We start from the raw sequence: 248,690 nt of genomic DNA on the forward strand, positions 1-248,690 counted from the left end.
TCATATGTTGTTCATGGGTCCTATTCAATCTTCGTTCATAGAGTGCTTGAGCTTGCCGAATACGCCTTCCAAAATTACTTGCCCCTCTGCGAATTCGTGGCATCGTGGCACGATAAAAGAAAATCCTAAATAATATAATCCCGCTGGATAATGTGAATCACTTAATCTCACTCTCAAATTGTACTAAAACTATAACTGAAGAATACTAATATCTTCTACTAATACTGTATTATAACTGATTCTTATTAAGCCGCTTTTTTAAACTATTATTCTCACATTACACATCAAAAACAAATTATATTTATCGCCAATTAATCAAGACAACATAGACTCTCCTGGACTCTACTTTCCCGTACATAGCCACATCCTATCAAGTTAACGGGGCTAAGACACTCTTAGCGGGCGCAGAGACATCTATCGAACTAACTCGCTTTGATAATTTTATAATATTTAGTTTTAAAAAATAGAAATATTAACAAAAAATTGAGCACAATATGGACATGATTTTTGACAAATAATGCTTAAGAGCGTTGACATTAACATTCATTATAATACATTTAATTCATTATATTTCATGTTCATTATATTTATCTCATTCTTTTCTTTCACTTCTATAGGTTATTGCTTGTATAAATATCGTGATATGTAAGTACTATCAACATTTAAATTCGAATTATAAGCAAATTGATATTTTTACAACTGTCATATCTCTAAATGAATATATCATAGGTTTCCTCTTAATTCTCAAACTGATTGTGATTTTTTTTACACACAATTAACAGAACAGCAACACTTAACAACAAACAGAATATAAAAGACAGAAAGGTAATAGAGACTAGATATTAAATAGATAAAAAAGAAAAAAGAAATTGGGGCGAAATAAAATAGCCTTCGCGGACCAAATTTGGCATCGGAGCTGAGGAGTAACAGCCACCGTCCGTGTATAGCGGAAAAAATCAAAAACTCCCTTTATAGATAGAAGAGTTGGTCACACCATCTAGGGTCACGTACGGAAGCGGATGAGGGGACACTGCTCGAAAGAGATGTGTGGATGATCCATATAGCGCACCGTGCGTGAAAACTCCCGGCATCAACGTGCGCACCCACGGGAGCAAGAGGATGCCAATGAGGATGGATGTTTTTTTCCCGCTCCAATGGTCACAAGCTCTTACAGTAATGGAGGTAACTGTTGGGGTGATCACCCCTCCACTTCCCAAGGCACCGCGTTCGGAGACGACCTTTTGCTCTGGAGGACTATTTAAATAGCATGGATAACTATGAAAACCCCAAAAAACAAGAGACAGGTGACGTAAAAAGGGACTTGGAATATGTTGGATCATTCCAATGATTTTACGTTTGATACATTTATAAATTCTTTTCTACATAATTTCAACACTGCTTTTCCTATATCAAAACATAAAATGAACATTAATAAAACTCAAACGTGGTACTCTCAAGGCCTATGTATTTCATATAATAAATTATTGCGTTTAGAAAGAGAATCCAAACATAATAGTAATTTTAGTTTTATGATTTATTTTTTGAAATATAGAGAAATTTTCAACGATTTATGTGAACTAGCAAAAATTAAGTACAATGATAATACTATTTTCACTTCCCATAATAAACAAAAAGCGATGTGGTCACTCATAAAATCGGAAGTTAACTTCAAAGCAAATTCTACCAATATTGAATGCCTTGATATTAATAATATAAAAATTTATGATCAGCTTTCAATTGCCAACGCATTTAATAATTCTTTCGTTAATGAAGCTTTTAATTTGACTTCAAATATAACTTTTGATCCGGTCATTTCAAATGCAGTCTTTTCTGAAATAAAAACTAATTCAAATTCCTTTTATCTATATCCTATATTCCCCGAGGAATTGTCGCATGCAATTTTTTCACTTAATAATTCTTATTCCTCAGGACCAGATGAAATTTCATCTGACATTTTAAAACAATTTTTTCCATTATTTATTGATAAACTTCTCATATGCTTTAATAACGCTATCGATACAGGCACCTATCCAAATCATCTTCAACATTCAAAAGTTAAGCCTCTTTATAAGAAAGGGGCCACTGTTTTAATTGATAATTACAGAACAATTTCATTATTAAATACTTTCGATAAAATTCTTGAAAAAAATTTACATAGTCGCCTTAATAATTTTTTAACAAAAAAAGGTATTCTATTTAAAAATCAGTTTCGATTTCGACAAAAATGTCCATTCTATAATACACTTTATTACATGATATTGTTCCATCTTTTGAAGATGGTAGTTTTTGCATTACAATTTTTTCTGACTTGTTCAAAGCCTTTGATAGTATATCCCATGATATCCTTTGTAATAAGTTTGAAAAATACGGTGTGCGTGGTTTAGCTCTTGACTTATTTTCATCTTATTTATCAAACAGGACTCAGTCTGTTTACTTGAGCGATGATGATGGTTCGGTAATAATATCAGACAAATTAAATATTAAACTCGGTGTCCCTCAAGGTTCAATACTTGGGTCTTTATTATTTCTTATATATATAAATGATCTACCAAATTGTTCAGATCTTTGTAAATTTATTCTTTTTGCTGATGACACTAGTATTATTGTTAAGAGAAATTCTTTGGAAGAAATAAGTAGCAAATTAAATTTAGTAATGGCTTCAATTTCCAATTGGTTTAAATCCAATAATCTTTTACTCAATAATGATAAAACCCAAATAATGTCATTTCGTACTGTTAATAAAATTAATAATGAGATAAACTCGCTGAACGTAAACCATATTCTTTTTAAATTTTCTTCTCTCTCGAAGTTTTTAGGCATACAATTGCATAAAAACTTAAATTGGGACTATCACATTGATTCTATACTAACACCTAATTTAACGAAAACGTGTTTTATGTTAAGAGTCGTTAAATCTAAGGTTAGTTTAAATTGTCTTCTGTCAATTTACTACTCCAATTTTTACTCGCACATTGCATATGGAATTCAGTTTTGGGGGTTCTCTCCATCTCTTAACCGCATTTTCAAACTTCAAAAAAGAGCTCTGAGAATAATTTTTTTCTATTAGTTCTTTATGTTCTTGTAAAAACATTATTTATATATATATATATACATTATTTTTTTGTTTTGTTTGTTCATATTTTAGCTTAATCACGCGTTACCCATGTTCAAAGTCACTCAGAAGTTGAGTGGTAATGTTCATGATTATGTAACGTACAATAAAGCGTTTAGAGGTGAAATTTCTTTCTGCTTGAGACTTTTCACCAAACTATAAACTATAAACTATAAACTAATTATGGACGTCGAGCACGATGCGGCGAAAGCCGCTATGGTAAAAGGAGGTAAGAAGGTTCCCGGTAACCTTCACCGAGACAGAGTAAACTCTGCATCATCGACTAGATGTCGTCAAACGCCGATGGAGAGTCTTGGCTCCAAAATTGACGAGCTAGCGGAGTATGTGAAAAATAGGAAAAATGTTCACAGCAGAATAAAGGAGCTAATCAGGTCGATTGATACAGCATTTAGCTTGGCATTGAAATAATATACGGCAACCCTAAAGCTGTCGCAATAACAGTGCAAACTACACAGACCTCTCCCGAGAAAACTATTCACCCGGGTGTAACTCAGACGCCAACCCCTAAGACCCAGGAGCAAAACACAAACAAAATGTTGCTATCTTCACTTAGCCCCACCTCTGACGCGGAAACACATCCGCCTAAAAAATCGGCTGTAGAAAATAACTGGACGAAGTGGCTCGACGAAGTTCTAAGAAGAAAGGAGCACGGGATCCGAAAGTAACCTTGGCGGAAACAGAGAAACCAGATACCGAAAAAATCGAAACAAATGATAGTGCTAAGCACAGAAACAACCATCATAGGACAACTCGGAGAAAACCTAGAACCAAGGCTGTTCTGGTTCAACCAGCTGAAGGACGTACGCTGACATCCTTAAGGAGATCAAGAAAAAAGTAAACCCGACAGAGACTAGCGTCGACATAAAGTCCATCAAACAGACAAGAAATGGAGGTGTATTACTGGAAATGAGTCCCAAGTCCGAAGATAGTGCAGCCTTTGCAGCCGCGATAAGGAAAGCAACTGAAAACATGGGAACAATGAAATCACTGACGCCGCTGACGACGATAGAGATTCTTGATCTTGATAGTGTCTCTACCGAAAACGACGTTCGCAAAGCACTCATTTGGGGCTTTACGACAAAACTGGAAATACGACGAATGAACTTGACCAAAGTCACATCAAGAGGACAACGAGCGGCGTTTTGTGAGATAGATGAGGCCAAAGTAATCAAAGCCCTAAATAGGGCCCGCACAAGAATTGGGTGAGTTAACTGTCGCATTCGCCCAGTTGTTTAAGTGGCCTGCTGCTTTAGATGCCCCGGCTTTGGACACCAAACGCATAAATGCGGAGGACCAGACAGAAGCAAGTGCTGCTACAAATGTGGCGGGGAAAATCACAAGTCTGTAGACTGCACGGAAAAGCCAAAATGCTTCCTATGTACAGTAGACAAAGAAGACCGGAACAGTAAGAGCCATGTCGCTGGATCCAGGACCTGTAAGGCATTCCGTGTGGCACTTGCCGAAGTCACGAAAGAGCAGAAATGACACAAAATTTGTTATATCTTTGAAAATAAAATCGATATCTGCCTCCTCTGTGAACAATATATGAATATTCAGGATAGATCATGGTTCGCCGATGAATCTGGCACGGCAGCAATATGGATCATAAACTCGAAGGAGATCACCGTCAATGACAACGGAAGCGGAGAGGGTTCCGTCTGGATCAAGACTCCCACGACCTACTGTGTGAGCGTTTACCTTTCACCAAATGAACGGATTAGCGTTCTTTGCCAGAAAATAGCAAGCATAGAAGACACTCTCGGCAAATTTGACGGAGAAGTCATTGTAGCTGGTGTCAACGCGACACTAGAGGAAATGACGTGGCAGACTTTGCTGCAAGATTGGACCTTACTGTGGTAAATACTGTAAGTATACAACTTTTAGAAGATCAGGATATCAGTAATCTATTCTCGACATTACGTTTGCTACCCCAAGGACAGCGAACATGATTGGAGACTGGACTGTATCTGAAGAGTATAATGGCAGTGATCATCAAGATGTGACATTTAGTATTGGATCCGGTCCGACTCGACCAAGCAACTTTTGCAAACGAAGGTGGAATACCAAGAAGATTGACCATGAAGAGTTGCGAGCAGCCCTCGAGCAAAACGCATCCACTCTCTAAGCTGATACAAAACTAAGTACCCGCAGAGAGACGGAAGAAACAGTTCTTAAAACCATGAACGCTATTGTCACCTCATGTAACGCCTCTATGCCACGACCAATAAATCAGGGTGTACACAGTCCAGCATATTGGTGGTCATCAGAGATAGTAGAACTACGGAAAAGATGCCACGCATTACGTCGTCGCGCCACAAGAGCTGCAAAACGTCCCCCCACCAAGATATGTATACAAATGAGTACAAACAGGCAAAAAAGACCCTGAATAAAGCCATAAAATCAGCTAAAGCCGGATTGTGGAAGGAGATTTGCAATGATCTTGACAAAGATCTCTGGGGCAAAGCCTACCAAATGGCTACAAAACGACTTGGTAGAGCTTTACCAGAAGCAGCGAAATCTCCTGCTATGATGAATTGCATCGTAGCGGAATTATTCTCTAAACACCCGCCACGGAAAGGAGACAATACGTAGAAAACAGTGAAACTACACCCTTCATTATCAAGGAACTACAACATGCGGCAAAAACCATAAAGACAGGAAAAGCACCAGGTCCTGATGGCATAGCAGCCTCAGTGATCAAGACTGTAGCCCTGGAATTTCCAGAGATTTTTCTGAACGCCTACAATGCCTGTCTGGCAACCGGCACCTTTCCTACTGTCTGGAAGCGGCAAAGATTGGTCCTAATAGACAAAAGTAAGGGAACCCCTGTAACACCATCGTCGTTTAGACCACTCCGCATGTTAGACATTGCCGGAAAACTGCCTGAGAAACTCATTCAATGCAGACTGCGAAACGATATTGAATGCGCCGAAGGAACAACCAACATGGATTTCAAAAAGGACTATCGACGATCGGCGCGATTCGGAAGTTAACGGAAACAGCAAGAGAAGCATGGCGTGGTAGCCTTAAAGCTCGTAAATTGTGTCTCCTCCTTACATTCGACGTTAAAAACGCCTTTAACAGTGCGAATTGGGAGGATATTTTAAACGCCCTAGAGCATAATTCTGGCGTGAAACCAGTAAATCTAGGACTAATAAACGACTACCTCGATGAGAGAAAGTTGATGGTGGAAACGACGGAAGGTCATCAAGAACACGAGGTCACAGCTGGTGTACCTCAAAGCTCAATCTTAGGAGCCGTTTGTGGAACACTGTCTACTACGAGCTCGTGGAGATTCCCTTGCCGAAGCAGGTGGAACTCACGGGCTTTGCGGACGACATCGCAGCTACAATCGTAGTGGACAGCACTGAGGAGGCTGAACTACTCGTTCGAGAGACCGTCGACCCTAAAACTCGCCAAACAGAAAACGGAGATGGTCGTCTTGACCCGACAAAAATGGTTTCCAAAACCATTCTCTGTAGACATAGGAGAGACAACTTTGACGTCGACAAGGGCCTTGCTCTACCTGGGAGTAATGATAGATGAGAAGTTATCCTTCCGTGAACATCTCGATAGTGCATGCATAAAAGCTAGCAAGACGGTATCCAAATTGTCAAGGATTATGGCTAACTGCATGGGAACACGAACCCAAAAACGGCGAGTCTTGCTTGAGGTAGTCCATTCTGTACTGCTATACATAGCAGAGATATGGGCGAATATCCTCAAGCAAAAAACATATCGGCGCAAAATAGCATCAGTGCAAAGACGAGGAGCTCTAAGAGTTACCTGTGCCTATCGCACTACACATTCCCATGAATACATACATATATATGTGCACAAAGGCAAATACCTATCCATATATGTACTCAACGTGCACGTGTACACATATACATACATATATATATATATATATATATATATATATATATATATATATGTATATATATGCAACATACATATATACACATATACATATAATCATATACATATACTTAGGTTTTAGTCGGTATTATACCAGAGCGGTACTGAGTCCGACATACCCAGACAAAAGACCAGTCTGGGATGCATAAAGGCATTTCCTTCGCTATACAAAAAAACATATTCATATACATAAGTAAAAACAAAATTTTCTCACGTCAGAAATTAGATATTTTGTCGTAAAAAAATTTAATAGTTCCATCAGTTTTAATAAGTTACTTATAAGTTAGTGAGCTGAGTGAACCTCGCCTCTGTGTGCAGGTGGAATTTTTGTTAAAATGTTCCCCATCAGAGGGAACATAGTGTCAAACAATGCTGGTGATACAATCAATGAATCAAATAATTTGAACACAGCGCTATGCCCCGCTGACCTGCTCATGCGACGGTATGACTAGTAAAGTAGAACCAATGGCTGAACTGTCACATAAATTTTCAGAAAACGTCATTTTACAACGGAATTAGTCATTGCAGAGCCTTGAGAATCTGATAAATGAACTGCACATGATTGTCAAATCAAAGTCAAACATACATAAAGAAGTGAAGATAAAAACAGGCAACATAGCGGCTGTAATTAAAAGGTGTATTGATTTAGACAACCAATTGATAGAGGAAAAAGGCCGAACCACGGAAGATACGCAAGTAATGATAAATGTAGTGCAGTGTTGTGAATCATCGCCTATAGAAGAAAGTGTACGGCAGGACACAAGCGAAGCCACAAGAAACCGAAACTCACAACATATAAGCAATAATCAGGTTAATGAGAAAAATGGTTTGCCAAGACGTCAGACGATCATAGAAATATGTAATGAAGAACAAATCGAGGTAAATGACTGGCATAAAGTTCAGCCGAGGAAACAGAAAAAAAGGAAGCAAGGGTACATCAGTCACAACATTACTCTAACCATAAAATGATAAAAATAGCATAGAATTTTGCCAAAACCAAATGCCTTATTGATCCGGCCTATCGAAAAAGTTAATTATTCCGAAATCTTACGTCGCATCAAACATGATGTCCCTGATCACCAGGTAAATATGACAGTAGACAAAATAAATAAAACCAGAAATGGAGACTTGATAACTGATAGATAACTATTTCTAAGAAAAGTGCGGACAAAGGCCAAGAATTACAACAGATTATTGCAGGTGTGTTAAAGGATGAGGCCGAAGTTATTTATAAGGGGCACGAAGAAACTATAGAAATCAGGGATATTGATGATAAAACCTCAAAAATTGATATCCAGATAGCACTACAAAAAGCAACCGGAGGAGCCTGCAACACACCAGCAGAAGCAATTAGGATTAGTAAGGCATATAGAGGTACTCAGATTGCTACTGTAGCTCTTCGAGCGGCAATTGTACACGATCTGCTCAAAGCAAGTAGCAAAATACGAATTGGATGCGTCAACTGTCGAATTAAAATCATCAAGAAACCAATTCGATGCTTTAAATGCTGGCTATTCGGACATTATGGATCACAGTGCAAGAGCGAAGTGAATTGGATCAATCTATGCATTAGATGTAGACAAGAAGGTTACAAAATAGCCAACTGTATAAATGCAGCAAAATGTGCAATAAGCGCTGAAGATGGAAACTCGGAAAATGTAGCACATCATGCCGGCACTCACAGATGTCCTGTATATAGGGAGGCAATGGAGAAAATAATGAACGCAAAAGCATCAAGATAATGCAGCTAAACATGAATCATTGTGAGGCTGCATACGACTTGCTTATGCAGACAATAAGAGATATGAAAATTGATGTTGCCCTCTTATCAGAACCTTACAAATAACTAACTGATTGGCCATGGGAAACGGACAGTACCACCAAAGCTGTTATTTGGTCCTGTGGCAAATTTTGTTTCCAAAATGTTGTTAACAATAGCAACGCTGGATTTGTCGCAGCATCATTAGATGACATACATTTATACAGCTGTTACGCTCCACCTAGTCTTTCTTTGCCAGATTTTAGGCCAGATTTTTCTTTTAGATCGTCTTGTGGAGGATGCAAAACTACACCACCACTAAAGTACTTTTAGAGGCCTTTAATGCACTTGACGTTGTTTTACTAAATATTGGTGATAAGCCAACCTTTGTCAAGGGCAGTGCAAGCTCAATAATAGACCTTACTTTTGTCAGCAATAGCCTCGTCAGGAAAATTGCAATTGGGAGGTATTAGATATCTATACTGCTAGTTGTTACCAAAAAGCAATCACCTGGGAAATATCAATGAATAGAAACATTAGAAGACATGTGAAAATATCTAAAGCCATTGGGTGGAAGATAAAATCTTTTGATCCATCATCCTACCGTACAATATGCATGCGGGTAAAATTTTTGAAAGAATAATTCACCACAAAATAGCTGCAGTAGTTGACCTAATCTTAGCAGAAAATCAGTATGGTTTTCGCAAAGGGCGATCAACTGTGGAAGCTATAAACTTGGTAGTTAATACCGCCAAGGAGGCAATTGCTGGAACCAGATGGAAGGGGGGGGGGGTGCAAAAATGTACTGGGATTGCATTATGAATGCACTCCGTGACAATAACATGCCAGCATACCTCTGCAATATAATCTAATGTATAATATAACAGGTTGTGTGCCTCAGGGCTCTGTTCTGTTCTAGGCCCTTTGCTGTGGAATATTATGTATGATGGGCTTTTGAGAATAGAGATTCCAGAATGTGTGAAACTAGTAGCATATGCAGACGATGTTGTCATAGTAGTTGTCTCCAAACAAATTGATGACATCGTAAGTCTATTCGATATAACATTTAGAAAAATTAATCGCTGGATGGGTACAATGAACCTCCAATTAGCACAACAAAAAAGTGAAGCTGTTCTTATCACTAGTAGAAAAACAATTGAGACCATCAAGCTAAAGATAGGAAATCTAGAACGTCAAAACCTCACATCTGTTACCTTGGCGTAATGCTTGATGCTCGTTTGAATTTCAATCAATAGGTCGAACACGTTAGTGCTAAGGCCTCAATAGTTAGGACGAAACTTGCTCGACTGATGCCTAATGCTGGAGGTCCTAAATAAACCAGAAGTATATTACTATCGTCAGTTGTTACTTTGGTGCTGACATATGGTATCTCCATATGGGCTGATGCTCTTAAATTTCAAAAATCGAGGAGAATGGCAGGGCCCATATATCGTCTGAGTGCTATAAGAATTGCTTGCGCATTTTGCACAATATCGGCGGAAGCAGTGTGCGTCATTTCAGGAACTGTGCCTCTCTTAGTCTTAGCAGAGGAAAGACGCTCAATTTATAATAGAAGACATCAACAACTGAGTCCTGAAATGTTGAGATTAGAAGAATGGCAGCAACTGTGGGATATCGCAGTGAAGGGCAGATGGACGCATCGTCTCATTCCAAACATCAAAATCTGGCTAAGTCGCAAGCATGGCGAAGTAAATTATTATACTACGCAAATGCTATCTGGGCTTTTATTTTCTTATATATATATATATATATATATATATATATATATAGAAAATAAAAAAGATAAAATGAAACTTACATTGAACATGGTATTTTATATCTAAAAATGTGTACACATCACAGAATTTTGCACTAATATTGATACAACTAACCAGTCGATAATCATGAATTTTTTAATAAGAAAAATAATGAGAGTTTTGTTTTGCAAAACTGAGGAAAAAATTTAAGTAATTTTGCACAGACCGGAGGCTATGTAATCGCTGCGAATCCCGAGACAAGAGTGAACACATGAGGGGTAAAATTTTGTTTTAAGGACACTAAAAGGTTTTTACAATCAACGTGGCAATGTGTGGCCGAGTAAGGCTAGGTTTTTATGTTCGGAATTGACTGTGTAAGATTAGGTAAGGTTTACATGAACGGATTTAGTTTTAAACAATTAATAAAAATAAAAAAAAACGAAAAAAATAATTCAGCGACAATATTACACGGGCTTAGTTTTACTAAATGGAAATAAATTTAGAAACGTTATTAGGTGTAACTTGGTAATTTTCGCAGAGTAAGGAGGTAACATTTCTTTTGTTTACACTATTTTTAATCAAGGTTATGTAACAAGATTCTGCAAAGCGTCTCTGAATTGTGTTTCGTTCGTGATAAAGAATACGGGCATTATAAAAGTTAAATGTGTGTTTAAAATTTTTGATGTGATCTGTAATCATGGTTTGGCTTTGGTTGGGGTTTTTAGAATTATTGTCATGTTGTTTAAGTCTTTTTATCAGATTTTGTCCAGTTTCACTCACATAAGTCGAAGGGCAATTATTGCAATTTATTTTGAAGACAATATTGGACGTCCGTTCTAAGCTAGTGAGCGATTTGAGATTTGAATAAAGGGAAATTAGGATTAAATCTATATTGCATGTTAACCTAATATCTACCTTAAGGAAAAGTTTTTTCCACACTGGGAAAAGTTCTTTTACATAAGGTAGACAAACGTTACCGATAAAATTGTCTTTAGAATTTTTTACTGGGGAAAAAGAAGAATTTTTACTGTTGAGAGTTTTGAGTCTATTGGTGGTGACGGAGTTAATGAGGTGCGGTGGATATGAGTTGTTGATTGAATTCGTGCGGATGAGAGATAAGTTAGAAGGCCAAAATTGTTTGTCTGAGAGTAGGATGGCATGGTCGACTAAATTAATAATAATATCTATCTTTATGATAGAGGGGTGGGGTGGTATGAATGGTAGTTTAAATACCTACCCGACCAGGTAGGTTTTTGTAACCAATTAGTGATAATTCGATTGTCTGTAGTTTTTATAATTTTTACTTATTGTGGTTTTAATAATTTTCATACTTATGTGGTTTTTATAATTTTCACTTACTTAATTTATTTCCATTGAGTAAAACTAAACCCGTGTAATATTGTCGCTAAATTTATTTTTTTGTTTTTTTTATTTTCATTAATTGTTTAAAACTAAATCCGTTCATGTAAACCTTGCCTAATCTTACATAGTCAATTCCGAACATAAAAACCTAGCCTTACTCAGCCACACATTGCCACGTTGATTGTAAAAACATGTTAGTGTCCTTAAAACAAAATTTGACCCCTCATGTGTTCACTCTTGCCTCGGGATTCGCAGCGATTACATAGCCTCCGGTCTGTGCAAAAATACTTAAATTTTTTCCTGAGTTTTGCAAAGCAAAACTCTCATTATTTTTCTTATTAAAAAATTCATGATTATCGCGACTAGTTAGTTGTATCAATGTTAGTGCAAAATTCTGTGATGCGTACACATTTTTAGATATAAGATAAGAAATTCGAAAATGACCATTTTAAGGACCACGCTAATATATATATATATATATATATATATATATATATATATATATGTATGTATGTATATATATATATATATATATATATATATATATATATGTATATAATATTTAAGTATATGTGTGCACGTGTACGTAGAGTACATATATGGATATGTATTTGCCTTTGTGCACATATACATGTATGTATACATGTATTCATGTAAATGTGTAGGCATATATGTGCATTTGTATATATGTATGTATGTATGTATATATGTATGTTTGTATGTATATATGTATATATGTACATGTGTATATATATATATATATATATATATATATATATATTCTTTATTATTTTTCTTTTTTCTTTCTTATCTATTTAAAATCTAGTCTCTATTACCTTTCTATCTTTTATATTCTGTTTGTTGTTAAGTGTTCTGTTAATTTTTCTCTTATATTTACAGTTTCTATATCAATCCACATATTTTATAATTACCTAGTTATATTAATTTTTTATATTGTTTTTAGATCCACTGATGATGACATTAAATTGAATGTCGAAACGTTTGGAATTATAGATTATTTTATAAATCTTTGCCTTTTCTTTGTTTGATGTATCGCCCTCAAGAACTCACTCATATATTTCAACATCAAAATTAACTACTAAATCATATATTATTGTCTATTCTCTATATATAATTAATTATTTGTCAGGAATCTATAAATTAAAATAACAACACGGTGCAGTAATCTTTAACTTTTATTCAATATCTCACCAGTTCGTCTCTACGCATTCACTCTATACAACTCTCTGTTTCCGACATCCTTCTTGCCTATATTCACACTGCTCGTACAGTCATTATAGCCAACTGCATACACAACTCAAGTCTTACCAACCAACCGCACGGACTGTCAGGATCCGCGCCATATTCAAACATATATTCAAACATTCACACAATATATTTCGCTAACAATATATATAGACTAGTATATATATATATATATATATATATATATATATATATATACTAGATGACCCGACAGACGTTTTTCTGTACCAACGTCTACAATTTTTCAATATTTTATACTAATATTTACTGCTTAGTTAAAAATAATAATTACTGTTTTTTAAATTACTATTTACACCAATATGTGAGTGATGTTGAATGTAGAACTGTTTCAAATAAGATGATTGTTCTCAATTCCCACAGTTAACACTTTAATTATTCATTTAACAAATATTAAAAAATGATCAATAAAATTGTATATTAAAAATTATACACTGCGATTTATAGAACAAATTTATTTCCAATAGCTCAATTTATTTTATGTCATTTAAGGGTTATATAGTATTTTTAGTCATACCTGTAGATGTGGATGTATAAATGAATAATTTTTTGTTTATTCACGACTAAAGCATTGATTTTCTAAATTTATCACACTAAAAATGATCGTCTGCCTTTGTGATTTATAGTCATAGCGTAAGATACACGTGCTGAAAATTGAATTCTTTTAAAAAGTACAACAAATTCAGGAAGAATTAATATATAGCATTCGCGGCAAAGGTGCAATATCACCTTTTATTTTTCTACCCAAAATAATTGCTTCAATAATGTTGCCTATAATTTCGAACCATATTTTAACTGGCTTTTAGTAATTTTAATATCTAAATTACATTTTTTTCTCCAATAAATCAATATACATTATTGCTTAAGTTTATATTTGAAGTGAATTAATTTGTCAAATCCTGTTCACATGTGCTCTATTCAACTTACGATCAACAAAATTATTGCTCTGTGAATTTTTTTACTGTGCTCCAATTTACTTAGAAGGCTAATCTTTATCTTAAGTTCAATGTTTTTAACAATTTGCACTCCGTCACGATCCACAGCATTAGTTGGATTATTACTCTTTTAATTCTGATTTTATCAGAACTTGTAATACACTATTTTAAAGGTGATTAAAAGAGCTACAACTTTCTCTATCATTAATTTTATCGTAACTTCTCTTATTGTGAAACGGCGAAGTGTTAAAGGGCTCGAAAGACCTCTGGTTGGACAGCCGCCCACTCCTTAATTAATCATATATCTATCAATATTTGTGTAACGGAAAAATATTAAACAACAATAATTAGTCAGAAAAATACCTCGAATTTTTATATATATATATATATACTTTTATACGTATTCTTATGGTATTATGATGAGAAATTGGTTGTTTTTTTTAAATGTTTTTTTTTTTCATGAAATCATGAGTTTTTTGAGAATCATTTGTACTAAAGTTGTGGTATTTTCTAGAATCCATCAAGATCTCTTAAACCAAATTAATTCTATATGGAATACGATTATTTTTAATTTTGTTGGGTATGGCACTCAAACTATTTGATTTAAATGAAAAAAAAAACATTGTATGCGTCCTTTATCTGCATGATGGCTCACTCATTTTACACGCAGAAGTACTCATTTTAAAGCTTATTTTGAGCACTATAAGAACCCATTTTCATATCTAGCTTAATAATGTTCCTAAAACACTATAAAATAGCGATTTATTAAGATTTTAATTGATATAATTATGTTCAATTCAATTCAATTCAATTCAATTCAAAGACTATATATTTCAATATATAAAAGTATGTACATTGCATATTATAACATGGGTTTATTACCCGTAGGTATTGTATCCTTCATTGGATTTTGTTTTGCAAACAATAATTAAAGTATATGTAAAACTTTTTGACAAATCGTGTGGCAAAAAAGGGGAAAGAAACTTTTTCTCCCAAAAAAAAACCACAAAGCAATATTTATAATAATAGTTAATTATACAAATAAAAAGAAAAACAAAAATAAAAGATTTATTCTCATCCAAGTATCAATTACCGCTATGGGTCGATCAGTATATATTTTGGCATGGCGTGATTGCCATACCAAATATCGTCTCTTGTGTATTGGCCGAGGCCCGCGATGTTAACATTAGGATGATCCCCACATTTTAGATAAAAATTCTCAGTGAGCTTTTTTATAAAGTCTAGTATAGTTGGTAAGTCAGTCTGTTTGTGTATGTATTTTGAAGAGTAGTAATGTCTATTCAGTGGGTCCCTTATTTTGTTGAGTACGAGTCGTAGTGTCTTATTTTGTAATGTCTGTAGTTTTCGTAAGTTAGTCTTAGTCGTCGCGTTCCATGCCGGAGCGGCGTATGTCAGTATCGGTCTTATTAGTGTCAAATAAAGTGTTCGCTTGTTCTTCACGCTTAGCGGGCTGTTCTGGTTCAAGAGAGGTCTCAGTAGATTCAACATCCCGTAAGCCTGTCCAATTTTTGTATTAATATGTTTTGTGAAGCTGAGTCTATGGTCCAGGGTCACACCAAGATATTTGACATCCTTCGACCACTCAACTTCACAGTCCAATACTTTAATTTTGTCCAAGTCAGTCAGTCTAGTCATGGCATTTCGGCTCTTTGTAAATAAAATTGCCTCCGTCTTTTGCGGATTGATTTTGATCTACCATTTGTCAGTATATTCGATCAGCTTGTCTATGTGTGTCTGTATCTTTGTAGTCAGTAGCGTCGGTGATCGTGATGATTTGTATATGGCAGTGTCGTCAGCAAACGTCAGTAACGTTGTGTCGGCGTCAGTGGGTATGTCGTGAATGTAGACGTTAAACAAGGACGGTCCCAGGATCGAGCCCTGCGGTACTCCCGCCGTCACTTGCTTAACCGTCGAAAGTCCGTTGTCTACTTGTACAGTGAAGTTACGGTCTGAGAGGTATGAGTGTAAAGTTCTCGTTATGTACGGTGGAAAGTTGAGTTGGATAAGTTTATGTACAAGTCCGTCCATCCAGATGGTGTCAAACGCCTTCTCAAAGTCGAGTAACACCAATCCGGTATGGTTTCGTCTGTTGAAGTTGAGTACTGTATTTTCTATGAGTTTTGTCAGTGGGTGTAGTGTAGAGTGTCGTTCTTTGAATCCGTATTGTGTGTCGGGTATAATTTTGTTGTGTCTTATGTGTTTGTTAAGTCTTTTGAGTAGTACCTTTTCGGCTACCTTACTCATTGTGTTGAGGAGGCTGATCGGTCTGTAGTTCTGTGGTATGTCTGGCTGTTTCCTTGGCTTCACTATTGGAAATATGATGGAGGTTTTCCAAGAAGCGGGAAAGCAGCCTTTTGTCATTAGTCTATTTATTATGCGCGTAAGTAAAATGTAGGCGTTCGTCGGCAGTTGTTTAAGTATTATGTTTTGTAGTCCGTCCGGTCCTGGTGCTTTCCTGTTCGGTAATTTTTTAACTATTGTCTTTATTTCGGAAACTGTGGCAGGGTCTATTCGTAAGTCTTTGTCCCTGTGGAGGTCAGTGAAGTTTTGAATTGTCTCGTGTACGTCTTGTTTCAGGTCTGCGTTTGACATATTGGCATTTTGTTTATGGATGTTCTCAAAATTTTTTGCCAATATTTCCGCCTTGTCTGCTGGTGTCGTTGCGTAATTGTTGTCTGTTAATTTGAGTGGAGGTATGGATGTTGGTTTCTGCGTCAGTCTTTTTGCTGTCTGCCAAATCTTGTGTGGGTCAGTATTTAAGTTCTCGAGTCTTTTGGTCCAAGTGTTGTTTCGGTGGTCACGTATATCATTGGAAATAATTTTGGTCAGCCTGTTCACATGTTCCTTGAGTAGTCTGTCACCGGTACGCTGCCACAGTTTCTTTGTGTGATTTTTAAGTTGTATTTTCAAAAAAATGTGTTCTGGCAAGTCGTTGTCTGGTGTTGTTCTTGAGTCTAGTGTCGGTATAGTCATGTAATTATGTTCATTACATGATTTTCGTTAAAATGTATATTTTTGAAGATATTAGCAAACTAGTTGGTTTGGTATTTAGCCTTGAGGCAAGTTACATGAACTTCCCGATATGTTTAAATAATCGACTTAATCAATAAAAAATAAATTAATTTATGAGTCATTAAAAGTATTCCGAGTGGATTTATTACACATAATTGAAACGAACGAACACTTTGACTTGAAGTATTTTCTAAAAGCAAATTTTATATAATTGAACCAGTTTTTAGGACTTTAATGGTTTATTATGTTCAAGAGCAAGTACTCTATCATTAAACCAAGTAAATAGTCTAATTTTAATTTTAACAAATCTCAAAAGAACTACTCATTTTCTCAAACTTTGATGAATTTTTAAAATCAAACTATTTGTAGTAAGGCCGTAATATTTCAGTAAGTTCTATAAGGCCATGGTATATATCACTAAAAAAAATTCATAAAAATCGGCTTAAATTTTTTTTTCAACAGTTAATTACAAGAAAACGGCTCGGTAGATTTTCACCTAAAACTAATCAGTATCATTTCCAACTAATATCTTTCGAACAGTTTTTGATTTTTTAAAATCGGTTCGGTAGGATAAGCTTAAATGTGGACGAAAAGTTTAACACTTTTTTTCAAATTATAAAGAAACGGCTTGGCAGATCGTCGCACAAAACTGACAAACGATAGTCCTCACCGAAATACATCAAATGGCTTTTAAATTTCTGAAATCGGTTAAGGCGTTTTTGGGAAAACGTCGATCACAGATTTCATTTTGACAAATGTCAATAAAACGGTACCAATTTTTGCAAACTTTGACGAATTTCTAAAGCTAAACGGGTTGTCGTAGAAATATTTTAGTATGACCTAGAAAACTATGGTATCTACCGTCAAAAAAAAATTCATAAAAATCGTCGAAATTTTTTTTTTAAAAACTTTATTACAAGAAAACTGCCCGGCCGATCTTTACCAAAAACTAATCAGCACGATTCCCAATCAATATCTTTCGAACGGTTTTTGAATTTTCAGAATCTATTCAGAATTGCGGGCTAACTCGTGGACAAAAAATTTTTCACTTTTCCGCAATTTACAAAGAAACGGCCCGGCAGATCGCCGCACAAAACTCAGAAACGATAGTCCTCATCGAGATACATCGAATGGCTTTTAAATTTTCGAAATCGGTTCAGCCGTTTTGGAGAAAACGTCTATTTACGGCAAAAAATCTGTTCACACACACACACACACATACACACACATACTTTTTCCAAATTTGGTCTCATTCGATTCAGAATGGCTTGAAACGTCGAGAAAACATAAAATTAGCGAATCGGATTTTTTGATGAAAACATAAACTTCTCCTTCGGGAAGTTAAAAATGATGAAAAACGCAAACTAGCTGTAAGTGGAATTCTGTCTTAAGGCAATTAAGGCATCGTGCCTTAAGGCAAATTGCTGGAACTTCCCGTGCCAAAAATTATTATTTTTTTAAAAACGATTAACATTTTTGAAAAAAATTTACTTCGAAAAAATAAGATTTTTTAGAAATTTTAAATTGGACAAAAAATTACTTTTTTTTGAAAAAAAAATTTTTTTTTAAATAAATTTTTAAACAATTTTTTTTATAAAATTTTTTTTTTGGAAAAAATGTTATCTTCATTTTGACATATTTTGGAAGATCTGAACTTTTTTTTCAAAGCAATCGTACTTCTTTAACTGCATAGAGACAAAATATAAAGCGCGTAAGCGCCGCGTCGCTGTCTAACGGAAAAACATTGGTACGGAACCCATAGGAATGTAAACAAAACTTATACTTATTGTTAAAATCTCAATAAAATATCTGATAATTTGATATGCATATGTCTAATGTCTAATGATTATTGTTGACCGCCAAATGTTATTTTTTTTTAGTTTTTTTTACTAGATCTCCGAAACCGCTAGACCTATCTTCATGAAAATTTGATCAAATCTTCATCTTGTTAATACAAGTAAAATGTTTTTTGAACTATACAAATCGGACGCTCCGTTCTCTTAAAAACTGAGTTACCGTTTTTGGCCGTTTTTGCCCCATATCTTCGGAACGGCTAGACCTGCCTTTGACAAAAACTAATCAGCACGTCTCCCTATCAATAGGAATCGAATGTTTTTTAAACCATTCAAATCGGTTGACCCGTGCGCCCGAAAACGTGGACGAAAAAACGCGGACATACAAAACACACACACACACATCCATTTTTTCTGAGGTATGCCAAAATGTTCAGAAACCTTCAAAACGTCGAGAAAAATTTTTGATTTCGATTTTTGGACGATTACTATAACTTACCCTACGGGAAGTTAAAAAGAAACAAATATTCAGTAGCCAGTAACTTAAAAAGTATTTGCTTTTTTGAAAAACATTATTAAACATTTTTCTCTTATAATTAGTTCTTTTATCGATAACTAACGTTATTTTGAAAAAAGTAAAATTACACCACTGAAAAAATGTCGTCCACCCGAGAAGTGGTGAAGGAGTCTAAATTGTTTTCACTTCTGAAGAGTAAGATGAACCTAGTTCCAAAATTCCAAACGAATTGGAAAACAGTAAAAAAAGTTCAGACCGAAAGCGCTCCATTAAATATTCCGTACCCAATGACAAACATATGAATTTTTGACACAATGAAACTTCTAAATAATTTTTTTTTTGTATTGTGACTTAGTATAGTAAGGCAAAACGACTGCAAATTGAATATTTTTGAGCGCAATCACTTATGGCTCGCTCCTTTGCACGAATTCGTACGGCGAATCTGTTCGCAAAGTGCGCAAACAAAATTATTGCAAGCAAAAGCAAACCACGCGCACGTTGAGAACACGATTCGCCGTGCGCGTCAGACGCATGCGCAGACTGCATCACTTGTCAGATGCATGTTATATTATTTGCATCTTATATTAATTTAATTTTTGGTACATCTCAGCTGCTTTTCGGCATTAATAAAGTAGACATTACATTTTCCTTATTCATAATCATGCATTTATTGTATTTTAATATTGCCTTAGCCTATAAGTGAATAGAAATGTTTAGCAAATGACAGTCTTCAATTGTTTTTAATGTCAAACTAAGCTTCAAATATTTTCAAGGGCAAACAATGATAAGCGGTTTTTTGTAATTTTTTTCATTTATTTCTACAATCTAACTATATTTCTATGAATCAAAACATTCTAGAAAATTTCCCGAACAAACTTCAGGAAGATTCATGAAAATCCGAATTATAGTTATTATTGTGTAACAGCGATCAATAATGTTGATTAACTTAAATTCAATATCGATTGCAGTAATTATAACCATCAGAAAATATTTTGAATACGCCATCGTAAGGTGTTTGTAGTCCCATTTTAGCAGTATATGAAGTACCGATATTAGTTGGTACATCAGTTGCTTTAATCACATCAGAGTTGTTTTAATCACATCGGAGTTGCTTTTATCAAAGCATGATTGCTGTAGGCCACAGCAGAGTTGCTGTTGGCCTCAGCAGAGACGCGGTGTTAGCCGTTACAATAATAACGGTTAATCCAGCGGTTTCCAACCTTTTTTGCATCGCGCCCCCCTGCAAATATAAAAAAAATTGCTGCGCCCCCCTTTATTTTTTTTAACCGTTTAATTTTATAAATACTCAACTGATCTTATCAGACTACAAATTAATATGCAATATTATGTAAAAATATTCATAAAAACTAAATATTTTTGGTTTATTTTTTAATAACGTTCCAAAAATGTTGGGTTATTTTCGATAATAGTATTCTGGAAACAGTTGTACGCGCCCCCCTTAGGACAGCCTGGCGCCCCACTGAGGGGGCGCGCCCCACAGGTTGGAAACCGCTGGGTTAATCGTTGTAAGTGGTTCTTTAATAAAGTATAGTTTAAAAATAGTCAAATCAGTGTTGTTTATTACAAGTGCAAAGACATTTCAACCAATAACTCTATTAAGAGCTCAAGGCATCCGAAGCCTATTTTCATTTATAATCACCGCTCGACAGGGCAGTGTTGACTAGGAGGTCAATACCAACCACGCTACCACCCAAAACATTACATGTCATTATATATATATATATATACATATATATATATATATATATATATATATATATATATATCTGTGTGTGTATGTAAGTATTTATAAACTATTATTCCACAGGTTGTTCCATGGCATACGCTTTAGAAGTTGCAAGTTTACATCCAGCAAAAGCAATTGGAATATCAAATGTGAAGGGATCTTTAGATTACGATCGTGATGCCGATTTAGTGTTTTTAGATAAAAATTTTAACGTATTATCTACGTGGATATCGGGTAAAATGGTTTATTCAGCAAATTAGCTGTAAATTTGCTGCTATAACTCCTACTAATTTTAATTGCATATGTCATAATAAAATTATTGTATTTTGCACAGTACTAGTTTCAGTTTGCAGATGAATAGAAAATAATTAGTATATATTATTTCTTATAATATTAAAGTAAATATTAATATATGAATGTATTTTTACCTTTAATCAACTTTGGTAGTTTCATCTAGACATTATCTATCAATTTTACGAATGAATACATTAATTAAATATTAATTAATTAATTAAATTAATAAGTTAAATTTAACGCAAAAGTTATTGTGAAGAAATGTAAGCTTTTATTTTAAAAGTATGTAAAAAAAGAAAACATTTATAATGCTATTAAACTATATTACTAGTTATAATTTATACTCATGCATTTCAAATCATAAATAAAATTACAAAATCATTAAATAAGTCATTGCTTATTAAATTCCCGAAAAAGATTGTTTTCATAAAAAAATCCGATTTGCTAATTTTATGGTTTTTCGACGTTTTAAGCCATTCTGAATTGAATGAGACTGAATTTGGAAAACGTATGTGTGTGTGCGTGTATGTGAACAGTTTTATTCTTGTAATTCGACGTTTTCTCAGAAACGACTGGGCCGATTTAAACAATTTAAAAGCCATTCGATGTATCTCGATGAGGACTAGCGTTTATCAACTTTGCGTGACGATCAGCCAAGCCGATTCTTTGTAAAGAGCAGAAAAGTGAAAAAATTTTCGTCCACGTTTTGACCCGCAATTCTGAATCGATTTTGAAAATTCAAAAACCGTTCGAATAATATTGGTTGGGAATCGTGCTGATTAGTTTTTGGTAAAGATCGGACGGGCCGTTTACTTGTAATAAAGTGTTTAAATAATTAACCGAATCGATTTTAAAAAATCAAAAACTGTTCAACAGATATTAGTTGGGAATGATAGTGATTAGTTTTAGGTGAAAATCTACCGAGTCGTCTTCTTGTAAATAACTGTTGAAAAAAAATAGGCAGATTTTTATGCAAGTTTTTTTGGCGATATTATAGAATTTGCTGAAATATTACGGTCTTACAAGTAGTTTGATTTTAAAAATTCATCAAAGTTTGATAAAATAAGTAGTTTTTTATAAGTAGGCGTTTATTACAATTAAAATTAGACGAATTACTTGATATAACGATAGAGTACTTGCTCTTAATGAACATACTAAACCATTCAAATCCTACGGAAACTAGTTCAATTATAAAAAAAATATTGATTTTTGAACATTTGTTTTTAGAAAATACTCCGAGTATTTCACTCGGATTACTTTTAATCACTTATAAATTAATTTATTTTTCATTGATAAGTCGATTATTACCACATATCGGGAAGTTTATGTAACATGCCTCAAGGCAACGTACCAATACCAACTAGTTATAATATTGTTGCAAAAACGTTATTAATTATCTTACCATTATATTATTCATTAAGAATTTCTTCCTATCTTTTAACACGAACTACTAAAAGTCTATTTATTATTAATTGTTAAATATTTTGGAATGAATAATTTTAGCGACCATGCAACTTTAAAAAGCCGTTATATATTTACACAAAAGAGCAATAGGAAGCCCTTTGGATAGCAATAAATATTCAGTTCAATGACGGTCCAGAACATATTTTAGAACCTAGGCAAGCATCCCTTCTGAGCGATGGGATTTAAAGTTTAAATGGGTCCGAGAAACTCAAACTCATACGTTTGCAAATTGATATTCAAAATTTTTTAATACATGAGTAATTTACATGAAATAAAATCGAAATATAATTATTTCAAATAATAATTCTTAACAATTTCAATACGTGAGTATTTTACGTAAAAAAGAAGAGAAAAATTATAATTTCGAATAATAATACTCAACGATTTCAATACATGAGTATTTAAATGAAAAAGAATCGAAATATAATTATTTCAAATAATAGTTTTTACGATTTCAATACATTAGTATTTTACGTGAAAAAGAATCGAAATATAATTATTTCAAATAATAATTGAGTTCCCGAAGGAGAAGTTTATGTTTTCATAAAAAAACAATTCGCTAATTTTATGTTTTTCGACATTTCGAGCCATCGAATGAGACCAAATTTGAACTTGTGGTATGTATGGCATCGTGCCTTAAGGCAAATTGTTGCAACTTCCCGTACCGTAACGAAATGTAAATAGCTTATTATAAATAAATACTGTAACATTGTCTAATATTTATAAGAATTATATAAACTGAATTGCCATGTTAAAATTATTTATTTAAAGTATTTAAGTGGGCTTTAGAGCTTTAGCAAGAATTAAAATTAAATATGAATTATTTTCGATATACAAAAAAAAAATGTTGAAAGAAAAAAATTTTTTTTTTCAAAGCAATTGTTTCTTCATTTTTTTGAATCATTCAAATCGGATGCTTAGTTCTCTCAAAAACTGTCATTTTTCATACATTTAGCTCGGTTTTTCCGAAACGTCTGGACCTGCCTTTGTCAAAAACTAATCACCACGTCTCCCCATCATTACGAATTGAATGTTTTTTGCATTATTCGGATACTCCGATCTCTCAAAAACTCGATTTCTAATTTCTGCACTCTTTGCTCCGTATCCGAAATGGCTGGACCTGCCTTTGCCATAAACTAATCAGCACATCTCCCTATCAATGGGAATCGAATGTTTTTGAACCATTCAAATCGGTTGATCCATGTGCCCGAAAACGTGGACGAAAGATTGTATCCATACATACATACACACACACAAACACACATCCTGCTGCTTGGAACGCCATAGACAGATTTGCGAGAGAGGTACTAATTGACTTGCGTTCTATAGAAAAAGCAAAGGACTTCGGCCATTTAAAAGATGAGTATAAGTTTAAGAATTATAACATTCATTATAACAAGTTAAGAATTTTAACATTTATAGATCCTCTCCTCACGAACGAATGCCTAACGGCAGTTTCCGTGGGGACCAGAAGCAAGGGCAAAGCGGAGGTTTTAGTCAGTATTATACCAGAGCGGTATTGAGTCCGACATACCCATACAGAACACCAGCCTGGGATGCATAAAGGCATTTCCTTCGCTATACAAAAAAAAATAAACATCAATTTTTTCTGAGGTATGCCAAAATGTTCAGAAACCTTCAAAAAGTGAAGAAATGTAAAAAAATTTAATTTAGATTTTAGGACGATTACAATAACTTACCCTACGGGAAATTAAAAAAGTATGTGTGTGAGTGTGTATGCGTGTGCGTGTGTGTGTATGTGAACAGATTTTTTGCCGTTTTCGTAAATCGACGTTTTCTCAAAAACGGCTTGGCCGATTTCAAAAATTTAAAAGCCATTCGATGTAACTCGATGAAGACTATGGTTTGTCAGTTTTGCGCTACGATCGGCCCAGCCGTTTCTTTGTAAATCGCAGAAAATTGAAGAAATTTTCGTCGACGTTTTATCCCGCAACTCTGAATCGATTTTGAAAATTTAAAAACTGTTCAAAAGATTTTGGTTGGGAATCGTGCTGATTAGTTGTTGGTAAAGATCGGCCAGGCCGTTTTCTCGTGAAAAAGTGTTAAATAAAAATTCAAAAACTGTTCGAAAGATATCAGTTGGAATGATACGGATTAGTTTTAGGTGAAAATCTACCGAGCCGTTTTCTTGTAGCTGTTGAAAAAAAATTAAGCTGATTTTCATGGAACTTTTTTGGCGATATAAATCATGGTCTTATAGAACTTACTGAAATCTTACGACTAGTAGTTTAATTTTAAAAATTCATTTGAGAAAATGAGTAGTTTGTAAAATTAATAACGTTTGTAAAATTAATATAAATTAATAAATTAGTGCAAAAAAGTGCTGTTTGTTCATATTTCTAATTTAATATATATATATATATATATATATATATATATATATATATACTAGCTGACCCGGCAATCGTTGTTTTGCTAAGTAAGGTATATTCTAATCAATTTCTAGAGAATCAAAAATATTAATACTTTAAGTGTATAAGGCTGCATTGTTTGAATGCTATATACAATGAGGTATTATCAAAACAATAAACCCCATTAGTTTGTCTATATTTTGTCAATACAATCAAACTGGAAGTTTTATATACTTTTTATAGAAATCATGGTATAATCCAATCCAAGTCTTTTTTTGGTATTTCGACTTATTGATTACGCTTTATGCATTTCAGATTCCTTTGGATTCTGGATTTTGAGTATAATTGTAAATAATACTACTGAGTAGAGCTGTCAAGAACCGTCATTTTCAAGAACCGGTTCCAAAGTCCAAAAAGGACTCGGTTCCGGAAGAACCGTGAACGGTTCCAACCCGGAAAAGTCCGGATCGATCCCGGAAAATTCCAGACCGCTCCGGAAAAAAGTCCGGCTACTTTTTTCTTATTAACTTCCCGTAGGGTAAGTTATTGTAATGGGCCGAAAATCGAAATTGAAATTTTTTTTATTTCTTGACGTTTTGAAGGTTTCTGAACATTTTGGCATACCTCAGAAAAAATAGACGTGTGTGTGTGTGTGTATCTATGTATGGATACAAATTTCCAGTCACGTTTTCGGGCGCACGGTCAACCGATTTGAATGGTTCAAAAAACATTCGATTCTTATTGATAGGGAAAAGAGCTGATTAGTTTTTGGCAAAGGCAGATCCAGCCGTTACGGAGATAGGGAGCAAAGAGTGCAGAAAATAGAAATCGAGTTTTTGAGAGAACGGAGTATCCGATTTGAATGATCTAAAAAACATTCATTTAGTAATGATTGGGAGAAGTGTTTATTAGTTTTTGGCGAAGGCAAGCCCAGCCATTTCAAAGATTCGGAGCTAAATGTGTAAAAAATGGCAGTTTTTGAGAGAACTAAGCGTCCGATTTAAATGATTCAAAAAACATTGTGCTTGTCTTAACAAAATAATTGATTTTGGAAAAAAAACATTTTGTTTCAATTTTTTTTTTTCAAAAAAAATTTTTTTTTGTATATCGAAAAAAATGCAGATTTTTCTTTTAATTCGGACTATAGTTCTAATATACTTTGAACAAATAATTTCAACTTTGCAATTCAGTTTATATAATTCTTATAAATATTAGAAAATGTTACAATATTATATATATATAGTAATAATCTATTTGAAAACATTCAGTATTCCTCGAACATTTCGTTACGGTACGGGAAGTACCAGCAATTTGCCTTAAGGCACGATGCCATACTAGTTTTTATATACTTGTTCTTGAAATTTTTTTTGTAACCCTTTGCATTTTTTAATATAATTATAATTAATACTTTTTTGTGCATTACTATTTAGTTATATATTTGTTTGCCATGAATGCAATTCTCAAATTGGAAATTGTACATTCGAATAATATTTAGTCTGCTTTCAGGTTATATGTAATTTTCATAAACTTTTAAATAAATAATTATAAACTTTTTCATAAACCAATAAATTTGAAGCGTATTTTTAGTTTCTTTAGTTTTTAGTTTCTCAATTAAAGTTTTCGATATCCATAGCAAGAGGCGGTTTCTTTTGATCAGGAGAATTTACAAAACTGGCTGCATATAGTATTAAAAAAATAACATATTATTAAAAGTATTACAACAAAACGCCTTAGTTTAATTGAAATAAATAGTTTACTTCATAAAAAGTAATTTAATTTCTAAATTGTTAACTTCATAAAAATATAAAAATTTCATACTTTGCTAACCTTAATTTTATACCTAAGCTCTTCCCATTATGTAATTCGACTCTTGCATTCAGAGAGCAAGTGGACCTTATGATCATAATATTAGTAAATGTACTAATACCTTATGATCATACCTTATGATCATAATATTAGTAAATGTACTAATACATATATATCTAAAGATTTCAAAGCAGAAGCGTACTTTTAGAGCCTGGCGATTGTACATCGACTCATAAATCGTAAAACAACAAATTTCAAAAATTCCTTCGAGTTTGCTAATTAATTTTGAAATATTGCATATTTTAAAATAGTGTTTCATAAATAAATAACAAATATATAAAATAATATTTATTAGAAACATAAACTAATATATGTTACATAAACTGATTTTTTTTAAGTGACAATTTTAAAAGTAGAAGTGTTTTTATTAACTTATATATCGTTTGAAATGTTGTTGAAATGGATAAATATTTAGTTTCAGAAATAATAATTTAGATGGATTAACGAAATGCGGCTCTTGTAATCGGGTGTAGTCTATTAAAAATAGTTGGAGGTCTTTCTGAAAACAAGTGTCAAGGTATGATTTGGAGAAGTCATTAAAATCAATATTAATGGGCTAAAGACTGATGGCTCGCAATGAAAAGATTCAGGCTAATACATATAACAATGTTTAATTTTTTATATTGTGTCTCCTTTCCCTATCTATAAACAAAAAAATTCTTCGCATGTGGTCTGTTTATCTGTGTTGCGAATGCTTTAAAGGGACAGAATAAGGCGATGAACAGCGGCAGTTCATCCCTTATTCTGTCCCTTTCAAGCATTCGCAAAAGTTCCGATCTCTCTTTCTGCCAAAATACAAACTGTAAAAAAAAATTAATAAATTTATAAATTCTTAATTTATAATTCATTATTATTATTGGTAAAAAATCGTTGTAGATTTAATTAAAATCGTAAATAAAAATATTTTAACGGTTGATTACGAAAAAAATACCCGTTCGATGTACTAATCAGTACATCCCCAAATTTTTCGAATAGTAATATTCAAAATTGATTAAAATTTTTTTAGGAAAAGGTTTTGAATGAATAACAGCTCAGTTTGTGAGAAAGTGAAAGGTAAACTAGTAGTGCTTGGAATCGTGCCTTGAAGCAAATTGCTGGAACTTCCTGTACCTAAATCATTTTTTTAAAAAAAGATTTTTTTTTAACTTTGAAAAACAGGCAAATGTGGTCTCTAACAATACAGAACGACTTATTAGCATAATATTATCCAGTCAGATTTTCTGGCTAAAACAAAGTACTCCTTTGCGAAAGTTATAATAGGTTTAACTTCTTAATTCGAATAAGTTAATCAATTTTGAATCGAAATTAGGCTTGTTGCCTAATGTTGAAAAAATAAATGTTGAAGCAAAAATTTTTTTTACAAAATTAATTATTTTGTTAGAACAAGCAGAAAGTTTTTGGAATCATTCAAATCGGACGCTTAGTTCTCTTAAAAACTGCCATTTTTTGCACATTTAGCTCTGTATTTCCGAAACCGCTGAACCTGCCTTTGCCAAAAACATACCACCCCTTCTCCCCGTCATTACGAATTGAATGCTTTTGGGATCATTCAAATCGGACGCTCCGATCTCTCAAAAACTCGATTTTTATTTTCTGCACTCTTTGCTCCGTATCTCCTAATCGGCTGGACCTGCCTTTGCCAAAAACTAATCAGCACATCTTCCTATCAATAGGAATCAAATGTTTTTTGAACCATTCAAATAGGTTGATCCGTGCGCTCGAAAACGTGGACGAAAAATTGTATCCATCCTTTTTTTCTGAGGTATGCCAAAATGTTCAGAAACCTTCAAAACATCGAGAAATGTAAAAATTTTTAATTTAGATTTTCGGCCCATTACAATAACTTACCTACGGGAAGTTAAAAAAAAAATGGAACCGTCGACGGTTCCCAAAATTTGAGAACCGGTTCCAGAACCGGTTCCGGAACCGCGCTGGACCCGGTTCCGGTTCATAGCTCTACTACTGAGCTTATACATTTTTTTCAAATTTTTGCGGGGAGAGATAGAAAATGAATTAGATATATCTTCTTTGATCTGTTTTTCGAAAAGTTTCAAGTAACATACCATGAATTAAAGTAAATTTAATTAAAAGTATATATGTAGAGCAGGGCAAAGTACAAAGGTCCAATTTGACTTTGAGCAAATATAAATTTTATCATGAAAATCAAACCAATTTTATAACAACAAATTACACATATCAAACGAACAATTATCTGACTACGTTCATTAAAACTACTAGCTACTTCATCATTGTAAAAATGTGCTTTTTTTGCTGTCTTTCAAAAATTTGTTATCTAGACCTTTATACCCTATAGGCGGGGTAACTCGGAATGGCTAGATGGCAAGCAGGTTTAATATTTTATTTAATTTTAAAGGTATTTTACAAAATAATTACATTTTTAACTAATGCTAAAAAGTACCAACAGAAGAAAATGGATTTTTAAAGATTACCATTTATCTCCCAATATCAAAGTCATAAGAATAAAGGTTAAGCTGGTTATACATCTTTTTCCCTTTACTTTCCAATAATGTTGTTGAACAATGCTTTAGTTTTACTGTTCATATATTACTATCTCTTTTTCGATAAATTCTGGGAAATTATAACTGGGAATAAGTTATTCGACAAAATGTACCTTTGATCGATTCCAAATTTAGGTTCTGATTTTAAATAACGTAAATCAAAAAAATATATATTCTAGAAAATGTTTTATAAATACCATTGAGTATGTAATTATACAAATGAGTTCTTTCAGAGCATCGTGTTTGAGAAAAATATGATTTGTCAGTCATACTGAGTTTTATAGTTCACTTCACTGTTTATACGAATGGGCAATGGCAATATCATAACATTATAATTGTTAATTATTTATTTAAAAGAAATAATTTTATTATTGATTTCCTACAAATTTCAAATTGTCATTTGCGCTTTGTTATTCTAAATCGAACGGGATAAGAAATATCCTATGGTAGCTCTAAACTACCAACTTTTACCAACTTTACCAGAGCCAATTTCCCGTTAAATCGGTCCAGCTTTCTTGAGTTATGAGTGGAGTAACTAATATTCTATCACTATATTTAACATAAGGTAGTCGAATAATTTCAATTAGGCCTTTTTATTGTCCGATCAAAGCACATTTGTGGATAATATATATGCCAATTAGTTGTAAATACCTGAAACATTTTATAAAATATGTATAAAGAAATGATAAATTAACAACAATTAATATATAACTATTTACATTTTTATTACAAATTTTGAGGTTATGTTAAGAAACTATATTTCAAAATTATTTTTTTTATTAATTTGTTGATGATTATACTTATTGCTGATACTTAGAATATAAAAACCTCAAATACTCTATTTAAATACGTATAAACAAATATACATAAATACCTAGGTATATAAATAATTACATTCCCATTGCCAAGAAATAAATTTCTCCATCGCCCATCTGGCATCGCTTGCTATTATTAAGAATTAATTTACTTCCCACTTCGTAATAATTTTCCGTGGTTATTAAACAATTTTTATTATTCACGTAATAATTTTCCAAAAGTGGTGATTGAAAAATGCATATTAATATGGGTGCATTCGACTTGGACGCTTACGCGCTGTGAGCGCTCACGCTTATAAGCACGAATTTTTAGCGTTCGACTTGGCCGATAAGCGCTCAGAATCGATAACTAAATTCCGTTCGTTTTGGATATTGTGAGCGTTAATAAGCATCAAAATGGCGGCAACTGGCGGTAACGGTAATTGTGTAAATTTTATTACTTTCTGGATCATTCAGCGGGATTATAAAGAATTTAACAATTAATGAATAAATGAAATTTGGTTAGCTTATGCTTAATTAATAGTAATATTAAAATTAAAATTTAAAATTATTTAAAATTAATTAAATTTAAAATTAATAAATATTAATATTAATATTAAAAAATAATTGTGATATACAACTTGGCATTTTTGCGGGATTATAAAGAATTTAACAATTAATAAATAAATGAAATTTGGTTTGCCTATGCTTAATTCATATTAACATTAAAATTAAAATTTAAAATTATTTAAAATTAATTAAATTTAAAATTAATTAATATTAATATTAATATTAAAAAATAATTGTGATATACAACTTGGCATTTTTGCGGAATTATAAAGAATTTAACAATTAATGAATAAATGAAATTTGGTTAGCTTATGCTTAATTAATAGTAATATTAAAATTAAAATTTAAAATTATTTAAAATTAATTAAATTTAAAATTAATAAATATTAATATTAATATTAAAAAATAATTGTGATATACAACTTGGCATTTTTGCGGGATTATAAAGAATTTAACAATTAATAAATAAATGAAATTTGGTTTGCCTATGCTTAATTCATATTAACATTAAAATTAAAATTTAAAATTATTTAAAATTAATTAAATTTAAAATTAATTAATATTAATATTAATATTAAAAAATAATTGTGATATACAACTTGGCATTTTTGCGGAATTATAAAGAATTTAACAATTAATGAATATATGAAATTTGGTTAGCTTATGCTTAATTAATAGTAATATTAAAATTAAAATTTAAAATTATTTAAAATTAATTGAATTTAAAATTAATTAATATTAATATTAATATTAAAAAATAATTGTGATATACAACTTGGCATTTTTGCGGGATTATAAAGAATTTAACAATTAATAAATAAATGAAATTTGGTTAGCTTATGCTTAATTAATAGTAATATTAAAATTGATTAATTAATAAAATTAATTTTATTTAATTAAAAATTTTATTTAAATTTAAAATTAATTAATATTAAAAAATAATTGTGACATACAGCTTGCCATTTTTGCGGAATTATTAAGAATTTGACAATTAATAAATAAATGAAATAACAGATAGTAAAAACAACTGACGCTCACGCTCACGCTGCCCTACCTCTGTGGCGTGAGCATATGTGAGCGCAAAATATGTGCTACGAGCATCCTACGATGATGCTACGAGCGTACTTATGCCACACTCACAGCGCCAAGTCGAACGATGAAAGCGCGCTCACGGCGCGCTCACAGCGCGTAAGCGTCCAAGTCGAACGCACCCTATATTTGTATCAAAACAGAAACACCGAATGACAGTTGACAATTTAAAGTAAATGTCATAAAATAAATGGATAGTTTATAATTAATTAATTCTGAATTAGAATGGAAAACGGGATAAAAAGTATTTCATATGTTTCTCCTGGCTCTAAACTACTTCCCTGCCAATTTTCATCTAAATCGATTAAGCCGTTCGTGAGTTATAAGTGCTCTAACTTAAGCGAACCTCTTTTGTATATATATGTATATTATGTATATATATATATATATATATATATATATATATATATATATATATATATATATATATATATATATATTCAATAGATAAGTCCTGGATTTTTTTCCCAATATATTGATTTTTTCTTTTCCGAACAGTAAATCCAATATATAATATAATTTATAATTTTTGGGACAGTATAAAGTCAATACAATCATTTCTTTGATAGACCACGCAGTCATGTTGTCTCACTCTTTCTTTCATACCCAAAACACAACATTAGTAACCAAAACTTTATTAGAAAACGGATATCCCCTCACCATCATCAATTCCATTACCAATAAAAGACTTTCCTACCATAAAAATAACAATTATCAATCCATCACCAAGTTATTCCAGGACAACAATATTAAACCTACTTTTCACAGCATGCCTTACATTGAAGGCTTATTTGATTATTTTGCCAAATTACTCAAAGAAGAAAATATTTTTATTTCAGGAACAGCTTTATATACTTTTAAAAAAATGTTTTCAAAAATTAAATCCACCACCCCTTATAAATATAATACTAACATAGTTTATTCAATCTCTTGCAAAAATTGTCAAAAACAATACATTGGCCAAACATCACAATATATTCATAAGATAATGAGACAATATGAATTAAGCGTCACTCATCATAAAAGCCGAAGTTTCCAAAGCACTCTTGTCCAACATTCCATTGAAAATTCACATATTTTTACCTTTGAACCCAATATTTTATATAGAGAGGAGAGGATTGTACTTTTAAAAGCCTTTTTTTTCTGAAAGCAGTTTAATCGTTTTGAATTCGTCAAATTGTGTTAATAAAAGATCAAATCATTATATCATTCATGATTCGTATCTAAATTTTTTAAACCTAATTAAAAACGATTAATCCATTAATAATTTTGTATGTATATATACATGTATATATGTAGTAATATATGCACATCCATATATGTACTTATAGTATGTTTTTGTATATACACTATATACATGTACTTGCGTATATGTTCGTGTATAAAATTGTATGTACATGAATATATGGATATATGCATATGTATTATATGTATGTGTATGTAGGTGTGCAAATGTTTGTGCATGTATATATATACATAATATTTCTCAACATTTGCTAAAGCAATACTTTTTTCGTAAATTACCAAACAAGAGCCATAAAAAATCATTTCTGCCTAAATTCCGTAAATGTTCCTTACATCTGGCCGACAGAACTCCATATCAGTGTGTTAAAGTCTTGTGTAGTCGCAACATTTACAAATATTCTCGTGAAAAAATCGAGTGTTTTTAACAAAAAATATTAGTGATATGGATATATAAATTATTACAAGTAAATAATTTTTGCTTCTCAATTTTATATAAAACCTTTTTTAGTTAATTTTTATTACTCTTTACACTGGTAATCCATTTCTTTATAATTTTTCTAAATAATCTGTAATGACCATCATTAATTAATGTTAATCAATAGTGTTAAAAAACATTGTCTTTGACAGAATAAACCTGATGATGGAACGTATCTAGTTCCGTTATTAAACGTCTTTGAAAAACAAATTGTTTTTTACTACTGGATTTACTGTTCGGAAAAGAAACAATCAATATATATATATATATATATATATATACATATATATATATATATATATATACTAGCTGACCCGACAGACGTTGTCCTGTACACATATGTCTATATTAAAAAAATATTTAACTTTATATTTATATTTATATTATATTTAATTATATTTATATTTATATTACGGACACAGGATTAAATTTAATAATTACAGAAAATAAATTATCTTAATTGAATTAATTACAGTAATATAAAACTATTAAACAACTAGATGACCCGACAGACGTTGTCCTGTATCCATGCCTACAATTTTTATTATATATTATACTAATATTTACCGTTTACCTAAAAATAATAATTATTGTTTTTTAAATTACTCTTTACGCCAAAATGCATATACATTTATAATATGAGCGATATTAAATGTAGAACTGCTTCAAATAAAATGATGAGTCTCAATTCTCACACAATATTGGAAATTGAAGTCTTTTAAACGGTATAACATAATCATAACCATAACATAAAACTGGTACTTCATGTTGGATTAAATTAATTTAATTTTTTATTATTTGAGAGATCCGAAATTGCATCTTAAACTTCTCCTAATCGATATCGTGAGGGCCGAATTGTATGTATTCATCTTTACTTTCCTATTTGTTGTTATAAAATATATTTTTTACGAATTTTAAAAATATTGTGGAAAGATTAATAAAAGATGCAAAGAAATTATATATTGAAAAAAAAACTATATTGAAAATTTAAGATCCGAATCTTATGTTGGCGCCCCCTAAGGCGTGCGCTCGTATTTTTCGCATGCATCGCATTAAAGGTAAGACGGGCCCTGATTAATACTTAATTTCATATTTCAAGTGAATTAATTTGTCACACCCTGTTCATATGTGTATCATTCAATCTGCCATACATATACTGTATATTGTATTATTTTAATTTCTGGCACATCTCAGCTGCTTTTTGGCAATAATAATGTAGACATTTCATTTTTCTTATTCATAATCATAAATTTATTATACATATACTAATATTGTCTAGGCTCATAAGTAAATTGAAATTTTTGGCAGATGATAGTTTTCATTTGTTTTCAATGCAAACAATGACATGTCGTTTTTTGCAATTTTTTCCATCAATTTGTACAATATTGCACATACATCCCAGTACTTTATAATCACATACATACTAAAACATTTCCTTAACAAACTTTAGAAAGATTTATCAAAATCCGAATAATCGTTTAGAAGGAGTATACAGCGCGTGCTTGTAATTTAATATAAACTTATATAATAGCAATAAAGCTCAAATTGATTCTACGTTTTAGTTAGAAAACATTTGTATGAGAAAAAAGGGCTGTTTTTAGGTTTGCCCGGCAATTATTCGATTTTTTTGCCGTAAGAACCATCTTTGGACTTCAACGAACATTTTAAAAAAAGAATTGGCCAAATTGGTCCAGGCGTTGTTGAGTTATGCGCTTACCAACAAATTTTGCGATCCATTTTTATATATAAGATATTAAGCTTAACATTAGTATTATCTAATACAATAACTTGAAAAAATCCTTTAAATATTCGTTATGCAATTTTTATTTGAGTCTCATATCTGGAAAATAATAATTAAGAGCAGTATCAAAAAAGAAGATATAATATCAAAATAATTGTAATGATAAAATACTTAAAGTAGAAAAACGTTACAATAATTTAGAATAAAAATTAGAAAAATTATGGAAAAAGGAAAAAAATAATTGTAACTGTTGGAAGAAGAAGTATCAATTATTATCAGTAGGCATTACAATGGTATTATGAAATTGACGATCATTCAATTTCCTAACATATAGTGGGAGTAGATTAAAAAGCTGTACTCCTCTTCCGTCTATGGTATTAAAAGATGTTTTAAGTTTAAAAGTTGGTCCTTATATAGTCAAATTTATTGTTTTATAATAGAAATTTAACATGGAGGATAAGTTGAAGCGTTCAGGATTATACTTTATGAATGATAACGCAATTAGCAAAAATATACAGGAAACAGTGAGAATGTTAAATTGTCGGAAAATATTTCTACATGAGGACAAGAAACTGAGAGAAGAAATTATTCTTAATGCTCTTTTCTCTATTTTGAATATATCCTTTAGCGAGATGCGAATAGAAATTAGAATAATAAATTGAAAGAAGGCAATTTAAACTATCTTTTGATTTTAGAATCCTCAACATGAAACAGGTTTTAGTTAACTTAGGTACAAGTATGGAATGAATATGATTGTCCCAGTTCAAGTTTTTTTTGTAATTGGATGCCTAGAAATTTTGAGACTGAGGAAAATTCAAACTGAATGCTATTGATAGTTAAAGAATTGATCTCATGACTTGTCCTATTTACTGTTCGAAAAGACATAATTTGGGTTTTGTCATTATTGAGCAAAAGATTATTAGAATTGAACCAATTCGAAATTGAATTCATAACTAGATTTAATTTATTATTCACTTCTTCTAAAGAATTGCTTTTTATAATCACACTGGTGTCGTCGGCAAAAAGAATAAATTTATAGAGATCTGTACAATTTGGCAGGTCGTTTATGTAGATGAGAAATAATAATGGTCCGAGAATTGAGTCCTGAGGGACACCGAGCTTAATATTTTGTTTTTCTGAGATAATTACTGAACCACGATCATTAAGATAAACAGATTGAGTCTTATTTGATAAGTAAGATGAAAATAATTCAAGAGATATACCACGTACACCGTATTTATCAAGCTTGTTTAAAAGAATTTCATAAGAGATACAATCAAAAGCTTTGGACAAGTCACAGAAAACTGCAACGCAGAAACTACCATCTTCGAAAGAGTGAAAAATGTCATGGACTAATGTGTAAATTGAGTGAGAGGTAGAGTGATTTAGACGAAATCCAAATTGATTTTCAAATAATATATTATTAACTGTTAAAAAACTGTTTAGTCGACTATGTAATACTTTTTCAAAAATTTTGTCAAAAGTGTTTCATAAAGAAATTGGCCTGTAATTATTGATAATGTCAGTGGGCCCTCTTTTATGAAGTGGCCTAATTGTTGAATGTTTTAAATTATTCGGATAGATACCGTTACTAATTGCGTTGTTTAAGCAAGCAAGCAGATCATCAATAAATAGTGGATAGAATTGTTTTAAAATATCAGACAAAATTTCATCAGAACCAGATGAGTATGAATTTTTAAGGGACAGAATTGTTTTTGACAGCTCCTCGGGAGTTATGGGAAATAGGTACAGTGAATTCTGATTTCTAATTTAGAAAAATGTGCTGCTGAAATATTTGGATCGATTATAATATTGGATGTTATATAAAAAGATTCATTAACAAAATAGTTATTAAAAACATTTGTTATAATTATTTTATCATTTACTTTTTCATTGTTAATATTGAGATATTCTATGTCAGAAGAGCTTGATTTATGATTAATTAACTTCCCGTAGGGTAAGTTATTATAATCGTCCAAAAATGGAAATTGAAAATTTTTACATTTCGCGACGTTTTGAAGGTTTCTGAACATTTTGGCATACCTCAGAAAAAATGGATGTGTATGTGTAAGTATGTATGGATACAAATTTCCAGTTACGTTTTCGGGCGCACGGATCAACCGATTTGAATGGTTCAAAAAACATTCGATTCCTATTGATAAGGAAATGAGCTGATTAGTTTTTAGCAAAGGTGGCCATTTCGAAGATACAGAGCTAAATATTAAAAAATAGCAGTTTTTGACAGAACTAAGCGTCCGATTTATATGATTCAAAAAACTTTCTGCTTGTTTTAACAAAATAATTGACTTTGTAAAAAAAATTTTTGTTTCAAAATAATTTTTTTATCAAACATTTTTTTTTTCAAAATATTTTTTTTTATATCAAAAATAAATCAGGTTTTATTTTTAATTCTGACTAAAGTTCTAATATACTTTAAACAAATAATTTCAACTTTGCAATTCAGTTTATATAATTCTTATAAATATTAGACAAAGTTACAACTTTTATAAAAATCTTTTTGAAAACATTCAGTATTCCTCAAACATTTCATACGGTACGAGAAGTTCCAGCAATTTGCCTTAAGGCTCGATGCCATACAACCCACTAGTTTCTGATTTAATTAGTGACCACATTGCCTTCTGCTTATTTTTCGAATTATAAATAACACTTTCATTAGACTTGATTTTTGCTAATTTGCAAATAAAAAAATAAAAATTTTTCTGTATTTTGGAAAATAAATCATGAAGTCGATATCGAAGTTGGTTTTAGACGGTCTTTCTAGACTTAGTAATTTATTGTACGAAATTCTCAAGCCATGAGTACACCATGCGTTAGATTTATGGAAATTATTAACTTGGATTTTATATCTCAATAGCGGAAAAGCAAGATTAAATTTCTGTAAAAAATAATTTATAAACGAGTCAAAAGTAATGTTTCCATAAGATTGGTTACACGTCTCATTTTCTAATAATTTTTTGAATAAAAGATTATTATTATTATTAAATAAAATTTTATATTGGTAATTAATAGATTGTGAAGTTGTGTTGTTTAATAAAGATAGAAAAATTTCGTAGTGATCAGAAAGACCCGTATTAATGACAAATGTTTTTATATCAGTTAAATTTGTAAAAAAATATCAATGCAAGAGGAAGACGAATTACTTATTCTCGTGGGATTTATGGTAGGAAATAAACCAAATGAATCCATACTAGAAAACTTTCGCTGATTTTAGAGCTTTTGTCCAGATGGATATTAAAATCACCGCAAACAATAATAGAGTTATATTTATGAAAAAGTTCTTTCATTAGAACATAAAGTAAATGTATGAATTTATTAGCATCTTGATCTGGAGCTCTATATACGCAAATAATACAATAAGTAGTATGAGAAAAACTGACTTCTACAGCGCAAAATTCAACCATTTTTTTAATAGGTGCAATATTTGTTATAATGTTATTACATTTAATTTTAATCGATGAAAAAATGCAAACGTCTCCATGCTTAGTGGAGCATAAATAGTAACCGTTTAATTTAATTAATTTTAGTTTAGTTTCGTTAAGCCAATGTTCCGAAAAGCATAAAAAATAAAGCTTATAGTCATTTAAAAGTAATTCAATTTTAAGTAATTTATTAGGTAAATTTTGAATATTTTGACACAATATAAAAGATGAAGCATCGTCAGAATCAAAAGCAAAAGGAGCAGGAGTTTTTGGAATTTGGCAGAGTCAGCGCTTCTCTAACGAGAAAACGACAGAGTTTCTGCTTTGCATTTGAAAGGAAATGGAGATCATGTCTGGTGTAGTCGTGTCTATCAACGTATCTATTGACATCAAAAACCTTAACACCCCTGAATTTACCATGACCAAAATCACGATAAATACAACGATTTAATTGGGAAATTCTAGAATTGCCATGATTGTCATATCGGAAGGGAATTGTAATAAAACAAAGGTTTGTTTTACTACAGGATCGACGAGCAAACTCTAGTGCATCACGAATAACATAATCAGAGTCAGCGTCGTTTGTCCCGGCCATAACAACAACATGATCACGAACACCAAAATCACCAACCAGATCCCCGATGCCAGCGACAACGCTAGAAAAACCCGCACCCGGCTTGACCATTTCGAATACACTAACTTTAGGACCTAACAAACCACTTAAGAACCTGGACCGGGATCTGCCGTGGCTGTCGGACAATATTAGTACTTTGGCCTTTGGTGGGGAAAAGAAAGAAGGAAGTGGAGTTGACGCTTTGATTTGTTCAACTTTACTTTTAACTTTTTTGGATGTTACATTCACTTCAGGTTGCACATTGGAAGAATTAGAACTAATGCTTTGCAACTTGGAATTGGCTATCGCCAGCTCTTTCGTGAGCTTTGCAATTAGTCTGTCCCTCTCATTGAGCAATACATTCTGTGAATTAATAACTTTCCGAAAAGAAATACAGGGTTCGCCATTTAGACCTGCGTTATTTCAAAGTTGAATAACTCTGTCGGTAATTATCAGATTTTGACAAATGAACAAGATTTATTTAGAATATTTCATGCCATTTATTTCAAACCAGGTTTAGAATACAACGTCGATTAAATGACCACCTTCATTTGATACACAAAAAGCAGCTCTTTTTCGCGCATTCCGCATTACATTGGCAAGCATTTCAGGCGTTATAGCAGCTATTTTGGCCTGTATGTTACCTTTTAATTCGTCGATTGTCTTCGGCTTGCTGGCATAAACTTTGCTTTTTAAATAGCCCCAAAGAAAAAAGTCAGGTACGGTTAAGTCTGGAGAACGAGGCGGCCACTCCAAATCACCATTTTTCGACACAACGTGTCCCGGGAACTTGCGCTGCAAAAACTGCATCGTAGCAACTGCGGTGTGGCAAGGCAAGAAATGCTGGCGCCGTCTTGTTGAAAATAAAAGTTAGTGAGGCTTTTTTCACGCATTTGCGGACACACAAAGTGCGCCGTCGATGGTTTCTCCACCTTGAAAAAAAAATGGTTCGATGATGGTTTCGGAGCACACTCCAGCCCAAACAGTAATTTTTTGATCGTGCAGTGGTGTTTCATGAATCACGTGTGGGTTTTCTGTTTCCCAAATCCGACAGTTTTGTTTATTGACTCCACCGGAGAGGGTGGAACGATTGTTTTCAATGTAAAGCGTTACGATTTCAGCGCGTTCTTTCGGTGTGTATTGACTCATGTCTAAAATGGCACTAAATGACGTTTCAGATGCTCATTTGTCAAAATCTAATAATTACGGACAGAGTTATTCAACTTTGAAATACCGCAGGTCTAAATGGCGCACCCTGTACATTCGGCACAAATAACAGTACAATCTAAATTAACAGACTCACCCACAACTGAATCATCAAAAGAGTTTTGACTCATCTGGCTTCTAGTGTTGATCATCTTGATTTTGAATTTGATCCTTGATATAGCACAGATAACAACTTGATGGCGGCAGGTATAAGAGTCTTCGGTAAAAATTTGATTGATTCACAACGATATTTAAAGAACGGCATATTACTCTTCTTTGTAGGTTTAAAGTTATTTATTTCGAGAATTCTAGGTATAAAATTATTCGATAAATTTAATTTAAATAATATATTATATATTTTTAAGACGTGTTTAGTCTACCACGGTCGGTTATGGAATGATAATATCATTCAACTTTTTTTTATAATTATCCATGAATAAATTTGATTAATACAACAGTTATATTTATTTTCAAATGAACAATTTAAGAATATTATAGTCAGGGACGCAATGCCAATAATTAATGTTATTATAATTAATATTTATTGTATAATTAATCCTAATTAATTAATATAGTATATAACTCTTTTTTTTATTTTAAACTTTTAATGTAGTAGAGTTTATTGTAATGCCAAGGGATATACAATATTTTTGGTGAGATTATTAAGTGTATAAATATATAAATTATTTGGGTTTCTGACTCTTGATCAAGCAACATATAGCTGTCCGCGATTAAAGCACGGATTTTCTAAATTTATACCGCAAAAGTTCATTGTCTGCCCTACGACATGTAGATGAACTTTAAAAATTCGTCAAAGTTTGAAAAAATTAATTGTTTATGGTCATAGCATATGCCAAACGTATAGGAAACTGCAGTCTTTTGACAGGTATTACTGATTCCGAAGGAATTAGTGGTATTCTAGGTACAAGAACAACATCACCTTTGAATTTTCCGTCCAGAATAATTGCCTCTATAATGTTTCCATTGCATAATCTTGGGGCATTTAAATTTCTTAGTAATATAATTGGAGAACCAACTTTCAATAGTAATTTGTGCGGCGGCATTCCTGGTAAATCAAGAGAATTTAAAAATTCGACTGGATAATTGACGATTTTATCAGGATCAATAACAGACCAACTGATTTAAATGTCAATTCATATCCGTAACTGTTGTATTTTTAAATTCATTCTACATCCAAATTTGTTGTTGCTAAAATTGCTCGTTCTTATAGCCACTCATGATCTTTATGATTATGCTTTAAATTTGGAAAAATTTTCTATTAGTTTTAGTCCAAGAGCCCGTGGGCGGATGACAGTATGTATTTTACGACGCCTGAGATTTTGTGCATCGATTCCTCTATACCTATCCTACATGAAATGGGGACTGACTAAGCCCAAAGTGGCGGACACAGCTACTGCGCAGCTGGTAAAGGTACCTTTTTTTCGCCCATATCCGAACCATTTTACGACGGTTGCCGTTTCGAAAATTTGAAAATATAATATTTTTACTATCGTAAAATACCAATGGCAGACGATTATCGCGCGGTTAACATGGTGGCAGACGGTTTTGAAAATACAGAAAAATTTTTTTTTTCGAATGTATTTTACGATGTCTGCCATTTACATATTTTATTCCTTATAGTATCAAAACTTTATATTTATCACGGCAGACGTGTACCTGGTGGACCAACATCAGCAGAGTTAAAAAACTCAGCTACCATTTGGCCTGATAGTATGCATAAATCTCCATGTTTTATACCGATATAAGCAATTCTTTCATAATGATAATAGAAATTAATATTTGTTAGTTTATATGTGACATTTAATAATGTTGATGAGCGGAAAAAAGATTATTTACGCCAAAATTCGTAAAGATTAAAGTATACAAACGATAACAACAATTATTTTAATATTTATTCTATTTTTTTAGTTATTTCAAAATATTGTATAAAAATAAAGTTATACAATATTATATATATATATATATATATATATATATATATATATATACTTTCTTTATTTATTATAATCTCGGAGCCATATCTCGCTTTTGATGATTCCTCATCATCCGCTGAATCAGATTCTATAAAATAATAAATCAGATGTAAAATAAAAATTATTTGAAAATCCAACTGAAGATGTTTGATAAGGACAAGATTCTCCGACCATACTTAAAAAATTAAGCTGAATAGTATTAAAAAGATATTGTATGTGGGTTCTTTGTTAAGTGTAGCAAACTATCAGAAGTCAAACATGAAATTTCAGTCTCAAGATCAGGTAAATCTCCTGGCCATGATCTTATATCAATCCAAATCCTGAAACCTTATCAGTTATTGTGAAAATTTTGACCCCAGCGCATCATTTAGACATTGAACACGAATGTTAACACTAAGATATAATTTCTTCACGTGGCGCCATAGAAAAGACTTTTTTAAGCAGGCATTTATTTCATCAGCACGCGTCGCTCGTGGAATAATGGGCAATGACTGTCTGAAAACGCCAGACAGTAGCAATAGGCAGCCACCAAAGAGACAATTATTATTTTTGATATCATTTAGCGACCTATCAAGAGCTTCAAGCGAATGCTTGTGCGCCATTGTACATTCATCCCAGATGATTATTTTACATTTTCGCAAAACTTTTGCCATTCCTGATTTCTTCTTTATGTTGCACATTGCTTCTGGGTTAACATGAACATTTAAAAGTAACTTAAATGCCGAATGCGCAGTTCGTCCTCCTTCAAGTAATGTCGCTGTAATTCCTGATGAAGCTATTGCCAACGCAATATTATTTTGCGACTGCACACGCGCAAGAATCAATGAAATAATAAATGTTTTGCCAGTGCCTCCGGGTGCGTCCAAAAAAAAGAATCCGCCCTGTTGTGCCTCAATTGACGTATTGATTTGATCATATACACTTTGTTGCTCGGCAGTAAGCAATATTTCATTATAAGCAACAAAAGTAGCTAAAGCAGTTTTATCAAACTGGTGTTCACGTTGAACATCGCTGTTCATGATATCTACTGCTGCTCTGCTCGGTGCTGACATGCCAAATTGAATTAGTGACATGTTCGAAATTTGGATACAAATATCTTCAACCATTATTAAGGCTTCGATATATATTTGTTCTGAAAATTCATGATTATTATCTTGATTATTAATTTTATACTGATGCAAAACATCCTCACTCATTGGGTCTTTATGTGTATTCCACAGTGCAGATGCATTTGATGGAAAACATGTTGTTAACATTATTGCAAATAATTGTCAAATTAGATGTGAAGATGAAAACAGTGCTGCATCTGCAAGAGTCATGTTCCATTGATTATCATTCTCCAATAAGTGCAACTCACGGCACGCATCGTAAAAATTCACGCATCATATAAAATTCCATTGACTGTCCTCAAATTTTGGAATGATCTTGGTCCTATAACATTAATCAACTACAAACGTAAATAAAAGCATTCTCGTTGATTAGAATGAACAGCATACAATATACCCAAATTGTTTGTCATATATATGCCTTCGAATTCTGAAACAGGAATAGCTCGTTTTCTAGATACCCAATCTTTTAAAGTCTTATCCTATGTAAAATATTCAGGCCATCCAAGCAGCTTTACTTGTCAGCATCACTTCAACAACATTACCTGAGGTAATGCTTCGTCTCAATGTCTCTTCCACATCGTCCCGTAGAGCACCAAATCGCGGGCATACGAAGAACACATGCTCAGCATCTTCGATTTCGCCCAAACAATATGGGCAATCCGGCGAGCTTGAATCGATGTAGGTAGGCTCGAAAACAGCCGTGCCCAGATAGCATTTGCGTAGTATAATAATTTACTTCTCCATGCTTGCGACTTAGCAAGACAGTTGCTGTCATGCATCAATGCTGTTCTGCCGTTCTTCTAATCTCAATTTTTCAGGACTCAGTTGTTGATGTCTTCTATGGTAAATTGTCCGTCTTTTCTCTGCTAAGACTAAGAGAAGCAGAATTCCTGAAATGACGCACACTGCTTCCTCCGATATTGTGCGAAATTCGCAAGCAATTCTTAAAGCACTCAGACAATGTAAGGTCCTGCCATTCTCATCTATTTTTGAGATTTGAGAGCATCAGCCCATATGGAGATACCATATTTCAGCACCGAAGTAACCACTGACGATAGTAATATCCTTCTGATTTGTGTAGGGCCTCCAACATTAGGCATCAGTCGAGCAAGTCTCGTCCTAACTATTGACGCCTTAGCACTAACGTGTTCCACCTGTTGATTGAAATTCAATCGAGCATCAAGCATTACGCCAAGGTAACAGATGTGAGATTTTGACGTGATCTCTAGATTTTCCATCTTCAGCTTGATAGTCTCTATTGTTTTTCTACTCGTGATAAGAACAGCTTCACATTTTTGTTGTGCTAATTGGAGGTTCATTGTTCCCATCCAGCGATTAATTTTTCTAAATGTTATATCAAATAGACTTACGATCTCATCAATTTGTTTGGAGACAACTACTATGGTGACATCGTATGCATATGCTACTAGTTTCACACATTCTGGAATCTCAAGACTCAAAAGGCCATCATACATAATATTTCACAGCAAAGGGCCTAGAACAGAGCCCTGCGACACACTTCCTGTTATATTATATTCTTCTGTACCATCGCGTGAATCGTACATTAGAATTCTGTCTGTAAAGTAGCTTGCGACTATATTGCAGAGGTATGCTGGCACGTTCTTGTCACAGAGTGCATTCATAATGCAATCCCAGTTTGCAGAATTGAAAGCATTTTTTATATCCAATGTAGCCACAAGACACTACTTCTTCGTACCCCCCTTCCATCCAGTTCCAGCAATTGCTTCCTTGGCGGTATTAACTACCAAGTTTATAGGATCGATAGTTGATTGCCCTTTACGAAAACCATACTGATTGTCTGCTAGGATTGGGTCAAGTACGGCATCTATTCTTTGGTGAATTATTCTTTCAAAAATTTTTCCCGCTGTATCCAGCATACATATCGGCCGGTACGATGATGGTTCATCTGGTAGTTTTTTTCCTTTGGGAAGAAGCACTAATCTTTGCTGTTTCCATTTTCGTGGAAAAATCCCTTTTTTCAGACATGTGTTATAGACATTAAGAAACATTGTCGATGATGTCATAATTGATGTTTTTAAGGAAATATTAGGAATTCCATATAATCCCGGTGCTTTACTATTTCCAACCCGATGACAAGCTTCCATCAGTTCTTGCAGTGTTATAGGTGGAATATTATTCAGTTCTACATGTGTTACCTAGTAATTTAAATTAGGTTGTCGTGGAAACAAAGTAGTTACTATTTTATTCAATAGTCGTGGGCAAGTTGGTGAAGGTATTGGCTGGCTTTTGAGGCAAGACATTACAATCTTATAAGGCCTTCCCCATGGATTTTCCTCGACTTCATCCGGGAGTTCTTTCCAGCACCTAACTTTACTTTCTTTGATAGCTTTATTTAGTTGCCGACGTGCCTGTTTGTGTTCTACTACCAGTTGTGCAGAATTTGTGAGACTATATCCTCGCTGAGAGATCCTTCTTTTCTTTTGGTACACTTTTCGAAGAAAACTGATTTCTTTTAGGTTTTATTTTTAATTCTGACTAAAATTCTAATATACTTTAAACAAATAACTTTAACTTTGCATTTCAGTTTATATAATTCTTATAAATATTAGACAATGTTACAATATTTATAAATTCGAAATTTATTGTGTTGATTGTTCGGAAAAGAAACATATATCAATTTATTGAAAAAATTCCAAGGCTTGTCTATTAAATATATATATATATATATATATATATATATATATATATATACTAGCTGACCCGGCAAACGTTGTTTTGCTAAATAAGGTATATTCTAAACCATTTCTAGAGAATCAAAAATATTAATACTTTAAGTGCATAAGGATGTGTTGTTTGAATGCTGTATACAATTAGGTATTATAAAAACAATAAACCCCATTAGTTTGGCTATATTTTGTCAATACAATCTAACTGCAAGTTTTATACACTTTCTATAGAAAACATCGTATAATCCAATCCGAGTCTTTTTTGGTCTTTCGGCTTATTAATTACGTTTCAAGTTTTTCAGATTCTTTTTGAATTCTAGATTTTGTGTATAATTGTAAATAATACTACTGAGCTTATACAAAATTTTCAAATTTTTGCGAGGAGAGATAATAAATGAATTAAGTATTTCTTCTTTGACCTGCTATTTGAAAAGTTTCAAGTTACATACGATGAATTAAAGTAAATTTAATAAAAAGTATATATGTAAGGCAGGGCGAGGCACAAAGGTCCAATTTGACTTTGAGCAAATATAAACTATATTGTGAAAACCATAACAATTATATCACAACAAATAAGACATATCAAACGAACAATTATCTGACTACGTTCAGTAAACTGACTTCTACTTCATCATTGTAGAAATGTGCTTTTATGATGTCTTCCAAAAATTTGTTATCTAGACCTTTTTATCCTATATGCGGGGTAACTTGTAACGGGCAGGTGGCAAAAGGTTTAAAGCCTTATTATAATTTTAAAGGTATTTTACAAAATAATTACATTTTTAACTAATGCTAAAACTACCAACGGAAGAAAATACTTTTATTATGGATTTTCAAAGATTACCGTTTATCTTCCCCATTTCAAAGATTATCGTTTTCAAATCAAGTTTGTAGCTGGCTATACATCTTTTTTCCTCTACTTTCAAATATTGTTGTTAAACAATGCTTAACTTTATTGATTTTTGGCACATCGGTGTGGACCTTTTTAATCCCGGAATTTCATATATTATTATCTATTCTGCGATAAAATCTGGGAAATTATAATTGGAAAAATGTTATTCGACAAAATGTCCATTTGATCGATACCAAATTTAGGTTCTGAATTTAAATAAGATGAATAAAAAATAATATAACCTAGAACATGTTTTATAAATACCAATGAGTATATAATTATACAAATGAGATCATTCAGAGCACCGGGTTTGAGAAAAATATGCCAAAAAGTGCAATTTCATATCAATATATCAAAAAAGTTTATATTTTGAGTCTCTAGTAACACTTGCTGCCCGTTTACTAACGTTTTTGTATATAAATAAAACTACAAACAAAACTACTTACTACAAATTTATCATAAATAAATAATATTCGCGTAGAACATCCAATTAAACGTAATTGAACATCATCTGTCAAAAGCGTTTGACATTTCACGAAATTGCCACCGTCCATTGTTTTATTTAAATTACGCTTCTACAAAAATTTTCAAATTAAAAATGTAAAGTTTCTATTCAGATTTGAAATAATTTCTCACCTTTTGGACTTTCTCTGGATTGGCACGAATTTTTTAAGACTAAGACTGGCGAAATCGATTCAGCCGTTTTCGAGTTTTATTCGGACATTTGAAAGAGAGCTCCATTTTTATATATAAGATATATATATATATATATATATATATATATATATAATATATATATATATATATATATATTAATGAAGATGACACAAAACTATGTGTCGAAACGTATGGAAAAAATAAAAATGTTTTAAAGTCATACAAATTTTTTAATTGATGTATTGCCCTGAAAACTGAATATCATATATATTAATATATATATATATATATATATATATATATATATATATATATATATATATATATATATATTAATTTGGAAATATGAACAAACAACACTCTTCTTGCACTAATTTATTAAATAATAATTTTCACAAACGTTTCGAGACTTACAAGTCGTTCACTACACTCTCTTGTAATGAAAAACACAAAATGCTAATTTAGATTTCCATATTTTAAATTTTAAATTATAACACACTGAGGATGAGACAAACCTAGTCTCGAAACGTTTGTGAAAATTATTATTTAATAAATTAGTGCAAGAAGAGTGTTGTTTGTTCATATTTTCAAATTAATATCTATTATCCACTCAGAATACATTTGTTATATATATATATATATATATATATATATATATATATATATATATATATATATATGATGAGTTATTTTAAATGAGTTCAAAATATATGATGTGTTTCAATATATATATATATATATATATATATATATATACTAGATGACCCGACAGACGTTGTCCTGTACCCACCTCTACGTTTTTTTAATATCCTATAATAATATTTATACCGTTCAGTTAAAAATAATCATTATTGTTTTTCGAGTTACTATTTACACCAATATATGAGTGATATTAAATGTAGTACTGTTTCAAATAAAATGATTATTCTCAATTCCCGCAGTTAACACTTTAATTATCCCTTTAACAAATATTAAAATATGTTCAATAAAATTATATATTAAAAATTATACACTGCGATTTATAGAACAAATTTATTTTATTAAATTTAAGGGTTATACAATATTTTTAGACATACCTGTAGATGTGGATGTTTAAATGAATCATTTTTTGTTTATTCACGGCTAAAACATTGATTTTCCAAATTTATCACCATGTATTTATTGTCATAGCATAGATACACGTGTTGAAAATTGAAATCTTTTAAAAAGTATAACAAATTCAGAAATAATTAATATATAGCATGCGGTCAAGGTACAATATCACCTTGGATTTTTGGGCCCAAAATAATTGCTTCAATAATGTTGCCTACAATTTTTATAATTTCGTACCATATTTTAACTGGCTTTAAGTATTTTAATATCTATATTGCATTTTTCACACTAATAATTCAATATACATTATTACTTAAGTTCATATTTGAAGTGAATTATTTTGTCAAATTTTGTTCACATGTGCTCTATTCAACCTACTATCAACAAAATTATTGCAGTAAATGGAGAGGAAAAAAGCGTGTGCCCAGCTAATCTTAATCTAAAGTTCAGAAGTGAAAACATTTTGCATTTCGTCATCACCTCCCGCATTAATTATTATAACTGTTTTAATTCTGATTTTATCATAACTTGTAATATACTATTTTAAAGGTGATTAAATGAGCTACAACTTTCTCTATCATAAATTTTACCGTAACTTCTCTTATTTTGAATCGGCGAAGGACATCCGCGCACTCTTTAAACAATTAGAACTCTATCAATATTTGTGTAACAAAAAAATAATAAAAAGCAATAATTAGTCTGAAAATACGTTGAATTTTCACATATATACTTTTATACGTGGTGTGGCCTTGGTTCGATCAGTAGACCACACGGATGGCTGGTATTCGTGGACTGTATATGGATACTAAAAACGTTCTTCTTCTATGATAATAACAAACTAAAAAATGACCTCACTTTGGTCAATAAAAGGAAACTCAACAAAACTTCTAAACTCGACTGACTCGGAAGGAAACTCGAAACTGAACCGAAGAAAGAAAGCCAGCTGTAAGCGTACTGATAACGCACTGGAATCGAATTGAATACGGAACTAGATAGAACCCGAACTGAAAAATGCACTGGAAGCGAAGTGAACTGGAAATCAACTCGAATAGGCTGAATAGACTGACCACATGTCGGAAGTCTAAGGTTTTGGAAGGAAAGAGACAGGTAGTCTGGATTAGAAAGAAATAAATCGGTTGACATATTGCAACCCCGAGATGGCGACTATAATATTATTATCGACGCATGTAATAGTCATGGTGGTGTCACCAATACGTATTCTTTCAGAGATATTATAATGAGAATTTTTTTTTTAAATGGATTTTTTTATGAAATCATGAGTTTTTTGAAAATCGTTTGTACTAATGTTATGGTATTTTCTAGAATCCATCAAGATCTTCTCAAACCAAGTTAATTCTGGATGGAAAACGATTATTTTTAATTTTGGTGGAAATGGCACTCAAACTATTTGATTTAAATGAAAAAAAAAACATTGTATGCGTCTTTTAATTGCATGATAGCTCACTCATTTTACACGCAGAAGTACTTCTTTTAAAGCTTATTTGGAGAACTATAAAAACCCATTTTCATAAATAACTTAATATTGTTCCTAGAACACTGTAAAATAGCGATTTATTAAGATTTTTATTGATATAATTTTGTTCATTACATAATTTTTGTTAAAATGTATATTTTTGAAGATATTAGCTAAAAACGATGAAAAACGCAAAAAATAAACAAATTTTCAGTAGCCAGTAACTTGAAAAGTATTTGCTTTTTTGAAAAACATTATTAAACATTTTTCTCTTATAATTAGTTCTTTTATCCATACCCAACGTTATTACACCACTGAAAAGAAATGGCATCCCCGCGGGTAGTACAAAGGAGTCTAAATTGTTTTCACTTTTGAACTTGAGAGTAAGATGAGCCTAATTCCAAAATTCCAAACGAATTGGAAAACAGTAAAAAAAAAGTTCAGACCCAAAGTGCTCCATTGAGTAAATATTCCGTACAAAATGCCAACCATGTAAATTTTTGACACAATGAAACTTCTAAAAAAATTTTTATAAGTAATTTTTTTTGTATTGTGACTTAGTTTAGTAAGGCAAAACGACCGCAAATTGAATATTTTTGAGCGCAATCACTTAAGACTCGTCTCCTTTGCACGAATCCGTACGGCGAATCTGTTCGCAAAGTGCGCAAACAAAATTATTGCAAGCAAAAGCAAACCACGCGTATGTTGAGAACACGATTCGCCGTGCGCGTCTGGCGCATGCGCAGACTGTCAGACGCATGTTATATTATTTGCATCTTATATTATTTTAATTATGGCACATCTCAGCTGCTTTTCGACAATAATAATGTAGACATTACATTTTCTTTATTTTTAATAATGAATTTATTATATTTTAATATTGCCTTAGTCTATAAGTGAATAGAAATGTTTGGCAAATGATAGTTGTCATTTGTTTTTAATGTCAAACCATGCCTTAAATATTTTAAAGGTCAAACAATGATAAGCGGTTTTTTGTAATTTTTTCCATTTATTTCTACAATCTAACTATATTTCTATGAATCAAAACATTCTAGAAAATTTCCCGAACAAACTTCAGGAAGATTCATGAAAATCCGAATTATTAGGAGGATTAATGAAACTTACATTGTTACAGAAGAATTTTATATATAAGATATATATATATATATATATATATATATATATATATATTCTTGGGCATCCATCCAATAATTAAAAAAGCAGTTGCAAAACTGCTTTATATATATATATATATATATATATATATATATATATATATATATATTTCAAAGTAACTAGCAGCCCATTCGTCGAAATAAAAAAGGTATAAAGTATAAAAACTTATTTATACGTTTCGACACAAGATGCGTGTCATCATTCAGCAACTACAACAATTTGAAAATTTTATTTACTAATATAACACCAATATAGATTAATTATAACATAGAGAAACATTATACACACCACAGGACAAAAACACTCAAAAAATTTATTTAAAAAAAAATTAAACTTGTAACATATTAGAAAAAAAACTTTTTTTTTTGGGAAAAAAATATGAATAACTAAAAGATTTGAAAACTAATTTGACTAAAAGGTTTGAAATGTAACATTATGACGCATGAAACACGCCCATACCGAGCAAAAGACTCGACTGTAATCTTTCACTAGGCGTGTTGATAGGAATAGAAGGGGAATGTGTCGATGGACAAATGCAACGGAGTGGTTGAAATGGATTTTTAATCAAAAGGAAAATGCGAAACATGTAAAATTTTGAACAAGAAAAAAACAAAATTGTAAAAAATAATATAAAGGAGATAGCAAATTCATTTTTTGTTTTTTTAATAAAATCAATAATTAGCTGGTAACTATCATGTAAAAGGTGGGATGAATTGCGTTTATTAACACAAGAGGAATTTAATGAAATAAAAAAGGATTCAGCAAATTTTCTAAGGTCACTATTTTTTTCGATATAAAGAATAACAGGATGTGAAGTGTTAAAAGTGTGATTGAGATTGAGCATATGATCTGAAATCATCGTTTTGAACTGGTTTGGATTTTTTGAATTATAAATATGTTGATTAACTCTCTTATAAATATACTGGGAACTTTCCCCAATATAACACATATTGCAATCATTGCAATCCAACCTGCAAACAGAATCGGTGACCCTATCAGACGGGGTTCCAGACTTAAGAACCGAAAAAAGGCAATTAAGTATTATCAAAACTAAAAACTAAACGGAATCCTTCTGAAGAAAATAACTTTTTTAGAAAATACGAAAAATTGCTTAAAAAAGGTAAACAAATAGTTCCTTTGTATTGAGAGGGAGAAGAAGCTATTGAATTTGAACAAGAAGGTGAAAATGAATTATTAAAATTAGTTTGTAAATAATTTAATCTGTTATTAATGATGTTGTTGATCAAGTGCGAAGGGTAACTATTATCTTTGAGAACAGAACGAATAAGGGTCAAATTTTTTTCCCAAAACATACTGTTACTCAGTAAAATAGCCCTGCCTATAAGAGAAATAATGACAGAAATTTTTATGGAACGCGAATGAAAAGACAAACTAGTGGGGCGCACGGCATCGTGCAAATTGCTGGTACTTTCCGTACCAAAAATTATTTTATTTTTAAAAAGATTAACATTTTTGAAAAAAATTTACTCTGAAAAAATAGATTTTTGAGAAACTATAAATTTTTGACAAAAACTTACTTTTTGTTGAAAAATTTATTTTTAAATAAGGTAAACGTACCATATTACGGGATGTTAAGAAACGTTTGACTTTAAAGACGAATTTTAGAGAAAATAGGCAAGTGGACGAACTAAATCTGTTATATTTTATTAATTAGACCTTTGAGATTATTATAAAACAAGATTTTTCGTCGTAGAACGTCATTTATAGAAATAATCGGCATTTTGGTGAACCACGCGTTTGTCTCTAATTCCGTGATAAAATTTGGTTCATGAACCTAATGCCGGGAGTCGTTGTACACTATTCCGTGATAGCGCTCGAAGCATACATTTTTGATCGTAATGCCTTGATAAATATATTTGTAGGTTATGAAAAGTACGGTTAATTGAAAAATAATATTTTGATATAATTTTAAACACATAATTATTATATTTTCATGGAAATTTGAACAGTATAAGTGATTATAAAACTTCCAAAAAAAAAATGAAATAAAAGCTGGTATCAAAATTACAGTAATTATTGTAACACTGGAAATGATATGAATAAATCAAACTGGAATGAAAAAATAAATCAAATAAAAAATATGAAACAAAGAGGATATAATTTATGTATTCAATTATCAATCCTAAATCTGCATAAATATATCTATTACTTAACATTCAAAATATATTTAAAGTATGAGATCATATAACAATTAGCTAGAGGGTTAATACATAATTTTCTTATTAAACTATATTTCTTATTTAATGAAAATATAAACTTTATCTAAATATATACTTCAAACTCTAAATAAAAAATTTAAACACCAAATAAAAATAACAATTTCATAAATAAATGTAAATAATTTAAAGTCCTTAAATTTACTAGATTAAATCAGGTACAGAAAATACACCTCTTTTATTTACTGGAATTGGTGGTTTTATTTTTTGCACTATATCTTTGGCATCATAATCTAACACATCGTCTTTATCAGGCCAACGCCAGTTAACTCTTCCATTTGCAAAACCGCTCATAGTCATAGTTTTGACTAGGTACTTTGGTTGATCAGTCTTATCATTAGAGGTACCGAGTATTATTAGTACGACATGCATTATTCTCTATTCGCCAAGAATATACATTTCTACTCCAGGCACTTTTTAAGCTGTGAAAAACCGCTACGTCCGTAGGCTGTAAAATATGAGTTGAATTGGGCAATAAGGCAACCAAAATAATGCCAATTTCTCTACATAATTTACACAGGTGATAGGACAAATGCGAAACATGACCATCCAAAAATAAAACAACTGGCTTTTCAATATTTTCGTTTATAAGGAAAGGATTGAAAACATTTCCAATATACTCAAAAAAGTTTTCGCTGGTCATCCACCCTTTATCACTTCTGCCTATGGACCAGGTTTTCGGGTATTTTGCTAATATGTTAGATGGTATCCTCTTATAAGGAAATAATGACAGAACTGGCATCAACTTCCCATCTGCAGAAGCGCCGATCAATACTGTAAGGCATTCCTTTTCATCATTTCCTGATCTGCAATGTACAGATTTGGAACCTGTTTTAGCTAAAACAGCTTGACCTTTTGGTCACAGAAAAAATGCAGATTCATCGCAATTAAAAATTCTAGATGGGTCTTGTAAAAGCTCACTAAAGTCATTTTCCTGAAAATATTTCTCAACTCGCTTGAACCATGCCCTAATTTTCACCTCATTCACACTGACATGAGCCGTAGTCAAGGGTTGACATATTCTTTTACTAATCAAAGGGTTTCTTCTAAGAAAACCCTCATACCAATGCCGACCTGGATATCCTTCCTTAAATTTGTTAGACCGACCGAGTTCAGCAACCAGTTTATGTATAGAATTTAATAAAATGTCTTTCGTTACAGGAAAACCCATTTGAGCCATCGTTATAACCCATTCAATATAAACAATAAGGTTTTCTTCTTCGGGGGTCAGCACTGCTGGAGCTCCTGCACGACCTTGCTTTTTGTATTTTCCGTGTAATTTATCATATAAGGTTTGATTGGGAACTTTATATGTTCTGGAAGCTTTGTAAACAGATAAAGTACCATCGCGAATTTATTTAAAGCCTTTTCTAGGGTTTCATGTGAATATTTATTTGAAGCCATCGGTACTTTGAAAAACTAAAAAAAATATTTAAAAGTTATATATTTATACATAAAATTTACATAAACTGTCAAGTACGTTGCAAAAATTAAGCAAATCAAGACTACCGTATTTACGAATATGTCCCTAATTCGCTGCATACATACACACATACCCGCACACTAGTGATTCGTGCTCTATAAATATCGTGCGTCATTGATAGAAAACAAGTGTATCTATAAGCTTTGACATTACAAAAATGATTTATCGTAGATGAAATAAAAGAAACATCTGATTCTCTCATTACTACCATATTTTATGGATATGGGAATAATGGAAATAAGTAAAAAAAATCATATATTTTCTTGCTAAAGAGTAGTCATTTCAAACTCAATTATTAGGGTTAAAAATTAAAAAGAACATATCCCGTAATTAGGTCACAATATTCTGTGGTCATCACCAAACTTAGTAACACCAAAAACACCACTAAATTTAAGCATAATTGAGAATAAAAGACTAAAATAATTCAGGTCTACTTTTCCTAATTGCGTGACACTCACGGAATAACGTTCAATGCCTCAATTGTGTGAACTTAATTACGGGAGTCACAAAATTGACACTTTCTTAAAACATATTTGCTCGATTTAACTATAAAACTTATCACTTATTATTTCTTAACAATAATATCACAAATTTATATTGAATAAGCTTACCAGTGTCACATAAAAATCTTAAGCAATGGTAGCGTCACATTAACCTAACTAACAACGGGACTGTACGTAATGGCGATCGGGTTATGACAGATGCGTTCAGAAGCTCTATATGGTTTTAAAAACTAATATTTAAAATGGAAAATCGTGCTCATTTGATGAGATTCGAATTATAGTTTATGTGGTATTGTTTAAAATTATTATTCACCGACTGTTTTCTTATTTTGCGATCAAAATGAAAAACTCCCGTAATAATGTACTATCCCGGAATAGTGTACGTTTATTTTATTTTGGAAATTCTGAACTTTTTTCAAAGCAATCGTACTGCTTTAAATGCATAGAGACTAATATATCGAAGGACGGATGAACAGAATTCTGTTCCACCTCACCTTTATTATAGATATGTTGATGACGTTCTGTTGTGCCTTGATGATTCTAACATTGTTGACAAATTAGACTCGTTTAATTCTTTTAATAAACATTTGCAGTTTACTTGTGAGATTGAGCCGGATGACTCTATTAGTTTTTTAGACCTAAGAATCACTAAAAATAAAGTAAACAATTCCGATCGGAATCTTTCGAAAGATTAGATAAAACAAAATTTTCTAAAATTTGTAGTGTTAAATCAGCCACAGGGGGGCTAATACTAGACCCCATGGGTAAACCAAAAATCTGCGAATAAAATTGATCATCAAAACAAAAGTAAGTGTTAACAAAAATGAAATTTAAAATCGTCTTATACCAAACCAAGTCAATCGAAGTGTGCGGTTGGATATCGTTCCAACGGACAGAAACAGCTTCTAAAGCCAAATCCCAAGGAATATTCGTGAAAAGGGAAATGACATCAAAACTAACAAAGGAAGAATTGGAAGGAATTGTAAAATTATTTAAATTTTTTACTAAATTAAAAGAATTGGAAACATTAAATTTTGATAAAACAGAAACCTTAGAGAGAATGGAGCTGATGTGTTTGGAGAGTTTACTTAAGAGAGAATTCAAGTCGGAAACTATAGGTCTGAGAGGTAAATTAGGTTTATGAACTTTAGGAAGACAGTACTACTTGGGAAAACTGGAATGAAAGACTTTTAAAGAAAAACCTAATGATTTGGAGATTTGTTTTTTTGTGATTAAATTGCCAATGAGTTTGTGCGTTTGTCTGTTTAAATGATCGGTGGGGTCGTTAGTTAAAAGTTTATAAAAAGTTCCGTTGTTTAATAGATAAATTGCTCAAAAACTATTCCAACACTCCTATCCCCCCTGTGGCTGATTTAACACTACAAATTTTAGAAAATTTTGTTTTATCTAATCTTTCTGTTCCACCTCACCTTTATTATAAATATGTTGATGACGTTCTGTTGTGCCTTGACGAATCTCACATTGTTGACACATTAGACTCGTTTAATTCTTTTAATAAACATTTGCAGGTTACTTGTGAGATTGAGTCGGACGACTCTATTAGTTTTTTAGACCTAAGAATCACTAAAAATAAAGTAAACAATTCGTCCTGATTGATTGGTATCAGAAACCAACGAGGTCAGGAAGATATTTAAATTATTAACTTCCCGTAGGGTAGTTATAGTAATGGGCCGAAAATCGAAAATGAAAATTTTTACATTTCTCGACGTTTTGAAGGTTTCTGAACATTTTGGCATACCTCATAAAAAATGGATATGGATGTATACGTGTGTGTGTGTGTGTTTTGTATGTCCGCTTTTTTTCGTCCACTTTTTCGGGCGCACGGATCAACTGATTTGAATGGTTTAAAAAACATTCGATTCCTATTGATAGGGAGATGTGCTGATTAGTTTTTGGCAAAGGCAGGTCCAGCCGTTACGGCGATATGGAGCAAAGAGTGCAGAAAATAGAAAGCAAGTTTTTGAGAGAACGGATCAACCGATTTGTATGGTTTAAAAAAATTCGATTCCTATATAGGGAGATGTGCTGATTAGTTTTTGGCAAAGGTAGGCCCCGCGGTTTCGGAGATACAGAGCTAAATGTTAAAAAAATGGCAGTTTTTGAGAGAACTAAGCGTCCGATTTAATTGTTTCAAAGAACTTTCTGCTTGTTTCAACAAAATAATTGATTTTGGAAAAAAAAATTTTGTTTCTAATTTTTTCTACACTTGTGCAATACATAAATAATATATATTTAATTAAATCCAATATCTTGTGTTTTATTAGAAATGTTTTAATTTATCACGATGCGCGGCGAGCAATGCTGTTGCTAGTCATTGCGAATGAGAGACGACTTACACGGGTTCTATATGAGCGCGAGCGTGTACTTGCTCAGGTTTTCTCTATTTTTGAATGTGTTCTACCACATGAAATGAAACAAAATTTTGCACACTAAAAGAAAATTCAATAGCCTTTCTAATGATGCTAATTAAAAATTAGTCCAAACAACCGCACTACCGAAAAATTCAAAACAAAAAATTATTCTCACTTTTTCATGCACTAAAAAATAATTATTAAACAATATTTGTTATCAATAATATAGTACACACCGATGTGAATAGAGTCCAGTTATTTGTTTGTCGATATCTCTCATAGTTGCGACAAAAAACGACTTTGAAAAAAGGGGCCACTTTCACACATTTTCAATGATATCTCGGCCAAATGATGAGCTACGGATTTGAAATTTGGTATATCGGATTTTCTCGAAAATACCTATAAAATTGCATCAAAATTATTTAAATACCAGGGTGGGGCCAATTCTGTATGGAAACACGCCCATACCCGTTATAGTTTCTCAAAAATCTATTTTTTCAGAGTAAATTTTTTTCAAAAATGTTAATCTTTTTTAAAAAAAATAATTTTTGGTACGGGAAGTTCCAGCAATTTGCCTTAAAGCACGATGCCATGCGCCCCACTAGTTTGTCTTTTCATTCGCATTCCATAGAAAATTCTGTCATTATCTCTCTTATAGACAGGGCTATTTTACTGAGTAACAACAGTATGTTTTGGGAAAAAAAATTGACCCTTATTCGTTCTGTTCTCAAAGATAATAGTTAGCCTTCGCACTTGATCAACAACATCATTAATAATAGATTAAATTATTTACAAACTAATTTTGATAATTCATTTTCACCTTCTTGTTCAAATTCAATAGCTTCTTCTCCCTCTCAATACAAAGGAACTATTTGTTTACCTTTTTTAAGCAATTTTTCGTATTTTCTAAAAAAGTACTTTTCTTCAGAAGGATTCCGTTTAGTTTTTAGTTTTGATAATACTTTTAATTGCCTTTTTTCGGTTCTTAAGTCTGGATAGGGTCACCGATTCCGTTTACAGGTTGGATTGCAATGATTGCAATATGTGTTATATTGGGGAAAGTTCCCAGAATATTTATAAGAGAGTTAATCAACATATTTATAATTGAAAAAATCCAAACCAGTTCAAAACGATGATTTCAGATCATATGCTCAATCTCAATCACACTTTTAACACTTCACATCCTGTTATTCTTTATATCGAAAAAAAAAATAGTGACCTTAGAAAATTTGCTAAATCCTTTTTTATTTCATTAAATTCCTCTTGTGTTAATAAACGCAATTTATCCCACCTTTTACATGATAATTACCAGCTAATTATTGATTTTATTAAAAAAAAAACAAAAAATTAATTTGCTATCTCCTTTATATTATTTTTACAATTTTGTTTTTTTCTTGTTCAAAATTTTACATGTTTCGCATTTTCCTTTAGATTAAAAATCCATTTCAACCACTCCGTTGAAATGGATTTTGTCCGTCCATTGTCCATCCATTTGTCCATCGACACATTCCCCTTCTATTCCTATCAACACGCCTAGTGAAAGATTACAGTCGAGTCTTTTGCTCGGTATGGGCGTGTTTCATGCGTCATAATGTTACATTTCAAAACTTTTAGTTATTCATAATTTTTTTTCCCAAAAAAAATTTTTTTTTCTAATATGTTACAAGTTTAATTTTTTTTTAAATAAATTTTTTGAGTGTTTTTGACCTGTGGTGTGCATAATGTTTCTCTATGTTATAATTAATCTATATTGGTGTTATATTAGTAAATAAAATTTTCAAATTGTTGTAGTTGCTAAATGATGACACGCATCTTGTGTCGAAACGTATAAATAAAAGTTTTTATACTTTATACCTTTTTCATTTCGACGAATGGTCTGCTAGTTACTTTGAAATATGTTTCAACGTCGAAAAAACTATCAAGATATATATATATATATATATATATATATATATATAATATATTATATATATATATATATATATATATATATATATATATATATATATATATATATATATATAATAAATGACAAATTTTACACATAAAAAATATATCATTTAAAAATCTATTTTACTTTATGATATAAGTAATATTATTTTGTCTGTTGTAACGTCTTTTCGTTGAAGTACTATTCTATATATAGTAGTTATTAAATCACTTATAGATAGTCATGATGAATCCTGTTTTGAAATAACATCGCGGCCTATTTATAAGGCGGCTTATCTCAAGTCGTGGAATGTGTTCCTGGACAGTTTTGGTGCATATAACTTAGCCCACACTTAAGAGTATTTAAATTAAAAGTATCGGATTGAAAGTGAAGGACAATTTAATGATTATCTACACATAAATGCAATAATTTTGTAATAACCTGCTTTCATAAATCGCAAATTTCTGAAAATCTATAATACATCCGTTTTTTATACATTTATTTACTTCTATAATATTCAAAGGTACTTTTTGACTGACAAATTCAAACATAAAAAGTTAAATAGGGCATATTGAAATAAAACACTTTGTTACACTTCAAAATTTAAATCATGTCATACTTTGTGAAAATTACTTCATTTACAATCCTTCTCATTGCTAGAATCTATAAGAAAACCTTGTTCCTTATTTTGACAAACTTTGGATGTTTCAGAAATTTCATTATATTTCTTCTTTGCCCCCACCATTAAATGGCTTAGATTTTTCACTAATTCACTAGAAGAGCTGAGAGAATCCTCCATATCAATCACATCATCATGTTCAAGTTCAGATTCTACTATTTTGTTGGACAAACTCCTCACAGTAATTTCTTCATCTAAAAAATATCAAATATCAGTGACCTAAATTGCAAATTTAACCAGAATCTTTCAGAATATACAAAATATAATATATACAATCCTCAAGATGTATATATGTATATATATATATATATATATATGTATATGTATATATATATATATATATATATATATATATATATACCGGTGTATAAATTTCAAACCGCCCGCCATTTACTGATAGCCATATTAATTCATATATAGATGGCTGTAGTAGTCTGCCAGTTTTTTCTTATTGTTTTGACATCTATCCATAAAAAAAAATACCCACTGTTTCAATATTTCAATATTCAATATTCGTACATAGCTTTTCATCATTTTGAAAATGTCGAATTCAGCGCCAGAAAATGTGGTTTTGCGGAAGAACCTTCTTTCATTTGAAAAAAAAGTGCTATATATATATAAATATATATATACAGTAAACCCTCGCTTTACGCGGCAAGTGCGTACCGTGCAGTATGGGAACCGTGCTATAAGAAACTCGTATTTAACATACAATTCAGGCTAATTCGTAGTGCGTTCTATGGAACCTTACATAGTGCAGTATGGGATCCGTGCTATGAGAGACTCACAGTTGGTACAAATCGCACCATTTTTATCGCGCTGTATGGAGACCAAGAAATACCACTTGAAGTAGGAGTAATACGGACGAAATGACATGTAGGGCATTGACACGATTGACACCTTATTCAAAAATTGGCGCGACGCAGTAGTCAGCTCAAACGTGTTCTTAGGCGGCTAATATATAAACAGGCATGTCTAAAAGATAAAAGTCAATAACAAAATTTACATCAATACCCTTTTGCACAACGAACTTATGGGCTGTTGACCAAATACCGTGTAATAAGAAGTCCGTGTAGTCGGAGGGATGTCGGATTTTTAGATTCGTGTAATATGGGAACCGTGTATCCAGAGTGCCGTGTAAAGCGAGGGCCTACTGTATATATATATATATATATATATATATATATATATATATATATACCAGGTGTATAAATATCAAACCGCCCTCTTTTAAGTTGAAAAAACACGTTTATTGTAAGAAAATGGTACAATTTATTTCATTCAAAGTATTTGCGACACATTTTTGCCATCTTTCCGCCAAATTGTGAATGCCTTGCCAGTAGAAACGTTTGTTTTTTGAATCAAACTATTCACCGAGCCATTTTTCCAATTCTTCGTAAGAACCGAAGTGCTGTTCAGCAAGCGCGTGTCCCATGGAAGAAAACAAGTGGAAGTCAGAAGGCGCCAAGTCTGGTGAGTAAACATTAAACGTAAGGAAATGCATGCTTGTGTCACATTTAATTGTTCTGCAAGTTGTTTTTGAGTTTGACTGTCATCGTCATCGAGCAATGATTGCAGTTCGGGTTCTTCAAACTTTTTTCGTGGTCTTCCACGTTCTTCGTTTTTCAAATCAAAATTACCACTTCTGAATCGTCAAAACCACTCCTTGCACTGTGTTTCGGACAGAGCATTGTCACCGTAAGCTTCCACCAACAAACGATGACTTTCAGCAGCACTTTATATACAGGGTGGCTGATATGTATTGCAACCAATTTCAGACCGCTATTATTTCTAAACCGCTCATCAGACAGATGACAGATTTATTCCAGTGATTGTTCATTTAATTGTTTACAAGCGTACAAAAGCATTTTGATCTATTGCATTCAGAAAAAAAATTATTCGTTATGGAAGTCAAGCGTGATAGTGCGATTGCTTCATACTTGGCTGGAAAACCTTAAGTGGCTATATTTAGAGCCCTCCAGTATTTAAATGCAAACAAATATTTTGTTTCTCGTACCATATCTCGTAACCGTGATACATTCAGTGTTGCACCTCATCCAAAAAGTGGACGAAAAAAAACACTAATCAATCGAAATTCGTGCAAAAACGGATGCAACACATATTGAAAAATGAGCTTGGACTAAGGCCATTGAAGTTCCAAAAAGTTCAAGAGCTCATCGATACACAAAAAAAAGTTAGACGGGAAAGAGCCAAGGGGTTGCTTCGCTTGCACGAAAGTGGCTAGTTACCGAATTTGGTTTTCTCATATGGAAAGTCCTTCCAAATCGAGCAGTTTGTGAACAAACAAAATAATAGGGTTTACTTGCCAAAAAGGTCAGCTAAAAATTTACACCTTCGATTGGTCCCCAGAACTCAAGCGCCGCCGACGGTAATGGTGTGAACCATCGTAACGGCCGATGGTAAAATTCCGCTCTTATTCATCATCCGTGGGATCAAAATAATTGCCGAAATTATCGGGAAAATGTCTTAAAGGCAGTATTGAAGTCCTGGGTAGACAAAAATTTTGATCGCAGACCATGGACATTCCAACAGGACTCAGCACCATCAAACTCAGCACGCGTCTACCAAAAATAGCTTATAAAAGAGGTTTTTTTCTTCATTTCCATCGCACAATAGCCACCAAAATCTCTGGATCTAAATTCGCTGGATTTTTGTGTCTTGGACATTTTGAAGAGTAAGGATCGCACTAAAAAATACCAAAGTGTCGATCATCCCAAGAAGGCGCTTCGCCGGGAATGGGCCAAAATACCCCTGAGCCACTTTCGTGCAGCGTGTTATGGTTTTTCTGCCGTCTGAAGCCCATAATTCGTGCCAAAGGTGGCCGAAGAACAAATATAAACTGATTCTAAAATTTGATGTTATTTCTGACATTTTTGCATTTAAACAATGAAATTTAAAATGAAAATGACAAAGTTATAGCGCTTTACTTTGTTGCAATACATATCAGCCACCCTGTATATATATATATATATATATATATATATATATATATATATATATATATATATATATATATTCAGTCTTCAGGGCAATACATCAATTAGATGTGTCTTCAGGGCAATACATCAATTAAAAAATTTGTATGTCTTTAAAACATTTTTATTTTTTCCATATGTTTCGACACATTGTTTTGTGTCATCTTCAGTGGACTCTAGTTTGAAGGAACAGAGAAATTATTAATTAAAACTAATATATAAGAAGTGATATGGTATGAACTTACATGTAATTGAATTAATCCTAATTATTTCATAATTATAAATGTTCACAATACACCAAAAAACCAATTCTTGTCAATTTAAATTGAACAATATATAAATTTTCGAGACATTGTTTAAAACTACTTGGTAATTCTCACAAGTGAGGAAGTATCCAATCTTTTGTTTAAGCTATTTTTATAAAGGTGCATTAAACATGATTCTGAAAAGCGTCTCTGCGATGTATTCGACTCCTGATATAAAATTGTGGCAACATCAAAATTGAAAATATGATTGAAACTTTGTATGTGGTCAGTTATCATTGTTTGATTTTGATTTTTAATTTTGGAGTTGTTATAGTGTTATCTAAGACGCTTTTTAGATGTTGTCCAGTTTCGCCAATATAAGTGGCCTCACAATTTGTACAGTCAATTTTATACACAATGTTAGAAATACGATCTAAACTTGTCGGTTATTTTAAATTCGAAAATAAAAAGTTAAGAGTCTGATCAATATTGCAAACTAAACGCAAATCCGCGAATTCAAATAGTTTTTTCCAAATAGGAAAGAGATTTTTAATGTAAGGGAGACAAATAGTGCCGATAAACTTATTTTCTTCTTTTTTCTGGGACTCGAGGGAAGGATGATTATGTTTTGTGTTAAGGACGGAAAGCCTGTTGTTGATTACTGATTTTATAAGATGTGGAGGATAGCAATTATTTAATAGGGTTCTATGGATTAGAGATAAGTTAAAAGGCCAAAATATTTTATCCTGCAAGAGAATAGCATGATCAACTAAATTGATAATAGTACCGATTTTCATGTTAGTGGGATGATAAGAATGGAAGTTGAGATATCTGCCAGACCACGTTGGTTTTTGGTACCAGTTAGTACTAATTTTATTTTTTTAGAGTTTTTATGATATTTACATCTAAAAAGCTAATTGACCTATTGTGTTCTTTTTCGAAGGTGAAGGTGAGGTGTTTATTAAAGGAGTTAAAATTTTTTAGTAAAGAATCAAAGTTATTTTTAGGAATGCAAGTAATTATATCATCAACATATCTGTAGTAAAGGAAAAATTTAACATTAGATAGTTTAAAGACGTTTTTTTCGAGGTGTTGTAAAGAGAGTTCAGCAAGAGCAGGTGAGATAGGCAATCCCATGGGTGTACCAAAAATTTGTGTATAAAAATGTGAATTGAATTCAAAATAAGTATTCGCGACTATGAATTTAATGGACAATTGAGAGAAAGGGTAGTGTGGCAAGAAATCTCATCCCATCTATCTGTGATTGACTCGATAATTAGTTCTAGTGGGACATTTGTGAAAAGAGAAACTACATCTAGGCTTATTAAGAGGGAGTTGTTAGGCAATTGTGTATTACGTATTTTGTTGGCAAATTCGAAGGAATTTTTAATAAAGAAAGGATAATTAACATCAACTATGGAAAGGGGTTTGCTCAGAAATTTGGAAAATTTATTTAGTGGAGAATTCAAATCTGCAACTATAGGTCTAAAAGGTACATTGGTTTTGTGGATTTTTGGAGGATCGCATAATTTTGGGTTGTTAGAATGTAGGTTTTTTAACGACAAGGACAAGTCTTGTGGAATTTGTTTAGTAGAAACTAAATTATTAATGAATTTGTGGAACGTGCGGTTGATTCGATCTGTAGGATCGCTATTGATAGGACTGTAAACGTTAGTGTCATTGACTAGACTAGTGATTTTTTCTAAATAGGTAGTTTTGTCTAGAATTACTGTGACATTTCCTTTATCTGCTCTGGTTACTAAAATATTCGGATTATCTTTGAGAAAGTGTTTACAAAGTTTTATGTCTCTGTCGGCACCCGTGCATCGGAACACAGAATAGCGGGATGTACTTTACAATTTCATAAAAAAACTCAATCGAAAATTTATATATTGTTCAATTTAAATTGACAAGAATTGGTTTTTTGGTGCATTGTGTTCATTTATAGTTATGAAATAATTAGGATTAATTCAATTACATGTAAGTTCATACCATATCACTTCTTATATATTAGTTTTAATTAATAATTTCTATCTGTTCCTTCAAACTAGAGTCCACTGAACATGACACAAAACAATGTGTCGAAACGTATGGAAAAAATAAAAATGTTTTAAAGTCATACTTTTTTTTTAATTGATGTATTGTCCTGAAGACTGAATCTCACATATTTCAACATCAAAATTATATATATATATATACTAGCTGACCCGGCAAACGTTGTTTTGCTAAGCAAGTTATTTTATAAACAATTTCTAGAGAATCAAAAATATTAATACTATAAGTGTATAAGGATGTGTTGTTTGAATGCTATATACAATGAGGTATTATAAAAACAATAAACCCCATTAGTTTGTCTATGTTTTGTCAATTCAATCAAACTGGAAGTTTTATACACTTTCTATAGAAATCATGGTATAATCCAATCCAAGTATTTTTTTGGTATTTCGACTTATTGATTACGTTTTAAGCTTTTCAGATTCTTTTGGATTCTGGTTTTTGTGTATAATTGTAAATACTACTACTGAGCTTATACAAATTTTTCAAAATTCTGCGAGGAGAGATAGAAAATAAATTAGATATATCTGCTTTGACCTGCTTTTTGAAAAGTTTCAAGTAACATACCTTGAATTAAATTAAATTTAATAAAAAGTATATACGTAGAGCAGGGCAAGGCTTAAAGGTCCAATTTGAGTTTGAGCAAATATAAATTTTATTATGAAAATGAAACCAACTTCATCACAACAAATGACACATTTCAAACGAACAATTAGCTGACTACGTTCAGTAAAACTACAGACTTCGTCATTTTAAAAATGTGCTTTTTTTGCTGTCTTTCAAAAATTTGTTATCTAGACCTTTTTACCCAATAGGCGGGGTAACTTGGAACGGCCAGATGGCAAACAGGTTTAATGTCTTATTTTAATTTTAAAGGTATTTTACAAAATAATTACATTTTTAACTAATGCTAAAAAGCTACCAACAGAAGAAAATACTTTTACTATGGATTTTCAAAGATGACCGTTTATCTCCCAATATCAAAGTCATAAGAATCAAGGTTATAGCTGGTTATACATCTTTCTCCCTTCACTTTCAAATAATGTTGTTAAACAATGCTTCAGCTTTACTGGATTTTGACACTTTGGTCGTGAAACTTTTAACCCCGTACCTTCATATATTACAAACCATTCTTTGATAAATTCTGGGAAATTATAACTGGGAATAAGTTATTCGACAAAATGTACATGTAAATGTAAGTAATGCTCTTTTTCAGTCTTGGTCGCGGCATTATTATTAAACTTCACTTTTCCTTATATATATATATATATATATATATATATATATATATAGTATCATAGATTGAATAAACTACATGGATAGTTTATAAATAATTAATTCTGAATTAGAATGAAAAACGGGTTCTAAACTACCTCTCTGCCACCAATTACTGAGTCACAGCAACGCGTGGCCGGGCTAGCTAGTATTTTTTTTATATATATAAATATACTATCAATTAAACTGAAAATCGGGATAAAAAGTATCCTAAGTCCTTCTCCTGGCTCTAAACTACCTCCCTGCCAATTTTCATCTAAATCGGTTCAGCCGTTCGTGAGTTATAAGTGTTAGCACATAAAGCGATCCTCTTTTATATATATATAGATATATATATATATATATATATATATATATATATCTTATATATAAAAATGAAGCTCTCTTTCAAATGTCCGAATAAAACTCGAAAACGGCTGAATCGATTTGGCCAGTCTTAGTCTTGAAAAATTCGTGCCAATCCAGAGAAAGTCCAAAAGGTGAGAAATTATTTCAAATCCGCGTAGAAACTTTACATTTTTAATTTGAAAATTTTTGTAGAAGCGTAATTTAAATAAAACAATGGACGGTGGCAATTTCGTGAAATGTCAAACGCTTTTGACAGATTATGTTCAATTACGTTTAATAGGATGTTTTACGCGAATATTATTTATTTATAATAAATTTGTAGTAAGTAGTTTTGTTTGTAGTTTTATTTATATACAAAAACGTTAGTAAACGGGCCGCAAGTGTTACTAGAGACTCAAAATATAAACTTTTTTGATATTTTAATATAAAAATGCACTTTTTGGCATATTTTTCTCAAACACGGTGCTCTGAAAGATCTCATTTGTATAATTACATACTCATTGGTATTTATAAAACATTTTCTAAGTTATATTATTTTTTATTTATCTTATTTAAATTCAGAACCTAAATTTGGTATCGATCAAATGGACATTTTGTCGAATAACATTATTCCAGTTATAATTTCCCAGAATTTATCGCAGAATAGATAAGTAATATATGAAGGTCCGGAATTAAAAAGGTCCACCACCGATGTGCCAAAAATCAGTAAAGTTAAGCATCGTTTAACAACAATATTTGAAAGTAGAGGAAAAAGATTTATAGCCAGCTACGAACTTGATTTGAAAACGATAATCTTTGAAATGGGGGAGATAAACGGTAATCTTTGAAAATCCATAATAAAAGTATTTTCTTCCGTTGGTAGTTTTAGCATTAAATAAAAATATAATTATTTTGTAAAACACCTTTAAAATTATAATAAGGCTTTAAACCTTTTGCCACCTGCCCGTTACAAGTTACCCCGCATATAGAATAAAAAGGTCTAGATAACAAATTTTTGGAAGACATCAAAAAAGCACATTTCTACAATGATGAAGTAGAAGTCAGTTTACTGAACGTAGTCAGATAATTGTTCGTTTGATATGTCTTATTTGTTGTGATATAATTGTTATGGTTTTCACAATGTAGTTTATATTTGCTCAAAGTCAAATTGGTATTGTGTATAGCCCTGCTCTACATATATACTTTTTATTAAATTTACTTTAATTCATCGAATGTAACTTGACACTTTTCAAAAAGCAGGTCAAAGAAGAAATACTTAATTCATTTTTTATCTCTCCTCGCAAAAATTTGAAAATTTTGTATAAGCTCAGTAGTATTATTTACAATTATACACAAACTCCAGAATCCAAAAAGAATCTGAAAAACTTGAAACGTAATTAATAAGCCGAAAGACCAAAAAAGACTCGGATTGGATTATACGATGTTTTCTATAGAAAGTGTATAAAACTTGCAGTTTGATTGTATGACAAAATATATGGGGTTTATTGTTTTTATAATACCTAATTGTATACAGCATTCAAACAACACATCCTTATGCACTTAAAGTATTAATATTTTTGATTCTCTAGAAATGGTTTAGAATATACCTTATTTAGCAAAACAACGTTTGCCGGGTCAGCTAGTATATATATATATATATATATATATATATATATAATGTATTTATGTGTAGTGATGTGCCAAGTCGAATCAATTGATTCGAATCATTCGAATCAAGCCTTTAACGACTTGATTCGAATCCACTCGTATCAGCCGCGAAATATTTACTGTGTTAAAATATGTATTAACACAGTAAGCATTTTTCATAATATAAATATTAAATATTTATAGATATAAATATAAAAAATGTTTTAATTTAATTCAATATTATAATAATATAAAAAATAAATATAATTATAAAAAATAAATAATGGATTAAATCATGCGAGCCACACGACTTTAATATGCCTAAATGTATCAACCGACTTCAATCGACTTTATATGACTTTAACCGCATTCATCGACTAACTATATCATCCGACTTCATATGTCTCAAACCAAATCATTCCGATTTCAAGCGGCGATATGAGTTCATCCGACTTCATATGACTCAAACCGAATCAAGCGGCGATATGAGTTAATCCGACTTCATATGACTCAAACCGAATCAAGCGGCGATATGAGTTAATCCGACTTCATATGACTCAAACCGAATCAAGCGGCGATATGAGTTCATCCGACTTCATATAACTCAAACCGAATCAAGCGGCGATATAAGTTCATCCGACTTCATATGACTCAAACCGAATCATTCCGACTTCAAGCGGTTCATGCGATATGAGTTAACCGTATGGGCGATATCAAGCAACTTCGAAACAGATACAATGCATCGTCGTTCTTGCGTGTTTATTTATTTTACGGAGCGCTAAGAGCGATTTTGTTCGTGAAGTATCAATGCCCCATTTTGATAATAATTAAGTGTTTTAGATTTTAAATGTTATCAGAATAAACCACTCAAAATTATGAAACGAATTTTGGGAATCTTTCAATATAATTCTTTTTTGAAACAATTACTAAACGCCAGAAAGTCAGTAAAAAATATGTTAACTTCTGATTATGTAAGTAATGGCAAATTCACATTAATGTAATTAACTTTCAGCTCTCAGTTTAGATGCGATCCTTTACTGATTACATAGTAAAATAAAATCGATCCATGATTCCAAATATTATTTTATATGCTTTAGTGATGCATAATTGTTTGGTTATCTATTATTGTAAATTAATTAGAAGATATGTCCGCCCTCAAAATTATATCATTTTTAATAATTTTCAGATTATAAATTTGGATCACTTTTACTAAATAAATACATCCATGATTTTTTTTGTCCATATATATATATATATATATATATATATATATATATATATATATATATATATATATAGGGTGGCTGATATGTAATGCAACAAAGTAAAGCGCTATAACTTTGTCATTTTCATTTTAAATTTCATTGTTCAAAAGCAAAAATGTCGGAAAAAACATTAAATTTTAGAATCAGTTTAGGTTTGTTTTAATTGGCCACCTTTGGCACGAATTATGGCCTTAACCATAACACGCTGCACGAAAGTGGCCCTGGGGTATTTTGGCCCATTCCCGGCGAGGCGGCTACTTGGGATGATCGACACTTTGGTATTATTTAGTGCGAACCTCACTCTTCAAAATGTCCAAGACACAAAAGTCCAGCAAATTTAGATCCAGAGATTTTGGTGGCTATTGTGCGATGGAAATGAAACGAAAAACCTCTTTTTTAAGCCATTTTTGGTTGACGCGTGCTGAGTTTGATGGTGCTGAGTCCTGTTGGAATGTCCATGGTCTGCGGGCGAAATTTTTGTCTACCCAGGATTTCAATACTGCCTTTAAGACATTTTCCCAATAATTTCGGCAATTAGTTTGATCCCACGGTCGATAAATAAGAGCGGAATGTCACCATCGGCCGTTACGGTGGTTCACACCATTACCGTCGGCGGCGCTTGAGTTCTGGTGGCCAATCGAAGATGTAAATTTTTAGCTGACCTTTTTGGCAAGTAAACCATATCATTTTGTTCATAAACTGCTCAATTTGAAATGACTTTCCATCTGAGAAAACTAAATTCGGTAACTAGCCACTTTCGTGCAAGCAAAGCAATCCCTTGGCTCCTTCCTGTCTAACTTTTTTTTGTGCATCGATGAGCTCTTGCACTTTTTGAAACTTCAATGGCTTTAGTCCAAGCTCATTTTTCAATATGTGTTGCATCCGTTTTTGCGATATGTTCAGCTCACGGGCCATGTTTTTACCAATGCGACACGAATTTCGATCGATTTTTGCCTATACTTTTTGGATCATTTCTGGGGTTGTTAGTGTTTTTTTTCGTCCACTTTTTGGATGCGGTGCAACACTGAGTGTATAACGGTTACGAGATATGGTACGAGAAACAAAATATTTGTTTGCATTTAAATGCTGGAGGGCTCTAAAGATAGCCACTTAAGGTTTTCCAGCCAAGTATGAAGCAATCGCACTTTTGTACGCTCGTGAACAATTAAATGAACAATCACTAGAATAAATCTGTCATCTGTCTGATGAGCGGTTTAGAAATGATAGCGGTCTGAAATTGGTTGCAATACATATCAGCCACCCTGTATATATATACTTGATTCGAGTTGATTCTATTCATGATTCGAATCAGGTTTTTTCGAGTATTTCTCGGAATTTTTCGAGTCGGCACATCACTAATATATATATATATATATATATATATATATATATATATATATATATATATATATATGTGTGTGGGGGGGGGGGGATATCAAGCAGGCTTTTTTTGATTTTGTAAAAAAACAATGGGACATGTCATGTATATTTTTGATATCGAAATATTTTTATAGTCAATAAATTTTATATATTTTTATATGTCGGGAGTTTATAATTTAATATATTGTCATAATCATTACTACTCCCACATTGGTGACTCACGACGATGGAGATGAAGATAAAGGAGTTTTATTTTTCGAGGATTTAAGAAAAATTGAATTTGACGCAGCACCATAGTCACTGGTCTTCAGAGACGACCTATAAGGTACTCGTATGTCCAGTCCAATCCATCATAGTTAACGCACTTACTATCTGGATCAGACTTCCGAGGTTACCCATTTGGTATACCCAGACCTCAGTGTCTATTGCTGACAGAAAAAATAATTTGGAGCCTGAACTTTTCATTGGAATGCAATTCAACCTCTCTTTCTCTGTTAAGTCAACAAATCGTCTTATAATGCTACCTCCCATTATCGGTGACAACGACGAGTCAAAACAAAATTTGACATAATTTATTGGATTCCACAATTCCGGACTCTTATGTCAAAGAAACCAATGATCCTGATTTGGATAAAGAGCCAACTTCTTTCTCTAATCGGAACTCACCAGATACGAATGCAACGCTTGCAGAAATGGAAACTGTACCCATAAATTATGCATTCTAAACATTAAGTAATTCTGTTATAACTAATACCAATTAGATCGAGGCTGAATCTTAGAAGTTCACCGACATCGAGGTACAGGAAATTTTCCACATGTTTTTTTTTAGTCAGAACCTTATGCAGAATATGGAGTTGATGGCAGGTCGAATCATCACATACGGTGGATCTGCTGACGAAATATGGAAATTTGTAATTGACCAGTATTACAACACTGGTCTGCTATAATCTGCTTTCCCACCACATTTTTATAACGTGTTTCCCTGTATTTTCTTTTTAGAGATCAACACTGGGCAGGGAGTGTGTGGGGATATCAAGCAGGCTTTTTTTGATTTTGTAAAAAAACAATGGGACATGTCATGTATATTTTTGATATCGAAATATTTTTATAGTCAATAAATTTTATATATTTTTATATGTCGGGAGTTTATAATTTAATATATTGTCATAATCATTACTACTCCCACATATATATATATATATATATATATATATATATATATTAGGGTGGTCCTTAAAATAGTCATTTTCGAATTTCCTTGCTCCCAGGGGCTCAACTGGTTCCAAATAGATAAATAACAATTCTCTGAAAGTTTTAGCTCTTAATATTAACGTTTAGATAGAGCGCAATTCAATCAAAGTTTGTATGGAAAGAGCATGGAAAACATTTTGAAAATTTAAAAAAAATGTTTTAGGTATAACATAGCGACAAATGAATGAGTTTTATTCATTCATTTGTTCACTAAATTACATCTAAAAAACATTTTTAAAATTTTTGAAAATTTTTGCATGCTATTTCCATACAAAACTTTGATTGAATTGCGCTCTATCTAAACGTTAATATTAAGAGCTAAAACTTTCAGAGAATTGTTTTTTATCTAATTGGAACCATTTGAGCCCCTGGGAGCAAGGAAATTCGAAAATGACCAGTTTAAGGACCACCCTAATATATATATATATATATATATATATATATATATATATATATATATTATGGCGCTAGTGGGCCATCTATTATTAATTAATTATATCTTGAAATGAAACCGCAATTAACTGATGTAGACTCGTTGATAATGTGAGTTTATTGATAACTCAATTCACAATGAAACTGATATTATATAAATTTAAATATCAATTTTTAGCCCGACAATTTATCGTTGATTCAAAACCGATACAATTTTTCGATCGTGTGAAAAAACAATAATCTAGCTACAGCTTGCTAGATGCGAGATTCGCATCAGCGTAGCCCAAAGTATGCTGTGTAGTTTAGTTATCACATTGGCGTCATTCAACTGACATCTGTCATGAAACATAATTCATTCCGCTATATCACTCCCCTTCCAAAGAAAATGAAGTATCCGTAATAAATAAATAAATTCATAATTTGAAAGAGACTTTTTTGGTTTTAATGTATCTTGGAGGATCCATCGTTGACTCCAAGTTATGTGGTTTAAATTCTTGTGATGTGCTTGGTTGACTTTCATGTATTATGTGAAAAGCAGTTCTGCGAATACTTTGCGGACGGTAGGGCTTCACAAAATTATCTTGAGTGTGGCAAAAAACTGGATGGCTGTCTAATGACAATTTATGTAGGATCAGAAAAGTATTGCCATTTAATAAAGTCTGTATTTCAACGTCCTTGCTCTGCTCTATCGAAATTTCCTCTGCAGTTAACTTTGAGGGAATTTGAATTGAATTAATTCTTGACAAGGAATCAGCAACCACGTTCTGTTCACCCTTCACATATATGATATCAGTGGAAAACTGTGAAATGTATTCAAGCTGCCGTAGCTGACGATCTGATGCTTTCTCCAATCTCTGTTGAAATGCATGTGTGATTGGCTTGTGGTCTGTCTTGATTACAAAGTGTCATCCTTCTAGCAGATATTCAAAATACTTTAAAGCCGCAAAGATGGCTAGTAGCTCGCGATCATAAGTTGAATATCGCTGTTTAGTTGATGTGAGCTTTCTGGAATAGAAACCTAGAGGGTGCGCGCTAGTGGGCCATTTATTATTAATTAATTATATCTTGAAATGAAACCGCAATTAACTGATGTAGACTCGTTGATAATGTGAGTTCATTGATAACTCAATTCACAACGAAACTGATATTATATAAATTTAAATATCAATTTTTAGCCCGACAATTTATCGTTGATTCAAAACCGATACAATTTTTCGATCGTGTGAAAAAACAATAATCTAGCTACAGCTTGCTAGATGCGAGATTCGCATCAGCGTAGCCCAAAGTATGCTGTGTAGTTTAGTCATCACATTGGCGTCATTCAACTGACATCTGTCGTGAAACATAATTCATTCCGCCATATATATATATATATATATATATATATATATATATATATATATATATATTTTATATAAAAATGGAGCTCTCTTTCAAATGTCCAAGTAAAACTCGAAACCAGCTAAATTATAATCTATACATCCGTGTTCAAAATTTTAATAAATCGGTAGCATATTAATTCTTCAGTTATTTTTATTAGCGAATATTTCAGAAATGTGTAAAACAAAAAAAATTAAGACACAACATGTAATATTATTTTTTAAGATCAAAGTAATAAAATTTAGTAAAATTTATTTAGAAAGGCTTAATAATAAAATTGAATTGGTAATTAATTCAATTTTATTATTAAGCCTTTCTTAAAAAATTTTCCATAACTTTCAAAAAATTTCTATCATTTTTAATATCCTGTTCTGATAATCCACTCATTTATTTTTATCATTTTCTTTTTGATCATATTATCATATTTCTGTACATTATTACTTGTTACAATTAATTTATTATTTAAGAAAAATCTATTTTCTATTTCTAAACATATTGTTTGCTTAAATCTCATCAAGATCATGTTTCTTGACAGATGTCCTGAAGATGGAACGTACCTAGTTCCGAAACGTTGACAATAAACAAATAATTAAATAAAGAAATTGTTTTTTTAAAAACTTTTCTTGTTTTTTATTTTGTATTATTTTTGGATTCTTGTTCGAAACTCTACAATATATATATATATATATATATATATATATATATATTTTGTATGATTCTGAATTTGATGTTGACATATGTATTAACAAAGTCTAATAATCGGGCATAACATCAATAAAAAACATGAATTTCTTTCAAAAATTTATTTTAAATCCATACGTTTCGGCTATAATCCTAGCCTTCATTCAGTGGAAACTAAAAATAAAATTAAAAACTAAAACAATTGAATTGGAGTGAAAAGAAAAAATAAAATAGTAATTAGTACTTACAATTAGTTGATCTTAGTGTTAATTTGGAAAACTACCATGGATTACTAAAGTTTTGGAAATCTGGAAAACTACCATTCTGGAAATCTGGAAAACTACCATGGATTACTAAAGTTTTCCAAATTAACACTAAGATCAACTAATTGTAAGTACTAATTACTATTTTATTTTTTCTTTTCACTCCAATTCAATTGTTTTAGTTTTTAATTTTATTTTTAGTTTCCACTGAATGAAGGCTAGGATTATAGCCGAAACGTATGGATTTAAAATAAATTTTTGAAAGAAATTCATGTTTTTTATTGATGTTATGCCCGATTATTAGACTTTGTTAATATATATATATATATATATATATATATATATATATATATATATATTGATGATTTTTTGTTCGACGTTGAAACATATTGAAATGAATAAAACAGCCAATGCGTCGAATGTAAACAATTTATTTTATTTTTTATACGTTTCGAGACTAGATGTGTCTTATCATTCAGCTAAAAAAATTTACAATATAAAGAAAAGGTTTTAAAAAAATGAATTTATACAATGGAAAAATTAATTGTTTACATTCGACGCATTGGCTGTTTTATTCATTTCAATATTATATATATATATATATATATATATATATATATATATATATATATATAAAGTGGTCCTTAAAATGGTCATTTTCGAATTTCCTTGCTCCCAGGGGTTCAAATGGTTCCAAATTGATAAAAAACAATTCTATGAAAGTTTTAGTTCTTAATATTAACGTTTAGATAGAGCGCAATTCAATCAAAGTTTGTATGGAAAGAGCATGGAAAATTTTTTGAAAATTTAAAAAAAAGTTTTAGGTATAACTTAGCGACAAATGAATGAGTTTTATCATTCATTTGTTCGCTAAATTACATCTAAAAAACATTTTTAAAATTTTTGAAAATTTTTCCATGCTATTTCCATACAAAACTTTGATTGAATTGCGCTCTATCTAAACGTTAATATTAAGAGCTAAAACTTTCATAGAATTGTTTTTTATCAATTTGGAACCATTTGAGCCCCTGGGAGCAAGGAAATTCGAAAATGACCGTTTTAAGGACCACCCTAATATATATATATATATATATATATATATATATATATATATATATACAAAGTCTAGTAATCGGGCATACCATCAATAAAAAATATTATTTTTTTCAAAAATTTATTTTAAATCCGTACATTTCGGCGATAATCCCAGCCCTCATACAGTGGAAAAATTGGTTAATCTTAGTGTTATATTGAAAGATTTCAATAATCCATGGTAACAAGATATGGTAATGCACTACGCTATGTAATATAAACATTGAACTTGTAATTAGACAATATTTCCACATAATACTAATTTTAAAAAAATCACAAATGGATAGTGTGTAATATATGTGTTTGTAGACTGGGTGAAGATATAATATTATATCTTCATTATAAACAATAAACTTGTAATTAGACAATATTTTCACGAAATACTACTTAAAATGTATTGTAGCTATGAGTAACACTAACTGCGTTGTTCGTATTCTGACCTTTATATAGTAATTTATAATATTATTTAAAATTATTACAAATGGGTGAACACCACCTTCCAAAAAAACGCGCGCCCTCGGCGTTTATAATTTGAGGTTGAATTGCATTCCAATGAAAAGTCTAGGCTCCAAAATATTTTTTGTGTCAGCAATAAACACTGAGGTCTGGGTATACCAAATGGGTAACCACAAAAGTCCGGTTCAGGTAGTAAGTGCGTTAACTACGGTGAACCGAGGACTGGACGTACCTTATAAGTAGTCACTGAAGACCAGTGATTATCGTGCTGCATCAAAATCTATATTTCTTAAATCCTCGAAAAATACTCCTACTTTGTCTTCATCTCAAGCGTCGTGGGTCACCAATGTGGAAGTAGTAATGTATATGATAGTATAAACGTCACTCGTACAAAAATATATAAAATTTATTGTCTATAAAATATTACGATATCAAAATGACAAGTCCCATTGTTTTTCTCTCTCATGACTAGCCTGCTTGATCCCCACATATTTATTAACTTCCCGAAGGAGAACTCATATTTATTCGTGATATTTGACAAAATATTTTTACAAATAGTTTGGCTATGGTTGACAGAAGACTTATTGGTCTATATGAATCTGGTAATTCTGGATTTTTGCCCGGTTTTATCATTAATGTAATTTCCGATTACTTGAGAAATGTAGGCCAATACTTCAGACTATAGATGGCGTTGATAATATATGCTAGTAATACGTGCCCTTTTTTGGCAACTCTTTCAGCATTTTAGGTGTTATTAGATCGATGCCAGGGGCTTTCCTATTTTGCAGCGTCCGGGTGTGAGAGAACAATTAAGATGGAATGAACTTGGAATACATATATCTGCGCTACAGCCTGTTAGAGTTCTGGTTAATTCAACGGTATAATTGTCCGTGGAAGGATTTGGCTGGAAAACTGACTCAAAGAGATCCGCAAAGCCCACCTCCTTCTCAAAATCGGTGCGTGCTTGAATGAGCTCATTGGGAGTATTGATATTTAGTGGGCTGTTAATTGAGTGCTGTTTGTTATTAATTTTCACGGCACGCCAGATAAATTGTCATTTCTACTGAGATTAGTAACGTATTGGTCAAAACACGAGTTATTGTGTTCAAGCAAATTTTTTCTCAACTTGTTATTCAGATTGTTAAAAAGAGGGTTGTACTTTGGATCGTGATATTTTTGTCAAAGACGTCGATCTTTCCGTTTTTCGGCAACTAATCTGTAATACACGTATTAGGTGATTTAAAGAATCACCAATGTAGTTCAGTGATTTCAAGCGAATTTTCAAATCCAATTCTTCGGAAATATTATTTCTGTAACGTTCTCAATTTGTCCTAGAATTGTGTAAAAAAGTCTCAGAAAAACTCACTGCGCAAGTGGAGCCCAGCGTTATTATCAAAGGTAAGTGATCAGAAGTCTTAGGTTGAAATTATCGATATGTTAGACAGAATTAAACCTTTTGTGATGGCAAAATCTAGCAGGTATGGATATTTGTAATGGTCACTAGATCAAGATGTGGGAGACTGACGGAAAACTTACCGAAAAACCGCCTGTCCCCTATGGTCGTTCACGAGTAGCGGGTGGACTGCCAACGTCTGATTATTTTAAGAGATCGTTGAACTAAAGGCTTCATAAAACTCAAAGCATTCATATCACCATTCATATATTTTAGTACGCGAGCTGTTCAGTTAAAAATTATATCAAATTTTATGTTAGAAATTTTTAACAATACTCAGATGTCTTATTATGCAATAGAAAAACCTACTAGCAATGATTTGGATAATGGCACAAATTTTGTTAAAGCTGTTCATTGGCAATTAAAGGACTATGCAATATTTTATGCAAAAATAACTTTAATAAATTTATAGAAATGTACGAAATTATTCATTACGGAATTAATTGACATCTCATTTTCGTGAAATCAACCTATTATGGTGGTATTTAGGAATCTGATATAATATGTATGCCGCAATTGAAGCATTCGATTTGAGAAAATACATTTTAAGAATTTGTTAGATATTTGTCACAAATTGAAATTATGATTGAAAATACAACACCCAATCTCGCCTAAGATTGCTCTCTCAGGCCGATTGTTTCCTCATTAGCTCTACTTTCTGTAACATATCGAAACTCACATCTGACGTCCTGCAAAATGTTACAATCAATTCTCCCTATTATGTCAAAAACTCTTACCAATTTGTGAATTTAATTGATAACCGCAACATCCCTTTACATGTATCGAACATGAATTAATTCTAAACTCAATTGATAAATGTTGGCCCACAATTTGTAACTTTACTGACTTTCCTAAAATAGTTTTCACTCACATTATCAACACCATTCTAAATTGCTCATATTTCCATTGCCAAGATTACATTTAAGCTCAAATTAAAGGCGCATCTATGGGATGTCCCTATCTCCCTGAATTATAGACTTAGTTTTACAGATCCTCGGAATTTGCGTTTTCTCAACCTTAAATTTTCAGATTAACTTTTATATTAGATATGCAGATGACACTTTCTTTATTATCAACAAAAGTCATATAAACACACTTGATCATTTCAACAACTTTAACAATAATATAACATTTACACATGAATTACAAAATAACAACATACTTAATTTCTTGGATGTATCCGTTTATAATTCCAACAACTTTATTGGAACAAAATGGTATGGAAAAACAACATGGTCGGGTAGATATCTACACTTTTCCTGGTACTATCCCAGAAACTATAAAATCAACACAATTATTTCCCTTATAACCCAGTTAAATTAAGTTTTCAGTTAGGAATAATTCGCATAGAGCTGAAATTTGGTACAGATGTTAAATAGGCCATTACAAATGAAATGCCAAAAGCCCCATCGGTCCGACCTCTGCGATTTTTTTTATTCAAGGTCAAAGGGGCAAAAATCTATGAAAAAAAATAATAATAACAATTTAATAGAGAATTATATAGTAAATAAACCTATATAACATAATTTTTTCAAATATCTTATGGTTTCGGTGGAAAATGCAGAAAACTAGATTTTTGCCCCTTTGACCTTGAATAAAAAAAATCGCAGATGTCGGATCGATGGGGACTTTTGACATTTCATTTATAATGGCCTATTTAACATCTGTACCAAATTTCAGCTCTATGCGAATTATTTCTACCTGACGGCTTTTTTAGCTTTAATTTGACTGGGTTATTACAGACCATGCTATTTTGTTGTCTTACCAAATCCATAAAATTTATCCCTGATAAGAAAAACTCTAATTGAAAATTGTTACCCAAAAAAGCTTATCCATTCGGTTATTCAAAAAAAGACGAACTTTTTTAGAAACACACCACCAGCGTCAAGGACACCAATTTTATCTACTTATACTCCAACAATTTTTTTTTGTGAATATTAAATCTCCTACTCCATTCAATTTCAATACTGACGTAGTATATTATGTTTTTTTCCAATACATTAAATAAACCTCACAAGATGTACACAAAAGAATGAGACAACATGAATTAAGTGTGGTTCAACATAAACAAAAAAAATTCAAAAGTACCCGGGGTACAACACTCTGTCGAAAATGTCCAATCGTATAATTTCACTTCCAAATTTTATGTCAAGAAAATTGTATATTTAAGAGGTTATTTGCGGAAAGTTGCCTTATACTTCGTTTCTAATAGTGCTAAGATTAGATTAGATCACAACTTGTAACATAATTCATATTTATTTTTTTTACACATTTTGTAAATAATTAAATCGACATCTATTTAAGATCAATAATTAACTTCCCGAAGGAGGTCGCGAATAAGGAGAAGTCTGTTTTCATAAAAAAAATCCGACGTTTCAAACCATTCTGAATCGAATGAGACCAAATTTGGAAAAAGTGTGTGTGTGTGTGTGTGTTTGTGTGAACAGATTTTTCGCCGTAAATTGACGTTTTCTAAAAACGGCTGGATCGATTTCAAAAATTTAAAGCCATTCGATGTATCTCGATGAGGACGACTAGCGTTTATCAATTTTGCGCGACTATCAGCCAAACCGTTTCTTTGTAAATAGCAGAAAAGTGAAAAAATTTTCGTCCGCGTTTTAGCCCGCAGGTCTGAATCGATTTTGAAAATTCAAAAACCGTTCGAAAGATATTGGTTGGGAATCGTGCTGATTAGTTTTTGGTAAAGATCTGCCAAGCCGTTTTCTTGTAATAAAGTGTTGAAAAAAAATTTTTTTGACGATTTTTATTATTATTTTTTTGACGGTAGATATCCTAGTCTTCTAGATCAGGCATCGGCAACCTACGGCACGCGTGCCAGACTTGGCACGCGATGGGGTTTGGAATGGCACTCTATAAATTAATGAGGAAAATCGGAAATATCGAGTGATTTTTAAATAAGAGAAAATGTTTAATTATAATTATTTTTCTAACGTAGCTCGCTAATGTAATTCAACCTACGTTGAAGTACTTAAAGATGAATTTTCCAGAAGATGCAAAGACTTTGAAGCTTAAGTGCCTATATTTTCCTTCCTCATAAAACCAGATTTAATAGATCCATCAATAATACCGTTTGATTTGTTGATTTTCGAATGGATTAATGTTGATAATTTTGAAATGGAAATTATCGAACTAATATCTTCAGAATTATGGAAAACAAAATTGAAGGAATTACAAAAAAATCTGAAAGATGACTCTATGGAAAAATCGACAGCCATATTAAATTGTTGAATGACATTGCCGGAAAAGATTTAATTGTTTAAAGAAAATTGTATGCGCTCTCCTTTCAGCTTTTGGTTCCACATATCTCTGTGAACAAATTTTTTCCACAAATTTCTGTGAACAAAAAGAGAAAAAATTCGTCAAAGTTTTAGCCCACAATTTTAAGTCGATTTTAAAAATTCAAAAACCATTCGAAAAATCTTGATTGGAAATCGTATTCATTAGTTTTTGGTAAAAACCTGCCGGACTGATTAGGTTTGCGGGACGATCGGCCGAGCCAGTTGTTTGAAATTAGCATAAAAAAGCAAAAATATTACGTTTTTGGAATAAAACCAGAAATCGATTTTTAAAATTGAAAAAAGATTTCTGAAAGATATCAATTAGGAGTCAAAATAATTGACATTTTTAAAAATTCATCAAAGTTTGATAAAACTTCATAGTCAAAATTTGTGTTAAAAGGCGCTTTTGTGATGTGATAAATCTAAACGCCTGAACTGATTTCACAAATTAAAAAGACATTGGACTAAACTCGATAAATAGAACAGAGATAATAAAAAATTTCGAGTTTTTTTTAAATTCTAAAGTAATTCGATTATTTGAAAATTTTAGACATTTTAATTTTCTCAAAATTTTGAAACCAGTGGACTTGCCTTTTCGGAAAACTAATCATTTCTTCATATCACTAAAATACCACGAACAAAATATTTTTTGAGTCATTCCAATCGGATGATCTGTACTCTCAAAACCTTCATGACCACTTTTGCACCTTCTGCGCGCTGTATCTCCAAAAATGCTATACCTGCCTTTGTCAAAGTACGCCTCTCAGTCAAAGCCAAGTGAATATTTTTTTAATCATTCATGGCGATTGATCCTTGCAAAGGACATATAAACTATCTAAGAAGTAAACTTTGAAAATTAAAAATCTTGGTACGGAATGATTCAAAATAATGAAGACAAAATTTGTAATAATTAATAATTTTTTTATAAAAAATTTATTAATTTGATGTCAATGATCATTTTTAATCACCAAATGACACCTTTTTGAATCACCAAAAACGCTGACCATGCTCTCGCAAAATTTTCGATAGTTCTTATTTCGTCATACAAGTAAAAAGTGTCTTGAATTGTTCAAATAGGACGCTGCGTTTTTGAAAAATTGAATTAGCATTTTTTTCACTCTTTGTTCCCTATTCCGAAATGGATGGAACTGTCTTTGCAAAAAACTAATCAGCACGTCTTCCCGAATGCCAATTGGCAAAAAATTGTAACCGCATAAACACATGCATACATCCATTTTTTCTAAGGCATGTCAAAATGTTCAGGAGAACTTGAAGCGTAGAGATATATAAACAATTTTATTTACGATTTTTTAGGATTATTATAACTTAGCCTTCCCGAAGTTGAAAAAAAGCCAATTGGAGGAAGCATACCAAATTGTCAGATATTTTAGTTTAAGATTTAATTTTATCCTACAGGCATATTTAAAAAAATATATTTTCACATACAAAAAAATGACATAAATTAATTAACAACAATGAATATATTATGTTAATTCGCCATTGTTTGATTTAATACCGAAAATAAAACTAGAAACAATCGAACAGAATTTAAAGCGTTTTAATTATAAGATTCACCTGAACAAAATTACAAAAAACGAACAGATTTTCAATATTTCTTCAAAAAATCTTATCAGTTTGATAATTATTATATTAAATATGATACATCAAGAAAATGTCAATGCGGCACCCACAAATAATAAATTTGATTAGAAAACGCATTACGTTCTATTTCATCGAAAATGATCTCTAAATTTACAAAAACTAGCTGTAAGTGGAATTCTGTCTTGAGGCAATTATGGCATCGTGCCTTAAGGCAAATTGCTGGAACTTCCCGTACCGTAACGAAATGTTCGAGGAATACTGAATGTTTTCAAATAGATTAAATATTGTAACATTGTCTAATATTTATAAGAATTATATAAACTGAATTGCAGAGTTAAAATTATTTGTAAAGCATATTAGAACTATAGCCAGAATTAAAAATAAAATCTGAAATATTTTCGATATACATAAAACTAAAAAAAACATTTTTTTTTTCCGAAATCAATTATTTTGTTAAGACGAGCAGAAAGTTTTTTGAATCATTTAAATCGGACGCTTAGTTCTCTCAAAAACAGCCATTTTTTACATATTTAGCTTCGTATCTTCGAAATGGCTGAACCTGCCTTTGCCAAAAACTAATAAACACTTCTCCCAATCATTATTAATTGAATGTTTTTTAGATCATTCAAATCGGATAATCCGTTCTCTCAAAAATTCGATTTTTATTTTCTGCACTCTTTGCTCCGTATCTCCGAAACGGCTGGACCTGCCTTTGCCAAAAACTAATCAGCTCTTTTTCCTATCAATAGGAATCGAATGTTTTTTGAACCATTCAAATCGGTTGATCCGTGCGCCCTAAAACGTGACTGGAAATTTGTATCCATACATACATACACACACTCACACACACACATCCATTTTTTCTGAGGTATGCCAAAACTTTTAGAAACCTTCAAAACGTCGAGAAATGTAAAAATTTTCAATTCCGATTTTCGGCCCATTACAATAACTTACCCTACGGGAAGTTAAAAAATTCAGGATCTATCCTTAAAATGAATTGTCGTGTCATTTCATCGAGTTTAAAATTTTTACATTTTGAAAAACTTGCCGTCCCCTAAATTATGCCGCCATAGGCCTGGGCCTAACGGGCCTATGGGGTAATCCAGCACTGTTTATATTAGAAATTTATGTTATTTGTTAATAAATATATTAATATTATTAGTATTAAATATATTAATATTAATAGATAAATTTGGTTATTATTCTTCCCCCCTAGAACCTAACTATATATTTCAAAATTAAGGTGGCACTCTAAATCATATTGGTAGAGTGGCTTGGCACACTACAGTTAAAAGCTTGCCGACCCCTGTTCTAGATCATACTAAAATAATACGGCCCTACGGCTTTCGTTTAAGCTTTAAAAATTCGTCAAAGTTTGCAAAAATTAGTATCGTTTTTTTTGGCATTTGTCAAAAGTAGACCTTTCATCGACGTTTGCTCAAAAACGCCTGAACCAATGTCAGAAATTTAAAAACCATTCGGTGAGGATTATCATTTTTCAGTTTTGTGAGACGATCGACGTTTCTTTATAATTTGTAAAAAAAATGTTTCTTTTCGTCCACATTTAAGCTCATACTACCGAATAGATTTTAAAAAATCAAAAACTGTTCGAAAGATATTAGTTGGGAATGATACTGATTCGTTTTAGGTGAAAATCTACCAAGCGTTTTCTTGTAATTAACTGTTGAAAAAAATCAAGATGATTTTTATGGAACTTTTTTGGCTATATATCATGGTCTTATGGAACTTATTGAAATATTACGGCCTTACAAGTAGTTTAATTAAACTACTTGTAAGGCCGTTTTTAAAATTTTAAAAATTCATCAAATTTTGAGAAAATGAGTAGTTTTTTTTTTGACATTTGTTAAAATTAAAATTAGACGATATACTTGGTATAACGATAAAGTACTTGGTCTTAATGAACATACTAAACCATTAAAGTCCTACGAAAACTACTTCAATTATAAAAATTATTGATTTTTGAAAATTTACTTTCAATGATGTGTAATAAATTCACTCGGTATACTTTCAATCACTCATAAATTAATTCATATTTTATTGATTAAGTCGATTATTTACACATATTGGGAACTTCATGTAACTTATCTCAACGCAAAATATCAATACCAACTAGTTTAAGTAATTACATAAAAACAAAACGCACACTTTCCTAAAAAAATCCATCGTTCAATAATCAGTTTGTTACCAATAGACATCTCATAACATCGAGAGAACAGTACTCCTTGTCTCACATAACAAACTCAAAAAGACATAATTCGAAGAAATTTTGGATTACAAAATTTGTTTCTTCTTCTGAAAAGAAATTTATAAAATCACTTTTTTTTTGATAAAGTATTTTTTAGTGAAAAAGTGTTAGTGTACACTCGATCATACAGGTAATTAATTCTATCTTTTTAGTAATTTCAGTTTTTTTAAGAAAAAAATGTCAAATTTGTTAACATTTTAAATATTTTGTTATATAATCCACTCATTTATTTTTATCATTCTCTTTTTGATTATATTGTCATATTTCTGTGCATTATTTTTTCACGATTTTATTCATCTTATATAAAATATCCACCAGCTTCGGCTTTTCTTAAAAATATTGTTAGCTTAAATCTTATCAAGATCATGTTTCTTGACATTTGTCCCGAAGATGGAACGTACCTAATTCCGAAACGTCGACAGTAAATAAAGAAATGGTTTTATAAAAAACTTTTGTTTTTTATTACTTTGTGGATTCTTTGGAACAATATATATACTTTTCACACAAACATATTTAAACATCATCGTCCAATTTATAAGCACTTTTATTTTGTCTATAAATTCGAATAATAAAAGTTACAGTATTTATAATAATATATTTGAAAGCATTTAACATTCTTTGAAAATTTCAATACAGTACGCGAAGTTGCAGCAATTTGCCGTAAGGCACGATTCACCACCAGTTTTAAGATTTAATTAATATAGTAAACTAGTAACGTCTAAAAATGTCAAACTCCGTATTTTTATATATTTTATATAAAATAAATATTTTCACATTCAGAAAATCTTAAGAATCGTTTCAGGCGCATCGCGCACTGCTTTGCGTCCGAACGAACTCTATGCAATTGCAGGGCACTGTTAGCATTACGCGCGGGTGTAATGGCTCCGTTTTTTTTCAATTTTCCAATATGTTCCACCAAATTGATTTGAACAATATTTGCAGTACTTGAAGAAGAAACATTGGGCTTTCGAATAACGCTAATTAGTGGTCCAACTCAACGCACTGCACGAAAACACCAATTGAAAAATTATTTTGTCTTTTTCAGCTAATAATAAACAATTTTTTGGCATCGACTATTCTACATATTGTGGTCTGAGTCAACGTGAGTAGAATCAGGTACAAAATTTTTTGATATCTTTTATGGTTACGCCTAGAAGTAAGTTTGAAAGAAGGGGCCACTTTGGCATATTTTCAATGATATCTCGGCCATAAGATGAGGTACAAAGTTGAAAATATCGGTTTTTATCATTTAGAGTTCAGACCTATCGGTAGGGCCGATTCTGTATGGCAATGCGCCTATACCCTTTAACTTTAACCATAAGCAAAATTTTGACAGGTCAAAAGAATTAATGTTTTTAACGAATTCAAATAGAAATAAATACAATACATAATAAAATTATGCTGTGCTAGCTGTAAGTGGAATTCTGTCTTATGGCAATTAAGGCATCGTGCCTTAAGGCAAATTGCTGGAACTTCCCGTGCCAAAAATTATTATTTTTTTAAAAACGATTAACATTTTTGAAAAAATTTTACTTCGAAAAAATAAGATTTTTTAGAAATTTTAAATTGGACAAAAAATTACTTTTTTTTTGAAAAAAAAATTTTTTTTTAAAAAAAATTTTTAAACAATTTTTTTTATAAAAATTTTTTTTTGGAAAAAATGTTATCTTTATTTTGATATATTTTGGAAGATCTGAACTTTTTTTCAAAGCAATCATACTGCTTTAACTGCATAGAGACAAAATATAAAGCGCGTAAGCGCCGCGTCGCTGTCTAACGGAAAAACAATGGTACGGAACCCATAGGAATGTAAACAAAACTTATACTCATTGTTAAAATCTCAATAAAATATCTGATAATTTGATATGCATATGTCTAATGTCTAATGATTATTGTTGACCGCCAAATGTTATTTTTTTTTAGTTTTTTTTACTAGATCTCCGAAACCGCTAGACCTATCTTCATGAAAATTTGATCAAATCTTCATCTTGTTAATACAAGTAAAATGTTTTTTGAACTATACAAATCGGACGCTCCGTTCTCTTAAAAACTGAGTTACCGTTTTTGGCCCTTTTTGCCCCATATCTTCGGAACGGCTAGAATGTTTTTTGAATTATTCAAATTGCTTCATCCGCGTTCCCGAAATCGTCGACGAAAATTTGTATCCGAACACACACACATGCACGCACACACACACACATACATCAATTTTCTCCAACCTCTGAAACGTGAAGATATATAAAAATTTTCATTTTCGATTTTTGTGCGATTACTATAACTTACCCTACGGAAAGTTAATTATAAATAAATCAATTTATCATCTCCAAATTTCCACAAAATTGAAAAAGTGCTCCCGCATAGTCACAGTCTAAACGCATTTGCAAATAATTCTGTGCGACATTTTCACTTATACTGTGCTCAGCTTGGCGGCATTTTCACATTTTTCAATAATTTTCACAAAATTGGAAAAGTGCTCCAGTACACAAACAGTCTAAACGCACTTGGGTAAACATTTGTACCAGAGTGGCGCTTAGACTGTGCTTAGCTTGGGTGATTTTTTGAATTTTTAATCCAAAATTACAAAAAAAAATTTTTGAAAAAAAATTAGAAACAAAAAATTTTTTTTTCCAAAATCAATTATTTTGTTGAAAAAAGCAGAAAGTTCTTTGAATCATTTAAATCGGACGCTTAGTTCTCTCAAAAACAGCCATTTATTTTAAATTTAGCTCTGTATCTCCGAAACCTATGGGCCTACCTTTGCCAAAAACTAATCAGCACATCTCCCTATCAATAGGAATCGAATGTTTTTCAAACCATTCAAATCGGTTGATCCGTTCTCTCAAAAACTCGCTTTCTATTTTTTGCACTCTTTGCTCCATATCTCCGTAACGGCTGGACCTGCCTTTGCCAAAAACTAATCAGCACATCTCCCTATCAATAGGAATCGAATGTTTTTTAAACCATTCAAATCGGTTGATCCGTGCGCCCGAAAACGTGGACGAAAAAAAGCGGACATACAAAACACACACACACACACACACACACACACACACACACATCCATTTTTTCTGAAGTATGCCAAAATGTTCAGAAACCTTCAAAACGTCGAGAAATGTAAAAATTTTTGATTTCGATTTTTGGACGATTACTATAACTTACCCTACGGGAAGTTAATTATGTACATTGGGCGGTTATGAATTTAAAACAAATGCCGAAAATGACGTTTGTTGATGTTCCGGGAAATTTATGAATAAATTTATTTATGAGTGGGATTTAATTTGCTTAAGATGTTCAGTCAGGTAATCACATCACAAAATTACTATAAATCATGATTGAAAACTAAATATTATATCATATATTAAATTTTGACCGAAAAGAAAATATTTTGACAGTTATAATAAATTTCAAATAAAATGCAAATGTCAAAAATGAGATCTTTATGTAAATAATAATTTATTCCCACAATATTCCTGTGTTGATTTAACCAAAAATATGAATTTAACAAATATATAATTTATTCATTGATGACTTAAAATGATTATTAATTTATTAAAAAATAAATAATATTTAGATATGAGCTCATTTAATTTTATTGAGATATTTGACTTGACAAAAACACTATGATGCGAGCGAATTCATTTTTGAAGTATGAAATGCCAATTTTGAAAATTATAAGTTTTTAACTATTTGTCAGAAAGAATATATTTTATTACAAATTCATAACCATATCAAGCGCCAAAGTAATAAATAATATTTATAAAATGACATATTTATAGGCATTATGATTTTAATGCATATTTAATTATATTTTTTGACATTTGCTAATTCAAAATAAATTAAAAAGAATTGAAAACAATGTCATAGATAGGATATTTATGGAAAAATATCAAATAAATATATTTATGTTTCGCTTGATTTCAAATAAAAAATATAAAAATATGAATTGCTATGCCAAAATAGATATTATACATCTAAAATAGAAGTATAAATTTTACAATTTTGATAAATAATAATAATCCATTATTTTACAGTACGAAAATTGATAAAAAAATAATAAAAGTGCCAAAAATCAAACATTTAATACATTCCTCAGAACTTTATACATGTTAGTTTCAGGGATAGTATGAATATCAATTCATAGTCAAAAATTTATATTATAAGTGATTCGTAAGTAATCACAAATTTAAAAAAATAAATGCTTTGAAATCGGTGAGTGTCTAATCATAAATTTATGGAAAATATTCAAAGAAAATATTAATTAAGGGCTTATAGCAAGTTCTCAATAGCATGTGACCAATAAAACCATTCCTAAATACAGCAGCTATAAAAGTCACTTGGTTATTCATTATAAATTTTGTAATGTACTCATTTATTTAAATATTTAATTATTTCATTTTACTTAGTATAAAAAAACACTTTAATCAATAGTATTGATTCTTCATACACAAACTTCAATCCGGATTTTATTTATTTTTGGATTCAAATAATTTTTTTATAACAAAAGTTTTGAAATGTTGGTTGTCAAACGGATTCAAATTTCAATCAGGTGGATACATAGACCTTATACAATTTCATGGACTGCTAGTCCCCATACATTTCTCAAGTAAAAAAGTGTCAAAAGATGTTCTATGGTATGAGGGCAAACGAGGGTAATTTTGCGGCCGAGATATGTCAAACTCAATCGCTTGAACGTAAAATGAAAGTCCGTGTGTTCGAAATTGTTGGGAAAATATTATATAATATACAATTTATGTTAAACTAATGAATGTAATGAACTATTTATATATTTATTTATTTATTTTAGTTATACAAAGTGTTTAAGGAAAATAAGAAAAAAAAATAAAAAAATATTTTACATATTATAAAATTCACTGAAAATAAGAACAGTTGGCTAGAGCTATTATGGGAAATTAGAAAGCAACAATGAAATATTTGTTTAAATGTAATATATTTATTATTGGTGTTTAAAAAGCACAATTTTTGTGTGAAAGTGGCGTGCATATTTATCAACTTTGCTTTTTTTATGTTCTTCATGGTGCATTCTAATTGTTAAATACATTTTTGCAACAAAGTTGATAAGGTCATGATAGTGCTGGACAAATTGCTGGAAATGGCTTGATCTAAAAAAATGTGCAAGTCCCAAGTCATTCAACTTTCGGAGAATCGTGCTTTCATATGAACTTTTGTACATTAAATTTAAAGAATTTCGAATTAGGGTTTCTATATATAAATATAATTTAAACATTTCATCGGAAGGATATGAAAGATATCCTCGATTTTTTATATCGATGAATGTCGAATTTCCCGGAATACTTGCGAGGCATTCAGAACAGGTTTTACTGCAATCAGGAACATCACCATAGACCAAACACATTTTAGAACACATTTTACTTTTAACAATTTTACAACAGGTATATTTTTATCCTCTTTTGAAACCCGAGCGATCAAACATCACGTGAACCCAAGTAACTGTAAAATTTAAGCGATCGAGTGCATTCGACTAATCTCGGTAAAGCTCGTGTTCGTATTTGACATATCTCGGCCGCAAAATTACCCTCGTATGCCCTCATACCATAGAACATCTTTTGACACTTTTTATGCGCTCAACTAGCAGTCCATGTATTGTATAAGGTCTATGGGTGGATATTAATAAGGGCTGTCGCAATGCGATGCTCGGTATGCTAGTATATATATATATATATATATATATATATATATATATATATATATTTGAATAGTCTTGAATTTGATGTTGATATATATGTTTAATTTGAGTTTAATAATCGGGCGTAACATCAATAAAAATAGTATGAGTTTTTTTTAAAATTTATTTATTTAAAATCCATACGTTTCGGCTAGCATCTTAGCCATCATTCAGTGGTAATCAAGTTAACTATAAAAATTGAAACTAAATAAATTATATGAAAGGAAATTTTGTGGAAAAACAATAATAATAATAATAGTAATAAAACACTTACAATTTTGTATCCTAATATAGCATATGAAACTATTATTAATCCATGGTATGAGTATGTGCACATTGATAAGATATATATTTTTTAACACAAACATCACAAATGGTAAAACACACTAATCAACTTGTTAAGTTATCATGATTATTAGTGTGTTTTACCATTTGTGATGTTTGTGTTAAAAAATATATATCTTATCAATGTGCACATACTCATACCATGGATTAATAATAGTTTCATATGCTATATTAGGATACAAAATTGTAAGTGTTTTATTACTATTATTATTATTATTGTTTTTCCACAAAATTTCCTTTCATATAATTTATTTAGTTTCAATTTTTATAGTTAACTTGATTACCACTGAATGATGGCTAAGATGCTAGCCGAAACGTATGGATTTTAAATAAATAAATTTTTAAAAAAAACTCATACTATTTTTATTGATGTTACGCCCGATTATTAAACTCAAATTAAACATATATATATATATATATATATATATATATATATATATATACTAGATGACCCGACAAACGTTGTCCTGTACCCACCTCTACGTTTTTTAATATCCTGTACTAATATTTATACCGTTCAGTTAAAAAAAATCATCATTGTTTTTCGAGTTACTATTTACAAGAAATATATGAGTGATGTTAAATGTAGTACTGTTTCAAATAAAATGATTATTCTGAATTCCCACAGTTAACACTTTAATTATCCCTTTAACAAATATTAAAATATGTTCAATAAAATTATATATTAAAAATTAAACACTGCGATTTATAGAACAAATTTATTTCCAATGGCTCAATTTATTTTATTGAATTTGAGGGTTATACAATATTTTAAGACATACCTGTAATGTGGATGTTGAAATGAATGATTTTTATTTATTCACGGCTAAAACATTGATTCCAAATTTATCACCATGTATTTATTGTCATACCATAGATACACGTGTTGAAAATTAAAATCTTTTAAAAAGTATAACAAATTCAGAAAGAATTAATATATAGCATGCGGTCAAGGTACAATATCACCTTGGATTTTTCTACCCAAAATAATTGCTTCAATAATGTTGCCTACAATTTTTAGAATTTCGTACCATATTTTAACTGGCTTTTAGTATTTTAATATCTAAATTGCATTTTTCACACTTACATTATTACTTAAGTTCATATTTGAAGTGAATACATTTGTCAAATTTTGTTCACGTGTGCTCTATTCAACCTACTATCAACAAAATTATTGTAGTAAATGGAGAGGAAAAAAGCGTATACCCAGCTAATCTTAATCTAAAATTCAGAAGTGAAAACAATTTGCATTTCGTCATCACCCCCCGCATTAATTGGATTATAACTCTTGCAATTCTGATTTTATCATAACTTGTAATATACTATTTTAAAGGCGATTAAATGAGCTACAACTTTCTCTCTCATAAATTTTACCGTAACTTCTCTTATTTTGAAACGGCTGAGGGTTAAAGGGCTAGAACGACACTCTGGTTGGACAGCCGCGCACTCTTTAAACAATTAGAACTCTATCAATATTTGTGTAACAAAAAATAATAAAAAGCAATAATTAGTCTGAAAAATACCTTGAATTTTCATATATATATATACTTTTATACGTATTCTTTCAGAGATATTATAATGAGAAATTGTTTTTTTTTTTAATGGATTTTTTTATGAAATCATGAGTTTTTTGAAAAGCGTTTGTACTAATGTTATGGTATTTTCTAGAATCCATCAAGATCTCTCAAACCAAGTTAATTCTAGATGGAAAACGATTAGTTTTAATTTTGGTGGAAATGGCACTCATAAACTATTTGATTTTGATGAAAAAAAAATATTGTATGCGTCTTTTAATTGCATGATCGCTCACTCATTTTACACGCAGAAGTACTCCTTTTAAAACTTATTTGGAGAACTATAAAAACCCATTTCCATAATTAACTTAATATTGTTCCTAGAACACTGTAAAATAGCGATTTATTAGGATTTTTATTGATATAATTTTGTTCATTACATAATTTTCGTTAAAATGTATATTTTTGAAGATATTATCAAAAAACGATGAAAAACGCAAACGAGAAACAAATTTTCAGTAGCCAGTAACTTGAAAAGTATTTGCTTTTTTGAAAAACATTATTAAACATTTTTCTCTTATAATTAGTTCTTTTATCCACACCCAACATTATCACACCACTGAAAAGAAATGGTATCCCCCCGGGTAGTGCAAAGGAGTCTAAATTGTTTTCACTTTCGAACTTGAGAGTAAGATGAGCCTAATTCCAAAATTCCAAACGAAATGGAAAACAGTAAAAAAAAGTTCAGACTCAAAGCGCTCCATTGAGTAAATATTCCGTACAAAATGCCAACCATATGAATTTTTGATACAATGAAACTTCTAAATAATTTTTTGAATAAGTAATTTTTTTTGTATTGTGACTTAGTATAGTAAGGCAAAACGACCGCAAATTTGAATATTTTTGAGCGCAGTCACTTATGGATCGTCTCCTTTGCACGAATTCGTACGGCGAATCCGTTCGCAAAGTGCGCAGTCAAAATTATTGCAAGCAAAAGCAAACCACGCGCACTACGCGCACGTTGAGAACACGATTCGCCGTGCGCGTCAGACGCATGCGCAGACCGTCAGACGCATGTTATATTATTTGCATCTTATATTATTTTAATTATGGCACATCTAAGCTGCTTTTCGACAATAATAATGTAGACATTACATTTTTTTATGTTTAATCATGAATTTATTATATTTTAATATTGCCTTAGCCTATAAGTGAATAGAAATGTTTGGCAAATGACAGTTGTCATTTGTTTTTAATGTCAAACCATGCCTTAAATATTTTAAAGGTCAAACAATGATAAGCGTTTTTTTGTAATTTTTTCCATTTATTTCTACAATCTAACTATATTTCTATGAATCAAAACATTCTAGAAAATTTCCCGAACAAACTTCAGGAAGATTCATGAAAATCCGAATTATAGTTTAGGAGGATTAATAAATAAATAAAAAAAATATGTTTCAACGTCGAAAAAACTATCAAGATATATATATATATATATATATATATACATATATATATATTATCTTCTATATATATAAAAATAAGTCGGGTTTTCCTTCCTGACGAAATAACTCCAGAACGCACGAACCGATTTCGACAATTTTGCATTCGTTGGAAAGGTTTCGAAATCCGCAAAGTTTATAGCTAAGAAAATTAGTTGTGCATGGCATCGTGCCCTAATGCAAATTGCTGGAACTTCACGCATCGTAATTAAATATTCGAGTAATGAAAATAATCAATAATTGTTTTAAATAATTTTAAATAGATTATCTTCTATATATATAAAAATAAGTCGGGTTTTCCTTCCTGACAAAATAATGCAAATTGCTGGAACTTCACGCACCGTCATTAAAAATTTGAGTAATGACATTAGTGAGAATTATCAGAATTATGCTTGGTTAAGTCAACGAGCAATTCTTGCCGCCAAGAAATATGATGTACACGCACTGAAATTCACCATTCAATCAAAAATTGCTGGCGATTTGGTGACATACCAATGATTCCGACTGGTCTTTCGTTTGACTTCAAACGATTGCAATTTCCAGTTCGCCTTGCGTTTGCAATAACAAGTCGCAAGGCCAATCGCTTAGTGTTTGCGGGATAAATTTCAAATAGATTATTTAGAAAATCATTCTTTCTCACATGGGCAGTTATACGTTGCCTGTTCACAAGTTGGGAAACCATCCGCTTTGTTTGTGTTAACGTCAGACCAAAAAACAAAAAATGCGGTTTACCAAAGAGCACTTCAATGAAACGGATAATTTGCGGATTCACTTTCATTTATTTAGAGAAGTTCAACTAAAAAACACTTCATTTTTGTAATCGAAATAAAATCATTACTGTTGTATAATAAAATCAAATTTTTCCTTTTCAAATATAAAACAAAAAATTTCTTTCATCTTCATCTTTCTCACGAAACCATCTGGTGGCGAAACGGAGTTCGTCGGGTTTGCTAGTATCTTATATATAAAAATGGAGCTCTCGATAAAATGATCCGCTAAAAATCGAAAACGGCTAAACCGATTTGGCCAGTCTTAGTCTTGGAAAATTCTTGCTAATCAGTAGGTTGTCGGAAAGGTGATATATTATTTCAAAATGACGTAGAAACTTAACATTTTTAATTTGAAAATTTTGATAGAAGCGTAATTTAAATAAAAGAATGGACGGTGGCTAATCCGTCAAATGCCAAAGGTTTTTGACAGATGATGTTGAATTACGATTTATAATATGTTTTACGCGAATATAATTCAATTACGATTAAATTGTAGTAAGTAGAGTTTTGTTCGTAGTTATATTTATATACAAAAACGTAAATGGATCGCAAGTGTTACTAGTCAAAATATCAACTTTTTTGAAATGTTAATATGAAAATGCACTTTTTGGCATATTTTTCTCAAACACGGTGCTCCGGAAGATCTCATTTGCATAATTATATACTCATTGGTATTTATAAAACATTTTCTAGGTTATATTATTTTTTATTTATGCTTGTTTCTTTTTGTTTTTGATTTAAAAACTCATGTCAAAAACCTTGCATGTTGCAGTATATGTAATATTGATGTTAATGAAAAAAACATTATTGGATGTGAAGAAGAATGTAATGGTTGGTTCCACAAAAAGTGTGCGAAAGTTACTAATGAACAATATAAAGTTATCAGCACAAGTAACAATATAAAATGGTTTTGTGACACATTCTCAAAAAAAATGAGGTAAGATATTCACATGAAAGTAATTTGAAAAAAATAATAAGTGAGCTTAAAACTCTAAAGAATGATATTAAAACAATTAAAGATGCAAAATCTAGTTATGCTACAATATGTAAAAATAATGCAATAGAAAATAATAATAATAAAAATTATAAAAATAAAGACTAAATAGATCCAAATATGTCGCCAATAATTGTAAAACCAAAGAATAAACAGAACAGCTATGAAACTAGAAATTATATTGAGAAAAACATAAAGCCAAAAAACGTAATAGCAGAAGTAAGATCAGTTAACAACATTAGTAGCGGAGGTTTAATAATTAAGGCCTCAACAATTGAAGAAACAAAAACATTAGCAGAACATATGATACAAAAAATTGGAAGCGAATACGAAATATATATCAAGAAACAAAAAAATCCGCGACTTATTATAACAAATGCTCCAAGGCAATATATGGACGGCACAGAAATAATAAATGTAAGGATATAATATAATTACTATATAAATAACACAGATCAATTTAAACTAATATACCAAAGGAAATCACAAAAAACAGAAAATTGGATTACATATATCGAAACATCGGGCAAAACATACAAAAAATTGTTAAAAAATAATGTGAATCTAGGATGGAGGACAACTCGTATTATAAAAGATTTAAACATAAAAAGATGTTATAACTGTGAGGCATATGGACACAGGGCAGCAGAATGCAAAAACAAGACGTACTGTGCAAACTGTGCGGATGAGCATAACACAAGAGATTGTAAGAGCAAATCTAAGAAATGCATAAACTGCACAGACACCAATGTAAAATACAAATCAAATTTTAATACGGTGTATAATTCTAATGAAACAGAATATTCGTGTTATCAACACAGGGCCAAAAGGGTAAGAATGTCGACGAATTATAATGAACAAAAAATTCAAGAAAATGAATAAACATAATAGCAATAACAAGAAAATAGAGATTAAATATTTCAATATAAGAAGCTTAAGGAATAAAATAGATGATTTAGAAATAATTATGAATAAAAATGAAAATTGCCAAATTTTAGTATTGACAGAAACTTGGATATACCAAGAAGAAGAAGAATACTTCAATTTAAAAAACTTTAGAGGTATTTACAACTGCAGAGAAAAGAAAAGAGGAGGAGGAATAGCGATATTTATAAGAAATGAACTAAACTGTACTGTCATAGAAAATAATAATAAAAATAACATAAATCTATTGGAAATAGAAGTAACAAATATGAAATTGTGCAAAAATAAAATAAGTTATTCTTTTCCGAATATCACGTGTTGCAAATTTTTGTCTTTAAGGCAGGCGTTTGTCTTTAAGGTGGTAAGTTAAACTGTGTAAATTATGTGGATAGTGCATTTGAGTTTAAATTCGCCACTCTGTCCATAGTCTAAAATGCCTATAGGACGACGTGCGAACATCGGTCGCCGCACAAGACATGCAAGCCAGCAGCAAGTGTATTTACTAAACTTAAGCGAAGGCAGACAAAATATAATAAGACAAAATGCCCGGAAGACAACGCATCAGTGCACGTAGATCGTTGGCATCATACAATCGCTTGGCATTCCAGTATGATCCCACTGCAAACTACAGTGATGATAAAAATTTTGATATTGGACCAATGACGACTATATGCCAATATTGCAATGCGTTAAAGTTCAAAAAAGAAACGGCTGGATTGTGCTGCGCAAGTGGAAAAGTAAAACTGGATCCATTACTTGCACCACCACCGCCACTGAAATCATTGTTTGATGGAAGTGACCCCGATTCGAGCCATTTTCTTCAACACATCCTTCAATACAATAACTGCTTTCGCATGACTTCCTTTGGAGCTAATATCATTCAAGAAGGCGGCTTCATGCCGATTTGCAAGGTAAAAGATACAGCGCACATAACCAATCACTCACACCAACACAATGAATTGCACACCACACACTACACCATCACACGATCAGAAGTTACACCGTATTCTTCAACTAATGATTGTTTGCAATTACAGATACAAGGACAAATATACCATTTGCATGGTTCAATGGTGCCAACACCAAATGAACAGCATCAATTTCTGCAAATATATTTAATTTCGTGGTGGATCAGCTAAATGTGCGGTGCAATGTGCAGGAAGAGTTAAAGAGACGAGTTATTGAACAGCTGCAAGCATTTTTTCACGCTAATAATGCTGTGGTTAACATGTTCAAAACAGCATTGGAACGAATGCCATCAGATACGCACAAATTTGTCATAAGAGCGGATTGTACCCCAAGAGGTAAACATGTGCAAAGATTCAATGCACCACCGTTAATGATGTTGCTGCAATTATTGTTCGAAGAAGCAATATCATGCATCGCGTAAACGAGACACATCGTTTGTACGACGCGTTACAATATCCAATCATTTATTGGCAAGGGCAAGACGATTACGACATCACGTTGAAGATGGTCGATCCAATTACAGGTGCAATATTAACACACTCATTATTTTTATTATTGCTATTATTTGTTTCCATTAACAATTCATTTAATTTTGAATTTTCAGGCTTATCAACGAATAAAAATCTAAGTGCTATGAAATACTATGCATATCGTATGATGATTCGTACGCATGAGGAGAATTTCATTCTGAAGTGCCGTCGGCTATTCCAGCAATTCGCTGTCGACATGTATGTCAAAGTCGAGACCGAACGTTTAGCGTTCATTCGATTCAATCAGGCAAAGCTACGATCCGAGGACTATATACATTTGCGAGATGCTATTCATTCAGATGGTGATGTGCAGAATATTGGACGTCTCAGGATTCTCCCATCATCTTATACCGGAAGTCCACACTACATGCACGTATACGCTGAAGACGCTATGACGTATGTGCGACATTATGGAACTCCGGATTTATTTACATGACATAATAGCCAGAGTATTTCAGCAAAAACTCAAGGTTATGATGGATGTGCTTACTAAGTATCGAGGTTTTGGTGACACACGTTGTTATATGTACTCAGTGAAATGGCAGAAGCGTGGACTACCGCATGCTCTTATCCTAATTTGGTTGCTGAATAAATTACATTCAAATGAAGTGGATGACATCATATCAGCTGAAATTCCTGATCCAGTCACTGATCCCCATCTACACGACATTGTGACGACACAGATGGTGCATGAATCGTGCGATGCATTAAATCCATTATTATCGCCTTGCATGGCTAATGGAAAGTGCACAAAACCATATCCGTGACCGTTAGTTGCTGATACATTCACAGGGAACGATGGATATCCAGTTTATCGTCGGCGTTCAAAAGAAGATAATGGTCGAACTATCAAAGTTAAAGTTCAAAATCAAGAGATTGAGATCGGAAATGAATTTGTTGTACCATATTGCCCGCTGCTATTTCGAATTTTCAGAACACATACAAACGTTGAAAGTTGACATTCGGCCAAATCAATCAAATATTTGTGCAAGTACACAAAAGGCACCGACATGACTGTGTTTGTTATTGCGTCGGAAAATGCGAATGACGAAATTAATAGCTTCCAAATTGGCAGATACGTCAGTAGTAATGAAGCACTGTAGCGATTATTGTCATTTCAAATTCATGAGAGATATCCCACAGTTATGCATTTAGCAGTGCATTCGGAAAATGGCCAAAGAGTTTACTTCACTGTGGCTAATGCGGCACAGCGAGCTGAGAGACCACCATCGACAACATTGACTAGCTTCTTTGCTATGTGTGAAACAGATCCATTCGCAGCGACGCTGATGTACGTTGATATGCCCAAGTATTACACTTGGAATCAATCAACAAAGAATTTCCAACGCCATAAACAAGGAACCCCAATTCCAGATTGGCCACATGTGTTTTCCACAGATGCACTTGGTCGCATATATACTATTCACCCTAGAAGTGATGAATGTTTTTATTTGCGACTGCTGTTGGTAAATGTACGTGGACCAAAATCATTTGAGCATTTGAAAACTGTGAATGACCACCGATGTCAAACATATCGAGAAGCATGTCAACTATTAGGTTTGCTGGAGAACGATTCTCATTGGGATCTAACACTTGCGGATTCAGTTGTTTTATCAAATGCGTACCAAATACGAACGCTGTTCGCAATTATCATCACCACATGCTTTCCTTCACAACCAATACAATTATGGAACAAATACAAAGACGACATATGTGAAGATACCTTGCATCGCTTGCGCATTCAAACTAAGAATCCTGATATCCAAATAATCGATGAAATCTACAATGAAGGATTGATTCTGATTGAGGATCAATGCTTGACTATTGCAAACAAGCTACTAATTGAAGTAGGAATGATTGCGCCAAATCGATCGATGCACGATGCATTCAACCAAGAATTAAATCGAGAGCTGCAATACAATGTTGATACATTGCAGGAATTCGTTCGAAATAATGTGCCGTTGCTGAATGAATAGCAAAAACAAGTATACGAAACATTAATGCAAGCGGTAGCCAATAATACTGGTGGTCTATTCTTCCTGGACGCACCTGGAGGAACAGGGAAAACATTTGTCATTTCATTGATTTTGGCCACTAATCGACCAAGATGCGACATATCTTTGGCGTTAGCATCATCTGGAATTGCAGCGACTCTTCTAGACGGAGGTCGTAATGCACATTCTGCACTTAAGTTGCCACTCAATTTAAATACAATTGATACTCCAACATGCAATATTTCCCGATCCAGTGCAATGGGAAAATTGTTGACGCAATGCAAGCTCATTGTTTGGGATGAGTGCACAATGGCACACAAGAAATCACTTGAAGCACTTAACTTCACACTGAAAGATCTTCGGCGAAATAACATCTTTGGCGGCTTGATGATATTGTCGGCAGGCGATTTCAGGCAGACGTTGCCAGTAATTCCCCGTGGAACGCCTACAGATGAATTGAATGCTTGCCTAAAAGCATCACCTTTATGGAATAACGTAAAAACATTATCGCTAACCACTAATATGAGAGTTCAACTTCAAAATGATCAAAGTGCTGCACAATTTTCCAAACAATTGTTAGCTGTTGGAAATGGGAAAGTGCCAGTTGATGCGACATCTGGATTAATACTCTTACCAATGACTTTTGCCGATTTGTAGACTCTCAATTAGAACTTATTGAAAATGTTTTCCCAAACATTAGCGAAAATTATCAGAATTATGCTTGGTTAAGTCAACGAGCAATTCTTGCCGCAAAGAATAATGACGTACACTCACTGAATTTCACAATTCAGTCAAAAATTGCTGGCGATTTGGTGACATACAAATCCATTGATTCCATAACAAATCCCGATGATGTAGTAAATTATCCAACGGAGTTTTTGAACTCTCTGGAGTTACCAGGATTTTCACCACATAACTTGCAACTCAAAGTTGACACTATTATAATGACATTGCGTAATTTGAATCCACCGCAACTTTGCAACGGTACTCGACTTTCAGTAAGAAGACTTATGCCGAATTCGATTGAGGCAACCATTATTAACGGAAAGTACGCAGGTGAAAATGTATATATTTCTCGAATACCAATGATTCCGACTGGTCTTCCGTTTGACTTCAAACGATTGCAATTTCCAGTTCGCCTTGCGTTTGCAATGTCAATTAACAAGTCGCAAGGCCAATCGCTTAGTGTTTGCGGTATAAATTTAGAAAATCATTGTTTTTCACATGGCCAGTTGTACGTTGCCTGTTCACGAGTTGGGAAACCATCCGCTTTGTTTGTGTTAGGCCAAAAAACAAAAAGTGTAGTTTACCAAAAGGCTCTTCAATAAAACAGATAATTTGCAGATTCACTTTCATTTACTTAGAGAAGTTCAACTCATTTTTTTAATCGAAATAAATTCATTACTGTTGTGTAATAAAATCAAATTTTTCCTTTTCAAATATAAAACAAACAACAAATTTCTGCATCTTTCTCACGAAACCATCTGGTGGCGAAACAAAGTTCGTCGGGTTTGCTAGTCTAATTATAAAAAGAAGATTAATATAGAAATAGAAGACACAAAAATACCTGATCACAAAATAATAACAGTATTTATACAAAATACGCCGAGAATCAAACCAAAAAGGCATAAAATAACTAGATATAGCATAGATTTAGAAGGACTAGAAAAGACAATAGCTTGTAAGTTAGACTCTAAAATAGTGGATGAATTAGAGGATTTAATAAAAATTATACAGGATGCAGCAAAAGAAAATAAGATCAAAGAAACAATAAGAGCCAGAGAAGATACCTGGATAACAGAAGAAATTATTAACTTAATGAAATACAGAAACAAATTTTACAATAATTTAAAGAAATGCTATCTAAATGAAGTAAGCAAATATAATGCCATAAAAATAAAATATAATAACATAAAAATATATATAAAAAATATGATCTACAAAACAAAAAGACTATACTATTCAGAAGAAACAAAAAATGTGAATGTGACTCTCGAAAAATATGGAAACTAATAAATTTTTAATAAACATTAGGAGGAGGAAAAAATAAAAATGAATATAAAGAAAATATTGAACTAGTTGGATGTATGGCATCGTTCCTCAAGAAAAAATTGCTGGAACTTACCCTACTGTAACGAAATATTCGAGAAATACTGAATGTTTTGAAACAGATTATTATTAATATTGTAACATTGCCTAATATTAATAAGAATTATATAAACTGAATTGCAAAGTTGAAATTATTTGTTCAAAATATATTAGAACTTTGTTTTGTTCAAATTGGTCAACCAATTTGAATGGTTTAAAAAACATTCAATTTTATTGATAGAGAAATATGTTGATTAGTTTTTGGCAAAGGCAGGTTCAGCCGTTTCGGAGATATGGAGCAGAGAGTGCAGATAATATAAATCGAGTTTTGAAGAGAACGAAGTATCAGATTTGAATGATCCAAAGAACATTCAATTTGTAATGATGAGTATAAGTGGTGGTTAGTTTTTGGTAACAGAGCTAAATGTGCAAAAAATGACAGTTTTTGAGAGAACTAAGCATCTGATTTGAATGATTATTAAAACGTTCTGCTTGTGTTGATGAAACGATTGCTTTTGGGAAAAGAAAAAAAATCTATTTTTTAATTTAAGAATTTTTTTTTGAATATTGAAAATAATTCGGATTTTAATTTTAACTCTAGCTAAAGTTCTAAAGCTCACTTATATACTTCAAACAAATAAATTTAACTTTACAATTCATTTTATATAATTTTTATAAATATTAAGACAAAGTCCTTCATTTTAAATCAGATTGATCAAGTTTTGTTTATTTACTTTTTATGTAAACAAATATAAACGTTGTCATACAATTCATAAGCTCTTATATTTTGTCTATAAAATACGAATATTGGAAGTTAATCTTTGAATTATTTAAATCGGACGCTTAGTTCTCTCAAAAACTGCCATTTTTTGCACATTTAGCTCCGTATCTTCGAAATGGCTGGGCCTGCCTTTGCCAAAATCTGATAAACACTTCTGTTCTAAAATGTTTGTTAGAACATTCAAGTCGGATGCTCCGTTCTCTCAAAAAGTCGAAATTTGAACACATCCATTTTTTCTGAGGTATGCCAAAATGTTCAGAAACCTTCAAAACGTCGAGAAATGTAAAAATTTTCAATTTCGATTTTCGGCCCATTACAATAACTTACCATACGGGAAGATAAAAATTCAACATAAGGATAAAAATATATTTCTTACAAAAAATGAAGACATTGCGGAGTATCTCAACAAACATTTTGCTGAGATAGGTATGAAACTACAAAAAAATGGATCATTGCAACTATAAACCATCAATACACAGACCTAAAAAGAAAATCGAAATTTTTGAATTAACAGATGAGAAAGAAATAAAAAAAATTGTTGAAAATCTGAAAAATAACGCTGCACCTGGGAAAGACAAAAGAAACAAAATAATAACTAACACTAAAAAATAATAAATCTAATAGCTCCAATACTTGCTGTTTTAATAAATAGATACACAGAATGTGGTGTATTTCCATCGTGCCTTAAAATGGCTACAATAAAACCAATTTTTAAAACAGGAAACAAAACAGATCCAAATAACTACAGACCCATAACAATAACATATTCTCCAATATATATGAAAAAGTAATAAAAGAAAGATTACTTAATTTTCTCATTAAAAAAATTGTCAAAAATCAATATGTTTTTTTACCGTCATCAAATACTCAAGGTGCATTGATGGATTTAACTAATACCATAAGTGAGCACCTTGAAGAAAATAAGCATACAGTAGCGATATTCATAGACTTACAAAAGGTTTTGATACGGTGGATCATAATATATTAATTATGAAACTAATAGAGCTGGGATTAGAGAGTTTGTCACTTAGCATTATCAAAGAATTCCTATCAGAAAGACAAGTAAAGACCATGGTTGATAACGTGGCAAGTGACAGACGCACAGTAAACTGTGGAGTCCCACCAGTTCTAGGACCTTCACTGTATCTCATCTATACAAACAATCTTCAAGAGACAAAATTGATGGGAAAATACGAGGTGTGTTCAAAAAGTACCCGGAATTTTTAAATTTCGCGGGTCTGGAGTGTCTGATTGTCAAATTTTTTTTTTATTGTGTTGGTATACATGCCCCTAAAGTATGATGAAATTTTCAGCTATATTCACTGTTTACTTTGTCTGTGGTAGTCGCTAAGTTCGACGTGTTTTTCTGAGCTCGGCGATTTTTACAATGGAAGAATTGAAAAGTCAAAGAATTTGTATTAAATTTTGCGTAAAAAATGAAATAAAGTGTAACAAAGTGTGTGAAATGTTACAAAAAGCCTATGGTGAGTCTGCTATGAAAAAAACAAGTTTCCAAGATGGCCGCGAAGACGTTGAAGATGACGAACGCTCCGGTCGACCCAGCACGTCAACAAACGATGAAAATGTGAAAGAAGTGGAAAAAATGGTTATGAATGATCGCCGAATCACAATTAGAGAAGTTGCTGATGAAGTTGGCATATCAATTGGCTCATGTCATAACATTTTTTCAAATGTTTTGGGCATGAAACGAGTGGCAGCAAAATTCATTCCAAAATTCCTCACTCGTCGTTGCTTGTTCGTAATTTTTTGGCCAAAAACAATACCGTAGTCATGCCCCAACCTCCATATTCACCAGATATGGCTCCGTGTGACTTTTTCCTATTCCCAAAGTTGAAGAGACCCATGAAAGGACGGCGGTTTTCCTCGATTGAAGAAAATCGCCGAGAGTGCTCAAGGACATATCAAAAAGTGAATATCAAGGGTGCTTCGAAAATTGGAAAAAACGCTGGCATAAGTGTATTATATCTGGGGGGGACTACTTTGAAGGGGACCACATTAATGTAGACGAATAAATAAATATTTTTTTGAAAAAACGAAAATTCCGGGTACTTTTTGAACAGACCTCGTACATGCTATAACGCCGATGATACTGCCATAGTCTATGCAGACAAAGATGAAAAAATATTAGAAGAAATTATTAACAAAGACATGAAATTATATTCTGAATGGCTAATTGAAAATAAATTAACGATCAACATTGGAAAAAGTGTAAGGAATTTACTAAAATAAACATTAAAATAAATAATACAGAAATAGAAGAAGTGAAATATATAAAATACTTGGGCCTTATAATACACGAAAAGCTAACATGGACAAACCATATAAATGAAATTAAAAAGAAGATAGCGGCATTAACAGGAGCTTTAAAACGAATCCATTCTTTCGAAAAAAAAAAAGATATTGATTTTAAAAGCACATATAATACCCATAATTTTATATGGAATAAATACTTGGAGTCAAACAACTAAAGCTAACTTAAATGACATACAGATAATAATGAATAAAGCCATAAAAATATCGTATAATCTTCCACACTTGACACCCACCAAGTACTTACAAACAGAAACTAAACAACTAAACAACATAATAAAAGTAGAGAAATGCAAATAATACACAAAATGAAATATAATAAAATTAAAACAAGTACAACAATAGGCAGAATTCAAGATATACATGAACACTACACTAGACAACACAGCAATTATCACATTGAACACAATAGAAAGAAGAAATTGAGAGGAAATGTCATATTGAGCGCTAGTAAAATATATAATGAATTGCCAAACGATATTAAGATCGCCGAAAATTAGTTGTGCATGGCATCGTGCCTTAATGCAAGCTGCTGGAACTTCACGCACCGTAATTAAAAATTCGAGGAATTACATTAGTGAGAATTATCAGAATTATACTTGGTTAAGTCAACGAGCAATTCTTGTCGCAAAAAATAATGATGTACACGCACTGAATTTCACCATTCAATCAAAAATTGCTGGCGATTTGGTGACATACCAATGATTCCGACCTGTCTTCTGTTTGACTTCAAACGATTGCAATTTCCAGTTCGCCTTGCGTTCGCAATAACAAGTCGCAAACCCAATCGCTTAGTGTTTGCGGGATAAATTTCTAATAGATTATTTAGAAAATCATTGTTTTTCACATGGGCAGTTATACGTTCCCCGTTCACGAGTTGGAAAACCATCCGCTTTGTTTGTGTCAGACCAAAAAACAAAAAATGTGGTTTAAGAGCACTTCAATGAAACGCATAATTTGCGGATTCACTTTCATTTACTTAGAGAAGTTCAACTAAAAAACACTATTTTTGTAATCGAAATAAATTCATTACTGTTGTGTAATAAAATCAAATTTTTCCTTTTCAAATATAAAATAAACAAAAAATTTCTTCATCTTTCTTACGAAACCATCTTGTGGCAAAACGGAGTTCGTCAGGTTTGCTAGTATATATATATATATATATATATATATATATATATATATATATATATATATATTTGGAAATATGAACAAACAACACTCTTCTTGCACTAATTTATTAAATAATAATTTTCACAAACGTTTCGAGACTAGGTTTGTCTCATCATCAGTGTGTTATAATTAAAAAATTTTAAAATATGGAAATCTAAATTAGCATGTTGTGTTTTTCATTACAAGTCGTTCACTGCACGCTGCTCTTTTAATACCAACTGTCTTCGGTATTCGTATTCTCTCCTACTTAAAAACCACTTGAAATTGTAAAGTCACTCAATCAGATAGGAAAGAAAGGATTAGGGTCCAGTTGAAAAATAGATGTCGTTAGGAGAAAAAATATTCTATGATGAGATGGTTTGTTTATAAGATTTGTTATACATTGTTATAATTAAAAGTGTATGTACATCTATATATAAGCTACAAAGTATGAATGAGATTGAGATATGTATCATGTAATATATTGGTATCTGTCCGTAAATTTACTGTGTTACTTGTATGGGCTATTAACATCGATTCTGCAATACTTCTTTTAAATAAATCTTGTTCATCATATAAAATGTGCGGATTATTGAAATCGAAACTATGGCTGTTAGAGATAGCGTGGTCTACAAGTGTACTTTTTTGTTGTATGTTATTATTCTTACTTTGTTTGCTTTGTAATTCGTGCTGTCTTAATCTTTTTTCTAAATTTTGACATGTTTGCCCAATATAAGATGACTCACAGTTCAAACAGTTTATTTTGTACACCACATCTTTTCTTTTTTTAGTAGGTGTATTGTCTTTAATGTTTGTGTATATGTCTTGTAGTTGTACTACAACTGACTTCACACACGGACTCACAGTTCAAACAGTTTAATTTGTACACCACATCTTTTCTTTTTTTAGTAGGTGTATTGTCTTTAATGTTTGTGTATATGTCTTGTAGTTGTACTACAACTGCAAGACATATACACAAACATTAAAGACAATACACCTACTAAAAAAAGAAAAGATGTGGTGTACAAAATAAACTGTTTGAACTGTGAGTCATCTTATATTGGGCAAACATGTCAAAATTTAGAAAAAAGATTAAGACAGCACGAATTACAAAGCAAACAAAGTAAGAATAATAACATACAACAAAAAAGTACACTTGTAGACCACGCTATCTCTAACAGCCATAGTTTCGATTTCAATAATCCGCACATTTTATATTATGAACAAGATTTATTTAAAAGAAGTATTGCAGAATCGATGTTAATAGCCCATACAAGTAACACAGTAAATTTACGGACAGATACCAATATATTACATGATACATATCTGAATCTCATTCATACTTTGTAGCTTATATATAGATGTACATACACTTTTAATTATAACAATGTATAACAAATCTTATAAACAAACCATCTCATCATAGAATATTTTTTCTCCTAACGACATCTATTTTTCAACTGGACCCTAATCCTTTCTTTCCTATCTGATTGAGTGACTTTACAATTTCAAGTGGTTTTCAAGTAGGAGAGAATACGAATACCGAAGACAGTTGGTATTAAAAGAGCAGCGTGCAGTGAACGACTTGTAATGAAAAACAGAACATTATTTAGATTTCCATATTTTAAATTTTTTTAATTATAACACACTGATGATGAGACAAACCTAGTCTCGAAACGTTTGTGAAAATTATTATTTAATAAATTAGTGCAAGAAGAGTGTTGTTTGTTCATATTTCCAAATTAATATCTATTATCCACTCAGAATACATTTGTTATATATATATATATATATATATATATATATATATATATATATATATATATATATATGGCGGGTCGATTTGTATAGATCAAAAAAGACGCTTAGCACATATGATTTTCGGTTTCTAGGGATCAAAATAAGATACTCTGTTGAAGAATCCATATCACTAAAATAAAATAAATATATTTGTGTGTGTGTGTGTGGTACAAGTATGCCTGAATGTATATATAAACTGTTACCTAAGCCATAAATACGTTTTATATATTAGCAACTAAGAACTTGCCTTCTGATTCATCTGACAAATTTTTAGGAGATAGTCGGCAACCATGAGCAATGTAATTATTTAATTGTCCAATAGATGCTAAAATTAATCCCAGGAATGGCGGGGAAGGATTTAGCGGTCTAGATAAATATTCAGGATGATATTGAACTCCTACATAGAAAGGATGACTTGGTAATTCAATAATTTCCATTCGCACTTTTTCTGAATCATGTCCTGCAAATTTCAATAAACTGTAAATTTAGAATGCGATTCAAATCTGAAAGCAAATATAATATTTATATATTTTAACAATATTACCAACAAATTTCAAGCCCTTCTCCTCCAATCGAGCCACATAGGCAGGATTAACTTCATAGCGATGGCGATGTCGCTCCTGAATCTCATTTCTTCCACCATATAATTTCTCTATAATACAAATATGAAATATAATATTCGATAAACCTATTACATAAAGCAAAACATGATGCTATACACATACTTAGCAATGAATCTTCATTTTTGAATATTGTAGTACGCTTTCCCAAGCGCATTGTTCCGCCCAATGTACCAGTATGATGTTCAGGCATGTCGATGACTATGGCATCATCTGTCGTTGGATCCATTTCAGTTGTGTTAGCATTCTGGAAGAAAAAATGTAATTCCTATTAGTAAATTTATTACAAATATTTATTTTAAACACAGGCCACATAGTTTTCATTTAGAAAGGCAATGAAAATTAAGATGATTGCTACATGAAATTAGATAATTTTAAAGGTTTGAAGAAGAATTTTAACTTTCTTTTTTTATTGACTTGTTTGAAAAAGAATGTTAGAACTCAAACTAAATTTTCAGAGTCTGACAGCTGTTTTTTCAATATTATGAAGTTACTTCACTTTGATATTTATCCTTATACAAACACGGAATTTCATCACTTAAGTTTAAGTTCATGTAATGGTGTTTCGTCTTATTCTATATTTAAGTTTTTCGCCCGCTCTTCTAACTCATACTTTTAAAAATAATTTTGAGATATTGTATCAGCTGCATTTAAGTTGCTAGAATGATGATTAAAAATTTACATAAAAATATAAAATTACAAAATATGAAGAATAAAAATTTGTGACATGTCTATGACTTTGGGAAATAGGAACTAAATGACGTTTCCGCGACAGTATAACATGAAATAATATAATATAATATAATAATATAATAAAAATAATATAATCCTGTCAGATGTTGAGCGCCATTGTCTTGTCGGAGTAACCAGTTTAAAAGTGCTTCGCGCCTTGAAAAGTTTATTTTCAAGGTGTTTTTCTCATGTTTCTTTGCTGATCTATTTATTGATATTCGAAATTATTTCAATTAAAATCAATTAAAAATTATGTCAGTTTCAGCGATTTCGAACAATTTTATTGCAATAATCATATTCTTAGTCGAATTTTCATAAATTATTCGTTTTCGTTCAATTTCGGATAAAATGACATACTTGTGCAATGGACAAAATGACATAGTACCATTTCACAAGTATGTATAGACCAAGAAAAAAATATAAACCTGTCAAAGAAGATTGATTTTTAACTAATATACAAAAAATAATTGCTAAAAATAGAGAAAAATTTCCACTAGTAAAAAGAAGAATCAACTTGCATTTATTGCAAGACCTTATTCCGTTCCGAGCCCGGCGGAGATTTGGTTACGTAATCTAAACTAGTATAAATTTTAAGGGACTGCGATAAGTGATTTAATTTTATTTAATTAACTTTAATGGGCTGAGCTCAATTATTAAACTTTGGAATATTGGGATTTAAATTATACATTTTTTAATCTAATTAGTATTTGTAGATTGCATCCATTAATTTATAGTAAAAGAGAAAACTTTATTTCCGAAATAAACAAGTAAGTCGGTGTTTGTTAACCATTTTCATTCTGAATCACTTGGAATTGTAATACCGCGTAATAAAAAGAACCGTGTTATAAAAAACGAGGAAAAACGTACAAGTTGATTCGTGTTGCAAAACCTGCTATCGCGTTGTTGGTAATCGTGCTATAAGAAACTCGGAATTCTTAACACTTGTACATCATAATATGGAAAGTAATGGATACTGCCAGGTGCAATTGGTATTTTGCCTTGTAGCAACATTCCGATAAGATCAATCAATAAGATAAAATGAATCAGAACATATTAATTTATGAGTGAATTACAGGTATATGTATAACAAAGTTTGCTAATCATTTACCTATAACTTATTTCTATTTAATAAATATTAACAATGAATTAAGTGAATATTATACATCATTGAATAAAAAACTTTGTATACTCTAACGTTGCCATTTTTTCAAAACTTAGATAATTGCCGCAAAAATCGGTAACTTGCCCGGAATTCATAAAATGCTTCATGAAATCGATCGAACAAACTATATGATAAAGGCAAATACTTATGGACTATCAAGAAATAGCTTTAGAGTATTTGAAATCGGCGCAGCCGTTTTTGAGACAATGCCAACAATAGATGAAATTTCATCCTATTTACATATACACATACAGACATACACATACGTTTTCCTATTTTCGTATCAGACGTAAATGACTTGAAACGTCAAAAAACAAAACCAACAAATCGGATTTATTAGTAAAGGCTCTGGAAGTTAAATAAAAAGATAAATTATTTTTATTATACAAAATAACAAAAATTAAACTAAAAAACTGTTTTCCTACAACTGAAACTATGGCTTCATTAATTATTAAAAATCTTATAACAAAATGTAAATAGAGAAAAAATAATACACAAGATAATAAATATCCAAACCTTCAACTTCAAGACATTTCTTGCATACTCTATAACAGCGGCTTGCAGACCTAGACATATTCCTAGAAAAGGTTTTTTCATCTCACGACACCACTGACAAGCTAGTATCTTACCCTCCATGCCTCTTGACCCAAAGCCACCAGGAACTATTACTCCGCTAAAATATAAATGAAAATTGTAAACATATTTTAGAAATGAACATTTACAAAGTAATTGTATAGATGTCTAAATGCACAGCGCGATGCTAAATCTTATGCTATTCTATGCGATATGTATAATTTTTCTCGTTATTTTCAATACATATACATTTTATGTAATACAGTAGAACTCCAATTATCCGAATTAATGGGGACCGGGACCCATTCGGATAATCAAATATTCGGATAATCGGAGTTTTTTTAAAAAAATTGCCATTGGAGAGAAAAAAAGTTACGTTTTGATATTGCACTATATTTTTATTGAATTAAATGAAAGAAACATGACATTTTCACATGTTTTAAATATAAATAAAATGTACTTAAACGAGTTAAAAAAAATGTACAAGTTTAGAAATAAAAATCATTGTTTTGTAAACATCTCCGTCAAATCAAAACATACAATGTGCCTACACACTGGCTTTGCTGGTGGAGGAATAATAGCGCACTTAGACTTTTTTTGGACAATTTTTTTCTGAAAGTGATTCGGATAATTGGAGTTCGGATAGTCGGAGTTCGGATAAATGGAGTTTTACTGTATTAATAATTGTATATTATCTTCTATATCTTATATATAAAATTCTTCTGTAACAATGTAAGTTTCATTAAACCTCCTAAACTATAATTCGGATTTTCATGAATCTTTCTGAAGTTTGTTCGGGAAATTTTCTAGAATGTTTTGATTCATAGAAATATAGTTAGATTGTAGATATAAATGGAAAAAATTACAAAAAACCGCTTATCATTGTTTAACCTTTAAAATATTTAAGGCATGGTTTGACATTAAAAACAAATGACAACTGTCATTTTCCAAACATTTCTATTCACTTATAGGCTAAGGCAATATTAAAATATAATAAATTCATGATTATAAATAAGGAAAATGTAATGTCTACATTATTATTGCCGAAAAGCAGCTGAGATGTGCCAAAAATTAAATTAATATAAGATGCAAATAATATAACAGGCGTCTACAGTCTGCGCATGCGTCTGACGCGCACGGCGAATCGTGTTCTCAACGTACGCGTGCTTTGCTTTTGCTTGCAATAATTTTGTTTGCGCACTTTGCGAACAGATTTGCCGTACGAATTCGTGCAAAGAAGACGAGCCATAAGTGATTGCACTCAAAAATATTCAATTTGCAGTCGTTTTGCCTTACTATACTAAGTCACAATCATGTCACAATACAAAAAAAATTACTTATTCAAAAAATTATTAGATTGTCAGACCATTGTGTCAAAAATTCATATGGTTGGCTCTTTGTACGGAATATTTACTCAATGGAGCGCTTTGGGTCTGAACTTTTTTTTACTGTTTTCCAATTCGTTTGGAATTAGGTTCATCTTACTCTCAAGTTCAAAAGGGAAAACAATTTAGACTCCTTTGCACTACCCGTGGGGATGCCATTTCTTTTCAGTGGTGTAATAACGTTGGCTGTGGATAAAAGAACTAATTATAAGAGAAAAATGTTTAATAATGTTTTACAAAAAAGCAAATACTTTTCAAGTTACTGGCTACTGAAAATTTGTTTCTTTTTTGCCTTTTTTTATTGTTTTTTGCTAATATCTTCAAAAATATACATTTTAACGAAAATCATGTAATGAACAAAATTATATCAATAAAAATCCTAATAAATCGCTATTTTAATTTTTTTTTAATTTTTAAAGTGTTCTAGGAACAATATTAAGTTAATTATGAAAATGGGTTTTTATAGTTCTCAAAATAAGCTTTAAAAGAAGTACTTCTGCGTGTAAAATGAGTGAGCTATCATGCAATTAAAAGATGCATACAATTTTTTTTTTCATTTAAATCAAATAGTTTATGAGTGCCATTTCCACCAAAATTAAAAATAATCGTTTTCCATCTAGAATTAACTTGGTTTGAGAGATCTTGATGGTTTCTAGAAAATACCATAACATTAGTATAATCGATTTTCAAAAAACTCATGATTTCATAAAAAAATCCATTAAATAAAACAACCAATTTCTCATTATAATATCTCTGAAAGAATACGTATAAAAGTATATATATAAAAATTCAAGATATTTTTCAGACTGGTTATTGGTTTTTATCATTTTTTTGTTACACAAATATTGATAGAGTTCTAATTGTTTAAAGAGTGCGCGGCTGTCCAACCGGAGTGTCTTTCGAGCCCTTTAACCCTTCGCCGTTTCAAAATAAGAGAAGTTACGGTAAAATTTATGATAGAAAAAGTTGTAGCTGATTTAATCACCTTTAAAATAGTATATTACAAGTTATGATAAAATCAGAATTAAAAGAGTTATAATCCAATTAATGCAGGGGGTGGTTACGAAATGCAAATTGTTTTCACTTCTGAACTTTAGATTAAGATTAGCTGGGCATACGCTTTTTTCCTCTCCATTTACTGCAATAATTTTGTTGATAGTAGGTTGAATAGAGCACATTTGAACAGTATTTGACAAATTAATTCACTTCAAATATGAACTTAAGTAATAATGTATATTGAATTATTAGTGTGAAAAATGCAATTTAGATATTAAAATACTAAAAGCCACATAAAATATGGTACGAAATTATAAAAATTGTAGGCAACATTATTGAAGCAATTATTTTGCGTAGAAAAATCCGAAGTGATATTGTACCTTGACCGCATGCTATATATTAATTCTTTCTGAATTTGTTATACTTTTTAAAAGATTTTAATTTTCAACACGTGTATCTATGGTATGACAATAAATACATGGTGATAAATTTGGAATCAATGTTTTAGCCGTGAATAAATAAAAATCATTCATTTATACATCCACATCTACAGGTATGACTGAAAAATTGTATAATCCTTGGCATTAAAATAAATTGAGCTATTGGAAATAAATTTGCAGTGTATAATTTTTAATATATAATTCTATTGAACATATTTTAATATTTGTTAAAGGGATAATTAAAGTGTTAACTGTTGGAATTGAGATAAGTCATTTTATTTGAAACAGTACTACATTTAACATCACTCATATATTGGTGTAAATAGTAACTCGAAAAACAATAATGATTATTTTTAACTGAACGGTATAAATATTAGTATAGGATATTAAAAAAACGTAGAGGTGCGTACAGGACAACGTCTGTCGGGTCATCTACTATATATATAAATAAGTCGGGTTTTCCTTCCTGACAAAATAACTCCAGATCGCACGAACCGATTTCGACAATTTTGCATTCGTTGGAAAGGTCTCGGGCTCCGCAAGAAAATTAGTGGTGCATGGCATCGTGCCTTAATGCAAGCTGCTGGAACTTCACGCACCGTAATTAAAAATTCGAGTAATGACATTAGTGAGAATTATCAGAATTATGCTTGGTTAAGTCAACGAGCAATTCTTGCCGCAAAGAATAATGATGTACACGCACTGAATTTCACCATTCAATCAAAAATTGCTGGCGATTTGGTGACATACCAATGATTCCGACTGGTCTTCCATTTGACATCAAACGATTGCAATTTGCAGTTCGCCTTGCGTTCGCAATTACAAGTCTCAGGGCCATTTGCTTAGTGTTTGCGGGATAAATTTCAAATATATTATTTAGAAAATAATTGTTTTTCACATGGGCACTTATACGTTGCCTGTTCACAAGTTGGAAAACCATACGCTTTGTTTGTGGTATCATCAGACCAAAAAACAAAAAATGTGGTTTACCAGAGAACACTTCAATGAAACGGATAATTTGCGGATTCACTTTCATTTACTTAGAGAAGTTCAACTAAAAACACTTCATTTTTGTAATTGAAATAAATTCATTATTGTTGTATAATAAAATCAAATTTTTCCTTTTCAAATATAAAACAAACAAAAAATTTCTTCATCTTTCTCACGAAACCATCTGGTGGCGAAACGGAGTTCGTCGGGTTTGCTAGTAATCATATATAATAATAATAAGTAAAGCATGGCCTATATTTTCGATTTTTTTTCGATTTACTCTGCGCCCATAGGAATTCTATGTTATCGGAAAGTGCGAAAGTACAATTACTACAAATTTTTCGATGATTCGACAGAAGTCCGAAGAAAAGTTTATGATGCGCGAGCATTACCAATCAATGTGCCTATCAATGTGCCTACTCCCTTCCCTTGTAATAGTAATCGTCCAAAAATGGTAAATGAAAATGTTTGCATATCTTTATGTTTATCCCTTTGAGTACAAGCGCACCCCGAGTCAGTGCCCAGTCTGCACATCAACACCCAGGCACCAGGTCACAACAACGCAAAGATGTGAACTAAATAGCCTGAACAAGAGACGGAAAACTGCCCCTTTTGTAGAAAACCGCGACACACGGCCAAGACATGCCGTAAGCGTGAATCCTGGTACGCTATACAGAGACATAGGTCACCAGCGATCAAGAAAACTGCGCTAACAATCGTACCAGCAAACAATGAGAATTTAAACCACACTACAATGATCAACACCGATGAAATAAATGCGATTCAGAAGATCCATGTAGCATCCTTTAGCGCTCAAGAAATAAGCCTACAAAAGATTGAACAATATGCGATTCCCGCAGAGAATTGCTATCAAGCCATACAACTAACCTCCAAGAAATCCGATTTTTGTGGAGAAGGCGATACACCGTACAACCACTCGTATAGGAAGTTGATTCCTGTCAGTGAAGGAGCTTTGGTACGAGCTCATGATTACGTTTTTTTACGATAGAAACGCTTTTCTATTTCTCAAGAAGGCGCTTAATATGATATTAAGCTTGAAACGGACCGACGCTTGCAGCTATGTACTACGGTAGCTACGGATCAGCGGCTCTTAAGCTGGTTTCAACAATCGCCCAACGGACGACTGGCGCGACTGGCATACTACAACAATACAACCGTCAGAATGATCATACCTTAGGCTAGGGTCCCTAGCGAGAATCAACGTGATAGCAGACGCGTTATCACATCCCAACATCGACGAAGAAGGGCCCACAGTCACACAAATCGGGATGATCACAATTGATTACCCAAGCAGAAGCGCGCCGAAAACACGACAGGGTCAGCTGCAAGACGACAAGTTACGGAAAATAGTTGACACTTTGGAAATAACAGAGCAGCAACAGGGCAACCGCAAAAAGTACGCAGACAAACAACGACGACCGGGTCAAGCATATTACCCTGAACGCCGAGTATAGGTAGTCATGCATACGCTGAGTAACGCTAAAAGAGGGTTTACGTCAAAACTCGCACCACGAGGCGACGGGCCATATGTCATACTACAGCAGCGAAGCCCGACCAGCTATGGAGTAGGTCGCCCCGATAATAAGGATGACATCATAGGCACAGATCAGAAAACGCGGTCGACCTAAGAAGAGGACTACGATGCAATAGAATGTTTCTATGTATGGACTTTCCGCCGAGACGACTGTAAGTTCATAGAGAGAGTGTGTAACATTCTATATTTAATAAATAACTATTAGTCATATAGCAATTAATAATTTTAACAAACATACATAATATATTTGTACAATTTGCTGTCACCAAGAGAAAGTTACGCACACAACGATGTAGTTTTGGCATAAGTACGACAAGGACGGATATCCGGAGGGTCTCGGTGACGAATACGGAGGTCCCGTTATGACCTCCGAGCATACGACTTCAGGGGCGTCCATTAATCACGTGAGCGAGTTTTTAAGGATTTTTGTACCCCTCCTCCCCGTGATGATACATGGTAATATTCAATTTTTAGTTACGTGAAAAACTGTATTTTTTTATTTTTTTTGAAAATGTTTGAAATTTAAAAAAAAAAATTAGTTAAAAAATAAATACACGTTATACCTTACTATACCCATCCCTCCCCCACGTGATATTTTGTGATTTTTGTCAAACCCCCTCCACCTCAAAACCGCACGTGATAAATGGACGCCCCCCTAGCGTAAGAAAGAAAATGATGACGAACTTATGCAATCTGCATTATCCAAGCAAACAGATAAGATGTCTTAAGCCTATTAGTCAGTCTAAGTGAAATAAAGATAAAAGATAATACGATGTCACACAAACTTTACCCTGTGATTCAGCGAGGGTGTGAGGAAGGCGATAATATTTACGCATTCTACGTCATCGGAGGAGAAATGCATCATAACCAATTACCGACGACCTCAGCGAGATGAGTTCATCATAGACCAATCAATGACCATCTCATCCCCCCAAGGATTTTGGCGAGATGAATCGACAACAACCTCCGAAACGTCGCGAAGGAACTATCGGACGGGCATGAAGGAAGGCTCGGAACCACCACTCTCGCCAAGAAAGCAACCCCACTACGGGAGTAGGCGAAGTAGGAATAGTATAAAAAGTCTTGCGGATAATAAAAATATTGTCCAAAGTGTTTAGTTCGCCAGCGGCTTAAAGCTTGTAGTTAATGTACTTTCCCCCTGAAATAATATTAACTAGTTGTTTCTGAAACCATCGGTCGAAGAAACCACCCTGACCAAACAATTGGAACTTCAGTTTAGTATCGAGTTACAACGGTCCGGTAAAACTGTTGCTAAGGATTCTCATTGAATCTTTAACAACCTGACGCCCAGAATCATTTCAGCTTTCACTGAGTGATTCAAAATCCGACGCGCATAAAAATCGGCTTAATTCTTTTTTCAACAGTTAATTACAAGAAAACGGCTCGGTAGATTTTTACCTGAAACTAATTAGTATCATTCCCAACTAATATGTTTCGAACAGTTTTTGATTTTTTTAAATCGATTCGGTAGTATGAGCTTAAATGTGGACGAAAAGTTCAACACTTTTTTCCAAATTACAAAAACACGGTTTTGTAGATCGTCGCACAAAGCTGACAAACGATAGTCCTCATTGAGATACATCAAATGACTTTTAGGGTATGAGCGCTTTGCCATAGAGAATCGGCCCCACTCTGGTATTAAAATAATAAATACGCCATTTTAAAGGTCTTTTTGAAAAAAACCGATATACCAGATAATTTTCAACTTTGTATCTCAACTTATGGCCGAGATATCATTGAAAATGCGTGAAAGCGGCCCCTTTTCACAAACTCACTTTTTGGCGTAACCGTAAAAGATATCGAAAAAAAATTTACGTGGTTTTATTCATATTGGCTTTGACCACATTATGTAGAACAATCGATGCCAAATAATCATTTATTATTAACGGAAAAAGATAAAATAATTTTTCAATTGATGTTTTCCGGCAGTGCGCTTAGTTGGACCACCTTCTAATTAGCGTCATTCGAAAGCCTATTGTTTTTTCTTTTAATACTGAAAATATTGTTCAAATCAACTTGGTGGAACACATTGGAAATTTGAAAAAACCGGAGCCAGTAAACCCGCGCGTAACACTAATAGTCGATACTACAATATTATTGCCAAAATCCAGCTAAGATGTGCAATAAATTAAAACAATATAAGATACAATATATGTTGACAGATGAAATTATATAATTTATTTTAATAAATAACACAATGCGTCCAAAATTGGATACATGTACATTATTTTTTCAAATTCATGCATGTTGGATCTTGCTTTACTTTACTAAATTATATCAATACAAAAGAATATTTCTACTTACTGAAAAACGATTCAGTATTTTGTTTCAAAAATCTGCCAAAAATTCATTTGTTTCATCATGATCTTAGAAAGAATAGTGTCATATTAATTAGAATTACAATCAATAAATAGAATTATAATTAGAATTAGATATTACAAATTAATTCACCTAAAATTTTAACTTAAGTAATAATGAATATTAAATTATTACTAAAAAAATGTAATTTATAAATTGTACGCAATTATAAAAATTGAACTAGTTGGGTATATGGCATCATGCCCTTAAGACAAATTGCTGGAACTTCCCGTACTGTAACGAAATGTTCGAAAAATGCTGAATGTTTTGAAACAGATTATTATTAATATTGTAACATTGCATAATATTAATAAGAATTATATAAACTGAATTGAGTTGAAATTATTTGTTCAAAGTATATTAGAACTTTAGTCAGAAATAAAAATAAAATTTGAATTTTTTACTTATAGTATCCCTGTCGAAAATAATGAAAAACCCATATACATAAAACCCTATTATTACCGCACGCTCATAAAACAGAAATTCACCGGCAAGTTTCACAGATGTTAGCAGACGATACTATTCAAAACTCGCAAAGTCCTTGGAATTTTCCTTTAATTATTGTCCCTAAAAAAACCGATATTGACGAAAATAAAAAATGGAGGATTTGCGTCGATTTCAGAAAATTAAACGCAATTACAAAATCGGACGCTTTTCCATTACCACGATTTTTTACGACTCTAGATTTAGCTCAAGGTTTTCATCAAATTTTACTAAATAAGACTGACCGAGAAAAAGCTACAATATTTTTTTCATTTAAAGCAAATAGTTTTTGAGTGGCATTTGCACCAAAATTAAAAATAATCGTATTCCCTCTAGAATCAACTTGGTTTAAGAGATCTTGACGGATTCTAGAAAATACCACAACTTTAGTGCAAACGATTTCCAAAAAGCTCATGATTTCATGAAAAAAATCTATATAGATGAAATATATAGAAAAAATCTATAAAGATATATAGATGAAAATTCAAGGTCCTTTACTGACTAATTATTGCTTTTTATTATTCTTCTGTTACACAACTATTGATAGAGAGTCCAACTAGAGTGTCAGAAAAAGTTGTATCTCATTTAATTACCTTTAAAATAGTATATTACAAGTTCTGATAAAATCAGAATTGAAGGAGTTATAATCCAATTAATCTGGTGGGTGGTGACGGAGTGCAAATTGTTTTCGCTCCTGAACTTTAGATAAACTAGCTGTAAGTGGAATTCTGTCTTATGGCAATTAAGGCATCGTGCCTTAAGGCAAATTGCTGGAACTTCCCGTGCCAAAAATTATTATTTTTTTAAAAACGATTAACATTTTTGAAAAAATTTTACTTCGAAAAAATAAGATTTTTTAGAAATTTTAAATTGGACAAAAAATTACTTTTTTTTGAAAAAAAAATTTTTTTTAAAAAAAAATTTTTAAACAATTTTTTTTATAAAAATTTTTTTTTGGAAAAAATGTTATCTTTATTTTGATATATTTTGGAAGATCTGAACTTTTTTTCAAAGCAATCATACTGCTTTAACTGCATAGAGACAAAATATAAAGCGCGTAAGCGCCGCGTCGCTGTCTAACGGAAAAACAATGGTACGGAACCCATAGGAATGTAAACAAAACTTATACTCATTGTTAAAATCTCAATAAAATATCTGATAATTTGATATGCATATGTCTAATGTCTAATGATTATTGTTGACCGCCAAATGTTATTTTTTTTAGTTTTTTTTACTAGATCTCCGAAACCGCTAGACCTATCTTCATGAAAATTTGATCAAATCTTCATCTTGTTAATACAAGTAAAATGTTTTTTGAACTATACAAATCGGACGCTCCGTTCTCTTAAAAACTGAGTTACCGTTTTTGGCCCTTTTTGCCCCATATCTTCGGAACGGCTAGAATGTTTTTTGAATTATTCAAATTGCTTCATCCGCGTTCCCGAAATCGTCGACGAAAATTTGTATCCGAACACACACACATGCACGCACACACACACACACATACATCAATTTTCTCCAACCTCTGAAACGTGAAGATATATAAAAATTTTCATTTTCGATTTTTGTGCGATTACTATAACTTACCCTACGGAAAGTTAATTATAAATAAATCAATTTATCATCTCCAAATTTCCACAAAATTGAAAAAGTGCTCCCGCATAGTCACAGTCTAAACGCATTTGCAAATAATTCTGTGCGACATTTTCACTTATACTGTGCTCAGCTTGGCGGCATTTTCACATTTTTCAATAATTTTCACAAAATTGGAAAAGTGCTCCAGTACACAAACAGTCTAAACGCACTTGGGTAAACATTTGTACCAGAGTGGCGCTTAGACTGTGCTTAGCTTGGGTGATTTTTTGAATTTTTAATCCAAAATTACAAAAAAAAATTTTTGAAAAAAAATTAGAAACAAAAAATTTTTTTTTCCAAAATCAATTATTTTGTTGAAAAAAGCAGAAAGTTCTTTGAATCATTTAAATCGGACGCTTAGTTCTCTCAAAAACAGCCATTTATTTTAAATTTAGCTCTGTATCTCCGAAACCTATGGGCCTACCTTTGCCAAAAACTAATCAGCACATCTCCCTATCAATAGGAATCGAATGTTTTTCAAACCATTCAAATCGGTTGATCCGTTCTCTCAAAAACTCGCTTTCTATTTTTTGCACTCTTTGCTCCATATCTCCGTAACGGCTGGACCTGCCTTTGCCAAAAACTAATCAGCACATCTCCCTATCAATAGGAATCGAATGTTTTTTAAACCATTGAAATCGGTTGATCCGTGCGCCCGAAAACGTGGACGAAAAAAAGCGGACATACAAAACACACACACACACACACACACACATCCATTTTTTCTGAAGTATGCCAAAATGTTCAGAAACCTTCAAAACGTCGAGAAATGTAAAAATTTTTGATTTCGATTTTTGGACGATTACTATAACTTACCCTACGGGAAGTTAATATTAGTCTATTTCCGACACACGCTTTTTTCTTCTCCATTTACTGCAATAATTTTGTTGATCGTAGGTTGAATAGAGCACAAGTGAACAGGATTTGATGAATTAATTCACTTCATATATAAACTTGAGTAATAATGTATATTGAATGATTAGTGAAAAAATGTAGTTCAGATCGTAAATTACTAAAAGCCAGGTAAAATATGGTACGAAATTATAAACATTATGGGCAACATTATTGAAGCAATTATTTTGGGTAGAAAAATCCAAGGTGATATTGTACCTTTACCGCGAATGCTATATATTAATTCTTTCTGAATTTGTTATACCTTTTAAAAGACTTCAATTTCCAATACGTATATCTTATGGTATAAATCACAAAGGCAGACGATGATTTTTTGTATGATAAATTTCGAAAATCAATGTTTTAGTCGTGAATAAACAAAAAATCATTCATTTATCCATACATCCACATCTACAGGTATGACTGAAAAATTGTATAACCCTTGGCATTAAAATAAAATGAGCTATTGGAAATAATTTTGCAGTATATAATTTTTAATATACAATTTTATTGAATATATTTTAATATTTGTTAAAGGGATAGTTAAAGTGTTAACTGTGGGAATTGAGAATCATCATTTTATTTGAAGCAGTTCTACATTTAATATCACTCATATATTGGTGTAAATAGTAATTCATAAAACAATTATTTTTATTTTCAAATGAATGGTAAATATTAGTATAGATATTGAAAAAACGTAGATGTGGGTACAGGACAACGTCTGTCAGGTCATCTAGTATATATCTTATATATAAAATTCTTCTGTAACAATGTAAGTTTCATTTTTACTCCTAAACTATAATTCGGATTTTCATGAATCTTCCTGAAGTTTGTTCGGGAAATTTTCTAGAATGTTTTGATTTATAGAAATATAGTTAGATTGTAGAAATAAATAGAAAAAATTACAAAAAAACGCTTATCATTGTTTGCCCTTGAAAATATTTGAAGCGTAGTTTGACATTAAAACAATTGAAGACTGTCATTTGCCAAATATTTCTATTCACTTATAGGCTAAGGCAATATTAAAATATAATAAATTCATGATTATGAATAAGGAAAATGTAATGTCTACATTATTAATGCCGAAAAGCAGCTGAGATGTGCCAAAAATTAAATTAATATAAGATGCAAATAATATAAGATGCAAATAATATAAAATGCGTCTGACTCGCACGGCGAATCGTGTTCTCAACGTGCGCGTGGTTTGCTTTTGCTTGCAATAATTTTGTTTGCGCACTTTGCGAACAGATTCGCCGTATGAATTCGTGCAAAGGAGACGTCGTTTTGCCTTACTATACTAAGTCACAATACAAAAAAAAATATTTAGAAGTTTCATTGTGTCAAAAATTCATATGTTTGTCATTAGGTACGGAATATTTACTCAATGAAGCGCTTTCGGTCTGAACTTTTTTTACTGCTTTCCATTTCGTTTGGAATTTTGGAACTAGGTTTATCTTACTTTTCAGAAGTGAAAACAATTTAGACTCCTTTACCACTTCTCGGGTGGATGACATTTCTTTTCAGTGGTGTAATTTTACTTTTTTTAAAATAACGTTGGGTATCGATAAAAGAACTAATTATAAGAGAAAAATGTTTAATAATGTTTTTCAAAAAAGCAAATACTTTTCAAGTTACTGGCTACTGAAAATTTGTTTCTTTTTTGCGTTTTTCATCATTTTTTGCTAATATCTTCAAAAATATACATTTTAACGAAAATCATGTAATGAACAAAATTATATCAATTAAAATCTTAATAAATTGCTATTTTATAGTGTTTTAGGAACATTATTAGGCTAGATATGTAAATGGGTTTTTATAGTGCTCAAAATAAGCTTTAAAATGAGTACTTCTACGTGTAAAATGAGTAAACTATCATGCAAATAAAAAACGCATATAATGTTTTTTCATATAAATCAAATAGTTTTTCAGTGCCATTTCCACCAAATGTAAAAATAATCGTATTCCATCTAGAATTAACTTGGTTTAAGGGATTTTGATGGATTCTAGAAAATACCACAACTTTAGTACAAACGATTTTCAAAAAACTAATGATTTTATGAAAAAAAACATTAAAAAAACATCCAATTTCTCATTATAATATCTCTGAAAGAATACGTATAAAAGTATATATATATGAAAATTCGAAGTATTTTTCTGACTAATTATTGTTGTTCATCATTTTTCCATTACACAAATATTGATAGAGGTATTAATTAAGGAGTGCGCGGCTGTCCAACCAGAGGTCTTTCGAGCCCTTTAACCCTTCGCCGTTTCACAATAAGAGAAGTTACGGTAAAATTTATGATAGAGAAATTTGTAGCTCATTTAATCATCTTTAAAATAGTGTATTACAAGTTCTGATACAATCAGAATTAAAAGAGTAATAATCCAATTAATGCGGTGGATGGTGACGGAGTGCAAATTGATTTCACTTCTGAACTTAAGATAAAGATTAGCCTATTTCCAAAATATCAAGTAAATTGGAGCACAGTAAAAAAATTCACAGAGCAATAATTTTGTTGATCCTAAGTTGAATAGAGCAGATGTGAACAGGATTTGACAAATTAATTCACTTCAAATATAAACTTAAGCAATAAAGTATATTGATTTATTGGAAAAAAATGTAATTTAGATATTTAAATTACTAAAAGCCAGTTAAAATATGGTACGAAATTATAAAAATTATAGGCAACATTATTGAAGCAATTATTTTGGGTAGAAAAATAAAAGGTGATATTGCACCTTTGCCACGAATGCTATATATTAATTCTTTCTGAATTTGTTGTACTTTTTAAAAGATTTCAATTTTCAACACGAGTCTCTTATGCTATGACCATAAATCAAAAAGGCAGACGATCATTTTTAGTGTAATAAATTTGGAAAATCAATGTTTTAGTCGTGAATAAACAAAAAATTATTCATTTATACATCCACACCTACACCTACAGGTATGACTAAAAATACTATATAACCCTTAAATGCAATAAAATAAATTGAGCTATTGGAAATAAATTTGTTCTATAAATCGCAGTGTATAATTTTTAATATACAATTTTATTGAACATTTGTTGTTAAATGAATAAGTAAAGTGTTAACCGTGGGAATTGAGAACAATCATTTTATTTGAAACAGTTCTACATTCAACGTCACTCATATATTGGTGTAAATAGTAATTCAAAAAACAGTAATTATTATTTTTAACTAAGCAGTAAATATTAGTATAAAATATTGAAACATTGTAGACGTGGGTACAGAACAACGTCTGTCGGGTCAGCTAGTATATATATATATATATATATATATATATATATATATATATATATATATATATAGAAATATGAGTAAGTTAAGGGCAATACATCAAATAAAAGGCAAAGATTTAGAAGTTAATCTTTAATTTTTTCTAAACGTTTCGACATAGGATTTTATGTCATCATCAGTGGATATAAATAAGGCCTTAAATCAGTAACTAGCGTGTGGCACATAATTTTGCACTATCATATATATACTAACTTGTTTTTTTGTTTTTGTTGAACAGAGCATAGCAAAATATTTCTAAAATATAATATATTTTGCACGGAAAAAGTAGTTTTATGCGTACATTCCCGAGGCAGTAAAACAAAACAACAAGTTAGTGTATAGGGTATGAAAAGAAGAGTGAGACAACATGATTGCGTGGTCTATCAAAGAAATGATTGTATTGACTTTATAATTTTTGGGACAATTTGACGTGTAATGAAGGTATCTTCCTGACCATGTAGGTTTTCTTCCACCATGTAGATACCTTCATTACGCGTCATATTGTCCCAAAAATTATAAAGTCAATACAATCATTTCTTTGATAGACCACGAAATCATGTTGTCTCACTCTTCTTTTCATACCCAAAACACAACATTAGTAACTAAAACTTTATTAGAAAACGGATATCCCCTCACCCTCATCAATTCCATTACCAATAAAAGACTTTCCTATCATAAAAGTAACAATTGTCAATCCATCTCCAAGTTATTCCAAGACAACAATATTAAACCAACTTTTCACAGCATGCCTTACATTGAAGGCTTATTTGATTATTTTGCCAAATTACTCAAAGAAGAAAATATTTTTATTTCAGGAACAGCTCTATATTCTTTTAAAGAAATGTTTTCAAAAATTAAATCCACCACCCCTCCTAAATTCAATACTAACATAGTTTATTCCATCTCTTGTAAAAATTGTCAAAAACAATACATTGGCCAAACATCAAAATACATTCATAAGAGAATGAGACAACATGAATTAAGCGTCACTCATCATAAAAGCCGAAATTTCCAAAGCACCCTTGTCCAACATTCCATTGAAAACTCACATAATTTTACCTTTGAACCCAATATTTTATATAGAGAGGATTGTACTTTTAAAAGACTTTTTTCTGAAAACAGTTTAATCTTTTTTAATTCGTCAAATAGTGTTAATAAAAGATCAGATCACAATATCATTCATGACTCATATCTAAATTTTTTAAACCTGATTAAAAACAATTAATCCTAATAATTTTTGAATATGTATATATATACATGTATATGTGTTATAATATTTGCACATCCATATATGTGCTTATATGTATGTTGTTGTATGTACACTATATGCATGCACTTGCGTATATGTTCATGTATATAATTGTAGATACATTAATATATAGATATGTGCATATGTATGTATGAGTATGTAGGTGTGCATGTGCATGTACATATATATATATATATATATATATATATATATATATATATATATATACATAATATTTCTCAACCTTACCTTACTATACCCATCCCTCCCCCACGTGATATTTTGTGATTTTTGTCAAACCCCCTCCACCTCAAAACCGCACGTGATAAATGGACGCCCCCCTAGCGTAAGAAAGAAAAGGATGACGAACTTATGCAATCTGCATTATCCAAGCAAACAGATAAGATGTCTTAAGCCTATTAGTCAGTCTAAGTGAAATAAAGATAAAAGATAATACGATGTCACACAAACTTTACCCTGTGATTCAGCGAGGGTGTGAGGAAGGCGATAATATTTACGCATTCTACGTCATCGGAGGAGAAATGCATCATAACCAATTACCGACGACCTCAGCGAGATGAGTTCATCATAGACCAATCAATGACCATCTCATCCCCCCAAGGATTTTGGCGAGATGAATCGACAACAACCTCCGAAACGTCGCGAAGGAACTATCGGACGGGCATGAAGGAAGGCTCGGAACCACCACCCTCGCCAAGAAAGCAACCCCACTACGGGAGTAGGCGAAGTAGGAATAGTATAAAAAGTCTTGCGGATAATAAAAATATTGTCCAAAGTGTTTAGTTCGCCAGCGGCTTAAAGCTTGTAGTTAATGTACTTTCCCCCTGAAATAATATTAACTAGTTGTTTCTGAAACCATCGGTCGAAGAAACCACCCTGACCAAACAATTGGAACTTCAGTTTAGTATCGAGTTACAACGGTCCGGTAAAACTGTTGCTAAGGATTCTCATTGAATCTTTAACAACCTGACGCCCAGAATCATTTCAGCTTTCACTGAGTGATTCAAAATCCGACGCGCATAAAAATCGGCTTAATTCTTTTTTCAACAGTTAATTACAAGAAAACGGCTCGGTAGATTTTTACCTAAAACTAATTAGTATCATTCCCAACTAATATGTTTCGAACAGTTTTTGATTTTTTTAAATCGATTCGGTAGTATGAGCTTAAATGTGGACGAAAAGTTCAACACTTTTTTCCAAATTACAAAAACACGGTTTTGTAGATCGTCGCACAAAGCTGACAAACGATAGTCCTCATTGAGATACATCAAATGACTTTTAGGGTATGAGCGCTTTGCCATAGAGAATCGGCCCCACTCTGGTATTAAAATAATAAATACGCCATTTTAAAGGTCTTTTTGAAAAAAACCGATATACCAGATAATTTTCAACTTTGTATCTAAACTTATGGCCGAGATATCATTGAAAATGCGTGAAAGCGGCCCCTTTTCACAAACTCACTTTTTGGCGTAACCGTAAAAGATATCGAAAAAAAATTTACGTGGTTTTATTCATATTGGCTTTGACCACATTATGTAGAACAATCGATGCCAAATAATCATTTATTATTAACGGAAAAAGATAAAATAATTTTTCAATTGATGTTTTCCGGCAGTGCGCTTAGTTGGACCACCTTCTAATTAGCGTCATTCGAAAGCCTATTGTTTTTTCTTTTAATACTGAAAATATTGTTCAAATCAACTTGGTGGAACACATTGGAAATTTGAAAAAACCGGAGCCAGTAAACCCGCGCGTAACACTAATAGTCGATACTACAATATTATTGCCAAAATCCAGCTAAGATGTGCAATAAATTAAAACAATATAAGATACAATATATGTTGACAGATGAAATTATATAATTTATTTTAATAAATAACACAATGCGTCCAAAATTGGATACATGTACATTATTTTTTCAAATTCATGCATGTTGGATCTTGCTTTACTTTACTAAATTATATCAATACAAAAGAATATTTCTACTTACTGAAAAACGATTCAGTATTTTGTTTCAAAAATCTGCCAAAAATTCATTTGTTTCATCATGATCTTAGAAAGAATAGTGTCATATTAATTAGAATTACAATCAATAAATAGAATTATAATTAGAATTAGATATTACAAATTAATTCACCTAAAATTTTAACTTAAGTAATAATGAATATTAAATTATTACTAAAAAAATGTAATTTATAAATTGTACGCAATTATAAAAATTGAACTAGTTGGGTATATGGCATCATGCCCTTAAGACAAATTGCTGGAACTTCCCGTACTGTAACGAAATGTTCGAAAAATGCTGAATGTTTTGAAACAGATTATTATTAATATTGTAACATTGCATAATATTAATAAGAATTATATAAACTGAATTGAGTTGAAATTATTTGTTCAAAGTATATTAGAACTTTAGTCAGAAATAAAAATAAAATTTGAATTTTTTACTTATAGTATCCCTGTCGAAAATAATGAAAAACCCATATACATAAAACCCTATTATTACCGCACGCTCATAAAACAGAAATTCACCGGCAAGTTTCACAGATGTTAGCAGACGATACTATTCAAAACTCGCAAAGTCCTTGGAATTTTCCTTTAATTATTGTCCCTAAAAAAACCGATATTGACGAAAATAAAAAATGGAGGATTTGCGTCGATTTCAGAAAATTAAACGCAATTACAAAATCGGACGCTTTTCCATTACCACGATTTTTTACGACTCTAGATTTAGCTCAAGGTTTTCATCAAATTTTACTAAATAAGACTGACCGAGAAAAAGCTACAATATTTTTTTCATTTAAAGCAAATAGTTTTTGAGTGGCATTTGCACCAAAATTAAAAATAATCGTATTCCCTCTAGAATCAACTTGGTTTAAGAGATCTTGACGGATTCTAGAAAATACCACAACTTTAGTGCAAACGATTTCCAAAAAGCTCATGATTTCATGAAAAAAATCTATATAGATGAAATATATAGAAAAAATCTATAAAGATATATAGATGAAAATTCAAGGTCCTTTACTGACTAATTATTGCTTTTTATTATTCTTCTGTTACACAACTATTGATAGAGAGTCCAACTAGAGTGTCAGAAAAAGTTGTATCTCATTTAATTACCTTTAAAATAGTATATTACAAGTTCTGATAAAATCAGAATTGAAGGAGTTATAATCCAATTAATCTGGTGGGTGGTGACGGAGTGCAAATTGTTTTCGCTCCTGAACTTTAGATAAACTAGCTGTAAGTGGAATTCTGTCTTATGGCAATTAAGGCATCGTGCCTTAAGGCAAATTGCTGGAACTTCCCGTGCCAAAAATTATTATTTTTTTAAAAACGATTAACATTTTTGAAAAAATTTTACTTCGAAAAAATAAGATTTTTTAGAAATTTTAAATTGGACAAAAAATTACTTTTTTTTTGAAAAAAAAATTTTTTTAAAAAAAAATTTTTAAACAATTTTTTTTATAAAAATTTTTTTTTGGAAAAAATGTTATCTTTATTTTGATATATTTTGGAAGATCTGAACTTTTTTTCAAAGCAATCATACTGCTTTAACTGCATAGAGACAAAATATAAAGCGCGTAAGCGCCGCGTCGCTGTCTAACGGAAAAACAATGGTACGGAACCCATAGGAATGTAAACAAAACTTATACTCATTGTTAAAATCTCAATAAAATATCTGATAATTTGATATGCATATGTCTAATGTCTAATGATTATTGTTGACCGCCAAATGTTATTTTTTTTTAGTTTTTTTTACTAGATCTCCGAAACCGCTAGACCTATCTTCATGAAAATTTGATCAAATCTTCATCTTGTTAATACAAGTAAAATGTTTTTTGAACTATACAAATCGGACGCTCCGTTCTCTTAAAAACTGAGTTACCGTTTTTGGCCCTTTTTGCCCCATATCTTCGGAACGGCTAGAATGTTTTTTGAATTATTCAAATTGCTTCATCCGCGTTCCCGAAATCGTCGACGAAAATTTGTATCCGAACACACACACATGCACGCACACACACACACATACATCAATTTTCTCCAACCTCTGAAACGTGAAGATATATAAAAATTTTCATTTTCGATTTTTGTGCGATTACTATAACTTACCCTACGGAAAGTTAATTATAAATAAATCAATTTATCATCTCCAAATTTCCACAAAATTGAAAAAGTGCTCCCGCATAGTCACAGTCTAAACGCATTTGCAAATAATTCTGTGCGACATTTTCACTTATACTGTGCTCAGCTTGGCGGCATTTTCACATTTTTCAATAATTTTCACAAAATTGGAAAAGTGCTCCAGTACACAAACAGTCTAAACGCACTTGGGTAAACATTTGTACCAGAGTGGCGCTTAGACTGTGCTTAGCTTGGGTGATTTTTTGAATTTTTAATCCAAAATTACAAAAAAAAATTTTTGAAAAAAAATTAGAAACAAAAAATTTTTTTTTCCAAAATCAATTATTTTGTTGAAAAAAGCAGAAAGTTCTTTGAATCATTTAAATCGGACGCTTAGTTCTCTCAAAAACAGCCATTTATTTTAAATTTAGCTCTGTATCTCCGAAACCTATGGGCCTACCTTTGCCAAAAACTAATCAGCACATCTCCCTATCAATAGGAATCGAATGTTTTTCAAACCATTCAAATCGGTTGATCCGTTCTCTCAAAAACTCGCTTTCTATTTTTTGCACTCTTTGCTCCATATCTCCGTAACGGCTGGACCTGCCTTTGCCAAAAACTAATCAGCACATCTCCCTATCAATAGGAATCGAATGTTTTTTAAACCATTGAAATCGGTTGATCCGTGCGCCCGAAAACGTGGACGAAAAAAAGCGGACATACAAAACACACACACACACACACACACACATCCATTTTTTCTGAAGTATGCCAAAATGTTCAGAAACCTTCAAAACGTCGAGAAATGTAAAAATTTTTGATTTCGATTTTTGGACGATTACTATAACTTACCCTACGGGAAGTTAATATTAGTCTATTTCCGACACACGCTTTTTTCTTCTCCATTTACTGCAATAATTTTGTTGATCGTAGGTTGAATAGAGCACAAGTGAACAGGATTTGATGAATTAATTCACTTCATATATAAACTTGAGTAATAATGTATATTGAATGATTAGTGAAAAAATGTAGTTCAGATCGTAAATTACTAAAAGCCAGGTAAAATATGGTACGAAATTATAAACATTATGGGCAACATTATTGAAGCAATTATTTTGGGTAGAAAAATCCAAGGTGATATTGTACCTTTACCGCGAATGCTATATATTAATTCTTTCTGAATTTGTTATACCTTTTAAAAGACTTCAATTTCCAATACGTATATCTTATGGTATAAATCACAAAGGCAGACGATGATTTTTTGTATGATAAATTTCGAAAATCAATGTTTTAGTCGTGAATAAACAAAAAATCATTCATTTATCCATACATCCACATCTACAGGTATGACTGAAAAATTGTATAACCCTTGGCATTAAAATAAAATGAGCTATTGGAAATAATTTTGCAGTATATAATTTTTAATATACAATTTTATTGAATATATTTTAATATTTGTTAAAGGGATAGTTAAAGTGTTAACTGTGGGAATTGAGAATCATCATTTTATTTGAAGCAGTTCTACATTTAATATCACTCATATATTGGTGTAAATAGTAATTCATAAAACAATTATTTTTATTTTCAAATGAATGGTAAATATTAGTATAGATATTGAAAAAACGTAGATGTGGGTACAGGACAACGTCTGTCAGGTCATCTAGTATATATCTTATATATAAAATTCTTCTGTAACAATGTAAGTTTCATTTTTACTCCTAAACTATAATTCGGATTTTCATGAATCTTCCTGAAGTTTGTTCGGGAAATTTTCTAGAATGTTTTGATTTATAGAAATATAGTTAGATTGTAGAAATAAATAGAAAAAATTACAAAAAAACGCTTATCATTGTTTGCCCTTGAAAATATTTGAAGCGTAGTTTGACATTAAAACAATTGAAGACTGTCATTTGCCAAATATTTCTATTCACTTATAGGCTAAGGCAATATTAAAATATAATAAATTCATGATTATGAATAAGGAAAATGTAATGTCTACATTATTAATGCCGAAAAGCAGCTGAGATGTGCCAAAAATTAAATTAATATAAGATGCAAATAATATAAGATGCAAATAATATAAAATGCGTCTGACTCGCACGGCGAATCGTGTTCTCAACGTGCGCGTGGTTTGCTTTTGCTTGCAATAATTTTGTTTGCGCACTTTGCGAACAGATTCGCCGTATGAATTCGTGCAAAGGAGACGTCGTTTTGCCTTACTATACTAAGTCACAATACAAAAAAAAATATTTAGAAGTTTCATTGTGTCAAAAATTCATATGTTTGTCATTAGGTACGGAATATTTACTCAATGAAGCGCTTTCGGTCTGAACTTTTTTTACTGCTTTCCATTTCGTTTGGAATTTTGGAACTAGGTTTATCTTACTTTTCAGAAGTGAAAACAATTTAGACTCCTTTACCACTTCTCGGGTGGATGACATTTCTTTTCAGTGGTGTAATTTTACTTTTTTTAAAATAACGTTTGGTATCGATAAAAGAACTAATTATAAGAGAAAAATGTTTAGTAATGTTTTTCAAAAAAGCAAATACTTTTCAAGTTACTGGCTACTGAAAATTTGTTTCTTTTTGCGTTTTTCATCATTTTTTGCTAATATCTTCAAACATATACATTTTAACGAAAATCATGTAATGAACAAAATTATATCAATTAAAATCTTAATAAATTGCTATTTTATAGTGTTTTAGGAACATTATTAGGCTAGATATGTAAATGGGTTTTTATAGTGCTCAAAATAAGCTTTAAAATGAGTACTTCTACGTGTAAAATGAGTAAACTATCATGCAAATAAAAAACGCATATAATGTTTTTTCATATAAATCAAATAGTTTTTCAGTGCCATTTCCACCAAATGTAAAAATAATCGTATTCCATCTAGAATTAACTTGGTTTAAGGGATTTTGATGGATTCTAGAAAATACCACAACTTTAGTACAAACGATTTTCAAAAAACTAATGATTTTATGAAAAAAAACATTAAAAAAACATCCAATTTCTCATTATAATATCTCTGAAAGAATACGTATAAAAGTATATATATATGAAAATTCGAAGTATTTTTCTGACTAATTATTGTTGTTCATCATTTTTCCATTACACAAATATTGATAGAGGTATTAATTAAGGAGTGCGCGGCTGTCCAACCAGAGGTCTTTCGAGCCCTTTAACCCTTCGCCGTTTCACAATAAGAGAAGTTACGGTAAAATTTATGATAGAGAAATTTGTAGCTCATTTAATCATCTTTAAAATAGTGTATTACAAGTTCTGATACAATCAGAATTAAAAGAGTAATAATCCAATTAATGCGGTGGATGGTGACGGAGTGCAAATTGATTTCACTTCTGAACTTAAGATAAAGATTAGCCTATTTCCAAAATATCAAGTAAATTGGAGCACAGTAAAAAAATTCACAGAGCAATAATTTTGTTGATCCTAAGTTGAATAGAGCAGATGTGAACAGGATTTGACAAATTAATTCACTTCAAATATAAACTTAAGCAATAAAGTATATTGATTTATTGGAAAAAAATGTAATTTAGATATTTAAATTACTAAAAGCCAGTTAAAATATGGTACGAAATTATAAAAATTATAGGCAACATTATTGAAGCAATTATTTTGGGTAGAAAAATAAAAGGTGATATTGCACCTTTGCCACGAATGCTATATATTAATTCTTTCTGAATTTGTTGTACTTTTTAAAAGATTTCAATTTTCAACACGAGTCTCTTATGCTATGACCATAAATCAAAAAGGCAGACGATCATTTTTAGTGTAATAAATTTGGAAAATCAATGTTTTAGTCGTGAATAAACAAAAAATTATTCATTTATACATCCACACCTACACCTACAGGTATGACTAAAAATACTATATAACCCTTAAATGCAATAAAATAAATTGAGCTATTGGAAATAAATTTGTTCTATAAATCGCAGTGTATAATTTTTAATATACAATTTTATTGAACATTTGTTGTTAAATGAATAAGTAAAGTGTTAACCGTGGGAATTGAGAACAATCATTTTATTTGAAACAGTTCTACATTCAACGTCACTCATATATTGGTGTAAATAGTAATTCAAAAAACAGTAATTATTATTTTTAACTAAGCAGTAAATATTAGTATAAAATATTGAAACATTGTAGACGTGGGTACAGAACAACGTCTGTCGGGTCAGCTAGTATATATATATATATATATATATATATATATATATATATATATATATATATATAGAAATATGAGTAAGTTAAGGGCAATACATCAAATAAAAGGCAAAGATTTAGAAGTTAATCTTTAATTTTTTCTAAACGTTTCGACATAGGATTTTATGTCATCATCAGTGGATATAAATAAGGCCTTAAATCAGTAACTAGCGTGTGGCACATAATTTTGCACTATCATATATATACTAACTTGTTTTTTTGTTTTTGTTGAACAGAGCATAGCAAAATATTTCTAAAATATAATATATTTTGCACGGAAAAAGTAGTTTTATGCGTACATTCCCGAGGCAGTAAAACAAAACAACAAGTTAGTGTATAGGGTATGAAAAGAAGAGTGAGACAACATGATTGCGTGGTCTATCAAAGAAATGATTGTATTGACTTTATAATTTTTGGGACAATTTGACGTGTAATGAAGGTATCTTCCTGACCATGTAGGTTTTCTTCCACCATGTAGATACCTTCATTACGCGTCATATTGTCCCAAAAATTATAAAGTCAATACAATCATTTCTTTGATAGACCACGAAATCATGTTGTCTCACTCTTCTTTTCATACCCAAAACACAACATTAGTAACTAAAACTTTATTAGAAAACGGATATCCCCTCACCCTCATCAATTCCATTACCAATAAAAGACTTTCCTATCATAAAAGTAACAATTGTCAATCCATCTCCAAGTTATTCCAAGACAACAATATTAAACCAACTTTTCACAGCATGCCTTACATTGAAGGCTTATTTGATTATTTTGCCAAATTACTCAAAGAAGAAAATATTTTTATTTCAGGAACAGCTCTATATTCTTTTAAAGAAATGTTTTCAAAAATTAAATCCACCACCCCTCCTAAATTCAATACTAACATAGTTTATTCCATCTCTTGTAAAAATTGTCAAAAACAATACATTGGCCAAACATCAAAATACATTCATAAGAGAATGAGACAACATGAATTAAGCGTCACTCATCATAAAAGCCGAAATTTCCAAAGCACCCTTGTCCAACATTCCATTGAAAACTCACATAATTTTACCTTTGAACCCAATATTTTATATAGAGAGGATTGTACTTTTAAAAGACTTTTTTCTGAAAACAGTTTAATCTTTTTTAATTCGTCAAATAGTGTTAATAAAAGATCAGATCACAATATCATTCATGACTCATATCTAAATTTTTTAAACCTGATTAAAAACAATTAATCCTAATAATTTTTGAATATGTATATATATACATGTATATGTGTTATAATATTTGCACATCCATATATGTGCTTATATGTATGTTGTTGTATGTACACTATATGCATGCACTTGCGTATATGTTCATGTATATAATTGTAGATACATTAATATATAGATATGTGCATATGTATGTATGAGTATGTAGGTGTGCATGTGCATGTACATATATATATATATATATATATATATATATATATATATATATATATATACATAATATTTCTCAACCTTACCTTACTATACCCATCCCTCCCCCACGTGATATTTTGTGATTTTTGTCAAACCCCCTCCACCTCAAAACCGCACGTGATAAATGGACGCCCCCCTAGCGTAAGAAAGAAAAGGATGACGAACTTATGCAATCTGCATTATCCAAGCAAACAGATAAGATGTCTTAAGCCTATTAGTCAGTCTAAGTGAAATAAAGATAAAAGATAATACGATGTCACACAAACTTTACCCTGTGATTCAGCGAGGGTGTGAGGAAGGCGATAATATTTACGCATTCTACGTCATCGGAGGAGAAATGCATCATAACCAATTACCGACGACCTCAGCGAGATGAGTTCATCATAGACCAATCAATGACCATCTCATCCCCCCAAGGATTTTGGCGAGATGAATCGACAACAACCTCCGAAACGTCGCGAAGGAACTATCGGACGGGCATGAAGGAAGGCTCGGAACCACCACCCTCGCCAAGAAAGCAACCCCACTACGGGAGTAGGCGAAGTAGGAATAGTATAAAAAGTCTTGCGGATAATAAAAATATTGTCCAAAGTGTTTAGTTCGCCAGCGGCTTAAAGCTTGTAGTTAATGTACTTTCCCCCTGAAATAATATTAACTAGTTGTTTCTGAAACCATCGGTCGAAGAAACCACCCTGACCAAACAATTGGAACTTCAGTTTAGTATCGAGTTACAACGGTCCGGTAAAACTGTTGCTAAGGATTCTCATTGAATCTTTAACAACCTGACGCCCAGAATCATTTCAGCTTTCACTGAGTGATTCAAAATCCGACGCGCATAAAAATCGGCTTAATTCTTTTTTCAACAGTTAATTACAAGAAAACGGCTCGGTAGATTTTTACCTAAAACTAATTAGTATCATTCCCAACTAATATGTTTCGAACAGTTTTTGATTTTTTTAAATCGATTCGGTAGTATGAGCTTAAATGTGGACGAAAAGTTCAACACTTTTTTCCAAATTACAAAAACACGGTTTTGTAGATCGTCGCACAAAGCTGACAAACGATAGTCCTCATTGAGATACATCAAATGACTTTTAGGGTATGAGCGCTTTGCCATAGAGAATCGGCCCCACTCTGGTATTAAAATAATAAATACGCCATTTTAAAGGTCTTTTTGAAAAAAACCGATATACCAGATAATTTTCAACTTTGTATCTAAACTTATGGCCGAGATATCATTGAAAATGCGTGAAAGCGGCCCCTTTTCACAAACTCACTTTTTGGCGTAACCGTAAAAGATATCGAAAAAAAATTTACGTGGTTTTATTCATATTGGCTTTGACCACATTATGTAGAACAATCGATGCCAAATAATCATTTATTATTAACGGAAAAAGATAAAATAATTTTTCAATTGATGTTTTCCGGCAGTGCGCTTAGTTGGACCACCTTCTAATTAGCGTCATTCGAAAGCCTATTGTTTTTTCTTTTAATACTGAAAATATTGTTCAAATCAACTTGGTGGAACACATTGGAAATTTGAAAAAACCGGAGCCAGTAAACCCGCGCGTAACACTAATAGTCGATACTACAATATTATTGCCAAAATCCAGCTAAGATGTGCAATAAATTAAAACAATATAAGATACAATATATGTTGACAGATGAAATTATATAATTTATTTTAATAAATAACACAATGCGTCCAAAATTGGATACATGTACATTATTTTTTCAAATTCATGCATGTTGGATCTTGCTTTACTTTACTAAATTATATCAATACAAAAGAATATTTCTACTTACTGAAAAACGATTCAGTATTTTGTTTCAAAAATCTGCCAAAAATTCATTTGTTTCATCATGATCTTAGAAAGAATAGTGTCATATTAATTAGAATTACAATCAATAAATAGAATTATAATTAGAATTAGATATTACAAATTAATTCACCTAAAATTTTAACTTAAGTAATAATGAATATTAAATTATTACTAAAAAAATGTAATTTATAAATTGTACGCAATTATAAAAATTGAACTAGTTGGGTATATGGCATCATGCCCTTAAGACAAATTGCTGGAACTTCCCGTACTGTAACGAAATGTTCGAAAAATGCTGAATGTTTTGAAACAGATTATTATTAATATTGTAACATTGCATAATATTAATAAGAATTATATAAACTGAATTGAGTTGAAATTATTTGTTCAAAGTATATTAGAACTTTAGTCAGAAATAAAAATAAAATTTGAATTTTTTACTTATAGTATCCCTGTCGAAAATAATGAAAAACCCATATACATAAAACCCTATTATTACCGCACGCTCATAAAACAGAAATTCACCGGCAAGTTTCACAGATGTTAGCAGACGATACTATTCAAAACTCGCAAAGTCCTTGGAATTTTCCTTTAATTATTGTCCCTAAAAAAACCGATATTGACGAAAATAAAAAATGGAGGATTTGCGTCGATTTCAGAAAATTAAACGCAATTACAAAATCGGACGCTTTTCCATTACCACGATTTTTTACGACTCTAGATTTAGCTCAAGGTTTTCATCAAATTTTACTAAATAAGACTGACCGAGAAAAAGCTACAATATTTTTTTCATTTAAAGCAAATAGTTTTTGAGTGGCATTTGCACCAAAATTAAAAATAATCGTATTCCCTCTAGAATCAACTTGGTTTAAGAGATCTTGACGGATTCTAGAAAATACCACAACTTTAGTGCAAACGATTTCCAAAAAGCTCATGATTTCATGAAAAAAATCTATTTAAAAGATATATAGATGAAATATATAGAAAAAATCTATAAAGATATATAGATGAAAATTCAAGGTCCTTTACTGACTAATTATTGCTTTTTATTATTCTTCTGTTACACAACTATTGATAGAGAGTCCAACTAGAGTGTCAGAAAAAGTTGTATCTCATTTAATTACCTTTAAAATAGTATATTACAAGTTCTGATAAAATCAGAATTGAAGGAGTTATAATCCAATTAATCTGGTGGGTGGTGACGGAGTGCAAATTGTTTTCGCTCCTGAACTTTAGATAAATATTAGTCTATTTCCGACACACGCTTTTTTCTTCTCCATTTACTGCAATAATTTTGTTGATCGTAGGTTGAATAGAGCACAAGTGAACAGGATTTGATGAATTAATTCACTTCATATATAAACTTGAGTAATAATGTATATTGAATGATTAGTGTAAAAATGTAGTTCAGATCGTAAATTACTAAAAGCCAGGTAAAATATGGTACGAAATTATAAACATTATGGGCAACATTATTGAAGCAATTATTTTGGGTAGAAAAATTTACCGCGAATGCTATATATTAATTCTTTCTGAATTTGTTATACCTTTTAAAAGACTTCAATTTCCAATACGTATATCTTATGGTATAAATCACAAAGGCAGACGATGATTTTTTGTATGATAAATTTCGAAAATCAATGTTTTAGTCGTGAATAAACAAAAAATCATTCATTTATCCATACATCCACATCTACAGGTATGACTGAAAAATTGTATAACCCTTGGCATTAAAATAAAATGAGCTATTGGAAATAATTTTGCAGTATATAATTTTTAATATACAATTTTATTGAATATATTTTAATATTTGTTAAAGGGATAGTTAAAGTGTTAACTGTGGGAATTGAGAATCATCATTTTATTTGAAGCAGTTCTACATTTAATATCACTCATATATTGGTGTAAATAGTAATTCATAAAACAATTATTTTTATTTTCAAATGAATGGTAAATATTAGTATAGATATTGAAAAAACGTAGATGTGGGTACAGGACAACGTCTGTCAGGTCATCTAGTATATATCTTATATATAAAATTCTTCTGTAACAATGTAAGTTTCATTTTTACTCCTAAACTATAATTCGGATTTTCATGAATCTTCCTGAAGTTTGTTCGGGAAATTTTCTAGAATGTTTTGATTTATAGAAATATAGTTAGATTGTAGAAATAAATAGAAAAAATTACAAAAAAACGCTTATCATTGTTTGCCCTTGAAAATATTTGAAGCGTAGTTTGACATTAAAACAATTGAAGACTGTCATTTGCCAAATATTTCTATTCACTTATAGGCTAAGGCAATATTAAAATATAATAAATTCATGATTATGAATAAGGAAAATGTAATGTCTACATTATTAATGCCGAAAAGCAGCTGAGATGTGCCAAAAATTAAATTAATATAAGATGCAAATAATATAAGATGCAAATAATATAACATGCGTCTGACTCGCACGGCGAATCGTGTTCTCAACGTGCGCGTGGTTTGCTTTTGCTTGCAATAATTTTGTTTGCGCACTTTGCGAACAGATTCGCCGTATGAATTCGTGCAAAGGAGACGTCGTTTTGCCTTACTATACTAAGTCACAATACAAAAAAAATATTTAGAAGTTTCATTGTGTCAAAAATTCATATGTTTGTCATTAGGTACGGAATATTTACTCAATGAAGCGCTTTCGGTCTGAACTTTTTTTACTGCTTTCCATTTCGTTTGGAATTTTGGAACTAGGTTTATCTTACTTTTCAGAAGTGAAAACAATTTAGACTCCTTTACCACTTCTCGGGTGGATGACATTTCTTTTCAGTGGTGTAATTTTACTTTTTTTAAAATAACGTTGGGTATCGATAAAAGAACTAATTATAAGAGAAAAATGTTTAATAATGTTTTTCAAAAAAGCAAATACTTTTCAAGTTACTGGCTACTGAAAATTTGTTTCTTTTTTGCGTTTTTCATCATTTTTTGCTAATATCTTCAAAAATATACATTTTAACGAAAATCATGTAATGAACAAAATTATATCAATTAAAATCTTAATAAATTGCTATTTTATAGTGTTTTAGGAACATTATTAGGCTAGATATGTAAATGGGTTTTTATAGTGCTCAAAATAAGCTTTAAAATGAGTACTTCTACGTGTAAAATGAGTAAACTATCATGCAAATAAAAAACGCATATAATGTTTTTTCATATAAATCAAATAGTTTTTCAGTGCCATTTCCACCAAATGTAAAAATAATCGTATTCCATCTAGAATTAACTTGGTTTAAGGGATTTTGATGGATTCTAGAAAATACCACAACTTTAGTACAAACGATTTTCAAAAAACTAATGATTTTATGAAAAAAAACATTAAAAAAACATCCAATTTCTCATTATAATATCTCTGAAAGAATACGTATAAAAGTATATATATATGAAAATTCGAAGTATTTTTCTGACTAATTATTGTTGTTCATCATTTTTCCATTACACAAATATTGATAGAGGTATTAATTAAGGAGTGCGCGGCTGTCCAACCAGAGGTCTTTCGAGCCCTTTAACCCTTCGCCGTTTCACAATAAGAGAAGTTACGGTAAAATTTATGATAGAGAAATTTGTAGCTCATTTAATCATCTTTAAAATAGTGTATTACAAGTTCTGATACAATCAGAATTAAAAGAGTAATAATCCAATTAATGCGGTGGATGGTGACGGAGTGCAAATTGATTTCACTTCTGAACTTAAGATAAAGATTAGCCTATTTCCAAAATATCAAGTAAATTGGAGCACAGTAAAAAAATTCACAGAGCAATAATTTTGTTGATCCTAAGTTGAATAGAGCAGATGTGAACAGGATTTGACAAATTAATTCACTTCAAATATAAACTTAAGCAATAAAGTATATTGATTTATTGGAAAAAAATGTAATTTAGATATTTAAATTACTAAAAGCCAGTTAAAATATGGTACGAAATTATAAAAATTATAGGCAACATTATTGAAGCAATTATTTTGGGTAGAAAAATAAAAGGTGATATTGCACCTTTGCCACGAATGCTATATATTAATTCTTTCTGAATTTGTTGTACTTTTTAAAAGATTTCAATTTTCAACACGAGTCTCTTATGCTATGACCATAAATCAAAAAGGCAGACGATCATTTTTAGTGTAATAAATTTGGAAAATCAATGTTTTAGTCGTGAATAAACAAAAAATTATTCATTTATACATCCACACCTACACCTACAGGTATGACTAAAAATACTATATAACCCTTAAATGCAATAAAATAAATTGAGCTATTGGAAATAAATTTGTTCTATAAATCGCAGTGTATAATTTTTAATATACAATTTTATTGAACATTTGTTGTTAAATGAATAAGTAAAGTGTTAACCGTGGGAATTGAGAACAATCATTTTATTTGAAACAGTTCTACATTCAACGTCACTCATATATTGGTGTAAATAGTAATTCAAAAAACAGTAATTATTATTTTTAACTAAGCAGTAAATATTAGTATAAAATATTGAAACATTGTAGACGTGGGTACAGAACAACGTCTGTCGGGTCAGCTAGTATATATATATATATATATATATATATATATATATATATATATATATATATAGAAATATGAGTAAGTTAAGGGCAATACATCAAATAAAAGGCAAAGATTTAGAAGTTAATCTTTAATTTTTTCTAAACGTTTCGACATAGGATTTTATGTCATCATCAGTGGATATAAATAAGGCCTTAAATCAGTAACTAGCGTGTGGCACATAATTTTGCACTATCATATATATACTAACTTGTTTTTTTGTTTTTGTTGAACAGAGCATAGCAAAATATTTCTAAAATATAATATATTTTGCACGGAAAAAGTAGTTTTATGCGTACATTCCCGAGGCAGTAAAACAAAACAACAAGTTAGTGTATAGGGTATGAAAAGAAGAGTGAGACAACATGATTGCGTGGTCTATCAAAGAAATGATTGTATTGACTTTATAATTTTTGGGACAATTTGACGTGTAATGAAGGTATCTTCCTGACCATGTAGGTTTTCTTCCACCATGTAGATACCTTCATTACGCGTCATATTGTCCCAAAAATTATAAAGTCAATACAATCATTTCTTTGATAGACCACGAAATCATGTTGTCTCACTCTTCTTTTCATACCCAAAACACAACATTAGTAACTAAAACTTTATTAGAAAACGGATATCCCCTCACCCTTAACAATTGTCAATCCATCTCCAAGTTATTCCAAGACAACAATATTAAACCAACTTTTCACAGCATGCCTTACATTGAAGGCTTATTTGATTATTTTGCCAAATTACTCAAAGAAGAAAATATTTTTATTTCAGGAACAGCTCTATATTCTTTTAAAGAAATGTTTTCAAAAATTAAATCCACCACCCCTCCTAAATTCAATACTAACATAGTTTATTCCATCTCTTGTAAAAATTGTCAAAAACAATACATTGGCCAAACATCAAAATACATTCATAAGAGAATGAGACAACATGAATTAAGCGTCACTCATCATAAAAGCCGAAATTTCCAAAGCACCCTTGTCCAACATTCCATTGAAAACTCACATAATTTTACCTTTGAACCCAATATTTTATATAGAGAGGATTGTACTTTTAAAAGACTTTTTTCTGAAAACAGTTTAATCTTTTTTAATTCGTCAAATAGTGTTAATAAAAGATCAGATCACAATATCATTCATGACTCATATCTAAATTTTTTAAACCTGATTAAAAACAATTAATCCTAATAATTTTTGAATATGTATATATATACATGTATATGTGTTATAATATTTGCACATCCATATATGTGCTTATATGTATGTTGTTGTATGTACACTATATGCATGCACTTGCGTATATGTTCATGTATATAATTGTAGATACATTAATATATAGATATGTGCATATGTATGTATGAGTATGTAGGTGTGCATGTGCATGTACATATATATATATATATATATATATATATATATATATATATATCTATATATATACATAATATTTCTCAACATTTACTAAAGCAATATTTCCTCTTTTTTCGTAAATTACCAATACAAGAGCCATAAAAAATCATTTTTGCCAAGAATTCCGTACGTTGTCCCTTACATCTAGCCGACAGAACTCCATATCAGTGTGTTTAAGTCTTGCGTAGTCGTAACATCTACAAATATCCTCCAAAAAAATCGAGTGTTTTTACCAAAAAAAAAATTAGTGATATGGATATATAAATTATTACAGGTAAATAATTTTTGCTTCTCAATTTTATATAAAACCTTTTTTAGTTAACTCTTATTACTCTTTACCTCGGTACATAATCCATTCCTTTATAAAAAAAATTTTCTAATTAATCTGTATTGACCATCATTAATTAATGTTAATCAATATTTTTAAAAAACATTGTATTTGACAGAATAAACCTGATGACGGACCGTACCTAGTTCCGAAACGTCGTTATTAAACATCTTCAAAAAACAAATTGTTTTTTATTATTGGATTTACTGTTCGGAAAAGAAACAATCAATATATTGAAAAAATCCAGGACTTATCTATTGAATATATATATATATATATATATATATATATATATATATATATATATATATCTTATATATAAAATTCTTCTGTAACAATGTAAGTTTCATTAATCCTCCTAAACTATAATTCGGATTTTCATGAATCTTCCTGAAGTTTGTTCGGGAAATTTTCTAGAATGTTTTGATTCATAGAAATATCGTTAGATTGAAGAAATAAATAGAAAAAATTACAAAAAACCGCTTATCATTGTTTGCCCTTGAAAATGTTTGAAGTTTAGTTTGACATTAAAAACAATTGAAGACTGTCATTTGCCAAACATTTCTATTCACTTATAGGCTAAGGCAATATTAAAATATAATAAATTCATGATTATGAATAAGGAAAATGTAATGTCTACATTATTAATGCCGAAAAGCAGCTGAGATGTGCCAAAAATTACATTAATATAAGATGCAAATAATATAACATGCATCTGACAAGTGATGCAGTTTGCGCATGCGTCTGACGCGCACGGCGAATCGTGTTCTCAACATGCGCGTGGTTTGCTTTTGCTTGCAATAATTTTCTTTGCGCACTTTGCGAACAGATTCGCCGTACGAATTCGTGCAAAGGAGACAAGCCATAAGTGATTGCGCTCAAAAATATTCAATTTGCAGTCCTTTTGCCTTACTATACTAAGTCACAATACAAAAAAATTACTTAGTCAAAAAATTATTTAGAACTTTCATTGTGTCAAAAATTCAGATGGTTGGCATTTTGTAATGAATATTTACTCAATGGAGCGCTTTGGGTCTGAACTTTTTTTACTGTTTTCCAATTCGTTTGGAATTTTGGAATTATGCTCATGTTACTCTCAAGTTCAAAAGTGAAAACAATTTAGACTCCTTTGCACTACCCGGGGGGATGCCATTTCTTTTCAGTGGTGTAATAACGTTGGGTGTGGATAAAAGAACTAATTATAAGAGAAAAATGTTTAATAATGTTTTTCAAAAAAGCAAATACTTTTCAAGTTACTGGCTACTGAAAATTTGTTTCTTTTTTGCGTTTTTCATTGTTTTTTGCTAATATCTTCAAATATATACATTTTAACGAAAATTATGTAATGAACAAAATTATATCAATAAAAAACCTAATAAATCGCTATTTTACAGTGTTCTAGGAACAATATTAAATTAATTATGAAAATGGGTTTTTATAGTTCTCCAAACAAGCTTTAAAAGAAGTACTTCTGCGTGTAACATGAGTGAGCGATCATGCAATTAAAAGACGCATACAATGTTTTTTTTCCATTTAAATCAAATAGTTTATGAGTGCCATTTCCACCAAAATTAAAAATAATCGTTTTCCATCTAGAATTAACTTGGTTTGAGAGATCTTGATGGATTCTAGAAAGTACCATAACATTAGTACAAACGATTTTCAAAAAACTTATGATTTTATAAAAAAATCCATTAAAAAAAAACAATTTCTCATTATAATATCTCTGAAAGAATACGTATAAAAGTATATATATGTAAATTCAAGGTATTTTTCAGACTAATTATTGCTTTTTATTATTTTTTGTTACACAAATATTGATAGAGTTCTAATTGTTTAAAGAGTGCGCGGCTGTCCAACCGGAGTGTCTTTCGAGCCCTTTAACCCTTCGCCGTTTCAAAATAAGAGAAGTTACGGTAAAATTTATGATAGAGAAAGTTGTAGCTCATTCAATCACCTTTGAAATAGTATATTACAAGTTATGATAAAATCAGAATTAAAAGAGTTATATTCCAATTAATGCGGGTGGTGAACTTTAGATTAAGATTAGCTGGGCTTTTTTCATCTCCATTTACTGCAATAATCTTGATAATAGTATGTTTAATAGACCACATGTGAACAAAATTTGACAAATTAATTCACTTCAAATATGAACTTAAGTAATAATGTATATTGAATTATTAGTGTGAAAAATGCAATTTAGATATTAAAATACTAAAAGCCAGTTAAAATATGGTACGAAATTATAAAAATTGTAGGCAGCATTATTGAAGCAATTATTTTGGGTAGAAAAATCGAAGGTGATATTGTACCTTGACCGCATGCTATATATTAATTCTTTCTGAATTTGTTGTACTTTTTAAAAGATTTCAATTTTCAACACGTGTATCTATGCTATGACAATAAATACATAATGATAAATTTGGAAAATCAATGTTTTAGCCGTGAATAAACAAAAAATCATTCATTTAAACATCCACATCTACAGGTATGTCTAAAAATATTGTATAATCCTTAAATTCAATCAAATAAATTGAGCTGTATAATTTTTAATGTATAAGTTTATTGAACATATTTTAATATTTGTTAAAGGGATAATTAAAGTGTTAACTGTGGGAATTGAGAATAATCATCTTATTTGAAACAGTACTACATTTAACATCACTCATATATTGGTGTAAATAGTAACTCGAAGAACAATAATGACTATTTTTAACTGAACGGTATAAATATTAGTATAGGATATTAAAAAAACGTAGAGGTGGGTACAGGACAATGTCTGTCGGGTCATCTAGTATATATATATATGATAAAGTTTTTCAGCCACAAGTCGAAAAAATAAAACCAGCTAAAAAACAAACAGAGTAATAAAACCAGTTTTGCAAGTTATTAAACATACCAAAAATTATTTTATGTAAAATTTGACAAACATGAATATTTTTTTCTAAAAACAAAAAAATATGTATAAAAAAATTTTGAAAAATAAAATCAAGTAATCGAAATATATCGAATTCTGAAAGATAAAAGAAAATATAAAGTGGTAAAAAATTGTTCAAATATTTAAAAAATCGGATTTACATATATTAATTACATTTTGATAGCTGTCAGAAAGTAAAGAAGAAGAAGTTCTCTTATTAACACATTCAGAATTTAAAAAAATGAAAACAGATTCAGCAAACTTTCTCAGGTCAACATTTTGTTCAATATATAAAATAACTGGATTGTTTAAGTCAAATGTGTGTTTAAAATTTTGCAAATGGTCTGAAAGCATTGTTTTATATTGATTTTTATTGTTTGAATTATATTTATGTTGAAGCATTCTTTTATATATATATATATATACTGTGAACTCTCCCCAATATAGAATTTTTCACAATCATTACAATTCACCTTGTAAACGGAGTCAACAATTCTATTTTGTGGTGTACTACTCCTTTAAAATCAAAAACACCACAAAATAGAATTGTTGTTGATCAGATATATGTAAATCTGATTTTTTTAATATTTGAACAATTTTTACCACTTGATATTTTCTTTTATTTTCTTTTATCTTTCAAAATTCGATATATTTCGATTACTTGATTTCATTTTTCAAAATGAATTTATTGGTAACTAATTTGTCTAGAAGTTTATGACAGGAGCGGTTAATGTGTTCGGTTGGGTCAATGTTTATGGTCGTGTAGGTACTGGTGTCCGAAAGTGATTCAGAAATTTTTTGTAAATAGTCCTCTTTGTCAAGTATAACTGTGACGTTTCCTTTGTCTGCTCGTGTCACAATGATGTCAGGATGGTCTTTTAAAAATAATTTACAGATTTTGAGATCTCTAAGAATGTCAGTATAATTCGAATTTTTTATATTGAAAGAATTGATGTACGAAATAATTTTTTTGCAAAAAAGAGTTTTCGCTGTAAACCATTTTCTAAATTCGAGAGTAATTTAATGAAATTAAAATTGTTAGGACAGTTACATTTGTACATTTTTGCATTAGGCCCCAATTTTGCTGTTCCCAACTGTCCTAACAATTTTAATTTCATTATAGACCGATTGTTTCAGACTTAAATTCTACATTATACAAATTATCCAAGTACATTAGTAACATCTTAACAACAATAACAAAACAGTCCCCATATTACATAAAAAATTCCTTCGAGCTTGTCAAACTTCTTAATAATATTTCCATTCCCAACAATTATAAACTAATTAGCCTAGACGTTATATCCCTATTTACAAATGTCCCACTAGACTTAATACTAGACGCCATCACTAGCAGATGGAGTGAAATCAGCCTTCACACCACATTATCCTTACATTGGTTTAGAGAAATCATCAAATTTATTGTCTCTAACGCCTATTTTGAATTTAATGGATCATTTTATTACCAAATTTTTGGCACCCCAATGGGATCTCCCGCATCTCCGTCTTTAGTAGAAATTTCCTTGCAATTAGTAGAAAACAAAATATTTAAAAATTATAACATAATAATAATATATAAACAAATCTTTTATTACCGCTACGTAGACGATATCATTACTTGTATTCCGGAAGAAGACATTAACGTAGTTACTGATAATTTTAACAATTTTAATAAAAAACTACAGTTTACCGTGGAATTAGAGACAATGAATTCGATTAGCTTTCTTAAACATCAGACTAATACGTACAAATGACCACCGACTAATTACCAACTGGTACCAGAAACCAACTAGCTCCGGACGATACATAAATTACCACTCATACCACCCTCTTAAAATGAAAATAGCAACAATAATAAATTTAACAGACCACGCCATATTACTCTCTGACAAAAACTTCTGGGACACGAACATTGACCTGGTAATAAACACACTGAAAAACAACTCATATCCTACAAACATAATCAACTCGGTCATAAATAATAGACGCAGTTACATTTTTAACAAACAAAACGACCTCACAGACCATAAAAACCGCTTAGACTTAGAGTCATATACTGGTGTCATTTGCCTACCGTACGTAAAAGATTTATATTTCTCGTGGAAAAAACTATTTCAACAGTGTGGCATTCTGTTGGTATGTAATTGTGATGCAACCCTTAGTTCAATTTTTACACAAATTAAATCTAAGTTCAATTTTGACCGCCTCAGGAATTTGGTATATCAGATTAATTGCTCTAATTGCGAACTCTTTTATATTGGAGAAACTAGCCAAAACCTGAGTAAACGTCTCCATCAACACAAAAATAACTCAAAAAACCCTAAGCAATTTAAAACAATGTTAACTGAGCACATTAAAAATTTAAATCATAATATCGATTTTTTTAACCCTAAAATTTTACATTTCGAAGAGAATACAATTAAAAGAAGATTCGCTGAGGGGTTGTTTTTGCAATTACATAACGACATGGTAATTAACAAACGCTTCGACAATACGGCCCTGAACGAAACGAACACATGGTTTCTTAATAGCGTGTCAAAATTTCTTAAAAAATAACAAAATCCCATCGCTTTTTAAATTTTCCAAAAAAATATCAACACATGCTAAAAACTGCTTTGAGAAAAATGTGACATTTCTTCTATCCTAAACTCCGAAGAGTAAATACATAGTTTCGACAACTTGTTAAGTTATCATGGTTATTAGTGTGTTTTACCCTTTGTGATGTTTGTGTTAAAAAATATATATTTTATCAATGTGCACATACTCATACCATGGATTAATAATGGTTTCATATGCTATATTAAGATACAAAATTGTAAGTGTTTTATTACTATTATTATTATTATTGTTTTTCCATGAAATTTCCGTTCATATAATTTATTTAGTTTCAATTTTTTATTGTTAATTTGATTACCACTGAATGATGGATAAGATGCTAGCCGAAACGTACGGAATTTAAATAAACTTTTAAAAAAAACTCTCATACTATTTTTATTGATGTTACGCCCGAATATTAAACACAAACATATATATATCAACATCAAATCCAAGACTATTCAATATATATATATATATCTTGATAGTTTTTTCGACGTTGAAACATATTTCAAAGTAACTAGCAGCCCATTCGTCGAAATAAAAAAGGTATAAAGTATAAAAACTTTTATTTATACGTTTCGACACAAGATGCGTGTCATCATTCAGCAACTACAACAATTTGAAAATTTTATTAACTAATGTAAAGAACAAATTAGATTAATTATAGCATAGAGAAACATTATACACACCACAGGAAAAAACACTCAACAAAAATTTATTTTAAAAAATTAAACTTAATAACATATTATAGAAAAACATTTTTTTAGAAAAAATTATGAATAACTAAAAGATTTGAAAACTAATTTGACTAAAAGTTATGAAATGCATATTGTGAAGCGAGAAACACGCCCATACCGAGCATCCAGACTCGACTGAATTATTTCAATAGAAGTATTAATAGGAATGGGAGGGGACGCATCAAGGACAGATTCTGTAGACACGAAAACGCCTCGAACACAGTGCTTTAACTGGAATTGATCAAAATGAAAAAGTCAAATTGATCAAAAGGAAAAAGGAAAAATTCCAGTTAAAGCACTGTGTTCGAGGCGTTTTCGTGTCTACAGAATCTGTCCTTGATGCGTCCCCTCCCATTCCTATTAATACTTCTATTGAAATAATTCAGTCGAGTCTGGATGCTCGGTATGGGCGTGTTTCTCGCTTCACAATATGCATTTCATAACTTTTAGTCAAATTAGTTTTCAAATCTTTTAGTTATTCATAATTTTTTCTAAAAAAATGTTTTTCTATAATATGTTATTAAGTTTAATTTTTTAAAATAAATTTTTGTTGAGTGTTTTTTCCTGTGGTGTGTATAATGTTTCTCTATGCTATAATTAATCTAATTTGTTCTTTACATTAGTTAATAAAATTTTCAAATTGTTGTAGTTGCTGAATGATGACACGCATCTTGTGTCGAAACGTATAAATAAAAGTTTTTATACTTTATACCTTTTTTATTTCGACGAATGGGCTGCTAGTTACTTTGAAATATATATATATATATATATATATATATATATATATATATATATATATATGTATATGTGTACGTGTTTGTACATGTATATTATATATATATATATATATATATATATATATATATATATGTCGGTTTATGTGTATATTTAAGTATATATATTACGCTTTTGCATGTTTGTATATATTTCTTTTTACTTTTCATTTCTTTTGTTTGTCTATCTGTTTAGTTATAATTGCTATTGTTATAATTATATTACTTATATCTATAGTTCTTTTTCCAATTTCTGTCATATTTTACTAGTTTATATTAATTTTTCAATGTTCATTCTGTAGATCCACTGATGATGACATAAAATCCTATGTCGAAACGTTTGGAAAAAATTAAAGATTAACTTCTAAATCTTTGACTTTTATTTGATGTATGCCCTTGAAGAACTTACTCATATTTCTCAACATCAAAACTAACTTCTTTAATATATATATATATATATATATATATATATATATATATATATATATATATATATATATATGTTTCAACGTCGAAAAAACTATCAAGATAATATATATATATATATATATATATATATATATATATATATATATATATATGGATGATTTTTTAAACTAAAACATCTGGTGTAAACGTCGCCGTAAAATTGTAAAATATTATTACATACAACGGTCAGGAAAATTTTGTTAATCCCATAAATAGGGAACGATCTTGCCCAGGTTCGACGGCTCATGTAATTAGGTTATAAAATAAGATTGTAAAATGTATTCCGTCGGGCCTGAAATTCAAATAAATATTCAGTCTAGCATAAACAGGCAAAGAATAAGGAGGTGTTTTGTAAAATAGTATATAGAATAAATTTAATGTGAATCTAAGAGAAGTTTCATTTTCTAACACAATCATCGTGGGGATTTCGCATTTCGTCGATTAATAAAAATTACAGTCCACTATCGAAGCATCAACAACGACGTCATGTAAATCGCTCCATTTGGTCATCTTCGACCCAGATTTTTAAAGTTGATTTTAATCAACATTTTGAGCCACGCATTCAAGCTTTGGACAGACCAGTTATCAAAACAAAAGCTTATTAGTACTGACTACTAAATGTATCTAAATAACTGAGTTTAAATTAAAAGTGATTGTGAAAGTGAAACTGTAAAAGTATTCAAAACTTATCTTACAAATACACCTGATAAATTAAAGTTGTTTTAAAAAGCTGTGATTTAAGCATTAACAAAGTTATTGTTTATGTAAATTGACGTGTAATTTACGGTGAATCAAAGGACGCTTTTAGTGCATTTGCTCGAATCCACTACTGATTCGAAGCACCGCCGGAATCCAATACTGATCCGATAGCGACGCCGGAAGCAACCAGCCTACTATTTTGAGGCATTCACCAGGAACGTGAAGCACCATCCGAGTTATAGTGACTTCTCCAATACGAGTTTGGGTCCCCTCGAAGATACCGCCACGTTTCCCGTCAAATCAACAGTATACGAGATAAGCCATAATTTTATTTCATTTTATAAACCTGGACAGATTATTAATTGAAATTGGATCTTGCCTTTTGATTTTGGGCCAATTTCCTTAGTCTTTAGGTTTTAAAACTTATGAAATGTTATATTAAATATTATAAATTATTATTAGATTATCTAATTGTTAATTCATTTACAACCCATACATATATATCATTGCTATATTGGACTCCAATTCTAATAACATCATATTAGAATTGTTAATTAATTTAAGATTCATTAATTTATATTCATTCCGCTGCATATTTCCGTTCGCATTGCCTAACACCTGTTATATATTATATTTTGTAACGGTTTGCGCTTTTCTATCAAAGATATTTTATATTTAATTAAACATATTAAGTTCTAATAACAATGGCAGAACTTAAAAGACTAATTAAAAGGCGTCAAAATTTCATATCGTATCTTGAAAGAATGAACAGTGATAGTTGGGACGAACATTCATCGGAAATGCTTAAGGGTCTGAAAATTATGTTTGATAACAGATTCGCGGAGTATGAAAAGGTTAGGGCAGCCATCCACGATTCGCTTGATGAGCAGGATGAAGACATTTTAATCGATAATCTTTATCTAAAACTAACTATTAAATTTACACATCACATGGACAATTCAAATAGTAAAGAAAATAATAGAAAAATTTGCATTAATTCTGCTTTAAAACTACCGAATATTCAAATTCCAATTTTTGATGGAAAATATAACCATTGGATTAGTTTTAGAGATTTATTTATATCCACAATCCACAAAAATGTTAATTTATCGGATGTCGAAAAACTGTACTATTTGAAATGTCATGTGTCTGGCGAAGCCGCAGCTGTAATTAATAATATAGCTCTCACTGATAATAATTACTCCGAGGCATGGGATTTATTATCGGCTAAGTTCGAGAACACGTGTATAATTGCCTATTCGCATTTACAAAAAATCATGGATATTCCAACGTGTTCGAAAGGTACATATAAAGTTTTAAAATCTTTCTTGAATATTGCGCAGCAGAATGTAAATTTGCTTAAAGCATTGGGCATAAGAGTTGAAAATTGGGACCTTTTAATGGCCTTTTTATTATTGAATAAATTAGATTCAGAAACTAAAATAAAGTTTAATACCGTTCGAGCACAAAAGGAAATGCCAACTATGTCGGAGTTATTTAAATTTTTAGAAAATCGTTGTTTGGCTCTAGAGCTTTCAAATAAGCTGGACACAGAACCGGACAATTATATCAAGCGTAAGACTTTAGTTACGGTTTCAAATATTCAGGCAGTTTGTAAACTTTGTTCAGCCGCACATCATATTTCCGAATGTACGAAATTCATTAAGATGGAAGTACCAAAGAGAATAGACTTTATTCGCGATAATAACGGGTGCATTAAATGTTTGTGTGACGGACATACAATCCGATTATGCAGATCAAAACATAAATGCAAAATGTGTAATAAATCGCATAACACCTTATTGCATTTACAAGCAGAACAAATTTTACAAACAGAACCTACTAATACTATACAAATTTCCGAAACGTCCTCTGCAGCTTTACCTGCCTCACAGGTTTTACATGCAACATTATCAAACACGTGCGCATTTTTACCGACAGTTTGTGTATATCTTAAAAATAAAATAGGCGAGAAAATTCGTACTCGATGTCTGCTCGATACGGGTTCAGAAATTAATATTATTAGTAAAAATTTGGTAAAGTCCTTAAATTTAGATTCGGTCTCTAGTTCTGTACAGCTGGCTGGGGTCCATGGCATAAATATTCCTGGGAATTCCATGGCTTATATATCGGTTTCAAATGCGACATCAACGTTTTCGAAACGATTACCTTTTATTATATTAGAAAGAATTACAAATAAGGTCCCGTCGCAATATATCGATCCTTCGCTTTTAAATTTACCTGATAGCATTACACTTTCAGATCCAAACTTTAATATACCTGGCGATATTGATTTGCTAATCGGTGTAGGCTCGTTCTTTGAGATAATAAAAGGCAGAAGTATTTCTTTAGGCCATAATTTACCGGTATTGCAAGACTCGGTGTTTGGGTTATTTTTGTCAGGCGAGATTAACGCGTACAATGGGAATGTGTTAAATAGTAAAAGGGTGTTTACAGTAAAAAATATTTTATTGAATAAAGTATCGAGATTTTGTGAGTCGGAGGAGCTTAGTCGCACGGAAATTCCGAAAAAAGGTAATAACAAACCGCAGATTTGTAAGTCTAGAAACTCACTTAAACAAAAACACGGGATTGCAAACAAAGTATACAAAGATTTTATAAATGAATCTATTAATTTAGCACGAGCTTCTCAACTTCAAAATTATGAACGGAATATTACACTAAATTCATTTGAATATTACTTGCCCAATCGTGCCGTTTTTATGAATGGAAGTGACAAAATTCGAGTAGTATTTTATGGGTCCCCAAAAATATCATCGGACATTTTTCTGAATGATATGCATTATGTAAGTCGCAAACTACAACAAGATATTTTTACCAATTTAGAACGTTATGAATCTTGTAATTTTATGTTTACCGGTGTAGTAAAAATATTCAAACAAATTCTCGTTAAGAAAAAATATCACAATTTAAAAGAAATTCAATGGCGCGAAAATGCCGATGTTAAAATTAAACGTTTTAAGTTAAATATGGTAACTTACAAATCTACTTCTGCACATTTTTTAGCTAACCGATACTTGAATCAACTCGTATTTGATAGAGCTGTGAACCGGATCCGGGTCCAGCGCGGTTCCGGTTCCGGAACCGGTTTTGGAACCGGTTCCCAAATTTTGGGAACCGTCGACGGTTCCATTTTTTTTTTAACTTCCCGTAGGGTAAGTTATTGTAATGGGCCGAAAATCTAAATTGAAAATTTTTACATTTCTCGACGTTTTGAAGGTTTCTGAATATTTTGGCATACCTCCACGTTTTCGAGCGCGCGGATCAACCGATTTAAATGGTTTAAAAAACATTCGATTCCTATAGGAAGATGTGCTTATTAGTTTTTAGAAAAGGCAGGTCCAGCCGATTAGGAGATACGGAGCAAAGAGTGCAGAAAATAGAAATCGAGTTTTTGAGAGATCGGAGCGTCCGATTTGAATGATCCCAAAAGCATTCAATTCGTAATGACTGGGAGAAGGGTAGATTAGTTTTTGGCAAAGGCAGGTCCAGCGGTTTCGGAGATACAGAGCTAAATGTGCAAAAAATGGCAGTTTTTAAGAGAACTAAGCGTCCGATTTGAATGATTCCAAAAACTTTCTAACAAAATAATTGATTTTGGAAAAAGAAATTTTTGCTTCAATTTTTTTTTTCCAAGAAATTTTTTTTTGTATATTGAAAATAATTCAGATTTTTATTTTATTTTTGTTCTAATATACTTTAAACAAATAATTTCAACTTCCCAATTTATTTTATATAATTCATATAAATATAAATAGACAATGTTACAATATTTATAATAATCTATTTTAAAACATTTAATATTCCTCGATCATTTCGTTACAGTACGGGAAGTTCCAGCAATTTGCCTTAAGGCACGATGCCATACACCCCACTAGTTTTAATTTTTTTTGTCACCTACAACGTTTTATTTTTATATCCTATATTATTATTTCTAATTCTGATTAATTTTAACTCAACATTTCAAATATTCAAATATAAGAACTCAAGACATTATTTATTTCCATTTCAAAGCCTAATTTCGATTCAAAATTAATTAACTTATTCGAATAAAGAAGTTAAAGCTATTATAACTTTCGCGAAGGAGTACTTTGTTTTAGCCAGAAAATCTGACTGGATAATATTATGCTAATAAGTCGTTCTGTATTGTTAGAGACCACATTTGCCTGTTTTTCAAAGTTAAAAAAAATCTTTTTTTAAAAAAATGATTTTAGTTACGGGAAGTTCCAGCAATTTGCCTTAAGGCACGATGCCAAGCACTACTAGTTTACCTTTCACTTTCTCACAAACTGAGCTGTTGTTCATTCAAAACCTTTTCTTAAAAAATTTGAATCGATTTTGAATATTACTATTCGAAAAATTTGAGGATGTACTGATTAGTGTCGAACGTGTATTATCTTCGTAATCAACCGTTAAAATATTTTTATTTACGATTTTAATTAAATCTACAACGATTTTTTACCAATTTAATAATGAATTATAAATTAAGTACATTTCAGTTCAAAATTCAGCTTTAAGAATTTATAAATTTATTAATTTTGTTCAATAAATCGTTGCCGAATATGTATACTTAACTTATGTACAATTTACCCGACAGTTCGTATTTGGGCAGAAAGAGAGATCGGAACTTTTGCGAATGCTAGAAAAGGACAGTATAAAGGATGAACTGTCGCTGTTCATCCCTTTAAAGCATTCGCAACACAGATAAACAGGCCACATGCGATGATTTTTTTTGTTTATAGATAGGGATAGGAGACGTGTTGCGACACAATATAAAAAATTAAACATTGTTATATGTATTAGCCTAAATCTTTTCATTGAGAGCCATCAGTCTTTAGCCCATAAATATTGATTTTAATGACTTCTCCAAATCATACTTTGACACTTGTTTTCAGAAAGACCTCCAACTATTTTCAATAGACAACACCCGACTACAAGAGCCGCATTTCGTTAATCCGTCTAAATTATTATTTCTGAAACTAAATATTTATCCATTTCAACAACATTTCAAACGATATAGAAGTTAATACAAACACTTCTATTCTACTTTTAAAATTGTCATTTTTTTTTTAAATAAAATCAGTTTATGTAACATAAATTAGTTTATGTTTCAAGTATATATTATTCCATATATTTGTTATTTATATATGAAACACTATTTTAAAATATGCAATATTTCAAAATTAATTAGCACACTCGAAGAAATTTTTGAAATTTGTTGTTTTACGATTTATGAGTCGATGTACAATCGCCAGGCTCTAAAAGTAAGCTTCTGCTTTGAAATCTTTAGATATATATGTATTAGTACATTTACTAATATTATGATCATAAGGTCCACTTGCTCTCTCGCAAGAGTCGAATTACATAATGGGAAGAGCTTAGGTATAAAAATAAGGTTAGCAAAGTATTTTATGTAAGTAAGTAAGTAAGTATATTTTTATGAAGTTAACAATTTAGAAATTAAATTACTTTTTATTTATTTCAATTAAACTAAGGCGTTTTGTTGAAATACTTTTAATAATATGTTATTTTTTTAATACTACATGCAGCCAGTTTTGTAAATTCTCCTGATCTAAAGAAACCGCCTCTTGCTATGGATATCAAAAACTTTAATTGAGAAACTAAAAACTAAAGAAACTAAAAATATGCTTCAAATTTATTGGTTTATGAAAAAGTTTATAATTATTTATTTAAAAGTTTATGAAAATTACATATAACCTAATAATGAAAGCAGACTAAATATTATTCGAATGAACAATTACCAATTTGAGAATTGCATTAATGGCAAACAAATATATAACTAAATAGTAATGCACAAAAAAATATTAATTATAATTATATTAAAAAATTCAAAGGGTTACAAAAAAAATTTCAAGAACAAAAAGCGAAACACGTAGCTTGAAACGGATGTTTGTGACTGAATAGAAAAACTAGTGGGGTGTATGGCATCGTGCCTTAAGGCAAATTGCTGGAACTTCCCGTACCGTAACGAAATGTTCGAGGATACTGAATGTTTTCAAATAGATTATTATAAATATTGTAACATTGTCTAATATTTATAAGAATTATATAAACTGAATTGCAAAGTTGAAATTATTTGTTTGAAGTATATTAGAACTATAGTCAGAATTAAAAGTAAAATCTGAATTATTTTCGATATACAAAAAAAATTTTTTTGAAAAAAAAAATTGAAACAAAATATTTTTTTTCCAAAATCAATTATTTTGTTAAGACAAGCAGAATTTTCTTTGAATCATTTAAATCGGACGCTTAGTTCTCTCAAAAACTGCCATTTTTTACACATTTAGCTCCGTATCTTCGAAATGGCTGGGCCTGCCTTTGCCAAAAACTAATAAACACTTCTCCCAATCATTACTAATTGAATGTTTTTTTAGATCATTCAAATCCGGATGCTCCATTCTCTCAAAAGCTCGATTTCTATTTTCTGCACTCTTTGCTCTTTATCTCCGTAACTGCTGGACCTTCCTTTGCCAAAAACTGATCATATCAATAGGAATCGAATGTTTCTTGAACCATTCAAATCGGTTGATCCGTGCGCCCGAAAACGTGACTGGAAATTTGTATCCATACATACATACACACACACACACATCAATTTTTTCTGAGGTATGCCAAAACGTTCAGAAACCTTCAAAACGTCGAGAAAAGTAAAAAATTTCAATTTTGATTTTCGGCCCATTACAATAACTTACCATACGGGAAGTTAATAAGAAAAAAGTAGCCGGATCGATCCGGACTTTTCCGGGTTGGAACCGTTCACGGTTCTTCCGGAACCGGGTCCTTTTTGGACTTTGGAACCGGTTCTTGAAAATGACGGTTCTTAACAGCTCTAGTATTTGATGCAGGAAAAAATTATTCTTTAGTTTCATACGATATTCAAAATCATTTTTACGAAGCTGACATTACTTTTGAGCCAAATTTATTGGAAAAGACAAAAGGGTTTAGGAAAAGGATAACTCGAACTTGTAAACATGATAATTTCCAATTGCCATGGGTTATCAACGAAGTTAGTATCCTTGATTCAATACCAGTTTAAAATCTTGAATCCAATGATTTTTATGTAACCGACAATATAAAAAAATTAAATTCCTTGGGGTTGCTATGGGAGCCAGTCAGCTATGCATTTCACGTTTTTCCGATCAACTGCATTTTATCATTCCAAGTAACAATTCGAGCTTTTTTCTCGTCTATTGCCAAATTTTCTGTGTGTTTCGGTATTCTTTCGCCATGCGTAGCTCTAGCTAATTTCGCAACGCAAGACATACGACAGTTAATGACAGGTTTGAACGAAGCTGTAAATAGCTGCATCATGACCCGTCGCCGTCTTTTTGAAAATAATATATTTCTCATAAAAAATATACTTATTTTACGTTACTTTTTACATTTGAGAAAAAATTGTAGGATTAAATTTTTCAGTTTCAGTTTTTGTGAAGTATCTATGAGAGCTATTACGACTGTTTACTGTGGTAGAGAACCTACAATATACTTATCATATTCAAAACTTATGATAAGCTCTGTTAAAAGTACAACACTCTCTAGGCTTGAAATATGCGCTGCGCTATCGCTCATAAAATTATATAAAATTACCATTAAGTTCTTAAATTTGGAAATAGACAAAACGCAATATTTGATTGAGTTTAGCGATACTTTACGCTGGATTATTATACAAACCAGCTTATTAATACAGTCTGTGGAAAATATAACGGAAATGCATCTAATACCTGAAATATGGCTAGTACAGACAACCGCCGATTTAATTTCTCACGCCACCTACGGTTATAAATTAGTAATACGGATAGAATCCATAATTGATTCAAGACCAATAAGCATTTTCAATGATATGGATAAACTTATGTTTTTGAGGCTCGGGCATTTTTTGATATACAAAGCGCTTACCGCATTTTTGGAAAGCATTGCACGGGTAATAAAAGCTTCTGTAAAGATAAACAATGATAAATTTGTAAGATCCATTACTAAAGTTGTGCATTTTACCAGTAAAAGTTGGGAACTAGAATTGATTTTTATAGAATTAATATTATATTGTGCTTTATATTATTTTTGCAGTACAATAATTTTAAAATTGGTATTAAGAATGATGGTTAATGATAAAGTTAATTTTATTGAACTTAGTAACAAATTTTCCTTACAATTTTGACAAAATCATTCGTTTCATTATTTACTAGGATGTAAATTATTAATATGTAACCTCATAAAAACATGATTAACTTTGAATAATTCTGTGTTAGATATTCATATCATATTTAGGAAATATTTTTTGGTTAACTCTGTTCAAATATATGTCATATATACAATTACTTTGTAATTATAATTAGTATTTACATATACATATCATTGCATTAAATTTCTTATATTGATTACTGATCTTAATTATAAGTGAATAATTAAGGCGGCGGAGGATGGATGATTTTTTAAACTAAAACATCTGGTGTAAACGTCGCCGTAAAATTGTAAAATATTATTACATACAACGGTCAGGAAAATTTTGTTAATCCCATAAATAGGGAACGATCTTGCCCAGGTTCGACGGCTCATGTAATTAGGTTATAAAATAAGATTGTAAAATGTATTCCGTCGGGCCTGAAATTCAAATAAATATTCAGTCTAGCATAAACAGGCAAAGAATAAGGAGGTGTTTTGTAAAATAGTATATAGAATAAATTTAATGTGAATCTAAGAGAAGTTTCATTTTTTAACACAATCATCGTGGGGATTTCGCATTTCGTCGATTAATAAAAATTACAGTCCACTATCGAAGCATCAACAACGACGTCATGTAAATCGCTCCAATATATATATATATATATATATATATATATATATATATATATATATATATATATGAGTGAGTTCTTGAGGGCGATACATCAAACATTGTTTGATGTATCGCCCTCAAGAACTCACTCATATATTTCAACATCAAAATTAACTACTAAATCATATATATATATATACGTATATATATATACATATATATATATATATATATATATATATATATATATATATGAGTAAGTTCTTCAAGGGCATACATCAAATAAAAGGCAAAGATTTAGAAGTTAATCTTTAATTTTTCCAAACGTTTCGACATAGTATTTTATGTCATCATCAGTGGATCTACAGAATGAATATTGAAAAATTAATATAAACTAGGAAAAAATGACAGAAATTGGAAAAAAAACTATAGATATAAGTAATATAATTATAACAATAACAATTATACTTAACAGATAAATAAACAAGAGAAATGAAAAGTAAAAAGAAATATATACAAACATACAAAAGCGTAATATATATACATAAATATACACACAAACAAACATGTATATATGATATACATGTAAAAAACACGTACACATATGCATATATACATACGAATAATACGTATATATAAACATATACATACGGACATGTACATATGTATATATACACATATATACATACATACACATACACACATACATATATACATACATACACATATATATATATATATATATGTGTATATACATACATATACAATACAGACACATATATAGACAATGAAAGTAACTTACATAAATATGGTCTTACATCAGTAGCTAGCGCAAGGAACATAATTTTGCACTATCATATATACATTAACTTGTTTTTTTTAAGATTAAGATTAATTTGTAACATAGACTTAACCCTTAGCTCCCTTTTTTCCAACCTCAAATCACCCACTAGTTTGGAACGCACATCAAATATTGTTTATAAATTAAAATGCAATGATTGTGATTCCATTTACATAGGTGAAACTGGACAAAATTTAATAAAACGACTAAAACAACATGATAATAACTCTAAAAACCCACGACAAAATCAAACCATGATAACAGAACATATAAAAAATTTTAAACATTCTTTTGACTTTTATAACGCTAGTATACTTTATCACGAACGGAACATTATTCAGAGAAGATTTGCTGAATCTTGTCTAATCAGCATCTCCAAATTTTGTATTAATAAACGCCATGATGCCTCCTTACTCTGTGAAAATTATCAGGTGATACTTAATAATATTTCCAAATTTGTTTCCTCTTAACCTACGCAATTCCGAACCTGTAAACCTACCCTTGCGCGGTCCGATCCCGAACTTTGATTCTTAGCCTCTCACCCATACTTCGAAACACTGATTGTAAAAAACCCGCCGATTGTAAAATAGTTATTCCCTCAAACGGTCTCTTCAAATAATTTTTAAACACATGTTACTAAAGCCTCGGGTTCTGTCACATAAACTACGTTCTCTGTGCAAAATATATTATATATTTCACAAATATTTTGCTATGCTCTGTTCAACAAAATAATATAAAAAAAACAAGTTAATGTATATATGATAGTGTAAAATTATGTTCCTTGCGCTAGCTACTGATGTAAGACCATATTTATGTAAGTTACCTTCATTGTCTATATATGTGTATGTGTCTGTATTGCATATGTATGTATATGTATATATATATATATATATATATATATATATGTATGTATGTATGTATATATGTATGTGTGTATGTGTATGTATGTATATATGTGTATATATACATATGTACATGTCCGTATGTATATGTTTATATATACGTACATGTTTGTGTGTATATTTATGTATATATATTACGCTTTTGTATGTTTGTATATATTACTTTTTACTTTTCATTTCTCTTGTTTATTTATCTGTTAAGAATAATTGTTATTGTTATAATTATATTACTTATATCTATAGTTCTTTTTCCAATTTCTGTCATTTTTTCCTAGTTTATATTAATTTTTCAATATTCATTCTGTAGATCCACTGATGATGATATAAAATACTATGTCGAAACGTTTGGAAAAATTAAAGATTAACTTCTAAATCTTTGCCTTTTATTTGATGTATGCCCTTGAAGAACTTACTCATATTTCTCAACATCAAAACTAACTTCTTTAATATATATATATATATATATATATATATATATATATATATATATATATATATATATATATATATATATATATATATGATAAAAATTGTTTCTTGGGCATCCATCCAATAATTAAAAAAACAGTTTTAATGCAAAATGTTTTAATTAAGAGAACATACGTTTCGGGTCCAGATTTGACCCATCTTCAGTGCTACAAATAAATATATCAGGGTTACAAATTAAGACAATATAAAAAATAATATAAAAGATACATAATTACAGACAAAAATAAGTAGAAACAATGTATATGAAAAGTATATATGAAAAACAACATAAAATAAACATATGTAAAGAAACTCACCATACAAATAAACACCGAACATGTCTCCAACTTTAAACATTCTTTTAATTTCACCAATCCAAGAATTATTCATCGAGAAGCCAACACTTTACGCAGGAAGTTTGCTGAGAGTATTTTTATACAAATATTACCTACTATTAACAAACGTTTTGATTCGGCTTCTCTTTGCAATATTTACCGCGATGCTTCGAACAATTTTTTCAATATGCGCAATACTTCGTAACAATTCTTTTATGTAATATATGTATGTATATACGAGTATGTATATATGCGTATATTTATGTATGTGTATATGTACATATATACATATTTATGTTTGTGGATATACATGTATGGGCATATATGTTGCATTTGTGTGTATATTTGGATTTTACATATATGTTGTAATTGCATGTTTGCATGTGGTTGTTTATGTTAGTTATGTTTTGTGTATGTGTATGCATTTGTTACAATTATTGTGTTGCGTTATATACATATATATGTTGTTTTTTAATTATTAATAACTTGTTTTTTTTTTTTAACTTTTATCTTTTTCAGTTAATATTTATACTTTTTCTTAATATAATTCTCTATTTCACAATTTTTTACATTGTTCTATCTTGGTTTTATTTTGTTTCTATATTTTTATTTTGATCCACATATTTCATTTTGATCCAACTTTGTTCAACCGTCTGATTATGGATGACTTACATATTTAAAAAAAATTTCTATGTTCCTTGCGCATGATCGCTGGAAAATTCTTCATAACTGTAACCCTTAAAATTCTCTCTATCCCGTTCTCTCATCCAATGACGAAACAGTTTCCACTATTTTCCGGTGCAAACACGTAGGCCCGCATTTTACTCTCGTTTACACATACGTAATTCTGTCACCAAACTAACAAGATGTGTTTTTGGAATAACCTTTTTTACAATAAAACATTATTTATTTTAATTTTTACAATTTTCATAACTAGATGTTTTTTCAATTTTTTATTTCATACTTATTTTTTCGTTTACATTTTTGTGTTGTTCTTTGTGTTATATTTTTTTAAAAAAATTTATTTGTATGGTGAGTTTCTTTACATATGTTTATTTTATGTTGTTTTTCATATATACTTTTCATATACATTGGTTCTACTTATTTTTGTCTGTAATTATGTATCTTTTATATTATTTTTTATATTGTCTTAATTTGTAACCCTGATATATTTATTTGTAGCACTGAAGATGGGTCAAATCTGGACCCGAAACGTATGTTCTCTTAATTAAAACATTTTGCATTAAAACTGTTTTTTTAATTATTGGATGGATGCCCAAGAAACAATTTTTATCATATTATTTCACCATCTGAAGAAAAACCTCTCGCTTTATATATATATATATATATATATATATATATATATATATATATATATATATATATATATATATTAGAGTTTCGAACAAGAATCCAAAAATAATAAAAAATAAAAAAACAAGAAAAGTTTTTAATAAACAATTTCTTTATTTAATTATTTGTTTACTGTCGACGTTTCGGAACTAGGTACGTTCCATCTTCAGGACATCTATCAAATCAGATTTAGATTTACAAAATCTAATTATTCGGCGAAAAATAACTCACAATTTCATTTTTTGTTAAAAATCTTGTTTAGTGAAAAAGTGCTAACATATATTCAAACATACAGGTAATTAATTCAACTTTGTCATTAACCTTTTCTTAAAAAAAATTTCCATAACTTTCAAAAAAAAAAAAAAAAATTCTATTATGTTTAATATCCTGTTCTGATAATCCACTCATTTATTTTTATCATTTTCATTTTGATCATATTATCATATTTCTGTACATTATTATATTTTTTTGCAATTAATTTATTATTTAAGAAGAATGTATTTTCTTTTCCTAAACATATTGGTTGCTCAAATCTCATCAAGATCATGTTTCTTGACAGATGTCCTGAAGATGGAACGTACCTAGTTCCGAAACGTCGACAGTAAACAAATAATTAAATAAAGAAATTGTTTATTAAAAACTTTTCTTGTTTTTTTATTTTTTATTATTTTTGGATTCTTGTTCGAAACTCTACAAAATATACACAAATCCAAGATTCTACCATTCAATATATATATATATATATATATATATATATATATATATATATATATATATATATATATTGTAGAGTTTCGAACAAGAATCCAAAAGTAATAAAAAAACAAGAAAAGTTTTTAATAAACAATTTCTTTATTTAATTATTTATTTACTGTCGACGTTTCGGAACTAGGTACGTTTCATCTTCAGAACATCTGTCAAGAAACATGATCTTGATGAGATTTGAGCAAACAATATGTTTAGGAAAAGAAAATAGATTTTTCTTAAATAATAAATTAATTGCAAAAAAATATAATAATGTACAGAAATATGATAATATGATCAAAATGAAAATGATAAAAAGAAATGAGTGGATTATCAGAACAGGATATTAAACATAATAGAATTTTTTTTTTTTTTTTTGAAAGTTATGGAAAATTTTTTTAAGAAAAGGTTAATGACAAAGTTGAATTAATTACCTGTATGTTTGAATATATGTTAGCACTTTTTCACTAAACAAGATTTTTAACAAAAAATGAAATTGTGAGTTATTTTTCGCCGAATAATTAGATTTTGTAAATCAAAATTACTAAAAGTTTTGTCCTTTTTAAAATTATTATTTGAAAATACAAATAATATTGTTCTCTCGATGTTGTGCGATCGGCTTTTGAAAACAAACTAACTAAATCTGGTGAGTCATGTGTAACACGTGTAAACACTTGAACGAGAACTGTGAGATTGTATGTGTGTGTTTTTATATGTTAGGGTGTGAATACTTAAATTATTGATCTTAAAAGGAAGTCGATATTAATTGTTTGTCAAAAAGTGTAAAAAATTTAAATATGTATCATGTAATAGGTTGTGATCTGATCTAATGTTGACACTGTTAGAAACATTCATAAGAATAAGACAACTTTCCGCGAATAATCTCCTAAAGATGCAACTTTCATAATATAAGATCTTCGGAGTGAAATTAAATGAATGGGCGCTTTCAATAGAGTGTTGTACTAGGGTACTTTTGAAATTTTTTTGTTTGTGGTGGACCACACTTAGTTCATGTTGTCTCATTCTTTTGTGTACATATTGCGAGGTTTGTCCAATATAATGAAAAGCACAGTCATATATATACAGTGGCGGCGCTAGACCATTCGTGGGCGTCGGCGAAATTCGTTTGCGAGGCCCCCTTTTTTGCCAGTTGCAAGTTGACTAGTGGTACATGGCATTATGCCTAAAGGCAAATTGCTGACACTTTTCGTGCCGTAATTTAAATTTTTGAAAAGCTTTTAAAAAATTTGAAAAGTGAAAGAAATTGACTTTTTTTAATTTGAAATATTTTGTTGAAAATTTCGAACTTTTTTTCAAAGCAATCACGTTGCGTTAGCTGCTTAGAGACGAAATATCGAAGCGCGTAAACGGCGCGTTGCAGTCTAACTTAACTCACTATTAATTAAAATCTTTATAAAATATCTGATAATTTGATGTGCATATGCCAAATGGCTTTTGTTGTGCTTTTTTACTGGATTTCCAAAACCGCTAGACTTGCCTTCCTAAAAATGTAATCAGTTTGGCATTTTTTGTCCCGTATATTCGAAACGGCTTATCCTGTTTTGCCAAAAACTAATCAGCACGTCTTCTTACCTTCAATACATGACAAATGTTTTCTGAATTTTTCAAATTGGTTGATCCATGTTCGCGAAATCGTCGACGAAAATTTGCCAAAATGTTCAGAAATCTTTGAAGATATATAAAATTTTTTGTTTTAGATTTTTTTGCGATTACTATAACTGTATATGAAATTTATTTTTAATCAGATAAATACACCAATTGAAATAGACAAAAATTACACAAGTTAAAATAAACAAACTCTTCGGCAAAAATGGTTAGTTCTCCAGCTATTAAAAAAGCACTAAAATTAAATATTTATCGCAAAAAAGTTTCCCTTTGCCCAACCATTTTATTAGTAAATTTTATGTTTTCTCGATCATTATGAATAAAAAATGGTTGGAAATCACCGACTTAATAACTAATTAGACAAAATTTTGCAATCTGCAAGTGATTAATTAGATTTAAAAAATCTATGTTCATACTAATTTGAGTGCACAAATCCGCACATCACATAGTAGGTACACATGGTCTAAAAGCTCGTCCCATTATTCTAAAAGTTAATGAGTTTTTATAATTAATCATTTATCGTAGTTCCATAAAATTTATGTTAGATGATACTAACAAGTTTTTGAAAAAAGATTTTTACAATAAATTACGAAGAAACTGTGCGGTCGATCTTGACGAAAAACAATTCAGGACGATCGCCAACTGAAAACTTTCGATTAGTTTTTGAATTTTTAAAATTGGTTCAAAAATGTCAAAATGTCGTTTTTTTTAAGACGCTTTAATTTTTTGTCGACGACATCAGAGCCGATCAACCGATTTAAAGGATTTAAAAAACATTCGAATTGTGTTGATAAATTGTCAAAGGCAGGTTTAGCGGTTTTGGAGATACAAAAAAAGTTTAAAAGGTTATCAATTTTATTTGAAAGAACTGATCATCCCAATAGAATGTTTAAAAAAATATATTGCTTGTGTTGACGGTGTGAAACAATGATTAGTTTCAAATTAACAGTTTTTGCTATTATCTCATTGTTATTTCTCACTGATAAATTTTTATTGAACATTGATTACTTTTATTCCTCGAATATTTAATTACTGTTTCGATGATTTACATAGTGCTCACATAAGAAATACACAAATATAAACAACCAGAGAATTAGCTTGCGCAAAGTTGTTTAGATTTAATAATCTATAGTGTTGACAGACGATATTAGATAATGTCCATAAAAGATAAAAGAGTAAAATGATAGTGCCTGTGAACCACTAATCACCTTTTTTACTCGCACATCCGTATGAAAATAACTAAATTTTAAATAATTAAAATTTTTCCGGGGCCTCTTGCGAGGCCCCCCCAGGCGCGAGGCCGTCGGCGGCCGCCGACACCGCCGACGCCTCGCGCCGCTACTGTATATATATATATATATATATATATATATATATATACATATATGATAAAATTGTTTCTTGGGCATCTATCCAGTAATTAAAAAACAGTTTTATTGAAAAATGTTTTTATTTAGAGAAATATACGTTTCGGGTCTTGATTTGACCCATCTTCAGTGCATACAAATAAGTTTTAAAAAATAACACAAAAAAACACACAAAATTGCACTAAAAAATTATTAAATTTGAAATAAAAAATTGGTAAGACGTCAAGTTATGAAATTTTTTTTAAAAAATTGTAAAATTAAATAAATAATATATTTTATTATAAAAAAGGTTATTCCAAACGAACATATTGTCAGTTTGGAGACCGTGTACCTTGAAGTATGTTTCTCTAAATAAAAACATTTTTCAATAAAACTGTTTTTTAATTACTGGATGGATGCCCAAGAAACTATTTTGTCATATTATTTCAACATCTGAAGAAAAACCTCTCGCTTTATATATATATATATATATATATATATATATATATATATATATATATATATATATTGCATATATTTGTAGATATTTTATCTTGAAACTTACTCGCTCCTGCATAATTTCTGCCAAGCCTCATGATAGAGAACAGGATTCTGTAATTTCGTTTCGTACTCCAGATCAGTTGCGGAAATATAGTTAACCTGTAGCCGATAGCCAGCTAAAATGGAAGCATGTTGTAAAGCTTTAATAACAGAGGTATATGCATCCTCCAATTTTGTATATTTTCCAACAAGAGCAATATTGACTTCTTTACGAAGTTGATCTACCCGTTTTGCCAGATCTCGCCATTTTTGCATAAATCTACAAAACAAAATCATATCAAAGCTAGTATATACGTCAAAGATCGGGCAATATTAACTTAAAGTTATATACCTATTTGGCCTAGGCAATGGTATATCCAGTCGCAAACGTTCTTTAAAGTAGTTTACAATTCCTTGAGAATCCAATAAAATAGGAACATGATAAATTGACGTTAAATCATGAATGCATATGACCTGCAAAATAAGTTCAATTTTTGTATTAAATAAGAACAGGTTATACATATATAATTTGTTCAGTTCTGTAGTTTGTTATGTTAAAGGGTCTGATCGAGTTTCCATACAGAATTGGCCCCACCCTGGTATTTAAATGTTTTTGATGCCATTTTATAGCTTTTTTCGAAAAAATCCGAAATACCAAATCTCGAATCCGTAGCTCATCATTTGGCCGAGATATCATTGAAAATATGCAGAAGTGGCCCCTTTTTTCAAAGTCATTTTATGTCGCAACTGTAAAAGATATCGACAAACAAATAACGGGATTCTATTCACATCGATGTCGACTATATTGTTAATAATAAATATTGTTGAATAATCATTTGTTAGTTTATGAAAAAGTAAAAACAATTTTTAACTTCCCGAAGGAGAAGTTTATGTTTTCATAAAAAAATCCGATTCTCTAATTTTATGTTTTCTCGTCGTTTCAAGCCATTCTGAATCGAATGAGACCAAATTTGGAAAAAGTATGTGTGTGTGTGTGTATGTGAACAGATTTTTTGCCGTAAATCGACGTTTTCTCAAAAACGGCTGGGCCGATTTCAAAAATTTAAAAGCCATTCTATGTATCTCGACGAGAACTATTGTTTGTCAGTTTTGTGCGACGATCGGCCAAGCCGTTTCTTTATAAATCGCAGAAATGCGAAAAAATTTTCGTCTACGTTTTAGCCCGCAATTCTGAATCGATTTTGAAAATTCAAAAACCGTTTGAAAGATATTAATTGGGAATCGTGCTGATTAGTTTTTGGTAGAGATCGGCCGGGCCGTTTTCTTGTAATAAAGTTTAAAACAAAAAATCGACGATTTTTATGATTATTTTTTGACGGTAGATACCATAGTCTTCTAGATTATACTAAAATATTACGGCCCTAGGACAACTGATTCAGCTTTAAAACTTCGTCAAAGTTTGCAAAAATTGGTATCGTTTTTTTTGGCATTTGTCAAAATTAGACTTTTGATCGACGTTTTCTCAAAAACGCCTGAACCGATTTAAGAAATTTAAAAGCCATTTGATGTATTTCGGTAAGGACTATCATTTGTCAGTTTTGTGCGACGATCTGCCAAGCCGCTTCTTTGCAATTTGAAAAAAAAGTGTTAAACTTTTCGTCCACATTGAAGCTCATCCTACCGAACCGGTTTTAAAAAATCAAAAACTGTTCGAAATATATTAGTTGGGAATGGTACTGATTAATTTTAGGTGAAAATCTACCGAGCCGTTTTCTTGTAATTAACTGTTGAAAAGTGTTGAACTTTTCGTGCACATTTAAGCTCATCCTACCGAACCGATTTTAAAAAATCAAAAACTGTTCGAAAGATATTAGTTGGGAATGGTACTGATTAATTTTAGGTGAAAATCTACCGAGTTTTCTTGTAAAAAAATTTAACCCGATTTCCATGGAACTTTTTTTGGCGATATACATCATGGTCTTATAGAACTTACTGTTATATTACGGCCTTATAACAAGTAGTTTAATTTTAAAAATTCGTCAAACTTTGCTAAAATTATTATCGTTTTTTTTTAAGTAGGATTGATGAAGTATATTATTTACACATTTTTTTTTATTAAGTCGAATATTTACACATATCGGGATGTTCATGTAACTTGCCTCAAGGCTAAATACCAAACCAACTAGTTTGTTTCAAACTTTCCGGTAGTGCGGTTGTTTGGACTAATTTTTAATTAGCATCGTCAGAAAGGATATTAATTTTTCTTACGCTATCCAAAATTTAGTTTTAGTCTATAAGGTAGAACACATTCAAAAGTTGAAATAGACCTGACAATTTGTGTGTGTGTCTGTATAAAATGCACAAATATATTATCTGATTAATATTTTATATAATTATTCCTAAATAAAAGATGAAAAATATACAAAATAAATAAGAATAGTTCAACGGCATTTGATTTTTTTTATGTTTAATAATTTATGTTTAATGATTGTCATATATTATTTATTATTTTTATGACTAACTTAAGGGGTTAGGGGTAATTGGAGGATCAGAAAAATGAGAATTTTCAGTATTTTTTTTACAATTATTAGTTATTAAACTATGTTTTTTTACAAAAATATTAATACGGCATTATTATACAATGTTTTGACTTGAAGTAACAAAAATTTTAGGAAAAAATAATAAATATTCCCAAAGTTATAGCTGTATTTGTTGGCCTTGTTTCAAAAAACGGTCCTGGCGGTGACCATCATAACTCCTTATAGTATAAGAACTAGCAACGTTTTCAAAACAAGCATTTTAGTCAGCATTTGGGCGCTGCTAAATAAGTGCCAGACGCCAATTTATTTATTAATTTTTTTAAAAATTCAAATCATTTTAGTCCGTCTGAAATTTTAGTATTATGTTCATTAAGGGTCAAGAAACATAAAATTAATTTGCCAGACGTTTCTGTGGTTGTTAAGCATGTCTGGCAACAAAAAAAGTTTGGCAATATGATACTAGTAGACAGAGTGAGACAATCGCCAAATACATTGGCGCGAATGAAACAAAAAACTATTATACTCGTAAGAGCGCTATACGTATACTATTTAAAGTTAGTGCATTTTCAATAATATTTTCATAAAACAAATAAAATAAAATTAAATAAAGACTTAATTAGAAAAGAGAATAAAAATTGCATCATATTAGTCAATTTTTTAATTTTACTAGCTCTAAAAAATATGTTAATGATTCTAAAATATTGCTGTTAATATTTTCAAAAATTTGACTCGACAGTGGTTAAGTAACATCGTCAATTTCCTAAGAATATCATATATTTTAAGTTTTGCAATGAGAACTGACAATAATAATAATTTTTGCTATACGCAATTTTTTTTATCGCTTTTAACACATACCTATACTTAATACTGGTAATATTAGTTTTGCTATCTTACCAGTTCAAGCTACCCCTAGAATAGAATCTAAAAATTCTAGTATATATATATACAATATATATTGTACAGCAAACATTCTCCGCTCTTCTTTCTTTCAGCTTCTAGCTGTAAATTGAGCAATGTTTTTTAAAAATCGAAGTGTAATTAATAATTCAAAAATTGAAATGAGATCATTTTAGATCAATAAGTATCACTATATAATGATAGTCATTCGACCTAGGTCTCTTAAATCAAGATTATAATTGGGAATATCGTTTTTTTAACAACGAATAAAAACGTGTATTATACAGATTTATTCGTCTTATGGCTTAATGATACAATAATATAGTAATGTAGCTATAGTTTATCTTCCTTCTCATGTGTTGGTACTAGAAACTGGCACATTTATTCAATACGATAACTGTTTAAGCACTTTGGATGTTATAACACTCCTCGCATTCATTTATACATAATCATTTTGATTAATTCCTTCAAAACAATCAGGTATGCAACCCTCCCACACTGGAACAATAATACTACAATGTGATATATCAAAAGACTCATTAAACTCATCTATCCAAAACAAATCAATGGATTTTTATTTTTCACTCATAATTCACCTTCGATGATGTATTTATAAAAGCTGCATATTATGAGGAATATGAATTTTTTAACTTTCCAGATGGCAACTTGTAAGAAACGGTGATTCTAAAGAAAAATGGTATAAACACAATTTTGCAGAGAAGTTTATAACAAACACATCTGTCTAATGTAGTTACTTGATTTTTCTGATGGTTTTCTGTCTAGTAAAAACTAAAATGATTTGAATTTTTAAAAAAATTAATAAATAAATTGGCGTCTGGCACATATTTAGCAGCGCCCAAAATGTCTGGCAACAAAAATTTGAGTCTGGTGAACCTATTCGAAGTCAAAAAAACGAAAATTGGACTGACTAAAATGCTTTCAAAATTTTGAAATCGCGCTGTACAAATTGGCTGCGCACTAATTAACGCAACCACTTCCAGCTGCCAGACGGCCCATACTCTAACCGAGAGAGCACTAAGGACCACATACCAAAAAACCAGCCTGACTAAAATGCTTGCTCGAAAACGTTGCTACCTCCCGTACTATTAAATTAGAGATACATCTAAAATCAATCAAATACAAAAAATAGTTTTATAAATAGATAATCCTGGACATGATTGAAGGTTTTCTTTTTTTTGCAAAAAATAACAAAATGGCAGCATCAGAAAAAAAAATCTAGATTTTTTGGTAAAAAATTAACAGTTTATTGGTCTTAGAAAATTTAAATTTTTGAAAAAATAAAAATCCTTCGATCAGGCCCGTGTTTATTATGTATTCTAATTCTGTATAAATTTCATTAAAATTTACTAAACGGTTTTTGAGTTACAGTGATCACCGGTTCGAAAAACATAGTTTTGAGAAAAACGCGTTTAAAGTTTCACATTGGATTTACGTACAGAAATTCGAATTATTGAATTACTTAAACCGAGTCATCTATTTCTGCGCCATATAATAGTTTATCAGTCATTGTGCAAGTTTCCAAAATTCCTATTTGCTGTTGCCTACGAAGCATTCTGGCTCCCCGAGTGTTCTCGTTGGCGCACTGATCTGCCACTTTCACACGTGCAGCATCCAATTTTTCAGCATACTAATGGGAATTATATCCACAATTAGGTACTAGGGTATCCATAATCAATAATAATGATTATGTATATGTATTCAGCTATTTGTACGATAGCTGAACTAGTATTCACGATTTTTAGACATATTTTTTACACTAGTTGGTTGAATCTTTTAATGTTTTCTGATTATGGATTCAATCTTGAACTACACATCATGAAAGTAAATTATCATTGCTGAGATCGTTGTAAATCGGTTTAAAAGCTTTTAAAACATCAGGAGGTGACTGAGAATAATCTTGAGTATAAGTATCGAGCTATCCACTTGCGTCAGCGCGCTGTTAGGAGTCTAATAACTCAAAAAGTAATCATCGAGTCAACTTGAAATTTTCAGAAAACATTTTCAAGATATTACACTTAATGAAAATGCAAAAAAATAACAATCGATTTTTCAAAAATTCAAGAACCCCTAACCTCTTAATATACTTGCATTACATTGCTGTGGCATAAATAAAAATCAAATGCCGATGAACCATTCTTATTTATTTTGTATATTTTTCATCTTTTATTTAGGAATAATTATATAAAATATTAATCATATAATATATTTGTGCATTTTAAAACAAATATTAAATTTTAAGATATGAAATTGAAATTGAAATAATTTATTACACACAAACACAAATATATAAAAATAATATATAAATAAAGGGTCTGGGCGCGTTTCCATACAGAATTGGCCCCACCCTGGTATTTAAATTATTTTGATGCCATTTTATAGGTATTTTCGAGAAAATTCGATATACCAAATTTCAAATCCGTAGCTCATCATTTGGCCGAGATATCAGTGAAAACATGTGAAAGTGGCCCCTTTTTTCAAACTCACTTTTTGTCGGAAATATGAGAGATATCGGAAAACTGTTTGCGTCATTCTATTTGTACTGATCTTGTCTATATTATTTATAATGAATAATGTTAAAAAATCGTCATTTACTGGATGAAAACTTGAAAATAAGTTTTTATTTGAAATTTTCGACCAGTACGGTTAATTTGACTACTTTCTAAATAGCATCATTTTAAAGCCTGTATATTTTACTTTTATTATCCAAAATTATATTTAAATCAAAGTGGAACTTTTTATAAAAAGTTGAAAAAACCGAAGGTAGTACACGCAGAACCCGTAGAATATCCGTGTAAGTAGCGTCTCTCAATAGCAAACCAGTGCACATTGCGCTTGGCGCGCATCCGAACATATTCTATATAAAGGTAATACTTATTTAAAAAATAAAACTAGATATATACATTTATGTCTTTTATATTCATATATTTATGTATATAATTATTGTGGTTATATATTTATATACAATGTTTTTTTGTTTTGAAATTATACCTAAAACTTTATTTGCTTTTTATATTTTATATTTTATATTGTTACTGTATATTATTTTATAACGCTAGAAATACATAAATAAATAGTCACTATATTTACCATAGTAATATGGAAGTTAAGTTACGAAGTTATTAAGACACTTTTAATCGTAGTCGCTATCATTGTTAATAGAAACTGTTTAACTTGTTATTAACATTGTTAATAGAAACTTTTTAAACACTTGTTTATTGCAGATTTTGCAATTTTCCGGCATTATTGTTTCTATTAAGTTTATAATTATGAAACTACTAAAATATCCACTAAACCACCAAAGCTCTCACTAAAATAACAACGGATTTGAATCAGAAAAAATCTAAATACAGATTTCACACAGAACACAAAAAACAAACAACTAAAATAAAATAACTGTGAAATCTATGATAGTAATTACCGAAACATTATATTTTCTGATATATTATAAATTCTTGAAGTAACTATACTGGAAGCAGCTTAAACACAAACTGATGCATTTTTTAAAATAAAATTAAGTAACAAAGCTAGAGCATTTCAAATTATTAAGAATTTTTTAAATTATATTCTTCTATCTTTGTATTATTGCAGTATCGATAAAGATATGACAGAGTAAAGAACGTATTTTTATCTCAATATTCCAATTGTTATTCAAAGAATAATTGCATATTTAGTTTTTATTGTGAGTGAATGGTTGAATGCATCATTATTTTGTATACACAAAATATAAATATAAAAGACATAATATTTTTAACAGAAAGAACTACAGTTTTTATTAACAATGATAGCGACTACTATTAAAAGTGTCTTAATAACTTCGTAACTTAACTTCCATATTACTATGGTAAATATAGTGACTATTTATTTATGTATTTCTATCGTTATAAAATAATATACAGTAACAATATAAAATATAAAATATAAAATATAAAAAGCAAATAAAGTTTTAGGTATAATTTCAAAACAAAAAAACATTTTATATAAATATATAACCACAATAATTATATACATAAATATATGAATATAAAAGACATAAATGTATATATCTAGTTTTATTTTTTAAATAAGTATTACCTTTATATAGAATATGTTCGGATGCGCGCCAAGCGCAATGTGCACTGGTTTGCTATTGAGAGACGCTACTTACACGGATATTCTACGGGTTCTGCGTGTACTACCTTCGGTTTTTTCAACTTTTTATAAAAAGTTCCACTTTGATTTAAATATAATTTTGGATAATAAAAGTAAAATATACAGGCTTTAAAATGATGCTATTTAGAAAGTAGTCAAATTAACCGTACTGGTCGAAAATTTCAAATAAAAATTTATTTTTAAGTTTTCATCCAGTAAATGACGATTTTTTAACATTATTCATTATAAATAATATAGACAAGATCAGTACAAATAGAATGACGCAAACAGTTTTCCGATATCTCTCATATTTCCGACAAAAAGTGAGTTTGAAAAAAGGGGCCACTTTCACATGTTTTCACTGATATCTCGGCCAAATGATGAGCTACGGATTTGAAATTTGGTATATCGAATTTTCTCGAAAATACCTATAAAATGGCATCAAAATAATTTAAATACCAGGGTGGGGCCAATTCTGTATGGAAACACGCCCATACCCTTTAATATATAAATAAATAAATATATTTATTTTTCGCATACACAAATATAAAAATATTCCAAATATAAATGTAAAAATATAGTGCTTCACTAAATGTTTTACATAGAAATGTTCAATATACAGAATTTGTTATAAGAAGCTCACTGCGAGCACTCAAGCAGTGCTCTGACTGCTCTGCTCGCCTTTCGAATTAAGAGACGAGTTATGCGGCTGTTCTATGTTTTTTTTTAACTTTTTAATGTGTTCTACTACATGGACTAAAACTAAATTTTGCATGGCATAAGAAAAAATAATAGCCATTCTAACGATGCTAATTAAAAATTAGTCCAAACAACCGCACTACCCAAAAATTTGGAAGAAAAAATTGTTTTGACTTTTTCATAAACTAACGAATGATTATTTAACAATATTTATTATTAACAATATAGTCCAAACCAATTGTGAATAGAATCATGTTATTTGTTTGTCGATATCTTTTACAGTTACGACAAAAAACGACTTTGAAAAAAGGGGCCACTTTCGCATATTTTCAATGATATCTCGGCCAAATGATGAGCTACGGATTCGAGATTTGGTATTTCGGATGTTTTCGAAAAAGGCTATAAAATGGCATCAAAAACATTTAAATACCAGGGTGGGGCCAATTCTGTATGGAAACTCGATCAGACCCTTTAGGTTCTTAAGTCATATAACATAAATAAAAATAATATAATCTAGAAAATGTTTTATAAATACTAGGCTTGCACCGAATATTCGGTTACTATTCGCCCTACTCGTCACCTTTGTTAATATTAGGCCCCCCCCATACCGAATAGTTAAAATCAAAGGCACCGCCGCCGCTCAGCGACCGTGTTGTTGGTGTTTTATCTTTTATGCGATGGATCTATATTTGGATCTCTTTAGTTTACATAATCTTATATATAAAAATGGAGCTCTCTTTCAAATGTCTAAGTAAAACTCGAAAACGGCTAAACCGATTTGACCAGTCTTAGTCTTGAAAAATTCGTGCCAATCCACAGAAAGTCCAAAAGGTGAGAAATTATTTCAAATTCGCGTAGAAACTTACATTTTAATTTGAAAATTTTTGTTGAAGCGTAATGTAAATAAAACAATGGACGGTGGCTAATACGTGAAATGTCAAACGTTTTTGATAGATGATGTTCGATTATGTTTAATAGGATGTTTTACGTGAATATTATTTAATTATGATTAAATTGTAGCAAGTAGTTTTGTTTGTAGTTTTATTTATATACAGAAACGTTAGTAAACGGGCCGCAAGTGTTACTAGAAACTAAAAATATCAACTTTTTTTGAAATGTTAATATGAAAATGCACTTTTTGGCATATTTTTCTCGAACACGGTGCTCTGAAAGATCTCATTTGTATAATTATATACTCATTGGTATTTATAAAACATTTTCTAGGTTTATGTTATTTAAATTCAGAACCTAAATATGGTATCGATTAAATGGACATCTTGTCGAATACCATTTTCCCAGTTATAATTTCCCAGAGTTTATCGAAGAATAGATAGTACTACCGATGTGTCAAAAATCAGTAAAGTTAAGCATTGTTTAACAACAATATTGAAAGTAGAGGAAAAATGATGTATAACCAGCTATAACCTTGATTTGAAAACGGTAATCTTTGAAATGGGGGAGATAAACAGTAATCTTTGAAAATTCATAAGTATTTTCTTCCGTTGGTAGTTTTTTAACATTAGTTAAAAATGTAATTATTTTGTAAAATACCTTTAAAATTATAATAAGGCTTTGAACCTATCTGCTACCTGCCCGTTTCAAGTTACCCCTTCTATAGGATAAAAAGGTCTAGATAACACATTTTTGAAAGACATAAAAAAGCACATTTCTGCAATGATGAACTAGAAAGCAGTTTACTGAACGTGGTCAGATAATTGTTCGTTTGGTATGTGTTATTTGTTGTGATATAATTGTTATGGTTTTCACAATATAGTTTATATTTGCCCAAAGTCAAATTGGACCTTTGTACCTCGCCCTGCTCTACATATATACTTTTTATTAAATTTACTTTAATTCATCGAATGTTACTTTAAACTTTCCAAAAAGCAGGTCAAAGTAGAAATAATTAATTCATTTTCTATCTCTTCTTTATAAGCTCAGTAGCTTATAAATTCTTTATAAGCTCAGTAGTATTACTTACAATTATACATAAAATTCAGAATCCAAAAAGAATCTGAAAAACTTGAAACGTAATCAATAAGTCGAAAGACCAAATAAGACTATGATTGGATTATACCATGTTTTCTATAGAAAGTGTATAAATCTTTCAGTTTGATTGTATTGACAAAATATAGACAAACTAATGGGGTTTATTGTTTTTATAATACCTAATTGTATACAGCATTCAAACAACACAACATCCTTATGCACTTAAAGTATTAATATTTTTGATTCTCTAGAAATGGTTTAGGATATACCTTATTCAGCAAAACATCGATTGCCAGGTCAGCTAGTAAGATTTAAAAAAATGATTTCGTTATTGTATATATATATATATATATATATATATATATATATATATATAGAAATAGTTCTTGAGGGCGATACATCAAACAAAGAAAAGCCAAAGATTTATAAAATATATATATATATATATATATATATATATATATATATGCCTCGGTACTCGCAAAGTACAGAAGTCGTGGCAGAAATTACATAATTCTACTTACATTTTTGTTCAATAAAACTATCATTTTTCTATTTACATCATACAAAAAATTATAAAAAATGCATAGTGTTGACAGTGTCTTTTGTGCAGGTTCTGACTAGTTTCACCTATGTAGACGCAATTGTGTTATTACAATACCCGTGGAGAAAACTCTTCAATAAAAATAATATTAGAGTAGTTTGTACTTCCAAAAACACCTTTTCAACTCTTTTTACAAAATTAAAATCAAAATTTAACCCAAGAATCTTAAGTAATCTAGTTTATAAGCTTAATTGTCTAGATTGTAATTGCGTCTACATAGGTGAAACTAGTCAGAACCTGCACAAAAGAACATCTCAATACAAAAACAATTCTAAAAATAAAAATCAGTATAAAACACAATTAACAGATCATATTAATCAGCCCAAACATAACATTGATTTTTCCAATCCCACGATCCTACATTTCGAAAATAATTTATTTAAAAGACGATTTAGCGAAGGATGCTTAATATCTTTACACAAGGATACAGCCATAAATCTAAGAACTGACAACAATTCGCTTTGCAACGACTATAAAATAACCCTAGACTATTTTCAAAAACATCATCATATCTGAATGAAGCGTGTATTTTTATTATTTTATTATTTTACAAAAAACATATGTTTGCCGGTCTTTTTTTACACTATCGCAAAAATTGTAAACACAATTCATTCAGTTTTTAGACGTTAGTCAAATTGTACACACTAGAATGTAAGAAAGAAAAATTGTCAAAAAAATTAATTAGTTTAAATGTTCCAATTATTAATAGCCTGGTTTATCACAGTGTAATAGTGTAGTGTATTTTTAACTTCCCGTAGGGTAAGTTATAGTAATCGCAAAAAAATCGAAAATGAAAATTTTTATATATCTTTACGTTTCAGAGGTTTCTGAATATTTTGGCATACCTTAAAAAAAAAGGATGTATATGTGTGTGTGTGTGTGTGTGTGCGTAGTATGTATGTGTGTGCGGATACAAATTTTCGTCGACGATTTCGGGAACACGGATGAAGCAATTTGAATAATTTAACAAACATTCGATCCGTATTGATAAGGAGACGTGCTGACTAGTTTTTGGCGGAGGTAGGTCTAGCCGTTCCGAAGATATGGGGCAAAAAGTGGCAAAAATGGTACCTCAGTTTTTAATAGAACGGAGCGTCCGATTTTAATAATTCAAAAAACATTTTACTTGTATTGACAAGATGAAGATTTGATCAAATTTTTATAAGGGCAGGTTTAGCGGTTTCGGAGATATAACGAAAAAAGTAAAAAAAAATGCTATTTGGCGGTCAAAAATGATCGTTAGACATATGCACATCAAATTATCAGATAGTTTATAGAGATTTTAACAATAAGTATAAATTTTGTTTATATTCCTATAGATTCCGTACCAATGTTTACCCGTTAGACAGCGACGCGGCGCTTTATATTTTGTCTCTATGCGTTTAAAGCAGTACGATTGCTTTGAAAAAAAGTTCAGATCTTCCAACATATGTCAAAATAAATAAAACATTTTTTTTTCAAAAAAAAAATTAAAAAAAAAAAATTTAAATTTTTTTTTTTCAATTTTTTTTTCAAAAAAAGTAATTTTTTGTCAAATTTATAGTTTCTCAAAAATCTTATTTTTTCGAAGTAATTTTTTTTCAAAAATGTTAATCGTTTTTAAAAAAAATAATAATTTTTGGTACGGCAAGTTCCAGCAATTTGCCTTAAGGCACGATGCCCTAATTGCCTTAAGACAGAATTCCACTTACAGCTAGTTGTATAATTAATTTCAGTAAGTACTTATATATAAGTTATAACTTTATATTATTTTCCTCCTACATCATATAAAATCTTTTAGTTTTCCACTGAATGACGGTCTCGATGAAGACCGAAACGTATGGATAAATAAAGTATTTCAAAACTACTTTAGTTTTTTTTTTCTTGGTGTTACTGCCCGATTCTAAATAACTCATCAAAATATATATATCAACACCAAACTCACATATTTCAATATATATATATATATATATATATATATATATATATATATATATATATATATATATATATATATATGATTTAGTAGTTAATTTTGATGTTGAAATATATGAATGAGTTCTCGAGGGCGATACATCAAACAAAGAAAAGCCAAAGATTTATAAAATAATCTTTATTTCCAAATGTTTCGACATTCAATTTAATGTCATCATCAGTGGATATTATGTTGGTTGGTTACATATAGAGAAGTGTACACAGCACTAGAGATTGGCACTAACATTTATACAACTAACTTGTCAACACTATGCATTTTTTATAATTTTTTGTATGATGTAAACAGAAAAATGATAGTTTTATTGAACAAAAATGTAAGTAAAGTAGAATTATGTAATTTCTGCCACGACTTCTGTACTTTGCGAGTACCGAGGCATATATATATATATTTTATAAATCTTTGGCTTTTCTTTGTTTGATGTATCGCCCTCAAGAACTCATTCATATATTTCAACATCAAAATTAACTACTAAATCATATATATATATATATATATATATATATATATATATATATATATATATATATATATATATATATATATATATATATATGAAATATGTGAGTTTGGTGTTGATATATATATTTTGATGAGTTATTTAGAATCGGGCAGTAACACCAAGAAAAAAAAAACTAAAGTAGTTTTGAAATACTTTATTTATCCATACGTTTCGGTCTTCATCGAGACCGTCATTCAGTGGAAAACTAAAAGATTTTATATGATGTAGGAGGAAAATAATATAAAGTTATAACTTATATATAAGTACTTACTGAAATTAATTATACAACTAGCTGTAAGTGGAATTCTGTCTTAAGGCAATTAGGGCATCGTGCCTTAAGGCAAATTGCTGGAACTTGCCGTACCAAAAATTATTATTTTTTTTAAAAACGATTAACATTTTTGAAAAAAAATTACTTCGAAAAAATAAGATTTTTGAGAAACTATAAATTTGACAAAAAATTACTTTTTTTTGAAAAAAAAATTGAAAAAAAAAATTTAAATTTTTTTTTTTTAATTTTTTTTTTGAAAAAAAAATGTTTTATTTATTTTGACATATGTTGGAAGATCTGAACTTTTTTTCAAAGCAATCGTACTGCTTTAAACGCATAGAGACAAAATATAAAGCGCCGCGTCGCTGTCTAACGGGTAAACATTGGTACGGAATCTATAGGAATATAAACAAAATTTATACTTATTGTTAAAATCTCTATAAACTATCTGATAATTTGATGTGCATATGTCTAACGATCATTTTTGACCGCCAAATAGCATTTTTTTTTACTTTTTTCGTTATATCTCCGAAACCGCTAAACCTGCCCTTATAAAAATTTGATCAAATCTTCATCTTGTCAATACAAGTAAAATGTTTTTTGAATTATTAAAATCGGACGCTCTGTTCTATTAAAAACTGAGGTACCATTTTTGCCACTTTTTGCCCCATATCTTCGGAACGGCTAGACCTACCTCCGCCAAAAACTAGTCAGCACGTCTCCTTATCAATACGGATCGAATGTTTGTTAAATTATTCAAATTGCTTCATCCGTGTTCCCGAAATCGTCGACGAAAATTTGTATCCGCACACACATACATACTACGCACACACACACACACACACACACATATACATCCTTTTTTTCTAAGGTATGCCAAAATATTCAGAAACCTCTGAAACGTAAAGATATATAAAAATTTTCATTTTCGATTTTTTTGCGATTACTATAACTTACCCTACGGGAAGTTAAAAATACACTACACTATTACACTGTGATAAACCAGGCTATTAATAATTGGAACATTTAAACTAATTAATTTTTTTGACAATTTTTCTTTCTTACATTCTAGTGTGTACAATTTGACTAACGTCTAAAAACTGAATGAATTGTGTTTACAATTTTTGCGATAGTGTAAAAAAAGACCGGCAAACATATGTTTTTTGTAAAATAATAAAATAATAAAAATACACGCTTCATTCAGATATGATGATGTTTTTGAAAATAGTCTAGGGTTATTTTATAGTCGTTGCAAAGCGAATTGTTGTCAGTTCTTAGATTTATGGCTGTATCCTTGTGTAAAGATATTAAGCATCCTTCGCTAAATCGTCTTTTAAATAAATTATTTTCGAAATGTAGGATCGTGGGATTGGAAAAATCAATGTTATGTTTGGGCTGATTAATATGATCTGTTAATTGTGTTTTATACTGATTTTTATTTTTAGAATTGTTTTTGTATTGAGATGTTCTTTTGTGCAGGTTCTGACTAGTTTCACCTAAGTACTTATATATAAGTTATAACTATATTATTTTCCTCCTACATCATATAAAATCTTTTAGTTTTCCACTGAATGACGGTCTCGATGAAGACCGAAACGTATGGATAAATAAAGTATTTCAAAACTACTTTAGATTTTTTTCTTTACTTGGTGTTACTGCCCGATTCTAAATAACTCATCAATATATATATATATATATATATATATATATATATATATATATATATATATATATATTTTAAATTTTATCGACTTTTGAGCTTATAAACACGTCAAGAATTCTTTCTTGAATGTTTATGTTATTTAATATCGATCAATCAATACAAATAATATTTTTAATTATTTTTCTTTGATTAGTCTTTCTAATATATAACAAATAATATTGAGTTTATAAAAAGAAAATTAAATCTTTTTGAAAGAAACGATTGAAAATATATTTATATATATGTAAAGAATCTTTTTTTCCATGATTTTATCATTTTTTCCCTATCTCTATGGTATTCGGCCGAATTCGGGATTTACCTATCCCTTGAATCCCCATGGTATTCAAGTATTCGTTATTCGGCCGAATAGTAAAAATGTTGACAATTATTCTAAATAACAAAGAGTTGTAAGTTTAGGCATAAAACGTGAATAAACATGTAGCGCGTTAATAATATAACAACTACTGATAGTAATTACATCCATACAAACGAGTTTAGGTGCCAAAAACCTGTCGAATAGTTGCCAAAAATTCGATATTAGGCATTACGCCAAATATACTGTTACAAGCCTAATAAATACCAATAAGTATAAAATTATACAATTGAGTTCTTTCAGAGCACCGAGTTTGAGAAAAATATGATTTACAAAAAAAGAGTGCGCCAAAAGTGCATTTTCGTATTAACATTTCAAAAAAGTTAATATTTTGAGTTTCTAATAACACTTGCGGCCCGTTTAAAAACAACTTACTACATTTAATTAATATTCATCTAAAACATCAAATTAAATGTAATTAAATATTTAAAATATGGAAACCCAAATTAGCTTTATGTGTTATCCGTTACAAGTCGTTCGATATACTGTCTTCTGCCACACCAACGATCGTCGGTGTCCGAATTCTCTAACCACTTAAAAACCACTTGAAATTGAATAGTCACGCAATCAGATAGGAAAGGAAGGATTAGGGTCCAGTTGAAAAATAGATGTCGTTAGGAGATAAAATATTCTATGAATGAGACGGTTTGTTTATAAAATTTGTTTTAAATTGTTATAATTAAAAATATATGTACATATATATATATATATATATATATATATATATATATATATATTTGTATGATTCTGAATTTGATGTTGACATATGTATTAACAAAGTCTAATAATCGGGCATAACATCAATAAAAAACATGAATTTCTTTCAAAAATTTATTTTAAATCCATACGTTCCGGCTATAATCCTAGCCTTCATTCAGTGGAAACTAAAAATAAAATTAAAAACTAAAACAATTGAATTGGAGTGAAAAGAAAAAAATAAAATAGTAATTAGTACTTACAATTAGTTGATCTTAGTGTTAAATTGGAAAATTTTAATAATCCATGGTATTAGGATATGGTAATGCACTACACTATGTATTATAAACATTAACTTGAAATTACACAATATTTTCACAAAATACTGATTTGAAAAAATCACAAATGAATAGTGTGTTATTCGTAGACTGGTTGAAGATGTAATGGAGAAAGTCATTTTTTAAAAAATATTTTTACCAAGATTCTGCACATGTGTGGAACGAACTGTAAAACCTTTGCGCGAACGCTTTTATTGTTTTGTAAGAAATTTGGAAATGTTATCTAAATAGAAGAGATTTGTGTCGCACAGCGTGTTGAGTTCATTCCGTTTATTTATTGTCTTATTGTTATAAATAGTTAAAAAAGATCCCTCTATAATTCTTCGTTTAAATAAATTTTGTTCAAATTGTAGTATAGTCGGATTAGAAAAGTCCATATTGTGTTTTAAAGTGTATATATGGTCTGCAAGAACAGTTTTGAATTGTTTGGGGTTTTTTGAATTGTTTTTATGTTGTTGTAACCGTTTATTGAGGTTCTGGCTAGTTTCTCCTATGTAAATTAAATTACAGTCTAAACAATTTATTTGATAGACGAGATTTCTGAGTCGTTCGATATTAAATGGGGTTTTTGTTTTTGTAAAAATAGTGCTAGTAGTTGTACTAAAATTGGTTACAAGTCGAAGTCCAGATTTATACAAAAGTTTTTTCCAAGGAACATACAATTCCATTTTATTCAAAAGGTACGTTCGTCTGTTACTAGTTACGGAATTTATAAGTTTTAGGGGATAAGAGTTATCTGTTAAAATTTTTGTAATTAATTTGATGTTGTTGTCCTAATTACTTTTCTTATCATCCACTCAAAATGAAAATAGGTACTATAATAAATCTAACGGACCACGCAATACTTCTATCGGACAAAACATTTTGGGACAACAACATCAAATTAATTACAAAAATTCTAACAGATAACTCTTATCCCCTAAAACTTATAAATTCCGTAACTAGTAACAGACGAACGTACCTTTTGAATAAAATGGACAATTGCACAGTACCTAACGATTTACCTGACTCAGAAACTCATTCTGGTGTAATATGTTTGCCATACATTAAAGAATTGTATGTTCCTTGGAAAAAACTTTTTTATAAATCTGGACTTCGACTTGTAACCAATTTTAGTACAACTACTAGCACTATTTTTACAAAAACAAAAACCCCATTTAATATCGAACGACTCAGAAATCTCGTCTATCAAATAAATTGTTTAGACCGTAATTTAATTTACATAGGAGAAACTAGCCAGAACCTCCATAAACGGTTACAACAACATAAAAACAATTCAAAAAACCCCAAACAATTCAAAACTGTTCTTGCAGACCATATATACACTTTAAAACACAATATGGACTTTTCTAATCCGACTATACTACAATTTGAACAAAATTTATTTAAACGAAGAATTATAGAGGGATCTTTTTTAACTATTTATAACAATAAGACAATAAATAAACGGAATGAACTCAACACGCTGTGCGACACAAATCTCTTCTATTTAGATAACATTTCCAAATTTCTTACAAAACAATAAAAGCGTTCGCGCAAAGGTTTTACAATTCGTTCCACACATGTGCAGAATCTTGGTAAAAATATTTTTTAAAAAATGACTTTCTCCATTACATCTTCAACCAGTCTACGAATAACACACTATTCATTTGTGATTTTTTCAAATCAGTATTTTGTGAAAATATTGTGTAATTTCAAGTTAATGTTTATAATACATAGTGTAGTGCATTACCATATCCTAATACCATGGATTATTAAAATTTTCCAATTTAACACTAAGATCAACTAATTGTAAGTACTAATTACTATTTTATTTTTTTCTTTTCACTCCAATTCAATTGTTTTAGTTTTTAATTTTATTTTTAGTTTCCACTGAATGAAGGCTAGGATTATAGCCGAAACGTATGGATTTAAAATAAATTTTTGAAAGAAATTCATGTTTTTTATTGATGTTATGCCCGATTATTAGACTTTGTTAATACATATGTCAACATCAAATTCAGAATCATACAAAATATTTTTCCTGGGCTGAAAAAAGGATTCATTACTCTCAGTACTTTATACAAGATAAAATACTAAAATTCCAACTACACAATTATTATCCATGGAACCACTACGTCATTATAATAGGAAAATGGTCACTCTACAGCACAACAATTGGAGATTACAAGGAAAGCAAAATCATTTTGCAGATCACAACCTGTCATTTTTTGAATTTATTAGGCGCAATTACGGGTTTTACATTTTTTCACAATTTAAAAAAATTTCTAAGCTCAATTCTAAACTTATCATAAATTTCAACAAACAAGTGTTCTTATTAAGATGTCGCGAAGAAAAAATTGTTCCTAAATTTTACGAAATAGACATTAAAAAATTCCAATTCATTAGTAATAATTCCCAATACAATAGTTTACAAAAAGTTAGTTTAAAATACATTACACTCACAATTAACAGGTGTATCAAAAATATTTGTAATTTTAGAAACACGATTGAAAAAATCACAAATTGGTTGTGTCGCACAGTAGAAATTGATATTTTTGAAAACTTTTTATATTTAGAAACAATTAGAAACAACAAACAGTTCAATAGTTTGAAACTTTCGTATACTAACAAATTTAATAAACTATTACAAAATAAATTAGAAAAAAACAAAATAATTTTAGATAAAAATATTATTGATAAATGGTTAAAAAATTATTCTTCTATCGACATACCAGACAGACTATTGTACATATTCGCTTTAGGACCCAATTTTTCAGTTCCTCCTACTTGTCGTAATTTTAACTTTATTAAATTGCTTAGTAATTTAGAATATGGATTACAACAAATTAAAGATCCGAAAACTAAAATTCACACTAGAAATCTTTTTTGTAAAAAATTCATCCAACATATTAATTCCTTTAATACTAAAAATACAACTTACCATAATATTCTTAGAGACCTTAAAGCATGCAAAATATTTCTCAAAAATCATCCGGATATAGTGGTCACTAAAGCGGATAAAGGCAACATCACTGTTATCATAGATAAACAAGACTATATAAATAAAATATCTGAATTATTACTTGACACTAATACTTACAAAATTACCAATAACGATCCAACTGACTACATAAACCGCACGTGCCATAAATTTTTAGACAAACTTACAACAAACAAACAACTAACAAAAGAGATAACTTCTGACCTGAAAAATTTACACCCATATTTTCCCAGACTTTATGGCCTTCCCAAAGTCCACAAAAATAATTTACCTTTTAGACCAATAGTTTCCGACATTAATACTCCCCTATATAAACTCTCAAAATACATAAGTAACATTTTAACTACAATAACAAAACAATCACCACACTACATAAAAAATTCTTATGAACTCGTTACTGACTTAAAACACAAGATAAATTATATACCAGACAACTACAAACTAATTAGCTTAGACGTAGTCTCACTTTTTACTAATGTACCCCTAGACCTTATTTTAGACGCAATAACAATCCGATGGAATGAAATTTCCCCGTTGACTTCTTTATCTTTACACTGGTTCAGGGAAACTGTCAAGTTCATTGTCTCTAACACTTATTTTGAATTCAATGGCTCTTTCTATTATCAAATTTTTGGGGCGCCAATGGGGTCCCCAGCAAGTCCATCTCTAGCAGAAATATCCTTACAACTCCTTGAAAATACAATTTTTAAAAATTACAATAAACATATTTTTTATTACCGTTATGTAGAAGACATTATCACTTGTATCCCTAGTGATGATGTCACTATGATAATTGATCAATTTAATAACGTCAATAAAAAATTAAAATTTACAGTGGAATTGGAGACAATGAACTCGATAAGTTTCTTAGACATAAAACTTATACGTACTACAGATAACAAACTAATAACAAATTGGTATCAAAAACCAACTAATTCCGGACGCTACCTTAATTACTTTTCTTATCATCCACTCAAAATGAAAATAGGTACTATAATAAATCTAACGGACCACGCAATACTTCTATCGGACAAAACATTTTGGGACAACAACATCAAATTAATTACAAAAATTTTAACAGATAACTCTTATCCCCTAAAAATTATAAATTCCGTAACTAGTAACAGACGAACGTACCTTTTGAATAAAATGGACAATTGCACAGTACCTAACGATTTACCTGACTCAGAAACTCATTCTGGTGTAATATGTTTGCCATACATTAAAGAATTGTATGTTCCTTGGAAAAAACTTGTTTATAAATCTGGACTTCGACTTGTAACCAATTTTAGTACAACTACTAGCACTATTTTTACAAAAACAAAAACCCCATTTAATATCGAACGACTCAGAAATCTCGTCTATCAAATAAATTGTTTAGACTGTAATTTAATTTACATAGGAGAAACTAGCCAGAACCTCAATAAACGGTTACAACAACATAAAAACAATTCAAAAAACCCCAAACAATTCAAAACTGTTCTTGCAGACCATATATACACTTTAAAACACAATATGGACTTTTCTAATCCGACTATACTACAATTTGAACAAAATTTATTTAAACGAAGAATTATAGAGGGATCTTTTTTTAACTATTTATAACAATAAGACAATAAATAAACGGAATGAACTCAACACGCTGTGCGACACAAATCTCTTCTATTTAGATAACATTTCCAAATTTCTTACAAAACAATAAAAGCGTTCGCGCAAAGGTTTTACAATTCGTTCCACACATGTGCAGAATCTTGGTAAAAATATTTTTTAAAAAATGACTTTCTCCATTACATCTTCAACCAGTCTACGAATAACACACTATTCATTTGTGATTTTTTCAAATCAGTATTTTGTGAAAATATTGTGTAATTTCAAGTTAATGTTTATAATACATAGTGTAGTGCATTACCATATCCTAATACCATGGATTATTAAAATTTTCCAATTTAACACTAAGATCAACTAATTGTAAATACTAATTACTATTTTATTTTTTTCTTTTCACTCCAATTCAATTGTTTTAGTTTTTAATTAACTTCCCGTAGGGTAAGTTATAGTAATCGTCCAAAAATCGAAATCAAAAATTTTTACATTTCTCGACGTTTTGAAGGTTTCTGAACATTTTGGCATACTTCAGAAAAAATGGATGTGTGTGTGTGTGTGTGTGTGTGTGTGTGTTTTGTATGTCCGCTTTTTTTCGTCCACGTTTTCGGGCGCACGGATCAACCGATTTGAATGGTTTAAAAAACATTCGATTCCTATTGATAGGGAGATGTGCTGATTAGTTTTTGGCAAAGGCAGGTCCAGCCGTTACGGAGATATGGAGCAAAGAGTGCAAAAAATAGAAAGCGAGTTTTTGAGAGAACGGATCAACCGATTTGAATGGTTTGAAAAACATTCGATTCCTATTGATAGGGAGATGTGCTGATTAGTTTTTGGCAAAGGTAGGCCCATAGGTTTCGGAGATACAGAGCTAAATTTAAAATAAATGGCTGTTTTTGAGAGAACTAAGCGTCCGATTTAAATGATTCAAAGAACTTTCTGCTTTTTTCAACAAAATAATTGATTTTGGAAAAAAAAATTTTTTTGTTTCTAATTTTTTTTCAAAAATTTTTTTTTGTAATTTTGGATTAAAATTCAAAAAATCACCCAAGCTAAGCACAGTCTAAGCGCCACTCTGGTACAAATGTTTACCCAAGTGCGTTTAGACTGTTTGTGTACTGGAGCACTTTTCCAATTTTGTGAAAATTATTGAAAAATGTGAAAATGCCGCCAAGCTGAGCACAGTATAAGTGAAAATGTCGCACAGAATTATTTGCAAATGCGTTCAGACTGTGACTATGCGGGAGCACTTTTTCAATTTTGTGGAAATTTGGAGATGATAAATTGATTTATTTATAATTAACTTTCCGTAGGGTAAGTTATAGTAATCGCACAAAAATCGAAAATGAAAATTTTTATATATCTTCACGTTTCAGAGGTTGGAGAAAATTGATGTATGTGTGTGTGTGTGTGCGTGCATGTGTGTGTGTTCGGATACAAATTTTCGTCGACGATTTCGGGAACGCGGATGAAGCAATTTGAATAATTCAAAAAACATTCTAGCCGTTCCGAAGATATGGGGCAAAAAGGGCCAAAAACGGTAACTCAGTTTTTAAGAGAACGGAGCGTCCGATTTGTATAGTTCAAAAAACATTTTACTTGTATTAACAAGATGAAGATTTGATCAAATTTTCATGAAGATAGGTCTAGCGGTTTCGGAGATCTAGTAAAAAAAACTAAAAAAAAATAACATTTGGCGGTCAACAATAATCATTAGACATTAGACATATGCATATCAAATTATCAGATATTTTATTGAGATTTTAACAATGAGTATAAGTTTTGTTTACATTCCTATGGGTTCCGTACCATTGTTTTTCCGTTAGACAGCGACGCGGCGCTTACGCGCTTTATATTTTGTCTCTATGCAGTTAAAGCAGTATGATTGCTTTGAAAAAAAGTTCAGATCTTCCAAAATATATCAAAATAAAGATAACATTTTTTCCAAAAAAAAATTTTTATAAAAAAAATTGTTTAAAAATTTTTTTTCAAAAAAAAATTTTTTTTCAAAAAAAAAGTAATTTTTTGTCCAATTTAAAATTTCTAAAAAATCTTATTTTTTCGAAGTAAAATTTTTTCAAAAATGTTAATCGTTTTTAAAAAAATAATAATTTTTGGCACGGGAAGTTCCAGCAATTTGCCTTAAGGCACGATGCCTTAATTGCCATAAGACAGAATTCCACTTACAGCTAGTTTGAAATCTATTTGGTAGTATGAGCTTAAATGTAGACGAAAAGTTTTACACTTTTTCCAAATTACAAAAAACGGCTCGGCAGATTGTCAAATTGCCTTAAGGCACGATGCCATACACCCCACTAGTTTATATTTTAACAAACGTCAAAAAACTACATATTTTCTCAAACCTTGATGAATTTTGGAAGTTAAACGACTTGTCTTAAGGCCGTAATATATTTCAGTAAGTTTTATAAGACCATGATATATATCACTAAAAAAAATCCATAAATATCGGCTTAATTTTTTTGTCAACAGATAATTACAAGAAAACGGCTCGGTAGATTTTTACCTAAAACCAATCAGTATTATTCCCAATTAATATCCTTCGAACAGTTTTTGTTTTTTTTTTAAATCGATTAGGTACAATGAGCTTAAATGTGGACGAAAAGTTTAACACTTTTTTCAAATTACAAATTACAAATTATTATTATTATTTTGTGAGACGACTCGGCAGATCGTCTCACAAAACTGAAAAACTATAGTCCTCATTGAGACACATCAAATGGCTTTTAAATTTCTGAAAACGGTTCTGGCGTTTTTGAGAAAACGTGGATCAAAGTTCTAATTTTGACAAATGCTAAAAGAACGATACTAATTTTTGAAAACTTCGAAGAATTTTTAAAATTAAACGACTTGTTGTAGGTCCGTAATATTTTAGTATGATCTACAAGACTATGATATCTACCGTCAAAAAAAAATCGAAAAATTCGGCGATTTTTTTTTAACTTTATTACAAGAAAACGGCCCGGCCGATGTTCACCAAAAACTAATCAGCACGATTCCCAACCAATAACTATCAAACGGTTTTTGAATTTTCAAAATCGATTCAGAATTGCGGGCTAAAATGTGGACGAAATTTTTTTCACTTTTCTGCGACTTACCGAAAAACGTCCCGGCCGATCGTAGCACAAAACTCAGAAACGCTACATTGATACATTGAATGACTTTTAAATTTTTGAAATCGGTCCAGCCGTTTTTGAGAAAACGTTGATTTACGGTGAAAAATCTGTTCACACACATACATACTTTTTCCAAATTTGCTCTCATTCGATTCAGAATGGTTTGAAACGTCGAGAAAACATAAAATTAGTGATTCGGATTTTTTGATGAAAACATAAACTTCTTCTTTGGGAAGTACTTTTGGGAACTATTCGTTTCCTAACATTTCAATTGCAAACCATCAAATCAACCACGTCTACTGTGTAAATTTTTATTCAATTTCAACATCAGGCATTTGTCTTTAAGGGGTTACACCACGGTAGCAGTCAAAAAAAAAATACGTATGTTTTTGCCATTTTTTTTTCGGGCGGAAGGAAAAGTAATAAAATCATGATATTCATCAGCGAGCCGCGTCAAATTGGAGACGCTCCGCTATGATAGGCACTTAAAAATTAATGTAATTTTAAATATACTGTAAAAAATTCGAATGAAAAAAATCTAATTGTTGTAGTTATTTTGCGTGCCGCGTTGTAAAATCGTGTTTCGAGAAAAACGCGTTTAAAGTTTTGAAATAAATTACAGATAAGAAATTATAAAAAATTGACAGTTTAATTTTTTTACTATTAATCTGATATCCCAGCAACATACAGATGCTTTTTTATTTTCATTTTTTTTTTCTTATTTCCTTCAATTGATGATTCTATATCAGAGCCTACTTTTGGCGCTTCCGTCAAAGGCATTTCGGAATGCAATATCAGCCGCAATATAGTCAACCTTTATAGGTGTTGACTCTGCACTGATCATCTATTGGTTAAAAATGCTTTTACAGTTTATTTATGCAACATAAATGTTTAATTATAACATATATTAGTATATTCAAGATGTACACATGTTGTAATTTTGCTTTATAATGTTTTTTGTTAATGTATTTTAGCGGTGTCAATTCGGAGCAGCCCAATGCACATGGGTAAAAGCTTATAATTACAAGTAAAAAAAGAAAGTTTTAGGTATGAAATATTTTTTCTCATATTCTAAAAGGTTCAAAGTTTATTTTAAGTTATTTTAAGCCTAAATTTTCTTTTTGTTTTTTGAAAAATCTACAGTGGTTGTAACCCATTAAGGTGGTAAGTTAAGCTGTGTAAATTATGTGGATCGTGCATTTGAGGTTAAATTCGCTACTCTGTCCATAGTTACAATGCCTAGAGGACGATGTGCGAACATCGGCCGCCGCACAAGACATGCAAGCCAGCAACAAGTCTAGAACTTAAGCGAAGAAAGACGAAATATAATAAGAGAAAATGCCTGACTGAGACAACGCGTGAGCACACGAAGATCATTGGCATCATACCATCGCTTGGCATTCCAACATGATCCCACTGCGAACTACAGTGATAATGAAAATTTTGATATTGGACCAATGAATTACTTAGAGAAGTTCAACTAAGTAACACTTCATTTTTGTAATCGATATAACTTCATTACTGTTGTGAAATAAAATAAAATTTTTCCTTTTCAAATATAAAACAAAAAAAAATCTTCATCTTTTAATCACCAAACGAAATGTTACATAAAATGAAACCATCTAGTGGTGAAACGGAATTTGCCGGGTATGCATCACGAGTGTTACCATATTACTAGTAAACATTATTCAAAATTGTTATATGATGTATTTATTTTTACTTGACTTAAAATTGCTACTTTGTACAGTAGCAAATAATTTTTACTTCAATCGCGTGTGATCCTCATGCGCACTCTTTTTTTGCATTTTTTTGCAGCTGATTATGAAGTATTGCTCTTTTTGGAAAATATTGCTGTGCTGTTTCTGCCGCGACCTCTGTTTTTAACTTCCCGTAGGGCAAGTTATAGTAATCGCAAAAAAATCGAAAATGAAAATTTTTGCATATCTCGACGTTTCAAAGGTTTCTGAATATTTTGGCATACCTTAGAAAAAATGGATGTATGTGTGTGTGTGTGTGTGTGTGCGTGTGTGTATGTATGTGCGGATACAAATTTTCGTCGACGATTTCGGGAACATCGATCAACCGATTTGAATAATTCAAAAAACATTCGATTCGTATTGATAAGGAGACGTGCTGATTAGTTTTTGGCGAAGGCAGGTCTAGCCGTTCCGAAAATACGGGGCAAAAAGTGCCGAAAACGGTAACTGAATCTGAACTTTTTTTCAAAGCAATCGTACTGCTTTAACTGCATAGAGACAAAATATAAAGTGCGTAAGCGCCTCGTCGCTGTCTAACGGGTAAACATTGGTACGGAACCCATAGGAATGTAAACAAAATTTATACTTATTGTTAAAATCTCTATAAAATATCTGATAATTTGATGTGCATATATCTAATAATCATTTTTGACCGCCAAATGGCATGCGGTTTGATATTTCGTCTTTATGCAGTTAAAGCAGTACGATTGCTTTGAAAAAAAGTTTAGATCTTTCAAAATATGTCAAAATAAAGAAAACATTTTTTTTTCAAAAAAAAAAATTAAAAAAAAATTATTTTTTTCAAAAAAAAGTAATTTTTTGTCTAATTGTTTGTCAAAAATCTTATTTTTTCGAAGTAAATTTTTTTCAAAAGTGTTAATCGTTTTTAAAAAAATAATAATTTTTGGTACGGGAAGTTCCAGCAATTTGCCTTAAGGCACGATGCCTTAATTGCCTTAAGACAGAATTCCACTTACAGCTAGTTTTATTTTTAGTTTCCACTGAATGAAGGCTAGGATTATAGCCGAAACGTATGGATTTAAAATAAATTGTTGAAAGAAATTCATGTTTTTTATTGATGTTATGCCCGATTATTAGACTTTGTTAATATATATATATATATATATATATATATATATATATATATATATATATATACTCATATATACAAATGTATACCCACAGTACAAAACATCACATATACAAATACCTATATACCCACACATTCACATACATATATAAATACACATATATACATATACATATATTCACATATATATATATATATATATATATATATCCCGTCGGGAGAAGCCAAACTCCTACCGGGCGCGTCTCCAGGGGGCGGATGGGGAGATTCCTGACCGATCGTAAGATCGGCGGATTGGGGCGAAATAAAATAGCCCTCGCGGACCAAATTTGGCATCGGAGCTGAGGAATAACAGCCATCGTCCGTGTATCGCTGAAAAAATAAAAAAAAACTACCCTTATGGCTAGAAGGGTTGGTCACAACATCTGACCTAGGGTCACGTACGAAAGCGGATGAGGGGACACTGCTCGAAAGAGATGTGTCCACGGAATCAACGTGCCGCACCCACGGGAGCAAGAGTATGCCAACGAAGGAAGAAGGTGCAAGGCCGGAGCGGATGTTTTTTTTCCGCTCCCATGGTAACAAGCTCTTACAGCAATGGAGGTAGCTTTAAGGGTGACCACCACTACTCTTCCCGAGGCACCGCGTTCGGAGACGACCTTTTGCTCTGGAGGACTATTTAAATAGCATGGATAACTAAGAAAACCCAAAAAAACAAGAGACAAGTGACGTATTTATGGACGTCGAGCAGGATGCGGCCAAAGCCGCTATGGTAAAAGGAGGCAAGAAGGTTCCTGGTACTCTTCACCGAGACAGAGTAAACTCTGCACCATCTACTAGACCGATGAACACCGATGGAGAGATTTGGCTCTAAAATTGACGAGCTAGCGGAGTATGTCAAAGATAGGAAAAATGTTCACGGCAGAATAAAGGAGCTAATCAGGTCGATTGATACAGCATATAGCTTGGCATTGAAAGAATATATGGCAGCCCTCAAAGCTGCCAAAATGAGAGTGAAAACTACATAGACCTCTCTCGAGACAACTATTCAGCCGGGTGTAACTCAAACACCAACCCCTAAGACCCAAGAACAAAGCACAAACAAAAGGCTGCTATCGTCACTTAGCCCCGCTTCTGACGCGGAAACATATCCGCCCAAAAAATCGGCTGTAGAAAATAACTGGACGGAGGTGGCTCGACGAAGTTCGAAAAAGAAAGGGGCACGGAATCCGAAAGTAACCTTGAAGGAAACCGAGAAACCGGAAACCGAAAAAATCGAATCAAATGATAGTGCTAAGCACAGAAACAGCCATCATAGGAAAACTCGAAGGAAACATAGAACCAAGGCTGTTTTGGTTCAACCAGCTGAAGGACGAACGTACGCTGATATCCTTAAGAAGATCAAGGAAAAAGTGAACCCGACAGAGATTGGCGTGGATATAAAGTCCATCAAACAGACAAGATATGAAGGCGTATTACTGGAAATGAGTCCCAAGTCCGAAGATAGAGCAGCCTTTGCAAACGCGATAAGGGAAGCCTTTGCAGACGCGATAAGGGCAGCAACTTAAAACATAGGAACGATGAAAACACTGACGCCGCTGATGACGATAGAGATTGTTGACCTTGATGGTGTCTCTACCGAAAACGATGTACGCAACGCACTCAGTCGGGACTTTACGACAAAACTGAAAATTCGACGAGTGAACTTGATCAAAGTAACATCAAGAGGACAACGAGCGGCCTTTTGTGAGATAGATGAGGCTAATGCAATCAAAGCCCTAAATAGGGCTCTCATAAGGATTAGGTGGGTTAACTGTCGCATTCGCCCAGTTGTTAAAGTGGCCCGCTACTTTAGATGCCTCGGTTTCGGACACCAAACGCATAAATGCGGGAGGCCAGACAGAAGCAAGTATTGCAACAAATGCGGCGGGGAAAATCACAAGTCTGTTGATTGTACGGAAAAGCCAAAATGCTTTCTATGTACAGTAGACAAAGAAGACCGGAACAGCGTGAGCCATGTCGCCGGACCCGGTACCTGTAAGACATTCCGTGTAGCACTTGCCGAAGCCACGAGAGAACAGAAATGACGCGATTTCTACAAGGTAACCTAAATAGATGTGCCTTGGCGCAGAACCTACTGCGCCAACGTATCTTTGAAGATAAGATCGATATCTACCTTATCTGCGAGCAATATATAAACATGCAGGATAAATCATGGTTCGTAGATAAATCTGGCACGGCAGCAATATGGATCACAAACTCGAAGAAGATCACCGGCAATGACAACGGGAGCGGCGAGAATTTTGTCTGGATCAAGACTCCCACGACCTACTGTGTGAGCGTCTACCTTTCACCAAATGAGGGAATTAGCGTATTTCGCCAGAAAATGGCAAGCATAGAAGACACTCTCGGCAAATTCGACGGAGAAGTCATTGTAGCTGGTGATTTCAACGCAAAATCGGCTGAATGGGGCGCCGAAGACTCGGACACCAGAGGAAATGACGTGGCAGACTTTGCTGCAAGATTGGACCTTACTGTGCTAAATACTGGGAGTATTACAACTTTTAGAAGACCAGGATATCAGTAATCTATCCTCGACATTACGTTGGTCACTCCAAGGATAGCGAATATGATTGGAGACTGAACTGTATCTGAAGAGTATAGTGGCAATGATCATCAACATGTGACATTCAGTATTGGATCTGGTCCGACCCCACCATGCAACTTTTACAAACGGAGGTGGAATGCTAAGAAGCTTGACCCTGAAAAGTTGCGAACAGCTCTCGAGCATCTACTCTTCAAGTTGATCCAACACTAAGTACCCGCAGAGAGACAGAAGAAACAGTCCTTAGAACTATGAATGCCATTATCACTTCATGTAACGCCTCTATGCCACGACCAAAAAATCAGGGTGTACACAGTCCAGCATATTAGTGGTCATCAAAGATAGCAGAACTACGGAAAAGATGCCACGCACTACGTCGCCGCGCCACAAGAGCTGCAAAACTCTCCCCCTACCAAGATTTGTATACAAACGAGTACAAACAGGCAAAAAAGACCCTAAACAAAGCTATAAAATCAGCTTAATCCGGACTGTGGAAGGAGATTTGCAATGACCTTGACAAAGATCTCTGGGGCAAAGCCTATCAAATTGTTACAAAACGACTTGGTAGAGCTTTACCAGAGGCACCGAAATCTCCTGCTCTGATGAATTGTATCGTAGCGGAACTATTCCCTAAACATCATCCACGGAAAAGAAGACAATACGTGGAAAACAGTGAAACTACACCCTTCACTGTCAAGGAACTCCAAGATGCGGCAAAAACCATAAAGACTGGCAAAGCACCAGGCCCTGGTGGCATCCCAGCCTCAGTGATCAAGACTGTAGCCTTGGAATTTCCGTATATTCTTCTGAACGCCTACAATGCCTGTCTGGCGACCGGCACCTTTCCTACGGTATGGAAGCGGCAAATATTGGTCCTAATAGACAAAGGTAAGGGATCCCTTATAACACCGACGTCGTTTCTACCACTCTGCATGTTAGACATTGCCAGCAAACTGCTTGAAAAACTTATTCAATGCACACTGCGCAACGACATTGAATGCGCCGGAGGCTTTGCCAAGAACCAACAGGGGTTTCAAGAAGGATGATAGACGATCGGCGCTATTCGGAAGGTAACGGAAACAGCAAGAGAAGCTCGTAAAGTGTGTCTCCTTCTCACATTCGACGTTAAAAACGCCGTTAACAGTGCCAATTGGGAGGATATTTTACACGCATTTACATTGTGTCAAAAATTCATATGTTTGTCATTGGATACGAAATATTTACTCAAGTCAATGGAGAGTTTTGGGTCTGAATATTTTTAATGTGTTCCAATTTGCATGGAATTTTGGAATTAGGTTCATCTTACTCTCAAGTTTAAAAGTAAAAATAATTTATACTCCTTTGCCACTTCCCTCGTGGATGACGTCCCTTTTTAGTGATGCAATTGTATGTCTTTCAAAATAACATCGGATATCGATAAAATAACTAATAAAGAAGAGAAAAATGTTTAATAATGTTTTTCAAAAAAAGCAGTTACTTTTCAAGTTACTGGCTACTGAAAATTTTGACGAAAATCATCTAATGAACAAAATTATATCGATTAAAATCTTAATAAATCGGTGTTCTATAAAGTGCTCTAGGAACAATATTAAGCTAGATATAAAAATGGGGTTTTATAGTACTCAAAATAAGCTTGAAAATGAGTATGTCTGCGTATAAAATGAGTTAGCTATCATGCAGATAAAGGACGCATACAATGTTTTTTTTTTCATTTAAATCAAATAGTTTATGAGTGCCATTTCCACCAAAATTAAAAATAATCGTATTCCCTCTAGAATTGACTTGGTTTACGAGATCTTGATGGATTCTAGAAAATACAACTTTAGTACAAACGATTTCCAAAAAGCTCATGATTTCATGAAAAAAAATCTATTTAAAAAAACAACCAATTTCTTATTATTATATCTCTGAAAGAATAAAAGATACGTATAAAGGTATATAGATAAAAATTCAAGGTCTTTTTTTTACTAATTATTGCTTTGGTAAAATTTATGATAGAGAAAGTTGTAGCTCATTTAATTACCTTTAAAATAGTGTATTACAAGTTCAGATAAAATCAGAATTGAAAGAGTGATAATCCAATAAATGCGGTGGGTGGTGACGGAGTGCAAATTGTTTTCACTTCTGAACTTAAGATAAATATTAGCCTATTTCCGACACACGTTTTTTTCCTCTCCATTTACTGAAATGATTTTGTTGATCGTAGGTTGAATAGAGCACATGTGAACAGTATTTGACAAATTAATTCACTTCAAATATGAACTTAAGTAATAATGTATATTAATTTATTGGTGAGAAAAATGTAATTTAGATATTAAAATTACTAAAAGCCAATTAAAATATGGTACGAATATATAAAAATTATAAGCCACATTATTGAAGCCCATTATTTTGGGAAGAAAAATCCAATGTGATATTGTACCTTCACCGGGAATGCTATATATTAATTCTTTCTGAATTTGTTATAGCCTTCCCACACGTGTATCTTATGCTATGACCATAAATCACAAAGGCAGGCAATAATTTTTTGTGTGATACATTTGGAACATCAATTTTTAGTCGTGAATAAACAAAAAAGCATTCATTTATACATATTCATTTATACATCCACGTCAACAGGTATAACTAAAAAATTGTATATAATAAATAAATACGAAACAAATTTGTACTATAAATTGCAGTGTTCAATTTTTAATATTCAATTTTATTGAACATATTTTAATATTTGTTAAAAGGAATCATCATTTGAAGCAGATCTACATTTAAAATCACTCATACATTGGTGTAAATAGTAATTCGAAAAATAATTATTATTTTTAAGTGAACGGTGAATATTAGTATAAGCTATTGAAAAAACGTAGATGTGGGTACAGGACAACGTCTGTCGGGTCATCTTCGTGAAGTTTATAGCAAAGAAAATTGAAGAAAAATTTCAGCAGAAAAGCGGAAAACATTTTTTCTTTTTTCATATACAGCGTCATCTCTAATATTTAGCATGTATTACAAACCAATTTTTTAAGTAGATGATGCCGGTAGATACATCGTTTGACAGCTACTCATTTCCTTTTCAAATATGAAACAAAAAAATTCTTCATCTTTCTCATGACACCATCTGGTGGCGAAACGGAGTTCGCTGGGTTTGCTAGTATATATATATATATATATATATATATATATATATATATATATATATATATATGTCTGTCATTTGAATATAACGGCCAAGAGTGTCTATCCTGACGTGTATGTGCTCTATGGTGTGTCATATGTAGAGTGTCTGATCCCTTACGGAACAGAAGTATGTATCTGTGTGTGAGTCGGTGTCTGGCGGTAACTTGGGTGTTGAACAGTTCGGCGTTGTGTTAATTTTGGTGGATAATTAAATGTATTTGTATGAAGTAAAAGGCGTTTTATTAATTAATTAATGCTAGAATAAAGCTAGCTTAAAATATATATATATATATTAGTGATGTGCCGACTCGAAAATTTCCTGATTGGAGTGATTCGAATCAAGTTCATATATAAACAATTATAATTTAAGAGAAGAAATAACATCATTTTAATAATTTTATAAGTAAAATAATTAATTTAGTAAGCAATTAATTCCAAAAAGTGCAGAGATAATACATTTATATTATATATATAATAATAAACTAGCTACAAATATAACTAATATTTCAAGTGAATTTACAGTAAAATATAATCAAACACTTCTCTATCACTAAAGCATATAAAACAATATTCTTAATCTTTGATTGTTTAGATCTAATCTAAACAGGGGGCTGAATCTAACGTCTTACGAATGACTTAAAATTCAATCCACTACTGTAAAGATTGACATTATTTCATTTGTGTGAATTTGCCATTACTTGCATAATTAAAATATGCTAATTTTGTATGTGTATAAAACTCGTTGTGTAGTTTATTTTGATAATAATTAAAATCTAAATCGCGTATTTATTATCTAAATGAGTTTTTGATATTTCATGAACAAATTTGCTCTCAGCGCTTAGTCAAAAATAAACAAACACTCAAGACCCATACACACTGCATCTCGATAAGTCGATACGCTAAAACACGGACACATGTTTCGAACTCAAGTCGGGATAAGTCGGTTTGAGTCATAGGAACTCGAATCAATTCATATCGACTTGAAGTCGGGATAAGTCGGTTTGAGTCATAGGAACTCGAATCAATTCATATCGACTTGAAGTCGGGATAAGTCGGTTTGAGTCATAGGAACTCGAATCAATTCATATCGACTTGAAGTCGGGATGAGTCGGTTTGAGTCACGTGAACTCGGATGAATTCATATCGACTTGAATGCGGTTAAAGTCATATAAATTCGAGTCGGGTGATACATTTAAGCGTATTAAAGCCGGGTGATTCGCATGATTTAATTCAAGATTTATTTTTTATATTTATTATTATTATTTTTGATATTTATTATTATTATTTTTTATATTTATTATTATTTTTTATATTTATTATTATTATTATTTATATTATTATAATATTGAATTAAATTAAAACATTTTTTTTATATTTATGAAAATTTGTGTTCACACATGTTTTATCACAGTAAATATTTTGCGGCTTGATACGAGTTGATTCGAATCAAGTAAAATCTGATTCGAATCTAGTTGATTCGAATGATTCGAATCACTTGATTCGACTTCGCACATCACTAATATATATATATATATATATATATATATATATATATATTAAAACTAAGAAAAATTAAAACTAAATAAATAATATATAAGAAATTTCATAGAAAAACAATAATAATAATAATAATAATAATAATTAAACACTTATAATTTTGTATCCTAATATAGCATATGAAACCATTATTAATCCATGGTATGAGTATGTGCACATTGATAAAATATATATTTTTTAACATCACAAATGGTAAAACACACTAATAACCATGATAACTTAACAAGTTGTCGAAACTATGTATTTACTCTTCGGAGTTTAAGATAGAAATGTCAGATTTTTTTAAAGCAGTTTTTAGCATGTGTTAAAATTTTACGGAAAATTTAAAAAGCGATGGGATCTTGTCATTTTTTAAGAAATTTTGACACGCTATTAAGAAACCATGTGTTTGTTTCGTTCAGGTCCGTATTGTCGAAGCGTTTGTTTATGACCTTGTCGTTATGCAATTGCAAAAACAACCCCTCAGCGAATCTTTTTTTAATTACGTTCTCTTCAAAATGTAAAATTTTAGGGTTGAAAAAATCTATATTATGGTTTAAATTTTTAATATGCTCGGTTAACATCGTCTTAAATTGCTTCGGATTTTTGAGTTATTTTTATGTTAATGAAGGCGTTTACTCAGGTTTTGGCTAGTTTCTCCGATATAAAAGAGTTCGCAATTAGAGCAATTAATCTGATATACCAAGTTCCTGAGGCGGTAAGAATTAAACTTAGATTTAATTTGTGTAAAAATTGAACTAAGGGTTGTATCACAATTACACACCAACCAAATGCCACATTGTTGAAACATTTTTTTCCACGAAAAATATAAATCTTTTACGTACGGAAGGCAAATGACACTAATATATGACTCCAAGCCTAAGCGGTTTTTATGGTCGATGAAGTTTTGTTTGTTGAAAATGTAACTGCGTCTGTTATTTATGACTGAGTTAATTATGTTTGTAGGATAAGAGTTATTTTTTAGTGTGCTTATTAACAGGTCAATGTTGGTGTACCAGAAATTTTTATCAGATAGTAGTATGGCGTGGTCCGTTAAATTTATTATCGTTGCTATTTTCATTTTAAGAGGGTGATATGAGTGCTAATTTATGTATCGTCCGGAGCTAGTTGGTTTCTGGTACCAGTTAGTAATTAGTCTGTGGTCATTTGTACGTATTAGAAAGCTAATCGAATTCATTGTCTCTAATTCCACAGTAAACTGTACTACTGTTCCGGAATACAAGTAATAATATCGTCTACATAGCGGAAATAAAAAATTGTTTATTATAATTTTTAAATATTTTGTTTTTAACTAGTTGCAAGGAAATTTCTACTAATGAGGGAGATGCGTATGATCCCATTGGAGTGCCAAAAATTTGGTAATAAAAGGATCCATTAAATTCAAAATAGGTGTTAGAGACAATGAATTTGATGACTTCTCTAAACCAATGTAGGGATAATCGTTTTTCTATGAAATTTCTTACATATTATTTATTTTTAATTTTTAGTTCATTTCATTACCACTGAATGATGGCTAAGATGCTAGCCGAAACGTATGGATTTTAAATAAATAAACTTTTAAAAAAAAATCATACTATTTTTATTGATGTTACGTCCGAATTTTAAACTCAAATTAAACATATATATGAACATAAAATTCAAGACTATTCAATATATATATATATATATATATATATATATATATATATATATATATATATATATATATATCTTGATAGTTTTTTCGACGTTGAAACATATTTCAAAGTAACTAGCAGCCCATTCGTCGAAATAAAAAAGGTATAAAGTATAAAAACTTTTATTTATACGTTTCGACACAAGATGCGTGTCATCATTCAGCAACTACAACAATTTGAAAATTTTATTAACTAATATAAACAACAATAAAAATTAATTATAGCATAGAGAAACATTATACACACCACAGGACAAAAACACTCAACAAAAATTTATTTTAAAAAATTAAACTTAATAACATATTAGAGAAAAAAACATTTTTTAGAAAAAATTATGAATAACTAAAAGATTTGAAAACTAATTTGACTAAAAGTTATGAAATACATCATTGTGAAGCTAGAAGCACGCCCATACCGAGCATCGAGACTCGACTGAATTATTTCAATAGGCGTATTGATAGGAATGGGAGGGGACGCATCAAGGACAAATTCTACGAGGCACGAAAACGCATCGAACACAGAGGTTGAACTGGGATTGATCAAAAGGAAAAAGCAAACCAAGTAAAAGTTAGAACAAAAAAAACAAAATTGTAAAAAAATTAATATAAAAGAAATAAGCAAATTAATTTTTTGTTTTTTTAATAAAATCAATAACTATCTGGTAACTATCATGTAAAAGGTGGGATGAATTGCGTTTGTTAACACAAGAGGAGGAATTTAATGAAATAAAGGATTCAGCAAATTTTCTAAGGTCACTATTTTTTTCGATATAAAGAATAACAGGATGTGAAGTGTTAAAAGTGTGATTGAGATTGAGCATATGATCTGAAAACATCGTTTTGACGATTTTGACGGTTTAAGACGATTTTAAATTTCATTTTTGTTAACACGTACTTTTGTTTTGATGATCAATTTTATTCGCAGATTTTTGTTTTACCCATGGGGTCTAGTATTAGCCCCCCTGTGGCTGATTTAACACTACAAATTTTAGAAAATTTTGTTTTATCTAATCTTTCTGTTCCACCTCACCTTTATTATAGATATGTTGATGACGTTCTGTTGTGCCTTGATGATTCTCAGATTGTAGACACATTAGACTCTTTTAATTCTTTTAACAAACATTTGCAGTTCACCTGTGAGATTGAGTCAGATGACTCTATTAGTTTTTTAGACCTAAGAATTACAAAAAATAAAGTTAACAATTCTGTCCTGACTGATTGGTATCAGAAACCAACGTGGTCAGGAAGATATTTAAATTATTTGTCTTTTCATTCGCGTTCCATTAAAATTTCTGTCATTATCTCTCTTATAGACAGAGCTATTTTACTAAGTAACAGTATGTTTTGGGAAAAAAATTCGACCCTTATTTGTTCCGTTCTCAAAGACAATAGTTACCCTTCGCACTTGGTCAACAACATCATTAATAATAGATTAATTTATTTACAAATGAATTCTAATAATTCATTTTCACCTTCCTGTTCAAATTCAATAGCTTCCTCTTCCGCCCAATACAAAGGAACTATCTGTTTGCCTTTTTTAAGCAATTTTTCGTATTTTTTAAAAAAGTTATTTTCTTCAGAAGGTTTCCGATTAGTTTTTAGTTTAGATAATACTTTTAATTGTCTTTTTTCGATTCTTAAGTCTGGAACCCCGTCTGATAGGGTCACCGATTCTGTTTACAGGTTGGATTACAATGATTGCAATATGTGTTACATTGGAGAAAGTTCCCAGTATATTTATAAGAGAGTTAATCAACATATTTATAATTCAAAAAATCCAAACCAATTCAAAACGATGTTTTCAGATCATATGCTCAATCTCAATCACACTTTTAACACTTCACATCCTGTTATTCTTTATATCGAAAAAAATAGTGACCTTAGAAAATTTGCTGAATCCTTTTTTATTTCATTAAATTCCTCCTCTTGTGTTAACAAACGCAATTCATCCCACCTTTTACATGATAGTTACCAGATAGTTATTGATTTTATTAAAAAAACAAAAAATTAATTTGCTTATTTCTTTTATATTAATTTTTTTACAATTTTGTTTTCTTGTTCTAACTTTTACTTGGCTTGCTTTTTCCTTTTGATCAATCCCAGTTCAACCTCTGTGTTCGATGCGTTTTCGTGCCTCGTAGAATTTGTCCTTGATGCGTCCCCTCCCATTCCTATCAATACGCCTATTGAAATAATTCAGTCGAGTCTAGATGCTCGGTATGGGCGTGCTTCTAGCTTCACAATGATGTATTTCATAACTTTTAGTCAAATTAGTTTTCAAATCTTTTAGTTATTCATAATTTTTTCTAAAAAATGTTTTTTCTCTAATATGTTATTAAGTTTAATTTTTTAAAATAAATTTTTGTTGAGTGTTTTTGTCCTGTGGTGTGTATAATGTTTCTCTATGCTATAATTAATTTTTATTGTTGTTTATATTAGTTAATAAAATTTTCAAATTGTTGTAGTTGCTGAATGATGACACGCATCTTGTGTCGAAACGTATAAATAAAAGTTTTTATACTTTATACCTTTTTTATTTCGACGAATGGGCTGCTAGTTACTTTGAAATATATATATTATATATATATATATATATATATATATATATATGCAATTTAGTTGTACCTCTTCGGGTTTAACATGACAAAAATTAGATATTTTGTCCTTAACTTCATTCCCAATAGGCAGCTCAGATCGGCATATTATAAGATCAGGTGATAGTCCCAAACCTCTCAATTCTCTCACACTAGACTGGGTGGGTTTTGTTTTGGATTCTCCAGTCGAACGTGGCTAAAAATTTTTTTATCATTAGTGTAAGTATATAAACTATAACTTATCTAAGTTCAAAAGATGTACCTGTGGGACTAGAGATACATGGGCACAACAAAAATTCTCACGACCAACGCGAAACTGAAACTGTCTAAATGCCTCAACAAAAGGCATACCTTCAATGTCTCCAATTGTACCACCTAACTCAACAATACAAACTTGAGGTTTTTCATTTTCCTTTCTATCTACTGGTTGATGTGCTACTCGTTCAACCCATTCCTGTATAGCATCAGTTATATGTGGAACAACTGTAATTTTTAATGTAAAATAAGCAGATACAGGTATACTGTATACCTACTGTAACATATATGCAAATATAGGTCAATAATTATTACAAATATGGCAAATTTCATAAAAAATAATAAATATGTTTATTACAAGAAACATATGTAAATAAAACCTAATCGCCTCTATAAAGCTAGAATAAATCCATCTCTCAATCTTATCTCATATTTCTAAGAATTACGACATTGTGAAACTAAGTAACTAAGTTAAAATTATTTGTCTCAAGTAAGGGGGCGTCCATTAATCACGTGAGCGAGTTTTTAAGGATTTTTGGACCCCCCCTCCCCCTTGGTGATATTTGGTGATATTTAAAATTACCCCCCCCCCTCCCCCACCAAACATCACGTGTATTTTTAGTTACGTGAAAAAACTAAAAAAAAATATTCGTTTTTGAAAATGTTTGAATTTTTTTTAAAAATCAGTTAAAAAATAAATACACGTGATATATTACCATACCCCTCCCTCCCCCTCGTGATATTTCGTGATTTTTTGTCAAACCCAAAAACCTCACGTGATTAATGGACGCCCCCTAAGTCAACCTTAGAATTTCTGAAATTAAGCAATGTTTAGAAAAACTTTTTCATTTTTACAAAATCCGAAATTCACTTTCGTTATTTTTAAATTCCTATAGGGCAAGTTATAGTAATTGCAAAAAAATCGATGATAAAATCTTTTCTATATCTTCACGTTCCAAAGGTTGGTACGAAGGAAGGTCCATCGGTTTTAGATATGGGTCAAGGTCAACCTTATCCAAATGGCTCGGATTTTGGAGAAAATAAAATATCACATTTTAAAATTGTCTAAAAAATTTTTTACAATTATACATAAAATTGTAACATGAGTCGGAAAGGAGATATCGTTAAAAAAACTGATTTTTGACGCAATTTTGCTGAAAAAAAAATTCATGTAAGTGATTACGATTGAGATATGAATGATATACTCAATATCTATGAACATCCTCTGTGTTAATTATCTGCAGTTTAGCCCAGTCATTTGGTGCAAAAAAGCTGTTACGTTAAGTTTTTTGGAAGTTTCGAAAATAGGTGATTTTATAGATTTTGCCTCCGCCATATGGGAAAAATTGCGTCAAAAATTAGTTTTTTTTAACGATATCTCCTTTTCGACTCATGTTACAATTACACAAAATTAAAGTAGTAAGGCAAACTTCCCGTACTGTAACGAAATGTTCGAGGAATATTGAATGTTTTCAAATAGATTATTATAAATATTGTAACATTGTCTAATATTTATAAGAATTATATAAACTGAATTGAAAGTTGAAGTTATTTGTTTGAAGTATATTAGAACTTTAGTCCAAGATAAGAGATATAAAAAAAATTAAAAAAAAAAATTGAAACATTTTTTTTTCTCCAAAAATCAATTATTTTGTTGAAACGAGCAGAAAGTATCATTTAAATCGGACGTTTAGTTCTCTCAAAAACTACAATTTTTTGCACATTTAGCTCTGTATCTTGGAAATAGCTGGGCCTGCCTTTGCCAAAAACTATTTCCCACAATCATTACTAATTGAATGTTTTTTAGATCATTCAAATCGGATGCTCCGTTCTCGATTTCTATTTTCTGCACTCTGCTCTTTAACTCCGTAACAGATGGTCTTGCTTTTGCCAAAAATTAATCAGCACATCTCCCTATCAATAGGAATCGAATGTTTTTTTTAACCATTCAAATCGATTGATCCGTGCGCCGGAAAACGTGATTGGAAATTTGTATCCATACATACATACACACACACACATCCATTTTTTCTGAGGTATGCCAAAATGTTCAGAAACCTTCAAAACGTCGAGAAATGTAAAAATTTTCAATTTCGATTTTCGGCCCATTACAATAACTTACCCTACGGGAAGTTAATAATACACACGTGTTTAAGACAATTTCAGAATTAAAAAAACAACTAAGCAAAAGAAAAGAAGAGTATTTTCCATTTCGAGCAATTTAAAGCTAATACAAGTTAACAATATTCAATACAAGTTTAAATATTCAATGTATTTTTTTGTTCAATGTTTTTATTTAATCATTATGATCAATGTTAAATATTGAATATTTGAATGGATCGTATTATTTATTTTAATAAATATTAAATATTCAATTGATTTTTATGTTTAATGCAATATGATTTATTATTTCAATAAACTTACACGTGTCGAACTGATAATTTTATCAGTTCGACACGTGTAAGTTCACTATCTAAACTAAACAAAAGACACACTCATAACGCGCAACAAAGATCCATTCATAAAATCGAACAGCTTCATATCAATCGTGATATGTATTTGGCTATTCTCATTAGCTCTCACTGCCTTGAAGGCGAAGGAATTATCAGTGTTCGGGAAGCACGAGACGATTTAGTCTTTCGTTTGAAACTGTAGAACATTTTCAATCTTTACGAAAATACGTGGTGAGTATTTATTTGTAAGAAATTAATCAGTTTTGTGTATTAAATAATATTAAAAAATAACAATATCCCACAGGAAAACATTTTCTCATATCAATAAATTTGATCGACAGAAAATCTGATTTCAGTAAAAAATGTTTTGGAAATCACTGCTCACGATGTATTGAAATATGACACTGCCTCTAGACACATTCAATATAAACAAATACTTAAGGACACTGAATTTAATAAGTGTTTTACAGCAAGCCTTTGTCAATCAGCACGGTATGTATTATTCACAGAGTACACACACACACACACACACATATATATATATATATATATATATATATATATATATATATACGTGTAACGGAAAACATATAATGCTAAATTAAGTTTCATTATTTTAAATTTTAAATTATAACACACTGATGATGAGACAAAGGGGCCGTTCAAGTATTACGTAAGCACTATAGGAGGGCGGGGGGCTTATTGATTTGCTATTTTGCTTATTTTCGGTAAGGAATTTGCTTAGTTTTGCTGACAAAGGGGAGGGGGGGGGTAAATAATTGTAATAAATCTGCTTACGTAATACTTGAACGATCCCAAGCCTAGTCTCGGAACGTTTGTGGAAATTATTATTTAATAAAATAGTGTAGAAAAGAGTGTTGTTTGTTCATATTTCCAAATGAATCTTTAGATAGAGCGCAATTCAATCAAAGTTTTGTATGGAGATAGCATGGAAAAATTTTCAAAAATTTAAAAAATGTTTTTTAGATGTAATTTAGTGAACAAATGAATGAATAAAACTCATTCATTTGTCGCTAAGTTATACCTAACACATTTTTTTTAAATTTTCAAAATTTTTTCCATTCTCTTTCCATACAAACTTTGATTGAATTGCGCTCTATCTAAACGTTAATATTAAGAGCTAAAACTTTCAGAGAATTGTTTTTTATCAATTTGGAACCATTTGAGCCCCTGGGAGCAAGGAAATTCGAAAATGACCATTTTAAGGACCACCCTAATATATATATATATATATATATATATATATATATATATTATATATAAAAATGGAGCTCTCTTTCAAATGTCCAAGTAAAACTCGAAAACGGCTAAACCGATTTGGCCAGTCTTAGTCTTGAAAAATTCGTGCCAATCCAGAAAAAGTCCAAAAGGTGAGAAATTATGTCAAATCCGCGTAGAAACTTTACAATTTTAATTTGAAATTTTTTGTTGAACAAATGGGCGGTGGCTAATACGTGAAATGTCAAACGTTTTTGACAGATGATGTTCGATTATGTTTAATAGGATGTTTTACGTAAATATTATTGAATTATGATTAAATTGTAGCAAGTAGTTTTGTTTGTAGTTTTATTTATATACAAAAACGTTAGTAAACGGGCCGCAAGTGTTACTAGAAACTCAAAATATCAACTTTTTTGAAATGTTAATATGAAAATGCACTTTTTGGCATATTTTTCTCAAACACGGTGCTCTGAAAGATCTCATTTGTATTATTGAAGTAAAACTTCTTTAGCGCGACATGGGTGTAAAAACTTCTTTAGGCGCGACATGGGTGTAAATCCGTACAAATGCAACGAAAACGCCAACGTGAAGTTGAAGCCTACGACGCTAGTTAGCGCAGATGTCGCGAGTATCCACTCCCGTCATGTCATGCGTAAGTCGAACGCTAAACCTCGTAAATCCCCATTACGTTCGTAGTGGATATAATTTTCGATTAGTTAGTGAGGTTTAAAGAATTTTCTATATAAAGTTATAAAAGTGCAGTGAGGGTGTTAAAAATGACTTGTCACGTTCCTGGTTGCGTAGGAAATAAGAAAACAGTGAGATTGCATGGTTTTCCAACATGGAATGACAAGGTATGTGAAATTTAATATTGTGTTTCTTCAATAGGTTATAAATGAAAAAGCAAAATATTATAGGTGTATGAGATTTGGATTAGGCGAGTGAATAATCCAGAATTGGATGATGTGGAGATTGAAAAAATGTTTTTTGAAGTAATTTGTATTATTCAAGTTTTTCGAGGTTACTATATACCTTTGAGGTTATTACTAAATTCGAAATTTTTTTGTAGGCAAGACAGATACTACAGTCACTCCAAGAATGAAATTGTATCGGCAGAGAAATAGTTAAAACAAACAAGCAGTTAATAAACGTATGTTAATTTCAATTTCATGAAATTCTACAAACACAATTACATGATCAATGAAATTGTGAAAACAATATTTCTTTATTGAAAATTTAGAGAAAGTTTACATGTTTCTCTTTTATGATGGCTATGGAGACTAATTTTAATTTATTATAATAGTAATTAATAGTAAAAAATCCATTTAAAAAAAACTATTTTTTCATTATAATATCTCTGAAAGAATACGTATAAAAGTATATATATGAAAACTCAAGGTATTTTTCAGACTAATTATTGCTTTTTATTATTTTTTTGTTACACAAATATTGATAGAGTTCTAATGGTTTAAAGAGTGCGCGGCTGTCCAACCGGAGTGTCTTTCGAGCCCTTTAACCCTTCGCCGTTTCAAAATAAGAGAAGTTACGGTAAAATTTATGAGAGAGAAAGTTGTAGCTCATTTAATCACTTTTAAAATAGTATATTACAAGTTATGATATAATCAGAATTAAAAGAGTTATAATCCAATTAATGCGGGGGGTTGTGACGAAATGCAAATTGTTTTCACTTCTGAACTTTAGATGAAGATTAGCTGGGCATACGCTTTTTTCCTCTCTATTTACTGCAATAATTTTGTTGATAGTAGTTTGAATAGAGCACATGTGAACAAAATTTGACAAATTAATAATTAAATTTGACTTCAAATATGAACTTAAGTAATAATGTATATTGAATTATTAGTGTGAAAAATGCAATTTAGATATTAAAATACTAAAAGCAGTTAAAATATGGTACGAAATTATAAAAATTGTAGGCAACATTATTGAAGCAATTATTTCGGGTAGAAAAATCCAAGGTGATATTGTACCATGGTCGCATGCTATATATTAATTCTTTCTGAATTTGTTATACTTTTTAAAAGATTTCAAATTTCAACACGTGTATCTAAGCTATGACAATACTAACATGGTGATAAATTTGGAAAATCAATGCTTTAGCCGTGAATAAACAAAAAATCATTCATTTAAACATCCACATCTACAGGTACTATGTCTAAAAATATTGTATAACCCTTAAATTCAATAAAATAAATTGAGCTATTGGAAATAAATTTGTTCTATAAAAATCGCAGTGTATAATTTTTAATATATAATTTTATTGAAAATATTTTAATATTTGTTAAAGGGATAATTAAAGTGTTAACTGTGGGAATTGAGAATAATCATTTTATTTGAAACAGTACTACATTTAACATCACTCATATATTGGTGTAAATAGTAACTCGAAAAACAATAGTGATTTTTTTTAACTGAACGGTATAAATATTAGTATAGGATATTAATAAAACGTAGAGGTGGGTACAGGACAACGTCTGTCGGGTCATCTAGTATATATATATATATATATATATATATATATATATATATATATATATATATATATATGTATTCCTATATATAAAAATGGAGCTCTCTTTCAAATGTCCAAGTAAAACTCAAAAACGGGTAAACCGATTTGGCCAGTCTTAGTCTTGAAAAATTCGTGCCAATCCACAAAAAGTCCAAAAGGTGAGAAATTATTTCAAATTCGCGTAGAAACTTCACAATTTTAATTTGAAAATTTTTGTTGAAGCGTAATGTAAATAAAACAATGGGCGGCGGCTAATACGTGAAATGTCAAACGTTTTTGACAGATGATGTTCGATTATGTTTAATAGGATGTTTTACGTGAATATTATTAACTTTCCGTAGGGTAAATTATTGTAATGGGCCGAAAATCGACAATTTTTACATTTCTCGACGTTTTGAAGGTTTCTGAACGTTTTGGCATACCTCAGAAAAAATGGATGTGTGTGTGTGTGTATGTATGTATGGATACAAATTTCCAGTCACGTTTTCGGGCGCACGGATCAACCGATTTGAATGGTTAAAAAAACATTCGATTCCTATTGATAGGGAAAAGAGCTGATAGTTTTTGGCGAAGGCAGGTCCAGCCGTTTCGGAGATACGGAGCAAAGAGTGCAGAAAATAGAAATTGACTTCTTGAGAGAACGGAGTATCCGATTTGAATGATCTAAAAAACATTGAATTAGTAATGATTGGGAGAAGCGTCTATAGTTTTTAGTTAGTTTTTGGCAAAGGCAGGCCCAGCCATTTCGATGATACGGAGCTGAATATATAAAAAATGGCAGTTTTTGAGAGAACTAAGCGTCCGATTTAAATGATTCAAAGAACTTTCTGCTTGTCTTAAGGGGTTAGGGGTACTTGGAATTTTTGAAAAATCGATTTTTATTTTTTTGCATTTTCATTAAGTGTAATATCTTCTTGAAAATGTTCTGTAAAAATTTCAAGTTGATCCGATGATTACTTTTTGAGTTATTGGACTCTTACCAGCGCCGCGTTGACGCAAGTGGAGAGCTCGATACTTATACTCAAGATTATTCTCCCTCACCTCCTGATGTTTTAAAAGCTTTTAAACCGATTTACGACGATCTCAGCAATGATAATTTACTTTCAAGATGTGTAGTTCAAGATTGAATCCATAATCAGAAAAAATTAAAAGCTTCAACCAACTAGTGTAAAAAATATGCCTAAAAACCGTGAATACTAGTTCTACTATCGTACAAATTGCTGAATACATAAACATAATCATTATTATTGATTATGGATACCCTAGAACCTAATTGTGGGTATAATTCCCATTGGTATGCTGACAAAATTGGATGCTACACGTGTGAAAGTGGCAGATCAGCGCGCCAACGAAAACACTCGGGAGAACAGAATGCTTCGTAGGCAACAGCAAATAGGAATTTTGGAAACTTGCACAATGACTGATAAACTATTATATGCCGCAGAAATAGATGACTCGGTTTAAGTAATTCAATAATTCGAATTTCTGTACGTAAATCCAATGTGAAACTTTAAACGCGTTTTTCTCAAAACTATGTTTTTTGAACCGGTGATCACTGTAACTCAAAAACCGTTTAGTAAATTTTAATGAAATTTATACAGAATTAGAATACATAATAAACTCGGGCCTGATCGAAGGATTTTTATTTTTTCAAAAATTTCAATTTTTTAAGACCAATAAACTGTTGATTTTTTGCCCAAAAATCTGGAATTTTTATTTCTGATGCTGGCATTTTGTTATTTTTTGCAAAAAAAAGAAAACCTTCGATCAGGCCCAGCATTATCTATTCATAAAACTATTTTTTTTTATTTGATTGATTTTAGATGGATCTTTAAGGAGTTATGATGGTCACCGCCAGGACCGTTTTTTGAAACAATAACAATAATTTTTTTTTCTGAAATTTTTGTTACTTCAAGTCAAAACATTGTATAATGATGCAGTATTAATATTTTTGTAAAAAAACATCGTTTAATAACAAAAAAACAATACTGAAGATTCTCATTTTTTCGTACCTCCAAGTACTCCTAACCCCTTAACAAAATAATTGATTTTTTTTTTTTTTTTTTAGTTTTTCTTGTATGTCGAAAATAATTCAGATTTTATTTTTATCCTGACTAAAGTTCTAATATAGCTTAAACAAATAATTTTAAAATTGCAATTCAGTTTATATACTTCTTATAAATATTAGACAATGTTACAATATTTATAATAATCTATTTGAAAAATTTACGGTACGGAAAGTTCCAGCAATTTGCCTTGAGGCACGATGCCACCCACTCCACTAGTATAATTATGATTAAATTGTAGCAAGTAGTTTTGTTTGTAGTTTTATTTATATACAAAAACGTTAGTAAACGGGCCGCAAGTGTTACTAGAAACACTAAATATCAACTTTTTTGAAATGTTAATATGAAAATGCACATTTTGGCATATTTTTCTCAAACACGGTGCTCTGAAAAATCTCATTTGTATTATTATATTTATTTGTGGTTATACATTTTATTACAGATGAAATAGATACCTACGGGATTAAAAAAAAAAACGAGATTAATAACTCTGATTAGAACTTAGGGGCCGTTCAAGTATTACGTAAGCACTATAGGGGGGGCGGGGAGATTGTTGATTTGCTTATTTTGGGTTGACATGGGGGGCAGGGGAGTCTGGATGATAATTACGTCATAGGTAGAATTTTTATGTTTTTACATTAATTGCAAAATGTTTACGTAAGCATGGGGGTAGGGGGTAAGAGCTTTGCTTACTTTTGCTGACAAGGGGGATAGGGGAGGGTAAATATTTGTAATAAATCTGCTCACATAATACTTGAACGATCCCTTAAGTGCAATTCAGTTCTTGAAAAATAATAAATTATTATTCACGTGATTGAGACAAAGGAAGAGATTATTGAAAAATAAAAACGAAATCGACCATAAAGATGACAATGATAAATAAGAAAAACCTTATATAACTTTATGTATTTTCATGTTTTTCTTAATTTTGTGTATATATCTGTACATTTTATTCTATAATAACTATTATACATAATACTAGCAAAGCCGACGAACTCCGTTTCGCGACCAGATGGTTTCGTGAGAAAGATGAAGAAGTTTTTTGTTTGTTTTATACTTGAAAAGGAAAAATTTGATTTTATTATACAACAGTAATGAATTTACTTCGATTACAAAAATGAAGTTTTTAGTTTCATTGAAGTGCTCTTTGGTAAACCACATTTTTTGTTTTTAGGTCTGACGTTAACACAAACGAAGCGGATGGCTTTCCAACTCGTGAACAGGCAACGTATAACTGCCCATGTGAAAAACAATGATTTTCTAAATAATCTATTTGAAATTTTCCCGCAAACACTAAGCGATTGGCCTTGCGACTTGTTATTACGAACGCAAGGCGAACTGGAAATTGCAATCGTTTGAAGTCAAACGGAAAACCAGTCGAAATCATTGGTATGTCACCAAATCGCCAGCAAGTAATTCAGTGCGTGTACATCATTATTCTTTGCGGCAAGAATTGCTCGTTGACTTAACCAAGCATAATTCTGATAATTACTCGAATTTTTAATTACGGTTAATTTAAATTTTCGTCGACGATTTCGGAAGCACCGATCAACCGATTGGAATAATTCAAAAAACATTCGATTCGTATTGATAAGGAGACGTGCTGATTAGTTTTTGGCGAAGGCAGGTCTAGACGTTCCAAAGATACGGGGCAAAAAGTGCCAAAAATGGTAACTCAGTTTTTAAGAGAACTGAGCGTCCGATTTTAATAATTCAAAAAACATTTTACTTGTATTGACAAATCGAAGAATTGATAACATTTTCTTGAAGACAGGTTTAGCGGTTTAGGAGATCTAATAAAAAAAAAGTAAAAAAAAAGTGCCATTTGGCGGTCTAAAATGATCATTAGACATATGCACATCAAATTATCAGATATTTTATAGAGATTTCAACAATAAGTATAAATTTTGTTTACATTCCTATGGGTTCCGTATCAATGTTTATCCGTTAGACGCGGCGCTTACGCGCTTTGACATTTCGTCTCTATGCTGTTAAAGCAGTAGGTTTGCTTTGAAAAAAAGTTCAGAATTTCCAAATAGGTTTTTTATTTTGATAAAGAAAAAATTTTTTTTTCAAAAAAAAGTAATTTTTGTCAAATTTATAGTTTCTCAAAAATCTAATTTTTTCGAAGTAATTTTTTTAAAAAAATGTTAATCGTTTTTAAAAAAAATAATAATACAAGTACGGGAAGTTCCAGCAATTTGCCTTAAGGCACGATGCCATGCGCCCCACTAGTTAACATTTAAATTACGGCACGGAAAGTTTTAGTAATTGGCCTTAAAAAAGGGGGGCCTCGCAAACGAATTTCGCCGACATCGCAGAATGGTCCAGAGCCGCCACTGTATATATATATATATATATATATATATATATATATATATATATATAGGAGAGAGAGAGAGATAGAGAGAGTAACCATGAAATTATAAAAGTGTATAATTATAACATTTTTAAGGAATTATAATGAATGAAAATGAAATATTAAGAATGCATAAATGGATTTACACCGTGTGAAATAATCAGAAAACATAAACAAATAAACACGACAACAATATACCTTGAACAGTTTTTCCCAAATAGTTTCCAACTCGTTCTTTTCGTATTACATCCAAATATATTTTTCCAGTGGTTATGTTATTTTCACTGTGCAGAGTCACATCCAAAAATCTTTCATAATTTCCTAAGTCCAAATCCACTTCGCCTCCATCATCTAACACATATACTTCACCTGTAATATTGAGAGTATTAAAATAGAGTAATGAATATAACCGATTAATACTCATACTAATTAGTGGTCCACAAACATTGTGTGTTGGCGTGTGTGGAGTATATATATATATATATATATATATATATATATATATATATATATATATATATATGGCGTGGTCCATATTAAATACCAGAATTGTAGACATAATAAATTTCATGAAATATTATGTTTTATACTTGGTTTATTTTATGTATGATTAGTATTGACAACACGATGTGTAATCATATTGATCATTTATAAAATATAGTTGGTATTTACTTATTTACAAAGGACAAGGTTTCAAGAATTTTTAATTTAGGCAATGAGACTAGGGATAAACAAAAGCCAGGTCAGATCTGACACTTGAATTAATTTTGTTTCGTCCGTGCTGTCACTATATGAGCCTATCTGTCCAGTAGAAATGTGATGGGTGTTGACGAGCCGCTACAGCAAACGCTGTGCGTGTTGACAGCCCGCTACATCACTACGCCCCAATGAAAAAGATTGTTTCGCATCTCTGACCGCCATCTTGAACTTCCTTGTAAATTTTTTTGGTTGAGATTGTGTGATTAATTTTATTTGTTTGCGGCCGTGGCCGTTTTGACTGCCGTGTTAGCTTGGTGAGTTGGTTGATTGCTTACGTGGCCCTTCGCTGGCGAGTTAGCGGTCGAGTAGATGTGGCCCTTGGCTGGCGAGTTAGTGGCTGAGTATACCTTCGCTGGTGAGTTAGCGGTTGAGTGTATGTGGCCCTTCGCTGGTGAGTTAGCGGTTGAGTGTATGTGGCCCTTCGCTGGTGAGTTAGCGGTTGAGTGTATATGGCGGTTGCCAAATTGTTTGCTGATGATCCCTGTCTGCTGCCTTGGTGCTTGTTATCGACTTATTTACCAGGATAATAAGTGATTTATTGAGCACGTGTTGTTGTTGATCTTGAAGTGCGTGGTCGGAGTCTCAATTGTATGCTTAGAATGCTCTTCGAGTTATGGCAGTTGTGAGCCATTTATAATAATTATTTATATTTTTAAAAATTCTTTTTTTCATGAGACTTCAATTTTTTTTTGTTACTTCAAAATATGTCTTGATCTTCTTACCTTCTTTTATGTGTGTTACTAGTTCACTCTCGGGGTCACCAAAATATGGAGATGTTGTGGTGCTCCGTAATTAATACCATAATTATCCAAATTGTAGTCATAATAAATTTTATGAAATATTATGTTTTATACTTGGTTTATTTTATGTATGATTAGTATTGACAACACTATGTGTAATCATATTGATCATTTATAAAATATAGTTGGTATTTACTTATTTACAAAGGAAAAGGTTTCAAAAATTTTTAATTTAGGCAATGAGACTAGGGATAAACAAAAGCCAGGTCAGATCTGACACTTGAATTAATTTTGTTTCCTCCGTGCTGTCACTATATGAGCCTATCTGTCCAGTAGAAATGTGATGCGTGTTGACGAGCCGCTACAGCAAACGCGGTGCGTGTTGACAGCCCGCCATATATATATATATATATATATATATATATATATATATATATATATACTTTGTATTTTAGCTGAATGATGAGCTAGCAGAATAGCTCGAAACGTATTAAAAAAGATTTATATTTACGTTCTGTTTTTATTTTTTCGACTTGTGGCTGAAAAACCTTATCATATATATATATATATATATATATATATATATATATATATATATATATATATATATATATATATATATCTTTTGACCTGTCAATTTTTGTTTATGATTAAAGTTAAATTTGATACGTCGCTTTTTCGTTCTGATCTATTATGTTTTGAAGACGTTTTAGTATCCGAACTAATATGGTAAAGCAAACCAAATAAATATAAATTATAAATTTATTCATCTAATACTTTCCATAGATATTGACATATGACATTTCACTTTTTTTAGTTTACAACTGTCAAAATTTATTTTAATCTACAAACATATATTTCTGTTATTTTGAATATAGCATTTTGCCTAATTTGGATATAATTGTTGATTATATAGGAACATATTATAATAAATATGTTCCATTTTAATTAGTAACAATAACATATTTTTCGAACTGTCAATTTTTTTTTCAAAAATCATTAATCGTTTTTTCTCGAAGTTTCCATAAATATTGACATTTGCCATTATAGTGTTTTGTTTTTTTTAGTAAATTTCTGTCTAAATTTATGGAAATTATATATATATATATATACAGGGTGGCTGATATGTATTGCAACAAAGTAAAGCGCTATAACTTTGTCATTTTCATTCTAAATTTCATTGTTCAAAAGCAAAAATGTCAGAAATAACATCAAATTTTAGAATCAGTTTATATTTGTTCTAATTGGCCATCTTTGGCACGAATTATGGCCTTCAAACGGCAGAAAAACCATAACACGCTGCACGAAAGTGGCTCTGGGGTATTTTGGCCCATTCCCGGCGAGGCGCCTTTTTGGGATGATCGACACTTTGGTATTTTTTAGTACGAACCTTACTCTTCAAAATGTCCAAGGCACAAAAGTCCAGCGTATTTAGATTTTAGTGGCTATTGTGCGATGGAAATGAAGCGAAAAACCTCTTTTTTAAGCAATTTTCGGTAGACGCGTGCTGAGTTTGATGGTGCTGAGTCCTGTTGGATTGTCCATGGTCTGCGGCCAAAATTTTTGTCTACCCAGGACTTCAATACTGCCTTTAAGACATTTTCCCGATAATTTCGGCAATTATTTTGATCCCACGGTCGATGAATATGAGCGGAATGTCACCATCGGCCGTTACGATGGTTCACACCATTACCGTCGGCGGAGCTTGAGTTCTGGTGGCCAATCGAAGGTGTAAAGTTTTAGCTGACCTTTCTGGAAAGTAAACCCTATCATTTTGTTTGTTCACAAACTGCTCGATTTGGAAGGACTTCCCATATGATAAAACCAAATTCGGTAACTAGCCACTTTCGTGCAAGCGAAGCAACCCCTTGGCTCCTTCCCGTCTAACTTTTTTTTGTGCATCGATGAACTCTTGCACTTTTTGGGACTTTAATGGCTTTAGTCCAAGCTCCTTTTTCAATATGTGTTGCATTCGTTTTTGCGATATGTTCAGCTCACGGGCCATTTTTTTACCACTGCGACACGAATTTCGATCGATTTTTGCCTATACTTTTTGGATCATTCCTGGGGTTGTTAGTGTTTTTTTCGTCCACTTTATGGACGCGGGCAACACTGAGTGTATCACGGTTACGAGATATGGTACGAGAAACAAAATATTTGTTTGCATTTAAATACTGGAGGGCTCTAAATATAGCCACTTAAGGTTTTCCAGCCAAATATGAAGCAATCGCACTATCACGCTTGACTTCCATCACGAATAACTTTTTTTTCTGAATACAATAGATCAAAATGTTTTTGTACGCTTGTAAACAATTAAATGAGCAATCACTGGAATAAATCTGTCATCTGTCTGATGAGCGGTTTAGAAATAATAGCGGTCTGAAATTGGTTGCAATACATATCAGCCACCCTGTATATATATATATATTAAATTTACTTATCAAAAATTCCTATAACCTAATTTGGATATATATGCACACGATGAGCCAATAAAATTTCGGTTCAGTAGTTTGGGCGTCCATCACAAACCAACATCGTGACACGAGGTTCATGTATATATAGATAGTTTGGGCGTCCATCGCGAACCAACATCGTGACACAAAGTTTATATATATATATACTAGCTGACCCGGCAAACGCTGTTTTGCCATAAAAAATATTTTGCCGCTTATTATATTGTAATAATTAATTTATTTGTGTCTTATTGAAGTTGTTAAAAATTCATTTTTTTGAACTGTCAGGATTTTGTTTATGATTAATGTTAAATTCAATATGTTGCTTTTTTTATGTGATCTATAATGTTTTAATCACTTATCATATAAATTTTCGACTATAAATTGATATTCATGCTATCCCTGAAACTAACATGGATAAAGTTCTGAGAAATCCGAGTCCAAAACTATAAAATGTTTGATTTTTGGCACTTTTATTAATTTTTTATCAATTTTCGTACTGTAAAATAATGGATGATTATTTATCAAAATTGTAATATTTAGACTATAATTTTAGATGAATATACTATCTATTTTGGCATAACAATTAGTTTTTTTATTTGAAATCAAGTAAAACATAAATATATTTATTTGGTATTTTACCAAAATAAAATTATTTATGATTTTTGACATTGTTTTCATTTATTTTGAATTAGCAAATGTCAAAAAATATAAAATATTCAAATATTGTCTATAAATAATATGTCATTTAATAAGTATTATTTATTACTTTGGTGCTTGATATGGATATGAATTTGTAATAAAATATATTCTTTCTGACAAATAGTTAAAAACTTGTTATAATTTTCAAAATTATTTGACATTTCATACTTCCAAAATTATTTCACTCGCATCATGGATTAGTCTAAATCAACGCAATATCATTATCTAAATATTTATATAAATATCAGATTTTTTACTTTTGCATTTAATTTAAATAGTTGATGTCAATTTCATATATGCAATATGCACTAAATTTATAAATGTCAAAATATTTTCCTTTTAGTCGAAAATGATAGTATTTATTTTACAATAATGTTTTGTATCCATAATTTGTTTGGCAATATTGCCTATAACATAACTTGGAATAATTAATTTATTTGTTTCCTACTGAAGTCGTTAAACATTTTTTTTGTGAAATGTCAAATTTTTGTTTATGATTAATTTTAAATTCAATATGTCGGTTTTGTATTGTGATCTCTGATCTATAAGGTTTTGATGAAGTTTTAGTATCCGAAATAATTTGGTAAGCTAATCAAATAAATATAAATTGTAAATCTGTTTATATAATTATTTTCATAAATATTGACAAATGACTTTTGACGTTTTTCATGTCAACATTTATTCAAATTTATAACATTAATTTTTAATTAGATTTAAAACTATAAATTGTGATTTTGAATATAGCATTCCATCTAATTTGGATATAAATGTTGGATATATCTATATATGTACATGTTTTCGAATTATATTTTCTGAACTGTCAATTTTTTTTTCAAAAATCATAAATCTTTTTTCTCAAATTTTCCATAAATTTTGACATTTGTCATTTTAGTGTTTTTTTTTGGCCATTTTCTGTCAAAATTTTTTGAAAATATTTATTTTACAATATTGTTTTGTATCTATAATTTGTTAGGCAATATTTTCTATAACATAACTTGGAATAATTAATTTATTTGCGTCTTATTGAAGTAACTCGTTAAACATTCTTTTTTGTGAAATGTCAAAATATTGTTTATGATTACTTTTAAATTCAATATGCCGCTTTTTTATTGAGGTCTCTGATCTATAAGGTTTTGATGAAGTTTTGGTTTCCGAAATAATTTGTTAAGCTAATCAATTAAATCTAAATCATAAATCTATTTATATAATTATTTTCATAAATATTGACAGATGACATTTAATTTTTTTTTCATGTCAACATTTATTTAAATTTTTAAGCATTGATTTTTAATTAGATTTAAAACTATAAACAGTGATTTTTAATGTAGCATTTCATCAAATTTGGATATAAATGTTGGATATTTCTATATATGTACATGTTTTTGAATTTTATTTTTTGAAATGTCAAATTTTTTTTTCAAAAATTATATATCCAAATTTCCTTTAATTTTGACATTTGTCATTTTAGTGTTTTGTTTTTTTTTTGATCATTTTCTGTCAAAATTTTTAGAAATTTATAAAAATTATATATTTATATTTCAAATTTACTTTTCAAAATTTCCTATAACCTAAGTTGGATATATATGCACACGATGAGCCAATAAAATTTAAAATCGGTCCAGTAGTTTGGGCGTCCACCGCAAACCAACATCGTGACACGAGATTTATATATATATATAGATATATATTTGATGTTGATATATATGTTTAATTTGAGTTTAATATTCGGGCGTAACATCAATAAAAATAGTATGAGTTTTTTTTTTAAATTTATTTATTTAAAATCCATACGTTTCGGCTAGCATCTTAGCCATCATTCAGTGGTAATCAAGTTAACTATAAAAACTGGAACTAAATAAATTATATGAAATGGTAAAACACACTAATAATCATGATAACTAAATACATAGTTTCGACAACTTGTTAAGTTATCATGATTATTAGTGTGTTTTACCATTTGTGATGTTTGTGTTAAAAAATATATATCTTATCAATGTGCACATACTCATACCATGGATTAATAATGGTTTCATATGCTATATTAGGATACAAAATTGTAAGTGTTTTATTACTATTATTATTATTATAGTTTTTCCATGAAATTTCCTTTCATATAATTTATTTAGTTCCAATTTTTATAGTTAACTTGATTACCACTGAATGATGGCTAAGATGCTAGCCGAAACGTATGGATTTTAAATAAATAAATTTAAAAAAAAAACTCATACTATTTTTATTGATGTTACGCCCGAATATTAAACTCAAATTAATAAATATATATATATATATATATATATATATATATATATATATATATATTTCAAAGTAACTAGCAGCCCATTCGTCGAAATAAAAAAGGTATAAAGTATAAAAACTTTAATTTATACGTTTCGACACAAGATGCGTGTCATCATTCAGCAACACAGGACAAAAACACTCAACAAAAATTTATTTTAAAAAATTAAACTTAATAACATATTAGAGAAAAAAAACATTTTTTAGAAAAAATTATGAATAACTAAAAGATTTGAAAACTAATTTGACTAAAAGTTATGAAATACATCATTGTGAAGCGAGAAACGCCCATACCGAGCATCTAGACTCGACTCAGTCTAGAATAAAAGTTTTTATACTTTATACCTTTTTTATTTCGACGAATGGGCTGCTAGTTACTTTGAAATATGTTTCAACGTCGAAAAAACTATCAAGATATATATATATATATATATATATATATATATATATTATATATATACAATATATATATATATATACAATATAATATATATATACAATATATATATATATGTAATTACGATATATATAATATATATATATTATTATATATATATATTATATCCAAATATATCTATCCGAGATTATTCATATATATATATTATCTCTATACTTATACTCTCTCATATCTATCTATCTCCCATCCTCTCTATTCTCTCTCTAATATCTCATCTCTCTATCTCTACCCTCTATCTATCTTCTCTCTCCCTCTATCTCTCAACTATCATCTTCTCTCTCCTATCCCCTCCTCTCTCTATCCTCTCTCTCTCTATATCCCTATATCTCTATATATATATATATATATATATATATATGGCACATGTGAGCCATTCCAATATTAAATAAATATAATTTGAAATGAAACAGTAAGTGACACTATATTAGCGCGTTGATAATGCGAGTTTATTGATAACTCGAGACTTTACAAAGAAATTAATTTGATGTACGATTTTGATATCAAATGATTTGCTCGAAAATAATCGCGGAGACAAAAATCAGTGAGAATTTATTCGATTGTGAAAAACAAACTAACTACAGGTTGCTAGATACGACGTTCACATCTTAGTCGCTCAAAGTATGCTGTGTAGTTATATGATGCGCTTTTCACATCGACGTCAATCGACTGACATCTGTCAAGTATGAAACATGTTCATTCCGTTACATGTTCACTCCCCTTCAAAAGAAATAAATTTATAATTTGGAGGAGACTTTTTTGGTTTTAATCTTTCTTGGAAGATCCATCGTTGACTCCAAGTTATGTAGTTTAAATTCTTGTGATGTGCTTGGTTGACTTTCATGTATTATGTCAAAAGCAGTTCTGCGAATACTTTGCGGACGGTAGGGCTTCACAAAATTATCTTGAGTATTGCAGTAAATTGGATAGCTGTTTAATGACAATTTTTGTAAGTTCAGATAAGTATTGCCATTTAATATAGTCTGCATTTCAACGTCCTTGCTCTGTTCTTGCGAAGTTTTCTCTGTGGTTAACTTTGAAGCCATTTGAATTGAATTAATCCTGGACAAGGCATCAGCAACCACGTTCTGTTCACCCTTTACATATATGATATCAGTGGAAAACTGTGAGATGTATTCCAGCTGCCGTCGCTGACGATGTGAAGCTTTCTCTAATTTCTTTTGAAAAGCATAAGTTATTGGTTTGTGGTCAGTTTTAATGAAAAAATGTCTGCCTTCTAAGAGATGTTCAAAATATTTGATTGCAGCAAAAATGTCTAGTAATTCCCGATCATATGTGGAGTATCTTTGTTCTGTGGAAGACAGTTTTCTCGAATGTAGCTCCTATAGCAGTAGTGGATGCATCTGTAATTAAATTAATGTTTGCTATGCTTGCAGGATAATGAAGAAGAGTGGCATTTGCCAGAGCTTCCTTAAGTTTGTTGAATGCTGATAGTGAGCTGTCATTCCATATAATTTGAGTCTTGTCGTTTTTTACTGAGGACTTCAAATAATCATAAAGTGGTGCTTGTATTTTTGCTGCTTGAGGAATTGATTTACGATAATAGTTTACCATGCCCAAAAATCTTCGGAGTTCAATAACTGTCGAAGGTTTTGGATAATTAATGATTTTCTCTACTCGGAGGATACCTGTCGGGAAGCGTGTTTGCGTTAAGCCTCCTATAATCTCCACACAGCCTGAATGTGACATTCTTCTTTGGAACCATTTGAATAGGGCTTGCCCATGGACTGTTGGAAGGCCTCAAAATGCCCCTGTTCAGGAGATCTTGTATCTCGGACTCATTTAGGTTCGCCTCCTGATCCAGATCGATCAGAGATCTGTTGAGCGCTGTTTCATCATTGATGAACGTAGATCGAGTCGACATCTTTGAAAATGTTGGTATAATTTACCTTTGTAAATTTTTTTGTAGCTGTCACGTGCTTTTCTTTCTTCGTCCGACGTCACCAATTATGGGTACTAGGACGTTGTGTATGTCTCTTGCTTACTTGTTTCACTTCTCAAGTTCGGAGTCACCATCTATGGCACATGTAGGCCATTCCAATATTAAATAAATATAATGTGAAATAAAACAGTAAGTGACAAAATTGTGAATTGTATATATAATACATCTAATCTAATCTAATCTAATTTAATCATATATATATATATATATATATATATATATATATATATATATATATACTAGCAAATCCTACGAACTCCGTTTCGCCACCAGATGGTTTCGCGAGAAAGATGAAGAAATTTCTTGTTTTTTTTATATTTGAAAAGGAAAAATTTGATTTCATTATACAACAGTAATGAATTTATTTCGATTAGAAAAATGAAGTGTTTTTTAGTTGAACTTCTCTAAGTAAATTAAAGTGAATCCGCAAATTATCCGTTTCATTGAAGTGCTCTTTGGTAAACCAAATTTTTTGTTTTTTGGTCTGACGTTAACACAAACAAAGCGGATGGTTTTCCAACTCGTAAACAGACAACGTATAACTGCCCATGTGAAAAACAATGATCTTATAAATAATCTATTTGAAATTTATCCCGAAAATACTAAGCTATTGGCCTTGCGACTTGTTAATTGTCATTGCGAACGCAAGGCGAACTGGAAATTGCAATCGTTTGAAGTCAAACGGGAGACCAGTCAGAATCATTGGTATGTTACCAAATCGCCAGCAATTTTTGATTGAATGGTGAAATTCAGTGCGTATCCATCATATTTCTTGGCAACAAGAATTGCTCGTTGACTTAATCAAGCACAATTCTGATAATTCTCACTAATGTCATTACTCGAATTTTTAATTACGGTGCGTGAAGTTCCAGCAATTCTCATTAGGGCACGACTCCATTAACCATTATTTTTTTTAGTTATAAACCTTGCGGAGCCCGAGACTTTCCAACGAATGCAAAATTGTCAAAATCGGTTCGTGCGTTCTAGAGTTAAATCGTCAGGAAGGAAAACCCGACTTATCAGACACTAAGGGTCGAATCAAGTAAAAACTGATTATTATGAAACGGGAGTTAGTTATGTTTGAACCGCCAACAAGTACAGATTAAAAATATCAACACCCAATAATGTAAGTTACAATTTAAAATAAAATCAGTAAATATTAAAAAGTGTTTGTTTTTACGTATCAAGAAGAGAACCAATAATTGATATCTCTTCAATATATACTAAATGACCCGATAGACGTTGTCTATAATTTTTTAATATCCTATACTAATATTTACCGTTTGCCTAAAAATAATAATTATTGTTTTTTTAATTACTCTTCACACAAAAATGCATATGCATATATGAGCGATGTTGAATGTAGAACTTCTTTAAATAAGAAGATGACAATATATTTGAAATTGAAGTCTTTTAAACGCAATAACAAATTCAAAAAAAATTAATACATGATACCCGCGGTAAAAGTACAATATTGCCTTGGATTTTTCCACCCAAAATAATTGCTTCAATAATGTTGCCTATAATTTTTATAATCTCGTAATATATTTTAACTGGTTTTTAGTAAATATAATATCAAAATTACATTTTTCTTAGTAATAATTTAATATACATTATTAAAAGGGACGATGCCCGCATGCCATTGTTTGCAATTTGTTTTAACTAATCGTTAAAGAAACATTAAAAGCGTTGTGCTAATATCCTCAGAAGTATACATTTTAACGAAAATAATGAAATGAACAAAATTATATAAATTAAAATCTTACTAAATCGCTGTTTTATAGTGTTCTAGGAACAATATTAAGCTAGATATAAAAATGGGGTTTTATAGTGCTTAATATAAGCTTTAAAATGAGTACTTCTGCGTGTAAAATGAGTGAGCTGTCATGTAAATAAAAGATGCATACAATGTTTTTTTTTTCATTTAAATCAAATTGTTTATGAGTGCCATTTCCAACAAAATTAAAAATAATAGTATTCCATCTAGAATTAACTTTAAGAGATCTTGATGGATTCTAGAAAATACCACAAACTTTAGTACAAACGATTTTCAAAAAGCTCATGATTTCATGATAAAAAATCTATTTAAAAAACAACCAATTTCTCATTATTATATCTCTGACAAAATAAAAGATACGTATAAAGGTATATAGATGAAAATTCTTTTTCTGGCTAATTATTGCTTTTTCTTATTTTTCTGTTATACGAATATTGATAAAGTTAAGATTGTTTAAAGAGTGCGCGGCTGTTCAACCAGAGCCCGTTAACCCTTCGCCGTTTCAAAATAAGAAAAGTTATGGTAAAATTTATGATAGAGAAAGTTATAGCTAATTTACATACCCTTAGAAGAATATTACAAGTTCTGATAAAATCAGAATTAAATGAGTTATAATGCAATTAATGCCGGGGGTGGTGAAGGAGTGTAAATTGTTTCCACTTCTGAACTTAAGATTAATTTTGGTCTATTTCCAAAATATTAAGTAAATTGGAGAACAGTAAAAAAAATCGCAGGGCGCACGCTTCTTTCCTATCTATTTACCGCAATAATTTTGTGAACAACATGTGAACAGGATTTGACTAATTCACTTCAAATATGAACTTAAGTAATAATATATATTGAATTATTAGGGAGAAAAATGTAATATAGATATTAAAATTACTGAAAGCCAGTTAAAATATAGTAAGAAATTTTAAAAATTATAGGCAACATTATTGAAGCAATTGTTTTGGGTAAAAAAATTCAAGGTTATATTGTATCTATACCGCGAATGCTATATATTAATACTTTCTGAATCATTATACCTTTTAAAAGACTTCATATTCCAATACGTATATCTTAGTGATGTGCCAAGTCGAATCAAGTGATTCGAATCATTCGAATCAAGCCTTTAACGACTTGATTCGAATCAGATTTTACTTGATTCGAATGAACTGAGTTGCGATCGCATCAAGCCGCGAAATATTTACTGTGATAAAATATGTATTAACACAAATTTTTCATAAATATAAATATAAAAAAATGTTTTAATTTAATTCAATATTATAATAATATAAAAAATAAATATAATAAATATAAAAAATAAATAATGAATTAAATCATGCGAGCCACCCGACTTTAATATGCTTAAATGTATCAGCCGACTCCAATCGTCTTTATATGACTTTAACCGCATTCATCGACTAACTATATCATCCGACTTCATATGAGTCAAACCGAATCAAGCGGCAATATGAGTTATTCCGACTTCATATGAGTCAAACCGAATCAAGCGGCGATATGAGTTGTTCCGACTTCATGAGTCAAACCGAATCAAGCGGCGATATGAGTTATTCCGACTTCATGAGCCAAACCGAATCAAGCGGCGTTCTGAGTTGTTCCGACTTCATATGAGTCAAACCGAATCAAGCGGCAATATGAGTTGTTCCGACTTCATGAGTCAAACCGAATCAAGCGGCGATATGAGTTATTCCGACTTCATGAGCCAAACCGAATCAAGCGGCGTTCTGAGTTGTTCCGACTTCAATTCTGATTCGAATCATCCCGACTTCAAGCCGTTCGAGCGATATGAGTTAACGTCGTTCTTGCGTGTTTATTTATTTTACGGAGCGCTGAGAGCGAGTTTGTTCGTGAAATATCAATACACAATTTTGATAATAATTAAGTCTTTTAGATTTTAAATGTTATCAGAATAAACCACTCAAAATTATGAAACGAGTTTCGGGAATCTTTCAATATAATTCTCTTTTGAAACAATTACTAAACACGAGAAAGCCAGTAAATAATATGTTAACTTCTGATTATGTAAGTAATGGCAAATTCACATTAATGAAATTAACTTTCAGCTCTCAGTTTAGATGCGATCCTTTACTGATTACATAGTAAAATAAACAATCGACCCATGATTCCCAATATTATTTTATATGCTTTAGTGATGCACAATTGTTTGGTAATCTATTATTGTAAATTAATTTGAAGATATGTTTCAGCCGTCCTCAAAATTATATCATTTTTAATAATTTTCAGAATATACTTTTTAATAGTAATTTATGTTTACAATTTCTACTTTGTCGGTTATATTGGTTAAACTGACAATTTTGATTATAAATTTAGATCACTTTTACTAAATTAATACATCCATGATGTTTTTCGTCCATATATATATACTTGATTCGAGTTGATTCGAATCATGATTCGAATCAGGTTTTTTTCTGATTCGAATCATTCGAATCGGAAATTTTTCGACTCGGCACATCACTAGTATATCTTATGCTATAAATCACAAAGGCAGACGATGATTTTTTGTGTGATAAATTTGGAAAATCAATGTTTTAGTTGTGAATAAACAAAAAATCAATCATTTATACATCTACATCAACAGGTATGACTAAGGTATAAATTAATAATAATAATATAATTTAATTAATTATTTATTATTATTTTACACAAATTTAGTGTTTAATCAATTTTACATCATTATTAATTTTTTCTGTTGTTTTTCCTGGTTTGGTATCTATAATTTCCTCCTTTTTATATATTTATATTTACACGAAACGTTTAATGTAATAAATAATTTTGTTATTTAACCTTTTTTTAATTCGACGGTTGGGGTGCAGAAATATTATAAATATATATATATATATATATATATATATATATATATATGGTGGCCAATAGCAAATACATTTTAATTATGAGTACATACCTCAATGAATCTATCCAACGAAGCAATTTATTTCTTCTAACGTTAATTATAACAAAATTCACTTTTTTATTCATGCGCTTTCTTCACTTAATATACGCACGTGAATGGTGACACAGATATGCCGCATTATTATTAGAAATAAATAAAAACTGCGATTATAAGAAGCAATAACCATATTTAACAAGCACATAAGTTCGAATAAAACCTGTCAAAATACGAAATAAAACCTGTCAAGCGCCATCTTGTTTGGGCACCGTGTTTGCACTTTTTCGCCACCCCGAGAAGTCATGGCGTTTTCACTGACATTTTTATGAGCTTGCCCGTTCCCTATTTCTTATTATTATACAGTCGGTCAAGTAAGAGCGTGGCCGGGTTAATTTATAAAAATAATTATTTTATGAAACTTTAATATTTATATATGCATTGTATACGTTAAAAAAGCAAGGATGCAATTTTGGTCAATATGTGTCCAGTCACCACCGGAGTCGACAATTGCCTGGCATCTCCGACGCCTGCTTTTTACTAATTTAACGCGTTATTTTAGTCTGACGGCTCGTATTTTAATTTAACGGCTCGATGAGGGCACTACGTGCTCATATAGAACTTTCATCAGTGAAAATGACATTTTCAAAATCTCTAACAATATTTTCATGTGCTCAAGCGGAAAAGAAGCACATGTTTTTCAGTCGTCAGAGGCTTCCCCGTTGTGTTGCGCCATTTCAGATCATGAATACGAAGAAAGGTTCAGATAGTTTTGTAGATATTTCTAAACATTTTGCCATTAATTTTGCTCGTCCTTGCTGCAGTGTTAAAGCAGGACTCCGCAAATACCCATTCACTGTTCTTTTTTCTTCTTTTTTATTTGAACCACGTTCTGATAAATCATCTACTTTTTTTTAGCAACTTTATATAGGGTGTATCGAATTCTGTACAAATGCCTTCAACTTTCTCATAGGTTTAGCAGCAGCTGATTGCTACATTTGGGTACCTTTTAGGTGCATGCAAAAGGGCGCAGCCTCATAGCGCGACGCGTAACTTAGCACTCATGGCGTTTAACGTAATTTTTTTTCAAAAGATAAAGCTTCACTTTATCGGCTCACGAAAGAATTAGACCGAAATCTTTCATTAACTGTCGTTAAAGTCGGCCACGCTCTTACTTGACCGACTGTATCTCTGTAATTCAAGGTCTTTTCTGACTAATTATTGCTTTTTATTCTTTTTTTTGTTACACAAATAATAATAAAGTTATAATTGTTTAAAGAGTGCGCGGCTGTAAACCAGAGTGTCTTTCGAGTCATTTAACCCTTCGCCGTTTCAAAATAGAGAAGTAAAATTTATGATAGAGTACGGTAAAATTTATGATAGAGAAAGTTGTAGGTTATTTAATTACCTTTAAAATAGCATATTACAAGTTCTGATAAAATCAGAATTAAAAGAGCAAAATGTTTTCGCTTCTGAACTTAAGATTAAGATTATTCCAATATATCAAGAAAATTGGAGCATAGTAGTGATGGGCGTTGAATCAACGAACGGTTATTTTCAACCGTTTCTTCTTCGTTAACTAACTAACCGTTTCGTCGCAACGAAATAACTAGTTGAAAATCAACTGGTTTCGAAGGAGTTGAAAACATGGCGGCCAGTTAGTTTTTTCAACGATATAGGAATTCGTTCGTTGTCGAACACGAACGTAGGCAGGTACCTGCGTCGGAAAGGATCAACTAATACTATGAAAATCGCTTATTGTTAGGCTACTGCTTTTATAATATTGCAAATGTACATGTACATCTTAAAAGAAACTTGCAACACGCGCCAAATCGTTTAATTTTAGAAAATCAGTTACATTTATTATAGTTTTCAATGGTTAATATTTTTCATAAAAATCTCATAGCATTTGTCTTGTAATAATTTTTTTAAACTAAACCTGAAAATTGATTTTTTATTTTTCATAACATTTTATATAACTATACATTTTTATATTGCTATTTTTATATAACATGTAAATTCGATGTTTTAGTATATGGCTTTGCTGTAATGAAAATATTTAAGTTTTTTAAATTTAACCTTTATTTATTATATATATATATATATATATATATATATATATGTGTGTGTGTGTGTGTCTGTGTGTGTGTAATAAATGTGACAATTCACATTTATTTCTTTTTATTCATCAAATCCAACGTCAACTTGACTTTTATAAGAACAAACTTCATATTACCAACTTTCAATGAAACAGTTATTTCAACTATCAGTTTTTTAACGTTGCCAGCGTTGAATCGTTAAAAATAACTATAGTTGAAAAATAACTAGTTATTTAACTAGTTGACAAAACCCCGATAACCGTTTCGTTTGTAACCCACCTCTAGAGCATAGTAAAAAAAATTCGCAGGGCACACGCTTTTTTCCTCTCTATTTACTGCCATAATTTTGTTGATCGTAGGTTGAATAGAGCACATGTGAACAGGATTTGATAAATTAATTCACTTCAAATATGAACTTAAGTAATAATGTATTATATTGGATTATTAGTGAGAGAAATGTAATTCAGATATTAAAATTACTAAAAGTCAGTTAAATATGGTACGAAATTATAAAAATTATAGGCAACATTATTGAAGCAATTATTTTGGGTAGAAACATTCAAGGTGATATTGTACCTATACGGCGAATGCTATATATTAATTCTTTCTGAATATGTTATACCTTCTAAAAGACTTCAATTTCCAATACGTATATCTTATGCTATAAATCACAAAGGCAGACGATTTTTTGTGTGATAAAGGGTATGGGCGTGTTTCCATACAGAATTGGCCCCACCCTGGTATTTAAATAATTTTGATGCCATTTTATAGGTATTTTCGAGAAAATCCGATATACCAAATTTCAAATCCGTAGATCATCATTTGGCCGAGATATCATTGAAAATGTGTGAAAGTGGCCCCTTTTTTCAGAGTCGTTTTTTATCGCAACTGTGAGAGATATCGACTAACCAATAATGCCAATCTGTTCACCTCGGTTTGTACTACATTATTAATAACAAATATTGTTAAATAATTATTTTTTAGTGCATGAAAAAGTGAAAATAATTTTTTGTTTTGAATTTTCTGGTAGTGCGGTTGTTTGGACTAATTTTTAATTAGCATCATTAGAAAGGCTATTTAATTTTCTTTTTTAAATTTTGTATTATTTCATGTGGTAGAACACATTCAAAATTAGAAAAAACCTGAGCAAGTACACGCTCGCGCTCATATAGCACCCGCGTAAGTCGTCTCTCATTCGCAACGACTAGCAACAGCATTGCTCGCCGCGCGTCTTGATAAATTGAAACATTTTTAATAAAACACAAGATATATACATTTATAATTTGAATAATTATATATATATATATATATATATATATATATATATATATATATGTATAATAATAACTATATTTTTATATAATTAAATATATATATTATTTATATATTGCACAAATATATTATATGATTTAGTTAGTCATAAATATATTAAATAATACTTTGAAGTTTTTTTTTAAATTAAATAATATTTAAGAATTTATTGAATAGAATATCTCAACCTATAAATACTCATAATAATTATTGAACTACTGCACTATTATGTATCATCCTTAATTAACACTTTCGACTCGGGAGTCGGACTGCCAGTCGGTACGCTGCGCTCGGAATATTATAGTGCTAGACTTATCTCTCAACTCGGAATTTTTTTTTGTATCGGATTTTTTCAAAATGTGGTTATATTGCTTTTAAATATAGTTATTATGATAATAAAATAGAAAATTTTGAAAATTAAAAAAAAATGCACTCAAAACCATGCTATATTGCTTAAAAAATCATTTCTTCACAGATCTTTATTAGAATTATGGGGATCATGAGCTAATAAATTAATTTTGTTATATATTTATTTATAAAATTAATAAATCAATCGATAAATGAATGTAATAGTAAATTAATTTTTAAAAAATAAAAAAAAATTAAATGTAAGTTTAGTTTGCGATGAGTCGTCGCCGACACGATTTGCCGCCGGAGCGGCGGCATCCGAGCTTAACGGTAAAACATATCATGCCGCCGGAGAGCGAGTCGAAAGGGTTAAAACGATATTTGAAATTTCGCGGCATTATAATTATATATTGTATTGTGGTAATAACTAAATTATATACTAATCAAATTAAATTGACTAAAATATAAGAAAAGTGCAAAATCGACTGGTACAAAGGTGTAGAGAACACAAAAATTAAAATAAAGCATTATTTATTTACTAATTATCAAAAACTTCGTGATTAGTTAAATTCCAAAATTATAATAATTTTATGCTGTCTGTATTTTGTTATCTTATGTGTGGTTTTTGCGGGCAAAATTTCAAATATCGTTTTAATTAAGGATGATACATAATAGTGCAGTAGTTCAATAATTATTATGAGTATTTATAGGTTGAGATATTCTATTCAATATATTCTTATATATTATTTATTTTAAAAAGAAACTTCAAGATATTATTTAATATATTTATGACTAAGTTAGTATACTTGCATTTGTATACATTGCGCTGTAGCATGAATAGTAATCTTATCCCGATTTTTTTATTTATTTAGTGGTATTAATAATTAATATTAATAAATAATAATTAATAATTAATTAATAAGTAATAATTATTTGATAAATTATTAATGATGATAATGATAAATTGATAATGATGATAATGATAAATTATTAATGATGATTAAATCATATAATATATTTGTGCAATATATAAATAATATATATATTTAATTATATAAAAATATAGTTATTATTATACATATACATATAGATATATAATTATTCAAATTATAAATGTATATATCTTGTGTTTTATTAAAAATGTTTCAATTTATCAAGACGCGCGGCGAGCAATGCTGTTGCTAGTCGTTGCGAATGAGAGACGACTTACGCGGGCTATATGAGCGCGACTATATGAGCGCGTACTATATGAGCGCGAGCGTGTACTTGCTCAGGTTTTCTCTAATTTTGAATGTGTTCTACAACATGAAATAATACAAAATTTTGCACACTAAAAGAAAATTAAATAGCCTTTCTAATGATGCTAATTAAAAATTAGTCCAAACAACCGCACTACCAGAAAATTCAAAACAAAAAATTATTTTCACTTTTTCATGCACTAAAAAATAATTATTTAACAATATTTGTTATTAATAATGTAGTACAAACCGAGGTGAACAGATTGGCATTATTGATTTGTCGATATCTCTCACAGTTGCGATAAAAAACGACTCTGAAAAAAGGGACACACATTTTCAATGATATCTCGGCCAAATGATGATCTACGGATTTGAAATTTGGTATATCGGATTTTCTCGAAAATATCTATAAAATGGCATCAAAATTATTTAAATACCAGGGTGGGGCCAATTCTGTATGGAAACACGCCCATACCCTTTGGAAAATCAATGTTTTATTCGTAAATAAACAAAAAATCATTTATTTATACATCCACATCTGCAGGTATGACTAAAATTATTGGATAATCCTTGGCATTAAAATAAATGGAGCTATTGGAAATAATTTTTTTTATCTATCTATTTTTAATACACAATTTTATTGAACATATTTCAATATTTGTTAAAGGGATAATTAAAGTGTAACTGTGGGAATTGAGAATAATAATTTTATTTGAAGCACATCTACATTTATCACTCATATTTGTGCAAATAGTAATTCGAAAAACAACAATTATTATTTTTAACTGAACGGTGTAAATATTAGTATAGGATATTAAAAAAATGTAGGTGTGGGTACAGGACAACGTCCGTCGGGTCATCTAGTATATATTGTTGAGAATTGTGTTCTTTATAATTACAAATAATAGTCATAAGTAAATTCATTTGAACGATGTATAATCCCAAGTAACGGTAAATGTTGCAAATATCTTGTACATCTGCAAGACAACCCTTAATAAAAGTTTATGATAGCTGATGCGCCCTCGATGAGCTATAATGAAACTAGAAATATTGGAAATATTTTAAAAATGTAAAAATATAAAAGTTTGTTAGTCCTGAACTGTTAAACAAGTAGCAACTAAAATATTATAATAAAGCGCTTAATAAATTCTTGTATCTGAATGAATTCTTTGATTTCACACGCTTCCAGAAGAGCTACAAATGTTCCAATTCTCATCGTTAAGTATTCCAAATAAAACTCTAATCTACTCAAGAAGTTATTAAAAATAGGTTACATTTAATCATTAATTAGTAAATTTGTTACTAATGTCTCTTCAATTTATATTATGTATAAATTCTATTAAAATATACTATAATATTATTCTATGACTTGAAATCAAAAATAAATGTGCTTCAAAATAAAATATTATCTGCTGAAAGAAATCATTAATCAAGATAGATACTGTTAAATTAAGTTATTTAGCCTTCAAGCTCATTGAATATAGCCAAGAAAATCATTGCCTTTTAGCAATAAGTATTTAGTGCAAGACTATTTGATGAAAATTGCTATTTATATAAAATTTTATTCTAAAGGAATACATACAATAAAAACTAACAAATTCGCACTTACGAAAGTAGCATTTGGTATAGAAAAATGACGCTAAAGCCAACGTGCTTATGTTTTGAGGTTATATGTTGATGTATTTAGCTAACATTAGCTTTGTAGTAAAATGATCACATAGTTCATTTTTCTTGCAAACTTAACACAACAAAGATAGATTACCATGTTCATAAGGTGAAAATGTTCCAGCATCTATATTTATATAAGGATCAATTTTAATAGATGTCACAGGAATTCCACAGCATTTCAAAATTGTCCCAAATGAGCTAGCTATAACACCTTTCCCAATTCCACTTATTACGCCACCAGTCACTAAAATATATTTCATTTTGATATACAACTCGAATGAAAAAAAAAAAACAATTTCATAAATGTTCACATAAACAATAAACATCAGAAGTATCCGCGATGTAATGAATGAAATCTCAATAAGTGTCCACAGAAAGTTATCACATTTAGATTGAACAGAAAACCCGTGTGAAGTTTGTAGCTTCAAAAGTCAGAAACATTAAAGCCAAGATACAAGAACTCATAGATAAAAGAAGAGATCTCAACGAAATATGCGCTCTCTCGGCCCATATTTCGTTGCCACGTTAACCATAGATAAATAAGCATAAAGTTGACGTTAACTGTCAACTCATGTCAACTTGCCGGGGTTAGTTCGAGCTGCTTTCCATTGGTGCGCGCGCGTCGACCGTAGAACGGGTGCGTACAAAAAATACTATAGAAATGCACCAATATTTTCTAACATTTATTTTTAACAATAATATTTTACACACATGGTTACAAAAGATTCATCCTTATAAGCTAAACACAAAAGAAATAGAAATGTATATATATATATATATATATATATATATATATAAATTGTTTAATATGAACAAAACAGCACTCAGATTTGTTTAACACAACTTTATTTTATGATTACAGACGTTTCGAGACCATGGTGTGTCATAAAATCATAAAATAAAGTTGTGTTAAACAAATCTGAGTGCTGTTTTGTTCATATTAAACAATTAATATTCGTTCCACTCATATCATAAAATTCTATATATATATATATATATATATATATATATATATATATATATATATATACATTAAATATATATATATATATATATATATATATATATTAAATTTTTTTATATAATTTTGATGTTGAAATATGTGATATTCAGTTTTCAGAGCAATACATTAATTAAAAAATTTGTATGACTTTAAAACATTTTTATTTTTTCCATACGTTTCGACACATAGTTTTGTGTCATCTTCAGTGGACTCTATTTTGAAGGCACAGATAAAAATTATTAATTAAAACTAATATATAATAAGTGATATGGTATGAACTTACATGTAATTGTAATAATCCTAATTATTTTCTAATTATAATTGTTCACAATGCACAATGAAACCAATTCTTGTCACTTTAAATTTAACAATAATAAATTTTTTGAATGAGTTATTTTATGAATTTGTAAAATACATCCTGCTCATGGCCGGTAATCACGGAACAAACATCTGTAATCTTATTTTTAGTTCCGTCTCCCTCGATTGGAGCGCTGGTAGCGCTACAAAACAGGCTAAAGAAAATATTCGAGAATCTAATATGGCGGAATAATATTTTAGTGTCAAAGTGTCATATGTTTGTTAAAAGTTTATAACAAATTACATGTCGAAGTGCGGCGTATAACAATGCGGAACACCAACAAATATGCAAAAATGCATGTATTTCCTGCAGAAAATGAAGTAATATGTAAAATGATTAGTAAAATAACTGGAGCCCGGGCTGAGCACTGATGGTGAGAACTAGGTTAATAAGTTTTATCAATATGTACACAACAAAATACTCGCATGTGTTACTAGCACTTCTGATATAATTTTTTATTGTAACTTAATAACTGATTATGAGACATTTAACAGTATCAATGCTAGGAATTTTAAGGTTATAAATACAAGACACCCATCTTACTAAATCCCTTTCTGGAAGGTATGTTATTGAAAAATTATTCTTTTTATTACACTTTTTTGTATTGTTCTAATATAACATTTTATTGTAGCTTTCTTGGACTTTACAGCAGTAGCAAAACTGAGGATGGAAAACCGTCCCTGAAAGGTTTGTTATTTAACATTTTTTATACTACAATTTATGTTTGTAGCAAATGATTCTATATAACGAATGTGTTGAGAAAAGAAGTCAGAAGGATAAATATACAAAAAAAAAACATTGAGGCAGAAGTTACGAGAAAGTCTCAAATGTGCTGAAAATTTTGCTTATCTCCCAGCAACATTAAATAACATTGCTCCTAATTTTATATTAAGTCAACTAAGAGAACATACGAAAAAGCCAAAAGGAAGAAAATTTACACTTAATGATAAAATTCTTGCTTTAACTCTGCATAAAATTTCTCCAAGAGGTTATTACTTTTGGAGAAAAATATTTGTTTTGCCTGCTTGCTCCTCAAACATTGAGAGCAATTCCTTTGTATAGTGGTATTAATGAGACCCTTTTCCAAACATTGGGTTCAGCTATGGCACAGAAAAAATATGTGAATAGCAAAAACTGTATTCTGATGTTTGATTCATTATCATCTGCATTATTTTACGACTGTAAAAAGGATCATATTGTTGGTTTTCAGGAACTGGCAAATGGTAAGGAAAGTTTATTTGCTGATCATGCTCTTTCTTTTTCAAAATTTTTCAAATCAAATAGTTGATACTTGAACTGTGCGTAATGTTCATATTTTTTGTGATTGTTCATGAATGTGTTTTTATTTATAAATTTATAGTAATAAATAATGAAGTTAAATTTTTAGCAAATGTAGAAATTGTAAATAAGTGGCTACTTCATGGAGTATATTTTGCTATATAGCTTATTTCCGTTTATTTTTGGTGATAATACGTTTAACAGATTTCGAGAAGTATATAGATGATATATTGTACAATAATTTACCGGATAACAGCAAAATAGTTTTTAAATGACATCACCATATAGTAATTCATTTTAGTAAGCTGTTGATATGCTTTTCAGATGCAAGTAATTTTGGTTTTATTCTTTAATTAAATTGGCAAATGTGTTTGCATATAACTTTCTTGAACTTTTGCCAGTTACTGTTATGAGAACATAATGATTTCTTTATCTTTGTGATAATGATGATAATGATATTTTGTTCAACTTTAAAAGCAGATTAACGCATTGTGCAGAAAAGGTTTTCAGATAGGGACTATAAATAGATTCAATGTAACTTAATCATTATTTGATTGAGCATCAGGATGTATATAAACGGAGTTAATTTACAAGAATATCTTAGGCATAAATTTTATTCTTTATTTTTGAATATGTTCCTCTTTTTTGATTGTAATATAAGTTTATGATCTTTTTGAATTGTTGTTGCTGGGCTTTTAAGTTAACTTTTGAGTGCATGAAGAGAATTCTAGTAACTTCATTCTCTTGTTTGGTATTTATTATTTGGATCAATTCTCGATACTTTAGTTATATGGTATAGATAATGTCCAAATTATATTTAATTTTTTTAGAAATCTAGAAAAAAATATATATAATTTAGATAGTTTTTTGACATGAAAACACACACACACACACATGATAGGAGTCTGTGCCCTAGGGCAGGTCTGTGAGCTAAAACTCGACCTCAAATCAGGGAAGAATAGTGTGTGATATGTAAATGCCATTTCATTTTGCAGTGCTGCAATTGGGCTATTTTTGAATACAAGAAAGCGAGGCTTGGACTCACACCTCCCTGTCCACACAAGACATTGAACAACCATATGTATATATATATATATATATATATATATATATATATATATATATATATATGCACATACACAGTGGATAATATATACATTTATGTACGTTTCTATGTTATTTGTGCATCATCATACATTTACGTGCAATTATATATATATATATATATATATATATATATATATATATATATATATATATAACAAATGTATTCTTAGTGGATAATAGATATTAATTTGGAAATATGAACAAACAACACTCTTCTTGCACTAATTTATTAAATAATAATTTTCACAAACGTTTCGAAACTAGGTTTGTCTCATCATCAGTGTGTTATAATCAAAAAAATGTTAAAATATGGAAATCTAAATTAGCATTTTGTGTTTTTCATTACAAGTCGTTCACTGCACACAGCTCTTTTAATACCATCGGTCTTCGGTGTTCGTATTCTCTCCCACTTGGAACAAATGGCTCATTAATAAAACAGAGACAATTATACCAGATAACATAAAATATATTCTAGCCTTAGGAACAAAATTTGCCATTCATAAAAAACATTTAAAATACAATGACATAATAAAAATCATAAGCAGTCTGGAAGCAGGACTTAAATTGATTAAGAATCCAACGGAAAAGGATATAAATTTCATCAGAGTCACTTTCATACAAAAATTATTGAACATTTTGAAGAATAATAAACAAAACATTAATTCAATAAATAACTTAGCATACATTCATCGGGACATAAAAGCTGCAAAAACCTTCCTAAAAGAGAATAGCCAATTAATTTTATGCAAAGCTGATAAAGGAAATATTTCAGTAATTCTGTTAAGGGATAATTATGAAAATGAAGCAATGAACATCCTAGAAGATAAAACAATGTATGAAGAGTTACCGAGTGATCCGAACAATTACCACCATAAACAAGCTTTTAAATACATCAATCTTTTGGAAAAAAAAGGTCACATCAACAATTCTATTGCCCTAAAATTAAAAATCCAACACCCTCTAGTACCTAAATTCTATTGCCTTCCCAAAATCCATAAACCTAACTGGCCTTTCAGACCTATAGTTTCATACATTGATTCACCTTATTATAATTTATCTAAATTCTTTTCCAAAATTTTAAAAAATGTTACGGTTAATTCGCCATATTTTTTGAACAATTCATACAGTTTAGTAGATCGCGTAAATGACTTCAAGATCCCTCATAATTTTTCCTTCGTTAGTTTTGATGTTATTAATCTTTTCAGCAACATTCCACATAAATTAGTTTTCACCGCCATTAGGAGTAGATGGTTGCAAATTGTTGAATACACTTCACTACCTCTCGAAACATTCATTTCTGGAATAGATTTACTACTGAAGGCCTCATATTTCCAATTCAATAATAAATTTTATACTATGATTAGAGGATGTCCTATGGGAAGTCCTCTAAGTCCCGTTTTAGCAGACTTAGTGCTACAAGATTTAGAGAACAGTGTGTGGAATTCTACAATTTGCAAACCACTACTATATTTTCGATATGTCGATGACACGCTTTTATTAATTAACAAAAATGATATAGAGAACATATTTCAAAAATTTAATAATTATAATTCTCATTTACAATTTACACAAGAATTAGAAAAAGATAACTCTATACATTTTCTTGATGTTCAGCTCATTAACGACGGCGGTATTTGCATTACCAATTGGTTCAGGAAAGATAGCTGGTCAGGCAGGTATATTAATTTTAATTCTTTTACACCTCTCAATATAAAGATGACCACAGTTCTCAGTTTAGTAGACCATGCAATTCTTTTATCTAACCCAAAATTTCATAATCACAATATCAAATTAGTCATTAACACATTACTCATGAATAGTTTCCATTACAAAATAATCAGTCCAATAATTAAAAATAGAATTAAATTTTTATTAGACAAACAATCAATAACCACACATTGCTCAAATCACTTGTCTGTATCAGAAAATAAATGTTTTGTGAATTTTCCATATATAGACAAAGATTTACACCTTTTATCTAAAAGGCTTTTTAATAAACATAATATTAACATATACGTGTCACCCTTACTACAACTGCAAGACATATACACAAACATTAAAGACAATACACCTACTAAAAAAAGAAAAGATGTGGTGTACAAAATAAACTGTTTGAACTGTGAGTCATCTTATATTGGGCAAACATGTCAAAATTTAGAAAAAAGATTAAGACAGCACGAATTACAAAGCAAACATAGTAAGAATAATAACATACAACAAAAAAGTACACTTGTAGACCACGCTATCTCTAACAGCCATAGTTTCGATTTCAATAATCCGCACATTTTATATTATGAACAAGATTTATTTAAAAGAAGTATTGCAGAATCGATGTTAATAGCCCATACAAGTAACACAGTAAATTTACGGACAGATACCAATATATTACATGATACATATCTGAATTCATTAATACTTTGTAGCTTTTTATGTACTTATATATGTGTATGTATATATGATATATATATATATGTGTATGTATGTATATATGTGTAAGTTTATGTGTAATATGGCGATATGTAATGAGGATATGTGAGTGTTTTATATATAGGTAGGTGTAGTCTGTGTGATGTGTATATGGTTATGTGTATGTATGCATATTATGTATATTATAGGCATATAGGTATTGGTATATGTGACGTTTTGTACTGTGGGTATACGTTTGTGTATATGAATATGTATATAGATGTACATACATTTTTAATTATAACAATGTATAACAAATCTTAAAAAAAACCATCTCATCATAGAATATTTTTTTTCCCTAACGACATCTATTTTTCAAACTGGACCCTAATCCTTTCTTCCTATCTGATTGCGTGACATTACAATTCAAGTGGTTTTCAAGTGGGAGAGAATACGAACACCGAAGACCGTTGGTATTAAAAGAGCTGTGTGCAGTGAACGACTTGTAATGAAAAACACAAAATGCTAATTTAGATTTCCA

General features: G+C 30.7%; 2 protein-coding genes across 3 annotated transcripts in view; one reads left to right on the top strand and one right to left on the bottom strand.

Moving 5' to 3' along the window:
* LOC113371495 (N-acetylglucosamine-6-phosphate deacetylase) overlaps window positions 1-21,586 on the top strand; it is a 132,908-nt gene extending 111,322 nt beyond the window's left edge. For both annotated transcript variants that reach the window (XM_026612120.1, XM_026612119.1), the window contains one exon: window positions 21,323-21,586. In XM_026612120.1, coding sequence (XP_026467905.1) covers window positions 21,323-21,501 — 179 coding nt within the window. In that variant the 3' untranslated portion in view covers window positions 21,502-21,586. The remainder of the gene's footprint in view (window positions 1-21,322) is intronic.
* Window positions 21,587-61,044: 39,458 nt separating this feature from the next.
* On the bottom strand, window positions 61,045-242,364 carry LOC113369926 (CTP synthase). The gene is made up of 11 exons (XM_026610548.1): window positions 242,092-242,364; window positions 221,481-221,651; window positions 210,640-210,860; window positions 210,409-210,573; window positions 171,869-171,990; window positions 171,542-171,796; window positions 113,029-113,185; window positions 110,724-110,865; window positions 110,543-110,650; window positions 110,246-110,458; window positions 61,045-61,429 (listed from the first exon to the last, which is right to left on the bottom strand). The coding sequence occupies exons 1-11, from the start codon at window positions 242,321-242,323 to the stop codon at window positions 61,191-61,193; spliced, it is 2,025 nt and encodes a 674-aa protein (XP_026466333.1). The 5' UTR covers window positions 242,324-242,364; the 3' UTR covers window positions 61,045-61,190.
* Window positions 242,365-248,690: the final 6,326 nt, after the last annotated feature.

This window comes from Ctenocephalides felis, unplaced genomic scaffold, assembly GCF_003426905.1.
Source record: "Ctenocephalides felis isolate EL2017-DRISC unplaced genomic scaffold, ASM342690v1 CF-g0.4_SCAFFOLD_01492, whole genome shotgun sequence".
NCBI classification, from domain to species: Eukaryota; Metazoa; Arthropoda; class Insecta; order Siphonaptera; family Pulicidae; genus Ctenocephalides; species Ctenocephalides felis.

Bases quoted from the DNA above. Each gene is read 5' to 3' on its own strand.
- LOC113369926 (XM_026610548.1), bottom strand. From the start codon at position 242,323: ATGTTTATTGTTTATGTGAACATTTATGAAATTGTTTTTTTTTTTTCA. The intron at 210,574-210,639 runs GTACATCTTTTG...AAAAATTTTTAG, and splicing joins ATGTATCTCTAGTCCCACAG to CCACGTTCGACTGGAGAATC. The intron at 110,651-110,723 runs GTATGTGTATAG...TTTGTATTATAG, and splicing joins AAATGAAGATTCATTGCTAA to AGAAATTATATGGTGGAAGA.